General features: G+C 39.7%; 3 protein-coding genes and 2 long non-coding RNA genes across 8 annotated transcripts; 2 read left to right on the forward strand and 3 right to left on the reverse strand.

Annotated features, from left to right (window-relative positions):
- Positions 1–7,141: 7,141 nt before the first annotated feature.
- Positions 7,142–33,023, reverse strand: LOC116737070 (E3 ubiquitin-protein ligase TRIM39-like). 3 transcript variants are annotated; one of them, XM_032590032.1, is made up of 5 exons: positions 32,919–33,023; positions 30,682–30,737; positions 11,656–11,909; positions 9,478–10,128; positions 7,142–8,547 (listed from the first exon to the last, which is right to left on the reverse strand). In XM_032590032.1, exons 4-5 carry the CDS (start codon positions 10,087–10,089, stop codon positions 7,513–7,515), a joined length of 1,647 nt encoding a protein of 548 aa, XP_032445923.1. In that variant the 5' UTR covers positions 10,090–10,128; positions 11,656–11,909; positions 30,682–30,737; positions 32,919–33,023; the 3' UTR covers positions 7,142–7,512. The 3 variants fall into 3 exon arrangements, with proteins under 3 accessions (XP_032445923.1, XP_032445924.1, XP_032445922.1); XM_032590033.1 differs by lacking the exons at positions 30,682–30,737; positions 32,919–33,023 and adding an exon at positions 13,813–14,016; XM_032590031.1 differs by lacking the exons at positions 11,656–11,909; positions 30,682–30,737; positions 32,919–33,023 and having other exon boundaries at positions 9,478–10,384.
- Positions 33,024–50,902: 17,879 nt separating this feature from the next.
- On the reverse strand, positions 50,903–51,620 carry LOC116737052 (uncharacterized). The gene is made up of 2 exons (XR_004342725.1): positions 51,157–51,620; positions 50,903–51,118 (listed from the first exon to the last, which is right to left on the reverse strand). It is a non-coding gene; the product is annotated as an uncharacterized LOC116737052 (long non-coding RNA).
- Positions 51,621–60,917: 9,297 nt separating this feature from the next.
- LOC116736546 (thyrotropin-releasing hormone-degrading ectoenzyme) lies at positions 60,918–214,805 on the reverse strand. The gene is made up of 20 exons (XM_032589039.1): positions 211,712–214,805; positions 202,578–202,822; positions 186,194–186,467; positions 173,627–173,753; positions 143,400–143,554; positions 109,587–109,700; positions 103,121–103,258; positions 102,556–102,621; positions 96,898–96,963; positions 96,330–96,508; positions 87,597–87,685; positions 85,578–85,711; positions 85,425–85,480; positions 77,922–78,069; positions 77,731–77,834; positions 77,130–77,237; positions 70,023–70,190; positions 67,299–67,439; positions 67,133–67,214; positions 60,918–64,636 (listed from the first exon to the last, which is right to left on the reverse strand). Exons 1-20 carry the CDS (start codon positions 212,204–212,206, stop codon positions 64,484–64,486), a joined length of 3,042 nt encoding a protein of 1,013 aa, XP_032444930.1. The 5' UTR covers positions 212,207–214,805; the 3' UTR covers positions 60,918–64,483.
- Positions 125,765–129,567, forward strand: LOC116736547 (uncharacterized). Its single transcript, XM_032589040.1, has 3 exons — positions 125,765–126,273; positions 126,364–126,654; positions 128,481–129,567. The coding sequence occupies exons 1-3, from the start codon at positions 125,821–125,823 to the stop codon at positions 128,499–128,501; spliced, it is 765 nt and encodes a 254-aa protein (XP_032444931.1). The 5' UTR covers positions 125,765–125,820; the 3' UTR covers positions 128,502–129,567.
- On the forward strand, positions 144,212–156,107 carry LOC116736548 (uncharacterized). 2 transcript variants are annotated; one of them, XR_004342607.1, is made up of 2 exons: positions 144,212–144,319; positions 155,602–156,107. It is a non-coding gene; the product is annotated as an uncharacterized LOC116736548 (long non-coding RNA). The 2 variants fall into 2 exon arrangements; XR_004342608.1 differs by lacking the exon at positions 144,212–144,319 and adding an exon at positions 151,896–154,599.
- Positions 214,806–288,358: the final 73,553 nt, after the last annotated feature.

Consider the following 288,358-nt stretch of genomic DNA (forward strand, 5'->3'; position numbering starts at 1 on the left):
GCCTCAGTGGCTCTAAAGGTAAAATAAACTGTTGGTTGAAGATGAAAATGAGCTGAAATAACAGAAATACGTTTCTGTTAAAGGACCGTGGCGACATCTGGTGGCTGAACCTCCACACTGCAGGACAAAAAATGATTAAACGAGCTGAAAGGCAAAGATGTAGTTTTAAATGACTGGCGGGAATATTTTATGACATTTATTGAGGTTCTAAAAGTCTTGAAAAGGATATATGAGCTGAAAACCTATACGTCCTATAAATCCTTTTAGATTTCCTCTTTTTTTGCTTTGCTGTCTCACTAAAATGTCTAAGATCAACAATGTTTTATAATCAGCTAGAAACATCCTGAGTAAAAAGCAAAAAGAAGTTTTCAAATGTAACTTGGGGGGTAAAATTGATCCAAAACATCTTAGATTAATAACAACAAATAACTTCTCTCCTTTGTTAAATCATGAATTTAATGAGGAAAACATATTTTTGTACACAATATAAAAATGTAAGTAGTAATTAAAAGACCTTAATGCTGCTAGAATTGTAGAATCAAATAGGACCTGTTTGGCAACACAAAGTAGGTTAAATCCAACCAATCAAGCTCCAAACCATCATACACACACGGAGAAAAACATCTAAAGCAACTCTTTGAAGTCAGTTGTGTAATGTGACCTACAACAATATTTAATATCCATCTGGGATTAATAGAGAATTTTTAATTGGACTTTCACTGAGATCATGAGGCAGTTTTTCCACCTTGTACTCCCATAGACTCAGTTCAATTGGGGACCAAAGTTGCAACATTTCCAGCTGTTGTGGTTCTTTCTCTCTCTGCTCTGAGTCAAACCAACTAAACCCTGTGAGCAACCTGTTCCCCTCCTGGCCTGTGGGGGCGCTGCACCAAGAACCACTGAAGGAAATTACACAATAAACCTCTGAAGACACTGAGCGCAACTTCTTCTTCATGAAATGTAAAAAAAATTGAGTGGCATGAGATTTTAGTGGTTGGAAGATTTTTCTTTTGTCTTTGGCTAAAGAACAAGAAACATTTCTCCTACTAGCATGTTTGTTTTGGTTCTATTTACCCAGATTGCCCTGCTCCGTGTGTAACACGGGGGGAAAGCACCCCGGATCATGCCCGAGGGCGTGGCCCTAAAGCCAACTAGTAGACCTCTCAAGTCTATTTAAGTAGTCTAGGGTTTCCCAATTAAAAATACTCAAGTAAGTCTGGCTCGAAATGATGAAACAAATAGCATACAAAAAATATATTTTATTTATACTTCCTTTCACAATATTAAAATATACTTTATTATTCTAATTAAGACCTAATTTAGCACAGAGAGCAATCTAAGACAAACAAAACACTGCAAACCAAACTAATAGAACCCAAATTAATCACACAAAATAATATTACACAAAAGAAAAGAATAAACCTCCCATTGGCTAATTCATTAAAAGAAGGAATATAAACTCTGGTTTTGGTTCTGTGGTGCTTTGCTACACCTCCAGCTCTAGAGGATAATCTAGTTAGCCACTTAACTGAAACACCGAGAAAAATCGCGCCTTGGTGAGAGCATAATATGCAATGTCAGCCTCCTGCAATACCAAAATGACAATAAGGTATCTGCTGACAACAATACAGCGATATAAGGTAAGATGAAAAAGTAGTACCTTAATCGGCCTCCCAACAGCTACTTTCAAATGCTTACAGTGAAACAGCCACTAAAATGAATCCTAAAAAGCAGTTAAAAAGGTCAGTGTCAACGTTATAAAAAGCAACCCAACATTACCCAGAACCAGACAAAGGTGACAAAAATCCATTTACCACAATGTGCAAACCCTGGTGTAGCAGCTCATCGAGCACGGCGCCAGCCAACGGATCAAACTGCTGCCACAATGGACCCGACTCCTGTCTTTGGCTGGCACACCTGGTACCTATATATGCTAAGGAGCCCAACACTGCTGCCACATGAAAGTGGAGGCAGGGACACGGGGCATGATACGTTCAAAGACCCGCCTTCTATGGGAATTTACAACCTTTCTATGTAAGCACAATTTAAACTAATAATCCACCCGGTTACACGTGGTTCACTTCCTGCTTTTGGAATGGCCTCCGGTCCGGTTGGCGTTCACATATTCAAACCGATTTTGTAGGCAAACGGAGTGGAATTGGATTAAAGCGGATTAAACTGCTGGTGTGAATGAACCCTAAATGAGTCTCGGTGGGTATTTCTCATGTTTTCTGCGACATTCCTGCGTCAATTTGACAACAAAGAAAACTAAATCAGGTACATGACTGAGCTAAGTTGATAAAAGTCACAACTTTTTACTTGTTTTAGCTTCACCACTGCAGAAATTAATATTCTGGTGTCTCAACCATCCGAGTTTTTTCAACTTCTGCTCCTATTAAGGAACAGCGACAGCGCTGTAGCTCTGTAAGCCTGTGTGTGGAGCACTGAGGTAATAATGTCGGAGTAATTGCAGCTCTTGGGGCAGAGCCGGCTGACTGACAGCTTATTTAATCAGACACGGTCAAGAAGATGAGGAGCATGGTTTAGAAACAGGAAGTTAATGAATCTGGAGGGATGAGCGACGGGTACAACAACACCGATACACCCATCTGTCTCTGAGTAATTGAAATCCTTATTTAGTGGAACAGTGCGATGCTGATTCACTGCCTTTTTTCTTGAAGACAGTGCTACAGGAAGAAGTTTGAACTGACCTCGTAGCAAAGATTTACTGAAGTGAGAACAAGATGAGGAGAGTTGAATCAGGTCTTAGCTGGAAGTTTGATTCAGTTTTTCGGAAAACAGAAGCTGGTGAGAGACCTAAAGGACATGTACACCGTGTTTTATCATTTCTAGACATTAGAAATGTGAACTAACAGTCTGATAGTGCTGCCATTACTTGGATTAATATCTTAAATAAAACAAATACCTTCAATGACTTCGGATTTGGTCAGTAGTTGCGTTTCCATGCCAGATTTACGTCAAACCGTGTCGATATTCCGCTAATGTAAAAACACTTTCACAATTGCTGTTTCCATTAAATAAAAAACGCAACTAAAGTCACACAGCAATAAGTTTGTTTACACAGTAAGCGCCATCATCCTCCTACCACTTCCTGTCGTCTTCTTCGTGGCTTCCGCCTGTGGTAACATCCGGTCGGTGATCACATGACTCGTGTGAACAAAAAAAAGTTTCGATTGCAGTTTTGCAAAAATACATTTAAAAAACCTGCTTCATCCAAGCGCCAAAACTTTTTATGAAAAAAACAAAACATGCGTTTTTTCGGATTTGTTTCCATTTAGTAAATTTATTTTCGCAATTTAAATTTGCAAAATTCTACTGCTAATGGAAACAGAGCTTAGTTCGGTATGGCTGAAAAACTACATTATCCAACTGCAAAACCTTTTTTTAGTGTTTATTTATTATACATCACAGTACAAGGAACAACATTACATTAGTGAAAAATAAAAAAAGTACTATGGGTTAATGAATAAATATTAATGAGCGTGTGTGTGTTTGTGTGCTCAAGCTTTTTGTTTTAAGTTTGCTTAAGTTTCCATTAAGCAAATTTATCTTCATAATTTTAATTTGCGCAATATTCTAGTCAATGAAAACGCAGCTGTTGATGATAAAGGCTGATGGGGCCAATCCTACGTCGGTTTGTTTGGCTCGTTTATGATATTAACATTCACCACTAGAAGGCTGGTTATGTAAAATGTAGACAGAAAAAATGGACTAAATTCCTGCCCAAAAAAAAATCAGGAATTTTGAGAACAATTAATTTCTAGAAAAAAAAAAACATGGGAATTTCTGAGCTTGAAATTTGTTTTTCTAGAATATTTTTGACATTTGGAGCTCAGATATTTCCTTGTTTTTTCTAGAAAATTTCTGAGATTAATGTAAAAATGTTTTAATAGAAATATACTCATTTTCTTTTCTTTTTAAAATGGCCCTAGTACACTGTTGTGTCTTGTTTTGGCAGTGATTTCAACCCCTACAAGTTTATTCAACCAGAAAATAAGTTGACAATTCAACCAACTCAAGAAAAAAAAAGTGTTTGAAGTCATTCATGTCATTACAGATTTGTCATTGCCTCACAAATCAACAAAAACGCTTCCTGTATCGGCGTAAGGCTGATTATTTTCACTGTGCGTCATCCACAGGTTGTGGTTTTGCAAAGACACAAAATATCTGCAGGTTCTAAACCTGAAACTAGAACAGGGACAATAAAATCACAAACTGAAAGCATCATGTTAGCAAAATGCCTGCTCCATGTTGTTCTGTTAAAACATGTCTGAGCATCGAGAGGTGACTGCATCTGTTAGAGTTTGTGTCTTTGAGAGAGAAACTGATGAGTTCAGAGAAAACAGAGAAAGTTAATCCAGAGGAAAGACTTTGACTCATTCAGCTGTGGAGAGAAATCCCAGATCCAGACCATCATATTTCCATAATCTGCCTGATGCTCTAATATCCCAACCAGCCGGTTCTGATGCATTTCACATTACCATAATCCATCCAGTCTGTGGCGACGCTAAGCTCCACGTCTGCATACTGCGAAGTGCAGCTGATATACAAACTGTTTGTGCTGTAATTATTCCTGAAGTATTAACGTCACAGGCAGAGCAGCTGAGGAAGAGGCGACACGCGAAGCTTTACCTGCCTGATAGCAGCAGATCCTGACGCTCCAGGTTGGGCTTATGACGCCTTAAAGCCGCAGGATCCAACTTTTACTAAAAAATAAAGTTTTTCACTTATTAGTTAAAACTGTCACCATGTTGTTTGTTATGAGACAGATAATCTGTGAAAAGATCAATCTCATTCTTGAGCCAATATTGCCCTTTGCACCAAAAACAACCAATCAGAGCCAGGAGGAGGGGCTTAGCGCTGTCAATCAACCTCAGGAAAGAGCTGCTACATGTGCTAAGGGTGGAGAAACAACTCCCAATCAAACTGCTTATGCACCATCATCAGTTCCCATGCTAACTAGCCTTAGCTTTTGTTAAGTCCCTCCTCTTGGCTCTGATTGGTTGTTTCTAATTCACACTTTTTAAAAGGTTTCACTCACCACTGCAACGGCGGCCATTGTAGATAGAAAAATGAGGAGCCGCATAAAATTTTGAAATTAATTTGAGAAATTTCCTGGAAAAAACTTGGAAATTTTTGAGTTTTAAAAGTTGAAAATGTCCAACGTTTGAAACCCAGAAATTTCTGAGATTCACCTCCATGAATCATGGCGTATACACGGCTATGATGGACAGCACTAACACCCGTCTCCTGGTTCTGATTGGTTGTGTTTTAGTTTGATTTTGAAAAGTCTCATGATGGGTTGGTAAAGTTCATATTGAAACCTAACAATGATGGATCAGATGGTGGGTTGGTTTGGTTAGCTTGTTTCTGATATTAGCACTCACCACTACGATGGCGGATTAGGGCCATTCTAGATAGAAAACAAAAAAGAGAAGAAGTAAATTTCTACCTAAAAACTCAAATCTCAAGAATTTCTCAGTTTTTCAACTTTTGAAACTCAGGAATTTCCAAGTTTTTCCTAAGAAATTTGAGATTAATCTCCATGGTGCTCATGATTGACAGCACTAAGACCCGCCTCCTGGCCCTGATTGGTTGTTTCTAGTCAGCACTGGGAGAAGGCAGAGGAGCTCGGTGTTTTTCGTCTCATACTCTACTGTCAAGACTTGGTGACAGTTTCAATAAATATGTAAACAAGTTGCTGCAGCTTTAACTCCAAAAACAAAAACGTTTCTTGGTGTTTTAGTGACGTGACGGTTCCTGTTGATCTTAAACCAGGTGAAGTTTGCATCAGTAACACAACAAACCCTGCAACCGCCTGACGTTTAAACACAAATATAGAAACAGACGGGAAATTATTGAATATAATTGAATAACAGTAAATAAAATGCATCTCCAGGATCTTTAATTTGCTGCAAAAAAATCAGAATCAGTTTGGTTGAAAAAAACATAATTAGTTGCGTGTAAAACTCTGTCATACATGTTTTGGGATTTCTTTGACTCAAAGTTGTTCTGTAGCACAATTTAACGTGAACACTGTGGTGCTACAACTAAATACTTCCTTCTTTTCAAGGAAACAACAGTAATCTGGAGGATATAAATATCTAGTAGTTATTTGTCAGATGAACTGAAAGGAACAGATTTTAAAGTCGACTTCAGCCTGAAAGGAACCCAGACATCAACCTTGTGATAAAAATAAATTCTCCTTAATTAGAAACCACCAGAATGTCCAGAATGTGAGCCAGCAGCAGGCAGGAAGTGCTTTGGTTTGATTTGCATGTCAAGATGTGCCTTTGATTTGATCAGTTCTGTCTCAATGCCAAGTGGGTCTGAGGTTAGTCAGTCTAGACAACTTTAATATGGTTATTTACCTGCAGCCGCCTGGAGCTCAAGCAGGTTGAGTTGTTAAAAAAGAAAAAACTAAATCAATTAAATAAGTGATTTTAACAGTGCTGATGACATGGTCGTCATCGGCAGTTTAACATTTTACTGTGAACTCGTTCTTCCTGCTCTTTTGTTAACAGTAATTACCTTTCTCTTGTTTACTGCCTTCATAACAGATGATTCACTAAAGATAGTAATTTAGTTGGACACAGAAAAGATTAAGAACTTAATTTAAAAGGTTCTGTCATCTATCACCTTTAATCTGAAAAGGATTGTAATAATAATACGATTGAACACTTTCAATGAAACTTGACATTTCAATCAAGACATATTTGACGGTTGCTTTCAGCTGCCACTCCTTCAGATACTGCATTGTTTTCCTGCCTGATGCAAATAAACACTTTGCAGTAAATTTATTTATCTCCAACTGGAAAAAACAACAATTTTTCCAGCCAGAATATCTTCGTTGGTTTTAGGTTTGGGTTGATGGAATATTCTACAATCAAGCTATTTTCTGAGCCATGTTGACAATTGATAATCTTCAAAATATCAACACATATTGGTAAAAACAAACCAATATGTTTTTACATATTCCTTCTCGTTTCTTTATGAACAACTGAAAAGAAGAATGCAAGATAAACAAAGGAGCTAAATATTAAATTATGAAGGTAATTTCTAACTTTTATTTGTCTATAAACATATTTCATTTTTGCATTGATTCTTGTATTTTTTCCAGTTTCCCAGAAAGTTTTCTTTAAATTTATATTCATCAAAAATACATATTTGTATTTGTATTTACAAGCAGTTCATTTAAAACTCAATATTTATAATTGAGTTTCACTGAGAAGTAGCTCCTGTAATGAGCTCAGCAGCTGTTTGCTATTTGCTGCTGGCTAGTCTGAAGGAGCTGAGTGGGGGAGGAGCTGCGTCTTGAAGGCGGAGCTAGGTCCACCTAGCTGACTGGTTGCCGTGGAGATTAAATGATTGTCAGACATCCATGAAAGAGTCAAAGCAAAACTCCATGTTTGTGATGAGGGAATAACTTTATAACATGATGATTTATGTGATACTGGCCCTTTAAATGAAAAGTCCTGACTGATGTCTGCGTTATTTTTCTGCGTGTTGAGTCGGAGGAGTGATGATCAGAGGAGCAGAGTTTCTGTCGCCGTCGTTCGGACCAGGACTGAAGAACGGGAAGAGTTTCTCAGAGAAGGAAAACCCGGTGAAGGAGTGAAGCAGAACCGCCGCTTCCACGTCATAAAACGACACCTGACCCTCCTCGTAATCCACAAACACTCGCACCCAATCCGGATTATAACCCACCGAGAGAGGAAGCGGCTTGCTAGCGAGCGCGACAAACTCCTTCCTGTTCTGGAGGCGGATGGTCCAGAAGCCGTTCTCCGGGCTCAGGTCCAGTTCGACCTTCCGGTTGACGGACTCCCTGGCGACGCCGAGCGTCCAGGCGGTTTTTCCTTTCACCTGGACGTCGTAGTGAAACCGCCCGCAGGAGAAGCCCCGCCTCCCCAGGACGCCGACCAAAGCTTCGAAGCGTTTGGACTGGTATGGCAGCGTCTTCCCGCCGTCTCCCAGCTGAACCCGTCTCCGATCGTCGGACAGCCGGAGGGCGGGATGCGCCGTGTCTGGGTCCAGATCGACGTCCACGGCGGAGCGGTGGAGGTTCTCCACCGCCGCGTCCTGCAGCGTCTGCATGGCGTTTCTGATGGTGTCCGTCAGCTGGTTGGTGGCGCTCAGCAGCGCCGTGCGGGTCAGGCCGTCGTAGACCAGCGGACACATCCTCAGCTGGGTCCAGTTCCTGGTGGCTGGGATGGCGTTCAGCGCCGGGAAGCTCTGCAGGAAGACGAGCGGATCGCTGGAGCGCGACAGCTGCTGCAGCTGCACCTGCCGCCGCCGCAGCTTCCCCACTTCCTGCTCCAGGTCGGCCATCAAACTCTGGCTCTGCTTCTCCCTCGCTCTGCGCTTCTCCTCGATCGCCCCGATCAGCTCCGCCTGCGCCGCCTCCAGCGTCTGGATCAGGGAGCTGAAGATCCGGACGCCGTCCGCCATTTCCCCGTCTGCAGCCTCTTCGCTCTGCTGCAGGGAGCGCTTCAGCTCCTGGATCTTCAGCCGCCGCTGCCAGATCACCTGCCGAGGTCACGTGTTTGGTAGAAAACGTTACTACAATCACTAACGATTCATGATTGAATCTGCACTACCTCAGAGTATTTTAAGCCTGGCGGGCCACCAGGCTTTACTTTCAGAAATATCCACATTTTTTGTACAAGATCTGGAGTTTGAAAAGTTGAAGATTTGCTAGAAAAACTCAGAAATTTTCAGATTAACCTCAGAAATGTTCGAGAAAAAAATTTCTGAAAGTCGTTATGAAACCAAAATATATTTTTTTTTCTCTAGTAAATTTCCTGGAGTAAATGTTTTCCAAAATACTCAAATTTTATGATTAACCAGAAAACTTGTAGAAAAAAATCCTGAAACTTTTGAAACTCAGAAATTTTCCAAAGTCTATTTTTTTGTTTACTTTTCAAACTGAGAAATTTCCAAAAATCCTTTTAGAAAATTTCTGAGATTTTCCTGGTAAATGTTCAACTTTATAGATTCATAAATCTTCTCAAAATTCTGAGGAAAAAGGACTAAATTCTATGACGGCGTATCTAGGAAAGGAAAGGAGGAGTAAATTTCCGCCAACAATTTCAGAAATTTTGAGAATAATCTTAGAAATTTACCAGAAAAAAATATTGGACATTTTTTCTACAAAATTGAGATTTTTGGTATAAATGTACTTCTTCCTTTTTTCTGTCTACAATGAGCTCAAAGTCAATTCTATGATGTCGAAACAGTCCAAGCTCAGAAATTTTCTAGAAAAAGTTTCAAAAGCCGAAAAGTTTAAACTTTTAAAACTCAGAAAGTTTCCAGGTTTATTTCTCGAGTTTTTTGGCAGAAATTTACTCCTTTTTCTATCTACGATGGCTGCACTGCGCCGTCGTATCATCCTGAGATTAAAGTAGGAATCCTGCATTATTTTGGTCCTAACCTGTAAAGGTAAAATGAATAAAGAACCTGCTGGATGCGGGCCTCCGTCTTGCTGAGCTCGGCCTTCTTCTCTTGGTACTCGTCGCTGAGCGGAACCAGCTGGTGGAGGCGGTGCGCGGTGGCGCCGCAGCGCCGGCAGATGCTAACCTGGTCGTTCTTGCAGAAGAGCTCCAGCGGCTCCTGATGCTCGGAGCAGACGCTCTCCGCCTCAGAGAGCAGAGTCTCGCCGCTGCTCAGGCTCTGATGGAGATGCAGGTTAGCCGTGAGCAGCAGCAGCAGCGCTAGCAGGGTAGCAGCTAGCAGCAGCCAGGACCTGGAGGTCAGCGGTTTGGGTCTGACTGGAGCTCCGCACGGCGCTTTCCTCGGCTCTGAGCTGCTTCCAGATTTCCTTCCTGCGCTCTGCCTGTACTGAACGGCCAGCTCAGATATGAAAGTATTCACACCCAGCTTGTGCTTCTTGTCCACGCGCTCCTTGCACATGGGGCACCGGCGCTGGGGGTCAGAGGTCAGGTGCTCCTGGATGCAGCTCCTGCAGAAGTTGTGTCCGCAGGGCAGCGTGACGGGGCTGGAGAACACGTCCAGGCAGATGCAGCACCACAGATGCTCCTCGCTCAGCTGGTAGCCGCCGGCGGCCAGCATGTCTGTCGGCGTCCAGGGAATACGGTGAAGTCAGGAATCCTGCACGGAAAAAATAAATCTACTGCTTCAAAGACGGGGGAACATATGGAGCGTTGGCCAGCGATAGGTTTGGTTTTCCATCGCAATAAATTTACAAATAAACCCTGGACTGTTTTATACGACGGAGTATTACAGCCATGATGAGAAAATACAAGAATAAAGTCAAAATAATACAAGAATAAAGTTTCAATAATACAGTTGTACAGTTATAATAAAACGACTTCACTCCTTTGTTATTTCTACTATATTCTCATATGACTTTGTTAGGTAAATTACGTATATTATTATCAAATATTTGTTGTTTCATGTGCCTTTATAATGTTCTTGTCTTATATGCCTTTATTTGTTTCATCTTAGCATAAAGAAAGTTTCTGTGTTGTTGAATTACTTTGATTCCTTTCTCAGAAGGCCTCTGAGGAAGAGCAGAGAACCGTTTTCAACATGTTATCCTTCAGCAGAAACCTCTGCATCCTTGACCTGTTAGATATAAAACCATCGCTGTGAAGACGTACAACTTGCTTTGTGTTATCCTGTGTCTGGAACAGAATAATCTAGTGTGTAGATACCATGTGTTTTGTTAGTGACTAGCATTTACGTTGCAATCATGTGACTGAAGTGTTTTCCCCGCCCCTGTGAGACGCTCTCTGTAACAGGGATCCTAACAGCAATAGAAAGGGAGAACGGACACATATGTTTTCAGAACGGAAGAGATGTGTGACTGAAAACATCTCTGGCTGTTCTCCTCGCGAGGACAAAAGAATCTAACTCTCTTGTCTTTCTTGTGTTTGTTAAATCTGTCTCAATAGGTGTTTAAACCTGACAGACTTGTAATTTTATTTATCTTTTATTATGGCGCGAATACTGTCTCATAATTTTGTATACAGTCACATTGATAACAAATGTCAGTTTAAAATTGTACAAATGTTCATTTCTGTGAAAACTTGTTTCACAGAGATGAACAAACGCAGTTTATTATTCAAACTGAGTTTGAATAATATCTTTCAGATGGGACTGGACATGAAAACAACCTTTTATTAACAATTCACACTAAAAGACAAACCAAAACAGTCAGATTGTAATATAAAATAACTCATAAAAAATCTAAATATTGTTTTCTGTCGTGTTTATGTTTTAAAGTAGATGGAAAACTCACGTCTGAATGGTTTCACAACAGCATTTTGAACGTTTCTGCTGCATTTATTCCAAAAAAAAAGATAAAAAACTTCAAATAACTCACAAACAAGCTACTAACATGTAATTCCTACATTAAAAAACTTTATATTGTAGTGTAAAACTTTCAGTATTCAACCTGCAAGAGAAGATTACAAGAGAATGCAGAAAAAAAAATTCCTCTAAGGGAATCTGAGAAAACAGAAGGTTTAGTTTTATAAACACTAAATTGTGCAGGTAGAATAAAAAGCAGCTCAGTCTGGTTGGTTTGTTGTCTCTACAGCAGCTGTAGCAGGACTCACCGGGCCGGAACCGGGCTGGATCCGGGTTGGAACCGGGCTGGATCCGGGTTGGAACCGGGCTGGATCCGGGTTGGAACCGGGCTGGAACCGGGCTGGAACCGGGCTGGATCCGGGTTGGAACCGGGCTGGAACCGGGCTGGAACCGGACTGGAACCGAGCTGGAACAGGGCTGGAACCGGGCTGGAACCGGGCTGGATCCGGGTTGGAACCGGGCTGGAACCGGGCTGGAACCGGGCTGGATCCTGGAAGAACTGCGCTCTTCTGACACAAGTCTGTCCTGTTTCAGGTCGATGTTCGGGAAGCTCCGCCCTGCCAGGAAAACAGATCCAGGGACAGAGATAAATCCACAATCAGTTTAAGTTTTATGGTGTTTGCACAGAATCACCTGAAATCTGAACTAAAGTTAAAGTGACTTTTGCTGCATTTATCCTCAGACTGGATAAGTTTCCATTTTGATTTGCCTGCTGCTTTGCTTTGCAATTTAATGTCATTTAAAAAAGAAATAATTTAATCGCTCAGATAGAACGGAAACAAACAATACATCAGCAGAGAGTTTATGTTCTTCAAGGAAACATTTAAATGCAGGAATAAGTTTTAAGTTTGATTTATTGGAAAATATTTTATTTTAGTTAAAACTTTGATTAGCAGATAAATGAGTTTATTTTGTTTAGTGGCCAGATCAGATGATTATGATAAGAAGTTAAAAGAGGAGAACAAAAACAGAAATGTTTGCTGTTGTAACAGTCACACACTCTTCTTCTAACCGAGTCGTAGACGAGAGATTACAGAAACAAAAGTTAAAACTTCACAGATAAGATCATCAGTTTGGTACAAACATGCCGAAAACCACAGAACAACTTACAGAACAAGAACGACGCAATATCCAAACCTGATAAAAAAACAAAACAAATTGAATTGAATTTGCTTGGTTGATTGCAGAGTTGTTTTGTTTGGTTCATGTATTTGTAGTTTTTAAACGACAGAAATGAGTTTTGGAGCCAACAGTCAGGATCCATCGAAGCATCGATCCAAATGTACATTTTTAGGCAAATTATTAATAGTTGATTAAAGCTGAAAGGATCTTTAGTCTCAGCAGCACAGTGGAAATTTTTTTATTTTGTTTTTACAGACATTCAAAGCAGCACCAAACATTTCTTAGATGACAAAACAGCCAGATCAGATAGATGTAACCGGTTTTTGGTTCAACCTCCTCCACCCATAGCAACAAGTCAGAAAACAAAAACCGTCCACACACAAAGCCTTCTCTCTCACAGTTTCAATATATGTTTTCATAGATTTACATTTCACAAATTGCTTCCTGTACAAACACATTTACACTGCCGAGAAAGGAAGGCGATTCTAAAATGGAAAAGTCAACAGATCGACTGCTAAGGCCGAACAGCAGGTGTTAAATATGTCATACAGACCAAACAGTTGCAGGTGGTTTAGCTGAGAAGTACCATTAAAATTTAACTAAAATATAATACGGCATGCCAGCAGATTCAAAAACATATTTAAAGATACGGCAGCATTCTGTTCATATCTCACTTATAACAAATGACCAATTACACAAAATATTGGAATATTTACTAAAGTCTTGTATCCAAAAGTAAAAGACTTTAGTAAAAGTCTTGTACCTTTCACTAAAGGTGAACGCCGTGTTTAAAACTTTGACTGATCCTGAGGTTCTTGGTGTTTTTTTTAGTTCCATGTTGCATAACTGCAGATGAGGCCTGGGATGTAGGAGGATGAGTAAATCGAGATGTTAGAATAATTATGTTTTGTTATCATTCTTACATAAGTAGTTACCAGTTTGCTTTTCATTTAAAGGTTTAGTATTAACACCCAAGAGAGGATGAATTTGCTAAAGTGTGTGAGACAGAGCTAACCTTTCTTTAACCCTTAAAACATGTTCATTGAAGATGGTCTTCTGAGAGTTTCCTTAGTTGTAAAACTGTGTTTGTGTGTGTTAGTTCCTGGGGACTCCTAATCTTATCAGCACCCCTGCTTTTGTTTAGTGTTAATAAAAGGCAAGTTCTACTGCAGCGGGTCAGAACACATGGTGAGCTGTTCGGAGGAGCAGTTCGCTGTGTCTTGTCTTTCTGCAGAAGCTTGGTTGAAAACTCATAAATGTCGTCTGTGGTTCTTTCTTTGTTTTTAGGTAAAGAAAATACCTATCATTTTGGTGCCGTGACCCGGATTCTCAACATACCCGTTCGCTGACTAGCCAGAAGAACTGTGCACGGCCAGAGACTACAGGACTTGGAAACAAAGTCCCGGGAAGTAACTTCTTCGCTGGGCCAGCGCCTAGGTCCGACTTTATTTGTCAGCAGAGGATTAAAGAGATCTGATCGGATAAGATAAACAGACAGAAATGTGAGCTGATAAGCACTCTTAAATCAGGTTGGAGTCCAAACTTAGGGTTGAAGTCCCATATAAAATAAAAAAATAATTTGGGTTGAAGTCCCAATGTGATTAACCCTCCTGTTATGTTCGTTTCTGAGGTACAGCAATAATGTTCGTGGGTCAAATTGACCCAAACAGTATCTAAAAGGTAGACACAGGGGGGGGGGGGGGGGGGGGGGGGGGCTGCAAATGTGTAAAGTGAATAAATTTTGAATTTATATGTAGAGTGCACCTATTAAGACAAATAGGAAAAGTTTCATGCAAAAAAAAAAAATAATAATATATATATATATATATATATATATATATATATATATATATATATATATATAGGCTGCACAGTGGCGCAGTTGGTAGCACTGTTGCCTTGCAGCAAGAAGGTCCTGGGTTCGATTCCCGGCCGGGGTCTTTCTGCATGGAGTTTGCATGTTCTCCCTGTGCATGCGTGGGTTCTCTCCGGGTACTCCGGCTTCCTCCCACAGTCCAAAAACATGACTGTCAGGTCAATTGGTTTCTCTAAATTCTCCCTAGGTGTGAGTGTGTGTGTGCATGGTTGTTTGTCCTGTATGTCTCTGTGTTGCCCTGCGACAGACTGGCGACCTGTCCAGGGTGTACCCCGCCTCTCGCCCGGAACGTAGCTGGAGATGGGCACCAGCAACCCTCCCGACCCCAATAGGGACAAGGGTGAACAGAAAATGGATGGATGGATGGATATATATATATATATATATATATATATATATATATTACGACTTTCCTAAAGAGGGACGCTTAAGTGTAAAAGAATTTTAACAGATGCAAAAACAATTTGATGAGAAATGGAATGAAATAATAAAAAGAAAAGAACATTTTTCTCAGAGAACAATGTTGTTTTTATGTATTGATTACTGGGTAGAATAATTCCAAAAGATTAAAACACCAACTTGGTGCTATGATCCTTTGGCTGTATGTCTAGAGGAGTCAGCGATCAGAGTTTGGTACCGACCTGGACTTTATCCAGCCTCACATCTCTTAGGATTAAAATGAGAGGAGGGCTGCTCACTGGCTTCACAGATTCAGCATTAAGGATCAACAAACTTAAGGTAATTCATTGATCTCTGATAAAATGTTTACACAGACTAAGTTCATTTAAATTTAAATTGACTTACATTCTATATTTTAAAATCTAACATGGCAAAGGATAAAAGAGACTACAGGTTTTACCATGTTTCCAAGGTTCAATCCTAGGACCCCTTTTATTCAATATTTATATGCTCCCACTAGCTCAGGTTATAACAGGAAATAATATTAGCTACCATAACTATGCAGATGACACACAGCTCTACATTACGATGTCACCAGGTGACCTTTGACCCCATCCAAAGGTCAGATGCTTAGAACAGATAAATGTGTGGATGTGCCAAAACTTTCTCCAGCTGAACAGAAACAAAACTGAAGTTATTATTTTTGGACCTAAAGAGGAACGGTCTAGAGTCATAGATCTAGAGTCATAGATCTAGAGTTATAGATCTAGAGTCAATGCACAGCTTCAGATATTACAACTAAAAACCAGCGATCAGCCCGAAACCTGGGAGTAGTGATGGACTCTGACCTGAACCTCCAGAGCCACATAAAGACAGTCACAAAGTCGGCCTTCTATCACCTGAAGAACATTTCCAGGATTAAAGGACTAATGTCTCAGCAAGATCTAGAGAAACTCGTCCATGCCTTCATCTTCAGTCGTATTGATTATTGCAACAGCGTCTTCACAGGTCTGTCCAACAAATTAATCAAACAGCTGCAGCTGATCCAGAACGCTGCTGCTGGCGTTCTCACTAAAACCAGGAAGATAGAGCACATAACACCAGTTTTAAAGTCCCTCCACTGGAGTTAATCTGTGACTAACTGAAAATCTGACTAATTTTTCTGTTTCTGTTGCTTTGAGTGTGATTATGAGAATAAACAAATTGTACTCAAGAACTGAGTAACTGATCAAATTATTGATTATTTAATAATAATAATTATAATAATAAATTGTCAGTTGGTTTGAAATGCAAGGTTAAAATAAACTTTGATATTTAGTAACTTGTTACTCCAAACTGATGATTGTGAATAAGAATAATATTTTTTAGACTAAAGTTTAAAACCTTTAATCTAGGTTTGATGATTGATGATCATTAAATTCATAAAGAAATACTGAATTAGAGGATTTGAGATTTTGGTTTAATTTCAGGATGGTCATTTTTGTTTAAAAAGAGTAAAACAATGTTCTGCAGAAGAGGCAACTCTGGGTTGTGCCATCTGTCAGGAGTAAAAGAGAAGTGAAACTAACAACATCAACATGTAAGATCTCTAACAAAACGCCTCTGCTAACAGCTCTCCTACAAACAATACAACTATGCTAGCAGTTTGTAAGTGTGCAGCGCAGACCATAGGAAAGGATGAGGTTCTATAATGAAAACAGATCAGCTGATCAAATGTTAAAAGAAGCAGCAACAGGATAACATGGAACTGAAAACTTCCTAAAGTAAGATGAAGAAGAACAAATAATAAATAAAAGTTCAATTCTTTCTTTGTATTTAGGTAAACAAAATTCCTATCACGAGAGATTTGCTTTTTGGATCTTTCTTCACCACAACAAGCCTTTCTAGGCAAACAAACTCGGTTTGTTTAGAAAGTCCGGTCCGTTTCCGGAGGTCTGAAAGCTAATCGGACCAAAAAGTGAACTCTGGTCGGTTTGAATCTGGACGCCAATCGAACCGGAGACCGCTCCAAAAGCAGGAAGTGCACTACAGCACAGGGAATTCTGGGTAAATACAACCAAAACAAACGTGTTAGCCTAGTGCTAGCGGGAGAAATGGCTAGTGGTCTTTAACCAAAGACAAAACGAAATCCTAAACACTAAAATCTACTTTTGTGTCGTCGGTTCACAGAATATTTTCCCAAAGGTTTCCAGATCGTCACAATGTTTTGTAAATGGGAGAACTTTGAGTCGTTTTTGAGTTTTTTACTGAAACTATCACTTTGTTTCATATGTTCGGCAGCCATCTTAGATTTTGGGTCTTAATAAACATTTTTAATTTTCCTACTTATGTTTTTGAAAGTGATTACGCTTCTTTAAACAGGTTAGGATAGAAATAAGAGCTAGAAAACATTTTCATACAATAATTCTTGGACAATATTTTAGTCAACTCAGTTTTGTCTATTTTGTTCAATGTTCTTAACCCTCTGGTGCATAACGGTCACTACAGTGGACAGCTGTTTAGAAGTCATTGTCTCCTAAATGCAGTGGCTTCTACGGTGGTATTGCATATCAGTCCTTAGAATGCTCTCTACTGCTCCCCTCCACTGAGGTTAATTCAGTGGCAAGTTGTTGTAACTACAAGTTAATGTCATCGGAGTCCAAGATGGCCGGCAGACAGACACAGTCAATGACCACTCCTGGAATATCCTCTCAATCCTTCTATTCTCGGAGAATTCTAGAGGTAAAAAAAATATGCTGACATGCAGGAGCATCTAGGTAACAATATTATTAACTTAGTTTGGAAAATTTTATTTCACGTAAGTAGGAAATTGCGATTAACCATGTGTCCACCACAGTGGACATCATGCATTGCTGACTATATTTTTAACATGAGTCATGTAGTTGATTTATCTTTCATTATAACTGTTTTGCTTGCAATTAAATTCATTTTGAGTATATCTATGTTAGTTTTAAAAATATAATTTTTTATTCAGATTATTTGTAGTTTGTGTTAGTAAAATTATAATTTTCTCATACTTTTAGACCACAAGTGCAGCAAAGAATAAGGAACACTATAGAATAGTCGAGGAAATTCCCTCTGACTCCTCTGATGATGAGTATAGTGACAGCAGTCATGAGGAATGGCTGCCAGAGAACACTAGAAATATTGGAGATACGGATGATGAAGGAGATGCAGACAGTCAGGATGCTGAAAGTCAAGATGATGAGGGCCAGGATGATGAAGGACAGGATGCAGATGGAGGTCAGCAAGATGAGGGAGCTGAGGAAAATGTCCACATGGTACCTGCTCAGAGAAATGTTCACAAGGGCCATACCTGCACTCAACCCCGCAAATATGTCTGGAAAGTCCAAGACAATAACTTTGATGGAGACTTTCCACCTTTTCTAGGAGAAAGGAGAGTAAATGTTGATGGAAGAGAACCAATTGATTTCTTTGGGTATTTGTTTCCCTTAGATCAGGGGTGTCAAACTCCAGTCCTCAAGGGCCGGTGTCCTGCAACTTTTAGATGAGCTTCTGCTGCACCACACCTGAATAGAATAATTAGGTCATTAGCAAGGCTCTGGAGAACTGATCTACACAAGGAGGTAATAAAGCCATTTCATTCCAGTGTTTTGTACCTGTGGCACATCTAAAAAGTGCAGGACACCGGCCCTTGAGGACTGGAGTTTGACACCTGTGCCTTAGATCTCATTGATGTGATAGTGCATAACACCAACATGTATGCGCTGCAGAAAGGGAAAGAAAATCTGGCAGTGACAAGCGAAGAAATGCAAAGTTTTCTAGGGATCAACATGGTCATGGGGTACATTCGGTATCCTAGGACACGGATGTACTGGTCAAGCCTTATCTTCAAAGCTTCTGTGGCCCGTGCACTGATCAATTCTGGCTCTGGTCAGCAAAAAAGAAAAGGAAGACCCAGTGGAGCCCCACCTCCAGCAAAGTGCAGAGCAGTGACCAAAGTACCCAGGGAGGTCAGGTTCAGCGCAGGAAGTCACTGGCCTTAGCTCACTCAAGTCAAAAATGCAAACAGATGCCACGATGCTGCATGCACAAGGAAGACCAAATACATCTGCATGCAGTGCCATGTGGCACTGTGCCCTGGATGCTTTGCCAATTTTCATGTAGCCTAGGAGTTAGGAAAATGAGTTAGGAGAGAAGTTAGAAGAGGAGTTGTTTGATGAAGATTGTTCTCTTGGTTTGGATTAACAGAAGGGCTATAGAATGTTAGAGTGTATGAAAGTATGTTCAAGTGCTTTTCAAAGCCCACAATGGAATATGAGGTCATGGATTTATGATCAAACTCAGATAAAATTATTCTTCAGTTAAGTTCATACTGTTCTATGTTGAGTGCTGAAGTGCATGTAGTCCACTGTAGTGGACATTTCTGTAACTTCCTGGAAAAATAACATTTTTGAAAAAAAAAGTTCATATTTGTTTTTTTATGCCCTAAGAAGAGTAAAAACACATTTAAAAAAAATCTTGACTCAGGGATTCATAATTCATGCATCAGAGGGTTAAATAAAAAAATTTATGATAAATGACAAATTAAGCATTAAAATCCATATAATCAACTCTAAAAAAAGGTAGAAACTGTGGCTTTACTGATCCATATTCCAACTATTTTGTTGATTTTAATGAAATTGTTTTTTATTATTATTTATTATCCAGCAGATTAAATACAAAAGCCCATTTTTGTGGCCACATGTTTTTTCAACTCGATAATTTTAGCCCTCATGTCCCAACCTGAACCCTGCTCTACCGGTTAGCGCTGGTTTCTGGCGTTACCATGGCGATTAATGCAGAGACTCCTCCCACTAAGCTGAATATTACATTAATATGCATAATGTTGGCTCATAATAATAAAATAATAAGTAATTCAGTATTCATATTGTACAGCAAAACGTTTTCCTTCCACTGAACTTTCAAAAGACATTATTGGTCAACTTTGATGGTAAAAACTGAATTTTTGGATTTTAAACAGCTTGAAATATATACATATGTTTTTTAATTTATTAAAACAAATGTAATTTTTTTCCTGCTGTTTTAAACCACTGAGATGAACCTCTTGGATCTCGACATCATGTTTGAACCTTTAAGGTTTCCAGGCTTTCCAGATGAAATTCCTGTGGGTTTAGCAGCATCTGAAGCAAATTGTCACATTTCCTGTAAACACTGCAGTGTGAATGAGTCACTGCAGCGTGAGGGCGTGTGTGTGGGTGTGTGTGTGTGTGATTGAATATAATTGGTTCCCGAGGGAATTCGAATTGTTCTCATTTTCTGCTGAAAGTCTAAAGTTTGTAGGAATCCAGGAGCAGAGACGGAGACGGACCAATCAGGCGGCAGCTAGAAGTTTCCACCAATCAGCACATTTCCTCCTAACAAGCCTCGTTAAGGAGACAGGAAGCCGACGGAGGCCCGGACCTTCCTGCAAATTAATCCCAGATAAATGAGACGTGAGCGCGGGAGCGCCGCGGCAGGATTAAAGCAGAATTAGCCCCGCCCCCTGGTTATCTGGGTCATGTGACCAGCCGTCAAACATGGAGGACAAACGGCCCAGGCTCCATCCATCCATCATGTTTTTAATTCTGAGTCGGTTCTTCTCAGCTGATCAGATCCTGCTGATGACCCTGTCGCCGCCAACCAGAGAGGGGATCCATCTTCAAAATGAACACCAGGGGGGAGGGGGGTTTATTACTGGAATCTGATTGGCTGCTGTACTTTCATATCTGCTCTGCAGCTTCAGTTCATATGTTTCACTTACAGACAGATGGAGAAAGATGGCTGAAAAGTAACCGTGGTTCCTGTCGACGTGTTGATATTTAGGCTGTTTGCTCTGCGGCAGGTCAAAGGTCAGGACTTTTGTTTGGCTCTGTGACTCAGATTGGAAAAACAGACACAAAGTGAGGAAAAACTGAAAAAAAAACCTAACAGTTTTTCTCCCTTTTCTTTGCTCCTTTGGGAATAAAAACAATAACTGCCATCCTGGCTTCTGTTCTGACTGATTGTGAAAAACTGATCACAATAAAAACATTTCAAATCAGTCGATATCAATAATTATTGATTCGTTTTTTTGTTTTAAATATCTGAAATATTACCAAACTGGTGGCGTAGCTTTTCCCGTTTTATTCAGTTTTCTCTCCAAGCCGTTGTTTTTTATTTTTAAGCTTTTTTGGTAAAACTTTAAACTGCTGCTGTGCCAGTTACTCAGCAGGCCGTTGCTAGGCAACCGAAAATTGGAGGGAACTTGAAACAGTTTGTGACCCGGAAGGCTGTTGCTAGGCAACCAAAGAGTGAGTCAGCTAGTGAGCGGCTAAAGCCTTCTAGAGAAATGATTGAATATTCAGTATATCTGATGTTTAGTATCAGATACAGAAAAACAGCTGAAAACGGAGCTGGAGTCATTTTACATTAATCAGTTATTCTAAATTAAGAGGAAAAATGCTAAATAAAAAATGAAGTCAAAGGAAAGACTTAAAGAGTTAAAAACTCAAATATGTTACCGTAAAAATTAACTTCAGAAACATCAGAATCAATCCTCTGGAGGAAAATAGCAGATTGTTCCTTTAATTGCACCTTTCTTAAACTTTAGACACACACTCCAGGTAGGAGGTGGAAGCTGTGAGGAGGAAATATCATTTATTTAATGTTTCATTACATTCTCAAAGGAGGCGAGAGACTCATTTATTCTCATCAGGAGAGCGGTAGTGAAACAGGAAGTCAGGAATTAACTCCATCAGTGTAACGATGTGGAGCTTTTACATAAAGTCTGATCGTTAGGATGCAGTTCTCCCTGCCACCACTGGGAGGCGCTGCATGTCTGTCCATGGCTTCTGCTCTCCTTTTGCTTCATCCCATTTCCTTCCTGTCATTTGTTTCAGTCTGCTGGTTTGAAGAGAAGAGGAAAGAAACGATCACTCTTCTTTTCTGTCATCATTTCTTAAACTTCCTGTCTACATTTTTGTCATCTTTGTCTTTAAATCCACCTGGTGCTTCACCTCCATTTTCACTTCTTTGTTTCAATATTAGCAGAAGGAAAACTTTCAGACTCCGCCATCAGCTCGCCATGTTCACTAAAAACCTCCTGCTTGTTCCAAGGTGCTAAAGGTTAAAGGTCAGCAGTGTCTGAAAGGGTCGATGTCCTGCCTGGTCTGGATGTTTCCTGGTTTAACACGACTGGACCAAACCAATGGAAGATTACCGGGCCTCTGCAGAACATTATGAAAAGCTGAGAAGTGAATTCAGTCACTTGAATCCGTTGTGTTGGAGAATGGAAACATTAGGACTGTTTTCCCTCCTGATGGGCAGGAACATTTGGTTCGATTGGTGAACAAAAGTTGCATCATCTGCTCCACCTCCAGCTACTGTGGTTCTCTTTCTCTTTGCTCTGAGTCAAACCAACCTGTTCCCCTCCTGGCCTGTGGGGGGCGCTGCACTGAAGGAAATGACATTAAAACCTCTGAAGACACCGAGCGCAACTTCCTTCTTCACCAAATGGAAACAAAATGGAGGCGTCAGATTTGAGGAGGATTTCTCTTGTTTTTGCCTAAAAACCATTAGCTATTCCTCCTGCTAGCGCTATGCTAACATCTTTTTTTTGGTTGTATTTACCCAGAATGCCCTACACTATAGTCCACTTCCTGCTTTTGGAGCTGAGCATTCACAGCTCACCAGCCGAACTGGACTTTCTAAACTTTCTGTTGTTGGATAAAAGTCTCATGTAAGATGAATCATGTCTGAAAAAGCTTCCCGCTCCAGCTGAGAACTGGCTTCTTCCTCATTATATTTATTTTCTTCATTTTATTTTGTATTGATTCACTTACTTCCTTCACCTCTATCTTCCATTCTTTTCCTCCTACTTCCTTGACCTTCTTGAAGCCTCGTTTATAAGAAAAACTCACTTTAAAACGAAGATAAAGTCATTTTTCTCCTTTTTTGTCATCCTTCAGATTATTTTCCCTCATCTTCTTGGGCTATATTTTTTTGTTTCGTAATCTGTCATTTCACCTCATCTTCCTCGTCTCTTTGTCCCCAGATTAGAAATCGAACTTCCAGCAGATAGATGGATGAGTCTGAACAGATGGGTGGCCTACTTTCTGCCTCTCTCCTCCACCTATCGATCTGTCCATCCTCCTATCAATGATCTATCATGCATCCATCAGTCTTTGTAAAACAAGGTGAGGAAGAGGAGGGTCGACCTCTGCTGTAGGTTCTTCAGTTTGATGCAGAGTGAAAGAGTTTGGGTCTAATTTTGCAGCCAGAGATGTTATTTAAATTCCTGTTGAAGCATAAAGCGCCAACTCATCACTGCTTCATCAAGTTTCTAAAATTAAGAAAAGATCACAATTACAGAAACTGAAAATAACTTTCAAGTCTTTCTATTTTACAGTTGGATTCAGTTTAGGAAGAAACTAAATGTTTTCCAGTTTGTAGACAAACATTGGGGTGCCATTAATCTCCACGGGAATATTTCTTCCAATTCCTTTATTTTTTAACATTTAAATGTCCTCTGATGATGTGCCATTAATTTTGCATCATTTAATACTTTGCAGATCTTTCTGTCTCTGCTCTGAGTCAAACCAACCTGTTCCCCTCCTGGCCTGTGGGGGCGCTGCACCAAGAACCACTGAAGGAAACAACATTAAAACCTCTGAAGACACTGAGAGCAACTTCCTTCTTCACCAAATGGAAACAAAAATGGAGGCATCAGATTTTAGCAGTCGTAGGATTTCTCTTTAGTCTTTGGCTAAAGACCACGAGACATTTCTCCTGCTAGCGCTAGGCTAGCATGTTAACGTTGGTTGTGTTTACCCAGAATGCCCTGCGCTGTAGTCCACTTCCTGCTTTTGGAGCGGGCTCTGGTCCAGTTGGCGTTCAGATATTCATCCAAACTGAACCAAAACACTTTAACCGAACCCAGACTGAGGTTTGTAGGCTCCAAAAGCAGGAAGTGGACTACAGCACAAGGTATTCTGGGTAAATGCAACCAAAATAAACAAGTTAACCTAGGCTAACAGGAGAAATGGCTCGTGGTCTTTAGCCAAAACCTAAAGGGAAATCCTACGACTGCTAAAATCTGACGCCTCCATTTTTGTTTCCATCTGGTGAAGAAGGAAGTTGCTCTCAGTGTCTTCAGAGGTTTTAATGTTGCTTCCTTCAGTGGTTCTTGGTGCAGCGCCCCCACAGGCCAGGAGGGGAACAGGTTGCTCAGAGGGTTTGGTTTGAGAAAGAGAACCACAGCAGCTAGAAATATAACAAATGTTTTAATTTTGGTCCCAAATCAAACCGAGTCTACTGGACTGTCAGGGGGAAAACAGCCTGAGTTGATTAATTAATATTTATTTATTCTTTATCATCTTCTTCTTAAGTTGTACCTCTATCTGATCCACGTTTATTTACTTCCAACAGAAGTTGTACAGAACTTTCAAAAACAATTATGTGCATCCAGCAGCTGGTTGAGCCGCTTTGTTACAGAAAACATTTTATTTCCTCACCTCGTTTCCCTGGGAGACAGAAAGTGTGTGTGCGTGTGTGTGTGTGTGTGTGTGTCAGTGGCAGGTAATCGGCTCAGCTCAGAGCTCTCAGACCTGTCCCGGGGGATTGTGGGTGTTTTTGTGCGTCAATTCACATCAAGTTCAACACACAGAGAGTTCAGCACAGTTACATTCAGGTCAACACGCGCGCTGCGGTTGGTGTGTGGGTGTGTGTGTGTGTGTGTGTGGGCGTGTGCGGGTGTGCGTGTGTGTGTGTGTGTGTGTGTTGCTTCCCCCGGGTGTATTAATCATCCCGGTGCGGAGCGGCACTCGGCCGGAGCGCTGCAGAAACACCCGACTGTGTCCACCGCCGTGTCAGCTGGCTGCCAATCACCAGAGTGACCACCTACAGTCCAACACTTCCTGCTCTCACCTTCCTGTTTCTACTCCTTTATTTATGATGAAGCTTCATATTTAACCGCCAGCATGATCTAGATTTCAAACTAATGACTGATGCTGTTTTCATGTGTTTCAGATTTTAAGGTCACTGATTTTCAACTGTCAGCTGCAGCAGAAAGACTTTTATAAAATACAAATATTTTCCTTTCACTAAATCTCAGCTGAAAAAAGAGAAAAACAGGAAACACCCTGGACACGTTGCTCATTTCAGGGATAATAATAAACTATTTAATATTAAAAACATATAAAATATATCATACAGACTCATCACACTGCAAAACCACAATCCTACTACGTGTTTTTGTCAAATTTCTAGTGAAAATATTTTGAAATGGGACAAAATTAACTTACAAATATTTTTAAGAGCTTCTTTTAAATCAATAATTTATGAGTATTTATAAAAGTACTACTTCCACTGATGATACTTTTACTTATAACTTTTGAAAAATGTCTTGCTAAAAGTGAAATAATCTGCCAGTGGAACTCGTACTTTCCATAATGATATTACTTAAAAATGGGTCTCAAAATAACAATATTATGATTTATGGCAATAAAGTCCGAGATAATTTATCATCCAGCACAATTCGTGTCTCATCGTGCAAAAAATGATTTTAAAATGGGTTTAATTCAGTTTTCATTGAGATTCGTACCAGAAACAGCAAAGAAACTCTAAAATCCTGGGATCAAATTTACAGCTGAAAACATTCACCATGTTTTCTTAGCATCACAAAATGACAATATTTGTAGTTTATTTGCGGAAAAAAGTCTAAGTTATGACAAGATTGAAGCAACAGGAATACTGAGATTGTTTTGCACCAAGATAAAATTCCAGAGATTTCAGAGGAAACATTCAGGCTCAGTTTCCTCAGAATAAAAACGAACTTTCGCTTTCTGCAATCGGTCCTGGTCCAGATCACCAGAACTCGTTTTAATAATAGTTTGGATTCCTTGTAGTTTGCTAACCGAGTCCAGCGAGTTTTTAAACATCCTGACTGACTCTGCTCTCCCACAAAAGAAAAGTTGAAACCCTCCGGAGTGCATTAAGACCGTCGCTGGGCCGCTTCATATCCTCTCTGAGACGCTGCAGCCTGGGAGCCAACGAAGACGGATAATTACAGGAAGAGACGGCGGAGAAATCAAAGAGCAGCGGCGGCGACGTTCATCCATAAGTGATGGTTCAGATGATGTTTAAACACTTTGAGCAACGAAATACGGCTCACATTTAATGTGAATTAGAGAAGCGTAAAGCCTTCTGTTTTTATCCAGCATTAAATATGAATAATCATCCTTCATCGTCTTCCTCCAGAATGCTGCAAGGTGGCGATTCACTCTTCATTATTAAGAACTTATGATGAACAAGCCGCCAATTTCTGCTGCAATAATAAAAGAAAACCAGACGACTGATTTATTTATGACTGCAGGTAAAAGTTGGAGGAAGTCTGAGTTCAGGAACCAGAAGAGGTGCAACAACATCAGGCGCCGTTTGTAAAGTTACACAGGTAAAAAAATTAACAGCTGTAATTTGGGTTACTTAGCATGTAATGACAAAATTTTTTTTAAAAATAACATGTTTACAACAATCATTTTTAAATGTCATGAGCTAAACATTTAATTAGAAAGATAAATATTTACTATTTATCTGAACATTAAACTCCAAATTAAATATTTAGCTTTTTAGCAGCTAGCTCTGTTAGCTTGTAGCTAAATATTTACTTATAAATATACTAAATATTTAGCTCTAGTTTAAATATTTAGCTGCATGTAAAATATTTAGTTAGAAAGATAAACATTTAGCTCGGAGCTAGCTAAATATTTACCTAGCTCAAAGCTGAATATTTAGCTAACATGCAAATTCACCTAACAATAAGAGGAAGCAGACTATCAAAATAAAAGCTGGGTCTTGCGAACATTTATAGAAACTCCTCTCATATATACAGTACAGACCAAAAGTTTGGACACACAGTTGTGTCCAAACTTTTGGTCTGTACTGTATATTAACAGCCTTTAAAATGTCCTTTGGTTCAAGCAGAAATTTTGTTCAAGGAAAAAAATGATGATTCCAACGATGAGCATTTTGAAACAATTCAGAATTACAAATCTGCCGCAAGCAACAAGAATAAGGAGGAACAGAATTAGGATTTTGTATAAATCAAAGCCTTCTATTAGTCAAACAGTAGCTTATGAAAGTGTGTGTGTGTGCGTGTGTGTGTGTGTTTCCAGCTGTATAATGGATCCTCTGTCATGGCTGCCTCCAGGTCAGTTCCCTCCAACCTCCCATTCATCTTCTTTGCCTCCCTGCAGGAGGCGTATTGTTGACTTCATTCTGCAGAAACCGCAGCAGCAGCTTCACTTTAATCCAGCTCTGACTCATACAGACTGGATGATGACTTTTTCTATATTTTATTACCATCTCAGCTTGACTGTGTCCTGCTGAGAGCTGTGATGAACATGCTGAGGCAGTCACAAAGTGATGCAACATAGCCTGTTTGATTGCTAATGAGCCACACGCTGCTAAAAACTGCAGGGAACTGACCAATACGGCAAGCTTTTACAGTCAACAACCAGAGAAAATTCAGCTGGAGAAGTTCTAGCATCTAAATCTTTCTGACAAAATGTAACTGGGATGTAAAATGAGAAGCTATAGAAACAAGAAGTAAATAAAATCCCCAAGAATGTCAAATTAAATACATGGATTCACCATTACGGAGCCAGTTAGCTTCACACAACCAGAAAGGTAGCTTTGTTAGCTTATAGGGTTGGGAAAACTTTAGTAGATCTGATTAGCAGTTTCTATTAGCTAATATAAACATAGCTAGCACCAGCTTCTGCATAGAGACAGATTAGCAGATTCTGTATTTTGTATTAAGCTAGGTTAGCTTATGTATCCTTTAGCAGGTTTTATTAACCTGCACAAAGCTATGAATATAATACCAAAACCATTTAGGGTTATCTTTTATGTAATTAACTGAATAAACAGATGTAGCTTTCATTAGTTGGGAGTTAGCTATATAGCTTGTTTACTCTGCTAACAGTTTCTGTTAGCATAACTGGAGCAAACTAGATTAGCAGGTTATTTTCAGGCTCCATTAGCGAATACTGGGATGAGATACTTCAGGGTGCTAGCATCATTCCATTATGTTGGATATGGATAGGGTGACCAGACGTCCTCTTTTTCCCGGACATGTCCTACTTTTCAGACCTAAAAAGATGTCCGGGGGGAATTTAAAAATCGTCCGGGATTTTGGTCAATTGCCTCAAAACACATTACATAGCTTACAGTGCATTGTAGGGCACTGCGCTGCGTGTAACGTAATCCCTGAGCCGCGTCAGTGCGGGCAGCACTCCCCCCCCCCAAGGTGTTCTGGTTTCCCAAGCACCCCCAACCCCCCTCCCCGGTCCAAAGTTTTCTGGTTTCACCACCCCCCCCGCAGGTTGTCCGGGTTTTCCCAAAGTCAAATATGGTCACCCTAGATATGGAGCAACCTAGCTTAAATACCTGTTAGCAATTGTATGGTGCTAACTTAGCAGATTTTGTTCAGTTTCCATTAGCTTGTATGCTACTACCAACTTCCATGTTCTGTTAGCTTGAAGTTAGCTAATTCAGTCTCATTTGGTGGTATAGTGCTAACAAACTTAGCAGATCCTATTAGCAGTAGTTATTAGCTGCGGTTATGCCTGGTACTTGTCTGTTAGCCTGTTTGTTGTTAACCTGTTAGCATAAGTGGCTGCCTCAAGCCCCTCAAAACACAGAAGCACATTATATTTAATGATTAATTTGTAGATTATTTTGTACTACAGGATGTTTTAGGTGTGTTCATGTAGCATCGACAGCTAACACGAAGCAGTAAATTAAATGAGGATTAGAGCAGATCAGTTAAAGTATGAGAGAAAAGTTGATAAACTTTTCAGTTACTGTGATTTTGTGATTTATTGTTCATAGTTAAATATATGTTTGCAGATTTGTATCAAATAAATATACATGTTTACGATCATAGCTGCATAGCTGGACATATAATTTAGATTCTGTGGTGTTTTATTTATAAATCAGGTGTTTCAGATCTAAACTGGTTTCTGCAGTGGATTCCCCTGATACTCTGGATTTAAAAATGTTCCCAATTATTTCTCCCTTCTGCCAATTTCTTGTCCTTTAATCTCTTTAATCTCCCGCTATTACCATAAATCCATACATTTGAGCTGCTTTTAATCAAAAGTGGCGTTTTTTCTAAATTGACACTAAATGTGAAGAATTAAGAGTCTGGTAAATTTTTATAGAAGTTTGTTTCCTCGTCTGGTGGTCAACCTTGGCAATCCCCCTGTGATTACCTCCGATTCAGATTAATTAGATCTCATTCATCTTTTCCCTCAAGAAGTCAAGGACACACACACTTTATGTTCACAAACGAACATAGTGGGAGTTTCTCCACACATCTGTCCTTGTTATTACCAACTATTACTTTGATTATGATTCATATCACGTTCATTTGGAGCAGCTTGATATAAAAAATAGATTTCTCCATTCTTATAAATCAAATGCTTCCTCTTTGATTTGGGATTATCTGTAAGCTAACGTGGCAGATAGCAGGTTCTGACCAACGACAGCGTCTAAAACCCAAAGAGTTGTTCTGAGATCAAGCTGCAGATCTGCGTCTCGTATCGGCGGCTGAGCCATCCATCAAACTGCAACACGGCATCCATCATCGACAGGAGAGATACAAGAGGCAGAACAGACAGATCTGTCAGAGAAACGGACGAGAAGGAGAAGATGATGGAAAACAGGAAATGAAGAGGAGACGCGAATAAAAAATGAGACTGGGAAGAAAAATGGCTCTTCAGGGGAGAAACTGGAAGAGAAATGAGAGGTAAATGAAGAAAAGAAATGAGGTGCAGCAAAAATAAAAATAAAATATTTTACACAACTATAATGTAGAAACGACACCAGGAAGAAAAGAAAAGAGACAAAAAAGGTTTAAAACTTGAAGGTAAAAAACAACGAGGATGGAAACCGATTAACATCTGAGTTAATCGATTACTAAATTAGTTGATTATTTCAATAATCGATTTATGAATCCAATTAATCATTTCAGCTCTAAACTAAACGCAGAGACATTTCTAATAAAGTCTTAGAGAATCAGCGAGAGCCGTAATGATCCACTAACGAAAATAAAGCTGAGAACGAAACCAATCCTGACTGGGACGAGTTAGAAAAAAGACAGAAGAAAGAGGGAAAGAAAAAAAATGAAGGAAAAAAGAACAAAAAGTAAAACGAAGAAAAAAAATGAAAGAAAGATAAAGAATGGAGAAGGAGAAAAGGAAGACAGAAAAATAGAGAAAGACTGCTGATGACCTAGTGACTTGTTGTGTAAACCGACCAATCAGAGACCAACAGGAAGTGACAAAGTTCATAAGAAGTTGCTAAACGTCTGCGGCGTCCGCAGAGAAAACATCAGGAAATCACACCTTTCACATTTAACTGCAGGCAGGAATAAAAAAGGAAAGAAATGATTCAGGGAAGAGTCTCTCTCTTTGTTCCTGTCGCCATCAATTATTCACGCCACATCAACACCATCATTTTTACTTCTTCACGCCTCAAACAAACCGATACGATCGCTGCTCCGCCGCGGTCATTTGTGAGAAAAAAACCAGAACTTCACGCTCAGTCAGAGGTGCTCATTAGCTTCTGTAAAACGCTGCAAAACAAGCCTGAGAGGAGCTGCTGCTCATACAAATCACAGCGCCGACATGAACTGCCTCCAGAGACCGACACTGACAGCACTGGTGGTAAACAGGATGGTTAATGTGTGAATATGAAGGGAGTCAATATTCTGATTGGAGGTGAGGAATTAAAATCAGCTAGAGGGAGACGGAGCGCCAACAAGACGTGGCATCGATTTTTCTGTTTGGCCAGAGGAAGCTGCTCACGCGGCGCTTCGTCTGCAGGTAGAGATCATCGGAGGAGGTTTGAGAAACCCGGAGGAAACCAGAACACACAAACTGACTCACCTTCAACAATATGAGAGCATCAGCAGAGCGCCTACAAAATGGCCGCCCTCTTGAATCTGCAAGCAGAAATAAAAACTATAAATAATGTATAAAAACATGCGACAGAGTCTGATTAAGTCATTATTTTAAAGTTTCTGCAGTTTAAGACTTTATTAATGCAGACTTACCAAAAGTCCTCAAAAACTAATTTAAAAAACTATTTAAAAAAGAATCAGCATGAAACAAAATGTCAGTAAATAGTTTATTTATTCAGATCATATTTCACATGAAAACTGGAAACAAACCAACAAACCAACAAAACCAACGAAGATCCAAAAGAATCGAATAAAAACTGCTGGATCATCCATCCATCCATCCATCCATCCATCCATCCATCCATCCATCCATCCATCCATCCATCCATCCATCCATCCATCCACCCCCCCATGATAAGGACACTCAGGTAAATTGGTCCAGAACAATTTCCAGGAATTAAGACCAATATGGTTAAACACGGTGGTGGCAGTGTGATGTTCTGGTCTCCTTTGCTGCTTCAGGATCTGGTCCAGTCACCATTTACATACCATCAGAAGAAGAAACCAGTTTCCATTGGCTAACAGATGGTGACATTCTGTCCTTCTGATCCATCCTGACTAGTTTTGATTCAACATTTCATGATTTTATTGGAGATTCTGGTAAAATTGAGACCAGAGGACCATAAACCTGAATGAATGGGATGAATTTAAATGTATTTTTTAAACAACTTTATATTCATTAGTTTGGTTCTTAAAGAAGTCTTCAGTTTTTGTCCAGAACACAGATTAATGAGTTTCCAGCTCTAATTTGTCTAAATATCCATCTACACACATTTAAATTATGTTCATTCACATTCATATACTGGCAACTTAACCTTTAACCTAAACCAAATTTTAATCTGGTGTCTGCCTATTTACATGAGACGAGCCTTATATCCACTGAAAGCGCCGCTCTGAATTATTCATGGCTTTATCTCATTGGCCAGTCAGACTTATTCATATATGGTGCTAAGAGTGGAAATATGCCGTCTCTTCTTCTTGGCATCTGGGTTTTGCACCAACATTTAAGGCTGGAAGTTCTGAGAAAAGGGAATATTTTCTGCTTGTAAATCAATAATGATAATAATGATGTGAAGCTAAAGCTTGTACTTTTAGAGAAAGACTTTAAGATTAGAATACAAACGCTAATCCAGATTATGTGAAACTGAAGTTACCACCAGACATTCTGTTGGGATTCTGCCTGCCTTGCGTCAATCTGGTTGGTCACCAACCAATCAGACCAGACTTTGTTTTGCTGATTTCAGAGTCTCAGGGTGAAGAAGGCTGATTAGGTTTTAGGAAAGGTTAAAGGTCAAACAACCAACGCGCGGTGATGTGGTTTCAGGTAATTCTTGAATTGTAAGAAAAGTTGCTCTCTGGTACGGGTTTGAGTTTTACCAATGGAACAGGACGACTTTGTGACAAAAGGTAACTTTTCATCGGAGTACCTCAGGGTTCCATTATTGGGATCCTTTTACATGATTCCTCTAATTCAGATTAATAACAAGATTAGTTATCATAACTATGCAGATGATACTCAGCTCTACATTAAATTTCACAAAGTGACTCCAAACTCATTCAATCATGAACAAATGCTTAGATATTGTAGGTATTATTGTTATATTTTCAATATTATGTGACTTTAAAGCCATTTGTGTCATCTCCTTCTCAATTATGAATTAACTGTAATTAACCAGATTATTTGAAAAGCTTCAGTGTCTCAAACCACACATACCTCTGGTTTCTGTAGTCATTAAATAAAGAAGCAGACTGAAAACACAAAGCGGGTTGAAAGAGCATGTTGCTACACGCTTTAAGAGTTTTTGATTAGTTTAGTGGGTTAATCATTGAGATCAAGTTAATCAATGATGCCTTGAATAGTAACCAACTAAGAAACATGTTTATTTTTATTAGAGATTATTGCTGTTAGTTCAGCTTTACTTCTGCACACAGTTTAATCTGGAAATAAATCCACAAGTTCACCAACAAAAGTGACTTTTAGCCTTGGCGCCAGAGAAAACAGTAAAAAAGTAAAGTCTAAATTAGTAAAAGAAAGTTTTTTACTCAGCTGCAAGTGCTGTTAACCAAACCTAATCCATCATCATTAACATTAACTCACAAAGAGAATAAATCATTACCATGAGAAAGAGAGGAATAATTAATAAAACTTGATTAAATGCTTACAGTTTGTTTTCCTCTGCTGCGTTTCTGTGCGACATCTTTCCCAGCCTGACAGTTTGTTCTGAAGAAAGAAACAGGAACGTCCCCATACCAACAGAAACTTTAGGTTGTCACGTCAACACAGTATGGATGGCAGTCAAGCTGACATGTCGGCTATGTTTATGTAGCTTGCATTGGTTTTTAATGAAAAGAACATTTATTTTCTGATGACAGGAGAGATGACAGGAGAAGGGCGTGAACACATAACTCCTTAAGCCTTTAAACTTTAGTCAAACAAATTCTCAGAAGTCGTGTTTTTAAAACTAGCACAACAAGAAACACGTGAAACGGCTCAGCTCAGGTCTTAATGTGACATTTTTGGAGAAATGTTCTGGTTTTACCTGTTTCTAATGTATACAAATATAATCCAGAGGAAACAAATTCTACATTTATCCAACAAAGACGAAATGAAATGAGAAAAGTTGTGAATGGAAAACTACAATAATATAATATATATCACAAATGAAACAAAGGTAGAGGCGGCTCTAGAGCCTGAGGCCAAAGTTCAACAGGGAAGATTGAAGCAGCGTCCTCAGGGCTGGGCGTTCCTCCTGCCTCTTTTGTGTGTTTTTAAATCTTACTAACAATAAAGCACTGACTGGAGTTTTGGTTTCGTTTGTCTGCAAAATTTTATTATTTCCTAGATTTCTGCTTATCTATCTCTTTTTCTAGCTAATTAATAGCTAGCTGTTATAGCTAGATAGCTATTTATCTAACTATCTAAGCTATAGACAGCTATAACTAGCTAGGTGAGTAGATAGATAGTCAGATAGATAAGTAGACAGATAGCTACCTATATTATTAGTTAGTTAAATAGCTAGATAGATAGCTAGACATATAGCTAGACAGTTAGTTAGCTTAGAGAGTTAGATATCTAGCTTGCCAAACATATAACTAGCTAGATAGATAGCTAGCAAGCTCGACAGCTAATTACATAGCTAAATAGCTAGATAGCATCCAGCTAGATTGATGCTTTATCCTGAGGAAATTTTGAGTGAATATCCAATAGCCCACAAAAACATCAGCAAAACCGTAAAACATACATAAATGCATTATTATGCAACAATAAAACAACATTAAAATGTTTCTTTCAACATCTCCTTGTAACAACATGCAGTGGTGGGCACAGCAAACTAAAAAGCTAGTTCTGCTAATGCTAAACCACTATATCAGCATGGTGTTTAGCAGAAGCTAATACTAAAGCGCTAATATCAATCATGTTGATACCCACCATAGGTGTGCTACAACACAGTACTAGTAAATAAATCTGAATTAACGTTTCATCTTGAGTATCTTTGCATTTCCATCAGTGGTGCTGATGTTTTTTAAAACACGATCCGAGTCGAGAAATGACCAAACTTTGCTTTCCAGATCAGAAAGGCTTCTTCATTGTTTTATCATCTTGTCTAAAACCCTTTTCCTCATCAGCTTTAAACCCAAAGTGAGAGATCAGCCACTGGTTTTATACTTTAGCTGCGTATTCTTTGAATTGTTGCATTTATTTAATGCTCAGCCTTGGTTGAAGTTTAACATAAAACTGCTTTGTCTTCATTCCATTTGAACATCCCACCTCAGACGAAGCGACCTCATTTATATTTCGTACGGAACCGATCACATCTCCATTTCCCCTCAGCAAACCAATCGGTTCCGCCGTCCGAGCCTCAGCCATGTGGATAATCAACTCTCAGCCAATCAGCTTCACCTTGCGGCACAAACCCAAACCTTATTGGATGAGGAAAACGGATGTTTCTGTGTTCAGAATTCAAGTTTTCTGCAGCGTACAAGTTTTACTAAGGTATTGTAAAAGTACTGGCATGATGTAACGTCACATTTATCGTTTCCATGTTTGTTTGGGATTGTTGAAAAGAAGAGATGAGTCGCTGCCAGAATAAACAAACATTTTAGGAGAATATCTGGACTGTTTGTGTATTTTTATGTCCTTGGAAGAGGCCAGTGTCACAGTTTTTGCATATTTTCTTAAATGGAAGTAACCTCTCCGCCTTTTAATACAAAATATGATGTGAACACTTTTGTCCGCCTCCTGCTTCAGACAAAGTCTTAAAAGAAACAATAAAAACCCGAAGAGGCGATACGCTTGGCACCGGCAGCGTGCCGGAGCGTAAACGCTGTGAATGCTGGTGCATGGGAGTAATCTTCAGGGTTCAACAGTTGGAAGGAGGCTGGAACAAACAATGGCCTCCAGCCGTTTCATTTGCATTTTGGCTCTCTGACTTTTATCCCCGATGGCCAAGATTTACTGAAACTCTGAGATTTCCAACAGAGTGGGATGCTTAAATTCAGCGAGGATTTTTCCTGTCGTCTTCGTGTTTGTTGCCTGGGTACCTGCAGCCTGGACTGATTGCAAATTGTTTTCTGGATGCTAAAAAGAAAAAAGCCATTGAATGTGTGTATTTAAGCCTCTGAAAATGAATCACGCGGGTCAAATCCTTTTCTACGAGAGATCATCGCCATTGGCAACCAATCCATGAACGAAAGAAGGTTTTTTTGTCATAGCGAAAACAAGGCTACTTTGTAGGAGAAACATTTTATATAAAGTACCGTTAGGATTTTTGTGTTATAATAGTTGAGTTTGGATGAGAAATGCAAACAGCTACACAGTTAAAAACTAAAAGAAAACAAAACTTCTAAAAACAGGTACAAGTCATTGAATTAAGAACTTTTAGTTTGGATGTAAAAACACCAAATATGATAAATTCAGTCAATCTGAAATGATAACAATTTAGTAATTGATTATTCTGACAATTAACCAATTATTTTGATGATTATTCAGAAGATTAATTGATTATTTTGACGATTCTGATCAATTAATTAATCTGTTGATAGAATAAAACACTCATTCTGCAGATTTTTTATTTAATCACTTAAACCTTTTCATACGTTATAAATACATTAAGATGTAAGTAAACAGGAAATTTCTTTGTTATATAAAAAAATAAACATTTTATTTAAATTGCAGTAACCTACAACTCCTTTACTGAACGTTTAATCATTTGTAGCAAAGGATTCATAAAAAATCCTTCAAAGCTCTGGGGCCTTCCTGCTTGACTTAACGGTAATCTGTCCATTAATCAATTAATAATTGAACAGCTAAAGGAGCTTAGTAAGAGATTTTTACAGAACCGATTTACAGAAAGTTATTTTCTTAGTCTTACATACAAAATGTTTATGATTTTGTACAGGTTTGGTTTAATTTCTGCTCTGACTGTTTTATTCTTTTAGACTTTTTTATTTTTTATTCAAGTGAACAATCAATTACTGAATTAGTTGATTTTTCAATTATCGATTAATCACGATTAATTTGATTAATCGTTTCATTGCAACTATTATTCAACAAAGAGCTGCTGGACTTCACATGTAGCTCAGTCATCCATGTCGTGAGCCTGTCACAATAAATCAATAAATCAATAAATTGCATGATGAATTTAAATGATCTCAATATTTTACATTTGCATGATTTATTGTTTTTCTCTCAGCCAAAAACTGGATGATAAATCTTCATTCTGGTGTTTTTTGTTTAAGTACAGTTTTGTTTCCAGAGACTTCATAATTCATTTTATTTGTTGTTTATTTATTTTGGATATTTTAAATGTCTTCCAGTTCCAGTGTTAAATGTTCGTTAGAATTTAAAGTTTATTGATTTTTGAGAATATGTTTTCTTGCGTTATTATGCCAGTATCATTAAATTACTTAATAAACTATATTATCATTTATTGCGATAACTTCTGGGAGAATCGGTTATCGTGACAGACCGGATATGAAATGATCCGTAACGTCGTTTATTTTAGCTCTCTGCTCTCTGTCCTTGAGTTAACTCAACAACCACTTAAAGTTTGAAGAAATTAGTGACTCTAAGCTACTCTTCATGCATTCATGAATAAATGGAACAAACCGGGAACATCTGGACGCCAGTAAACAAACATCTCCCATCAGCTGCAGCTGTTCCTTTGTCTTCAGGCCTATAAAACCTCTTTACAACCTCTGTTCATAATACTTTCCACTCTTCTTCTACTGTTTGAATTGACTTCCTCTGTCTGTTTCAATGCTTCATGCCTCCACACACGAATACACACAGCCAGCAGGCTGCCAGGCTGTGATTAGAGAGGATGGATGGTGGAGGAAAAGAGGAGAAGATGCTCAGATCCTTTGAGCATCAAACAGCTGATAGGCGGTTCTGCTTCACAGGCCTTTATTCCGCAGCAGCTTTAAACATTAAACCAAGTTGTTTTTATTTCTTTGTTGCAGACGGACAGGAAGTAAAACAGGTGTGTCAGGATGATTGGTGCGTCTGTCTCTGTTCTTTAATTTTTAATGTCTTTCTGGAGGTGAGAAAACACTTCTCTGCTTCCTTCTCCTCCTCTCTAACAACCTTTAGCTTTCAAGTTAGACAGGAGCAGGAAGTAAAAACATGTTTAAATCCAGACTCAGAGTTTAAGGTTCAATAAGGCATCAGGAGTGAAATAAAGCTTCTGTTTTATCAGTAACTGTATAATAGAGAGCAGTTGGCAGGAACAGTGAGGGAAATGTTGCTCCTTCTGTCTGTTCTCTTAAATGTTCAAAGAAAAAACAACATTTTGAATAAAATATATAAACAAATTGAGAGAGAAATTTGTTATTTCCATCAGAAATGGGATTTATCATAATAAAACCTCAACCTGGAATGATGTATTAGGATTTTATCAACACAAAATACATTTACATCCAGGTTTATCAAACAGATTTTACCTTTATTTTAATTTAATCTCTTTATAAATGTAATTGTTCATCAGAGGCATCAGAGGTCCCGAAAGTTTCTTGCGGAAATTTACGCAAAAATCAACATAAACAGCTTTTTTTCACACTAATTTTACTCAAAATCGTTCAAACACTTTGGGTTTAAGTGACTCCAACTCCCACCTGCAGGTGGCAGCGTTTCTCACCTCTGCTACTCGCCATGCTTCACGTCCGTAAAGGTTTTTGTCTCGTGTTTTTTCTGATGTTTTTTCTGTAGAGTTCGGAAAAGTTTAATTAAGAAAAAACGTTACAAAATTTCGTTTGATAAAAAAAAAAATCAGAGTGAGGAAAAAAGGAGACAGAATTAGGAAAGGGCATTTATCTTATCGTTTATCGTTCAGCGTGAAAAATTCTTATAAGGCTTTTAGTTATGTCGTCAAGATAAATTAATATTTATGCTTAAATACATAAAGTTCTGTGGCAAACAAACTGTTTGTCATGCTAAACTCAACATCTCCACAGTGAAACATGGCAGTGGCAGCAGAATGCTGTGGGGATGCTTTTCTTCCACACCTAAATAAAAACTTTTCCTTAAACTCTCCATGGCACCAAACTGAGGCTGATCGTTCTGCTAAGCGTTGCCTCATATTGTGGAAAAGTTGCCCTTTCAGTCACTAAATCCTCTTTAAGACGGGATTTAGAGAACTATTGTGGGGTGTAAATACTTTTCTGCAGGAACTTAACGACGTTTCCCAGAAAGAGAACGCGAGGAAGCGATGACTGCAGGGAGAAACCATCAGCTGTCAGTACCTTCAGCTCTGCTGAACTTTGACTGGACCAGCTGCCCCTCTAACAACCCTCAAACTGAACTTTCCCGTTTTAAAACAGCTTCATGGTTTCTCTCTGAAGACGATGCAGTCGACCGTCTTTCTGTGTTAAATTCAGAACGATGTTTCTCTGAAAACGTTCTCCTGGATCAGAACATCAACCTGGCGCCAGGTTCTGGTTCTGCTGAACGTTTCTTCCTTTTAAAAGTGAGTTGTTCCTCTCCACTGTCACCATGTGCTTGCTCAGTGTCTGTATGATTAATTAGAGCCATTTGTCTTGTAAAACGAGTCTGAGTCCAAAAACTGTCGGTCTTGTAAACTTATGTTGCGATAAACGATAATATTGTTGTTTTGAGACAAGTAATATAACACTAATAATGCAAACAGTTTAAATTCTAATGAACATTTAACACTGGAACTGGAAGAATAAAAAAAAAATACATAAACAATAAATAAGATGAATTATGGAGTCTCTGTGAACAAAACTGTCTTTAAATGTTTAGTTGAGACCAAAGCACCAAACTGAAGATCAGTCTTTGGTAGAAAGAGAAACGATAAATTATGGAGCTCATTTTAATTAATCATGTGATTAATTGGTATTTTGTGACAGATGTACTGTGTGTGTTCACACACTGTCTGTAGGAGATCCGACAGTCAAATGCCTCCAATTCCCACAATCCAAACAGAAACTAACCGATGAATCAGACAACAAGCCCCGTTTCTTCATTCAGTATTCTTGGGCCTGATTGATTTTTGTGCGGACGTCCATTTTGAGACCTCCACAGATTGAAGTACCACATAAGTCCACATCACATCCTAACACATCAGGAGTCGTGGGTCAAACTAAGTGGATCATTTTGCACCGAAATGGTTTCACCTGCAGGAAACTGCTGATTACAACATTCCAGTTTTCTGGATCAACTTCAAACCTTCAGCTGCAGAGAAAAAGACTTCAGGACAAACAAGAGTCTTTTTCATCTGACATGTCAAGTTGCCTCCAGTGGAGAGTTTGCCCAACACTGGCAACTGGTGACTGAGTCAAAGCATTTGCACTAACAGTGAATGTAAGAAGCCAATTCAGGCTGGAGAGGAGACCTGAAAGCATCTTTCTGAAGTTTTCTCTGTGGCTCTCAGACCAGTACCTTAAGACCAGCCACACGCCTCACTTTCATGATTATATTTACAATTTGTCAGCCGAACCTTCACCTCTTTGCTCCTGGACCTCCTGTTCTCTATGATTCAACGTGAGAACAGCCTGAAAGCTCAGAGAAATGTTCCACAAACACATTGTGTGAAGTACGTGGCCTGGCTGTAAATCATGGCCGTGAAGGATCGGTGTTGCCAAGGGGAAAATATACAGCAATTTAAACATCACATTCCCAGAGTGAGTAATGGCAGTGCTGGACGAGTGACAGGAAAACAAGAGGAGGGAGAAGAGGCAGAAAACAGCCACGGAGCTGAACTGTCTAACTGTACGTCTGTCTTCCTTTCTGCTGATTTATTTTCCTCCACTCATCTCTGTGTTTTTGTTACTGTGTGTGTCGAGAATTATGATTTCTGAAGAAGTTGACGTGCTGAGATGAGATCTGAGGCTGAAACGGCGTCAAAATAAACCAAATCAACTCACTTCAGCTGCATATTTAGCCATAAACGATGTTTTTGAAAGCTGTGAATACAGTAATTAGCCACAATTATGTCCTCAACCCTCCAAACCACTGAACTTCACCAAATGCAAAGAGCTTCATGCAGCGTTACATGCTGCTGCTCAACTCTACGTCAGAAATGTGTTTTCTCTTGAGCAATGAATCTGTCTGGCAATAAAATATCAGAGCCTTGGATTGGAAGTTACCAGCACAAAGTTACTCGTCTGACTGCATTGTGTTAAATGTAAAGTTTAGTGGAGGGATGATTATGGTGTGGGGCTTTTGTTAAGTTGGACTCTGCCTCTTAAACCGAGACGATGTGGGACAGAAAAAACCTTTAGAGAAGAGGATGGGAGCTTCTGATGTCATCAGGGTCTGGGAGGGATGGATGGATGGATGGATGGATGGATGGATGGTGAAGGTTATCCTGCAATAGTCAGCCCCGCCCACTCCTCACTACTTCCCAGGGCTGCCTACTGACCAGTTCTCTGTCTAACAGGTCCGGAAAATCTCTGAGACCTGGGTATTACCCTAAAAGTACTCTATAAGAGATAATCTATTTAAACTGGTGGCGAAAGTGACTCGTCTAGCTCTAACTACCTCCAATCCAGAAGTTATGACCCCTTACAGTTAAGAAACAATCAGCTGAGTAGCCCTCGCAGCTGCATAATTCCAATAACCACTTCTGTTAACGGTAGCCCACTTTCTAAATCATAACTTGCACTTGGAACCGGCTAGATTATGTTTAGTGACTTAGATGTAAGTCCCAGGGTCATTATTTACTCTCACCAAAGGAAATTATGAAGCCTCCTATTTACTGGAATCATGTATATTAGTTTTACCTTAATTAAAAGAACTGGACAAAGATTAAATGACTCTATTAATTCCAATGTCCACCAACCTCATTAGAATTTTGTAGTATAAATTTATTAAGCAAGCTTAAGCAGGGATATGCGACATACAAATCAATAATCAATCGTATATAGTTCAAAAACAGTGTAATAAAATTTACATGTACAATCATACTACCCTGTCTCCTTTCCCTAAGTTAAGTCGCACGTTCTGAGATGGAATTTCAAGGAGCAGATTCAACTCATACCCAGACGATGGTGGATCTTTTGACAACAGGAATTTCTAGCATCCTTGGTTGAGGTCTTTGTCTCGTGTGGAAAAATCCTCCTTAGAAAAGAAACAAAGCAGAACGGGTCCGAATCCTTTTGCAAACCCCAGTTCCTCATCCCTGAGGGACCTTTGTCCTTCCTCCAAGTCTTGTTGCAGAGTTTGAAATGCTGGGTTGAGACGAGACCAACGGTCGAATAAAGAACCAGAGAAGGGGCGATGGGACCCAGTCCTTTCTTAGCGGTGTGAAGTCCGAGCTCCCCCGTGGTTCTGAAGTGCGGTCCGTAGCTCAATCTGCTCCTGCAGGTTGTCTCTTCTTCTGCGCCGCCGGACTGGGAACAACTGGTTCCTCTTTTCAGCCCGTTTTTATACATTTCTCCACCATGTGTGTGTATGGGGGGGTTTGGTCTACGTGACTTTCTTCACATCTGCTGTCTCTCATGAAAAAGTCCCCACATTTCCCAACCTGTTTTTGCTGACCGTAGTGGAAGTTCCCGTACTTCCCCATTCCCCGTTGCCTCAGCCAAACTCACCGCACCACCCATCCTGTGCGCCCTGGCCATCTGTTCAGAACTGCTTGCGACATTTCCTGTTATCAGGGCTGTACTGCATTCCTCTCTTTTCTATAATTCACTATCATTTATTATAACTCATTAAACACATTCAACCTGTTGTTAAACCTGTTTGAATTGATTTCAAATGATCACAACTTCACATTCATTGACAATAAATCACATCTTTTTCTTATTGTTAATCATTAACATAATCATTACATAGTTAAATCATTACAGATCATTAATCAGAGATTCTTTGCAGAAAGTTATTGAGTGATTACTTATACTCATATTATTCAGACTTATTCAACTTAATTATCTTTTAATCAAACCACAAGATTACTTTATTTCTTCCAAGCCATTATGCATCTTTTTCTGCGTGTGCCTGGAAAGATCTCATACCCTTATGCCAGTTTTCTTGACAATGGATGGATGGATGGATGTATAGTTGGATGGATGGATGGATGTATAGTTGGATGGATGGATGGATAGATGGTTGGATGGATGGATGGATGGATGGATGGATGGATGGATGAATGTTGGATGGAGACAGAAATCTCCTTGGTGACCAGAGATGAATCAAAGTCCCATCCAGTATAAACTCTGATTTTTCTGATCATTATGTTGAAATTCTCTGAACATAAATATTTCTAACCTTTAAAAACCACAGAAAACAAACAGCTGTCATCAAATCATCGTTAGAACAGAGATTACTGCTTCTGTTGAGCTGGAGCTCTTCCTTTGACTAGGCCACGCCCTCGCACGTCGTGGCATTTTTAAATCCCAGTTACTGCGGCTCAACACGGCTGGACGCTTTATTGCAAAGCATCACTTTCTCCTCTCTAATAAGTGCAACAATGGCGGAGCACTTTACTTATATTACAGCCCTTTATTTATAAAAGCTGTTTGCACCTGCAGTGAGTCAGGAGGCTGCAATAACAAGGCATCAACACCTAATGGAGAGCAGGAGAAAAAGGGCTTTTAGAGAGAAACAGCATTAACCTTTCAGCGCTCCGGCTGAGCCAAAGGGATTCAATACAACCGCACGACAAAATGGATCCAGGTGAATATGCTGCTAAATTAGATTCTCAGCTGTTTACTTATTGGGCTCATTTTTCAAAATGAAATGAGATAAAAATCATCTAATACAAGAAAAACATGTTTTATTGGTTCTCTGTTTAGTTTTACTGCTGCAATCATCCGTTATTCCACTGAAACGCTGGCGAAGGATCAGAGAAAAGGTCTGCTTCATTAAACTCTAACCTTCCTTCAACTTTAATGTGTTTATTGGGATTTTAGAACAATACAGCAACGCAAAGTACTTTAAGGCTGCATTCACACCAGCCGTTCAGTCCGATTTAATCAACTCCAGTCCATTTGTTTAGAAAGTCTGGTTTGGTTGGAGAGGTCAGAATGCATAATCAAACTCTGGAGGACCTACAAACCTCAGTCAGTTCAGTTGAAGGTGAACCACTGGTTCACCACTGGAGTGGTTCCAATGTGTGAACACCAAGCGGACCAGAGACCGCTCCAAAAGCAGGAAGTGGACTAAAACGCAAAAACCGCTAAACTCTGACTCTGACACTGAACATGCAGAAATGAGCTGGGGGGCCGGTCTAAAAATCAAACCTCTCTCTGCAGAGCAGACGAGGACAGCAGCTGATTTTTAGACCTTTGCTCAGGTCGATAAGATGTAAGCATCAGCCGGTCACTGATCTCACATGATGAAGGAAATCTGCGTCGATAAATCTGGTATAAAGTCGGGTCTGGACTTTAATGTGCTAATTGTGATGAATTAATTACAGAAATAGATACTAATGTGCTAAAAATTACAACGCAATTGATCGCTTTTGTTATTTCCGACAGGAACCTTTATTTTGTGTTTCTGGTACATCCGTAAATCTGATGCACAAGCTGCATCCGCAAACAGTGAAGGATGATGAAGCTGCTTCCCTCGGCCCACCGTGAGTCAATCTCTGCTTCAAAAAGCAATATAATTGGACGCTGGAAAAGACTATTGTGCTAAAAGGAGTTAGTCTCAATGCTAAACATGATGCTAACGCTAACATTAGCATCCACATTTTTAAAAAACTTCCATGAATGATCAGGGATTCGTAAAACAATTTGCTCCAATCTGATGGCAGAATACCAGATTAGAAACAATAAATATTTTTGTTGTTGACCTTGTATGTCTATTTATTCAATACTTTAGCAGTAAAATGTCTTTCAGTTTTAAATGTTGTTTATTTTGTCAATTTGATTTGATGAAAATGTGATTAATTAGTTACAAATATTGCAATTAAATGTTTAAAACTTTTAATCGAGTCCGACCACCAGTATAAACAAGTTTCATGTTTTTAGTGTTTATACGAACAAACTTCACCAGGACTGAGAACATCTGACCCAAAACTCATCGGCAGTTCTCCAGCCGTCTCCTCCATCAGTCTGGATCTCGGAACCACATTTACAGAAGATCCAAACATGCTTGTTTACATCAAGTTCTCTTAATGTCGGACTCAAAGCGGAGTTTTTCCAGCAGGATTCGCTTGGTTTTTATTTCATCTCCTGCTTTTATCTTGTGTGTGATTGCTCTGTGGGTATGTCGCGCTTTGATCTCCTCTCTCATACCGGATGTTTAATGTATACTGTCTGAGCCGGGCCTCTCTGGGTCCAAACCCGACTGCAGGGGAGGATAGAAAAAGAAGATAAAATAAAATCCATCACAGCCTAAAAAATGGAGAGAAACAAATGAAAAAGACTAAAGGAAAAGCTGAGCAGGTTAAGTGGAGCAGGTGATAAAGTGGGAAGATAAATGAGCGGAGTGCAGCGGTGAGGAGACGCAGCAGGGTGACCTCCATTACCCTCTCTGCTCTCTTTGATGCAGCGATGGGAACCAGGAGGTACGAAAACATTACAGAGAGAAACTGGAGGAACGTCACAGAAAAGTGTTTCTCCATTAACTCAGCCACCTGCTGCAAATTAAAACGTCCAACAGTCGAACTCACAGGAAGACTTTACAGCCAATCGGACGCGTCGGGAGGCTAAAATGTAGCTTCAATGTTACATTGTGATGCTAATAAACTGCCGCCGCTGCTGGCAGGCCAACGATTAAACGATAAGAAAGGCGACTGAATTAATGCAGAGATGTAAAAGAAATTCATTTTAAACTCGTGGCTCAATTATTCTGACAGTTTTCTGCATAATCTTCAAAACAAAACCCTTTTCTTTTATTAATAATCCTGGCTTTTGACGTTGACAATAGAAAAACTGTGTTAAGCTTTTAAGAGTATTTGTGTTTGATCGACTATTGAAGTGACAGGACTGAACGGAGATGGCTGGAGGGTAATAAAAACCTTTCAAAATCCAGAAAATATGTCTATTTATGATTCAAAACAGAAATATGGTGTTAAATATGTTACACAGACATTTATTGTAACACATGATGGAAAAAAAATCATCCATCTATTTTTTTAAAGATATTTAAAACTTTTCTTTGATGTGTTTTGTGTCAGTTGGGATTATTTCCATTTCCTAAATGCCAAAACAAAAAGAGCAGGTTGTGATTCATTTCCGCAGTATTTGGTCAAATCTCCAGGATTTGGATCAAATTTCGTTTGCTGGAGTTCTGGCCCATTCCTCTGGACAGAACCGGAGTAACTGGGCCAGGACTTTGTGGTGGCCACACAAAACATTGACGTTGTTTTCCTGAAGCTGATCGAACCAAATGGGTTTTATAAATGGACGTTATAGTTGGACGTCAACCAACTATAACTTGGTTGATGTCTTTAGATGTTGCGTCAATATTTCTACTAAATGTTTTCTGTTCTTCCCACAGCATGACGCCGTCACCACCATACTTCACAGTTAAGAAATGTTTTCCACCAAACGTAACATTGGTCTTTATGTCCAAATTGTTCCACTTTGGCCACAGGACATGACATCATGCTCAATTCAGATTTTTCTTTTTTGTTTTTGCGTTGTCCTTCTACTAATTAATCCCGACTGCAATCAGACTTCTGTGTGAACGACTTATCATCTCAAGGCGATCCGCCTGCGCAGAAGAAGAAGGTAGCCGTCTCGCAGCAGTCCAATGATCACAGGAGTAATAATGGCTGCCGTCGTCGATGGATGGATTTAAAGAGGACAGCATCATCACCAGATCAGACCCAGATGAAGGAAGCTGATAAAAAAACTAAGAAAAGCCGGATGCAGCTGTGATGCGCTTCACTGACACAAACTTCTTTCATAATTTCACTATTATTTCCAGCCGTTGTTTAGGTCCAGATTCACCGCGCCTGGCTTCTTCTGGTGCAGAATTATGACGCGTGTCTCACATCGATGACGTAAAAGTTGAGTAAAATGTGACAAGACGCTTTGAAAAGTATCAGGTATGATTTAGTTCCACATATAGAAGCGTCACAATTCAGATTTTTTGGAAGGTGGAAAGATCAGAGTTTGGTTGTTCAGACGGCAGTGAAATCGGCAGCATTTAGGAATAATACGTAAATAAATCCTCTGTCTCTGTTGGAGGAACGTCGTCTTCCTCTGACTGGCCGTTCAGTCCATGTTGGTGCAGGACCCGTTTCTCCTTGGATAATGACGCCGCCTTAGCAGATCCATCATATCTCCACCTTTTGCTCTTAAGTCAATTCACACATTTCGGACCAGAACCCGTCTCCGTCCTGAACGATACGATGTTCAGACTTTCTCACAATGTTCCGACTTAAATCGAATTGTTTCCACGCTGAAGGTCGTCCTTTGGAGACGCCAACAGAACCACATCGTCTCCAAAAGGAACAGCTGGTTTCCAAACCCGGCGCCACCAGCAGGGTGAATGCTGGTTGTTCTGTCCGGGTTCTGCTACCAGTCGGTTAAATAATTACGGGTCTCTGTGTGTGAGACAGATCTGTATCTGTTTGTCACTCCGGCTTCCAGGCCTCCCACATGCTGCTGATATCAGGCGTGTCATCTCGCTCTATTAAGGAGCTTCTTCTCTTCTTATCAGCCTGAACCTCGGCAGACACCAACACAGATATCAGCTGTAAACACATGAAAGTGCCGTCACTCTTTCAGCTCAACTCAATTTAAATCACAGCGAGAGCGATACGGATCTGTTCCTCAGGAAAATCTCTTGGGACCACATCTGTTTTCCAGGGGGAGTTGGAGAAAATAAACGTATGATCTGCATGTTTTGTCCTCCGGTGGACGCGGCTCTGATGTCAGAAGATTTGGACTTGTCAACTCAGGCGATTGTCAGTAATTTCCAACTTGGGGAACGTGACCGAAACAATTCATGACATCGTTGGGAACATGTTTGTTTTGTTGTTTAAATACAACAAAACAAAAAGAAAACATAACTAGAAAAATTGAGAGAATGCTAATCAGCTGAAGAAATAACTCCGTTGAGTAACAAGCGGTTTATCATCTCAAATAGACTCCTCTCAGGTAAAATCTGTAACTAATATCCAAAGTATTATTGAACTGTGAGAGCCAAGACGTTTTAAACTACAAATCAGATTTGGCTCATGTCTCTACATGTTGCCATTACAGAGAGGGAGCGATTCGAAAATGATCCTTTGCACCAAAAATGAATGAAAATATTTTCAATGGCGCCTAATGGAGGAAGGTGGTGGGATTCCTGCGCTCTGGGAGTGTTTTAAAGAAAACTGTAAAACCTACGGCAATTACGCTTATATTTCCGTAAAGCAGACATCAGTGGCTACGTTTTGATGTATGAATTATTTCTGTAGATTAAAATTTGAACAAACAGCAGCATTTTGTTTGAGAAAAATTAGTTTGACAAAGCGTCGGTTGCTATAGTGACAGTTGGATTACACTGTAAAACCGAAAAGGGCCTAAAATGTCCATAAATCCTAAATGGTGACATTAGAAAAACTAAGAGAGAAATCAAAAAGTTGAGTGATATGAACAAAGCTTAACGGCTGGTGATTTTTTAAAAAGTTGAGTGGAGTTTCTGGGCTGAAGCAATAAACTGTCAAACAGCACAAAGTTGGCAGAATACATAAGATTTTTCATGTATTTCAATGAGGCAAAAAAGTTCAAACATTTCAAAAACTATAAGCGCTGGAATGACAAAAAGACAGCTGAGTGTTCTGATATATGAATTGCTGAAACGTACAGAGAAACTCAAGACGTGGTAATGATGAAGAGCATTCACACCAATAAAACGTTCTGAGGTTAAATATCTGATCCAGTACAGGAGAGGGTCATGGTTTCATATTTAATTAAACTCATTCAGAAATCTACATCAGCCAGGAAACGCTAGCATCATTGTTGTGCCTTCAGACCAGCGGTTATTTGTGTTGGTTTCAAAGGGAAATCTTAATGTTGACTTCAAACGAGGCCGGGCGCTGATCACCATGACCTCTCTGGTTCCTGATCCGACGCCTCATTCTCTTCTCTTATCTCAGTTTCCCATTAAAGCCGTGTTCTCCCACGTTTAATCAGAGTATTTAACGTCGCTCTGAGGCAGGTTTGTGATGTCGGAGGTAAAGAGAAATGAAAAACTTTCCCCGCTGCCGACTGTAAGTCGTTGTTCCGGTTCCGAAGGCCCACAGGCTGCTACCCAGAGCGGCATCGGCGCCGTTAGAGAAGCTGCTCCTAAATTACAGCTGGAGTGAAGCGAACGCAGCGAAGTTCAGCAGCGGGAGGCACCAAACTTCACTTCCCTGCTTCTGAATTTCATTTCAGGATTTATCTGGAGGAGGAAAGGCGCGCCGTGTCTGCTGGTCTGTTTATCACCCTGCAGCCTTCCTCCTTTCAGATGTCTCCTTCCACTGAAGCGACTCAATTTGTTTTGTTCCCCGCACATGTCTGAGAGCGTGTGTTGATAAGAGAGCTCGTGTGATTATCAGCCACAATTACAGAGACGGAGGAGGAGTGGGTGGAAGGAGGTGAGCTCCATTGATATGCTAATATCTGACACACACACACACACACGCCGAGTGAGGCCTACTGCAGTGTGACAGCCGGAGAATAGAGGCTCTCGTTCTCCGTCTCACCAACATTTCATTACAGTACAGCAAGAGATTGAAACTGCTCATTAGAGACAAAGAAGAAAGGTGTTGCATTCAAGGAATTCATGCAAACTGGAGCGTGCAGAAGGTGACACTTTAGTGGCTTTTAGATCTTCTCACACCAGAGCAGACTGGCAGGGTTGCACGTAGATGTGGTAATGTATATTTAATGAGACGGTTCGTACGCGTCGTCAATGTTAAAAGCAAGAACTTCAACAGCTCACAAGGTGCTTCCATGCAATAAAATGATATGCTACATTTGGTTCTAGTGCAACACATTAACTTTAACCAGAGTTAGTGTCTGGGCTGAAACTGCAGTTCCCGGTTTGTTTGGAGGGAAACTGAATCTTTCCGAGATGAAACTGAGTCCAGTTTGTTTCCTTCGCTGGAACATTCAAGGAAGCAAACTGGGAGCAGATTAAAGGTGTTTTCACACCGGATAGTTTGGTAGATTCGGTTTGATTTGGGACCAAAACTGCAACATTTGTTTCATTTCCAGCTGTTGTGGTTCTTTCTCACTTCACTGAGTCAAACCAAACAAACCCTTTAAAAAACCTGTTCCCCTCCTCGCCTGTGGGGGCGCTGCACCAAGAACCACTGAAGGAAACAACACAAAAACCTCTGAAGACACTGAAAACAAATGGAGTGACGTCTAATTTTAACAGTTGGAGGATTTCTCTTTGGATTTGCTAAAAGATAACGAGCCTTTCTCATGCTAGCACTGGGCTAGCATGTTTGATTTGGTTGCATTTACCCAAAATGCCCTGCTCTGTAGTCCACTTCCTGCTTTTGGAGCGGTCTCCCGTCCACTTGTTCATATAAACATTCAAACTGCACCAGTTCAACCCAACAGAGACCCAGGTTTGTAGGCGACCAGTTTGATTTTTGTTCCAGTTATTCATTCCCACCTGCCCAAACGAACCGGACCTTCCAGACAATCTGGAGTTGGTTTAAAGCAGACCAAACAGGACTGGTGTGAATACACCCCTAGTTCCCTTCAAATGGACCAAAGTTTATTTTTAGATGTTTAACTTGACGCTTAGATAATTTTGTCAGATCGTCTAACAAAACGGAACCAGATAAAGTTCTTATTGGATCATTGGTACTAAGGGAAAGTTTTCAGTCTGCTTCAACTTTTATCAACTTTAGTGGATGATAAATGTTGTGATGAACTTTATCCAAGACATGAAGCTTAAAAATCTTTAAACCTAAAGATAACAAGCAGCAAACCTTCCTACAAAGCTATATGTGGTTTATATTCTAATATATGCACATATATACAACATTTTCTCCAGTTTAGTAACCTGAGTTGCATTCTGCAGTTTTTGCCGTCTGTTAAATAGTATAGTGAAGGTGTGTGATGTTTATTCCATTTAATTTACACCAACAGATTTAGAGCACAGATGGGCTGAACATCTGTTCGAACGTGCGATTATTTTAAATAAGATGCAGATGACAGTTTTTAAATAAGCTGCAGACGACAGTTTCCGCTGCTTTCATGCATTAAAGTTGGTTTGACATTGAAACTTTTTCTCTTAAAACTCGCAGATGTGCTCGCACCTTCAGCAGCATTTCCTACACAGACGAGCACGCTGTAGCGATGTCAGATTAATAGTCCTGGGGTGCGTTTGAGGCCTCAGGCTGCAGATAGTACCTCAATCATCCATCAACCATGACTGCTGATATAATTACTACACACACACGCTCACACACACACCTTTCTGTTTTCTTAACGTGTCCCTATGAAACAACCACTTTCCTCTGAACATTTACCTCTGAGCTCCTTCTTCTCGTCTCGTCAGCCTTCCTCCTGATTGGCTCTGAAATAAATTGATGAATTATTATTGAATGCTCATTAATTACCACTTACTCAGTCAGCACTATTCTCTGGAACTAATTAAAGGTCAGCAAAGTAATTAAAATACCATATGGTTCAGCTGCAGCTAACATGAGTCTGACATCACTTAGAGATTCTAACAGATCAGATAAAGCCTGCATAAATCAGTCACATAAAACGGTGCTAAAATGAGCAGGAAATGGTTTAAAATCGCCTTTTTATAGAAAACAGCGCCATAAAACATACAGAACAGACTGTATACAAGTATGTACTGTATACATACTTAATATGTGTAGCTAATATTGACTAAATCTTTGTGTGAGGCCTGGTGACAAAAATGCGCTAACGTTAGCTAGCTTAGCTAGCAAACGTCAGTTAGCTAGGTAGCATGCTAGCATCACTTACACAAGGCTTACCTGTGACGTATTCGCCACCGTCTGTGAAAGTGACACACCAAACATTTTATAAGTCGCTGTATGTTTTCTTCTGGCTGTTTCTTTACAAATATCTTTATGACTTTATGCAGCCGAAATGAATCACTGAAGATTTTGCCGACATCTTCTACTCAGAGTTACTTATAGAGCGAGTGAAAGGTGGTGGAGATGGACGACAACGGAAAACAAAAATACATAATTAGCAATAAGTCACGTTATTCCTTTCATTTGAATCGAAATTCGAAATTAAATTCAAATTCAGAAATACTTTATTAATCCCAGAGGGAAATTAGATTATGAATTAAATATTATTAAATTATGTTTTAAATCCAATTATTTAAAAGGAAGTCAAATAAATTGGAAAATATTATGGTAATTTCGTGACATTTCTACAAGGCGTATTAGAGCCATTGTAAATGGTTAAAAAAATAACACCAAAAAAACTAAAAATTTTAGAATAAATTTTCTAGAAAAAACTCAGAAACTTCAGTTTGAAAAGTTGAAAATGTGCTACTGTAGATTAACCTCCAAATTGGAAATTTATAACTTCTAAAATTGCTATAAAAACACAGGAAAAGATTAATCTCTGAGAAAAAACATGAATGTTTCTGAGTTCGAAAAGTCAAAAATGTTTGAGTTTTGAAACTGAAATTTTTATGTTTTTTTCTCATAAATTTCTGAAATTAATCTAAACATTTCTGATTTTTTTTTCTAGCAAATGTTCAACTTTTCAGACTCAGAAATTTCCAAGTTCAAACTCAAAAATGTCCTTGTTTTTTTCTTTCTTGAAAATTTCTCAGATTTATCTCAAAATCATGAGTTTTTTTTCTGACAAATTTTCGACTTTCCAAACTCAGAAATGTTCTTATTTTTTCTAAGAAATATTCAGAGATTTGTTGGTGGAAATTTACTCCTTTTTTTCTATCTATCTATCCCTTACACGCCATCGTAGAAGATAGATTAGAGCAGTAATATAAAATACATAATAAGCAATGAGTCACTTTATTGCTTGGATTTGAATCCTTTTACATCCAATGAAAGGATCTTAAATAAATTGGACAATAATCTGGTAATTTGGTGATATTTTTTACCTCTGTGGTCTTAAAATAAAATCCTAAGACTGGACCATCAGAGTGTAAAGAGTTAAACATTCAAAAGTTTAAAGGAGGTCACATCAGGTTTACCTGTAAAGGCTCTTCAGTTTAAACTCATTTTTTAGTTATAATCCCAGCATAGATTATGAGCTTTATGAGAATATGCTGAAGCTACAAACTCAGACAAATCCTCTGAGACGTAAACAAAGTTAAGTAAAAGTGTTTGAACCTGTAAGAGTATTATCCTGATTTACATTAAACCACCTCACCAGCAGGAAACGCATTAAAATCAGTGAAATAAAAGCATCGAGTCCAGCTTTGGTGTCTAAATGTGAGCGAAGTCAAACAGAAATTGAATTAAAATTGCAAATGAATCCTGGATGTGTCTCGACCCGAAGAAAATCAGCTCAGCTTTCATTCATATTGAAATGAAGCAGCGAGGAAGCAGAAACAAAGTCGGATTAGGAGGAATAAGGAAACGACAGAAGAGGAACGAGGGAGACGGCAGAGGAGGAGTCGAGAAGTGAGAGGACAGAAGAAGGAAAGAACGTCAAATCATCTGTTTGTTGGTGAGGCTTTTTCAGAAGAAATAATCCACCGTCAGCAGACAAACGACTTCACCCAGTAAGGGAAAACGAGTCAGCAGAGGTCAGGAGATTTCTGACGAAAGCAACCAGAGTTCAAACATTAAATCAGCCTGAGTTCTGGTTAACTGGGTCCATTACAAACTGGTCCATTACAAACTGGTTCTGGACTGGATTAGATAATATGAACACAAAATATCATCCTATCACGATTTATTCTGCTGGACAATAAATTGTTCCAGAAATTAATGTGATAAACGATAATATTGTTGTTTCCAATAATATAAGAACACATTCTCAAAGAGCAATAAACTTTAAAAACTAATGAACAGGCAGATTATTTCACTTGTAACATGAGAAAAATATCTTGTTATAAGTGAAATAATCTGCCAGTAAAATTAGTATTTTTTAACCAATATTAAGGAATTATTGACTTGCTGAAAAGTTACTTGTAAGTTAGTTTTGTCTTATTTCAAGTGTATTAAAATATTAGCGCTAAAGCACTAAAATACTTTAGAACTTATATTTTGAGTTTTTGCAGTAACGGCAGAAGCGTTGTGGCAGCATGGTGTCAGTTAGGGCGCAGCTGCACCTTTAAGTGGTCAGAAACGGTTGTGGCATTAATGTTATACTGGCTGCGTTTCCACTGCAAATCTGCACAAAACTTTGTCTATAAAAAAAGCCAAACAATTTCACAATTAAAATCACACATGAATACGTTTGTAAACATGACAAGTCATTAAAAACATGCAGCGTCCTCATCATCCTCCACTTCCTGTCATTGTCTTCTTTGACGTCTCCGCCAGTAGTAACATCCTGTTTTGATCAAGTGTTCCCATTGCAATATTACAAAATAAACCAATTTCAATACAGCTAAAAAACTCATTTTTTTAAATCAAAAACAAGTTTTTTTTAATTGTCTTGTTTTTATGAAGCAAATTTATTTTCAAAATGTCAAATTGTGCAATTTTAGCTTCTCTCTCTAACACAGTTAGTGAGCTTTAGCATTACTGCTGCTGAAAACATCCAAACATGAACACAGTTAGTCGGTCCTTTGCATTCATGGCACATTTAAATCTTTTCCCAATTGCAATATTGTAAACACCCCAAACTGGAGCAACACGACACACTGAATTACAACAATCATTGCAGCAATAAGATCAAGGGGTTACACTGCACTATAAAACTTGTATTTTGAATAAATCTGAATAAATGTGGTGGTGTCTGCAGGGCTGCTCCAGCAGATCCGTCCTGTTGTAAGACGCTGATCTTCTCGTCCCGCTGAGATCAATAAAAGCTGCCAGTACATCAGGCCTGTCTGAACTCCAACCCCACTAATGCGCCGAGCACAATGCGAACATCTCACTCCGGCTTCAAACGTCCAACTCCAACACGCCTCAATAATGCACAACGGAGCTGATCTATTATGTATTTACAGCAACGCAGCGCTGCTTTATCATTTCAGCTTTTTCCAGTAATATTAATAATAAAAAAATATATGTGTTATCCTCCCAGTGGTGTAATTACCATGGCAACCATGTCTCATGCATGTTATCAGAAAATGAATTATGAGATTCTCTGTGTTTTGCCCTCCGTCTTCCTGTCCTCCATTAAACTCAGTTTTATCGAAAAAGGTTTTCCAGACAACATTTAGAATAATAACGACAGTTTCTTTTCCTCTTTTCTCTTTTCCAACTGATGAGTCACAACCTACACTTTGAATTTTTCATAATTACATCAAAAAATAAACTACTTAAATGTTTAAAACACCTACAGCTGCAAAAACCCATGAACATTGCAAGTATGAAACTAAATAATTTAAAAACAGGAAATGAGTCCATATATGGACGATGATGCAGCTCCTGGTTAATAGAAGGTTATTGATAAACATATCAGCTCCATTTTATGATAATAGCCGTAAAAAGTAAAAACTGAAGCTAAGACAAGATTTTCATATCAGCTAAACTTTATGCTCACAAACAACACCGGTGATCAGTGAGCGTCCAAACGTTTTGCAGTGGGGGGCAAAACTAGCAAATTTAAACTAGTGGCGGATCAAAAAATTCATCAAATTAAAAATACAAAAATTAATTAATGAAGGAGAGTGACTGAGTTGTTTCTTTGTTTTGATTTCCCTTCAATCTGCAACATGGAGAATCAGCTAAAAGTGACTTATCAGGTCAAACATGTAAAGTTGTTAAAGTGGAAATAAATCAGCAAAGATATCAGAGGCTCAGTTAACAGGCCAAAGGTCAAAGTTCACCACAGGAAAGTATGGCTGTTTTTAAGACTGAGTCCAATTTATCCAATGAAACTGAACTAAAATAGTAAAACCAAACCCTCTTTATTTCCAATTTAGTAAAAAGAAAAATTACATTTGGACAAAAATAACTTCAGTCATTATTTTAGGAAGGTAAAAATATGGAAAGCTGAATTTGACTGAAACAACATTTACGGACTAATGGGCCAAAAACACTAAGCTGGAGAACTCAACCACCTGTCACTGTTTTTTGTCTGAATGGCCTAGTCAAAGTTCAGACTGCTTAGAAACAGAACCAGGCTTTTACGTCTGTATAAGCGTATAGTTGAATTTTTAAAATAATTTGTCTTGCCATAAAGCTGTGATAGAACAGTTTTTCGTGTGGTTCCTCTCGGGGTGAATCCGTTTTTCCTCAGAGTGAAGCGACACATCGACTCCTTCGCTTCCATTTCCATTCATAAGAACCCAGAGACACTCCTCCGTTTCTGCTTCTGTCTCCCTCTCCATCTTCTGTTTACCTCATTTCTCTTTCTGTCACTTTCCTTCCCGGCGCCATTAATCTCAGCAGCCTCCGCCCACAAACACACCGCCGCGTTTCTGCGATGTCTCCAGACGTTTCTCTGACGTCTTCATAAGCAAACGCAGCAGAAAACACGTTGATTGCTCTAAAAACTGATTAGAAGAGCGAAAAGAACGGATCCAGTTTGGCAGGACTGGTTTCCCTCCTGATGCATCCTCACAGCGAGGGTAAAACCGCTCCAGAGTCTCCGTGGAGTGATTTCCCATGATGCCGTGGGAAAGCAGCGGCGTCATTCATCAGAAGTTTGGAGAGACGTCAAACACATGTAGCGCTCTGAGCTCTGGGGGTTCTGGTTCTGATCCAGTCCCTGAACTCGACACATCCTCCTCCCTCCATCAAATTAGTAAAAGCTCCTCCAGCTGCGGTTTGCCGGGGATTCTGGGAAAAGTGGGCCAGCGGCAGTCAGAGTGACGGCGTCGCCGCTCACCGGTGGGAACGCTCATCAGCCGCCGCTCCTCTGTGGCGCCGGAAACAACACAAACTTGTTTCTGCTTAATTATTCAAGCCAGAAAGCAAATCCTGGGCGAATTACTGAAAGTTTTCCTGCTGCAAACATTTTAAAGTGTCTCAGTTTAAACAGACATTAAAGCTTAAAGTGATATTTGCCTGTTTTTGTTTGCAGAACTGATTAGGAGTCGATCCGGCGGAGAATCGGAGCGCCTGCTGGGAGGATGATTGTTCTCAGGCTGCGGCTCTCACCGCTTCCCTCATGATCCACACATAAAACCAGAAGCAGAATTTTATTCTGCAAAATTCACACATTAACGCAAACGTTTGATTACATCAGAGGAGTCTGAGATCAATAATCGACTGTAGAACCAACTTTTTCCTCAGCAACGTTACTTTAGCTCAAAGGAAAAACAAGACATTTTCTAAATCTGACTAAATATTAATTTTCTGTTGACTTTAAGTTATGTGCAAGTAAAAGAAAAATTTAAATATTTTAGGAAATGAAGATAATGGCAAAAATATCAGGAGTTAAGCAAGAAAAAGGTAAAAGTATTTTATTTTCTGTCCTTTATGAGATTATTTGCCTTATTTGAGCAAATAAAGCTCAGTAAAAATACTGAGATTTATTTCAGTAACATTTTTCTTTAAAGAAAAATGTTTTTCTTTTCTTTGGATGGGAAGAAAAAAAAATCCCATCAGTTTTTTTCTACTTGCCCTTCAGGGTCCAAACAAAAAGAAATATGTAAAAAAATAATTTTCTTTTTTCCTCTGTTGGTTTAAAAAAAAATCAAAATTCAATTCCACTGAAAAATACTTTATTAAAGGGAAGGAAAATTAAATAAGTGCTGCTAAAAAACAATTGTTGCTGTGGAGATTAAATAAATAAATGAAATAAATTAATTTAAAATAAAAATAGCAATGAATAAATTAATACATTTCTATTATAGCAAGAAATACTTAATAGAAATATAGAGTAACAATTAAAAAATGTGAAAATTAAGTTTTTCTACATTTGATTTAGTTTTTATTTCAGTTAAAAATGTTTTGTCAGTTTCAGCTTTTGTTATTTTGTTAGGCTTGAATAGCTTCGTTGCTATGCTAACTCCTGTTAGCTCAACTTGAAAACGTTAACAGTCTTCTCCAGCGACCAGAGATCGGATTAGGACGCAGAAATTAGCGTCAGATTTAACGGCGGACAGAAACAGTAGAAAACAAAAAGACTTTTGCATGCAAAAAAACAAAACATTTTTTAAATTTATGTAGTCTATCAATATTAGCATGTTAAAGAGTTTTTCTGTCATTTCTCAGCTTCATTCTCGGACCACAGAAAGTTTTACTTCAGACAGTTTGGAAATCCCAGATTACTGAGGAGCTTCACTAACGTTGCCTTTGGCTCCCAGTTCTGGAAAAAACACCTAAACACCTCATTTAAACCACAACATTCATGTTTGATCAAATTTAGTTTTTCTCCCTTAATGATCTGCCAACCATCCTGGTCACATGCAGGGATGTTTCTCTGTGTTTTAAGCCTCAAACATCCAGAAATTATGTAGATTTTTATTGTCTGTGGAGATAAAACCTTTAAAAGCTGTTATGTGATTCTGTGATTCTTCCATCGGGTTGAGCTGCTCGTCCTGCTGCAGGCGAGGAGATGATGGATCTAAATCACCGACGCTCCTGGCAGCTATGCTACATCCTGCCTACAGGGGGAGCGGGGCAGTAATTCATCCTGCTGGTAATGGAGGAACGATGGACTTTATCCAACATCTCTGAGTGAAACGGCGTTTGGATCGGCTAAAATATCACCTGGTGCAGGTTTTAGAGAGCAGGCTGAACGGTTTATGAGAGCTGAAAAAAATACCAAAGCCGCTCCAGAGCTTTTAAATGGAAACGTAGCTCCTTATAAACTTGCTTTAATGGTTAATCAGATTTTTTTTTACATTAACTGGACCCATCAGACATTTATGGCTTATTTAAAGGGGCAGCATCCTGTGATTTAAAAAAATCTTTCCATCATGTTATAATGTTTTTCCCTCATCAAAAACAAACCTGCAGTGTTGTTTGACTATTTCATGTTTGAGAAATCCTTTAATCTCCATGGCAACCAAGGAACAAAAACGCCTGGGTGAACCTAGCCCCGCCTTTGAGGCGCAGCTCCTCCCCCACTCAGCTCCTTCAGACTAGCCAGCAGCAATTAGCAAACACATCTGCTGAGCTCACAGTAGAAGTTACTCCTCTGGCTTATAAAAGAGGCCCAATTTCAAGCCATTAAATTACAAAGTAAAATTTCTTCCATGTAGCACATTAGCAACAACTAACATTAACATAGTTACTTTTTGTGCTATAAAATGGCTCTAACACAAAACTCTGTTCCTTCAGAGAACCAACTATTATTTGCATTTTACATGAATTTTCCCTAATTTGCAGCTGAAATGAGTTTGACAGACGTAGCTGGATTTTAGCTGAAAACAGTCAACTTGTCCTCCATTTGTTTGGGTTTCTCATCATCTAAAGTCTAGAACTGAACCAGAATCAAAGAAAACCCATAGAAACCAACAGAAAGCTCAACTGTGGAAGAAAACTTTAAAAGGTTGCAGAAACGTCTGGATGCTTGAAAGGAAAACACAGAAGTCTGGTTTAGAGCAGCGCTGAGACTAAAAAGGATGATTTCCAGTAATGACAGAGAGGAAGAAACTAAAATCATCTCCACTCACTCAGGTGTCATTTTCCTCCAGAAGAGCAGCTCTGATGTTTGGCAGCCAGTATTCATCACATTCAAACTATTTACTAGAACATAACAATCATGGCGGCTCGGCTTGCGGCGCTCTGCCCTCCACATTACAGAGCCGCTGGAAATTAAAAAAAAAAGATCTCATTTATTTATAAACAACATTTTATGCAATTTATTTGATGGGAAGAATCCAGCAGGAACCGTAAACAGAGCCGGAGTTACAGCTCAAAGCAGGTGCATGAGTCAGGGTGGCCTAGTCAAAGTCCAGACATAAACTCAGATGAGAATCTGTGAAAAGATTTGAAAACACAGATGTTTTCTATTCAATGGCTGCTGGAAAAGATGAGTGTTTTGCTGGATTCTTGTTGGTTGTGCAGGAGCTTGCACTTCTGCTTTTCAAAGACATATGATTGCATAAAAGTGCATCTGTTTTCAGCCATTTTCATGTGTGAGTGTAAACGTTGAGTTTGGGGGCGTGGCCAGCAGCAGCTTATTGGATTTAAAGTGACAGAGGCCCTAAAGGAGAAAACTAAAATCTCACTTTCTGTAGGTAATGAACATGTTTAATATGTTCAAGGAAGCATATCAAGTCAGCTTTAAAATCCCATTTAGACACATTAAAGTTTGATTTGTCCAGGTGAGAGGGGGATAGTTTTAACTTTGCTGCCGGTTTTTCTTCCCAGCGCAGAAACTGTTCAGAAAGAAACTGAGTTCAAAAAGCTAATTTTCTCCAGTCGGCTCACATCCGCTCACAGGGAGCTCTGAAATCAATCAGTTCATGGACTCATGCTTTGTTTACACCTCTCCCCCAGATGACATGTTTCAAATAACAGCCACAGAAATATTTGTCAAAATCCTGCTATCAGCGGCACTCAGGTGTTCCCAGAACGCCATCAGGAATGCCGATCGCCGTCCGGGGAACGCGACATAATACGGCGCTTCGCTGAGAACAAGCACCCCCCTCCACCCGACCCGTCGCCTCCTAACAGCTGCCAGGCTGTTGTGTTTATTTGCATTTAGAGTAGAAAGGTAGGAACCCTCCACAAGTGGACACCAGAGATGCATGTTAATGTGGGCTGTCCACTGGAGACGGCCGCATGTGGAGCTGCATGTTAACAGCAGGTGCAAACAGCGACACAACACGGGGCGGTACACTCCCACTGAGACCCACCGAGACCCACTGAGACCCACTGAGACCCACAGAGACCCACCGAGACCCACTGAGACCCACAGAGACCCACTGAGACCCACAGAAACCCAGAGACCCACTGAGACCCACCGAGACCCACTGAGACCCACAGAAACCCTGAAAAAAGACAAAGCGAACTTTTCTAGGTCTGTCTCAAGCTATAAATCAATTAATCGCCTCATAAATGAAAACAAACTCATTAATTTCCATTTGATTTACTGTTTTTCTCTCTTTCTACCAAAAACTGGGTGATAAAAGTTTTCAGTTTGGTGTTTTGGTCTCAACTGTCCATTTCTTTGAAGGACAAACTTGTTCACAGAAACTTCATAATTATTTTTATTTGTTTATTTTGGATATTTAAACTGTCTTCCTGTTCCAGCATTAAATGTTCATTAGAATTTGAGAACGTGTTCTTATTATTATCCCATTATCATGATATTACTTAAAAATGATCTCAAAACGATATTATCGTTTATCGCAATAACTTCTGGGACAATTTATTGTCCAGCTGTATCTGTTATTGTGACAGGCCACTGACAGCTTGTTTTAGTTAATAATCCTTGAATATGGATTTTAAAAAGCATTAGTTCCTGTGGCAGCTTTTTTAAAACAATTTTATTATAAAAGAAAACATTTACCAGTACTTTTAAAAAAATTGTTAAACAAATTACTTAAAAGAAGCTCCTTTATTCTGCTGAGAATATTAAGAGAAAAATGTGAATAAAGATGTAACATCAGTAAAATGAAGAGGTAATTTTATAACTAAAATACCAAACATAAAATGAGGAATGTTGAGCTTCTTGTGACGTTACGATTTGGTGTCAGTTTTAAAAAATAAGCAAAAAATTAATCTGCATCAACTTATTATTGGTAAAAACTGATTTGAGTCGATCTAAGCTTTGCTCTCATTGAAACATTTTGTTGTAATTTTAAGGCTTTCATCTGGTAACACTGCAATTTTATTCCACTAATGTTGTGACTTTTTCCCGTATCTTTTTAAAAAAGCTCTTAGTGTTTCCCTGACACTCTGTTGTACCACTTTAGAAGACGGTTTGAACGTTTTTTCTCCTGAATACATTTCCATCTCCTTTCCTTTCTTCACCATGAACAGAAAGCTAACCACCGTTTTTACTCTGACTCCTTAAAAAGCCTCCAACACCAACAGACTTTTGCTTCTGCCAAGTTTTTAAGGTGAAACCACAACAGAAACTCGCCTCTCTGGAACATTTCCATCAGGTTAATGTGACTTCAGGTGAAACACGTTTTGGTTTTTCAGGCAAACAGAATAGTTTTTGTTGTTTTTGTTTTAATACGGTCCAACACAAGAAACCAACACAATGTAAACAGGAAGTAGGGCTAAAATGTTGCCTGCAACTTCCTGTTTCTTTCAGATTTTGATCGTGCGCCTTCAGTCATCATAAACACCATTTTCACCAACACAAACAGTTTCAGATTGCACTTTCTCTTTAAATATCACATTTGTATATTTTACAGTGTTTACTGTACATGTGGTGTGCTTTTAATGCCTGTAAACCCGATTTCCCTGACTGGACGTTAACGGCTGATAATGCACACAGTAATTAGCTTTTGTCACGTCGTCAACAATTATCGCAGCCGCCGTCATTCGCTCTGCCTTTCCTCCTGATCCAATTAGAGCTTCTAATGACCAGAATCATAATTAGCCGCCCTCATTCTGCCGTTCCCATTATCATCATCATCATCTTCATCACGCTCACACATCACTGGACACGATGTACAGAAGGAGGCAGGCCTGTTCATTCGTATATGGCTCAGTTATGAACATCAAAGCTGGATCAAACAGCAGAGGAACAACTCCGAAAAGTTTCTCCGGTCCGAGGTTCTGAAAATGTTCTGTCAAGATCCGTCGGAAAGTTTAGTTTCTCCAGAGCAAAATAAATGGTACAATCCAAGTAAAGTTCGTGATTTGTTCCAAAAATGCGTCCAAAGACTCCACTGCGCTGAAGACAACCAGATATGTCCAAAGTCCACAGAACCGTCTGACAAACCGGGAAAGCCGAACTCTGAGGTCCATCAGGGAGTGGTCTCAAAGTCCAAACAGTCCAAACAGTCCAAACAGTTGTCCATAATCATGTCCAATCTGGTCCGTCGTCAACATAAGAAATCTGCTGTAAAAAGCAACATCATCTCCATAAAAAACAACCAAATTTTTAACCTGGATCAGCTGAGTCAGCAGATTTTATCCTCCATTTTAGGCCAGAAAAACAACATGAGTTGGTAAAGATGTTAGAGATTCAAAAATGCACTAAATACGTATTTGATCATCAGTGAATTATTACTATTAGAAATAAGGGTTTTATTCTTGGGGTTTCAATAGGAAATGAAATGGGACCAGATTAAAGTCAGATGTTGGAAGATCTTCATAATGAGGGATTTTCACCTCTAACGTAAACATGTCTGAATTTATAAACGGAATATTGATCTCGGCCTTAAATAGAAAAACGGGTGAAAATTGAGACTTTCATGTATAATTAATAGCTTTGTCGTAAAATGCTGTCGGACATTTAGACTTCAAATGTTTGTCAAACCTGTTATTTTCCAACCTGCCAGAACTAAATGTCTGACAGCATTGTGTCTTTCATGTTGCAGCCATTTTTGTTTTGTTTTCTCTTTGAAATCTTCAAACATTCTGCAGCTCATTAAAACAAAAGACCGACCAGAACATCGTCGCTCATCAGAGAACAATTATTCCTGCACATGTGGGGCTCGAAGTGTTCAAGCTGTTGTCATCTTTATTATTTTTTTGTTGTTTAGTTTCTCGTTCTGAAGCAACGAAAACCTCAAACTGTTGAAGTTTTTGCTCTTTGACTTCAAGCTGCGTCAGTGTGAATGCTGCGAAGCGGTAATGAGTCTGAATGAGTTTTCTGAACAGAGGAGACCTGGTTCAAACCGTGTTAATCACAGCAGTGATCGACATGCCTTCAAATTAAAGCTGGTTAAATAAAGAAAACAAATAAAAGTCAGATTTTAACTGAATCTCTGGCTTTCTATCACACAGAAAGGTTTCTCATTCTAAAGACAAAAATGTTGTTTGTTCACAATGTTTTCAGGTTAAACTTGATTTTAGATGTTTAGCTCAGTGAGAACTTTGAAGTTAAGAACCGTCTGCTCTGATTGGCCCACACTGGTGGTCTGATGAGCTCGTCTGCTCTGATTGGCCCACACTGGTGGTCTGATGAGCTCCTTTGTTCTGATTGGTCAGTTAAAGTTCTAAACTTGCTGCTAATTTTGAGAGGTTTCAGACCTTTCTAAGATCCACAGCAACTAGGTTAGATTTTTCTGATTAAGACATTTGGAAACTGAAATGTTAAAAGTATTTTGTTTTTACTCGTGTCATCGATAGATCTCTGCAAATGAATTGTTTATTTTTCCATCTATTAAGATTGTTTGCCTCAAATTACTTCCTGTGTTAATGCGGCTAACGTAGCATAGATATCCCACTAATGCCTGTAGATGCATATTTCACACAGTCCTCTGGCAGAAATCCTCTGCTGCCATCTAGTGATTTGAAATTAAACCCAATTATGTTTAATTTCACCAACTTGCATTTATATATCCAAATGATCCCTCCCTTACTTAATTTAGCATCCCAGACAACAAAATCAATAATTTTTTAATTTTTTTGCACAGAGTTGTAAAGAAATTCAGCCAGGAAAAGGTTTTTGTGTATCGTATAAAAAACATTTAAGAGGTTGTTGTAGATGCGTTTGTGTTTGTTTCTGTAGGCTCATAACTGACTTAAAAAAACAAAACTAAGAAACTCAAAGTAAAATAAATTTTTGTTAGTATCTATTTTGTGTCTGTTTTCTAAATATAAATTGGGTTGAATTTTTCACAAAGGAAAAAACCAAAACCAATGTTGCACACCTGCCATAATGCTATCAATTTAAATTAACCTTTTTTATTTTAATCACCTCTAAAAACAAAAGGTTTCAACAGTCCACCTCCCCACAGATTTACCATTTAAACTTTATATCACTTATATGGCTTATGTTTAATTAAATTCAAGATGTTAGCAATCAGTTTACTTTTTTTCAATGTAAAGAAATAAAACATATGCGAAGAGCTTAAGGGTATAGTTGGCCAAACATCCCGGTTTTCTTTAAATTCCGAAGTTTTTGTTGTTTCATTTTGTTGGTTGAAGTTGGTTGTTATTTTGTTGATGGATATAAAATCTGAGGCTAGCTAACCCATGCCTGGATCAACTGTTGTCACGTTTTTACAGCACAATTTGACCACAAGGGCTTCATGTTGAGAAACACCATCGATGAACACATTAAACTTCTTTTAAAACAAAACCAGTTCAGAAACCAGCCCATTAACCAGTCAGGCCAGTTGTTTTGAGTACATCCGTTAGCTAGAAGTCCATTAGCCTAGCAGTCAGAGGCAGTTAGCTTCGCTCCAGCGAGCCGGCGGAGCGTTAGCCGTAGGTGGAGCTTGGAGGTTTGCGAAGCCACTGGTAGAAGTGCCGCCGGTGGAGGCGGTGCCAACGGACGTTCCCCTCTACGATTTCCAACGCTCGGGGCAGCGCAGGCCCCGCCCCCACGCCGCTGGACTGGATAAACTCCTTTAACTGGAGGGGTAATGGTGGAAGGAGAGGATGGGACGAAAACAGAAATGTTAAAAAACAAGAGTTATTGGTGTTGGAACTAACATCAACTTCAACCAACCCAGTAAAACTGTGAATGTTTAAGTTGTGTATTTTTATTAAACAAATATTTTTTTTATCTCAAACAGATATTAGCTATTTGATGAATCGGCAAATACAACTAATTCAGACTTAGTAAGTCAGTAGTGTGTCATGAAATGGACAAAAGAGAAAGTTTCTAAGGCTATAAAATCATGAGATCTTATAAAATCCAAGGCATTTTTAAATTTAAATTTGTCGTAAACTGGTGTTTTATGTCTGCTGGAATGCACAAAGATCATTTCCAAGCAGTGAATGCTGTTAAACATGATTTTCATGATTTGAGTTATTGATATAAAAATGTTTCTTCAGTGATAATATGACAAACACTGTCTGTGGCTGAGTTTCCATTATAAATGTACGCAAAACTGTCAATATTCCGCTAATGTTGACAAAATAAAATTTCGCAAGTGTCAGATAAATAAGAAACAAAATTAAAATCACATGTTAATAAACTTGAGTAAGTCATAAGTCATCAAAAAACATGCAGTGCCATCATCCTCCAACCAGTTCCTGTCGTCTTCTTTTTCATCATTTCTGCCAGTAGTAACATCCAGTCTTTGATCATGTGACTCATGATGCGGAAAAAAAAGTGTTTTGCCAAATAAACCAATTTCAATATGGATAAAAAAAACCCCGCCAAAACTAGCTGCCATATTTCTGTTAAGCTAATTAATTTTTTAAAAGTCAAATTCTGTCAATAGAAACGCAGCTAATGTCTTTCTGCATCCTGATCCTGTAAACCAGACAGAGGAGCGATTATTTACTGGAGACTTTTAATGGGGTTTAATGACACTGGACTCCAACCGTGGAAGATCAGACAGTTTCTGAGATGTTTTATTTTTTTTACCGAACCAGTTCTGATCAAGCACTGGAAACATTTCAGCTGAAAACCCCAAAGTGTGTGACAGTAATTTAAAGAAAAGCATCTGAAAAGAAGATTTTTTAATGTGAAAAGAGAAATAATTCAACTTGTTTCAGGTCAAAGACCAAAGAGAACTTGGTTCTGTACACAGTTTGATAGATCCAGTGGAGCACAGAAGGAAACCTTTCCCTTTAAGTCTCTTTACTTTGAATCATTTGTTAACGCTGCACTCTCTTCCCTCTCCACAGTTTCAGTTTCTATTTACTTTTTCCTTCCCTTTCTTCCTTTTTGATCCCCAGAGTGATTCACCCAGACACTTGTTCAGATCTGAAATAAAAACCCCTTGTCAATCTTTCCCTTTGTTGAGGTTTTGTATTCCGGTGTCCCGAGGGAAATAATGATGTTTTGTTCCGAGGTTTCACTGACAATCAAGGCCATAGAGAGACTGTAATTTGTTACCATAACAACAAGAAGAGCAGAAAAAAGGGCGAAGGGATAGATTTTCATTGAGGAACACCGTTAACCTTTCAGCTTTTATGTTATTCCTGCTTCATGTATTTATCCAGGCGTCTTTGCTTTTGTCTGAATAAAACAGGTGAAGCGGCTGTGAAATGACTCGACATAGAAATGATTAATCCAGCTTTACTTACCCAGATTAATCAACCCTGAATGTAAAATATTGATGAGGTGGTGAGTCCCAGGAGAACGTGTTAATACGCCGTGATTAATTGGTGTCTCAGATTTCCTAACGGCCGCAGATCAAATGCTTTTTCAAGTCCTGCTGCTTCATACTTCACTGAAGTACCAAAAGATTTACATTTGCTAAATTGGTAATAAAAAGGAACATTTATCCTGGTCGACAGATTTTCTTCTTTTTATGTCCAAACTCATAACAGTATATCAGTTCTACTAAATATCACAGGGCGGAGGAACAACATTAGCTTAAAAATCGAAAAGATATACAATATTTAAGTCCCTGATAGTCCGGTAGATTTTGAACCAAAGTTGCAACATTTGTTGCATTTTCAGTTGCTTCAGTTCTCTTTCTCACTGCGCTGAGTCAAACTAACCAAATTAATTAAGCAACCTGTTCCCCTCTTCACCTGTGGGGGCGCTGCACCAAGACCCATTGAAGGAAACAACATGAAAACCTCTGAAGAAGACAAAGTGGAGCGCTGTCAGATTTTAGCGATTAGAGGATTTTTCTTTAGTGTTTGGCTAAAAACCACGAGCCATTTCCCGTTAGCACTAAGCTAGCGGATTTGTTTTGGTATTTACCCAGAATGCCACGCGCTGTAGTCCACTTCCTGTTTTTGCATTTCAATCGAACAGAGTTAGGTTTGTAGGTGGACCAGAGTTTGAGTTTCAGGTCAAATACACATTCGCACCTCCCCAACAAACCAGACTGGAGTTGGACTGAAGCTGTTTTCACACCAGATCGTCCTGCAGACTCGGTTTGTTTTTGGACCAAAACCGCAACACTAGTTTCATTTTTTTGTTTGTGTTTCTGTATTTACCTCATTGAGTTCTCTCTCCGTGTTCAGGAACTCTGTGACTCCACCGATGAGTTTTGAATTCATGAACAAAGCTTCTCCGTATCTGGACAGAAACGGCGACGCGGTTAGAGGAGCACACAGAAACAGGAAACAGGAAGTAAACCGGGACAAGGTTCTCCTGTCTCACCGCGCGTTCAGGATCTCCCACTTGTCTCTGAAGTATTTCCAGGCCAGGTTCCGACCTTGCGGGTTTCGTCCAACATGGATGATGACATCGATCACGTCCTGCTCGGGGACCAGGTCGGAGGTCAGAGACAGGTTCAGTAACCTAGAAAAAACAAACGCAAGAAGAAGAAAAACATGATTTAAAGAAGGTTTGTAAAAAAGGATAAACTTCTACCAACTATAATTCATTTTAAAACAGGATGTAAAAGTCAAAAATCAAATCATCAAGGTAGAAAATCACTTCAGAAAAAGTTCTGGTAGGTTAAGCATTTATGTCTGCCGTACTTTCTATGTAAAATATCTAGGACTGAATCGATTAATCGGATTAATCGATTACTGAAATAATCGTTTAGTAATTTAGTAATTAATCGTTAACTGGAGAATACAAACTAAAACAGGCCATTTGCTGAAAGAACAAAAACACTCACAGCAGTAATTAAACCAAAACTATATACAAATATCTACATTTTGAATTTAAAGTTAAATATGTTTAATTATCTATTTAATTATTGATGAAATCTAAACTAGGGCTTTAACAATCAATTGGATTCTTTGTGATTTCAATTATTGAAATAATTGCCAACTAATTTAGTGACCAATTAATTGTTAATTGGAAAATATAGACTGAAAAAAGGGCAATTTGTTGAAAAAACAACATACTTTGAGCAGTAATTAGGCCAAAACTATGCAATATATCTATACATTTGAATTTAAGAGCAAATATCAAAGTATTTTTTAAATATGCCATAAAAAGGTTCCATTTCTTACCAAATCTAAACTAGGCCTTAAACGATGAATCATTATTAATAATTTAGTTATCTAGCTGATGGTAAGCTGATTGCTTCAAAAGTGACACAATGTCGACAAAAATGGTCACTTTAAAATTTAAGTTAACTTCGCAGCGACTTTAAATGAGTTGTAAAATTTGGTTACTGTGCAGAATCAACAGTTAGTTGATGATCAACAACAAAACCACCAGTTCAGCGTCTGCTTTTGAAAAACATCTTGATATGTGAGAATTTCTCTGATTCAGAACAGTTTTCCATCTGCACTGAAACATGACTTTCCCCCAATTTCATTTCCCAAAAAGAAGAGCCCGCCTCCTACGCTGCAGGAAATGAAGCCTTTGGTCACGTTGGCAGAGACTCTGTGACCTTCAGCCACACAAACATGGAGCTGAGGCAGGAAAAGGTCAGGTGGTTTGATGAAAATTCATATTTTCTCGCCGTGTTGTCAGGCGTCCCTCCGCTCGCTGTTCCTGTCAACCAAAAATCACTTCCTGAAAGGACACACCTGAGCTACAGTAATCAGATTACTCCAGGCTGCAGTTGACTGACAGAAATATTTCACAAACACAAGAAATAGCATGTTTTTGTTGTTGTTCTTTTTTAGATGTGGGAGGGAAAAAGTTCAGTTTTCTTTCACTTTCCTTTTTCCCATTTCTGTGTTTTCCTGTTGGTTTGGTTTCTGCTGCCGTTTCATTAAACCCTGAAATCAATTTCCTCTCCTTTCCCACAATCCCTCTGTGCTGAAACCATTTCCTCTGTGACCAATCAGGGAGCTTCACGGCTTTGCGTGATGACTCCTGCGTGTGTGTGTGAATGTGTGGCTGATTGGATAAGGTTTACCTGCACACACACACACATTCATGCAACAACCTGGCTCTGAGTGTGTAACATCCATCTTCCACATATTTCTGAACACAATAGCTGCGGCTAACGGCTAATAAACACTCTGATGTTCCCACAGACGCAGCCAAAGCTGCATTCCTCTGCTTTAAGCTCACATTTTCACCAACTTTCATTCACTTTGCATCATCTTTAGTCAGAATATCACAGGAACCAATCTTCTAGAGCCTGACCTTTCACCTCATTTAAATGAAAATATTTGACCTCTGAAGCTTAGTAATTATGTAAGCAACTGTAATCTGATTACTGGGTTGATGTAGAGCTTAATGATTTGCTCGTTACTGAGAAAGGAAGCCAGATTAGAGTAAGGCGTTCCTGATATGACGCAGTATTAGAGTAATTGCAGATGGACTAAAAACGGAGTAACTTTTCTGCCAATAAAAATCAGAAACTTCTGAGCTGCAAACGTGAAAAATTTGCATGAGAAAAACTCAGAAACATCAAAATTTGGCAAAAAGTCTTTGAGAATAATCTCAGAATTTGTTTTAGGAAAAACGAGAAAATTCCTCATCTCCAAAGTCAAAAACGTGCCAAGAAAAACTGAAACTTTGAGGTTAATCTCAGACATTTTCTCGGATGAAACTAGAACATTTTTGGTTACCGAAAGTCAAAAATTTGCGGAAAAAATAAAAAATCTCAGAAATATCAAGTAATCTCAAAGTTTTTCTCAGAAACTCATAAAATTTTCTGAAGAATTTTAAATTTGTTAAACTTCAATATTTTTTCTAGAAAAATTTCTGAGATTAATCTCAAACTTTTTGAGTTTTTTTGGAGAAATTTACTCCTCTTTTTATTTCCACAATGGCTGCAATACGCTGCTGTTTTCTTCTGCAGGGACACTCACATATTTCCATCCTCTGACTGCTAATGAACAGCTAGCTAGCGCATCACAAAGCAGAGTAAACAATGGTGTAATATAATCCCAGAATGAAGAGCGACCTCTGAGCCACTCCCTGTCTGATTGATCGTATTGATTAGGTTTTAACCCCTTCCTGCACCTGTTGAGGAGGAAGGTGTTGTCGGAGCAGGTCAGCGCCTCCAGCAGGATCTTCTTCTCTGAGACGGCGCTGGTGGAGTGAAACTTCATCCAGATAAACTCCCACACGTCCTCGTCCATCAGGCTGACCCCGGTGCAGTAAACGATGTCCCGGATGTTGGGAGGAATCCTGCAGATGGGATGAAAATGAAAAAAAATAAGAGAGTTCAGACATGGGAAATGTAAAGTGTGTTGATAAGGGCTGGATTTAACTGGTGAGGGAAGAGCAGGACGAGAGCAGGAAACGTAATGAATCCAAAAGCCCTGATAAGACGCTTCCTCTGGATTAACCCCAACACTTTCTGGGTGCTAATTTCTCCCTCAGCAGGAAGCTGCTTTGAAAAACCTCCAGCTGGACATGAAAAACACACTTTACACTGCAAAAAACCAGCATTTTTATGTAGTTTCTCATGCAAATATACGAGTTGACTTTGAATAAGACAAAACTAACTTAAAAGTAACTTTTCAGCAAGATATAGGAGTTTAAGTAAATAATTCCTTATCAATAAAAAAGTGCCAGTTCCACTGGCAGATTATTTTACTATAACATGGGAAAAATGTCTTACCATTTCAACTAGTAGATATTTATTGATAATGAATTATTGACTTAAAACAACCTCCTATATTTTTATGGAAAGTTATTTCTAAGTTAGTTCTGTCTTATTTCAATTATATTAAGATATTTGCACCAAAAATACTTGGTAAAATTTGGTGTTTTTACAGTGTAACACACTCAACACATTTGTCAAAATTCATAAAATTCACAGCATTTCACTTTTATTTTCATTAAAATCTGTGCCAAACTCTGACTGGTGAAAATATGTGATTTTTAAAAATCCAGAAACGTTTCAAAATAGATTTTTCTCTTTAAAACAAGAAGAAAAACTGCATGTGAATATGAGAGAAATCAAAATCAGGACTGGCAAATCTGCAGCCTCATTATATTCATGTTCAACTTGCTTCCCATCTGTAGTTTTTGGCAGTTTTATCATTCCTAGTAAAACACTTCAACGGAGTGAACTGGGATGTAGAGCGGACGTGTTGACTGACAGCATCAGAATGAGCCGTTCATATGCTGCTTATCACAACATATCCCCAACTCAACATTTACACTCGCACTGGAAAATGGCTGCAAACCGATGTGCACAACTATACATCTTTGAAAAGCAGAAGTGGAGCCTCCTGCACAACCATTAAGAATGCAGCAAATGGTCTCTGGATGGTAAGTCAACAACAAAACTCTTGTCTTTTCCAGCAGCCATTGAACCAGCTGACTAAATGTTCTGAAACGCTGCTGGGGTTGCTAGGTAACGGCCTGGGCTTGGTTGGGGTTGCTAGGTAATGGCACAGTTTCTGCTGATTTGTGACTTACCAATAAGGAGGCTTTTGAAATGGCTTGTTTTCTAGACACCAAAAATCATTAAATTATTGCCAGAAAATGGTTGGATGTTTTTTGTTTATTTTAAAGAGCTTGGTCTGTTTTAAGAAGCCGTTGAGACCCAAATGGAAGAATGAAAACAAAAATATTAGAATTTTGCATAACAGTCCCCTTTTATCAAAAACGTAATTCACAGCATACCGCTAAACTTAGCCTTTAAAAGGGGGTCCGATGCGTTAGTATGTGGCTTTTGTCCCCATAAGGCCCCATAAGGTTGGTCATTACACCAGAAAAGGTCCTTATTTAGCTACATAAACAATTAATCAATCAAATTTTATTTGTATAGCACATTTCAGCAGCAAGGCATTTCATCATATCAAACACAGAAACACAATGCAGCATAGAATCAATCATTAAGTCAAGTTCCATCAATAAATTTGTAATTGATTACATTTCAAGTACAATTCTAAACAGGTGGGTTTTTAGTTGAGATTTAAACAAGTATAAACACACAAACTGGATCCTCAGTAAAATTAAATTATATTCATTTCTTTCACACCGTGAAACTGACCTAAATGGTCAGAAAGCAAAACTAAGTGAGCTCCTCTGACTGTCACATATTAAACTGCTGAACTGTGTGTGTGGGGTGTGTGTGTGTGTGTGTGTGCGTGGGGGGGTGTGTGTGTGTGGGTGGGTGTGCGTGTGTGTGTGTGTGGTTGTTTATGTTACTGATTTAGGATCTTTTCTGGTATAATGACCAACCTCCTTAAGACCGATTGGTAATATGGGGACCAAAGTACAGGACCTCATGTTTTAGGGTTTCTGTTTAGAACAGGGGGTCCAAAGTGCGGCTCAAGGGCCATTTGTGGCACTTGGAATATGTTTATATGGCCCCTGACTGTAGTTGTAGAATGGTGCAAATTTCACTTGTGACAAAACAATTTTCACATCTTAAAGGTAAATTTATCTGCCAGTGGAAATAATACTTTCTTGTTAATGTTGAGGAATGATGTATTTTTAAAAAAGCTGCTATATCTTGCAGTAAAGTTACTTGTGAGTTAGTTTCTGTCTTTTTTAAGTGTACTAAGATACTTGCACTAAAATCTACACCAAAGTTACTGTTTCTTTGTGTTTTTTGCAGTGAGGGAGGTGTTCGTTGGTCATCTTGACCAATGATCTCTGCTTCCCTTCTTGCTAACTTAAACGTAATCTGTTGTCATTGCGTTGCCATGGCAACCGGTGTCCACTGGGAGTAAAGCCAACACAGAGAGCGAGAAAAACAAAAGATACGAGTCGATTTTAGTTGTTCTTTGCCCTTTTGTCAGTCTTATTTTTCCTTTGCTGTGGCGAACTGCAGCTGCTGTAATTTCAAAAAGATCAATAAACGACAAAAACTGGATTAACTGCCTCGTTTGTTTGTAAGACGTCAAACAGGATAAAATGTTTCATAAAGTTTTTTACAAATTACGTCTTCTACAGTTGAAATTATGTCCAGTACAAAGGAGAAAATTCACTTAGTTCTGGCTTTTTTGAAGTGTAAAATGAATGGAAGTCAATACACACTCCTAGTGCAGGCAGAAAGACAAACCAGAGGGTGTGTGTGTGAGTGTGTGTGTTAGTGAGTGATCCAGGGACAATTGCATTATTTACCGACCTGGGAAATCTTTTTAGAGATGCTCCACTTAAGAGCAACACAAACACATTCCTGCTGACGGTGGCAGAAAGCGTTCCTCCATGACAGCAGCTGCCAACGCTAAACTCCACCTCCTGCATTTTTAACCCGCGACTGTTCCTGAATGTCCGTCCCGTCTCTGATAAAACTTCAGAGTGATAACGTGACGTTTTCTTGTTCTGCCGTGTCCCCCTCCAGATGGCTCTGATGCCATTAGCTTCCTCCCTCTGAGTCGGTGTGTGTGCTGCAGTCTGCAGAGAATGTTTCGGGTCCTGAAGCTATTTTTCCTGAAATATCTCGTCCTTCCTCTGCATCAAAGTCTCACTCTGACAGTAAACATGCCTCTGCACCATCTGCTCGCTCCGTCCGTTGCTCTGTCTGTGGGATTCTGCAGTGTAAGTGTCACTCTGGCGTTCCCCAGAGCTGCTGATGAAACATTTAACTGATCGGGCAGAAAAACAGCGGCCTAGTTAAAGGTTAAAGGTTGAGATACATCAGGAGACTTGTTCCAGCAGACAGACTCAGACATGAAGTTTTAAATCTCCTTCAGGAGCAAAAAGCCGCTTTCTGTCTGATTCATTGTGTTTATGACGAAGTAAAAGGGCCACGCTAAGAAAATGAAACAAATATTAATGAAGTCCTTAAATTACAACTTTATTCTCATGATGTTATGACTTCATTCTCGTAACAGTCGGTCTCTCCCATCGTCGTGGAGGAAATTGGAAACGTTTTTTCCAGAGTTGCTTCACTTCGTTGGGTTTTGCAGACACTTGTCTTTGAATGTCCCACCACATCATCTGGGCTTTGACTAGGCCCTTCCAAACACTGACTGTTTTCTTTCTCAGTCATTTTGTTGCTGTCTGGGATTATTGGTTTGTTCTTGATCCAGTTTGGCTCCAGCTCCAGTTGTTCCCTGGGTATCACTGGTAGTTTGGTTACCAGTTGGATCCAGTTGCTGTTTGTGTGAAAAACTACTGGGGATAAACGACCATTAACCAGAGCCGATTAACGTCAGAACAATGAAATGATCAGGAATTAGTGCTCTGAGTAAATCCATCCCTCACAGGCTTGACTGACTGACTGACAGTGAAACGGTGTGTTGATGCTTTCACACAACTATAGGAGATAATTTAATCTCCATGTTCAGTGGGTGTACCTCCATTTCCTGTAATCTGATTAGACACGCTGCTTCTGCTGGAAAAAGGATCTAAGCCAATAATTATGCTCTGTTGCAGACCTCTGCAGTTTAATTTGTTAACTATTATTGAGCTTTGTAAAAATATTCACAACCCCGGGACATTTTTTCATGTTCTGGAAACACAAAAACTAATCTGTTTTACTGAGATTTTATGTGACAAAGAGAAGGAAAATAACTAAATAATCTGAAATGTGAAGCAAATGCAAAACTCAGAGTGATGAATACAAAGAAACTCCAGTACTTTTCCCATCTTCTTTCATTTTCAACGTGCTTTATGAAGAGTAACTGGATGGATAAACCTGCGCGCTGTCGCCCCCTACAGGCACGGCTGTGAAACGAGGCTACAGATTAAACAGCAGCTGAACCTTTCTGCTTTAAAAGGCATAAATTTAAAGCCAGACTCATTTTCTTTAGAAATGCTGAATATAATCCATAAAATAGTGGAGAAAAGGAGGTTAATTGAGGTGAAGCAGTTTATTGGTGCCTGTAACCCCGTTACAAGTTTAATCCATCCATTTGTCACCAAGATAACTTCAACAAAGATCTTCTTACAGCCATTAATTTACAATGAATCCCCAATGTGGTTTGATTAATATTCCATATATTGCTCTGTTCAGTAATTACTCTGTCCCTGTTCTGGTCTTTGTGGTTTTACATTCAGGTGCGACTCTGAGGAAAATAAGAGCTAATATTTAGTCCTGATTGGAGCAGGCTGGGGTCAGATTAGCTCTTCTCTGTCAAGGCTTCAATTATGGGATTCTGATATTAAAAGAATGTTTGGGATTTAAAAATACCCACAGACAGAAAGACTGCAGATAGGATTAATACGTTTTTAAAAATCACCCTTTGGAAACATTAATCCTGAATGAATTATTCGTCTCTTTCCCACCAACATGGATAAAATCTATACAAAACGACTAAAATGTTAATAGAAAATGCTTCATTTTATTGGTGGAATCGGGATAATTTCAGCGTTTGTAATTTTAATAGAAAACTACCAACAAAATAATCAACAATTTCAATTAAAAACCCCAATTTGATACTAAGTTATTGAATAGACATCAACGACACAGATATTTATTGTTCTTATCGGTTCTTCAACCATCAGTTCGGTGCTACATGCTTATCACTGGATGCTATTTTAGGCTAACTCTCTTTAGCACAACCTGAACACACTTTTCCAGGGTCCAATCAGATCGTTTTTATTTAAAAACAAATGTTGATGATTGTGCGTCAGATTTAACAGAAACACGCAAAGGTATGGGTTGGGAAACTGTTTACTAAAGAGAATGTTTTCTAAATATATATATTATATATAATATATTTTATAAATCAAATCAAAGCAGTTTTAGTTATTTTAAAATCAAGTCTATCCAGATCCTCGCACTTTTCCGTGCTAACGCATCATTGTTAGTTTATTGCAAGTTTTTCACAAATATGGTCAAAAATATTAGATATTATAATTAAGTGATGCTAACTCCCACCTGCAGGTGGCAGTATTTACTACTTCTACTGCTGTGTCAGCCTAAGTTCAAGTCAAATTTTTGCAAAATATTGTGCAAAAATGGAAAACATTTCTTAATTTGCTCAACAAATTATTGATTTTGAACCTAAAACTCTCAAAATCCTGGAGGAACTCCACAGTTCATGAAGATGGTCCATATTGTTTTATTTTAAGAAGTACAGACACAGCTGTTTATTTTAATTTTAAGTGATTATTATTGGGTTTTATCACAAAAGGCTTCATGACTTAATCTGTTATAAACCATAAACATTTTTTAGATACAATCCTGACGTGTAAAACAACCCAGAAGATAAATATTAATTCATAAACGTTGCTTAATGAAGTCAGAACGTTTTTTTCTGGGTTGTATTATTTAAGGAAGCCTCTCATCATCAGCTCCCCGCTGTCCTCCACAGAACTCAAGCATCTGTTTCTATTTAATTTGCCGTTTGAAATTTAATTTCACAGATCTCGTTAGGAACCCAGAGGGAGCGAACACGGACGGAACGCAAATAAACTTTGATGGAAACACAAGAGAAGACAGACGGGATCATGTGACCAAATCGATGATCAGACATGGCTGACGGATGTTTGTTGTGTTTTCAGATCTTATTGATTTGCAGGAATGTCAAACTCATTTCCATTTTGGGATAAATCAGAATCATGAATGTTCTTAAAGGGCCAGATGTACCAGAATGTATTGATAAAACCCATCAAACTGTTAAAACATTAACAAACGGCTATATGAGCATCCGATAAGTACTTCTTAAAATTAAATAATACTTTGTGATTTTTTTTGTTTACAATCTAAATTACTGATTTGTGGAGCTAATTTAGAAATATTTGTAAAATATTTCTCAATATTTACACTTCTGTATGACGGTAAATGTGAGTTTTTGTTCGATAACCGACTAAAACTAGAATCAAGTAAAGTTGAGGAAGCAGTGTAGTAGAATTAAATACTGCCACCTGTAGGTGGGAGTTAGCATCACATAAACCCAAAGTTTTTGATAGTTTTGGTGGAAAATTTACAGAAAAATCAAAATTAGTTATTATTGTAAAAACGTGTGTGGATCTGTTGATTTTCCATGATCGTGAAATCGCAAAAAACTGGAGAGACTGAAGAAAACTGGAAGTTAACAGATAAAAACAAATATTTTATTTGGTATTATAAAGGTTTTATAAAACCTTTAATGTTATGTTAAAGGTTTTATTTATGTGGACCCGGGTCTTGAGTTGGACACACGAGGACTAAAGTTTAAGCTTTAATGTGGCTGCGATGCATTCAGGTACGCCTCAGAAAAGTGTGTGCTGCACCTGTTCTTGTTGCTGGAGATCCAGTCGGAGATGTAGGCGACGGCCTGGCGGTGGCACTGCTTGTTCCCGAAGCTGCAGGCCAGCATGATGAGCTCCCGCTGCAGCTCTCTGCAGGAAACAGGAAGACATTCTGACCAATAACAGAGACGGAGGATTTAATCTGGACTCCACCGGAGTGACCATCACTCTGCCTGCTAATGAGACGCAGAGATAAGTTTTTTATTTAATCGACTCGGGACAAAGCTGAGAGAAAAAACTGAATCTGGAGAATTTCCAAATATCCGTCAGATATTTCTTCTTCTGCAGAGGAAATAAAGCGGCTCTACTGTGACCTCCAGTCAGGATTTGTTTGAGCCGTTCTGTTTCCAAGATGGAATAATTATAACTAACATATAAATTAATTTACTCAGGATTTACTCTGCCCCACACAGGGTCATAAGTATACATACACCCTGATTGAAACGGTTTTAGATTATTTCAACATCAGCGTTTATAATAACATTTTAAAGTTTTAAACAGAGTGACTCGCTAACAGACCAGCCTGCTGCCTTATGCAGACCAACGGCGATTGGACCCGGCTGACCAGAACTGCTCTTCTTACTCAGTCTGGTACGACGCCTGCAGGATGTTTCCCTCTGTTCCCGGTCCGTTTGTTGGCCAGCCCATCTGATGGTACCGGGACGCCACCTGCTTCAGCACGTAGTCCTGGACACACACACAGACACACACACTGGGTCAGCACCAGCGGCCCATTCTGGAGCTCAGATGGATCATGACGGATCGGTTGTTTACGCTGAACAGCCTGTAGTCGTCTGTGCGGTCCAACAGTTTGTCCAGCTGGTACAGCGCCCGGCTGGCGGCGTGCCACGGCAGGAAGGACGTCTCCTCCGGCAGGTAGCCAATCAGCTGCAGGGGAACGCCCTGTGGGAGGTACCCCGCCCTGAGAGTGGGAGTGGGGAGAGTCAGGATGGAGACCAGAACTCACCGGTCCACAGAGAGACGGTTCCGTCATGAACACACCTGAGTGAAATTTCCCTCCCACCATCTTCAGATCTAAAAAAAACTGGTGTCAACGTTAACGACACCAAAGCCCCGCCCCCGGACAACAGGAAGTAGAATGTTTTACTTTGAAAAGTCCGTATTTGACCTAATATGGACTTAGGTCAAAACTTCTTCCTGACCTTGTTTTCTCGCTGTCGTAATGTTGAGAATTAGTAGCAAAGCACTGTGTCCAGTTTTTGTTTATATGTCAGGTGTACGTTTAAGATTTAGTGTGTTATATTGACAACCCAATGCTAGTCATGGTCTGCTAGCAGCTTTTTGACCTCCAGCAGGGAGATGGCGGAGTGACATCACAAAGCAACAGGTCTGTACAGTCCAATCTGATCAGAACCAAACAATATTATTATTGTTATTCATAGCCAAACAACACCTACAGCTACACAACACAAATGCCGTAACAATCATCTTGTCTAAAACTGCTGGTATTCTCTAATAACCTTCCTCTATACTCTCTTTAAACTGCTGCTGAGGATGTTTGGAACTCACCGAGGTGCATTCAGGGTCATTAAATCAATGTAAAGTCAGATTCCACAGTGCAGACTTGCTCTTCATTTCAACTCTCAGGAGTGATCCTCAGAATAGCTCAACACAGAAACAAGTTGAGGGAAAGTTGGCCTCTAAATGCCACAGCAACTATCAGGCAGGCCGAGCCACATCCACAACCTGGCGCATAGTAACGAGCTCTCTGTGTGCGTTTGTTAACATTCATGCTGGTTTTGTACCTGCTTCCTGCTTCAACCTTCAGCCTGAACCTCATGAATATCGATGGGGGCCTGAGGTTGAGCAGGGAGCGTATACTCACGAGGTTCAGACATCTTCAGATAGGGAAGATGTTTTCACTCAACAGATCCACACAAACACTTGACTGGAATGTTCAGGGACAGGCCGACACTCTGACGTCCACTGAAAGTTAATCTGTCGGCGATAAGACTCTCTAAGTCTCCAAGCAGCAGAGAAACCCCTCAATTCCAACCCATCGCATTTCCATAATCTGCCTCGCGTCGTCGCCAGGACCCATCATGCACCTGGGCTCCAACGCATTTCCATAATCCATCCGGTCTGCAGAGACTTTTGGTTCAAAACGATCCAAAACGCTGACAAGATTTTACATGAAAGAACCAGGAGAGAGAAAGAGAGAAGAGCGAGATGTGGCGGTAACCATGGCAACGTCAGTCGACCGTTAATCTGTTTTCTTTCCTGTACTCGTCCCCTCAGCGTTTTCCATTTTTATCAAACTCCATCCATCATCTATCTGTCCATATTAGCATTCCAACTCTCATCTCTCGTCAAACTGAAAGTGAGATAAGAGGCGGACATGTTGACGCTTCAAAACACAAACCGGTTTGAAACGGAGACACGAGGACGACGGTGTCAACCAAACTCTGGGAAGTCATCAGGACGGGCGTCATGGTCTGGGTTTGTGTTTCTGACCTGTTCTGTTATTCCTCACTTTATTTATATCACTTTCGCCGTCAGTTATACACAAGACAGCAGCTTTAGCCAGAATACATGAGACAAAACGATCCAATCTGAGTTAATCTGAGAACTGACATGCTTCTTGGTACTTTCCAGAACTTACAGGGTACTTTCCCCAGAACCATCAGTTTACTTCCTAAATTATAGAAGGTATGTACTGATACTGTTATAGAGCTCACATGGTTAATTAAAAAACTTACAGGTTATGTTTTGGTACTTGCCAGAACTTCCCAGAATTATTGGGTTACTTTCTAGAATGTACAAGGTAACGTTTTTTCTTTTACGTTCAGGGAAAAGACACTTTTCCTGAACTATCAGCTTATTTTCTTACGACAGCGTATTAGAGCCACTGTAAAAAAAGAAAATGAAAAATTTCTGCCAAAAATATCTGAAATTTTGCAATTAATCTAAAAAATATTCTAGAAAACCAATTATTTAATTTTTTTAAAACTTGGATATTTTGGAGATTGAAAATTTGTAAATTTCTTAGAAAACCCCCAAAAATGTTTTGATTAATCTCAGAAATTGTACTTGAAATTTTCAAAGTCTTAAAAATCAAACATTTTTCGACTTGCAGACGTACCAGATTACTTTTTGCAGAACCAAAACATTGCTTTTTGGAAAACTGTATTTGTTTTACTTACATCTTTTCAGGCAGACATGTTTTCTGGTACTTTCTAAAACTTGGCGAGTTATTTTCACAAGTTACTGTTTCTTTTCTAGATCTTTCCAGTTACAACGTACAGTCAGGTACTTTATGGATCTTACCGGTGGTCTTACATAAACCAAAGTGGTGCTTTCCAGGACTTAGAAGATATTTGCCTGGAATTTCCAGAATCTAGATAGTTTTTTGAGTCCTTTTATATTTTTATTTTCTGACATTTTCAAGAATATACAGGATACTTGTTGCATCAGATAGTCTGAAACCTGTTTAATTAGCTCACAGTTTCCTTTCAGGGACTCATTTGTGTCATGATCTAAAGCAGTACTTAGATAAATTTCTAACAGTTTTCATTAATGTGTGGATTAGGGAGTCACATTTGCAACAGAAGTGTTTTTCTCTGCAGGGTTTTTATTTTTGACACTATAGACGTCAGAGCCGCATTTCTTAATCCATTTTGCTTTTAAAGAACCGTTTCACCTCCACAGCAGAGCAGCAGCTCTTTGGATCCGTTGAGAAATGGAGGAAACTGAGGAGATTAGCAGGTAGATTTTTAATTTTCCTTCCCAGTTGTTGTCTCCGTTTGGGTCTCTCTCCCAGCGTTGTCGTCTTAATGAGCTCATTAACTCCTTAACATTGTTAAGGGCCAGTTAATTGTTTGTCCATTAGCTATTAGCAAGGCTCAGTGGCGAGCCAACAAGGGATGGCTGTGATCGCGCACACACACGGACACACACAAAGGGAGGCGACATCCATCACTGTTTAAGCACAGAGTCAAACAGACACAGTCATTTATTACTGCAGGACCAGCTTCACACACACACCAGCATGCTAACACACACACTGCCACCAATTGGCATTTATTGCTCCTGTTCTCAGTCAATCGAAGTGTGAGTGGGAGGAGAATCAGCGTGACTGAAATTAATCCTGAGATTAAATGTCCTTCCAGGCGTAATCAATTCACTGAGCAGAAATGCTGAAATAACATCTTTGTAAACAAGAAGTATTTTTGCGGCTTAAATGGGCTAAGCAGGCGGTCCTAACAAGGATGGAGTGGATCTCCGTCTCTCATCCGTTTCAGCTGAAACTCATCACCGGCTGGCAGGAGTTTTATTAATCCACTTTATCAGAAGTTTAAATTAGGAAAAGTGATCTATTAAAGGGTGAAAATAATTATCTGGGATCAATAAATACAAATTCAGCTTCCAAACTTTAGGCCAGATGTGAACTACAAGAAAAACTTGTGATAAAAAAAATAAAATAATATCCAGGAGGAAAAGATGTGGAGGGCAGAGGCTGATAATCTATCAGTAAGACGCAGCAGCTCCCAGAGATTTTAACTCTTCCTCAGATAAATTATTGTTCTTACATTTTAAATGGGTTGGAAAAACAACACAAGCCACAATTTATTCTATTTATAAAGAATTAACAAAAAATGTTATTAAATCTAAACAATGCTCTTAACGTGTAGCTTTGTGATGCCAGATGATGCAGTACCTCCTCCAGGCCTTTAGGGGGCGACAGAAATTCACCAAAACAATGAAGCAGGTGTAGAATGAAACATCCCTGGTGAGGAAATGACATCATAATAATGAATGAAATCCTTTTGTTTGGGAGATTTGAGTTTTAAGACCAGATTTTTCTGATGGTGCGGAAACGATTTAAACAATTCTGATTCTCAGAAAAATTTCAATTCTGAGCAAAAATCTGAATTTTGTGGGAAAATTTTTTTATTCTGAGACTGAAGTGAGAAATCAGATTTTCTCTGATTCTAAAAACTCCTTTAACATGTAAATATATTTTACTGCTGTTCTTCTTTTCTTTTGTTTGCTTTAAATTTACTTTGCTCAGTACATAACTTTTTTTATTGTTTTATTACGCTATATTCAATAAAGTCAAACTAAGTTAAAAAAAAGTCTAAATTCTAAACTAAAATTCTGGGATTAAAGTTGGAATTAGAATTAAAATTCTCAGATTAAAATCAGAGGCAGAATTCATGAGACTAAAGTCAAGATTATCAGATTAAAGTCAAAACTTTTAGATTAAAATCAGAGTTTTTTGAAGGTTTATAAACTGGACCATTATTATACATGAACCCTGATAAAAGCTGAAGGCGGTTTTTTATTTTCGGGGCAGCAGCAGTTGGCGTCTGGCGGATTAAATGCAGCAGTAATTTCTCCTGATGTTTCTGAGCCTCACAGAATCGATTAAGCGAGTTTCATGCGTGGTGACGAAAACTGTCAAAGGTTTCTCTCTTTTTTAAAAAAACATTAAGACAAATAAATGATGAAAAGTTGACGGAAGTTATTGCGGAGCTACGCGGAGTAGCGGCGGCTGATCGCTTCCCGTCGTGACAGATTCAGGCTGAGGAAGCTGCTTCAGCTGTCAGGGTGAATATTAATGGATATGTAGCTCCTTTTTCTGTGCAGATGGGAACTCGTCAGCGCGCGGCTCCTCAGAGGATGACAGCGCAGTAGTCTGGAGCTGCTGCTCATTCAACATGACAGAGCGCAGATGGCGGAGTGAGGGGGTGGAAACAGAGACAGCAGTGGATTGAGTTACAGAGCCGGTGTCACCCTGGATTTCTGTTACGGCGCTCACGGCGCCGCGGGCCGAACGCGCCGCGGTGAGGCGGGACGGCTGCAGGAGATTAACCGGCTGCGTCTTCAGCAGGCTGCTCACTTTCTGCTCACGCTGACCGGATCGGCTCTGAATGCAGAGCAGATCGGGTGTTTGTTACCGCGGAGCAGATCCAGTTTCTCCTGCTGCACTGCAGTGACTCACCATCTAGTAATAATCCAGATTAATCTGATAAAAGCTGTACATACAGCATTCAGCCAGAAAATAGCCAATCAGAGCCAGGAGGAGGGGCTTAGCGCTGTTAATCATGCTAGTGTACACGCTGTTCACTTCCTCTCCTGCTCTCTCTGCTACGCTACAACTTCTTCCCGACAGCAGATTTGTTGTGAATGCTAAAGCTAGCATAGCCACTGACAATGTCAGATAAACAGTTTTCCTTTTGGAGTTAGTTGTTTCTCAGCACGTACATGAGAATGATAGACAGCGCTAAGACCTAAGACCCTCCTTCTGACTCTGATTGGTTGTTTTTAACCGGGAGCGGTGCATTTTTGCAGATCGCTATAAAAGCTCAGGGAGTTTGATTTTTTTCATCTCTCTCGTAACATTTTGTCACAACATGGTGACGGTTTTAGCAAATATGTAAAACACAGGTTTATAATGGTCCAGATTTATTTTATTAGAATTACAGTTTTTTTCATAAATGTACAACAAAAGGTGCTTAGTATGAGTTGGGTTTCATTTTTTACAGAATTGAACCAGGTGAATCTAAAAATGAAACTTAAGGAGTTTCAGTTAAAACATATTTACAGACAAAAACTTTTTCACCTTAAATTCAAAATGCTTTGTCCAGTTTTGGCTTAATTTCTGCTCTGACTGTATTGTTTTTCTTTTTTGAGTCAGAATACTCAAGTTAACTATTAATCGATTACTAAATTAATTGCCAATTATTTTTAACAATCGATTAATCACGATTAATTAATCCAATTAATCGTTTCAGTCCTACTATATTTAACTTATTTCTAACTGATCTGCTCCTTTGGCTGAAGCTTTGTATTAAAAACAGAAGGTCTGTTAGGAAAGTCAGTGAAAAGTTTCTATATTTCAGTAATCCAATTCAAGATGTCAAATTCACTTTCTCAGTTTCATTACACATCCTGATGTTTTTCAAGCAGTTATTTCCTGAGAAACGGTGATGATTATGGTTCACAGCTGAGGAGAACCCAATGAGCCAGAAAACTGGTTTAGCCCACACCAATAAAACTGTATTTTAATAGAGAAATGTTTCGTTTCTATGCCTATAAAATCTTGGAAAAGCCTGTTGACTTGATAGTTGCCCAGCACACAGTCACTGCTGAAGAATCTGGCTGTTCACACGTTGCTACGTCTAAGGAGCTAAAATCCTGTTGTACTTATGAGAAATAAACTACTAATATTATGTTAATATATATTGTTGGACGAGGACTTTAACATTTTTATTTTGATTAATTATTGACATTGTTTTTAATGTGTTAAAAATGTTAACCCAATTAAGTTTTTTCTTTTTTAAACATTCATAAGTCCAAAGATGGAACCTTTGTATTTGTTTCTGGTACGTCTATAAATCTGACGCACAACCGACATCCACAAACAACACAAAGCTGATTCTCTGGTCCCACTGGGGGTTAATTTCTGCTTTTAAACAATCTGATTGGACGCTGGAAAAGACTATTGTGTTCAAGTTGGAGTTAGCCTTTCAAGGCTAAAATAGCATCAATGCTAAACATGTTGCTAATGCTAATGTTAGCTTCTACATTTCTAACGAAGTTCCATGAATGATCAGGGTTTCCTGAAACACTGAACCAATCTGAAGGTCGAATAATCAAAATTACAGATTAAAAACAATAAATATCTTTGTTTTTAAGCTCATATGTCTATTTATAAAATAATTTACCAGCAAAAATTGTTTTTTAACTGAAAGTGTTGTTTATTTTGTGGATATATCGTTTTCAAATAAAAGTGATTCATTTCATCGAGTCCCACCGATATTAAATGGTGTTTTTAAATCTGTAACCAGTGTACAGTTTTATTTTCTGACAGTTTCTCATCAGTCACTCTTTGTTTTTTATCTGGTGTTTAAAAATTAAAAAATGGTGTCATCTGCAAATGTTTGGTTGCTTCCTATTGGTGTCAACAAAACAAGATCAGAAATCAGAAATGCCAGCAGGATAAAATGGACAAATGAGGAGAAACATCCATCTAATACCAACGGTTGTAAGTGGCAACGACAAAATCAAGAAGTAGTCAGTGGAGACTCAAGAACCAAGTAAAACTAAGTAGCAGGAGGTCAGACAGATAAACGACGCTGCCAAATAAAAGTGTAGATCTCTTGGTTAAACTTTAAAAGATTAGTTCAAAGGGGAGATAAAACTACAAAAAGTCTTTTAGCTACAAGATAGATCAATAAAACTTATCAAGACTGTGAAATACTTTGACCGACTCGGTCTTCCAACCCAATTGGTTGAGGTCTCGTGACTCACCTGGCCAGGTTGAAGGCATCGTCGATGAGACCCGCTCTGTTTCCAACAGAAATGATCTGGGAAGGAGAAAAAACAGCAGGAATTGAGTTGATTTGGTGATCAGCTCTGGAAATCATTCAGAAAAATCAATGCAGACAAACAGAGAAGGTTTACCTGAGGATTGTTGTGAAGTTGCTGAATGAGTAGTTTCCAGTTCTGGAGGTCATAGTTCACGCGGAAGTAGCCGGTCTGGTTGATGTTTCCCAGCAACCAGGTGCTGTCATCCATCTGACCAATCCTGTGGTTTTCTGAGTTAAACAACAAAATTAAATTAGATCTGTAAACTAAAGCATTAGAGGGATTATCACGCAGTATGCCGATGATATCTTGATGTACATTTTAGTTGATTATTGGCGTCTCCTTCAACCTTTTCAAACAGTTCATTCAGTCATTTCCCAACTGACCTTTGATGAACTTTCACCTCTGACCTGCTAACTAAATCCTAAAGTGCAGCTCTTCGGTTTTTGGTCAATTTTCTAGGCTGAACTTGCAGGAACATCGATTCCTGGGAAGATTGTCAGATGTCTTTGTCTTCCAGTTGTGAATAACCTTCAGATACTTTGTCAGGGTCAGCACTGCAAAAACACAAAATTCTACCAAGTATTTTGGTGCCAACACCTTATTACACCTGAAATAAGACAAAACAAACTTAGAATTAACTCTTGTTTTAAGAGCTGTCTTGTTTTAAGTCAATACTTTCTTCATGTTGATGAAAAAGTAGTGGAGACATTTTAACTTAAAATCTGGGAAACATGTCTTGTTTAAGAGGCAGATTTTGTCACTTCTAACTAATAGTTTTTCATCAATATTAAAGAATTATTGACTTAAAACAAGCTGAAAAGTTACTTGTAAGTTTGCTTTGTCATACTTTAAGTGTAATAAGATATTGGCACCAAAAATACTGGGTAAGATTTTGTGTTTTTGCAGTGTTGGGTGTTTGAACCCTTCCCGGACCGATTGGCTGTAACAGCTGCTTCTCTAGAAAGACGTCACCGCTGATGTTTTCCTGCCTTGGAATATTTTAGCCTTTAAAATTGCTTTAATAAAGGTGGTAAAATGGATAATGGGTTAGTCTATGCACTTAGAGGTTTTCCATTTTAGCTGATCTTAATCTTCATCAAACCTCTCCAGGAGCTAGTCTGAGCCCAGCAGATGAAGCGGTTACATTTTGTAGGTTTGTGGATCAGCAGCATCATGGGGCCACAGGATTAAACCAGCACATCCTGCTGAAATGAGGTTTGAAGCTTCAGTAAAGCAGCTTGTAGGACGTTTCCCACTTTGAGAAACAGCCAGGTGATAAAAACAGAACGCAGCTGTTGGCCCACTTCTTCTTCTTCTTGGATTTAATCCAACTCCTCGCTCTCCTTGCATCAGATTCGTGCCAGAGCGGCGAAGTGGAGATTACCCTCGTCAGGCTTTAATAAGACAACCGGCGCGAGCTTCACGTTCACAAAGCAAAACAAGTGTTTTATTAGCGGGGAAGGGAGCCAGCAGGAGCCAAAATCCAACACCAAGCAGTTCAGGATCAATTCTCAAAACATTATTTTGTTCAAAAACAGGAATAAAATGAGCTTTATTCACTAAAACAGAACCCCTGGAGGGTTTTGTTCTGCAGAAACAATGATGAAAAGAGAAAAACAAAAAACAAAATGGGGTTTATTCTCAAAGCTTTTTGTTTGTCAAAGTAAAGAGGGGACCTACGACGGAGATTAATCCGAGCGAACAAACGATTGATCAAATCTTTGCGTCAGAAAGCTGACCTGTTAACAAAAGAGTAATCCTTTCAAAAGAACAGCAGAAGCAGCGGCGTTTTAAAAAACATGAAAGGATAAAAAGCAATCAGGATTTTTCTTTTTTGAATAAAAACAGATGCCAAATTACAGGAACCTTAACGATGTTTATTCCCTCCGCCTACAAACCTGAGAAGAGTGCAACACGCTGCACCTGTGAACCTTTAAAGCCCCGGCAGAGGCAGCTCACAAGTACAGAGCTGAGCAGATAATTAATTTGAGAAGCTGAGCCGGTTTGATCCGCTAACAGATCCTCCCAAGGAAACAGCTCGTTATCTCCTGGCAACAACAGGTGGAAATAAAGTTTCAGAGACGATCAGCGGCGTCTCCGGCGGCGCCGTACCTGTCCTGTTGTTGATCCAGATGAGGCTCTCCAGGCAGACCGTGGACGCGTTTCCCACGGCGACGGTCAATGGGACCTGCCACTGTAAACTGCAGAGGGGGAGAAGGATGTTAGCGACGGTCAGCGGGATTGGATCTGGTTTTATTGCCCGTTAAGAGAGCGAGGGTCATCGGTCAGCTGGAAATGAGGCGAGCGACAGCCACAGCGGCGGAGCGCAGGCAGCAGATATCAGCCAGGAGAAACCGACTGGAGGCCGGTGTCTCTGTCAGGGAAAAGCTAGCTTTGCATTTTCACACCTTTAGGAAGTTAAATAAACTTTAAAAGTGATCCATTATACTTCTTTGAGCAGATTAGGGTAGATCCAATGGTGATACAAAACATGTTCATCACATTCTATACTCAAAATCATTTTGTTTACACTCGCGTGAAAATAGCTGCAAACTAATGCGCAATTATACAACCGTACATCGTTGAAAAGCAGAAGTGGAGCCTTCTGCACAACAAAGAAAAAAGCAGGAAGAGATTTCTGGATGGTAAGTCAGCAACAAAACACTTGTCCTTTCCAGCAGCCATTGTACAGCGCATAGAGCGTCTTCAGTCAGAGGCTTCTTCAGATTTGCAGTAACACAGACTGCTACAGGAAATCTTTCCTCCCAACAGCCATCACCATCAACGACAACTCTGAAGAATCTGTTAATACGAGTCACGAGGACGTTTACGTTGGATTGAATTTGAAAACCAGCTGACCAAATGTGCTGGACTTCAGCTTTGGTTGCTAGGTAACACTCTGAAACTCAGCTTTGGTTGCTAGGTAATGCAGTGCCTACATTCCGCAGGTTTTTGAAACGGCTCATTTTCCAGACACCAAAAAATCGAATTGCAAAAGAAATGGCTGAATGATGCTGTTTTTTATGTTTTTAAAGTTTTTTTAGAAGTTGAAACCCAAATGCTTCTCATCTCTTCAGTGAGTTAAACTGATCTCAAAGGTAAATACTCATTTTTTTCTAAATTTACTCTAGATTGTTCAAGCTTTATTTTTATATACCAAATCCTTTATTCGTGTACATCTGCAGTGTTTTATTTTCACTAAAGCTATAAAATCAAATTCAGTTTTTGTGTTTCTCTTCATTTAAAACCATTATTACACTATTTTACTGTACAGTAAATTGTGAATAAGTGCAATACATTGAAACTTTAATATTTTCTGGAAAAATGGGTGAAAGCATTAAATCACAGAACATTTTCTGTCCTAAAAGAGGCAAAAACAGTGTACATATTGACGTTTAGGAGTAAACTGTGTGTGACTAAGCTACAAGAAAGGAAAGGATAACGCCTGAGAAATACAAAGAGAAAACAAATGTAGCGTAATAAGCCTAACAGCCAACAGCTGCATACATAAATGTATAAAATATAATGAACTATCTAGACCCAGAATCATCTTCTTAACATAAAAACTTCTGGACCGGAGTGACTAATAATTACATTATTAGGTTAATCGGGTGAAAAACTGGTACATTGTTTTTATTTAATTAAAGTAAAAAGTGTTTTAAAAATAAAAAACATAATGTATTTTCTTTATTTCATATTACAATCACGCACTGATTTATTTTGCTCATTGCAAAAATATGAATATACTGAAGTTGCAGCGCTACAAAATATGAAAACATTTTGTGCTGCTGTTAAAATGCACAAAGTGAACAGATTCATTCATGCTAAGTGTTTTGTGGAGGTGAATTAGACTGCTGGTACGTGAAGAAAATAATCTTTGATCTAATGTTGGATCCACAGAGACGAAAACAAAGGAACATTATGAGGATTTTTGCCTCAGTGCCTCTCACATGGTGCTTTGGTCATTATACTGAAGGCTGTTTATGAAAATAGGAGATGCTGAAAGTTTTGCCTGCGACTTGAAAGAGTTACAGACGTGAGTTGGAGCTTGAATGTGTTTTATGATGGATTTGTTTTGTTTTAAAAACAGAAACTTTTTAAAATAAGAATAGTCAGGCTCTCACTGTCAGTTAGCAAAGTTAGCTTTAGTGCAGAAGAATTAGCAGCTAAATTAGTCAGTGAAAAACTTAAAGAAAGATTTTAGTTTCTAAATGGTTGAAAATGGGATTTTAGTGGTTAAATGTTTCACTAAAACATCAAGCTGTAAATCAATATGTTTCTTAATTTTCTTGTATTTTTTATCTAAAACTGACTGAACTTGCCAACAATTAGCCTCCCAAGCTAGCTTTAGCGTTTATTTATTTAATGCCAGCAGCTAGCTAAACAGTTTCACCAAATTAATTAATTTGTGGAAAGTTTGAGTTAATTTTTAATTATTTTAACGATTAGTTCACCTAATTCTGCCACTGAATTTGGAGATTTGTACTGTAGTATTTTGTCCTCATATCATATTTCTTTAGTTTGATGAACTAACTCTCTCTGGTTTTATTCAGTTACTCTGTATGAGGTTTTAGTTGCTGTATTTTTTCAGGCAGACTGTCTTTTTTTTAACTAGACCTAAGTTTGGACTTATAAAACTTTTGATTCTGGAGGTTCAGCTAAGGAATTAGTTTCAACATCTGATGAGCATGATGCCACTAACAGTGAATTTAAAATACAGCATTAGCATCAATAGGCAGAAGCTAATATTCACATCGTCCCTTATTTCTGCTGCTGTGTGTCCAGCCAATCAGCAGCAAGGAAAATAAATGCTGCTTCTGGATTGGCTGCGTTGCAGGTAGCATTGCGTATAGATATTTTAGCTACATTGTTTACCAAAATTATACATATATTTTACTATAAACTGATGAAGTATTTGGAGTTATGCTCCACTAATGCTTCATCTTCACAACATTAATTGTTTTCATCCTTTTTCGTTCAGTGACATTTTGCAGACGTTTTGGTGATATTGGGGTTTGTTGTGCATCTGCAGACCAGCTGCGTGAGAAAAATCATCAAACTGTTGTTTCTCTCCGTCTTTCACTCTGAGCAGTTACTGTACGCGAGTAATAATGGCTCCAATAGAAAAGCGGTAAACATTAGATTCTTCTAAGTTCCACTAAAACGCAGATTTTAATTAAACTCATTTTGATCAAACTCATTTAGATTTTAATTAGACTGGATGTTAGTTAGAGGTTGAATACAATCAGCTTGACTCGCTCACATCAGTTAAACACAGATGTGTGTTTATGGGCCGGAGTGCGTTCACTGTGAGCGTTACTGTACCAAAAAAAACTTTCCTATAACAGCCGTTTGTCGCCGCAGGCAGCAGAGGATCAATACGAGGGCCAAGCAACCAAATATTTAATCCTACATTTACATCAGAGCGACTGACAAGAAGAGAACTCAATCACACGCAGTCAGCAGCACGGACAGCAGAATGTGCTTATTAATATTGATGAGCGCGCTCATCCTTAGAGTTTATAGTTTATTCATCAAAGCCAGAAACCAACTGGATGTATAAGAAGAAAAGCAGCAGGAAACCATCAATGCATATTTTTACAGTCAAAACTCTTCAGATAGCAGAAACCCCTGTTGCTCCTCATCCTCTGCTAAAACACATATTGACCTCATTTATATGTTAGAGAACTAAAATCAAAGATTATAAAAAATAAACTTCAGCAAAAAAGTTGATTTTTTTCCAGTAGTTGGGGGTTTAATGTAAGGGTGGAGATAAACTTTGACTGTTCTCATGATAAGTTCTTGTTACATAAAAAAGTAGTAATTAATATCGTCACTTTTATCGTGATCACAATAGCAACACAAAAAATATCATGATAAAGCTTTACGTCCGTATCGGCCGCTCCCAGTTTGATTTTAACGTTAGACAGAAATAATGAGTGATTTCAAAAACTGACCAATCAGAACCTTTCTGACGACACGAAGTCGGCAAAAATATCTGAAAAAGCAAAAAATCAGAGAAAATTAGTGAATGGATGAGAAAGTCTGTAAAAGGTTAGAAAACCATTCGTCAGATTATGAGACTCTGTTAAAATCAAGCAATTTTAAAGGGGCAGTATCGTATAAAATTGACTTTTTAAAGCTTTATATCAAGTTTTAATGTTTTTCCTTCATCAGACAAAACTGGAGTGTTGCTTCGAGTCTTTCATCATTCTTTAATCTCCATGGCAACCATTTAGAGTTGTAAAATGCCTGGGTGGACCTAGCTCTGCCTTTGAGGCACAGCTCCTCCCCCTTTCGGCTCCTCCAGACTAGCCAGCAGTAATCAGCAAACACCTGATGGAACTGCTGAGCTCGTTACAGGAGCTGCTGCTCAGAGCAACGCTGGTAAAAACGTAGCTAAAGGGTTAATAGAGGAGCCATGTTGGGATGACTTCCTGAAGGCGGAGCTTCAGAAAGAGCAGGAGTTCTTAAAGAGACAGAGGCCCAAAAGTTATATGTGATTTACATACAGTATATATTTACTTATACTTGTTTGTGTTATAAAAAGTCTCTGTGCCTGGAAAACTCATAATGGCGTCTCTTTAAAGCTCGTCTCAGACTGCAGACACATCAGCTGACAGGTAACAGAATGAGCGTCTGTGTTGATTTTAAGAGTTTTAATGCTAAACAGGACAGTTATGAATAATTCCCCACTCAATTTATGTTTATAATGTCTATTTATAAACAGCTTAGCCGTTTTAAACTGAGAGGTGTCTCTACGGAAACGTCCCAGAGGAAACAGGAACAAAAATGGAAATGCTGAGTGAAATGTAAACAGGCTGGAAGTCTTTTAACTGCTTGTGAATGTTTTTTTTTTTAACAGCCAAGGTGAGCGGAGCGGACGGCGACGGCGCGTGTTCGGACCGGCTGTGGCAGAGATTACACCTACAGACACGCTGCTGCGAAAAACTAATTGCTCTATTATAGATTTATTCAGAAGGTAATTTTTTAAAAATAACCTGGCTGTAGTTTCCACATGATTTAATTTTTGAGCTAAAAAAGTCCAAAGCAACTCGACTCCATGTGCAAAAGTAAGTGACCCCTAAAGCTGATAACCGGGTGTCCCTCCACCGACACAGACCGACGTCAACATGTCTTTGACGTCACTCACAAAGACGCTTTCTCCATTTTCTTTACTGAACAAGTTTAATTTAGCCACAGTGGAGCATGAGGCACAGCCTTTCAGTTTGATTTATGACCATACTTTGACTAGACCTTCATTTGAGTCCAAAGCGTGTTTCAGCTAAAAGTCATATACTGATGGTCAGATGTTTTCCTTCAGGATTTCACCTAAATAATCACATAAAGACGTTTACAAAATCAGCCTTTTATCGCCTGAAGAACATTTTCAGGATTAATGTTAAAGCAAAATGTAGAGAAACTCATCCATGTTTATCTTTAGTCACACAGATTACTGCAACAGCATCTTCACAGGTCTGCCTAAAAAATCCATCAGACAATACACTTTAAAATACTGATGTTAGGTTATAAGTCTTTAAATAGATTACAGATCTGCTGATGTATCAACCTTCCAGACCTCTTGAATTTTGAAATGATTTTTTTCTGCCATCCCTTTTTCAGAAAGTCCAACTGAATGAAGTCCAAATATCCAGACAAACAAAGAAGAACGTTTCTCTTTTTTGTCTCGTTTATAAAACAAAAAAAACCATCAGAAAGCTTTTGAAGCTTGGATAATGTTAAAATGAATATGGGTTGATGGTCAGCCACCTTTGTTTCGATCTCTCAACATAAAACACATTTTGATCGCGGATCTTAAGGAGTTTTCTGTGTTTTAGACCAAAACGAGCCTCAGCTTTTACATCTGGTTTCTTTAGGAAGCAGAAAGATATGAGTGAATGTGAAAACATATTTAACCATCTCATGTTTAGTAACTGATGAAATGGAAGAAAATTCACATCTCCAGTAGCATGAGACTGCAGATGTGACCCGTTAGCAACAATGCTAGTTGACCGTTTCCCCCTTTCACTGTTTGAACTGGATGAACTAAATCTCCACTTTGCTTCATGTTTCCAGCCGTCTTTCTTCTGCAGCAACTTTCAAAGCTGCTTTGATGAATGAACTTCATGAAAAATACACACAGCAAATAAACAGCATATGGCCTGATTCTGAGTCTTTACGCAGAGACGGGACTTTGACTGGGACTATAATCATCGGCAACAAACGTCCAAAGAATAAAGCCTTGTGTGGTTTAAAGGCAGGAGAAGAAGGAGAAGCTCATTAAACTCCACAGATAACAGCCTGTTTAACAGTTTCTAAAGCCTTGGACACATCCAACAAAACGCAGAAAGCTGCTCTCGCTCTTCCTCCGCAGCCATAATGTTCTTAGCAGAAACGGTTTCAGTATTTATTGGACTATAAACGTGAGAGCTGCAAATAAAGGCATCATTTAACCTCCAAAATAAAAGACACGCAACAAAACATCAACAGTTACATCTGATTTCAGCCTGGATTTAATGACGCAGAAAAAGAGCAACACATTAAGTTAATGTAGGTATGATGCTAATTAGCACCACTAGGCACTTAGTCATATTTATAAAACTAGAATATTTTCTTGAACAATAATTGCCATGTTTATCACTACATTGTTTCAGATACAGCTTTTGTTATTCCACAATAACAAAAATCCAAATTTTAAATTTCTACAACTGTACTGAAATTATACATATAGTAGGTGTCTAATTATTTGCGACGACAGTCGAAGCAGTCGTGGCACTAATATTGAAGAAAACATCTACACTCTGCCTTATTTCCATTCTCGCACTACAGCCAATCAGGAGCAAGGAAAATAAATGCCACTTCTGGATTGGCTGCTTTGCAAACACCAGCCAATAGTGTGTCAAGTAGGGTTGCCCCAAGGTATTTCAGCTTCTGAAATTGTACTTTCTTTTAAATATTTGAAATAATTCTCCAACTAATTTGAAGAAACATCTGCAAATAGGCAGGGATCCACTATAACACTAAAACTAGCATTATTCATTTCCATTCCTCAGTTGCCTAAAGTCGCTAAAAAGCATCAAACTCAAAATTAAACATAAGATTGAGGATATATGTATATATGTTATTGCATAATCTACACCAAGGTTAAGACTAGTTACTGGGTTTATCAGCCAAACTGATCAATTCTGCTTCCATAAACTGTGTAGTTCACACTCTGACCACTAGATGGTATCATAGCCCCTCTAATAGCATCCTTAGAATAAGAGGAATTGGCATCAACCAGAGTTTGTGAGATTCATACACCACCTTGGCTTTATTCACAACCAAACAGGCGTCACTCGTCCATAAGGGGTTTAATAAAGGAAATACGTTTCTGAACGCAGCTCAAAACATTGCTGTTTGTTTACCAAAGGGCAGGTGAACACTCTGGGATCACCAAGCGAGTTTCAAAGACTCAAAGAGAGAAAAATCAGCAAAACCTGAAACAAACGGCTTGAATTCAACAGCCAAGCGAGACACAAAGGGCTCAGGTGAAAAGACAACAGAGGAAAGGAAACTTCCAGCAAGAAGCCGAGCGGGACGGAGCGACTGTAAACTGCCTTACGGGAAGAAAAAAGGCAAGAAGAAGAAGAAGAAGGAGTGAACAACAGGTAAGGAGGACTGCTGAAGTATTAATGGAGGAGAAAGTGGGTCGATAAAATGCAGAAGAGAATAAACTCCAAAGATTGTCAAAGATGTGAATAAAACATCATGGGAATAAAATATGAATGATGCATAAATGATGGAAAAGTAGTAAAGTAGGTGAAGAAAAGTGGGCAAATGGGGAAATGCTGCGTGATTGCAAATTAACAAATTTAGTGCTGAATGTGTCACACAATTTTAAGATCATCCTAAAACAGAGCAGATGAGTCATGAATTTACGTCACTAACACTTTCCTGCATGTTTCACTCTGAAAAAATGAAGCTTAAACTGTTTTTAGAACAAATTATCGCATGAAGATTTGATAATTATCTGTTAATATTTACTAAGAGTTATCTTTTAATCCCTAAGGATTTCATTCACGTGCTAAAAATTATTGTTTACCACATTAGAAATATGAGCAGGCATTTATTTTCTAAGAAAGACAGAAAGAGATGAAAATTGTTAATGTTGATTTTCTGCTTTCCAGTCTTCGTAATGACTATTATACATCACACTAAGTCAAGAACAGATTGTTATCAGACATTAACATCCCACAATAATCCACCAATGTCACTGGTTAATAATCAAGCTCCTCATTTTGCAGTAAAACACGCAGCAGCTGCAGCTTGTCGCTACCAAACCGGCCTCCATTCATTTAACATCAGATAAAACTGGCAGGGAGACTCGAGTCTCAGACCACGAGTCCAAGTCAAGCCTGAAATCTCTGATTTATGAGAGTCTAAAACTCAAGCTGAGAAATTTATATTTACAGAACAAAAGTTTGGCTTGAAAACCAACTTTTATCACTTCTGATGAAAACTTTTAATGACGCTTAGAGCTGAAGACCGATAAAAACTACGGGTGTAAAAGCCCTGAAGACAGAAGTCAGAATATATTAACAAATATTTAACTGGATAAAGGTGTATTTAAAACCTGCTTAAGTTAAAGTCCGTTAAATAAAGCTTTTATTAAGTTATCTTTTTCTAATTTGCAGGGATTGAGAATTTAAATTGTGATGGTTTTCATTTTTATCGTTGGGACCTGGTGGAGCAAAACACCGATTTACTTTTTGTACATTTCCATGTACAAAACTCACCATCTTATGAATAAAAATACACAAGAAAAAGGTCTAATAAACCATTTCTCTTGGACTTTGTTGCTACCTGAGGTTGTTTCTGACTTCCTCTCCGTACAGGAAGTGCTCCTGGGTGACCTTGATGTAATGGGTGGAGAGCTGCTCTGATTGGTTCTTGCTGATGGTGACGACAGGGTAGCCCATTTGTAGAGTCCATCTGTCCATCATCTCTCCGATGTCAATGTCCCGCCCTTCTGAGCGCATGGCCTTTAGACAGAAACAAATGCAGCAAGCTGGTGAAGGTGCAGAGGCCTGATTAGAGGAAGATGAGTGACCTTCAGCTAAATTAATGTCTAACTGGCTGCCTGTTAATCAAAGATTTTCAGTATAAAAAAAAACAAATCGATGGTGATCACATTAAAAACTTCTTGCTGAGAAAACAACTCACTCTGGTTACCAAGGCAACAAACTTTCTCCATCTCATCAAGTCAGTCTTAGCGAGCTTCTCATTAACCTTCGTTAGAATTACTCAATAATTACCAACTTCAGTGAGTCGGGCTTCCCTCCATTCCTGCTGAGGTTAATGTGGCCTGAAGCCTCCAGTCCAAATACAGAAAAGAAAAACGGATGGCTTAGAACCAGACAGACGGACGTACCTGAGTTAGTTTACTCCAAAGGTCGTCTCTGGCGGCGTTGCTGTACATGTGACTCAGGAGATAATCCTGAAACAAAGTGAAAGAAAGACGTATGATGGAAGTCTCCAAGACCACAAACGCTGTGAGTCTGACGTTTCTCACATCTAACTACTGTTACAACGACCTGACTGGACTCTCACAGACCAGAACCACTTACTCAGAGATGTTCACAAGTCTTTGAGAGGAAGGCCTCTCGATTACGGAAGGGCCAAGTCAAAAATTATTCTCCAGTCAAGACTTTCAGGGATCCGTCAAAATCTAGAGGCTTTCAGACGAGTTCAAGACAAATCTATGGTGTTTGAGGGGAAATTAATTAGTGGGATTAAAGGTCAGAACAAGTCAAGCTACAAGTCTTTGGAGGGCAAGTCCTAAGAGCTAATTTAAATGAATTTGTCTCACCTTAATACTCTAGTCTAGAACTAATTATTTTGATTGATGTCTATCCTGATAAAACACACAGGAATTAAGTTTAAATTCTCCCATTTTTTGTTGTTTGCATCACAAAAACCTGATGTGAATAAATAAATATAAATAAAGATCTGATAAGTGCTGAAGATGATTCAAACATTAACACCTTTCAAGGTATAAAGAGATTTGAACCAACATTTCTGCAGAGACCAGCAGGAGCTGTAAATGTACATTTTACATTCATGCATATTTCTCCTAAACATAACAGCAGTTGAACCAGATTAAACAGCAGATTTTTTTTCTTTTCTAATCCAAAACTTTTAAGTTTAATTGATGAGTCCCAATGAACTAAGGCAAAAGTACCACAGCAGATTAATTTTCTTATTCCAGGCAGCAGAGTCCTGGGAAGCTTCCTAATTCACTTCTTCCTCATCTGTGTTTTTCCCCCAGATGATCATTGTTGGCTCTCGCTCGCCTGTCACCGCTGCTGCTGTATTCCAGGACATCTTCATGCAGCTGATGCCTCCCAAACAAGTTTCTGCTGCGAAGCTGTGAGCGAGTTAAAGTCACAAGCAGCAGAGCTCATTTATTATGACTTCACTGTTAAATGAAATCTGCTTTGTTCACCGTCTGCAGGCTCTTCCAATGAGCTGCAGGGAGAAACAAAGAGCTGCCAGTTTTAATAATCTCCCACTCATTGCTTGGATTTGTACAACACAACCAAAACAAGGAGCGTCTCATTTCTGCCGCATCAAAATGAACTGTGAACAAAGCAGTTAGTGAATGAAATCTGCTACTTCTTCATTCATGAGCTGTTGACAGAACATGCTAGCGATTACAGCGCCCTCTACTGGCCAGACGAAGGTAAATTTAGGGTAAATCCACATGCAAAAAGTGGCAGGTTTTTCCACAACTGTCCTGTTGGGGGCAGCAGAGCGCCTATTCCCGATTTTACATTGGCGAATGTTGTCGCCTAGCAACCATGACAGCGCTAAACTACTAGCAAGCTAGTAATAATGGAGTTTAAAATCTCACTGATTATTTGATCCTTTTTAGTAAAAATATTCGCACAAAACAAAAGCCTAGCAACACAACCGCCTTAGAAAGATGCATAAACAAACTCCTCCCACATCCAAGATCCTCAGAAGAGCAAGATGCACGACTCCTGAAGAATGTTCAGCCGAATAGCGCCGTCAACAAACTGTGGTGGGACAAAATGCTGATTGGTGTCAAAAAACAACTTCAATAAGGCTGTAAAATAAAGGCTGGGTTTCAATAATGAAAAATGTTTCCTTCTATTTCTACAGAAAACCCAATTCAAACCAAAACTGTGACACATATTATGGAATATTACATTTTGTTTACTAAAATCCTCTATAGCGTCAGGAAATCCTAGAGCTCTAATTTCAGCTAATTAATACAAATACTGACAATATGAACTTAAACTGTTATCACAATATTTTGTGTTACTGTTTAACAGTAAAAGTGACAATAAAAACGGTTTATTACTTATTTTTTAGGTAACTGTATTTCTGTACAGCCCCACAAACACAAATACAGTTTTTGAAAAACTTTCTCCCAATCCTGACAATAAGGTCAAGATTTGATTTTAATAAACTGGAATTTATCATCGCATGGATCCGTTACCTTCGTTACCCGATCTCCGGTTGTCAGAAGATGATGGACGGAGGGGAAGTACACACAACTCTCCGGCGGTTGTGTTATTTGAAAGAAAGTGTAAATGGTAACAGGTATCTGTGAGTGGATTCCTACATTTCTGGCGTACAGTGAAAAGCTTTTAGATAGAAAACATGTCAGAACAGAAGAGTTTCATTTTTAATCTGGGTGACTGGGCGCGCCTGGCGGCGGTGAGGAGTTTTAAGAGCTTTTGGTTGATGAACAAGCGGCAGACTGGGAGCGCGCCTCGCAGCCGGGAGGTTTGTGTTTCTCGCTCGTTCTCACGGCAGAGGATTGTGAAAGCTTAGCGAAGTGAGAGGTTTGGATGAGTTCATGATCCCACAAACAGACAGGCAGGAAGTGGCAGGAGATGCGGCAGAACCGGGACCGGTCCTGAGCTGCTCGGGGTTCGATCAGCGGACCAGAACCCGGATGAGGTGGTAACGGCTCGCTGTGTGTAAGTGAGTTTGACTCCGACACCTTTACTGACAGGAACAGATGTACAGAACGCAGCGCCGGTCCAACACAAACAGATTTAAAGACAAACCAGCAGCCGGTGATAAATATGGGCTGCAGGAATCTCATTAGGAGAATCTGTCTGCAGCGAATGTGAGAATAAAGGTGGCAGATTCATGGAGGAGCAGTTACAGCTTCACAGTCTGTTAATGAGGTCTTGTTTTCCTTTTCCAAGGATCTCTGTCAACACGGCAAACACTTCGGCTGCCACTTTCCTCCCGTCTTCAGACGGCTTCTCCGTCGGCTTCCGTCTCCTCGGAGTATCGACAGGTTGATTCGCGCTCAGCATCCCAACATCACCTGCTTCTGATGGACGCGCTCGCAGAGGATGAAATATCGATGCTGCCAATTAAAGCTCTGAACGCATATCATATGTAAAGGTTAGGACATAATTGAAGAAAGGAATGTATGTCAGAATAGAGGAATTTTGTATGTTTTCCTCCTTTGTAACGTTTTATTCCTCGTTTTTTGGCCATTTTTGTTTCTATTAAATAGATTTGTTGATGTTTTGCATATTTTTTGGGTGATTTTGTCATTTTTAAAGATCTTCTCAACCATTTTGCACCATGTGCTAATATGTGTTTGCACATTTCTGCTCATCTGCTAAAAGCAGAGCTAGTTTTTCTTGTTTAGCGCTTTAGCTAACATTGAAAACAATTACCCCAAAATTAAATCTAAAGTTCTAATTTACTCAGCTGTTTGGCAAACTTTCAGTTGAGTCAGTTTTGGTTGTCGACCGTTTCCATTCATGCTCTTATTTTGAAAACAGCAGTTTCATTTCCTGTCTCTTTTTTCTCCTTTATACTTTATTTCAAACGAGAAAAATACAGAAAAAAATAAAACACAAACAGTAGAAACAAGATCTAAGGACGTTAGGGAACATGTACTTGCTTTAAGGTTGTAGTCGTTGAAGGGCAGATGTAGGCTAAATTGAAGTTAGCACTTTAGCAATAGCTTCTGCTAGATGCTAATGCTAACACTGCTAATGCTCTAGCACTAGTTGAATTAATGGTAATGCTTTAAGGTTAACTTTTTAGTACATTTTACTACTAAAAGGTTAGAGCAACACATTTCCTGCCTCTGTGTGTTAATTTAATTTTTTAATTTTTCAAGAAAAGATCTGATTTTTCCAGCCTCCATTTCTCAAGTATAAGTGAAACAATTCAGTAAAGCAGAGTGGATCAAACTCCATGTTAAATTACTTAGATTTTTATATCTTTTCTTCTTTAATTAATGAAATCATCCCTGGAAATTTTTATTTAATATTCACCCTGGTTTTAATAATCTGAACTATTTCCCGTAGTATTTATAAAATAATTTTGTTCAGTCCATAAACTGGTTTTAATTCATTCTATGACCTAAATTTAAAGGTTGTTCTCTGGTACTCGGTGGCGCCCCCTCACACTAAGCCACGCTGTAAAAAGCCACGCTGTTTGTTTTTATTGTTTTGTTGCATTTGCATCACCTTTTATAGACGCAGAAGCTTCATGTCTGGGAATCAGCAGCGTTTATATCTAACCTGGTTTCCTGAAAGTTCTGGGTCACCTAAATTTCTGCCGCAGCATTTATTCTGTGAAGATGAACAAAGCATTTTCTTGTTTATTTAGAGCAAATAAAAATAAGCAACAGTCTTCAGGGTGCATTAAATAATATTTTACAGAACTTCTCTGTGATCTGAGTCCAGTTTTATGGATTAAAAAAAACGATTTCTGGCTGTAAAATAAATGTAAGCGCATCGGCTGGCCTCCATTTTATTGGCCGAAGTTTGTCCGTAATGAAGTGAGCTGATGCACAAATGATACTCATGGGTCTCCAATTATGGCTGCTGTGGCTGAGCATTCTTTGGATATTTATCTGGTGGAAAATCAAACTTCTCTAAAAGTTATTTCTGTCACTAAACTCCTCCCAGCTTCATCTTTGATCCATTTTCAGCCAGCGGCTGATTCTGTCTTTGAACTCAGTAAAGAAAATAAAAACATCATCCCAGGAATATGATCTTTTTACTGAGGATTTACTTATTAATGTGTGACTGCAGCAGAATCAGCAGCTTATTTTCAGAGCCTTTCATGTTTTTTTGAAGATATTTGAATTATTCTTTTTTTTATGCAGAAAGACAAAAACAAACAAAGAAAGAAGTGTTTGCAGTGTTCTTTGGAAGAAAATATGAATAATCAAAACATACAGAGTCTTTGCTTTGGTCTTTAAAACAGTGAGTTTTCATGGATGCAGAGCAGAGAGAGAAGCAGGAAGTTCAGACCATGTGTAATGATTATTATCCCCTACTCCAGCATCTCTAACCAAACAACCAGACAGATTCAAAGTGGAGCAGCTAAAGCAAACGAGGTGAATTTTTTTACTCTCCTTTTTACTTTTACTTGAGCAGAAACATGTCGCAGCAGTGCTGAGGACATTTCTTTGGTCCTCTGTGTGAAACTAATTCAGAAACAAACTGATTGTTTCCAAACGTCTGCAGTTTATTTTACCTGACTAATTTTTAATTAGCAAAAATCTCAGGCTTCTCAATAAATGAGTTAACCACAGGGCATCAGACCAGAGCAGGCTGCATTGTGTCATAAACAGATGGATTTTAATTCAGAAGGTAATTCCTCAAATTTCTGGGAATAAGTGGAATCAGAGTAAAACCATTTTCCCCAGACTGACGGAAATGTTTTCCAACCCTGTGGTTGGACGTCTGGACCAAACTCAGTGACGCCTCATCTTACAGACTAAAACACACCATGTCCTCCTTCAATCCGCTTAAACTTCTTTCAAAAAGAAGGAAACATGTAAAAGTGCTTTAACTCAAACCAAAGTGCTTTTTACATGGAGACAAACTGCCTCCGCAGCCGAACCCTACAATTACCATAAGCTCTTAACGGTAAGTGTTTCTAAAATATGGCTTATTGCCGACTCTGCTCAGATCGTCTGTCTGAAACCTTCAACTCGACTCGGTGACAAATCTCTTAAGAACACTTCAAAGCCAAACGTTAAAACCTCCAGAAAGAAACCCGCACTTACGTTGAGTCCCTTCTGGAACAGCGGCTGCCCCATCACGTTCGCCAGCATCCGGATCAGCGCCGCCCCCTGCAGACAGCGCACAGGAACAGCAGGGAGTCAATATTCACTAATCAGATCATCGAATTTGTAGGCGAACTGGAGTTAGCTTAGCATTCACACCTCACCAACCGAACTGAAGTTTCTAGACAAACGCACTGGAGTTGGATGAAACGGGTCTGGTGTGAACGAATCCTCTGAGACTTGCAGCCTGTTTTCTCACTGATCTTGTTTGCCACCAAGTTCTCCTTCATTTTGTTTTGACTTTAACATGCCTGGATTCAACACGTTCAGAATCTGAGAATAACTAAATGAAAAACTTGCTTCTGGTTTTATTGTGGCCAGTTTCAATCAAACCAGCTTCCAGATGCAAAGGTTGGTTTGAGTCTCTGGTCCAAACGGTTTCACTCAACCAGAACTTCTTGGTTTAGAGTGAAACTCACTGATCTGATGAGGAGCTAATGCATTTTGATGTTGGGTTTGAAAAAACTGATGAAGTTCTGCAGAACAGCTGGAATGGCTCGTCTACCTTCTTGTAGGCGATCCAGTCGAAGACGCGGTCGATGTCGGCCGCCTGCTCCACTTCCTGAGAGATGGGGTGGGAGGAGCTGAGTCCGTCCAGCAGCATCACCTCGTGGAGAACATCGGTCAGGAATCGCTGCTTCTCCTGGAAACACAACGGAGAACCCAACAGGTCCAGACGTTTGAAGGTTTCTACTGGGAGCGACGGGCTGGAGGCGCCGTCATCCTCCACCAAACCAAACAAATCAACCAAAATCAACCATCCAAACTGTCCCAGAGCTGAACTCCAACAACTTATTTTAAGTATGCAGTGTAACTTTTATTGATCACTTTTTAATCTCCACAGTCTCTCCTGCCCACTCCAGTTTGAAATGGTTTAGTCAAAGTAAACCCAGAAGCATCCAAAACAGCTAAATATGAGATAATTTGGGTAAATTTCCAACATTAGGAGGGAATAATTCTTCATGATTGGCTGATTTTTAATTCATTTTGCTCATTGGCTCCTTGCAGAGGTCAGAGGTCACCCTCTATTGAATTAATATTATTGAAAAGTGATGAGACTAATCTGATGAGTGGCTCATTTAAAGCAAAAAGTTACAAGTTCTGATTTTAAATGAAAAGCTTTAATCAGATTTTAAGATTTTCTTTGATTTTTACATTAAAAGAAATCAACAAATTCTTATTCATGTAAACCAATTTATCTGGAAATTAAAGGTTTAATTTGGTGGTTAGGAGTTAATCTTTTATTATCCGTTTGTTTTGTTGTGACTTCTAAAGTTTTATACATTTAATTTAAAGTGTTTTATTTGATCTTTTATTTTCTAATTCCACCCAAAGTTGAAATGATATTTTAATCCTTAATTTTCTGCCAGTTCTCTTTTTCTTTCTTCACGTTTTTAATTGATTTCTGCCAACATGTCCAGCTTTAACGAGCTCTGCGTACTTTACCCCGGGGATCAGGCTAAATCTAGGCAGCGGCGGCTCTGTCTAATTTATGGATTACAGTGTTTACCCAGGTTTAAAATGATTATCCATTGTGTAAAGAAATGCTGATGCGTGCAGTTTTAGATTGTGAGGAAGATGAAGAAGAAGAAGAGAGGCTTCAGTAGATCAGCAGCATCGACAGGAAGGAGTCTAATTCCTGGTTTACGGTGGATCTGTGTAATTCCTGATGAGACGTGACCTGACTTTAATCTAAACCCATGTTTAAATCAAACCAGTGGTTTTCTCATTTCATTTCTTCACTTATTTACGTTTTTATTTTCTCTTGACTGAAAATATGCGTCTAATAAAATCTGATTGTTTCCCAAAGAGAGTAGATTTAAATAAGAATATGCTTCTTTCTATTCCTTTCATGTTGATGCTGGACTATTTTGATTATCACTTTATTTAGTTTTAATTTCTGTATGTTTGTTTGTGTTTGTGTTGTTTGTTTTCATGATAAAATGCTTAGATGCAGAAAAAGAAGCTCCTGTGTGTGAATTAGCATCGAGAGAATTTCACTGAACCAACAATTCAGTTTCAAAGCAGCAGGAAAACAAAAACTCCAGCAGATTTTTTTGTTTTTTGACTCAAATTTCAACCCTGATAAAAACATCCGACTGTTTCTCTGTTTCCTGATCTTTTATTTCCACAGAAACACCCGGGGTCATTCGCTACGCCCTTTTACTGTTTCTTGGTAAATCGCTCTTTAAATGAAAGTTTTTATAAACTTTCCTACAAAGTAAATTTGATGTTTCCCTCCAATAGTCAGTTGCCATGGTTATTCTGTGAAGCAAAGCCTGTATTTTTCCAGCAGCTTTGATTTGAGCAGAAACCAACTGTGTTTGTCTGAGAGATAAATTAGTTTCAGTGAATCCTTTCAGGACCAAAGGGACAGTCGGATCTGACTAATTCCTGGATTTTCTAGATGTTTAAACAGGCGATGGATCTGATTATCGCCTTCATTATGTACATCGGCACAAACACGGCGAAGGCAAACACACACTGGACGGCTTCCACCACAAATCACACAATCAGTTCATCAGTTAAATTGCACATTTGGATGAAACTGGAACGACTGAGGAATAGAGCAGAGAATCGGACTAAATGAGACATCAGCTCTGATTAACTGAGACTTTATATCACCTGGAGAGGTGAAAACGGTTCAGCTGCTTCATAATGACCAGATGGACCCAAACCGAGCCAGTACACAGACACAGATGCCGGGTCGGCGCTGCGTTCAGGAGCAGCTGGCGAACTTTAAACCGTCTGCTGATCCTCCATCACTTCCAGAGCGTCGCTCCTCCTCTCCACCTGTTCTCCTCCTCCTCCCACACGGAGCCGTTTAAACCGGTTTGGGTAGCAGATCGCTCCCCGTGCCGCACAGCAGCACTTTCATTATCAGAGCTGGAGGTGTGGCTTCACCAGCAGGTGAGCAGTTCAGACATTTTCCACAGACGACCTTCAGGGAAAAATCTCATCTTTTCCTTTTCTTGAATTCAAAATACTTTGGAAAATGTTCATGAAGTTACAACCTAAACATCCATCATCTATGGGGTTCCACAAGGTTCTGGACTTGCTCCAGTTTTATTGTAGCTTTTGTTGAAATGACAAAGTGACCACTCACTTCCTCTTGGTGAAACCTGTTCATTGTATCTGTGTGTGAACTATTTTACGCTCCTGTTTGTCATGTTCCTGGTTTCCTGTGTACAGAGAATTCACCTCTTCGTCCAGCGGGAGGAACAATCCCCAGTAAACTGAATTCTTCCTCTACAGATCTATAAAGGAGAACTTCCAGGAAAATCATCTCCAATTGTTGAATACGCAAAAAAATCCTGTTTATTTCATCAATCTGAGCAGAAAGTCGTCTGAAATTATTAGAATTAAACTGAGAACAAAATTCCCACAAGTCTGAACCTCAATGCACGGCGGAGCCATGACAACAAAAAGAAAATATGTGGACACTCTTTACCAACATGCGACAGAAAGACAAGATGGCTGCCTTCAGGATCGGCTCGTTAGCCTGATGTGAACAAGCTGCTCTGATCTCACGCTACGATATAATTCACTACTTAGTGAACAGGAAGTCAGAGCAACATGGAGGAGCTTCACTGAAATCTACATAATCAATGTTTAACTTTGTAAAGGAGGCGCAAGAAAAAACATGTCAAAAACAGAACTGAACCTAAACTTAATGTTTTTATGGTTTTATATTTTATTGTTTTATATATATGATTATGTAGTCAACATCATGTTGTATTATTTTATAGGATTATCATTTAATTTTATAGTAGTTCTTAGATATACTGTTTAAAAACCCATGTAGGGAAAAGAAATGATCTCATGCTGTGACACAAACTGGGCCGGCTGTTCGTCCCAGTTTGTCTCTGTTAATGAGTCTCTAGCAAATAAACCTAATAAATAAATATTAGGTTAACCTGGTTAACCTGTGAATAACCAGGTTCTGGTGACGGGCAGAGTGAGTACATGTAGCAATGAAATTAAAAGCTACAATGGGCTAAGCTAATTCTGCTAGTTCGGTGGTAAGTAATACAGTAAATATCTCTGATAAATATCACTGATAAATATCTCTGATATTGGCTTCACACAGAGGTGTGTAGAGTTCTCAGATAGTTGTAATGTACTTATATAGTTTATAGGTTATAAAGGAACGAGGTGGGCTAGTTTTATTGTTATCATAGCAACTGCCTACCAAGATGGCCGTCAGTTACAAAGTTCACAGAAGTGTGACATCACATGAGAACTATGTATTGATCTGTACTTATAGATTCCATACATTGTCATTGATACATGATCCAGAATGTTCTTAAATATTGGAACCGATACAGATATTAATATTGGATCAATCTCCAAAAGTTTGAACCGTTTTGGTTTCAGTCTTTAATTACTGAAAGGCAACTCATGTTAAAATGTATTTTATATTTCATATACAGCCTTCCCTGGAGGGATTGCTGTGTCTTCGCCTTCTGATCAGTCTGCTGCTGCTTGTTTTATTTTAAAACGTTTGTCTGAGTGGAAGTGGATGAGCCGGGATTTAAAACTCAGCAGCAGCAGCTCCAGCAGCTCCAGCAGCTATAGCAGCAGCAGCAGCAGCAGCAGCAGCAGCAGCAACAGCAGCAGCAGCAGCAGCAGCAACAGCAGCAGCAACAGCAGCAGCAGCTGCAGCAGCAGCAGCAGCAGCAGCAGCTCCAGCAGCAGCTATAGCAGCAGCAGCAGCAGCAGCAGCAACAGCAGCAGCAGCAGCAACAGCAGCAGCAACAGCAGCAGCAGCTGCAGCAGCAGCAGCAGCAGCTCCAGCAGCAGCTATAGCAGCAGCAGCAGCAGCAGCTCCAGCAGCAGCTATAGCAGCAGCAGCAGCAACAGCAGCAGCAACAGCAGCAGCAGCTCCAGCAGCAGCTATAGCAGCAGCAGCAGCAGCAGCAGCAACAGCAGCAGCAGCAGCAACAGCAGCAGCAACAGCAGCAGCAGCTGCAGCAGCAGCAGCAGCAGCTCCAGCAGCAGCTATAGCAGCAGCAGCAGCAGCAGCTCCAGCAGCAGCTCCAGCAGCAGCTATAGCAGCAGCAGCAGCAGCAGCTCCAGCAGCAGCTATAGCAGCAGCAGCAGCAACAGCAGCAGCAACAGCAGCAGCAGCAGCAGCAGCAGCAGCAGCAGCTCCAGCAGCAGCTATAGCAGCAGCAGCAGCAGCAGCTCCAGCAGCAGCTATAGCAGCAGCAGCAGCTGCTGCAGCAGCAGCAGCAGCAGCTCCAGCAGCAGCAGCAGCAGCAGCAGCAGCAGCTCCAGCAGCAGCAGCAGCAGCAGCAGCAGCAGCTCCAGCAGCAGCAGCAGCAGCAGCAGCTCCAGCAGCAGCAGCAGCAGCAGCAGCAGCAGCTCCAGCAGCAGCAGCAGCAGCAGCTCCAGCAGCTCCAGCAGCAGCAGCAGCAGCAGCAGCAGCAGCAGCAGCAGCTCCAGCAGCAGCAGCAGCAGCAGCAGCAGCTCCAGCAGCAGCAGCTCCAGCAGCTCCAGCAGCTCCAGCAGCAGCAGCAGCAGCAGCTCCAGCAGCAGCAGCTGCAGCAGCAGCAGCAGCAGCAGCTGCAGCAGGCCGTGTGCCTGCGGCTGATAAGCCTCCTCAGTCCAGTGGAGGTGAATAACGCTGCACTTCAGCAGAAACAAAGGATCTGTTTGCTGTAATTTAAAGTTCTGCAGCTCTCAGAGCTGAAGACGTTTTTAACCAGATCCGCCTCATCTGGAACAAATCTGACGAGGAATTAGATTCTAATTTAGCCGGATTTCATCCCATTATTCTCTGCATATTTGTTTGGCAACGTGAGCGAAACAATAGAGCAGAACCGCTGCAGCTGAATATTATCTGCTGAGCAGCAGGAAAGCAGATATTGATCCGCTGATCCGCAGAGCTTCACCTTTTAACTTCAGCCTTAAATTATGTCACCAGAAAAAGACGAGAAGAAACAGCAGGAGGCCAAGTTTACGCTGCAGGTGGAGAAATATTTCACCTCCATTCATTCACCCAGAGGATTCCACACATCTTCAAAGAGCTGAGCTGGACGTTTTGTTTCACTCCTCCAATAAGAAATGTTAAAAAATTATTGATTTCACTCAGAAAAAAAAACAACCTAATTTGTTAATATTTTAACTTTATAAAAATAATAAAAAACATTAATACTTGAGTATAAATATAAGCTAAATTTGAGAGTTTTAAACAAAGAGTTTTAAACTAAAACTTTTTGTTCATTTAATAATTTTTAGTTGATATGTAAGAATAAAGAAACATATGGACTGAAATATATAAAATTATACTATAAAATGTAGAACTTTTAAACAAATTAGATTTTTAAAATTTGGTGTAAAACGTGGTTTTAAGCAGAAAATGTAAATATTTTAAATATTATTTAAATATTCAGTTTCTGAAACTACCAAACTGTTCTGGTCTTTGTAGACTTGCAGAAACCTACAGAACATTAAATGTAAGGTTGATAGAAACATAATATTAAAAAATAATTTCACTTTTTTAAATATTTGAGATATTTTCCAGTTTCACAAAGTAAAAACAGTCTTAAATATTTCTAATCAAACTTTTAAGGTTAAACTGTTGCAGTTTGAATTTTCATAATGTTGACATCAGGTTTTGATTATTTTGTTTAATGTAAAATTGCACGTTATGTAAAAAATGTTTTTTATTTAAAGGTTGGCTGAGGTTTAAAAATTCCCAAAATGAATAATAATTATAAAAATATTCCAAGCATTTCTAAAAATCAAATGCTACGTTTGGAAATTTGAATCTAGGACTTAACAGAAGTCTATTATCTTTAAGTTACACAAATAAATAAATAATGTTTCATTCCAGAAAAATAGAGTTACATTTTCCTTTGAACTGCAGCTCACTGATTGAAAAGAAGCTAAATTATAGTTTAACTTTTACAGAAAGTTAAATTTTAGCCATGAAGATCCAGACTGAAGAGTTTTGCTCGACTCACCATGTTCCACTTTGGGAAGAGGAAATCTGTGCCGACGTACTCGAAGAAATGAGCGAAGCCTTCCTTTAGCCAGACGTCCTCCCACCACACCGGCGTCACCAGATCACCAAACCACTGAAACGGAAACAAGGAAACGATTCGTCTGGTTTTTAAATTATAGACAGTTATTTTCCTTTTCCATGAACTCCTGAAGGGAGTTAAAGTGTTGTTAACACACTGAAAACTCATCTAGCGCTGCAGTAAACATGTTTACTAGATAATAACACTGGCATAATGCTAATGGCTAAGCTACCTACTAAACCTAATGTTAATACACCAATATTAGTGTTTGCTAGATGTTAGCAGTTACAAAAAGAACAGCTAGTAAACAGTGGGATTAGCATGCTACACCTAGACTCGGCTAACCATTGCATGTTAGCATGCTAACATAAGTTAGCATGGCATATCTAGCAAGATGAGGGCAGTTTTAGCATAACAACCCCAGCTAGAATTTACATTAGCATACATTAGAGGCTAATTATGGCTAAAGCTAACATGTACTTCTAGCATTAGTCAATATTTAAGCTAGATTTAACAATTAACTACATAAAATCTACCAAATGGATTTTGATTGTTGCTGTTGACGTTGTGTGTTGCTAAAACTTTGGATTAACAAAACCAGCCGTTATTTACAGGAGACAAAGTTTTCTCCAATTAAATGTTTGAAAGTTTGTTTTCAGCTAAATGAGGTTGTTGACTGTTAATAAAAAATAAATAGAAATATTTAAAATACCTTTTAGAAATTTCAAACCACAACTTTTCACATATGCAGATAAATTTAAACAAATTCTCATCTTTTAAAACCTCAACATGCCACCTGGTATGTAAATTATACTCTAATTTATTTCTCTTTTCAATCATTTATTTTGTATGGAAATACAATTCTGCCAACATTCCACTATAACTTGTTTAAAATCATTTATTACTTACACAGTCAGCATTTAAAGGTAAGTTACCTGCTGTGACCTATAAACAAACTGCATTATAATAACATCTTATATTTTTGTAAATAGTGTGTTATAAATATTTGGTGTTAGACGTTGAATAACGACTAAAAGTTGCAGATTTCTAACAGAGTGAAATCTTTTGAGCCACTTTCTATGCAGAAACTGACCTTTAACTTGATGAAAAGTCACAGATTGATTTTTTTATTTTATTGGGATTAAATCTTCACTTTTGTTTTTAAATTTCACCCCCAGTAAAAGTAAAAAGATGAACAGATTTATGGTTTGAACTGATTAGATTTTATTCTTATTGCTCCTGTTTCATGTTTTTTTTTATGAACACCCAAAACTCAGTAGTTCAAGAAATAGATTACATGATTTGAGTGTAAGCAGAACAGAGCGCTTTGTCCTATATTAATGGAAAATTTAGTGGAAGTGAAAAAGTGGAAGTTTAGTGGAAGTGGTTTTGTGGTAGGAAAACCAAAACCTCATGGACCAAGCAAGGTAGATTTTTACTTTGATTTGACATCATTTCATTTCTTTCTTGTCATTTTGTGCCTAAACTGAGTTTTTCTGTTTTCACACCAAGCAGGAGGAAATGAGGCAGTTTTACACGGCAAAAACACTCAACCTTACGGAGTATTTTGATCCAGCTTCTAGTTCAAATATCTTAGTTCACTTGAAGTAAGAAAAACTCTTAACTTACAAGTAACTTCTGAGCAAGATACAGTATAGGAGCTTGATTTAGGATTTATTAAAATGTTCCAGTTAAACTGGTGGATTATTGTTACAAGTTAAAAACTGGAACTTTTCCATTAATATTAAGGAAATATTGACTTAAAATCTTATATCTTGCTGAAAATTACTTGTCAGTTTTGTTTTATTTCAAGTCTAATCAGACATTTGCACTGGAAACCTGAAAATATTTGCTAAGATTGTGTTTGTTTTGCAGTGAAAGTCCTGCAGCAATAAGTATTTTTCAAACAAACACTTGAAAACAAGGAGGAATTTTCTGCTTTAATTTTCTGCTTTAATTTTCTGCCGGCCTCCTGCCCAGATTCTCTGAGTCGTGTTGGAGCAAACCAGAGGTAAAGTTTAATAAAAAGATAAAGCTGAACTCTGCAGTATATTTCTCTTTTCCTGCCTGAATCTGAATGTTAATGTCCACAGTGACACACGGGCCACAGAAAACGGAAAACAAACCTCCGACTCGACTGCGACCCACATTAAACCTCCTGTCTCCTGCTGCAGGTTCAGGTTGAGTCCTACTGAACAAGAAAAAGTCTCTGTTTGCATTATTTTGTCTGGGGCTGAAACAGATTTAGTCTGGAGCCTCAGATGGCGCGGCGCTCGTGGAGCAAACCGTTTCCAGGTGGATTTGTTGTGTGGGTGAAGGAGGAGCAGCGGCGGAGCGACAGCAGAAACTTCAGTGGAGAGCAGGAAGCTGTGAGGAGGAAACCAGACGCTGCCTGTTGTCTCCATGATCATTGTTTACGCAGAAACCGCATGAAGTAGGAGCAGAAAAACCAAAACTCACTGTTGATTCCTCTCTCTTTGTCATGTTTGATTTCATTTTTTTACGTTTTGCAATAATTTATGTTGTTCTTTTGAGTATATTTATCATTTAAAATTCAGATTGCCGTTTCTGTGTCTCATTTTTCACTTCAACGTGTCTGCAGGTGATGATCCATGCAGTTCAGTGATGCATTAAGCATCAGACTAATGCAAAACGGTAATGGCAAAACATGCTAGTTTGAGAAAACACTGGCTTTTCTCTGCATCTAAATATAATTTAAGTTTTACGAAGAAGAAAAAATACAAATAAGGAAGAAGAAAAGCAGAAACGGCTCGGTGGAGACGTTACAGGACCAGATTCATTAAACTGAAGTGAAACAGAAACAAATCAAAACTTCGTCAAAAACTTTCCTCATCTCCTGGGTCTGTTAATAAATCACAACAGAAACACGTTTATGTTTTAATATGCAGAACAGACGCATCAAACTAGTTCACAGGAAAACCTGGAGGTGTGTTTCAAGTTAATGTTTTTTATTTCTACCAATCTGACAGGAAGCAGGAAAAGCTGCTTGACTGAAACCAGAAGATTTTAGATTTTACTTCAGTTAAAATATAAAAAAAATCTAACACTGGATTAATAATGTTTCATAATCTGCTCATAATAAAATGTTCTGCGTTAAAAATGACTTTGGGTTGAATCAAAGGTTTTGCACTTTGGACAGAAAAAACAAACTAAAATTACAAATACAAGCATGTAATATTTTAAATATTCTTATTTTGTGGCTCCAAAACTTAAAAGCAGCTTTACTTTATTAAAGATCGTCTTAGATTTTTTTATTTGTCTATTTTCAGCAGCATTTTGTCTCTTTAAAATTAACTTGCTGTAGTCGTTTGTTGTTCTTGGTTGCCGTGGAAACGGCTCATTAAAATGATTTAAAGTGTCATTCTCCTTTGTTGCTTCCAAGTCTCTGCAGATACTGTGGGAGTAAAGACTTTAATTAGGCCAAATTAGTTTAACTTCCTTCAGTGGCAAACTGAGTCAAACCCCCAACGATTAAAACGCCCACAAATACAAAACAGGAAATGTATGGAATCCCATTCATGTAAACATCTGAACAAAGAGACTCTATAATTCTAAGTATTTGTAGCTTCATTAATTAAATGTTGTTAATAACTTATTGAATTAATAAACATCAGAGGTTGTTCTTGTTAGAAATCTCAACAAGCTGCAAACGTCACATTTTAGACGTGAAGAATCAGCAGCAACACGAGAAAAGTGGGATTATATTCCCGTAATCTGTGGATTATTAATAATAATATTGATCTGGACTTGAAACATTTTTCTGTTTTTTTATTAAAATGATTAATAAACAAATTATTTGACCATTTTCGGGTGAAATCATAACTATATAAAGTTAGTCCGGTGTTCTGCTGAGTCAGAACCGACAGAATCTGAAATGTTCACCAAACATCAGGATCAAAATGTTCCACCAGAACCGAAGTGATTCATTTTTAACTTAAATCTCTTCCTCTGTAGTAAAACTTCCTGTTGGTGTTGAACAAACCGCCGCTGATCTGCTGAACGTTTGAGTTTCGTTTTCCTTTTCATCCGCCTGGTCGCCATCGCTCCAAGTGGGTCAGTAAGTTTTTGGTTTGCTCAAGCTTCCAGACAAACAGAGAACACAATTAATTTTACTCTGGGGAGGTTTTCAGCTTCACGGTGACAGAAATAAAATCTCCTCGTGTTTCTTTCTGGTAATTAAAGATGACAAACGACACGGCCGTCTTGATTGGCTGCTGGGTTTCGCTCTCCCAGGCTGAGCCTCATTAAAACATGAAAACGCCTCCAGCAGGTCGGACGTTTCTGCTGAGGAGGTTGACGGAGGCTGCTGCCGCGGGATCCTGTTGTCATGGATGCAGCGGTGCATTGTGGGTGGGGGTTCACGAGCCGCAGCCGGAGAGGAAGACGAGAAACATGATGAGTCGGTGGAAAAATGTTTCCAGCAAACAACAACAACTCTGCTCAATATTCAGCTGTTTTCTTCTGTTCATCCTGATCATCATTATAGATTATTGATAATAAAAGCACAAAATTAAAATCTTAGAAAACTACAACTTTACATAAGACCAAAGAAAATGTAATTATTTCCACATTTCTTCACTTTGACGTCATTAGAAAGATTAGAGGATCTGTAAATAACTCCAAATATCCAGATAAAAATGTTTTTGGTTGCTATAGTAACATAAATACATATATTTCATTAACATTTTCTGATGTATCTGAATGACACATTTTCATATTATTTTAATAGGGTCTTTATTTTTAAGTTTAGGGTTTGTCTCTCCCAGTTCAAACAGTAAAGATGGAAACGTTTCTCTAAAATAGATCAATGGACTGAGCTGGTCCAGAACTTTTCCAGTCATTTTGTCCACCCAGTCGCACTGGGTGGACTGGGTGGCACTAACAAACTCATTTATACACACCGCTCTTTTTCAGTCCTTCCAGGATTTCATAATGTTCCTGCAATAAATTGTTAATTTAAAAATATCTGCAAGAAATTTTGCAATATATATATATATGACTGTAAATGTGACTTTTAATTACTTGCAAATAATCAATAACAGACTCAAACTTGACATCAAGAGTAGAAGTAAAACGTACTGCCACCTACAGGAGGGAGTCGGTATCACATAAAACCAACGTTTTGATTATTTTTCTGGAAAACTTTCAGTTTGTGAATTTCCACATAGTAAAACCAGAAGAACTGACTGATGTAATTTGGTTAATGTAAACGGATAAAAACCACTTTGATTTGATTAATAAAATAATTTTTAAGCACACAACTGGTTCTATTTATGCATACCTCTGGAGTCTAGGGGCCACATATAGAGCTGTGGTAGGCCGGATTTGGCCCCCGGGCCTCGTGTTTGACACACATACTTTACTCAATAGCTTCAGAGTTACGTAGAAAATGATTAACTTAAATTATATTTGTCTCTGTGCTTTTGCAGCAGACCTCGGCGTCTTCCTGCAGCTTCATTAGTTATTGACAAAAGTTTTTAGTCCTAATCTGTGTTTTCAAGTCAAATCGTCTTAAATTCACTGGAGGAGTGAATTTATGGATGTGGTTAAATAAAAACAACATAAAGTCTTTAAGCAGCGGATCAACCTGAATATTCAGGAGATTTTCTTTGACGGCGTGGTTCAGGACGCACCAATCAGTTTTTTAAAATAATTCACAGATTTACAGGGACTGTGAAAATGAGCTGCAGGTTCCCAGAGAGGGAAAAGTACATGATGCATTTAAAGACCAAACATAGTGGGAATTCTCACTACTGGACTCTGACTGGCTGTTCGGCTCATTTTGACTATCAGACGAGGAACAAACAAAAGCTGCCAATTCATTTGACAAGAAAAAAAATGTACTGCATTTATTTTAAGACTCATTATGTAAAATCTTGGTGTATCTTAACTATTAAAGGCCTGAAATTAGGATAATTAAATGTAAGACCTTGCAGAAACCTGGTAAATAATTCAAACTAGAGATAAAAAAGATAAATTTGTTTCAACGTCTCTACCTTCGTTCTTCTCTCCCTTCGTCTTCGTCATCGTTTTTGTTTTACTCTCTTCTGGAACAAAGCGGATCCGTGCCTTTGATCATCGTCTCCTTCCCCTCTTCTGGCTCTGGCTGATAAATATTCATCCAGCGGAGGGACTGGGTCTGATTCTCGCTCTGTTTGGGTTGAGATCCTCGCAGCGTCGTCACAGCCAGACGAGTCCTGCCGGTCGTTTGGCTCCAAAACTGTTTATTTCCACACATCTGTGGAGCCATCGAGTCTCAGAGTCATCAGTCCCGACTGGATCCATGTCAGGGTAACGGAAAAAAATCTATTTTCTTTTGAAATCGATTCCCTGGAAATCTTGTTTGTTTTGGGATTTAAAGCTGGAAGTCTGTCAACTTGGTTATAGATTTAGAGGCGATGCTGAAGATGCCAGCAGGAATAACTGCAACGCTGCGAAAAAGTTATTTGCTTCTTTCTTGTCCCAGAAACGTTTCAGATCAACAGAAAACTACCATCCATCACTGCTGTGACTATTAAAGCAAGGAATCTATTAAAAAGGATCTGATAAAATGCAGGAGGCAAAAATATTACAGAACCACAACATATGTTTTTATCCAAAGAACCAGATAGAAAAAAAAAAGACACAAAGTTGTTCTAAGGCTCTGCTGCTGCAGAATCACAAGAGATCAGAAACGACTCATCCAAGAGGAACCAGATTAAAATCTAAAGATGTTTTCACACTGCACTGTTTGGTAGATTTGATTTGGAAACAAAATCACAGCATTTGTAACGTCTCCAGCTGCTGTGGTTCTGAGTCAAACCAACCTGTTCCCCTCCTGGCCTGTGGGGGCGCTGCACCAAGAACCACTGAAGGAAACAACGAAAACTCTGAAGACACTGAGAGCAACTTCCTTCTTCACCAGATGGAAACAAGATGGAGGCGTTAGATCTTAGTGTTGGAGGATTTCTCTTTAGTCTTTGGCTATAGACCATGAGACATTTCTCCTGCTAGCGCTAGGCTAGCATGCTAGCTTTGGTTGTATTTACCCAGAATGCCTTGTGCTGTAGTCCACTTCCTGCTTTTAGAGTGGCCTCCGGTCTGGTTGGCGTTCAATAATGAATAATAACTTTAATAAGAATATAAATCGTTTAATGCTTTACTGCTGAGACATTGTAGTTGAATTTCTTCTGTTGTATGCCCCTCTCCTTGGGCTGCCACCTTATCGTGGTGGAGGGTTTCAGGGCCCCAATGATCCTAGGAGCTATGCTGTCTCAGGCTTCATGCCCCTGGTAGGGTCACCCAAGGCAGACAGGTCCTAGATCTCGGCGCCTGTACGTTGGGGTTTACCCTGGTGAACGAGAGGGTAGCCTCCCTCCGCCTACGGGTGGGAGGACGGATCCTGACTGTTGTTTGTGCTGACGGGCCGAACGACAGTTCAGATTACCCACCCTTCTTGGAGTCTTTAGAGGGGGTACTGGAGAGTGCCCCTCCTGGGGACTCCCTTGTTCTGCTGGGGGACTTCAACGCTCACGTGAGAATGACACTTTAAGCAACAAAGGAGAATGACACTTTAAATCATTTTAATGAGCCGTTTCCACGGCAACCAAGAACAATGACAGTGAGACCTGGAGGGGCGTGGTTGGGAGGAACGGCCCCCCCGTTCTGAACTTGAGTGGTGTTCTGTTGTTGGACTTCTGTGCTCGTCATGGATTGTCCATAACAAACACCATGTTCAAGCATAAGAGTGTCCATATGTGCACTTGGCACCAGGATGGGAAATGCTAAAAGCACGGAACTCAGCCTTCAAGTCTGGCGACAAGGAGGCACTGAGGACAGCGAGAGCCAACTTGAACCGTGCTATCAGGTTAGCAAAGCGAACTCACAGTCAGAAAATACAGGAGTTCTTCCACGACACCAGCAACACCAGGAGTATGGGGCAAGGCATAAAGGCGATCACAGATTACAATCCATCCTCCCCCCCAGTGGGTGAAGTTGATGCTGACCTTCTAAATGGACTCAATAACTTCTTTGGGAGGTTCGAGGCACTGAACAGTACTCTGGCAAAGAAAACTGTTCCCCACCAGGAAGAGGAGGCACTCTGCCTGGGCACAGCCGATGTGTTGAAGACTCTGAAAAGAGTCAACCCACGGAAGGCCCCAGGCCCCGACAACATACCTGGGCGGGTGTTCAGGGAATGCGCAGGTCAGCTGGCTGGTGTCCTAACAAACATTTTTAACACCTCACTGGACCAAGCCACAGTGCCTGTCTCAAAACTGCCTCCATCATTCCGGTGCCGAAGAAACCTCAAGTCACCTCTTTCAACGATTACCGGCCTGTGGCACTGACTCCCATCATGATGCAGTGCTTTGAAAGGCTGGTAAAAGAACACATCGTCTCCAGACTCCCCTCCACATTCGACCCGTTCCAGTTTGCCTACCGCCGAAACCGCTCCACTGAGGACGCCATCTCCTCCGCCCTACACCTGAGCCTGGCTCACCTGGAGGAGAAGAACACTCATGTGCGGATGTTGTTCCTGGACTTCAGCTCAGCGTTCAACACAATCATCCCACAGCATCTGGCAGAAAAACTGGGACACCTGGGCTTCAGCACCCCCCTGCGCAACTGGCTGCTAGACTTCCTCACCGACAGACCTCAGTCAGTCCGGATCGGACAACACACCTCCGATGTCATCACCCTCAGCACAGGCTCCCCTCAGGGCTGCGTTCTGAGCCCTCTGCTGTTCACTCTGATGACACACGACTGCGTCCCCAGGTTTGCCACCAACCACATCGTGAAGTTCGTGGACGACACAACGGTGGTGGGCCTCATCAGAGACGACAACAACCTGGACTACAGAGAGGAGGTGGAGCAGCTGGTGGACTGGTGCAGAGACAACAGCCTGATCCTGAACGTTGACAAGACGAAGGAGATGATCGTCGACTTCAGGAAGAACCGGCCCAGCCACCCTCCACTGCTCATCAACAGCTCAGCTGTGGAGGTGGTCAGCACCACCAAATTCCTGGGGGTGCACATCACAAATGACCTCACCTGGACTGTGAACACCGCATCTCTGGTCAAGAGGGCACAGAAACGCTTGTATTTCCTGCGGAGGATGAGAAGAGCACACCTGCCCCCGCCCATCCTCAAGACGTTCTACAGAAGCACCATAGAGAGCATTCTGACCAGCTGCCTCTCTGTGTGGTGTGGAGGCTGCAGCGCCTCCGACTGGAAGAACGTGAGGAGAGTGGTGCGGACAGCAGAGAGGATCATTGGGGCCCCCCTTCCCTCCATTCAGGACATTTCATCCCAGCGCTGCGTGTCCCGAGGCCGAAACATCGACAGTGACCCCTCACACCCCCACCATGGACTGTTCTCCCTGCTGCCCTCTGGAAACAGGTTCCGCAGCGTCCGGTGCAGGTCCACCAGGTTCAGAAACAGCTTTTTCCCACTTGCCATCAGACTGCTGAACTCTTAACTGGACTGCACTCAAAAACTGGTCTCCACTTCATACCTTGCACATATACATAGCTAAATAACTTCCATTTTACTTTGAGTCCTGCACTTTATATTTTACATTCATATTTATATTCATACTTTATACAGTATTTTATTTTATTCTGGAGTAACCTCACAACATTGGAACCTCAAAACATTGTCCTGAGCCGTATGCAACGAAATTTCGTTCTGTATACACCCTGTGCATGCAAAATGACAATAAAGTCAGTCTAAGTCTAAGTCTAAGTCTAAGGACACCCTCGGCAGCAGTTCGATGATCGACTTTGTCATCGTTTCATCAGATCTGCGGCCGTATGTCTTGGACACGCGGGTGAAGAGAGGTGCGGAGCTGTCCACTGACCATACCTGGTGGTGAGTTGGCTCTGGTGGTGGGGAAGGAAGCCGGTCAGACCTGGCAGGCCCAAACGTGTTGTGAGGGTCTGCTGAGAACGTCTGGCGGAATCCCCTGTGAGACGGAGCTTTAACTCCCATCTCCGGCAGAACTTCAAACATGTTCCAGGGGAGATGGGGGACATGGAGTCTGAGTGGACCGTGTTCCGTGCCTCCATTGTTGATGAGGCTTACCGGAGCTGTAGCCGCAAGGTTGTCGGTGCCTGTCGCGGCGGCAACCCTCAAACCCGTTGGTGGACACCTTCGGTGAGGGATACCGTCAGACTGAAGGAGGAGTCCTTTCGGGCCTTTTTGGGACTCCGGAAGCAGCTGATGGGTACCGGCGGGCGAAGCGGCATGCGGCTCGGGTGGTTGCTGATGCAAAAACTCGGGCGTGGGAGAAGTTTGGAGAGACCATGGAGAAAGACTTCTGTACGGCTTCTGGTCCACCATCTGGCGTCTCAGGAGGGGGAAGCAATACGGCACCACACTGTTTACAGTGGGGATGGTGTGCTGCTGACCTCTACTCGGGACATTGTGGGCCGGTGGGCAGAATACTTTGAAGACCTCAATCCCACCAACATGCCTTCCATTGAGGAAGCTGAGCCTGGGAACTCTGGGTTGGGCTCTCCAATCTCTGGGGGCGAGGTCGCCGAGGTGGTTAAAAAGCTCCTCGGTGGCAAGGCTCCGGGGGTGGATGAGATCCGCCCGGAGTTCCTTAAGGCTCTGGATGTTGTAGGGTTGTGTTGGCTGATGCAACTCTGCAATATCACTTGGACATCGGGGGCAGTTCCCCTGGATTGGCAGACTGGGGTGGTGGCCCCCCTGTTCAAAGTCCCCCGGAGTCAAAGTCTGGTCCGAACTGCCGGCAGTAAGTCGGGCTCGTTTCCGGTGAGAATTGGACTCCGCCAGGGCTGCCCTTTATCACCGATTCTGTTCATTACTTTCATGGACAGAATTTCTAGGCGCAGCCAAGGTGTTGAAGGGATCCGTTTGGTGGCCTTAGGATCTCATCTCTGCTTTTTGCAGACGATGTGGTCCTTTTGGCTTCATCAGGCCGTGATCTGCAGCTCTCGCTGGAGCGGTTCGCAGCTGAGTGTGAAGCGGCTGGGATGAGGATCAGTGCCTCCAAATCCGAGGCCATGGTCTCGAGCCGGAAAAGGGTAGAGTGCCTTCTCCGGGTCAGGGAGGGTGTCCTGCCCCAAGCGGAGGAGTTCAAGTATCTCGGGATCTTGTTCACGAATGGGGGAAGAAGGGAGCGGGAGATCGACAAGCGGATTGATACAGCGTCTGCCGTCAAGCGGGCGCTGTACCGGTCCGTCGTGGTGAAGAGAGAGCTGAGCCAAAAAGCGAAGCTCTCGATTTACTGGTCGATCTACGTTCCCACCCTCATCTATGGTCATGAGCTTTGGGTCGTGACAGAAAGAACGAGATCGCAGATACAAGCGGCTGAAATGGGTTTTCTCCGCAGGGTGTCTGGGCTCTCCCTTAGAGATGGGGTGAGAAGCTCAGTCATCCAGGAGGGACTCAGAGTAGAGCCGCTGCTCCTTCACATTGAGAGGAGCCAGTTGAGGCTCGGGCATCTGGTCAGGATGCCTCCTGGACGCCTCCCTGGTGAGATGTTCATGTCCCACCGGGAGGAGGCCCCAGGGAAGACGCAGGACACGCTGGAGGGACTATGTCTCTCGGCTGGCCTGGGAACGCCTCGGGATTCCCCTGGAGGAGAGGGAAGTCTGGGCCTCCCTTCTGAAGCTGCTACCCCCACGACCCGACCCCGGATAAGCGGAAGAAGATGGATTGATGGATGTATTATTAAAAATTAAGTATTTAAATATCGTCTGCCATATTTAAATTGGTTGGGTTGTTTGAGTTTATTATTTCTGTTTATTAGTTTCTATTCTTTGATTAGATCAGTCATGTTTGTTTTTATTTTCTTTAGTCCTTACTTAATTTCTCCAGTTTTTTAATCTTATGTTTAGTTATTATAGGTTATATTTTCCTCGTTACCCAGTGTTACCCTCGCTTGCCCATGTGCCATTTCTCTCTCTCTCCTCTGCCTGAAACTTGTTTCTATTTATTCCTTCTTCTCTAATCAAACTCACCATAAAACCTTTTCTCAGTTCCTCCTGTTAAATCCCGTTTCTTTCTGCTGGCTTTCTGTTCTTGGTTCTTGTGGTTTTTGTTTCTGCGTTCTCTGTTATTTTTCTGTTTTTGCTCCGAAGCTTTTTTTGAAACATGAAAATCAACTCCACGTCTTTTTTTCCTGCAGCATTTTAATCATCAACCTCATCATGTCAGTGTCTGTCTGGCTCTCATTACTGTTGTCTTGTTGCCAAGCAGAAACCCAGCAGGTTTATTTTCACCAGTGGAGAGTTGGTGCTGTAATTCAGAGGCGATGTGGTCCGAACCACGGCCAGCATGAAGCCATGAATGTGAGAAATGAGAACGTCACACAAAAAACACAAAAGACGATCAAACTAAATAAGAAAACTTCAATTTTAAAACACAGGAGTTTAATATATGACAGAGAATTATGATTTGATATTTCTTTGGTATTATTTATATTTAATCAGATCAAAAACCCAGAACAGCTGATCATTGATTTTATCCCCCTCAGAAAAACAGAAATGAATCAAATCTGTGGTTAACGTCTAGATGTTAAGGATCTATGTACTTTTTGTTTCCTCATATTAAAATGATTTTTAAACATTTGGCTGCTGACTGAATAAATTTTCATTGTAAAACTGCATCTTGTTCAGGAAGCTCTTCAGATGAGAAGCAGCAGAGGGAAACTGTCGGGTCTAAATACCTATTAGAGACAATTTAAACAAATACAGGAAAGACAAGAGAGTTAGATTCTTTGTTTCTCGCGAGGAGAGCAGACAGAGATGTGTTTACAGTTACAAACCGCCGACCGCTCTGCCACACATCTGTCTGTTCCTCTCTTTTATTGATCTTTAGGAAACCCTGCCACACGGGGCGCTGCAACTCTAAAAGGGTGGAGTCAAAACATGGTTGCAGCGCTAAATAACATTCACTAATCTAGACACATGTTATCTATACTCTAAATCTTTCTTTCTCCAGGCACAGCGTTGAATAAGACCCGTTTGCATAGCTTCAAAGCAACGGCTTTGTATCACAAAAAAGCACAGAGCAGAGTTTATTGTCAGGCATGTAAAACTCTGCTGGGAGCAATTAACACCTCTGTCTTGTAGGAAGTCCTGCAGGGCAACATCTGCTGAGAGTAGCTGTCACCCCTATTTCCCAAGGAAGTCTCAGGATAGAATCAAAGTTATTTAACACACAGAAACATTATCTAAATGTAACTACAAGGCTACATGATACAACAAATATTTGATAATTACTAATACAATTTACCTAACAGAAACGTTTCACTGGACAGTTTCAGGCTGGATGAATCTGTGATGATCTGCTACAAAACGTCAGTTTATGTTTATATGGTTATTAAACTCCCTGTTATTCTCATCTGCTCTGAAGAGTGTGGCATCTATTTGTTTCTAAACCCACTTTAGTGAAATCACCAGAGGGGCAGGTTGGGGCAAAGAGCTCAAACCAGCTTCATGAGTTTCTGTTGGTTTTCCATTCGTGATGCTGCAGGTGAAATAGGAGCCATTTTCTCTTGTCTCTACAAGTAGGAGAACGACTGAAGAAATTCCAGGAATGTTTCCAAGAAACTGAAGGTTACATGAGCGCAGGACGTCTTCTATTAAACTATTGTTTCTTTATTTACATTTCTTTCATTTAACATACTAATTATTATTATTGATCTTCACTGTTTTTACTATCCCTTACAAAAAAATCCCATGAAATTCCCATTTTCCACATGCGACAAAGTATTTTGTTCATGTGATCCATGGTTTATTCAACATGGGATCACATATTTCTCACATGTGCCTTAGTTTATGCCTCTGGCATAACTTAAATAAATGTTAAGTTATGCCAGAGGCATAAACTTCAACTTTAAGACAAGGCGACACTTATATTTATGTGTTAATAGAAATATTTGATAATAATGTAAAGTATATAGTTAACTAAAAAAATAACCAACTGGTGTGAAATAAAAGTTTAAAATGCTTTATAAAATAAATTAATACAAAATAAAGGGTTTAAGTCTGAGCTATTATATATTTATATAAATATATAATATAAAACACATATATTTCGTGTTATTTTCCAAATCTCGCGAGATGCTTTCAAGCCCAACCCCCACTCTAAAAGATTCTTCATTTCGCACCGTTGGACAGCTGAGGACGGTTAAAAATATATATATTTTTAAAAAAAGCGGATAGTTGAGCGCTTTCTTTCTCTTTTCATGGATAAAGTGAACTTGAAGAGTTGGCTTTGTTTCCCGAACAAAAGGTAAGAAATGTTTTACTTGTTTTGAATTCATACAGAAATATAAATCTGGAAAGTAATGCGTACTGATAGTGATGTACTGGTGAACTTTTCCTTAGTATTGAAGTCATGCTATGCTAGCTAAATGTTAGCTGAATGCTGGTCGATTTTACAGTTTGAAGACTTTATCTTGAGTCCTACAGCTCCCGAAACAAATTAGTGCGGATTTGATGGTTTGATGCTTCACTACTTAAACTTTACCTCGGCTATTTTTTTAATGGAGGGCCCAACAGACGGCAGCTGTTTTTTCAGTCAAAATTAAAGTTGAGGACCGTTATAACAAAACGGCCATTTCTCCCTCCATGTCTGGAGCGCGTGCAGGTGTGTGAGCTGCTATTATGATGACGTTCTTCCAGTTGAAAAATATAAATTGACCTGTTACTGTTTTTAACACTGCGTGATTTTTCTTTTAATTGCTGAGAGAATCATAGTTTTATCAACTGAATGTTTTTAGCCTGACACAGGATAGTCACAAAACAACGTCACGTTATACTGCTTTACTTAGCCGATCAGAGTCATTCTGGCCAATTACATACTGATGTAAAAGTAGGACTCTGCTGTGCGTGCGTGGGTGTGTGTGTGTGTGTGTGTGTGTGTGTGTACATAAAATGTAGTCAAGATCACGGGAGCTTTGTTTTATTAATTTTTACATTTTGTTGGAGGCCACTGGTCCAGTGAAGCTCAGATGAGGAATGAATGGGGCAACAGATCAGGACAGCCAGAGACCTCATCACCTTCAATACTGGAGAAGGAAAACTCCCCACCTGAGCATCAGCACCACATCACCTTCACCTGTGGTTACTGGCACATATAAGAAGATCCCTATACAAGCTAACATGTGTGTGTGTGTGTGGATTCTAACCATCCTTGAAGACATTAAGGAGACCCAGAGGGTTCACAGTTGAATGCTACAGTCTCTCCTGAAACAACGTGAAGGACCAGGCGCTGATGTTTTACCTGAGGTTTTATTTTCCCTCTCTGGACTGGCACTGATGGTATTAAACCTGTTTCTACACATCTGGTTTCGACACGCTTATTGTCTGGGCCTAATTTTGGACAAATCTCTATGGTGTCATTCTCAGATGTTAAAAGTTGTTTCTGGTTCTCAACAGTTTCAAACAGTAGTAAATAAATTGTTGTTTTGTGTACATATTTACTTGTCTTAGAAGTCTTGATTCATAGCTACAAGTTTACTTTAGTATGCAGTTATGTTTTAGAAAATTATATGAGATTGGCATGTGACCTCATATTCATCGTGAAAAGTGAATAATATGAAGAAATTGGACATTTTCCTGGTAAAAAAAAGGTGGTCCCATTATTTTATAATTGTATATATGTATGACATGTATATCACATATTTCCACATGCGTAAATGTGTGAATCACATGTGATTCCCATGTGATTTTACCACAAAACATTCCAAAATCACACATATACATGTGCTTTCACATGTGAATCACATCTTTCATACATCATTCACATGTAAAAAGTTGTGTGAACCACATGTGTGGTTTTCATGTAGTTACATGTGATTTTTATGGAATTTTTTTGTAAGGGATCAAACCTTACGGTAAATAACGAAAATGAACATTTGAAGACAACTTGCTCCATCTTGTCCCTGTACATCATGTGGAACACAAGATGAAAGATATAAAGAAATAGGAGGTTCTTTGGTTGGGATGGGCGGTGCTTATTTTATACCTTAACAATGTTGCAGCATGTTAACCTGTTAAAGTTGACCAATCAGAGCAGGTTGCTCCTTTTATGGTTGCCGTGACTCAGAGGGAGGTTCTTGCTCTGAAGATGTTTTGATTCATAAACAGAAGAATCTAGTGACCTGATCACAGTGTCAGAATCTAAGGACTTTCAGATGATCAAGATGAAAAACTTCCTGGTTTCTCACTTTCCTCAGATTGCCACCTACGCTACGATCATTGTGATTTTCACGCAAAATGTTTTGTTTGATAGAGAAGGGGCCTGCACCTGCCAGGATCAGACAGTTCACTGCAATGTATACATCATTATGCCGATTTTTATAATATTCCTTTTGTTACTTTGGAATGACAAGGACTTCAATGGTACCTGGAGGGCGTGCTGCTGTATGAAGAAAAGGAAGATATGTAACAAAATTTGCTATCTTCTTGTTCAGATGGTAAAGGCTTCTGTGATCAGTCTGCTGTGGGTCGTCTCTGTATTATTTGATGGAGATTGGTACGCTTGCTGTCAGAACGGACTGCCTAAAGAAAAGACTCAGATTCCTTGCAAGACAAACAGAACCATAGAGGAACAAGCCATCGTTGATAACCTGAAAAATGAGTCAAAGGTGGGTTTTAAGATTACTATTTATGTACAGGATTGTAAAATATTCATTTTGGTTAGATTAGTAATAAACATGCTCTGCTCTTTGCTTCAGGTTAATGGCCTGTATGTACTGCTGGGCCTCCTCCTCCTGATTTTCTGCTTCTCTTTACTAAAGTGGTGTGACTTCTGGAGGAAATGTTACATGGATGGAGATGGACTTTATGAGCTGATCATAATAAAAGAAGAAGAAAATATTGTGAATCAGATTTTGAAAGAAAGAGCCAAAGAAGCTCTGAGAAAAAAGGTTGACGTAATACTGGATAGGAACGACAGGAACGAATATATGGACTACTATAAACCTGCTCAAAAAGTGATCGATCAACTCTGGCCAGAAGGAAATCAGGTAACCATTAAACATCTGTAGCTTTTTTTAAAAAACGAATCTGAGAACAAAAACCTTTTATCTCAAAGCAGATATTACAAAATGTTTTTATTCTCTGTTAAAGAGAATAAATGACTTCAAATCAGAGGAAACTTTAGTTCAACAAAATGATTTAGAATGGAGATTTTTTTAATCATCTGAATATCAGACATTTAAATTCACTGAGATCTCTGTGTCTTTAAAGAATCTGGCAAAACCCAGACGAAGATGTCATGGCTTTGTAAGCTGCTGATTGGTTAGTTCCCAACAGCTGAGCGTGTCAGTACCACTGGTTCCTGTTCTAGCTCTGCTCCGGCCCAGAGGTCGGTTCTGCTAGAAGAACCGACCTCTGGAGATATTGATCTCTGGGTTTCAGCAGCGATGGAGGAACCTGATGAGGAACCTGAAGAGTCACTGATATCATTCTCAGATGGATCCAGATTCTGGGACCCATCTGCAGCAGGAAGCAGCTTCACTTCCTCTTCCATGTGAATCTCTTTCCTTCCCACATCAGATTCTCCTTCTGGGCTTCAGAATAGATTTTCTCTGCTGTTTTCAGTGAGCAGTAGCAGAATGTAACAGCTTTATATCTCCATCATGACGCTACATGATGCTCCTTGGTCTGATGATGGTCTTTCTTCAGAGAATTATTTGTTTATGTCAGCCTGAAATCAGTTCATTGCTCTGACTTTATTTATCGTCTGTTCCTGCGTACTCTCTGTCTGTGCTCTCGGCGGGTTGGTTGGTCAATGCAGATGCAGCAGGAATGTCCAGATGTGTTCAATGAGGTCTAGACCCTGATGAAGCTCCTTTACTTTACAACGCCCAGACATGTCAGTAACAGCCTTCACTTTGTCATAATCTGGTTTCAGACCCTCAGAACAGACGAGCCGGAGCTCCAGGTTACGACTTTATGAAAAAAAAACTACTTAAAACAACAAGCAGAAATTCACCTGGTGGCCCATCAGACCGGTAATACCGTCTATACTGTCAGGGCTTAGTGACAGTTTAATAAATATGCAAAAAAACATTATAAGAGTTACGTCCGGTACATGTAACAACAGGAATAATCCAGGCCATAAATGACATGCTGCCCCCTGAGATGAATGAGCTCAGGATGATCCTCAGCACTTCTACCTACCTCTGAGTTTAACTGGACCAGAACCAAGACAAAGTATTGCAGCAGAGAAGGATCTCATAACCAGAGAGCCTGGCTCCATTCATGCTACCACAACATGCTACTGCAACATGCTACCGTAACATGCTACCGTAACATGCTACCATAACATGCTACTATAACATGCTACCCTTTGAGACACACCAGTTGTTCCAGTAACTTAAACCTGCTTTTCCCCAAAGAGCAAAGCCTGACAGAGAACAGAGCAGCCAAATCAATCCTGGACAAAGTTCATCTCTTCTAGAGTGAATGAATATTCCAGACCAGTTAATGAATTTAAACCACCAGCTCTGCTTCTGGTGAGCCGACCCCTACAGAAAACGCTGCCAGTCAAGATGCTAAATCACAAACCAGACAGCAGCACAAACTGATAGGATGGAAAGTCAAAGCACTGAAAGCATTGAAGTCATCTGTAAAGTTAGAGTTATGGAAACTTCTGAATTAATAAACAGATTCATGTTCCTGATTTACGGTCAACAGAAACAGCTGATTGTTTTTAACTCTGTGAACCAGAATAATATCATTTATCATCTATTTATATTTTACTGACATCAAGAAAAAACTCAGCATCTGTTTTGTTTTCTGGTTTCGATGAAGTTTCTTCAAAATGATGTGATTTAATATTTTTCAGGTGGGACTTTCACAGAACTAGAGCCAGAGGAGGAACAGCAGTTCATAAACCCTCAGCAACATGTTAAACTTTGGGGTTTTTTTGTTTTCCTGACACCAGAAATCAATTTAAATTTGTAAAATATGGGAGTGTTGTGGTGGTGCAGAGGGTAAACACAGCCCACATATGGAGGCTTTAGTCCTAGACAGGGCCGTCACAGGTTCGATTCCCAGCATGTCTTCTCCTTCTCTCATTACCTTCTTTCCTGTCAATTCACTATCAAATAAAGACCACTAGAGCCACAAAAAAAATCTGTAAAATAAATAATTGTTAGTGTAAAAATATTAATTTCCAGGGTCAGACTGGATGTGATCTGAAAACAGATTTCTAAAACATTAATATTTCACATTTATGTACCACAGCTGATGGTCTATATGTTTTATTTTATATTAGTATAATATATATTCTTTAATTTCTTTAATATTCTTTAAATTTGCTGGCAGCATATTAGGCCAGATATAAAGTTAAAACCAGATAAAAGACATTAAATCAAATGAAACCTTTCCTGTTTTGGATAAATTAGGATTATTAAAATCATTTATATTTGTTAAATACTTGAATAATGAAAAAAATGATTTTTCATCTGTCTTTTAAAGCAGCTCTTTAGTTGATGTTAACTGTCGGGATCATGTCAGCGTGACCTTTGACCTCCAGGTTATTGAAGAGTTTATAAATAATTCTGGGACACAGATCTGTGTCCCTCATTGCTTTGGTTATAGAAATGATTTCAGTAACTCAGGGAAAGTTTCGTCTGATTTAATGAAATTATGACAATTTCTATCTGGTTTATCTGTAAATTCTTACTTGGTGTTGATTGTGGCTTTATTAGGGAAATATATCAATATTAGGAACATTTATTCTAAATATTATAAATATTCAGTAAAGTTTTAATTCAGTTTGTTAAACTGTTTATTACAGGATTTATTAATTGTGATCTGAATACGGTTGCAGAGTTTTGTTGTATTTTTTACTTTTATAAACATGAATCATTTACAGTAAAGTTTAATCTTTAATGTTTGCTTGTTGATTCTGATTAATAAAGAATAAAGATTATTGACTGAAGTTTGTTACTGCAGTCTGACTGATAGAAATATATAAGAAATATATATTTATAATATTTATAACAAACTGATGGACAACATCATAAATACGTGGTTATTCACTAAAAAAAAAATCTGATTTTCTACTAAATTAAAGAATTTATTTCAGTAAATATCAGCAAAAATGAATGACTGACTCATCAGGTGTTTCTTTCCTCCAGCGCCCCCTGCTGACCCAGGAGTAAAGAAACTGGTTTCAAGTTTATAATTATTGGCCTAAAATGTACGAAGCTGAAGTTTTTTTCTGATTCCAGTTTGGGAAACGGCTAAAGGGCGATTCTGCCTAATGTTTCACTACCTTCTGCATCTTTAATCAACTCTAGTAAAAAAAACTACAACACCTAGATACTCTGCTCTAATAGTTGAATATTTTAATCCATGTTTGGGATTTGTGAAACCTTTATCTGATTTGTGAAACTTCACTAAAGTTCAGATTACTATTCACACTCGTTCCATGAAGTTTTTTTCCAAATTCAAATTAAATTCTAATTCAAAACTACTTTATTAATCCCAAAGGAAATTAAATGTTGATGTAACTCATTAATTCTTCAGAGTTATTGTAGATGGTGATGGCTGCTGGAAGGAAATATCTCCTGTAGCAGTCTGTGTTGCACTGAATCTGAAGAAACCTCTGACTCAAGACACTCTGCCTTCCCTAGAGTCTCATCAGAGTGAGTTTGTTGAAGCAGGTGTATGATGACATCATCAACTCCAATTCCACTAGAATGAAGCCAAACCCTAAATGTGAAAAACATGCAGTTTTACTCAGTAACGTAGGATTTACATCCTGATGAGGCTTGTAAGATTAATATTATATTAATCTGTGTAACATCTTTCGTTGATGGTGGAATTACTAAAATATTGAACTTTATAGTCATATTTTATGGAATGAGTCTGTATATTTGCTCAATGTTTGCCTACAGTTGAAAACAGTTTTGCCCCTCAAAATATGATTGATGATTGATTTGAATTTCGCCACGTTCTAAGAATGAATGATGCCGTCAGTCCAGGACGTGGAAACCCAGGAGAGCAACATAAAACCAGTTGGATTCTTTTTCTTTTCCAGTCTGTGTTGGCTTAACATCACATGCAGACCCGTTGCCATGGCAACCGTCAAGACAACAGCTCCAGGAATCAAAAGAGCAACAATTATGTTCAAGTTTATTAGGAATTAACATAAAAAAAAACAACACTAGAAACTCCCACACAGACTACGCAGAAATACCAACATTCAGAGCATTAATCTCTTACAGTTTTATGTTTGTTGAATTTTCAGGCTTGATGTTTATTTTGCGATCATTAAGAAGTGATTGTCTGAATACTCGCGGTGGTTGATTAGCTAATTTAAACAGCTGCTCCACTGATAATCTGTCAACGTTTAGGTCGACTTATTTTTGTGTTAACTGAACCAAAACACCGAACTGCGCAGCAAGACTAGCTACATGTTACGTTTGTCAAAGTCAAGCTACAGCAGAGTTAACCTACTCCCCATTTTTTTATATCGATTCTTTTTTTATTAAAACTTATTACTGACCTGTGAAATCTGATTCCTTTGGACCTTGTTATCTTGCTCTAGTAGCGTTTTAAATTAATAGCAAAACATTGAATCTCTTTTTCAGATTCTTTGCTTGATTGTGTCGTCTTCCCAACCACCGATATTCTTTACTCCATGCAAAGCATCAGGCCATGTGGCGCCCAGTAAGTCACATGATGTCCAATCAACTAGATCACTGACAGGACTTGATTTTTATGTTTTAGAAAGAATGTTAAATAGCAGTCGTCCACTGGCTGCTAATGCTTTGAACAGAGTTACTGTCTGCATATAGATGCAGGAACATAAAGGAAAACGGTGTAGGGAATATAGGAGGGGACTGACCCTTCAGGCCAAGGTTGGTGAGGAAATGTCCACCAGACCTTCAGGAAGTTACACCCAATATGTTCATTAATTCAAACCGAAACAGAGTTCACTTCAACCGAACCGAGACTGAGGTTTACAGTCGGGTCAGAGGTCAGAGAAGCTCAGAGAATAAACGTTAAAATACTTCTGAGAGTTTATGAATCCTCAGGACCAGTGAAGGTTCATTCAAACTTGCGATGTTGAGGACTAAGGCCTCCTTATCTGGGTTTTGTCATCACAGGACCCCAACTCTGCTGTAAGTTTAAACATTTCTCTAATTTCTTGTAAATAGTCTTGATGTTTTTATGTGTAAACATTCAGGCAAATCTTCTAATCATGAGATCTTTTGTCCCTGTTGCCTTTAGTCTGGACGACACCTTGGCCTAGTTAAAGTTCATGAACTGGACTGCAGAATACTGCAGCGTTTTTACTCCAGTTTCTCCTGTTTACTTGGACTGTTGTTCATATTTATTGTATGTTTTGTACTTTTGCTGGATTCCTGAATTTCCCCGCTGAGGGACAGTAAAGGATGTTTCTACTTGATTCTATTCTGTATTTGATCAAAATGCTAAATTTGTACCAACATCAGTGTGATTGTGTGAAATCCTTTCCTTAAAAACCTGATGAGAACAAATCTGTGTGTTCGACAAACCAATGGCATGTTCTGGTTTAGTTCTATCCGTTCTTGTGTTGACGGACAGTGAGGCGGTTTGTTCAGACCCAATTCATTAGAGGTTGCTTTAATGTCTCCCTCTAATGGTTTCTCTCAGCGATTCCCCACTTCCTGATGTTCGACGGGCGCAGGGAAGCAAAACAAGTCACAGCCGAGGAACCTTTGATGCGCCACAACAAAGAGCAGAGCTCACCGAGTCTCTGTCTGTCTGAGCCGCCGGCTTCTGTCAATTAAAAGAAGAACCGGGAGGAAAATCAATTAGAGCAAAAACACTTTGAGCCCGGAGACAAAGCCAAACGGGGAAATGTACCGACTCATCTCATAAGCCACAGCCTATAGAAAATCAATCCTGGATGAATACTCCAGATACATTTCAATAAAACACAACAGACTCCATTTTTATTCACTCAGGATAATCAGCTATGATTACAGTGATGGAGGAACATCGTCTGCTTTGGCTGCCATCCCAACTGCTCCAATGTTTCCTCCTCTCTCATTCAGAAAGTTTTAAATCGACTTTAAAATGCATTTCTTGTTTTAGTGGTGGAGCTCCATTAATCGCTCTAATCTGTAATCAATCACGATTATTCAACAACTATACACCGACAAAAATAAGCAACATTTTCAATTCAAATATCATTTTTGCTGCTAAATTATTTAATAATTGGACGTGTGAGTTTAACATCTAATTAATTGTTTTTAAACTGTTCAACCATCAGATTGAAGTAAATCGTTTCAGGAATCCTGATCATTCATGTAGCTTCGTTAAAAATGTGGACTGTGGATGCTAACATTAGCAACCTGTTTAGCATTGAATTGCTATTTTAGGCTTGAATAACTTTGTTTAGCCCAACTTGAATACAACAGTCGTCTTTTCCAGTGTCCAATCAGATCTATTTATGAAGCAGAAATAAATTCCCAGTGGGACCAGAGAAGCGGATTTGTCGCTAATCGCTGTTAGCAGATGTAGCTTGTGTGCCAGGTTTACGGGCGTACCAGAAACACGACACAAAGGTAATAATAAGAACATGAAGTAAATACTAAATCTATTCCAATATTTTGGAATGATGACATTTGAAGAGTAGAATGATTGTTTTTCTGTTTTAACAATGTAAAGCATAAAAATCTGCCCTTGTTGCTGAAATGTGCTGAACTAATAAACTTTGTTCCCCTGAGGGCTGGGAGCGGTCAATACGACTGCCTGCAAATTATTAGGGCTCAAGGGGTGGAGGCACTCTGGAAGCAGATTTAGATTTCCTCCTTTACAATAAACATGAAAGGTATTAAAGGATATAATATGTATTTTTTCTTTTATATATCAAAATAAAGCAATAACCTAAAAAAATCCAGACTCAGTTACAGAACAAAGACAGCAACAAGATTCAACATTAAAGCATCCAGGTAACAAGTTATTTATCCTCCACCTGATTGATGCACAGCAAATTTCTGGCTGAAGTTCTGAGGATTTATTCACAGAGCCGTTTCTCCAGCAAACTGCAGAATGTTTCATTAGATGCGTTTCCCTTTAAGGTCAGTTTTTAGCAGCCAGAATATTCCTTTCTAGTGGGATTTATCCACCCATAAACATAAAAAGTAATGATTCCTTCCAGCTGTATTTTTATGTGAAGGGTTGTTAATCTGATTTTCTTACCGAGAGGAAAAGAAAGTTTTTTTTCATGTTTCTCTCATTGATTAATAAACACAATAAGCCCAGAGAGGCTTTTGAGTGTTTCATTTTCAGCCAGCCAGAACCAGAGTTCAGCCTATCCTGCAGCTTTTTAAACTTTTTACACAAAAACCTAAAGCCAACATAAGCTGACGGTTTTGTGGTTCATTAGTTTTAGAGAGTAAATATATTTTTTCAGCTGTTTCACCTCTAGTAGAGCGTCTCTGAAACAAGCAAACGTGAACTGTTAGATGGTGTTAGATGTTTGTTTGTGGTGTTAGACGCAGATATGAACTGAAATCAGCCACAGTAACAATTAAATACAACTACTGCTGTAAGGATATTCACATTGATCAAAGCATCAATGCTTTTCTTTTTACTAGACTCTACAGCTGAGTTTACAGCTTCATTGGAGAAAGAGAAACTATGTGTTGGTACTAATTTCATCCCTCAGACCATCGTAAAGGTAAATGTAGCAGAAATAACGGTACAGTTGCTGTATTTAACCGATGTGGGTGAAAGGAAAACCAGAATCCAGAGTGAAGAGAAGGACTGGTGCTTTACAGGAAGAGGATGGAACAATAAACCTGGTTTAACTCCAAATCATTTGAATCCTTTGAAACTGGACCCAGTTGGGTTTGGAATGGACCAAGCAGACCAACTGTGAGAACGTAGCAGAAAAATCATCATGTTGTTTCTGGAATACGAGGGAAGAGTTGAGCTGGAGGCCAGGAGGCGATGAGCCATCACTGCTGGACCCGCCAGCAGGACGACGACGTGGTTAAGGGTCCAAACGTCCGATGAACGTTGACCAGCACCTGAAGACATCGCCTCCTGGCCAAAAGCCGCAGACATGTAGAGGTGACTGAAATGTGCGGCATCAACTAGCTGTATGCAGTAGGTCCACCTTAAACAGAGCAGTTTGTTTCCTCCGTTGGTCTGGGTCTGATTGTTTGGTCCCAGACCATAAACTCTGGTGCGAATACAGATCAACAACAGGAAATGTACGTCTTTTCATGTGCCACCATAGCTGGGCATTAATGGTAAACAAAAGCCCTTCAGTGTTGCTAACACTGCTACTGCATGTACTGGTTGGACTGGAATGGTACTGGAGCCTCCGTTCTCTGCTAGTGATGCTGTTGGCAGCAAGTTGCAGGTCAACATTCCCTGATGCCGTACCAAAATTAGGACTATCACATCAAAACCTGCAATGCAAGAGCTGCTCTTGACATTAAAGATGGTATTTCAGTTTCAATAACAGAAAATCAACAAGCAGGACTTCCAAAGTCTGTTTATCATGTCTGCTCTGTCCTGTCTCCAATATTTCTGTCTAAAGGTAATAATAATCATCACCCACGTGGCTTTGCTTACAAATTATAGTCTGCTTGCAAACCATATCCGATTTTGGTCTGGCCCAAACAAGTGGACCAAAGGACATTCCTGGTGTGAACACAGCCTAAAGATGGACACTTCTGACTGAGGAACTTCGACTTTATAACCAAACTGAAGCTCCAGAGTCAGTCAGTACCTGCAGCTTCATTAAATCTTTTGGAAACATAAAATGTTTTCCTCCTACTCTGAGCCAGAACTTGGATGAAAATGTAAAAGGACTGGAGGATCTACACCTAAAATTAAAACCTAATTTCCTCAGAGATATCAACAGATTTTTGTCAGTCTTCTGGAAACATTGCAAACTTCCAGAATCAGAACAGAAGGTCTGGAAGTTAAAGGTCAGAGGTGAAAACACAGCAGCAGCAGAAACACAGACAGTAGAGGAGCGCGGAGCTTCAACGTGAGACAAATATGAAATAAAAGCAGAGGGGAGAGAGGGAGGAACAATCAAATGATTTATGGCTCCCTGTATTGTAATGAACTCTATGCAAACACTGACTGCAGCAATAAATTATCCACTTTGAGCCCAAACTCTGCAGAGGAGCAAATACAACTCGACAGCTGCTGTTCTCAGGAGGACGGAGTGGATTTCTGAGTGGGTTCAGCCAAAAGCAGATGTGACACAGCGTGATGAAGTGTTTCAACAACTGAACTGCTCTTTTTACAATAAACCGATTTATGTGGCTGAGTGGAACAAACAAAAGCCAGGATTCAAGCAACTGTGGGGAAAACCCACTGGTGGGGAACGCTTCCAGCTGAAGGTGAGTCCTGCTATTGTTTTCCAACCTGAACTGGTTCCGGTTCTGATTCTGCAGCCAGTGCTGGAGGTTAATACCAGCTTAAAAGCAAAACACGAAGTGATACTGAAACACCATCAGCCAGGTTTAGTGCATTTTAATCCAACTCCAGTTCATTTGTCTAGAAAATCGGTTCGGTTGGTGAAGTGTGAACGCTAATTGAACCAACAAACTGAACTCTGGTCCACTTACAAACCTCGGTTTTGGTTCAGTTGAAGTGAACTCTAGTGCAGTTTGAATACATATGTGAACTCCAAGCGGACTGGAGACCGCTCCAAAAGCAGGAAGTGGACTACAGTGCAGGGCATTCTGGGTAAATACAACCAAAGCAAACACACTAACTAGTGTTAGCTGGAGAAATGCCTCATGGACTTTGGCCAAGTTCCTACAGTCACTAAAATCTTTTTGTCTACATTTCGTGATGAATTAAGATGTGCTCAGTGTGTTCTTGAGAGGTTTGTGTTTTGTTTCCTTCATGGTTTGAGGTGCAGCGCCCCCACAGGCGAGGAGGAAAATAGCTTCTTCAAAAGGTTTGGCTGGTTTGTGAAAGAGAAGCACAGCAGCTGAAAACGTAACAAATGATGCAATTTTGGTCTCAATTTTAACCGAGTCCATCGGATGGAGTGAGTAAAAACAAATGCGCTGTGTTGGGAGAGCGAGTTAAACGGTGAGTCGGGGCAACGCGTGGCCGCCTCGTACTCAGACTATTAGTCTTCAATGCAGCCGTCTCGATTCCCAGCTCTGGGAGCTGCATGTCTTCCTCCCTTCTTTCTTTATCCATTTTCTGTTTGAGCCGCTGCACTAACAGATACTAGTGCCTGAAAAACCTTAAAATAAAATTTTAAAAGGCGAGTTGCTGTATTCAGAGAGCATTTTTATTGTCAATTCTGGAGTTGATAAAGTCACGACGATCTTCTCCAGGTCACAACGGTTTGCAAAAGGCTAGAAGCTTTCGACAGTAAAAACTAGACCAAACTATAGAGGCGATTCTTTGTCAGATTTTAAGTTCTTGCAAAACATGAGCTCAGGGTTTTTTAGACAGTAGTCACAACTGACAGCTTTGTCGTCCAATAAAATCCATAATTTTTTTCCATTAAAAAAAGCCACGATTTGATTGAAGAGATGGATTCAAAGAGAGAAAGTTTGGGATCACTACATCATAAATGTAATGGTAAATAAATCTGCAAATCAACTGCATAATAATGGAATATGACAATGAGTCGGGTTATGATTGATCCAAGTGGTAACACGTATAAGGAGAAAAGCAGAGGACCTAAAATGGAGCCTTGTGGAACCCCACATGAAAAGGTGCAGTAGAAAAGGAGAAGCCATTAAGCAGAAAGAAAAAGTTTCAGTCCCAAATATCTGAACTGTTTAATGGAAACTGATTCACATCTCCATGACCTTAAGTGAGGGTTGGGACAAAAATAGACAAAATAATTCAAAAACCTGTTTTATCTCAGCTTCTTCCAGACCAAAATTAATACTCCAATGGTTGAAGAGAAGTTTCTCCATCTCAAACTCCACCTTTATAGAAAACCTGACTAACTTTCCAACCAATCAGGATCCTGTTTCGTTCCTGACGGCGCAGTCAGTGAACAAAAAGTGAGTAAGACCAGCATTCATTAGGGATGTTAATCAGTACAGTAACAGATATGTGTGTGTGTGTGTGTGTGGGTGTGTCGGCTGTGCTGTCAGCGCTCATGATCCCACACGGTGCTAATTCCTCCTGCATATGGCTGAATTAATGTGAAAGACAACGAGATCAACACATGAAGAGCAGAAATCTGTTCTCCTGAACTCCGTCTCCCTGTTGGTGGCTGTTTTAATTAGAAGAAAGTTGTCAGGAAGAACCAGAGTCTGATGAAAAAACAGTGATGCATTACTGCTGTGGTCCAGCAGGTAACGGAAGGAAGTTGGACCGCTGACCTCTTCATTAGAAATACTGATTTTATTACTGATCACCCAACATTAGGCAACATTACACCTTTATCAGTTTGGTGAAAGACTAGTTTGTTTGCTAGTTGGATGACTGGATGGATGGCTTTTGGGTTTGAAAGTAGGTTGGATGTTTAGTTGGTGTCTGTGGGTTAGCTGGTTGGGGAGATGGACGGATTGAATGGGTTTGACAGCAGGTAGGAAGGTTGGTTGGTGTTTTTGATTATGCCTTTGTTGGTTAGTGGGCTGGAGAAATGTTGGTTGGATGGATGTGGGTCAGGCAGTGGGTTGGATGGTGTGCTTGATATATGATGGACTTATAGACGGATGGATGTTAGTGTAGCAGATGGATTTGGGTAGGTGGCTAGTTGGATGGATTTCGGGTTAGAAAGTGGTTTCGATGTTTAGTCGGTGTCTGTGTGTTGGTTGGTTGGATGGATGGTTGGATTTTTGGTTGACTGGTTGTTTGGATGCAGAATGAGTGAATGAATGAATGAATGAATGGTGGGTTGTTAGCATATTAATTAATTGGTTGGTTGGATGGTTGGTGGGGGGAAGGTTTGGTTGGTTGAGTGGCTAGTGAGATGGATGGATGTTTATAGTGTTGGTTGGTTGCTTGGTGTGTTGGATGGTTCATTGTTTGGATGAGGAAAAAATGGTACACTGGAAGGATGTGGGCTGGTTGAACGGATGGATGGTGGGTTGGTTACCGTAGCAGATGGAACTGCTTGGGTGGTTGATTGGTTGGATGTTTAGTCAGTTTGTTTGTGGGATGGTGGATGAGATGGATGGATGTTTGTTGGGATTTTTGGTTGGTTGGTTGGTTGGATGTGGATATTTGGGTGGATTACATGGTGGGTTAGTTAGTTGGCATTTTAAATAATAGTTGCTGGAAAGTGGGTTTGATGGGTTGATTGAATTAATGAATGGTGAGTTGGTTGGTTGGTTGGTTGGTTGGTTGGTTGACTGAATCCTGGGTTCAGATTTTTATAAAATGTCTTTTCCAGCCTCCATTTTTACATTCCTGATTTGTCTCATTCCTGTATGTCTGTCTTGGTGGATGAGGCGAGCTCAGACTCGGAGAGCTGATGTGTCAAACGTTTAATGAAATGGGACGTCACTGCTTCACGGCCTTCACTTTAATCCAACTACAATTAAACTTGATGGATGACGTATCTGAATCCTTAACTACAGCTGTGTTGCAGTGCTTTACAGCTTTAAAACATGTCAGATAAGTATAAAGGCTGTTTGTGGCAGAATATATATTAGAATAAATTTACATGATGGGATTAAGACGTCATGGCGTGTTCAAATGTCACCGATGAAAAGATTTCTGCTTTTGAGCCTCTGGAAACCTCTTTAAATAAATGTCAGACACTAAGAAAACCCTGAAAACTTTCTCTATGATTGATTTTCAGATTACAGGTAGGAACCAGACATTAAAAAATATTGGATTTTGATTTATGGAGTTTATAAACAGCTCTGATGCCTTTTTTCAGGGAACTGAAGATGCAGATTTTGGGTCCTGCTTGCAGCGCCGTCGATGGAGGCCTCAGTGAGGCAAAGGTAAATATCAGCTGTGTTTGTCTCATTATCTGAACTGACAGTCTTAGCGCCTCCATCTGTGTTTGCTCCGGTTGATGAAGTGAAACAGACACATGCCATCCATCTGTTCACCTGAGAGCTGCAGCAGCAGCAGCCATATGCATGCATGCCCCTGTGAACTGCAGCAGAAGACGTCCAACAGTTCAGCAGCGTCACGCCGGGATTCATAATGGATATTGTACCGCCACATGTGTCAGAATAGTATTTAACTATTACTAGCAACATGCTGTTATATTTCAGCATAAATTAGTCCAGTATTGTTTTTTTTATTTGCAGTAGAGCTCAAGTATACAATGTGGACTTGTCAGAAAATATGTGTTTCCATGGTAACATGGCTGCACTCAAGAGTAATATTTTGATGGAAGTGAACTTTCCTCGATTATTTGCTTCTTTATTTTAAAAAATGAACAGTTTCAGGAGCAAACGAAGAGAAAAAACTGTTTCTTCTTAACCAACTTGTTCCTGCGCCGTCTCAGGAGTTTGCTCATTCTCTAAGTTTCTTTTTTTTATTTCCAGGTTTGAAGCTTTTAAACACAGTTATTCTCCCTGAGACACACACTCTTACTTCCAGACAGATCAGCTTTAAACAGAAATGATGCAAAGCAGAAAACATCCTCTGGGTGTTGAAAGTTATGATGATGAATAAAATGAATAAAAATACCACTTGAGATTAGTTTCTTATTGCACCAAAATAACTTTATGGATCTTAAACATTTCCTTTTTTTGACTATTAATGATTTATAATTTTAACCGTGGCAACAAGGTATCGCTTTTACAATGGGAACAGCTAATTGGCGTCAAAAAAGCTCAAATAACCCCTGAACTTTGACCCCAAATCCCAGAGGAAGCGAGAAAGAAGAAGTTCAAACCATCTCTTCTAACGATTATAATAGCTAGGATCGAATCCCCTACTCCAACATCTCTCTAAATGAACAGAGATTTAAACAGGAGTGACAAAAGCAAATGCCATTGATTAGCAGTGCTAGCTACCAACTGATGGTGTCATCCAGTACAAGTTACCAGTTTGTTTCCATTAATCATATAATTGCCCAATTTGGTATTTTGAAAATGTGCTAATACAAACATGTCAATCTAAAAAAAAGAAAGTTTTTCAATAAAGATTTGATGCTCTGGATGAGGTGGGGTTTTTTTTTAGCTGTATTGAAATTGTTTTATTTCACAAAAAAGTGCAACGGAAACACTTTTTGATGACCAACAATCGGTTGTTACTACTGCAGGAAACCATGAAGAAGAAGACAACAGGAAGTGGTGTTAGCAGAAGGATGATGATGGTGCTGCATGATTTTAATGATTTATCACAGGAACAAACAAAAATAATTGTCTCTTATTTAATGGAAACATTACTATTGCAAAATATTTTTTTACATTAGCGGAATATTGACAAAGTACTATAAATCAAGATACTATTGAAAAGTTAATTTATTTTAGAAATTCAGTTCAAGTGAATCCCGTTTACAGACATGTTGGTTTCAAGGGTTTATTTCTGGTGATTCTGATGATTTAGACCAGCAGAAAAACTGTATTGATAACTTTATATCAAAGAAATTGAGATATGTTTTTGGATCTGATGCGGATAAAAGATGTTGTTCTTCCACAGTCGCTTTCCCAAAAAGGCAGAAATACTTTGTTCCTTCGTTTTCCATGTTTTTTCAGCAGAACCTGGTGATTATCTCCACGCAGCCGTCTCTCCTCCGAGATAAACGTCCTCAGACAGAAGAGAAGAGCAAAGCTCCAGCAGATCATCATCACTCTCCTTCCTTCAAACAAGTCGCGCGGCTGAATATCAACAGCGGGAAAATGGAAGAAAGCAGAAGGAAAGTCCATCCAAACAAACACCGTCGGTGAGTTTTATGTGGAATGTCATGAAAGATTAATCTACTGTAGCTTCGCCCGCCCCGGCGCCTGATGCGTATTTCTGCGACACACGCAGCAGCCTGAAGCTAGCGATCATCCCGACTCAGCAGAGAGAAATGCTGGCGTGAGGTCATTTCCTGCCGCTGTTTCAGTGGGAGCTGCAGAAACAGAAAGACTCCCACCGCAGGGTTTCATCTGCATCAACGCAGCGCCGCGCGCTAGCCTGATTATTAAACCACTGCAGGTGCAAACCGAGCTACCCAGCTTGAGACAAGCAGTTTGTTAGCTGACCTTTGACCCTCTGCTGCCACACATGCTTGCAGCGCGCCGATGCACAAGAAAGATAAACTTACGCTGTTTTTATTCGGCTGATTTTAAAACCTGGAAGCTCCGACAGGCTGAGGATCGTTTCAGCTTAAGCATCTTCTCAGCTCCAGGAAGTGAAGCTTCGCTGTTATTAGTCAGACAGAAGAAAAGCTCCCGGACGACCCAGAGGCCTCCAGCTTCAGCAAACCGCCATGAAACGGTTGAAGAGATTTAATTTACTACAACAGGATATTTATAGTCTAAAAAATGAACATGCAGAACCACAACAGTCATTAATCCTGCATAATGTTGGTAGAAGAACAATGTAGAGAAATATTTAAGAAAATAAACAGTTTGTCTGAAATCTCACCTTCCATTAGGAGTTAGGATGTTTTACCACCCGATTAATTTAAGACTCTTTAAGGCCTTAATTTTAGATACACAAATGTAAGACTTTTTAAGGCAGAGTGGACGCCTTGCTAATTATGGAACCGTTTGATCCCATTTCATTCCTCATTAAAACCTCATTTCATCTCATTTAATTGTCTCATTGCTTCCTATGTTCCTTAATCTGCCATTATGCTCTTATTTCATCCCAGTTATCCCTGTTAATCCTCACTATTCCTCTTTTTTCTTAATTCTTTCCCCTTTAATTAAATTTTATGTAAAGGTTATGCTTCCATGAACCGGTTGGGATATTTTATGGCCTATTCAAAACATAATCATTACACTTTTTGCACATCATCATTCTTACATAGTGACATTTTGATCTGCTCACTACAGCGGTGAAACCAGATGACCAAACCTGCTGGAACTCTGCTTGGGTTGCTAGGTAACTGGCAGAACTCCACTGGGGTTGCTAGGTAACGGAGCGGCGCCTGGTAATTCGTTACATTCCGGAGGTTTTTGAAACGCCTCAACTCCGAGTCAATCTAAGTTTTCTCTGGACTCATTTATAGATTTATTTACAGATAAACATATTTTGATGCACATGCTTGTTAGTGTTTTATTTTATTTATTTTATATTTAGGTCATATTCAAATTACTTACAATATCACACTAATGTATACGTTCTTTTATAAATTTGATATCGCTCATGGTTGGATTTGTATGAACTAATATTTGAAACTTTGGATGGAGTCAATAGATTCGTCATTTCCCTTTGGAGATCAATAAATTATCTTCTAATCAAATTCAAATACTTCATTGATCCCAAAAGGGATTAAATGTTATTGTAACTCATGAATTCAAATTATAGTAGATAATGCTGAAAACTATTAATTTCTACAATAATAGAATTATCAGAAAACAGTTGTGGCTGTTGGCAGCAAAGATTTCCAGCTTTATAAATAAATTTGACATTGACTGTTTTTCTAAGATCATCCTCCATAATTTTCTTCTATTATTTATTCTACTTTTCAGTTACCAAAAAACATCAATATATTCCCAAAAACCGGCAGTGTGTTTTAAGTAGTTGGGCTGAAAAACAAAAGCTACATGATAAAATCTTTTGCCACTTTTTCCTTGTATTATTTCCCTGAGAACGATTTGGAAGGTTCCAAGATGGCCGCTTGGTCCAGTACCAGCATCAACTGAGCCCAACCAGCCTTCAGGGCAGCAACCCGGCCTACCTGGTGGCAGATTTCATGGACGACCACCATGGTGAGCTCCATCTGGTAGGACGACGACGACACGTCGGCGTCCAGCAGGATCTTCTGCTCCACGAAGACGCTGAGGCCCCAGTTCTCCATGGCGGCGTAGGGATGTTTGGGCACCGCCAGCAGGTCTGCAACAACACAGACACGCCGTTACAGTTTCCTGTTGGGCCGCGCTCCGGCAGGATGAGCGCCGGCGGCGGCGCCGGTCCCATCCTGGCTTCAGATCAAACACGAGTCACACACACAACGCTCTTCATCACAACGAGGATCTGCCACGTTTTCACACAACTCTGCAAAAAACTGCATGAGGAGGGAAGGAGTAGAATAAGAAACTGATGTTTTTCTGAGATGATTATTAAATATTAAATAGTGATATCAACTGATAAACTAATATAAAACAAGAGAAATTTGGTCTGATTTAATTTCAGTTATAAAAAGGGGTTTGGTGTATGTAAACTTCTGGTTTGTCTAATTTCTTTACAACACAAAACATTTAAACAGTTTTAAAATCAAAATTTAACAAAATCACTGCAAAAATACAAAAGTTCACCAAGTATTTTTGGTTTAGTTTCCAGTGCAAATATTTTAGTACACTAAAAATAAGACATATGAGCTTGTTTAAAGTCAATAACTTAATACTAATTTAAAAAGTAATATTTATAAATGAAATAATAAAAATGTGTCGTTCCACTTTCAGATTATTTCGTTTATAGCTACTTTGTGTTTTTGCAGCGAACTCCTTAATTTATGAAGAACTTTTACAATAATGTGTCTATTTTCAGTGGAAAGGTTGTTCAAAGTGACAAGCTGACACCAACGCAGGAGAAAATGTTTCCTTCAGGAAGGAGATTTGATTAAAGAGGAAGAGGAGACAAAAGGAAGGAGGTGCAAAGGTGAAAATTGGTTTTCTCACTGCAACAAAAACTCCTCTGGGTTTCAGAGGAAGAGGATTTTTTGTCTCATGATAAATGATTGAGAACTGTGAGATTAAAACAGGAAATGTTATTAAAAACAAGAGAAATTTAAACTAGAATGGAATAAAACGTTAATTATTCATACACAAAAAAATACAGAACAAACTTTGGTATCACTTCCAAAACAACAGAAAAACATGGGTGAGGTTTTAATAATTTCTAGCTCTAATCTCATGGAATAATTTTTTTTTTAAAAATAACTGCTTCTGTTGATGTAATTTCACCAGCTGCCTGTGGGGGCGCTGGACTCAGGAAGATGAAGAAAACTTGACTCAGTAACAACAGTGAGCTTCATTAGTTTTGTTCTGAGCTTTCAGACTGTTCGACATGCAAGTCGTAAAACTTGGCTATTCATGCTAGCTACTGTTAGCCAAGCTAGCCGTGTGGCTTTATCCATTTTATGCATTCAGACAGTAAAGTTAGATGTTCAACAATAGATATTTCACAGCATGGTAATAAGTGATAAGAAATCATTTACATCTGTAACTTACAGCGTTGTGTTGGTCAGAAATCACCAAGATTCATTATTTGATGCTAGCTGGTGTTAGCCATGCTAGCTGTGTTTTTGTTATTTCTGCATTTAGTCACATTAAATGTTCACCAACAGATATTTCACAGCAATGTCAGAGGTTACAATAGTTTATATCCACAAATTACAGAGTTCTACCTGCATATAAGATTAAAATATTAATATTAATCTCCTCTAAGCTGGAAACAAGGTGAGGTGGACCATCCTGTTCTTGGAGAAACCGGTTTCAGAGAGACCCCTCCACTCCTTATCTTTAAGTTTCTGTTTTATGACTAAAAACAGTTTTTTTACAAAATTGCTGTGTTTCCTCAGAGAATTTACCTTCATCATTTCAATTTGAACAATTTTATGGTCAATGTAAACACCGTTACAAGCAGAATATTAAAGTTTTGCACACATTTGCACCAGAAACAAAGTTAGATATTAGCCACAAACATTGAGTAAATAGTGAATAATGCCACAAATTCACACTAAAAAGCTGCAGCTCTGGATCTGCTGCAGTCCCAGAGACGCTTCCTCTGTAATCCCAGCTTCATCCAGACGTATAGAAGATGAACTGCAGGCGAGGAAACCCAGACTGCAGGTGTTTCACTTCCAGCTATTGTTAATAGCTGTAAGAACTCGCTTATAAAAAGCTCTGGAGTCTGAGACGTGACTGCACTGCAGATTTAATCTGAGCCGTCCACAGATTTATAATCCTGTGCAGACATCCAGGAGGAAGTTTTACCGCCTCTCAGGACAGACTCTATAATCTCCAGCAGAGCTGATGCTGTTCCTGCTGGATGAAGGCCAAAGGAAAGTGTTAATCTCACAGATAAGCCTCTTCTCAACCTTTAAGGAAGATTTATCTGATAAACTGATCAGGTGTTATCACCTGCAGACAAATGCCACTGCTTCATGATGACAATACAGATTTACTGCGCTGACTTTTAGCAGATATATGGATGTTCACAGTGATGGTGGATTACAGGATGGGAGGTGGACAAATCTATCCTGAAGGATCATTAAATGTATGTAAATCTGACCAATAAAGATCACAGGAAACAGATTTATTGGCACCTCAGGGAAACATGTAAAATAATCTTAGAATATGAGAATCTGTTAAAGCAGCAGGCAAATGAAAAATCCAACATCTGAATTTATTCAGAAAACTAAAGATAGGTGGAGCAAAAAGAGCACAATCCAGAGAATCCATCTAGCTAGGAAGCTAGAAAGATGACTAACAAGATAGCAAGATAACTACATGGGTAGGTAGTTATTGTAGATAGATAACTAGGTAGATGGTTACACAGTTATCTAGCTAGATAACCAGACAGACAAACTATTAATCCTGCCATGAGGAAATTTATGTCACAACAAAGAACAAAATTGCAATTTGCAGTGAACAATCACCACGAAAAACAATTAATATATAGAATAAAAAACTAAAAGCTGTACAGCGTGTAGAAAACAAGCTGTTGCAATTATCAAAATAAAGTATGACAACATAAACAACACGGCGCTGCATAATGACAATAGAGTAGGAATTACTTGGATGAGAGATAAAACAGTACAGATATTATATATTATATAGAGAAGTTTCATTCAGAATTATTAAATAAATACTGTAAATAAATTATTAATAAATAATCCAAATTAATAAATGTTCCTATAAAATATTACAATCACAGTTTTATTTATTTATGCCACAGTGTGTTTTTTTTGTGATACTTTTACTTTGTAAAGCTACGTTTTGCATTTCAGTCACATTTTTCATGGCTCTAGTGGCTTTTATCCAACTGAGTTAAGGACTGAATCATCTGCATATAAAGCATCTGCTTTCCCACTGAGCCATCTGGCTCTCCACTTTTACTTTTCAGTTTTTTTACTTCCTGTTCTTATATTCAAATGAAGGGGCCGAGTTTTCTCTGAGTGCAACAAACTTCAGCGAATCTATATGAGTGACAACAAGCTGCAAAATACTGAGGAAGAAGAAAAGAAATGAAACGTTGGCAAGTTTTTTCTGAATGTTTCAGATTTTGGCATCAAAACGTTTCAGGACAGCAGCAACAATTGATCCTAAACAATCGAAAACAATCAATCTGGTCGTGAAGGACAAGATATTTCTTTCTTAGTTTTATCATAAATCAAAAATACCATAAAAAATGTAGTTTTTTTCTTTTCTTTGCAAGTCAGCAAATGTTCAACCTGAGCAGAAAAGTCATAAAATCCCTGAAATCTGTTAATTAAGCTGCTAAATGACAAGCAGTAATTGCTAAACAATATGTGGAGCATTAAATGCCTCACAGTTTACAGGGACTCAAACCCTTTAAGCGCTTCAGGAACAACCCAGACAACCTGGAAGAGTCGGAGCGTGACGCACCAGACACGGCAGCTAATGCAAAGCGAAATATAATAAACACGTTACTACAAACTCAAACTTCCAAGCCTCGAACGCGATTGGCTGACAGCTTATTACCCACATGACTGAGGCTCAGACAGCAGAACTGATTGGCCGGCGGAGGGGGAACGGAGATTTGATTGCTGTAACTTCAGGGGAATGCAAACCAGTTGTTGGGTTTTAGGTGAAACATGCAAATGAGACATTATACTCTGCAGACATTCAAATTAAAAGGAAATGAATCGCTTCACTTTCCACTGCAGAGCGAAGCTCCAGGAGGCCCCAGAGCCCCTCAACACACACAGACGTGTGAAATAATGAGATTCACTCGTCACGGCCTGGTTTTTCTTGTGCGGTTGCTCAGGTGTTTCACCGGATCCGGTCCGTCTCTGAGGACTTCCTTTCAAAAGCAGAAATAACTAAACACTTTTGAAACTTCTACAGCTCTAGTGAGACGTTTCCATCCAACCATCCTGCACAGGAACACCATTAATTTGGTCTTTTAAAGATTAATCACCAATTCTGTTCCCAGGGCTGGATGGTTATGCAACAAACAACCAAGAGTTGCTTTGAGACGTTTGAGCAACAGGACAACTTACATTGTTTCTCAACCAAAATGTAGATGAACTTCCAATGACTTTTTCCACCTGAGGCTTTAAATCACTGTGTGCTTGTTAATAAAAATAGAGATTAATTGTTTCTGCGGTATTTTGTAAAATCTAACTAACTTGAATGAGGATTTGGTGTCTTGTTTTGGTTTTTTGTCAAGCTCTGACCTGCCAATACCATTTTTGACCAATTCTGATTTCACTTTCAGAATGATAGTTTAAGAACAAACACAAAAATTAAAGTTTGCATTTATCTTCTGGTCTGCTGCCATTTTTTTGGCAGAATTGGTGGAGATTATTGAAACTGGGATAGTCAGAAGGGTTTAAGCTGGAGTTTTTTTGGGAAACCATCTCAGAAGATTAACATAAATGGTGACACAGTTGGTAGTTTGGGTATTTTTCATGTCCACCAAACTACCAGCAGAAAAGTCTGAATGGATCAGATTAGAGTCTGTAGCTGATTGGAAATTATCTCAGTTCCTCCAGTTGTTGGTCACAGATTTAAAAAGATCTACTGGATATTCAAAAACCTGTTTTTATGTTGCACAATCCTTCCACCTTGGAAGAATATTAGCTTAAATAAATTATTAAATGCCTCAAACTCTTGCTATTCTTTATTTATGCACATTTAAACAGAAGAAAACCTTGAAGATTAGAATCTTATTTACAGCGATGTCCTTAAATGGCCGAAGTTCAAACTTGGAGTGAAAAACAAGAGAAAGTAAAAGAGTTCATGATGTTTGTTCAGTCCGATCATCAATCAGGCCTTGTTTCGTCAGATCCTAATATTTTACCTGGGTTATTTTTTTAAATGTGTTTGATGATTTAAAGCATCTAAATGTGGCAAAAACCAGCAGGTGTATGTTTGAGGGCAAGCAGTTTTTTATATTTAAGGGTGTTTGTATCTGAAAAAAACACACAAAACAGAGCTTAGACATTAATCCTACAGCAAATCCTAAAAGTGAATTGTTGTTTACGTTGAGTAAGAAGCTTTTCCCACTCCATGTGGGTGGATCAAGTTTGGCTCAAGCACCGAAACAGAAAAAGACGTTGGAAACTTAAGGCTGAAAGGACGTTCATCCTCCCACCATGGCCGTCACGCTCTCCGTTTAGGAGGTTTCTGGTTTTTGTGAACAATGTGAGGAATCAGGCCAGAAAACAGCTGCGTCTGATTCAGATGTCAGGCTGAACCATTAAAAAAAGATTTTATCAACTGGAAACATTTTCACAGCCAAATTTATTCCTTTGACTAAACATTAGTAGATGGTTGGATGATTGTTGGATGAAAGACATTTTGTCTGTGAGCAGAACTGACCAATCAGAGACCAGAGCAGCTTTCAAACCAATTAGCAAAAACTCAAACCCTGACTGATTTCTTCTTTTTTATGCTTTAGTCAGACATGAATCCTTCAAATATCAAACCATTTTTAAGATAATAATGATATTAATGTTACTCTTATTAAACTCTTCAAACCATTTTGGTTTGAAGAGTTTAAATGTAGTTAATGAGCTTAATTAACTACAATTAAACATATTTATTTGGTAGCAGAATCAAATTTCGCTCAACACACCTTTTCTGCCAGACCAGTGGATTAAAGAAAAGCTTAAACAGAACCAGTTTGACAACAGGAAGTAGACAAAAAGATATAAAAGCAGAACATAATGCCTCGACTTAAAGAAACCTGAGATCTGCCAGACTTCTTCCAGTATGGAGTGGCTTTGGGAAACTAGGTAACGATTATCCACAGACAACAGTGGGAAACCTTCCCAAGAACGGCAGATCCACCAAAATTACTCCAAGATTGGTCAACGACTCGTCCAGGAAGTTACAGAAGCTCTGCAGGTCCCACATGCTTTAGTTCAGGTCCATGATTCAAAACGAACAAAGAGAGAAAAATAGTGAGTAATGGTTTCCATGGGAGCGTCCCAAAGCAGAACCAAGGTCCGTCTTACATTTAGCAAAATAATGTTGAGTTTTCAAAAATATTCAGTGGAGTTATGAAGAGGTGTGGTATGCAGATGAACGTTTCAGAAAAGAAAACCATTCCATTGCGCAGGACGGTGGTAGTGTGACGGTGTAGGAATAAACCTGCTCTGTCTGTGACCTTTAACAGGCCGATCATCCTGAACTGGACCAAAAATCATCCCTGGTGTTTTTGGCCAGGCCAGCCTACCATGATTATTTGTATAATATTCCTATGTTCAGCATGTTGGCTACAATTTCCTCAGATATTATTTAGTGAAGATGTCTAATTATTTTTTTTAAATTATTTTTAAGTTGTATAAATTCTGTTCAAATGTTCTTTTTCTCTGTTTTTTACATTTTCAGTTCAGTTCATAGTCATTTCTGTGTCTTGGCAGATAAACGTTATTTTTCTAGCACGTTTTGGCTCCTTTTCTGGAGAACTTTTTTAATTTGGCTCATTTTCCTGCTGCTACTTTCCGTCTTTTTTCTCGTAGCTTTTCTGCCTCCCATTGAGCTTCACACTCCGTTCCCTCTAACACCAGTCAGCCAACATGGCCAAGTCTGAAAACTTTGAAGCAAAAAGAGGGGAGGGAAAGTCTAATGGGCCTTTTTAACCAAAAAATTATTTTTTGGTTAAATTATGACAGCCCCTATCGGGCTGTAAATGTTGGTCAGCTCGCTGGGAATGACCCAGTAAGCCTAATGGCCAGAGCAACCTGCTGGAAAACCCTTCAGTGTGGCTGATTTGAAACGTTTCTGCGAAGCACAGAGGGTCAGAAATCCTCCACAGTGATGTTGAAGACTAATAACCAGCTGCCAGAAAAGCTTGGAGGCATTTGTTGCCGCAGAGGGTGGCACAACCACATGAAGCTCTTTTTCTCCCAGTTTGCTGCGACTCCATTTAAACCATCATGAAATCTCCATCTGATGAGTAACTCCAGTTTTCTCTGAATGTAAATGTTGGGTGACAGGATTCGGTCCAATCAATTTCCATGGAGGGCCTTGCATCTTTTAACATCATCTACTGTAGGAGTCTTTTTGTGAAAGGTTTCATTAATATGTTTTCTTCTACGCAGGCTGTCATGTTGCTGCCCTCCGTCTCATTTCGGGGTAACACCCAGGGGTCTGCCTCCGACTTGCTTCCTCTACAAACGTTACAGATGAAGCAACACATCCAGAAAAAGCTCCCATTTCACATCTTTGTCTCAATCCTTGCGCTCATTTTCTCTCCTTTTTTCCTCTCTACGGTCGAGCTCCACTTGTCCCCCAATTATCTTTTGCTCATTCAGATAAGAGCTGCTTCACATCGAACGGAGGAGGAAACCAGAGGAGAGAGCCTGAATGTTAAAACGCTGTCACAGCCAAAGCTTAACCTGCAGCTACAGACAAACCCTCTGCAAATAACAAACAGCTGCAGCAAGCGTTGCTGGAGGCTGGAGTGCTCATTACATCCTATAATAAGAAAGTCTTGTGCAGAATAAACATCACGCTGTTGACACGAGTGTTGTGGGAGGTTAAAACGCAAAGCGTGCCCTAAGGACGGCCCTAAATAAACAATCCAGGAGGGAAGTTCAGCTTCAGATGAGGCGGAATAAGTTCAGTTTTAGAATGACTAAAATTAACCAGATTACATGCTACGCTAACAGGCTTCGCTTGTTAGTTCACGATTATCCAACAAGTGAAGCGATTTGTTTAAGATGTCGGGTTAACATTAACGGCCATAAAAGCTTTTTAGGTCTAAATATGTCTGAAAGTCTGCAATTCCTGATCTCCATCATGTCACAAACATGGAAATAAATACTATTAGTACTACACATAAAGAGACCAACTGCAAAATAAAGGCTGGCAGGCATCGCTAACAGAACTAAGACAACCAAGTGTAGCTAGCAGAACAAATGTGCTAGGCACTGCAAACAAAAAACTGAAAGCAGGAACGGCTAACCGAACAAAGGCTAACAAAGGCTAACCAGGGTAGCCAATAGAAAAGAAAAGGCCAGCAGGCACCACTGGCAACGAAAAAGTTAGGTGGCCTGTTAATAACAGAAAGGCTAGGAGTATTGGTTAGCTAATAGAAAAAAAAAAAGGTATTGCTAACAGAACAAAAGCTAGCAGTCACCATTTGCAGAACAAATCAGGCACAGCAAACAGGAGAAAAGCTGCCAGGGCAGCTAACAGAACAAGATTAGCAGGAGTAGCTAACAAAGCGGCTACCAGGCAATGCTAGCATGCTCAGCTAACAGAGCTAAAATCCATGCTCACTGCTAACATAGCTTACACCTGTGCCAAAAGCTAAATGAACTATAACTAGCGCACACTGAAAGGAAAATCAAATGGCCTAAACAAATCCTGTTTCCTATTTTCATTCAGAAATCTTTAAATGCAAACATCATGAAATATCGACAACTTGTCATTACAAACCCAAATGTTTTCAGTTCAGAAAAATAAATTACCTGTTTCTACCAGTAGTTCAGAAAAAATATGTTTTCCAATTTATTTTATTTTGCTAGTTTGAAGCCGTTATCATTTATGACCAATTCAGTCCTGATAAAACTTTTAAAACTCTGACAAGAAACATTTTGTCCTTTTGTTGTAATGTTTTCTAAAACCTCAGGAACTTATTTTCTTCATTCGTAGCCTCTTTGCTGCTGTCAGTTATGCTGTCAGCCTCACCTGGATGCCTGCATTGTTGTGAAATCCACATTCCCTGTTAAAGAGCTGATCTGGTGGCAGCATAACAAACTGATGAGACGGATCACAGAGGCTTTTATACCTTCAGATGTTCAGCCGTGTTATCTGCCCATTTTAGAGACAGATGATCAAAGTGTTTGCTTTTTTGTATTTCTGTCTTATCTAAATCAGGGACAAAGTACATAGTAAATAAGAGGAAAATTTGCTCAACTGCCATTGAGAGAGATTATTTAATAGATGCAAATATACAAAGTTTTTCTACTGCTGAAGATCTACAAGCTATTTGTTCACCACAAAAACAGATAAATGAAAAGAAAAAGAGGCTAAGTAGGTTAGAAAATCATATTTTAATCAGGAATGTAAAAATGGTCATTCTTACCGTATCTAGAAATGTTATGTGATGATAAAACCTGTTGCTAGCACATTGAGATACATGGAGAGATACGTAAGCCATCCATAAAAAGATGATTTTTTAAAATAATAAAATGCTGAAATTGATCAGAATCTGTTAAATCTTCCTCTGACTCCAGTGTCAAGTCAGGTTTTAACTTAAAGAGCAACAGATCTTTGCTACACAGCAAACTAGCTAGCAGAAACAAGCGGTGATGTGTTAGCTTACTAGCTAACAGCTGTTAGCCAGTTTCAGTCAGACTGCAGTTCTGGCTAAAACCTGCAGAATAATTTATTATAATTCTTTGCATATGTGAACGCCAAGCGGACTAGAGACCTCTCCAAACACACAAAGTAGACTGCAGCACAGGGCATTCTGGGTAAATACAATGAGAACAAACGTGTTAGCCTAGCGCTAGCAGGAGGTTCATGGTCTTTAACCAAAGACAAAATAGAAATCCTACAAGCACTAAAATCTGACGCTGCTTCATCTCTGTTTACATTTCATGAAGAGGGAAGTTTTGCTCAGTGTCTTTTATAGAGATTTTTATGTTGTTTCCTTCAGTGGCTCTTGGTGCAGCGCCCCCACAGGCCAGGAGGGGAACAGGTTTTTCAAAAGTTCAATTGGTTTCTCTCAGAGCAGTGAGAAAGAGAACAGCTGCTGCTGGAAATGGAAGAAATGTAGCAATTTTAGTCCCCAATCAAACAAGTATATCGCACAGTGAAATGGGAAAACTAGATTTTTGATCAACTGTGACAAAATAAATTCAGAAATAGAAGAAATCGGTAAGGTTGAAGGTCGTCCTTTAAATGTCCATATTTGGTGGTTTTGGGAGCCTCTATCCTCCATTTCTGAAACGTTTACATCTGTTTTAAAGCTCACAGTGAGAATAGTAAACTATGGGATCAATCACTAAGTCACGTCTCAATGTGCCTTTAGAAACCACCCAGAGTGCAAAATTCATGTTCCACATTCAGAAAGACCCTTCAATGTCAACCAGACATAATTAAAAAACATTTAATGGATTTTGTTTCCACTCGGGGTTTCTCCTTCATGTTCAGTTTGAAAATATGAACTAATACTAAACAAAGCTCAATTATTGTGCAGGTTAACCCTTTTTTCCCCTCTAATGGTCTCATTAAATGCCACCTGAATAATAAAATGACAGCGACTTGGAGGCTGGGACTCACAGAGCAGCAGTTTCTACCAGCTATTATCTTTAATGCTGTCTGTGGGCGCTGAGTGGATTACTCAGCTGTGACGCCGCCGTTGCTCCACGCTCATTATCTCCTGTGGACAGCTGTCACGCAACTCACCGCTCCCACTCGGGAGAACAATAACTGTTCCATTATTCTCTTCAGAGTGGCCGACGCCGCGGACAGGTTGCTGCATTCAGGTAGCGCCGGTCGCCATGACGCTGATGTTGAAGACAGTCGAGGCGGCGGCGGCAACGACTCGCTGTGCCTCAAAGTGACAAGTTATTATAGAAAGAGACGAGTCGGAGAGACGAACGTCGTCTATCAGCTGGAAGACTGGCACCAACACAGCATAACATTATGACCGCTTTGCTCTTCTTCATGGCTCCTGTTAGTGGCTCCAGGACGGGCAGGGAGTGTCAGAGGAAATTTGAGGATTTAGTGAGTCTGATGACAAACTGTGATTCAGTTTTATTCAACCTCAGAGATTCTTCAGAGAAGGGAACTCGTTTGTCTAGAAAGTCGGTTCGTCTGATGAGGTGTGAATGCTAATCAAACTCTGGTCCACGTAAAAACCTCAATTTGGGCTGAAGTGAACTCTGGTGCAGTTTGAATACATATGAGAACGCCAAGCAGACCAGAGACCGCTAGAGAAGTCGGAAGTGGACTACAGCACAGGGCATTCTGGGTAAAAACAACCAAAACAAACATGTTACTCTATTGCTAATGCTAAAATCTGACCAGAACTACAACATCTGTTCCATGTCCAGCTGCTGTGGTTCTTTTTCTCAAACCAGTCACAAACCGTTTGACCAACCTGTTCCCCTCCTGGCCTGTGGGGGCGCTGCACCAAGAACCACTGAAGGAAACAACACGAAAGCCTCTGAAGACACTGAGAGCAACTTCCTTCTTCACAAAATCAAAAGAAAAATGGAGATTTTAGCTGTTGGAGGATTTCTCTTTAGTCTTTGTCTAAAAACTACGAGCCATTTTCCCTGGTAGCGCTAGGCTAGCATGTTTATTTTGGTTGTAGTCCACTTCCTGCTTTTCCATTCAAACTGCACTGAGTACATTTCAACCAAACCAAACTGAGGTTTGTAGCAAAGTTGACTTTTTTGGTTCAATTACAGAAAAGAATCAGACTTTCTAGGCAAACAGACTGGAGTTGAGTTAACCTGGACTCAGCAGCCTTATAAGCTAAAGTTTATGCTAAACCAAGCATAATTTTTGATATGTCATGCACACTTCCATGTCGCTGTTAATGCCTCAATTCTGTATTATTAAACGGTTATTTCATCTGAAAGGTTACATAAACTTTTCTAAATTAATATGAAACTAAACCAACTCTTCATCTGCGTTCGTTGCGTCTTCCATCTGTTTTACCGTTTCTACATCCTTCCCTTCTGCCTTCTCGCCTCATTTCTCTTCACATTTTGTCTGCAGGACCACTCGTCCGCTCCGCCATCTGTTTGGCTGCCCGACCAGCTGCTCGCGCTCCGCCGACCCGGCATCGGCCCTGCCGTGCCGCTGACCCGCCGTAAACTGCGCGCGGCGGCAGACGGAGCACGCTCCCGACCCGCGCCGGTTCTGACCCCGGATTTGTCGCAGGAGAGAATGCAGAGTTACTGAGACCGCAGCTGCATACTGATGGTGTTTCTGTGAGGTGAATTATCCTGAACGCTGCCCTTTAGCCTTTCGCTATCGGCTTCGCAGAAAAGATTCAAGCAGTTCAGCTCTCACTCTAACCTGCTGATGTAAGTCAGGAACCCTGAACCGACTGTCAGGATTCACCGAAGCAAAACTCCAGAGAAAAATATACAAAACAATGAGACGCATCTCAATTCTACCACATCAAAAAGGAGTAAATATCCAACAAAAAAATCTCCTACATGTTCTAGAAAAACATGGAAATTTCTGAATTTGAAAAGTAAAAAAAATATGCTAGAAAATAAAATGAAATAAAAAAAATAAATAAATAAAAAAAACGAGGAAATTTCCGAGTATCAAAAGTTGAAAATTTTGGGGGGAAAAAAATCATGAATTTGAAATCTTGGAAGATTCAAATGTCAAAAATTTGCTAGAAAATACAAAAAAAAAGTAAAAAGTGGAAAATGTGGTGAAAAAATTGTTTTACTTTTCAAACGTAGAAATGTCCTTTTCAAGTGTTCTAAGATTTTGCACTAGAAACTAAACCAGAAAAACTTGGTAATATTTTGTGTTTTTGCAGTGTAATGCTGCAGGTTTAAAGATGCAGCATGCAACTTTTATTAAAAAATATAAACTTTTCCTGTTTCTCCACCAATTGCATATTTATCAGCGCATACACAAGGTTGATGGACAGCGCTAAGCCCCGCCTCCTGACTCTGATTGGTTGTTTTTGGTTCATTTTTCAGCAGCTCAGAGAAAAGGTGGAGGTCGATTTTTTCACAGATTTTGTGTCTCAAACTGTAACAACTTAGTGACACTTTTAATAAATATATAAAAAACCTTTTTAATAAAAGTTGAATATTTCAACTTAAAGGAGAATCCGATTTCTTAAATCAGGAATGGAGGGAATGTTTTAGTTTTGGATCTGAGCGCCAGGTCCGGCTGCACAGAGCAGACAGAACCAACGTCTCTGTCGTTTTCTGACCTCTGAGGTCAGAAATGAGTCAAACAAAATGGCTGCCGAGACGCAGCAAAGCTAACAGATTAATTAGGCTGCTTCACAGGATCACTGTCCGGGTTCTACTGCCGGTTCTGATGACATCATCGCTTCAGCTGGCGTTCTGACCCGCATTCGGCCCGATCGTCACATGATGTCACCAGAACAATTAGAAAGAACCAGAGAGATTCTGATCCACTTAGAGAGGTAACCCTGCTCATTATGAGGATGTCAGCGCCGTTGGGACCCGCGGGCCCGACCGGTTCTGTCCCTAGCAACATGACTGAACACGGCAACCGAGGTCAGAGCGCCTGGAGACGGAACAACCCGCGCCGCTCTCATCAGAACCGCTTCTGATGGAACAGAAATGCCTTTGTTCCCAGATCACAGGTCCAACTACGAGCCCGACAGAACCAGAACTACAAAGGAATAATGAGACGAGAAACCTGAGAAAAAAACACAGATAACGAAGTTTAAACCTATAAGAGTATTTACACCCTCTCTTCGTTTTTTTTGTTTTACTAAAATGTTTCACATAAACATTTTTGAAAATGTAAGATATTGGTGCTTAAACTCGTAAAAAAGTATTTACTCCCTCACAGATTTTGTCTTCTGTGTCACACTGACATGTTTCAGGTCAAAAATATTAAAATAAGTTTATAAAAAATAAAAAACAAGCTTTTCAAACCTGCAGCTGAAACTGATCTGGAATATTTCTGTTTTATCACAAATAAAATCCTCCTGGTTTCCTAAAGGTGAACTTATTTATTTCAGTGCACATTAAAGGGACTACGCCTCATTATTTCCATTCTTTTTCACCCTGCTGTTAATTTGAGCTTTAATTTTAAAAGCTGCTAGTGAAACAAACCGTTTATTTCTCTGTGCGGTCCGCGGGGACGGCAACACGTTCTTACTCTAAATTAAATATATTTCTGTCTCCAGATAAAAGCTCCTTTTGATTAAAAACGCGCTCCGCTGCGTCTTCCTTCAGAGACAGAAAGACGCGTTTGTCCCCGGAGGAAAACTGTTCTGGGATCAGATTTACACACACGGAGGCCGAAAGGCAAAACTTACAGTAACAAATTAAATCCATGCTGAGCTTCTTATGTAGAAAAACTAACAGAGAAATTAAAGGAAAACTTTCCCATGATTCCTTGCTGCACATTTGTTTCTCATGTTGATGGAAAATGGAATAAAATTTGGCCAACTGGTAAATTTTGGAGTCAAATTTTGACTCAGAAAAAAGTCAAAATTCTGAAATTAAAGTCAAAATAATGTTTTTTGATTTTAAGACCGTAATCCTCTTCCATACGCAACTTCTTATTTCAACAGTTCATTTACAGTCTTCCTTATCCTGCTCTTGGTGGTTCAGCCAATCAGTGACAAGGAAAATGAATGGAGCTCCTGGATTGGCTGGTTTGCAAACGTCAGCCAATGGAGCGTCAGCTAGCATGTGTCTGAAGGATTTTAGCTCCAAAGCTGCATTTTCCTCATAATATTTGAGATAAACTAAAAAACAACCTGAAATAGGAAACTTTTCCGCAAATAAAATTGTGTGTTTATTAAGAAACGAAAATGCGGCTAAACTGTTTTGCACGAATAATCAAGAAATTTGTTTAAATTTTCACAAATGATCAGAAAAAACCCAACGACTTCAATTTCTAATCTGACACTTAAAGGATTGATTAAATGCATATTTTTAGCTCGTGTTTAATAAATCTAGTTTTGTAGTAAAACGGGGCTAAATGACGGTAAACCTGGTGAATTCTGGCCGCAGCGTTTCGCTCTGCGCTCCTCATTCGATCAGAGACCCGGTTCTAATTTGTTTGTTTGTCCTCAGAGGAAGTGACTAATGAAGCGGCAGGCACCGGGTCGAGCTCAGAGTCTGGAAACATCAGCTGCTGCGGCACCGAGGAGACGCATAATTGATCCCCATCATCATCATCATCAGAGTGTTGAGCTGCCCTGCTAATCTGGTAACCTGGGGAAACATCTTCACCACGCCTTCTCGTTCGGATCCATCAGCAGGTTTTATGATTCTCCATGTGAAATGGGTTTGAAATGTTCACGTATTCACAAACACAGACACTGAAGAGGTTGGATTCTGCATCTTGAGTGTTGTGGCTCTTCATGATTATGCTATTCCCAGGTTCCAGCTGCATAATGGAACAGGAACACAAACCCAAAATGATGGACAACATGTTTTTGCTTCTATCACAGAGAAAAAGCTTGTGAATAACAATCATTTTCCTTCGGTAAAACCGAGGCCACTTTTCCTTTGTACTATGACCTCTCACACATTTCTACACGGCTGATGGAAATGTATTACACCAGCCAGCAAAGGGAAATAAGACACAAAATATCTCCCATAAGTCATTCACATCCTATTTTATCATCTTAATTCTGATATTTGCATATTGAGGTCCACTATCTTAGCATTAGCAAGGACAGTAATGTTAGCATAACATTATAGATGGCGCTAGAAAGTTAGCTTACACCAACACATTGTCTGCATACTTTACTATCTCGGTTCCCAGTTCAAAAAGGCCCAACTAAAGCATTTTAATGCATTTTTTAAATTAAGTATCCTAAAGAATGAATGTGATTTGGTATTTCCAAAATAAGGTGAAAAAAATTAACGCAAGTAAGAGTTAGCATGCTATCCATCCATTTTCTTACACCCTTGTCCCTAGTGGGGTCAGGAGGTGCTGGTGCCTCTCCAGCTAACGTTCAGGTGAGAGGCGGGGTCACCTGGACAGGTCGCCATTGCAGGCTAGTTAAAGTATAATACTTTAACTGAACCAGACGCTAGTATTTAACACAGTAGGAAGTATTGTACTTAGGGAACTTCAGTGATTAGCTAGCTACCATGCTAATTTTAGAACTAGCACGGTGCTAATCTAATGGACACCAACTTTAACATGCTACATGCAACTACGTGCAATAAGCTAGGTGAGCTGTAGCTTCTGTTCAACAGTTAATCCAAAATGTCACTGAACGCAGCACTGAACATAAAACAGTGATTAATAACTACGAAAAGCTGAACTCTTCAATAAAAAAGAACAAAAACAGAAAATGTGTCCAAATTTAGACATTTTGGGAGGAAAGACAGCAAAACCACAGAGACGACTTTCTATTGTTTCCATACATGAGGATTAGTTTTATCTGGCAATAAATGAAATCCAGCGAGGGAGAAATGCAGAGATGGATGGGCGTTACCATGGCAACAGATGTTGGGTCATAAAGTCAGCGAGAGGCCAGTGAACACTCACTCAGTTCTATTCAGTGTGTGTGTGGGCGTGTGTGTGTACTGTAGTTATATGCACAGGCAGAGAGGGGGGCACGTTGCAGAAAACGGCGGAGAGAGAAGTGTGTGATGACCTTGGTGTTGATGCCAGGGAGCATTTGAGTCAACAAACTGGCAACCAGCCACTTAACAAGGCAGCCAACGCACTGCACACACTGAAACACACCTGACTGCACGCCCCCCCACACACACACACACCGCCTACAGATCTGGATATCTCCGACTGAACTGTGAACCTCCAGAGTTGTGATTCAGCTGCCAGTTTAACCACATCAACACCTCAACTCGCTCGCTAGCAACAAGCTCCGCCCACTTTCTGAAATCAATATGTCACACCGGTGGGTCGGGTCAGCGAATGATGTTCACAAAACAAGAGGTGTACAGATCAGCAGGTAAAAATAGTCCATTAAAATCCCATCCAACAGCAGTGGAGTTACGGCTAAGACAGATTAAAGCAACGTTTAAAAGGTTTAATGGAAGTCAGCCATTTTTATCCATTTTCCTACAATATGGGGTTTAAATCAGGAGCTTTTTGTATGAGCTTCCAGTCTCCAGAGTTTGGCTATTAGCCAGAAAGCTAATCTTAAGAAAATATGGTACCAACCGACCAATACCTTTGAAATCCTGAACAAAACGAAGGCAAATAAAGACGTTTACAGTCACTTGCTAGCACCAAGCTAGGCCCTCTTTCTCCTGTAGAGGAAACGTGTCGGAGACATTCCTTAGGTTGACATCAGCTACGTTTTCATTCAATTGTCATGAAAATTTTAAGGAAACCTTTGAAATGATGCAAAAACTGAATTAGGCATGTTTCCACCTACTGGCTTTGAGCGAATCGACCAGGCTGTGCATAGCAGAACTTCATCACATGTTGATTCTACATTTGGCTAAACTGGAGGTCAAAAAACTAGCATGTGGACTTTGCTATTTTTTCCAAGTTTCATGGCTATGATAAGGCACACCAGGCGTTCTTATTGGTTGTGCAGGAGGCTCCACTTCTGCTTTTCAAAGATGTAAATGACTGTTGATGTTCCTTCATGTTTTCTTGTGAAAAATAGTGATTACAGGTCATAAAGAGTCCCGTTTCTCTGAGTGGAGTTATGATAAAACATCTTAACACCTGATTTATTCTGCATGTTTCCACTGAAACCAGTGAAAATGCTCCGTTTGGTCTCTGATGGTTCAATGGTTACTCCGCCTCCCTGCTGAGCAGATGCTACTGAAATGTTACAAGACTTTGGTTTTTAAACCCCATGAAGCCTCATTACTGCAGAGAGAGAAGGATCCACCCAGACCACTGATCAATACTCTGATCGATTGGCGTTTCCTCAGGTGAACTGATGCCTGTATTATTCACAGTGTATCTTCTGAAAATCCATCCGAACTGCTTAGCGTCTCATCCTTCTGCCTTGTTCTGGAAAATCCATCCCCTTCATTTGTTTAGTCGCTTGTCTTTGGTTCTGACAGCGGGACGAACCCGATCCGCTCCGTGTGAGGCTGTTACATAACGAGCTACTGACTCTGAAATTGCTGCTTCGTCTTTAAAAGCAGTAATTAGATCCATTTAATCACTGGATGTCCTGATGAGTCCGACTCCGTTTCCTTCCTCACTGCAGAACGAAGCAGCAGAATCGTCCAGCTCTGCTCTTCACAGCGTTCAGATCTTACATAAACCATGAAGTTTTCATCACACTCTCCTTTTGGTTTCAACGTTAATTAAATTAGCAGGTAAGCTGCTGTCTAACTTGGATAGTTTTATATTTTCAAAATCAAAAAACAAAAAGTTCAAACTATTTATGAGTTGAAGCATAAATGATAATAATAATATTGTGTAATAATGAGTGTAATACGGTTTGGACCAAAACATAAACATCCATCAGTTTATGAACCACCACTTTTCTGTGGTTCTCTTTCTGGACTGCAGTCACAAAACAACTTTTATTTATTATAAATATATATTTTTTATTGGTTTTATCTAATATTCCAACCAAAATAAACACTTTAAATGCATCAAAGAAGCTGTGGTTCTATTACAAATGTGACAAAACTTTGTCAATTTTCCACCAATGTTGAATAAACACAATTTTGATATTTTCATTAAAGGAGAAATAAAGTTAAAGTCAGACGTGAATAAGTTTGTTCACGCGATAAGACATTAAAAAACATGCTGAGTCATTATCCTCCAACAACTTCCTGTAGTCTTCTTTGTTGTTTCCGGCAGTAGTAACATCCTGTTGTTGATCGTTGATGATTTTTCTCATGTTTAAACAAATTTAGTTTTGTGATTCCAATTTGCACAATTTTAAGGTTAATTAAAATGCAGTTTGTAATTAGCTTCACCTTTCTGAACTGAAATAAAGTTTTTAATTCTGTTTTATCTTAAGTTATATTTGGTTTGTTACAAAGCAGTTTGTCTTTTCATTTCTTCTGCTTTCTGTGGCTCTAAAGCAGGTTTATATGAAGAAATATAAAAGGTTCTCTTTAAATGTTAGAATTCACACTTTCTTTGCCATTAAAGAGAATTACCAGGAGTAAAATGATCATTTCATTAACTGATTAAAAGATAGCGGAGCAGAAATATCTCATTATAGAGTCGGTAATTAATTTCCTGTCAGATCAGGCAGATTTCAGAGCATCCTCTGTGCTGCTCTTTGTTCAGCCGCACAAAACAGGAGCGAATAAAGATGTTATCGACGTTTCTTTCCCTCCAAAGTCTTTAAACAATCTCTCTCCAGGACCTCGCCACCGAGAGGTAATTTAGCGTCTGCTGCGCGGTTGGGAGGACAGGATGGATGAGCGCCGGGTCGGTTCGGGACGGCGTGTGGAAGCGGGTTGGAAGCAGTCAGGAGCCGGGGATTTATCTCCAGCGGTGACCGGGCCCATCCGGGACCTCTGAGGAAGAGTTTAACGGGATTATTCCCACCATGAGACTCCCAGTCTCAGATCCCGCGCAGATACGGAGGTGAATCGATTTCACGGCGCCGAGGAGAAAACGTCAAGTTGGGGTTAACAAGCTCACTGCTGCAGTTCAGGCGGAGTGAAGCGGAGAGGGTGGAGGCGATGCTGAGGCGGTGGGAGGAGTTTTATTATTTTATTATGTTACAGAGGAAAAATCCCACTGTACAATTCAAGGTTAATTCAAACTTTTCCAGCACCAAACCTGAGATAAAAACTACATAAAACATGAACTATTAACTATAACAAAACATTTATTACTGTTAATATCTTGTAATAGTAGCTAAATTAAGTAAGCTGACTTAACATTTTATGTTCTGAAACATTTCTCTGACACCAGAGAAACTCGGAGTGTTTTGCTCCGAGAACAAAACACTAACTTAATCAGATTATAGTTAATCTTATCTAATTGTTAATTTATATAATATTTTAGTTTTTCTATGATATTACATTGTAGGTACAGTAAAATTTTATATTTTAGAGAAATTAAATAACATTTTATGTTTTAACCATGACTGGTCTGAGAATAAAATACTAATTTAACAAAAATAATCCCTCAATTTCAATAACTTTGTTTAAAGAAGATCTATTATACAAAAATCACTTTTTTATATTTTCATTTGGGTCTTAAATGCTTCTAAGATCTGACTGAATAATAACTACTTTTCCTAATCTCACCATGTGACCAACTGTTTTTCCATCTAGGATTAGTTTAGTTGTAATTATTTTTTATAATTGTATTCTAGTTTCCTTGTTTTGCGAATAATATTAGCAAAATTTGTGTAGTTAGTCATTTTAACTTTGTAAAGTTTGTTTTTAGAAAGACAGATGAAAAATGTTCAGAAATGTTTATTAGTGTGCCAATCAAAACAATTTTAAATTAAAAACGACAAAATGATAAAAAAAATTATCCAGCTGTTTTTGGCTTCTTGCTTCTTGGTGTCTGGAAAAAAAGCCGTTTCAAAAACCTTTGGAATCAGCAGGCTTTGAACCGTTACCTAGCAACACTAGCAGAGCTCAGCCCGTCACCTAGCAACCCAAACTGAGCTCCAGCACATTTGATCACATTTGTATAATTGCACATCTGTTTGCAGCCAATTTCACATGTGAGTTTAAACGTTACTCTGGTCGTTCAGTCAGAGCGATGCTGGAGTAGGGGATAAGATTGTTATGATGGATGGTTTGAACTTCCTCCTTTCATTTCCTCTGGGATTTGAGGTCAGAGTATTATTTGGGCTTCTGGTTGTAAGAAATATACTTGTTGCCATGGTTACACATCTTAATTGTTCGAAAGTAAAAAAAGCTTAGCAGCTGCACAGTAACAGAACATTTCAGTGTTTAAGTTTGTTATTTTCATTTAAAGTATTTCTTAGCTTTGGTCAGGAATTGTTTCCTTACATTTCTCAAGAGATCTGACTGATAAATTCAACATGTTTTCTGGATCTCAAGTGGGATTTTAAGAGCTTTTTAAAAGCATTTTGATGTTTAACAGCATAAAAACCTCCAGAGTTATTCCTGCCTCCGCAGCTCCGAGCAGCAGCAAACCTTTTCAAGTTTCTTTGTTCTGGGAAAGACAGCCGTCATTGTTTTATGGAATATTTATGGCCGGAGCGTCTGCGGATCACCTCGGATGGCGGCGGCAGCCGGCCGACAGCTGAGTGGCCTGCAGCTCCGTGAGCATCCGTTTTTCATGAGCCGGCGCTTCGCTTTGGTCCATCTGCTGCTGCGCTCGCCCCGGAGCCTCGGCTGGAGAGAGAGAGAGCAACGGCCAGGGCGGGAAAAAAAGATGCAAGGAAGAGATGAAAAGATGCAGGAGTCAGGGAGAGGGAGAGTGTCTGTTTGAGAGAGCGCTGCGCCGCGGGCGCTGCTGCCCGCGCGTCTCTGTGGAGCCCAGATGGAGCCAGAACTCCACAGAACACATTAGTCCACTTGGAGGGTTCCCACACACACTGAGAGGAATTCACCTGAGCCTGCCGCCGCAAGATTTCCACCCAGCTGGACGAGCCCAACGACTTCCTACGGAGGCCCGGAGAGGCCACTTAGCGCTCCGAATGAAGAGAGAGACCGAGACGGAACTGGACTCTGTCCAAGTTCTGGTTCAGAGACGGAGAGAAAGTGGAGCAGCAGAACTCCGAGACCCAAAAGGATTTCTGCTACACTCAACAGACTTGGTTCCTGTGTTTGGACTTTTGGCTTCACATCTAAAGGTTCTGTTCAGTCCGCTTCAGTCCAACTCCAGTCCCTTTGCCCAGAAAGTCCGGTTCGTTCTGGGAGGTGTGGACGCTAATCAAACTCTGGTCCTCCAAACCTCCGTCTGGGTTCAGTTGAAGTGAACTCTGGTGCGGTTCGAATGAATATGTGAACGCCAAGCAGACTGGAGCAGGAAGTGGACTATAGTGCAGAGCATTCTGGGTAAATGTAACCAGAACAAAAGTGCTGGCTTAGCTGTAAAGGGAGAAATGGCTCATAGTTTTTTTACCAAAGACTAAAGAGAAATCTTCCAACCACTAAAATCTGACAAGACTCCATTTTTGTTCACGTTTCATGAAGAAGGAAGTTGCTTTCAGTGTCTTCAGAGGTATTTGTGTCATTTCCTTCAGTGGTTCTTGGTGCAGCGCCCCCACAGGCCAGGAGGGGAACAGGTTGCTCACAGGGTTTGGTTGGTTTGACTCAGAACAGAGAGAAAGAACCACATCTGTCCAGAATAAGTAGTTCAAACATTCTAGTCATTAATGTTAATATTTAAAACGCTAACTGAGGCTTGTAGAATCTGAAACACCTCAAAGCTGCTGACGGCGTTCCACAGAGATCCACCTTTACACCACTCCTGTTTTCATGGATGTCCTCAAAAGATGTCAATCGTTTTGTTTCCATCCAATTGACAAGTAAATTTTGAGTGAACTTTTAAAATGTCGCAAAAAAGAACATGCAAACTGGGAGCATTAAAATTCAGTGGTTTGGAGCGAATCAACCAGGCTACGCAGACAGTGATTTCACCAGACGTTGATTCTACGTTACAGCCGGAAAGAACAAGATGTGGAGATTCACTTACAGAGTCTTGACTTTGTAAATGTCAAGTTTGGTGCCAATTTTGTGCCTTACCAGTTTGCCTTACCAACTTTCCCAGCAAACAAATGGGAGAGTGTGCTACGTCAGAACTTAATTGTGAAATTTAACAAACTTTTTCGGAAAAGTCAATAAAAAAAACACCTCAAAGTGAGCATAAAAACTTCGTTGCGAAATTGAGGACATTATTTCAGATTTCACTTTTTCTAATGTGATAAATTAAAACATTTTACTCAAAAATCTCCATGATTACTTTGGGATTCTGACACATTCAGAGTTATTTTATCTCCTCTGTGTTTCAAATCATCTGCAGAATCATTTCTGCTTAATTTAAGGTTTCCATCCTCATTTGATCAGTCATCCATCACTCAGTCCTGATCTGTCAGATATTTAACAGTGATAACAGGAAGTCTTATTGTGGAGGAGTGCAGGTGATGTTTGGGGAAGCGGCTCGCTCCGTGCTGAACACTCCGAACGCCACGAGCCGCCCGCAGGATTTCCTGCAGTTAGACCCGTTTCGCTCAGCTGAGGTTGGTGGGTTTAACTCTGCTTCACCCTCAGCAGACAGAAAATAACTCAACTTACAAGATCCCAGTAAAACGTTTAACGGGACGGATCCATGATTTCATGTTTAAATTCTGACCCAGAAATCTGAATGTTGAAGCAGATCAACCTTTATTTTAAATTTCTTTGAAAAACTGTCAGTTTTGCAACCAAGTGGGACGTTTTCCTGTTGCCGTATTTACTTTGAAAAAGTAATAAATAGTTCTTATTGTTACTTTTATCACAAGAGAACAAAATATTGTGACAAAACTTAAAGTCCATATTGCTCTCTGATAATCAGAACAACAACCAAACAGTTTTAGCAACTAAATACCTGTTTTCTAATCCAGCTCAGATTATATTGGAGATTCATAACATAAATGTTATAAAGTGAGATTAAAGGAAGTAAAGTTTGAGCCGGACTTTGCTTCATTCCTGCTTTAAGTCGTTCTAGTGTGTGTGTGTGTGTCTGTGTGTGTTTGCAGAGCAGCTTCCCCGCTCTGTCCCTTTAAATTCGTAGCTCAGCTCATCATTTCTGCCTGCCGTTCTCAGGGGAGCTCGATGCCCTGCATGACAACAGATGGAGCCCTGAGGCTGTGGGACCGCACACGGATACAAAGAGGGGCGGGGGAAGCTGGGCTAAAAACTGATGTCAACATCAGTACAACGCCACGGAGAAAAGCCAGGAATAAAAACAAGATGGACTGGATGAACACAATCCACAGCAGAAGACTGAACTCATCCAACAATCCTACACTGTTGGGTTAAACAACAACTGACTGAATTTAAAGTCGACTTATTACGCTTAAGATAGATTTATGACAGAACATGCTGGAGGTTATGTGGGTCGAATCAAGCCGGCCACTTTCATATTTTTTGGAGCTGTCCTAAACTATTTTCCTACTGGGAGACAATTAAGCAAAGTGTAGAGTTTGTTATTGGGGTCAATCTTGTTCTGAGCTTTGAGACGATGTTCTTGGGCAGACGACCAAACTGTGTAAAGGGATTCTATAAAACATACATGTTCAATATAATGCTTACTGCCAGCAAGAAAGCAATCACTCGAAAATGGATGACTGATAAAACACCCACACTACAAGACTGGATAAACATAATCCAAGACATTCGCAAGATGGAGGAACTGACATTTGCACTGAAACTGGAGCAAGACAGATTTGAAAGATCCTGGACCCCATGGCAAACTTTCATGGACTCCAGATCTGAAAACGATGACAATGAGGTGACACCCACTGTTCTTTAGCTACTCTGTTCGATGTATACTGTTTTACAGTTCAGGAAAGTTTTTATGACGTGGTACCAGTTTGTTAATTCTTTTTTCTCCCCGTTCCTCTGAGAGGGACTGGGGCGGAAGAAGGAAAAAAAAAAAAAAAATGGAACACTAAATACCGGTGGTAGGATAACCACAGGAAGGGGTATGTTGTACGGACCAATATGTTAAACTGAATGGATGCTAGTATATGTCTGTACCACCTTTTGTAAATGGAGGAGATACACGTCCTCCGTGTTGTTCCATAATAAAAATTTGAATAAAAAAAAAAAGATAGATTTATGGTCTATTCATTTCATTTTTTACACAAAACCAATATTAGATAATCAGACTTAGTCTGGTCCTGTCAGAATGAGCTGTTTTAAGGCCTCTGTCACTTTAAATCCAACTAAGCTGCTGCTTGTCAACTCAGAATTGCAATTCTACAGCCGTACATTCTAGAAAAGCAGACGTGGAGCCTCCTGCGCAACCAATAAGAATGCAGTAAGTGGTTTCTGGACTGTAAGTCAACAACACTTACAGCAGTAAAACCAGCTGACCAAACGTGCTGGAGCTTAACTTGGGTTGCTAGGTAACGGTGCGATGTGACTTAATCAGAAAAGTTTTAAACAGCTCATTTTCCAAAACCAATAAACATTAAATTTTGGCGTTTGTTTTTAGAAGCAGTAGAAAACCAAATGGAATTACAAAAATGTGCAAAATGTGAATTTTGCAAAAAAAAAAAAGGTAATCTTTGATCCTATTGTTTTCCTTTAGGCTAAAGTCTTTAGCAGTCTGGAAGTTCTTAATAAAGGATCCAAAACAATCAGGATCAAGGCCTTTAAACACTTTGATATTTACACAATAATTATAAAACAATTTCTCATTCTGAATCTAAACAAATATCTTTAAGAACTGCGTTCCGTTTTGTATTAAGTTCTGGTTTCCTTTCTGTGGTCCAACAACAGGAACAGATGGAGAAGTGGAATGCAGCCTTTTGTTTCTGCTCTGAAATAAGCTAATAAGCTAACCTGCTGCATGACAGCGTTAAGTGGAAAAATTAAAGCTCATTTCATCTATCTTGCAAAATGATGCTAGTAATTATGGTAATGACACCAAAATATTTCTACACGTTCATCTGTTCAACAGACAGCAACAGCTTGTGTTGTCTGGGTAACTGATTGTGTCGTCAGGTCAGCAAAAAGCCGAGCTGCTGAATGCTTCTGGACATTTGGTGAGAATTTGGTAGAGCAGAAAATGCTCATTTTGGTTTTATGGCAACCCTATGCTAACGTGGAGAAATGCTAACATTTAAGCTGTAATGTTTGGGGCCTTTATACTAAAATCCATCATGCTAAAGCTAGTGCTAACAGCACAAATGCTAATAGCTTTAACCCTAACAGCATTAACATTAAGTGTAGTTACGCTCCAATAGTTCCAGTGCCTTTAATGCTAATGGTCCCAATGTTAATGCTAATAAGTTGATGAAGGGTGGGGTTAACATAACCATTGTAAAAAATGTAATTATTTAAAACATTTACAAAAATATTTACAACATTTTAGAATCATCCAAAGGATAGTAATAACTGCCACAAAATCTGGATCCATTTAAAAAAATAACTTTTCACATTAAACAAAACTGAAAAAGAGAAGCATTCAGATATTAAATCCGTTGCTACACTTCATTAATTTATATTTACTTTTAGAGATAAAGAGATTAGTAAATGAAGAGGATAAACATTTATCTCTGACATCACAGCAGAGAGAAATGGGGCGGAGCCTGAAAGTTTATTTAAATGTTTGATGTTTACTTTAAGTTAAAGTTTGTTAAAAGCTTTTAATGCAGTTACCACTCAGTTTAAATACTATGAGCATAAATATCTAGTCCCACAGTCAGTGGGTTAAAGGAAATCTTCTCAGCTTTCTTGACCAGTCGGTGAAAAGGTTTTGACCTTTCCGTGACCTGATCTGCAGCACATCATCTCAGTTTGGTTCAACCTGTTAATGCAGCTAATATCAGAGCAAAGGTCAAGAGAGGAAAATTAAATGTCAGACCTATTCCAGGCTCGCACCAACAAACAGGAAGTCGGACTGAAAGAGAATTCCTAATGTGACGAATGAATGTGGACAGGGACAAAGTGTCTGACTTATCCAATATGGAGGCGCAGTGATCACGCTAGCTAGCTCGTCTGGGTGTGGAGATGAAACGAGGAAACGCTCCACTTTAACGCAGCTAATTGGCTCTGGCAGCACAGGAGCGTAAAACACAAACAAACAGGAAAACAAAGCAAGGACAGGAAATTTAAAGAGATGGATTCTGACTGTTTGGATTTGATTTATTAACTCAGACAGGAGAGAGGAGGCTGTAAACATACGTCGCATCTCACATGAGAAAACGCTACGAGTTTAAAAACCCAAACAGCTGCTGAATGCATCTGATTAGTGTTCCCATGACAACATAAAACCGACTTTCTCCTTTTAAAGTTTTGTGTTGATTAATCGTCCTTTTAAAGTTTCTCAGCAGCAGCACTTTTATGACTCAGATGTTATTCTCATTGGAAATGCTGTTTGAATTCCTCTGAATGTGCTAAAATATCTTTCATATTAATTTACAAACTCAGAAATCTGAACAATCACACATCAATCATATTTCTAAATATTATCCTTCAGATTTAAACCTGAAACATTGAATGTGAAACCATAAACAATAATTTTATCTACAAAGAGACTATTACACTCTCAGGATGCAATTGGAAAGGATTAAAATACATATTTTTATTTTAAACTACTTGATTCCTAAAGCAGGCTTCTGATTGGCTAAGAGGTCCTTGTGACGACTCCTTCCCTACGGGCCAGAGTTAGAACAGTTTTAGTTTTTTTTATTACAGTTTAGTTTTAATTATTTTCTAGAGTGTGTTTGCTAGTTTTTATTAGTTAAATATTGTTGTTTTTTTGTTCAGTTTGTATTAGTTACAGTAGTAGTTTTAGTTTTTTATGCTTTGGTTAATTTCTAGGTGCAGAATTCAATTATGTAAACATTGATTGGGTGATGAAGACTCAACAGAAGATACTATTTTAAAAAGATATATTCAATTATTGTAAAACAACCAAATGACTCTGATGTTTTCTCACAATTTTTGCTGTGGCCATTTTGCAGATTAGCATAAATTTGCACATTTATTGAAGTGAAACCTTTTAATCAGTTCAGGTAATATTGAACTTTTTTTCTCTTGCATATCTTTGTTTTTATCTTCTTTAGTTTATATTTTACAAAATAGATTTCATCATAATTACTAATAAACATCTAAAACATCAAATAAAATTGTTGCTCAAAGATTATTACTGATTTTTTTGACTAATTGTTTAATAATTATGTTTGTGGATAAAGATTAATGAGGCTCTTCAGCTGCTAGAGACCATCTGATTTTATCCGCTATTTTTTACTGATATTTCATAAATGGGTAATAAAATGTGTAATCCGTCACAGAAATAAAGCAAAGTGGTTTTTTAATGCCTTGTTTCTTTAGATGATTATGAGCGGTTCCTCTGAAACAGAAAAAGTGCATCACTGTGAGCTGAAAAGACTTTGACCTCATTGTAGATTTACTTCCCGTGTAGTCCTTTTATATCTATTAAAATTAATGGCCTATATTTTTTTATGTCGACTTCAGCTGAAGGTTTTTCTTTCTTTTTTTCCCTTTTCTTAACAGAACCAACATTGAACCGAGTCGTTTTCTTCTGGAGTGTAAATGTTTAATGGAGCCGGTACTGCATGAGTCTAAATACAGAAAGTTAGAAATAAATCTGGTGGAAGCCCAAGGCCACAAGCCACAGAGAAAACAGGAAACCTTTCTGGTTTTTACTCTGTTTAGTTCAGATTTAGGAAAAGTGGCAGGGGCGGAGCCAAAATGGGGCCAGGCGGTGCCACCGGCCCAGTAATGGTCAATACTAACGGAAATATTTCATCTGGAAACTGTTAATCACTTTAAATTACATGAAAAAAGTTGTTTTAAAGAAGGTAAGTTATTCTAGGGTATGCAAAAAATACGATAAAATTAATAGTTTATATATATATGTGTCTAAATAAAACTGAATATGGGTGGAATGTAAAAAGATTTAACTGGTTATTTAACTCTGCATCAAAATCAAATCCATAATATATGAAATTGATAATATCATTAATTGATTATTGAAATAATTGTCAACTAATTAGTAATCGATGAATTATTAACTGGAAAATACATAAAAAAGCCAATTTGCTGAAAGGAAAACATATTCAGAGCAGTAATTAAGCCAAAACTGTACAAAAAGTAAAAACCTGCTGCAATTAAGAAAAAAACAAAAATGTGGTCTGGAAAAATCAATTAACACCGTTTTCATTAAATTATTAATCGAATAATCCACTATACTGATGTTAAGTCAAGTAATAAAAAAGTACAATTTTCTTATTTAAAAAAATTGTTTCAATCATATTGAAAACACCAAGGTATATGCCAATTTCTTAATCCAATAAATCAGAATAATGGATAAAATAAACTATTACTAACATAACAATTGATCACTATAATAGTCAATGTTATATTCCAAGTATTTTTCTGTTTAAAAAAAGATTAAATTACACCATCCCAGACTAAAACAAGGCCCAACTTTAGTGCTGACTGAATAAAACTAAAACTAATTTAAGCAGAGAAAAGAAAACAAGGTTCTAAAGGACGGCTTGGGGCTGGTGTTCATCTGAATGACAGTCACGCCTCCGAATGTAAATCAAAATGACCAAAACATGAACTACGCTCCTTTAGCCCTGTGCACTGCACAGAAAACAACGACATCATTTTTCAGAGTCGCTCCAATGACGGATGTTATTTCAACCTGGACACTCAGAAAAACTTCTCTGGTTCAAACAGGAAAGTTTTAGCTTTACAGGAAGCAGAAATTCAGTTTTTACTGAGATAATACAGTAAATATAGTAAAAATGACCTCAGCAATTCAGTTCAAAAACTTTAATATTCGACATGATCTGTTGATGAAATTTAAAACAACACTCAGTAGGTTTTTAATTAGCAGAATTAAAAACAGATTTATTTTAAAGTTAACAGAGAATTTGGGAATTTCCAGATTTAAATGTAGAAAAATTAAACTACAATATAAAAAATACTTAAAGATGAAGAACAGTAGCAGCTCATTCAATAACCAACCAGGCTTTTAAAATTCAGAAGCTGAAATTTGTTTTCAAAGATTTTTATACCAATAATTGATTAATCGTTGGAAAATCAATTATTTGTCTGAATAATTGATAACTGAAATAATCATTAAATGTAGTCCTAATAATTATTTTTTTATTTAGCAGGTAAAAATAAAAACCATAGTATTCTGTGATTATAATAAAAAATAAAATATTAGAAGTTTAGTTTATATTTTCGGCATCCAAAGGTTTGGATATTCCTGTTGTAAATTAAGTTAGGAGGAGCTAGAAATCCTCTGGTAAACCTCTGAAGCTGAAGAAAACAAAAACTGACTGCCTGACCTTTGACACAGAGGGCAAAAGGTTAACATCCCAAACCGGATCAGAGATAACAGAACTCTAGCAGAATGAAGACAAACTGAACATCTCCTGAACAAGGCCACAAGAATCAGACACAAAGTTCACAGCTGAACAGAACCAGAACCAGGACATCCGCAGCCTTACCTAGCTTCGGCAGGGAGTACTGCACTTTGAAGTAGTCCTCATAAAATCCCAGCAGCCTCTTGGTGATGTGCAGAGCGTAGTCGCCCGCGCCGCTGGAGACGGCGTCCGGCCGGGCGTACAGACGGATCTGAGGACGGACAGAGAGACGAGTGAGACGGATCTGAGGTCGGACACACGAGCAGGAAATTGGAATTAGCGCCTCTTCATTTCCACGGAGAACAAAGCCGAGTCATTAAAGTCCGAGTCAAACAGGAAATGAAACTCGGCTGAGACAGTTGGAATAAAACTGGATTTACAGCAGCAGGAAAAAGTTTTAAAGGTTTAAATCCCAAAAAACACAGAACTAATTTGATCAATTACCAAACCTGCCTGGTCACATGATGCTCCACTGATGACCCAGTTTATGAAAAGCTCCTGAGTGACATCATCGGATGTCACGATAATATTCAGCTGGACAATAAATCGTCTCAGAAGTTATTACAATAAACGATAATATTGTTTTGAAAACATTTTAATAAACATTTAATACTGAAACTGGAAGACATTTTAAATATCTAGAATAAATGAACAAAAGATAAATAAAATGAATTATGACGTCTCTGGACACAAAACTGTCCTTCAGAAAAAAAACTGGTTGAGACCAAAACACCAAACTGGAAACTTTTATCTGGTTTTTGGTAAAAGAGAAAAACTAAATATGCAAATAGAAATTATTGAGCTTGTTTTAGTTTATCATGTCATTAATTGATTTATTGATTTTTACATCAACACCATGCGGTTTATTTCTAAATTGTTTCTGTTGGGATGCACCAATCCGATACCAATATCTGTATCGGTACCGATATTGAAATAAAATCTAGATCAAGTATCGTGACACAGGGCAGATCTATTCAGTCTAATTCTATGCTTTATTATTAATTTTACATTACATTTAGAATTACTAATTGCACTTTCTGAACCATTTGAAAGAAGATTTGTTAGTTTATTTTTACAGGTAGTTAACATATTGTTTCTGTTGGTTTATTATTTATTTTATATTTGTTGTTCCACTTCTGAATGAATGTTTATTTTGAAATTCTAACTTTTTAACTTTGTAGCAAACTGAAACCCAGCATATGTTCTCCATCCTCCCAAACTGCATTTTCTTTAAATATTTCAGATCTGCTCTACAGACACCAAGGGAATCCATGGTGCTCCAGGGTAGATCCCAGAACTGAGCTGGTCTGATTGTTTTTCAGTAAATCAGTTCACAGTTGGAAGCAAAGAGGATTTGAAGGCCGTCAGTTTCAGAGTCTCGTCTGTATTCTGTTCACAGCGTCCGATTATTCCCTCTCTCACGCACCGAAGGCGTGTTCCAGCATGTTTATTAGCAGGCGAGCCAGACGGCTTCCTGTCGGCTCCCCGTACGCACGGACAGAAACAGAAATTAAATTAAAGGGCCGGTCTAGACGCTCTGAATACGGCGGGACGAGATGGATCAAGCCCTGACACAAAAAGGCCATTCCACTGGATTTATGCTGGGAGAAATCGATTCAGCACTTTTATGACCACTCTCCAAGTGTCTGTGTGTGGAGGCGCTTTAAGGGTCAGAGAACATCATGTAACCAATGCAGAGTTTATGCTAACAGTAAAAATCTATCCGGCTGCTTCACGGCACAAATACTAATTTAGCACAAACCGTCTGCAGGAAGGAGCAGAATGAGTTTTTATTACGACTGTTGTCTCTAGTAAAGTTGCTTTAGACTTTACTTTCCGATCAGGTGGGATAGTTATGATTTTACTGAAAACATGTTTTCTGTGTCTTAGGCTGAATTATTTTATGGGAAATTTGCAGTTTGTTTCATGAGACAAAACTACAAACCCCATCAGTTTTTTCTGCAGCCTGTGACGGATTCTGCTCCAGAAATGGATTCATAACCTTTTTACAGAATTAAAGTCAGCACGTTTTTACTGCATTATCCTCCAAAAACTCTTTCATTTTGGGAAAATCACAGATTTGGTCTGAATTTATGTTTTTTCGTCCAATCAGGGGAGAGATGAGAAGCTTCTAATGTACTTTTGTAACATGCATTGACAGGTTTTAGTGGGATATACGCTCCATCTTGACTGGAATGAGGCCTGAAGTGGTTTGAGGCAAATTCTCGACAACAGTCCACAAGCAGATGATTTTTCAATGCAGTTGCATTGGATTTTATTTCAAAGCATGGGATTAAAAGGAAATGTATTTTAAATTTCAAAGATGTTTTTCTATTTAAATCTAGCAATCCTGTTTTTTTTAAACAAAGATATATTTTCCTCCACGTAACTTTCCTCTATTTTTGTTGATAAATCCCAAAATATCCCAATAAAAACAAAATAAAACAGAAGTGTAGGTTCTAAAATATGGACGGTACCTGAATCTCTGGTTATACAGCTGCCATATTTTCACTCATGACTCACAGATTTTCTGAATATTTTAGGTTTTCATTAAAAGAATAAACATGAAGCAGAGAGGTGCAACAGAACCAGAGTCCTGGCCCGGTTGGATCCAGCTCTGCAGTGATTGTTGAATAAAAATGCAGCTCCTGTCTCTTCATCCGGCTGCAGCCAGCTAACTGAATATCGGCTCAGAGTGAGAGGATTTATTGAAATGTGGGCCGGCCGCCGGGGAGCTGCTGAATTCAGAAGAGTCTCCTGAGGATTCCTTAAACGCCCGCGGTCGTGTTCTCCCCGCTGAGATCCCGAACGCGTCGCATTTTCCAGCAGGCTTCAGAGTTTTGCTCCCTTCAGGCTGAAGTTCGCTGAAACTGAGGCAGCGGCGGAGACAGGAAGCCGCCTCTCCGTGGATTCCCCCCAGAGAGACGAAAACATGCAGCTCTGCTGGAGCTGAAACTTTAAATTACCTCCAGGTGAGAAGCAGGAAGATCCGTCAGTCACATCCGTCAGTTGTGAGGAGGAGCTTCCCGACTGAAACATGGCGTCTGCTCATCCGGAAAAAACTAAAAACTTTTAAATTTGGGTATCTAAAATGAAGGCCTTGTGTGTTTTACAGCACAATCAAGTGTCAATGTTACCTTCAGGTGTCATAAAATGCTGTTTGTATCATATATGACTGTAAGAGAATTTAACTATTTTAACGCCTTGAAATTGGGCCTCTGTCTCTTTAAAAACTCCTGCTCTTTCTGAAGCTCCGCCTTCAGGAAGTGATCACAACATGGCTCCTCTATTAACCCTTTAACAACATTTTTATCCCTGAGCAGCAGCTCCTTTAACGAGCTCAAGTTCCACCAGGTGTTTGCTAATTGCTGCTGGCTAGTCTGAAGGAGCTGAGTGGAGGAGGAGCTACAGCTATGAAGGAGCTGAGTGGAGGAGGAGCTACAGCTACAAAGGCGGGGCTAGGTCCACCCAGGCATTTGCACAGTAGTATGGTTGCCATGGAGATTAAAGGATTTCTTAAACATGCATAAAAAAATTTAAGGAAAACTCCAGGTTTTGTTTTTGATGAAGGAAAAACATAAAATAGTTTAAAAGTCAAAAAAGTAGATTCTGTATGTTATTGCCCCTTTAATTTCATTAAAAGAAAGTTGGTCTTTAATCTTTTAATCACAGCTCATTAATTTTGTCTCGACAGAAATTTAATTTCACACTAAGCATTCTTTTTTCCGTAGGACTTTTGACAGGCAAAAGTTTGAGTCGCCCTCACATCTTCATTCTGTGTTCTGTGATTTGAAGCAGTTGAGGCTACCGCTAAGTAGCTGCTAGCATACCTTAGAAGCTAGCTAGCTTTATTGCATCTATCACAGATTAGTGCAAATTTATTGTCAGCTGACTGGAAAAAGTTTGTACATTGGTTCTGTTGGTGTTTTTAAGTGCTGTCCTGGTGCAGAATTATCAAATAAATTTTCATGTCAGTATGTTTAAATTGTTTATTGTATCAGCCGACATCAAACTTCAGATATCGGAAGTGAAAAAAGTGGATCCATTCCAAGCCAGGACAATTGATTGACACGATATTTCATGATATTTAGTAAATGTGGAAAGGCAGAGTGACCTCTGGAAACATTTATTACTTTTAAAATGATAGTGGCACAAATTAAAATATTTGCAATACAAACATTTTACACCAATTTTGTTTAATTTGAAGGATCAGAAACAGGAAGCTGCTCTTCCTGCATCATGTGCAAACAAACACAGATGAAAAACGGTCGATAAAAGCTCGGTTCTGTTAGTTTTTTAAAAAATGAACCCGACCTCCTGCACAGCAATAAGCTCCTCTCAGCAGCAGAAAGGAAAAGCTTCACACTCCCTCCTGGACATCCAAACGGTTTCTGTGGCAACAGGCGAAGTTGACAAAACTCTCAAATTGCACCTTGAACTTCTCCAAATCGATACGGCGGATTGTGAAGCGAAGGACCCAGAACCATCTGGGTTTCTGAGGAGAACCGGCGCCTTGGGCCAATCAGAAGCTGATCTCTATAACTTATGGCGCCAGCATCATAAAGTCGGGATTCACTCGCTTGGTGTTTGAAAAGACTGAAGCATCAGTCAGGATTCTCTCCTCCAATCAGACGGCAGATCCATCCTCTCTCTCTCCTCTCCTTGTTATCTCTTCGCTCGTCCGTGACTTCCCTGCCGGCGCTGCGGCGCTCCGTCTGTTGCCCTTGGATGATGGATGGGGTGATGGACGCTCGGTTGCCACGGTAATTTGATGGATGGTTTAACAACCGGTAGCGACGCTGACGGCGCCTCGGCCGGTTCCGGTCCTTGACTCCGGGATCAACGGGCCTCAGACGGCCAACGGAACCAACGGCGCCGCTGACCCGGCACCGCTGCGCCACAGATAGGTCCAATCAGACGACACGACAGCGGGCGGGCGGCGCCGCCCAGGTCGCGACCCCAGGAAGACAAATCAAGACGAAACATCTGTGTCCACTTCAGAGGGAGCAGAACCAGAAAAGTTCTGATGAAACCAGTTCAGTTTGTTGGACTGGCTTCAGTCCAACAAACAGACAAAACTGACGTTTTATCAAGAGTTCAATTCTTTTTTTATTGGAGGCAGAGGAAAGACGGTTATTTTAGTAATCGGATGTTTTAAAACGCCTGTTTTAAGTTAGGAATAAAGTCAAAGATGCAAATAAAGGATTAAATTCCATTTTTAAAATAATAAAATGCAACAGCAGCATTCCTCTAGTGAACGCTTCTTCGTTTATAATAACTGCAGCTAAAAAATATTTAGAAACGTTCAGCTCTTTCTGCTCGATTTGTCATTTCAATAAGGCTGAACTGGTGATCATCTTTCAGATTAACTGATTCATAATTGATAGAAAAAGTTGCTTAAATGACGATTTTTTGCAGAATTTGAACCAGGTGAATCTAAAACTGATACTAAAGGAGTTCTGGGTTGAACTCAGATAACTGGGTCTTTTCATCGTAAAGGCAAAGGTTTATATGGTTTGTACAGTTTTGGATTAATTACTGCTATAAATATGTAATTATTTGAGCAAATAGATTTTCTTGTATATGATTAATGGATTCCTAAATTATTTGGTGATTATTTTAAGAATCAATTAATTGCGATTCATCCAGGCCATCTTAACATGATCTAAACCATTCGACTGTAACTCAGTTTCTGTCATTTAAAATAGAAACATTGCGTTTCTGTTTGACTATGTTCTACAAACTGTTTACAGTGAACATCTGGAAGATGTTTTCTATCTTTATTTTTCCATTTTGTTCCTCCATCACTGACAGGAAGTAGTTTTCCAGGTAACTGACACTAAATCCCAACGAAGCGTTTTTATCCCGACGATCCGACACATTCCTGACGGACAGCTGTTTGAAACGGAGTCTGGACAGGAAGGCGATCACTAGTCTGCAGGGGTAGCTACTTAACGAGCGTCGCTACGTTGTTAGCATCGGCAGCTGAACAATCTGACAACGTTTAGTTATGACAAAGTTATGAGATCCAAAGTAAATAATAATTAATTCAAAATGCTCCTGTTTAATTAATGCTATTTATGGTGATAATGTCGGCATTTTTCCATACTTTTAAGGTTTAAACAAGAAAGATTTTAAACTCTGGATCATTAAAAACATTTTTCATTATGATAAAATCTCCTTAATCTCTGATTAAAGCAACAGAAGCAGCAGTTTTTATATTAAATCCTGACCTTACCTGCAGTTTATGGTCCTGCCGCGGCATTAATGTGACCTTTATTGTCATTACTGAATGTTAATGTGACATTTTCTGTCATCACTGGATTTTATGGGAACTCGAGAATAAATCAATAAAGAGGAGGATATTTATTAATCTAAGGATTAATAAATCCTCATGGTTTTTTGAAAATAAAACCGACCATCAATAAATCATAGACACTAGAAACATAGAAAAAACGTAACACTTTTAGACAGAAAGAAAACCTGCATTTACAGAGGGACCATTTATATAAAATATAAGTCAAAAGTGGATTATGATAAACGTCTTCCACAGAATCATACCTCCTTAGAGAAACAGCCTGACTTTATATCTCAAACTATGATTTTAAATCTTACAATTGTGACTTTGAAGGGTTAAAAGTATGACTTTGAATCTTAAATTTACGATTTTATGTCGCATAATTGTTATTTAAAAGTCAACATTATGACTAACTCAATTATAATCTTAAAATTTGTAAGTATGACTTCCTGTTGGGCTTTTATTTTTTCTTTTATGGCATAAGTGGGCTTCCATACAAAACAGAGGAAGACGAGGTTAAAATGTTTCTGCAGCAACTAAACCGAGTCAGACAGATGAGATTCAGATCATATTAATAAAAAAAGCAGCCAAGATCCTTCTGGTAACACTGCAATGGCCTAGTCAAAGTCTAGATGTCAAACCAACGGAGAATCTGATGCTCTCCATCCAATCTGACTGACCTTTGGCTGTTTTCAAAAACACAAAATCCAAAACTCAGAGGGATTCAATTACAAACATACAGCACAAATCTAGAGTTTTTAGTTTTTTAAATTAAATAATTTATAATTATGTTCCGCGTTACGTTGACATTTCCCATAAAATCCCGACATATCAGGCGTTTTCCCTCCAGTGTTGCAGGTTTCATGTATTTTCCAGCAGAGCGCCAACATGATCCACGCTGTTTCTGGTTTGAACCTGGACAACGTTCACCTGTAGCTCTGTTAAAATGTTAAAACGCCGTCGTTCCCATGGCGATTAGCTGATAAACACGCAGCCGGTTGGTGGGAACAATGAGCCAAATGCTAAAGACGGGGTTTAGTGAAGCGAGGCCAGCGCAGCGGGTCATTCCTCCGTTTGTTTGGATTCTTTAATCCTCGCTGAAGGAGAAGCTTCTCATTACAGGAACAGGGATTCTCACTGAGACGCATCACAATAAAGGAAGCAGACAAGCAGCTGTTTATGAGACGAGAGAACAATGGAGAGCTGATTATGAAAGCTGGAAGAGTCCCAGTCTGAGTCGCTGCGTCGCAGATGGAAACGATTCCTGTTGCTGCCTGATGAAGTTTTATTCTCACCATAAAGACGTTATTACCAGCCTACATCTGCTGAGAGCGACCATCATCGCTTTCTGTCTCGTTAGCTTGTTTGCACAACGGTTCAGGTGTGTAAAGGAACTTCAATCACCTCACAGGAGATCCAGTTTAACCTTTGACCTCAGAGTTCAAATTACTGACCTGATGCTCTGCAGTTTATCACCAACATCTTTTTAGTAGCAATAAAAACACAAACTGCACAGGATTCAGACCGGACTGGACTGATATGATGAATATATGATGATAGGCACGATCAATATCAATAGATATTAATATTTAATATTCAATATATAGAATACTCATTGAACCGCACAGCATTCTGGGAAATGTAGGTTAAAGGGTTAAGCTGCTCAACCTCTCACAGCTAGCTAAGCTAAGTTGGTGGAATCAGCTAACTCACTCTTTGGTTGCTTAGCAACAACATGTTGAGTAAGAAGCAGTTTCAAGTTCCCCCAACTTTGGTTGCTTAGCTAGCTAGCTAGCATGTGAGCTAAGCAGCTAGCTGTACGAAGGTTACTATAAATGAACTAAAAATAAAAACTGAAACTGAGAAAACATTTCCTTTAACTGTAATAAATAAATACAGTAATAAATGGGGGAAAACTTATGCATTTATAAAACATGATAGAATGGAAATGGTATAATAATGCAGGAACACATTTTCAAAGATCAATAAACTTTAAATTCTAATAACATTTAACACTGGAACTGGAAGACATTTTAAATATGCAAAAATAAATAAAACAACAAATAAAATAGATTATGAAATATCTGTAAACAAAATTTCGCTAAAAAAAAAGTCTAGATGAGACGAAAACACCAAACTGAAGACTTTAATTAGCTGGTTTTGGTAGAAAGAGGAAAAAAAAGAGACCAACAATAAATTGTGTAAATGGAAACTATTGACTTTGTTTTCATTTATCATATGATTAATTAATTTGTTGCCGGCCTGTTGAGTGTAACTTCCGTCAGAGCCTCGTATTAAAACCAGACTGCGTGTTTCTGAGCGTTTATTAACGCCGGACAGCCGGAGAAAGCGTTTGTGACAGAAGAAGCCGTTTGATTGGTCAGGATGGGGACGGTTGACGTTTTATTTGTCCTCCTCTCAGAGCGTCGCAGGAGGAAGAGGAGGAAGAGGAGGCACGGCAGGATTAACGTTCCTGTCAGAGGAAGCTGCTCCGCAAACAGACAGCAGCGTCCCGGCTGCCTCCGGGCCAAACAGCGATCTTAATACGAGACACACAGAGCCCATCCAGCAGATGTTTGTAGACACAACAATCTGCATCTGCTGCTTTCTGGAAGCTTTACAGCTCCTGACAAAATGAACACATCCTGGGTTTTTAAATGGAGCCCAGCTTCCTGTTAATCTCCCATCAGGCCTTGCGTCCTGCTGACGGGACCATGTCTTCACGGATTATCACAGGCAAACAGCAGGAAGAGGCTGAGAGAATCCATTCTTTCAACACTCTGCTGGAAAATCGGAGCTTTTTGATGGTTTCGACTGGTGGACCATTTGATGTGTTCACAGTTCTCTGTGTGAAGAATGAGATCTGATGTGCTGCTCAACATCAAGCGGAAAGGTTCTCACTGCTGCAGCGTTTAAAATGTGTTCATCAGGACTGATGACGGTTCTTCCTAAATGGTCTCAGATATTCCAGAACTCTGTTCAGATGAAGGTTTTTACCATTTACATGTCGATTTGTCCAGTTAGGAAGAGGAAGTCATTAGAAATAAATGTTTAAAAGAAGACGTTTAAAATCTAACAGCTGGAACCCCATCTGGGCATTTAAAAGCTCTCTACAATCATTATAATGAGAGCAAAACTTTGTCAATATTCCAATAATGTGGAAAAAAAACACAATTTTGCAATTTTGTATAAATGATTTAAAATGAATTAATTTGTTTATTTGCATCTTTTAATATGTTTATAATAATGTACATGATAAATATGTTTTATCAGATTATTAATTGTCAAAATAATTTTTACTAAAATAATTGTTAGTTTCAGGCCAAATACAGTACAGACCAAAAGTTTGGACACACTTTCTCATTGAATTCAATGAGAAAGTGTGTCCAAACTTTTGGTCTGTACTGTATCTATCAGGACATTCTGGTGACAAAGTCTCTCAAACTCACGGTAAGCTAATGCTACGTTTGTGAATGAAAGACATTAAATTCATCATTTCCAGTCTGTCATTCATTCAGCTCAGACACAAAGTAAGAAATGCAGCTAATTATTGCTGGTAACGTGCAGAAGGAATAAATAAATAACAGACACCGTGTTTACTGTAGATGTGGAAAAAAAATATATATAAAAAAATCAAAAATCAGCCAATCATCTGCGGATCGACACAAAGGAAAAAGGATCTTTGGAGGAAATTAGTTGTTCTCCCTCAATCATTGTTTGGTGTTACCATACAGGTTTGCTGTAAAATAATAATAATAAAAAAGTATTTTCCCATTTTTCTGTTTACATCTACTGCAGTTCCACATCATCATCATCATCTGTCGGGTTTCCAGAAGACTAACAGTTTTAGAAACCTTTAGTAAGTAGATAAATCAATCAGCCGGCAGCCTGTGAGAGTTTCTGGCTGATATTTTCTCTTCAGATGGAGTCGGTTTCAGTTTTCAGGTCGTGTGTTTCAGAATTCCCTGAAGTGTCTTTCAAGTCGCGGTTGTTCGTTTTGGCCTCACCGTTATGGAGCCGTTACCGACTGAACTGAGGGATGTTTTCTTTCTCTCTCAAGTGGAAAATGTCAAAAAAAACAAAACAAAAACAGCCTCAGGCTTAAAAGGGGTAAAAAGCGAAAATGGGAAGGGAAGCTAGCGGTGCGCTGAACAAACTCCCAGAGGATGTTTTGGTGTCATCAGAGGCGTGTTGGGCCCGCAGCGCAGCCGGGCACCGCAGGAACAAAGAGGCCGGGGTTTCTGGATGCTCTGCCCTCAACCCGCAGATCTCCACTGGAAACACGGGGGTCGTCTGGGAAGCATGTTTCCCGTCAGCTGACGTTTCCACGGTTTGGTATAAAAATAGGAGAAGGGCAAAAATAAGATGGATCTGTTGGCGTTTTCCTCCGTCTCAGAGCGCTGGAGGCTGCTGATGGTTATAAACGACCCAGATACGAGGCGCCATTAAAGCCAGATTCCTCCTAAATTATAATTCTGTAACAAGGAGACAAAGGCTGCGTGTGTCGGAGCATCGTCCTTGAGCTCCTGGCAGACGAGATGGATGAGCTGTAATTACACTGATAGAGATGATGGGGGGCGAACAAGGTCGCGCCTGGTCTGTGTCCTTGTGTTGGAAGTCCGACGTGTCGACGTGCATGTTTGAGTTCGAAGCGTTACGTTTGGAAACGGATGAGGAGAAAATCAAGTGAAAACAGCGACGGCAGAACGATTTGACTTTCAAATCAGAATCCAGAGAGCAGAAACAAAATCAAACTGAGACCAAAGTTCAGCTTATCTGGGATCCCGTCTAAAGCTGCTCCTGTTATTATTTACCTAAAATATCCCAATAGTTGATGGGAATTTTCTGCAGCTTTATTTCTGAGCTGACTGTTGCATTGTTTGTTGATTTAATACAAAATCCTTTATCAGCTCAAACAGTTGACTTAGTTCTTACTCTGCAGTAAGTATTTTTGTCTGGTTTCAAGTGCAAATTTTTCACTACGCTTCAGATAAGACAAAACTAAGTAATTCCTCAACAAGATGTGGGAGCTTGTTTTGAGTAAATAATTCATTAATATTGCTGAAAAATACTAGTTTCACTGGCAGATTATCTCATTTACAACATGAGAAAAATGTCTTGTTATAAGGACAAAGATTCATCGGCCTGGTTTATCCCTGCGGTTCCCAGCTGGACGTTAATGCAGCGATTTTAAAATTCTGCTCTACATTCAACTAAGGAAGAAGGAGAAATCCATGCTGGTCACTTTTAAAATAACAACACAAGTAAAAGTGGATGGGAGTCCCAGCAGCCTAATGAAGCCCAGAGCAGCAGCAAGGCAGGAAGTTTCTTATCAGGAGATTATCGCCTGTTCACATCTTAATTACCGTCTTCACCTTCAGATAACAAGCAGCTGCTGATTTTATTGGATCATCTGCAGACAATCCACTGATATCTGCAGGTTCGGCTCCACAGACTGCAGGTAAAGTAGCTGCAGCTCTGATAAACCGTCGTTTCAACGTCTCATTTTATCCCAACGGACCAGCAGCATCATCTAGCATCAAAACCACCTTACAGAAATATTCACACCCTTAAACTTTTCCAGATTTCATCATTTTACAACAGAAGTTTAGTTGGTGGACAGAACTTTCTGATTATCAACCTTTAGGGAACGAAAAAGTCTCACATTTTACTGACAAGTGAACGCACCATATGGAAGAGCTAATGAGTTAGTTGGCCACACCCCTAACTATATACTATACTATAACCAAGTCATCGGGGGAAGTTAAGCTTTCTCACTTTAGAGTTTATTTTGTACAAACGTTTAGCTGAAACAACATAAGTTTCATTTTCCGCTGTTGGTGTATAAACGGACGTCTGTCAGCACTGATCAGCTCAAACTGGACAAGCTTGGTGGTTTTTCTGTTTTGTGACTTAAACATGAAAAACATTCAGTCAAAACAAGTTGAAAAAGAAACACATCAGATTATTTAAGGTGATTTTCCCCATAAACACTCAGAGGTCGGCGTTATTTAAATTAAATCCCAGAGATGTTCGTTGTTGAAGCACAAATCCAACATCTAAAAGCTTTAAAGAGCTGAATCTGCGCCGTCACTCATTCATCCTCGCTTGTTTTCTCCTGCCGGCTGCTGATATAAAGCCATTATTCCCCCAATCAGAGCTTAATTATGTCAATTATTGTGTGATGGTAATGACTGCAGCTCTTATCTCCTGCTTCAACCCCAGAGATGAGGACTGATGGATGTGAGAGAAAACAGGCTGGAGTCGTTCTTGCGCCAGTTTCAGACATTTTTTCCACTTCCAACAAACAAACAAACAAACGGCGTTTCCAAGACAGAGAGGCTGAGACTCACCGCCACGCCGCTGCTGGTCTGCGTCTCCCTGTAGGTGAAGTTGCAGACGGCCCAGGCCAGGTAGTAGGTGGACATGCGGGGCGTCCGGGCGAAGCGGTCGGTCACCCAGCCGTCTTCGTCCGGCCAGCTGCTGTCCACCGGCATGTTGGACAGAGACGTGTATTGCGAGTCGTGGCGGAGGCTCAGGGAGAAGGTGGCCTTGTAGACGGGCTCGTCGAAGCAGGGGAAGGCCTTCCGGGCGTGGATCGGGCTGAACTGGGTCACTGCCAGGTACCTGGACAGGGAGACAAAACATCAGCACCAGAAGGTCCAACTCATCCTGGACTGAAACGGTTCTGCTCCTCATCGTCTTGGACGTTCTCCACAATCTACAGATTCAGCTGTGGAAGTGGATCCAAGTGGTTCTGCTCCAAACGAACCTCAGGTTGGTTCCACCGCTCTGGACTTTATTAATGTCAGCAACAGTAAAACCATTTTCCTGTGATTCTGATGAGAAAAATCCATCAACACAAACCCACAGAGCTCCAAAGTCAGCAACTCAACCCGGCATTTCTTTAATAAAACTCAGACCTTTACTGGAAATGACAGAACTTCACACTCCGTCTGCCAGATTTCACCTTTTTTCCTTATTTTATCTCTTCTGCTTTCATTCAATCGCCTCTCTGACCTCCCTCTGTTAGAGACAGAGGTCTGTGTCAATATGGCCGCCGCCCGCCGGGTCCAGCAGCAATCATCTCCACAATAAAAACGCTTTGCCTTTTTCTGCCAAACACAGAGGAAAAATAGCGAGCTGCTCCTCCAGCTGCTGATCTGGTGGAGCAAAACTCCTTCAGCAGCTCAGTGAACTAGAGACTGGTTCTCTGCATCACATCTACATCCAAAGAGATTTCATTTCTGTCAACCTGGCCGTGACTTTTGACCCCAGCAGGGAGAAACAACATCTTATAGAAAACCTGAGCAAACGCAACAAAACACTGTCAGAAAGTCTCAAAATGTTTCTAAGACGACTAATTTACAGAAAAACAAGATTAACTCATAAAGATCTCAGCATCTTCATAACCAAGCCCAGCACTTTCTCCTACTACTCTCCAATTTTGCATTATTTGCTGTTATTTTGACTTTTCACTTTATGCTTTCATAAATTGCCTTCACTGTAAAAACACAAAATCTTACCAAGTACTTTTGGTTTAGTTTCCAGTTACACCTGAAATAAGACAAAACTAAACAAAAAGTTTGTTTTAGGTCAATAATTCTTTATAGTTAATTAAAATTATTAGTTTTATCAACTGAAAAGAAAAGGATGAAGCCAAAAGCTGCTGTCATTTCATTACTGTCAAGGTTTCTTCTCTTAACAGTTTAATTAAAAATAAAAACCAAACTTATAAAATAACGGCTAAATGTTGAAGGTAAAAGTTGTCTTGGACAAAAGCAAACATCATCTCACATTTTTAACAATGTAATTCTACATCCAACAGTAAAAAATTAATTCAACTCACCAAAATGTTTGTCTTTAATAAACTTGTGTTTCGGTTCATTAGCTGACTAATCTTAAATTGTGAGTAATCCGGTTTAAACTGGAGCAGAACCAAACCTTCATCCTCACTCTCTGCTAGTCGTGACATTTAATGCTGCTGCAGTTCAAATAAATCTGAGCTGAAATCAAATGAAGCCTGGAATTAACCAATCAAAGGTGTTTTTGTTGCTTAATTAAGTTTTCTCATGCTGGATTAGGTGCTTTTCACGAATGAATGTGAAGGCAGAGCCTGGATGAGTTTAAAGCCAGGTGACCGGCAGCTCAGTGGGACGCGTCGTGTTGGAGATGCATCGTGTGCGTGACCTCTGCATGACCTCTGCAGAGCAGCAGCGGTCCAACCTGACGGGCCCACTGTGGATCTGCTGTGTGACATTTACAGTCTGATATCCAGGAAACCTTTCAACCTGATAATGCAGCAAAGTTGGAGATTCAATAAACTCTGCAGCAACATTTCACAGCAGAATGAAAACAAAATGCTGGAGAAGTTTCATTATTTCAACTCTAATGTGACAAAAAGTAATAATACAAGAGGTGGAGAGCAAAGAAAGATCAGCTGTAAATAAATCAATTAATCATATGATAAATTAAAATTAGCTCAATACTTTATAGTTTATCTTTTCTAGATGATAAAAGTCTTCAGTCTGGTGTTTTGGTCTCATCTAGCTCTTCTTTTTCAACATAATTAATTTTATATGTTGTTTTATTTTGATATTTAAAATGTCTTCCAGTTCCAGTATTAAATGTTCAATGGAATTTAAAGTTTATTGATCTTTGAGAATGTGCTCTTGCATTAATATGCCATTACCGTTATATTGCTTGAAAATTGTTAAAAAACAATATTATTGTTTATCGCTTTAACCGTGGGACAGTTTCCCATCCAGCTAAATGTTGTGACTGTGTTGGGAGGATTCCACGATGCGCTTGTCGTTTCCCTAACGAGGAGAATCGTGGTTAACGAGGACGGATCGGACTTCATGATGGACGAGACGCTTTATGAGGAGACCAGAGTTGGAAGAAGCTGATTGGTCAAACAGATCTACCTCCTCTCATCACCAGCAGCGGCAGCGGTGGCAGCTGCATCACCAGCAGCAGCAGCATCAGCAGCAGCATCACCAGCAGCATCACCAGCAGCAGCAGCAGCAGCAGCAGCAGCAGCAGCAGCAGCAGCAGCAGCGGCAGCATCAGCATCACCAGCAGCAGCAGCAGCAGCAGCAGTGGCAGCAGCAGCAGCAGCGGCAGCAGCAGCATCACCAGCATCACTAGCGGCGGCGGCGGAAGCTGCAGCAGCAGCAGCAGCAGTTCCTCTGTGACTCTCCCTCCAGCTGAAGCAGTAATCCAGTGCTGGATGAGTTGATGTGGATCAATACTGACCTCTCCACTCTGCAGCGCGGCTGTCAGAGAGCAATCAACCCAACATGGCCGCCAGCTGAGGCTGCTTCTCAGCATTAACTGTCCCTGAGTGTCTCTGGACCCAAGAGCTGCAGGACGGTCACACAAGCCTCCACAGTCCCACTGGAGGACTCCATCCGAGTGGGAACCCACTCTGCAGAATCACTTTACCACTCAGGAATATCCCATCTATTAAAAACTAAAATACAAACTAAAAAATCTATTAAAAAAACTAAAATAGCAGGACATTTGATTTCTGGAGATGATTTGGTTAGAACATGGAGGAACAAGGATGTTTATTTGGCAGAATTCAGTAGATTCATTTAAACGGGTTGGTAAGGTCCTAACTGATGATGGGAGTTTTCTCTACTTACTTTAAATCCACGGTCATCAGGGATTTAAATAAAGGTTAATAAAATAATAAAATCAAATTCAAAAATACTTTATTCCAAAAGGACATGAAATGTTATAACTCATATAATCTAGTATCTTCAGAGTCATTGGATGACATCATCAGTTGTTAGCTAGCACTGCTAACCAACCTCCTTTGCTTTTGCCACTGCATCTCTGCCATTAGGCGGAGATGTTGGAGTAGGGGATTATAGTCATTATTATGGATGGAAGAGATGGACCTTCTTCCTTCATCTCAACTCCTCTGGGATCTGGGGTCAAAGGTCAGGTATTATTTGGTAATTAGCTGCTCCAAGCTAGAAAAACAATACCTTGTTGCCATGGATACGCATCATAGCCATTTCAATGAACCAATGGCCCAACCAGCTCTCGTTCCTCCAGCAGTTTGATGGTGTTGGGTGTATCATGACTCTCTCTCTCACCAGATTTACTTCGTTTGTTCATTCTGATCTGAGAGTTTGCTCAAGTTTTTCCAGAAAGTTTGTTTTTCTGTGGTGTTGAAGCAGAAACTTCTCGAAAAATCAGCAATTGTAAGTGTTCACCTTCACATCCTCCTTCCAGGTCTTTATGTTCTCCAGGAGGAGTCAAGTAGCAACAATCCAGCTGAAGTGCACTTATGGTAAATATTTCCCTGTAAGAGAAAATGGCTGCTATTACAGCAGCTTTAAAGTGCAGCTCACAGTGAAGAGCGCAGCGATACGGAGCCACATTCTGCGATTCAACCACCAAACCCAGGAGAAGCACAAAGATGAGCGACTCACCAGCTTTCTGGGCTTTTTAAAGGTTTTAATTAGGCATCTATGTCGATAAATTAGTAGAGATCAAGGTCAAACGAGAAGTCTGCAGCTTCATCAATCCATCACCAATTTCAGAAAATAAAACCCATTGTTTTATAGATCCATCACACAGGGAAATGTTTCAACCTTTGTTTCAGGTAATCAGAGTTCTGGCTCACAGAATGAAAACCCAAAATTCAACATCGAAGATAATCAGAATATTATGAAAACGTTCAATATGCCACGCCCTAATCAGCTGATTAAAACACCTGTAAAGGTTTCCTGAGTGACTGTCTCAGTCTGGGTCATAAAATGAGGCTGAGAATATTCATAGAAAGTTGAGTGGAAGGAAACAGTGAAGACTTCCAGACATACATGAGCGTTCAAAACGTTTACATCTTTATTGATCTGATGTAAAGTTCTGATGGGTTTTCATTCTGAGAATCAACTGAATTAGAAAAATAAAGCCTGAAATATTTCACTCTACATGTGATAGATCTATAGTACAGAGGTTCATTTACTACAATGTTGCATTTTTTCATGAGATCCAGATTTTTGGAGCTGCCCTGCAGTTAAACGGGGAAGGTGACCTCCTGACCCCTGGACTCTGTGCTCTTCATCATTCAGGCTGCATGTTGCTGCTCGTCTTCATCAGAAGCATTCGGTTTGCTTGTTTTATCCCAGCAGGACGCCTCTCTGCCTCTGCAGCTAAACTCCAACATGCGGCGTTACGATGCAGATTCCTGCTGCAGAGTCTCACACTGCAGTTAAAGTTCAGTCAGATCTTCATTTCCTTTCACTAAGAAACTCAGATGCATTAATTAGCTTTTGCACCTCGTGGGTAATTTTCCTCAGAATAAATGGCCGCTAATTTGGAAGATTATTCCGTTGTCTCCTGGTACAACATTAATTAAAGTTCCAGGGATGGAAATCTGCTCTCTCTCAAAACCACTCGGATGAATCTGGCAGTTCGCCCTCCACCGGCTCACTGACAGTTTTTAGTCATCCTGGTTTTAATTGGTCCCTCCTTTGACCATCTTCATCTCTTGAACCGCCTTTCGATCGGGGTTTTGCTGCCAGAACTCCCATTTTAACGCTAAGTCCTGTTAGAAATACCAGTTATTTCTTCTTACATGTTTTTAAAGTTTCAGCTTAGCAGAACATTCATCCTGCCTCCCTAATAAATCAGTGAAAGTTGTTGCTCTAAATGCTGACAGAACTTTTAATTGGTAAACAGCAAAGGCTGCCGATTTTTAGAGAACTATAAGATTTAATATCAGTTAATTATCCTGGTTTATTGTTCCAGTAACTTACCGCTGTTGCTTTACAATCCCCTCTGGTTAAAACTCAATTTATGTTCCATTAAAGACGTTTAGCAGAGGAATAAAGCCACAAAATATGGAATAAAGGTTTATTTCTGAAAGTTTAATAAACAGAGTTAAAATATATTTTAGTCTGAAGATGAAACAGGTTTGGTGTTTGCGTCCATCCACCTAAAGTCAGCAGCTAGCCTCAACACCTGAAGGTTAGCGATTCTCCCTATAGGCGATGGTTTCATTGGGTTCTCAAGGTTTTTAAGATGAACTACTGGATCCTGTTAATGTGTAAACTCTTCAGAAGGTGTCCAGGAGTCTTTAACCCTCCTGTAGTTTTACAGCAACGCTCAGGAGAAGAGCAGCAGATGTAACTGGTTGGACAGAGGGGAAGTAATGGGGTTTTCCCGTCAGACCGTCAGTGCCCGTAACAGCACACACAAACTTGCAAAATTGAACGCGAGTCGATACTGCCGGACTGAACATTGGGTAAAAGCTTGTTGGGTCCAAATGAGCCCGTCTCTAAAGACAACAGAGAAAACCAAATAAGAATGTACGATTAACACAACAAGAAGTTGTGTTAATCTATTTATATTTTATCTAGAGTGGGCAGGTTTTCATCAGGAAGGCTGTGAAGTTTCTGCCAAGTCTGTGCGCATGCAGCTGTTGTTCAGAATGGAGGATTAGGTCGATAAGTTGACTCTACCGGGGCGACAGTAATTCACAAAATCTCTGATCCGATGCTGGTCCCAAAATGACTGGTTGGTGCATCTCCAGTTAAAACGATCCAAACCTGCTGACAAGTTTAAACTGGTTTCCAGTTCAGAGCCAATCTCTCTGATGGTTCCAGTTCAGAACAGGAGCGTTGTGTCCTTCAGTGAATCAAAGAGAATCTGACTGAACTCCTGATCCAGTCCCAGATCTCTGTGAAGCTGATGAATCAGCAGCAGCGCCGCAGTTTCAATGTGACGGCTCCCAATCGCAATTTGATATGTTGCTTAAAGCGATCAGTGTGTCCGGGGTGTGTGTGTGTGTGTGTGGGTGTGAGTGTGGGTGTGTGGGGGTGTGTGTGTGTGTGTGTGTGAGAGAGATAATAACACACCGCTGACTCAGCAGTTTCTTCACATCTCTGATTCTGAACAAGGTGCATTCGTTGGATTTCAGCAGAGAGTGATGTCATATCCACTTCTCCACTCTTGTTCAGATTAAGCAGAGTATCACTTCATGAATGTGTGTGTGTTTGCCAGTCAATCAGGATTATTGTTAGAACAGACGTTACCGTGGCAGCAGGATGTCACATCGTGTGTGTGGGTGTGTGTGTGTGTAACAGGCTCATCCTCCTCTCTAATAGATCCTCTCTTTATCTCGTCCCTCTCAGGCTCCCTCCATTATTCTCTCCCTCCGCCTGCCTCTCTGTTTATTATTCGTCTCTTCCTCCTCCTCCTCCTCTTCCTCACCTCTCCACAGCTCCTTTCAATTTGCTTCTCTGCATCCGTTTATCTCTCCCTCCTTCCTCATCCTTCCTTCTCATTTTCAGATTTCCTTCCCTTCTTCTTCATGCAGTCCATCATCTGAGCGTAATCCCTCCTCTTCATCACTGACTCCTCTTCTCTTCTTTCTCATCTTCATGTTTTTTTCTTCTTCACCTCTGTTGAGAATTTACTTCTTTTTTCACCTTCGCCTGGCTTCACTCGTTCCCTCCTCCTCCTCTTTCCTTTGATAATCCATCCATTTTTATTTATTTTACACATTTTCTTCCCAGTCCTCCTCATCCTTCTCTCTCTTCTTTCCACTCGTCTTTTTCTCTTCTCTTCTTCTCTGGAGCGTTTTTCTTCCACAGGTTTGTTAGAAAACAAGACGAACATGAAGAAGTTTTCAGTTCCACTTCTTTCTGTTCCTGATCCCTGCCACAGATTTTGAACAGTCAGAGACATTCATGTCAGAATGGCCTAGTTAAAGTCCAGACTTAAATCCAACTGAGAATCTCTGAGATTATGCGTCTCTGACTGATCGGACGAAGCTTGAACTAAAAATGCTCATTCTGTCATTTCATTCAGTTCAGTCAGTCAGAGCTGAAAAAACCCAAAAATGCAGGCCACACTTTTCAGATTCCACTTCAGGAAAATCAATTTAAACAGAAAATCCTGCAGCGGATCTGGAGAGAAAGCTGGAAGTGGATTTAAACTCAGATTAAATTGTGTAAAGAAGTTTGTTCTCTTCTTGTTCTTCCTCTCAGCAGAAAGGAACAAACTTTAGAGGATTTCTCCCTGAGACACCGAAGAGGAAGTTGTCGGTTTAAACAGGAAGTTGTCGGGAACAGGAATGCTGCGGCTGCAGGGGGTGGAGCCACCGCCACTTCCTGCTCTGATCCTTTCCTCTCAGGCTGGAGGATGAAGGTGAGGATGAGGATGCTGCGAGGAATTGAATTAAGTTTCATTTCATGGCCAATTTCAGGCGGGATCAATTCTGCCTAACCAAGCGCAGTTATGGACATCGTTTAGCATGTGGGAGAAATTTCTGGGAAATTAGTCTGACGATCCGGCCAGGAAGACTCCGGGACCATCGTGTTCGTCCTGCCAATGTAGCGCTGCTGCTGCTGGGCAAAAGTTTTAAACCGCTCTTCTTCCCTGGAGTTCCTCCAGTCTGGAGGAGAACACGAACTTTGACCTGTCCTAAAATCATCATCATCCTCCGTGTGCGAGGCTCAGTGTGGTTTGATACATCAAGTAATAATAATTTCACTGTTCAGGCTGACGTTAGTGAGACATTATCATTAAAGGTGACCTATTATGCTTCCTTTAACAGGTTAGGGTTGGTCTATGGCAGGGGTCGGGAACGTATGGCTCGCGAGCCAGGTGTGGCTCTTTTGATGATTGCATCTGGCTCGCAGATAAAACATAAAATATTTAATTTGGATGGATTAAAACAAGTTTTTATCCATCCATCGATTTTCCACCGCTCATGTCCTGTTCAGGCTTGCCATTGGCTGCAGGAGCAGTCCATTATTTTAATTGGATGATAATAGCCTATGTTGGCTGTTGCTGGGTAAACAAGTAAATGCCCCCTTTTGAATCAGTCTGCTGGGGCATTAGCTCAAAGCTAACCCTTCGACGAAGAAGATGGCGAAAAGAAAAAAAGACGAGGAGTATCGTACATTTCAGGACGAATGAACCGAAGAATTTGCCTTTGTGGAGAGAGCAGGTTCTGCGGTGTGTCTAATTTGCAATGACAAAATTGCGTCGATGAAACGGTCGAATGTAAAGTGGCACTTCGACACACGCCATGCTACCTTTGTGTCAAAATACCCGGCGGGAGACAGCAGAAAGAAAGCGTGCCAAGAGCTACTGAGCAGCACCATGTTTGGATCTACGTATGCATGTGAGCAGTCATTCTCACATCTTAACAACATCAAGTCCAACCTACGATCACGTTTAACGGATGAAAGCCTCAACGCTTGCATGAAGCTTAACCTTACCAAGTACCAACCAGACTACAAAGCCATCAGCAAATCCATGCAGCACCAGAAGTCGCATTAATGGTGAGTATTATAACAACATTATTTAAAAGAATCAATTCAGAGGCTTATTATACTCACATTTAGTTGAATTCAGTCTTAAAATATTATATGGCTCTCACTGAAATAAATTTTCAAATATTTTGCTTTCATGGCTCTCTGAGTCAAAAAGGTTCCCGACCCCTGGTCTATGGCCTATACAAAACATGTTCATTACATTTTTCTGAACAAAATCTTTTTTAAATAAGATTTTAGTTAAGCCGTTTTAGGGCCTCCTGTCACTTTAAATCCAATAAGCTGCTGCTGGCCACGCCCCCAACTCAACGTTTACACTCGCATGTGAAAATGGCTACTTACAGATCCACAATTATACAACTGTACATCTTTGAAAAGCAGAAGTGGAGCCTCCTGCACAACCGACAGGAATGCATCAAGTGCTTTCTGGATGGCAAGTCAATAACTAAACGCTTGTTTTTTCCAGCAGCCATTGTCCAGCAGTAAAACCAGCTGACCAAACGTGCTGGAGCTCCGCTGGGGTTGCTAGGTAACAGCACAGTGCGACTTAACTAGAAGGTTTTTGAAACGGCATATTTTCCAGATACCAAAAAACATGAACTTATTACTAAAACACAGCTGGGTGGTTTGTTTTTAGAAGAATTAGAAAACCAAGTGGAAGTACAAAGACGCTCCAAGTAGGAATTTTGTAAAGTAGGTCGCCTTTAATGCATGTTAAATCACATTTATCGTCTCTGACCATCTCTGGTTCTCCATGTTGATGTCTAAAAAATGAAAAGCCAGGAAACACTCAGGAGTTTAAAGGAGAAACTGATAGAAGTCACTAAATTCAAAACCACCTGGAGCCAGAAAACTACAAACTGAATTCAGTTATTACAACTAAAAACCAGCGATCAGCCCGAAACCTGGGAGTAGTGATGGACTCTGACCTGAACCTCCAGAGCCACATAAAGACAGTTACAAAGTCGGCCTTCTATCACCTGAAGAACATTTCCAGGATTAAAGGACTAATGTCTCAGCCAGATCTAGAGAAACTCATCCATGCCTTCATCTTCAGTCGTATTGATTATTGCAACAGCGTCTTCACAGGTCTGTCCAACAAATCAATCAAACAGCTGCAGCTGATCCAGAATGCTGCTGCTGGCGTTCTCACTAAAACCAGGAAGATAGAGCACATAACACCAGTTTTAAAGTCCCTCCACTGGCTCCCTGTAGCTCAAAGAATAGACTTTAAAATACTGTTGTTAGTTTATAAATCACTGAACGGCTTAGCACCACAATACATTAAAGATCTGCTGTTGTTGTATCAACCTTCCAGACCTCTCAGGTTCTGGTTCTGGTTCTGCTCTGCATCCCCAGAACCAAACGAGGAGAAGCAGCTTTCAGCATCTATGCACCACAAATTTGGAACAAACTTCCAGAAAACTGTAAAACAGCTGAAACACTGACTTCTTTTAAATCTAGACTAAAAACCCACCTGTTTAGGATTGTATTTGAAATGTAATCAATTACAAATTTATTGATGGAGCTTGACTTAATGCTGTGTTTTGATTATTGATTCTATATTGCATTGTGTTTCTGTGTTTGTAATGATGTAAAGCACTTTGAAATGCCTTGCTGCTGAAATGTGCTATACAAATAAAATTTGATTGATTGATTGATTAAAGTCCAGCTGATGGTTCCTGTTCAGCTACAGAGAGAAGGACTGAGCAGAACTAAACTGGTTTAACTGGACTAATTCATTCTCCCTCTATCAACTTCACAAGTATCTAAACTCAGTCTGGGGTTTAGCGGAGCTCCACATATTAAGCTAATCTCATAGTGGGTTAGCATTAGCTGCATGGCTGCATCAAGCTAATCCTCAAGCTAACACACACCTCAGTACTGTATAGTCCCAGAACACACAGGCTGCTTGCAGCAGGAAGTTCTCCAGGAAAATTAGATTTAAAAATCAATTTCTCCAACAGTATATTTGCTGTAAATCAAGTCGCTGATAACACTTAGTTTAGTTTGTCCTTGTTTTCCTGTACTTATGTAATGTTTTATTTTACTTCTAACATTTTTAATTATCTTGTTGCTGAAAATGTGCTACATAAATAAAATTGCCTTGTTTTCTATATTTTTAATAATTGCAGAGCATTGGAGCCACTCGGAACAACAATTATCTCAAAATTTAACATTTTTTCCGCAGAATTTCAACTTTTATACCAGAATTTGGGAGACTAATAGTCTGCATACTTTTTCTTTTTCGCAGTGGCACTAATCACCTTCTGTAATAAATACACAAATGATCAGTTGCAATTTATTTTTAAAAACTATACAGTATCATTTTCATATGCTGTAAATTTGACTTTAGTGTACAAACTTATTCTTATTGTGTGTTTTTACATCCCTACCTTTGTGTAAATATGAATGCAACATAAAGTTATTCACCAGATAATAAATCAGAAAATCCTTTTCCTGTTTCTGGTCAGTTACCAGAAATGTTTCGATTGTTTCAAGATGGCGGATAACTAGAAAGCAGCAGCATGGACCAGGGGAGAGTCTTCAGAACCCATTAATCAGCTTTCCTCAGATAAATTAGGATTCTGGTTTCCCATATTCTACCAGATTAACTCCAACAAATCCGTCCAACTGCTGCTCTCAGCAACGCCGTGTGTTAGAAAAATCTTTATTCTGCTGGTGTAAACACAAACCGCGCTGCTCAGAAAAGCCCGTTTGTCTTTCATACGACATTAAACCAATCAGGTTGTGCACGGAGCGGACAGTGGGCAGGTTTCCCCCCAGAAGCTGCGTTTAACTTTAACTAGCCGCTCGTTGTGTTGTGATCGAGCTGCGCTGGTGCAGCAGCTGCCACATCGATCCCAGATCGATCCCAACACACGCTGCCGGGGAACATGGGAAAAGTAAACACACACACACAGGAGGGATCTGATTGGTGCAGAGTTTTAGCTCAGTGTGTGCCAGAACGTCTGGCAGAAAGGAAATCAGACCTGATTTCATTTCTCTAACAAGCTGCTGCAAATACACTTTAAAGAACAAAACCATGGCAACCAGAACACGAACTAAGATAAAACCAGTTTCTACATGGGTTTTATATCACCTCATTATAATCTCCCTCTTTGTTCACATCAACGCCTGCAGGCAACAGAAATATGATGAAGAAAAAACACGTTAGACAGATCCTGTCATCCTGGCCTGCAGATCAGGTCAATCATCAGAACGCAGCAGAAATTAAATTCATCTGTTCAGCAGCGAAACATTTTTATATTCCTGGATGTTTTCACACCAACTGAAAAACATCAGCAGTTTAAACCGCAGCCGGTTTCCTTCATTTACTCTACGGTGTAGACTAACAGACACGACAGTCATGAAGTGAATGCTGCTGATTGCTAATGTAAAAAAATTAAATACGCCAAACTACGGTAAAATTAAAGCACAGAGACTTCTCTGGTTTCATTTTAAATCAGTCAGACAAAAACTCACCTGAATAAACTTTTTAATCCAAACAAACAGTAACAGATACTAATGAAAAGCAAAAAATGTGCTGCAGATTATTTGGCAGTTTGTAATCCAACAGAAAAAATTTTAATGACTTTATTCTAATCTTTGGATCAAAGAATATGGAGATAATTTCCTGCCAAAATGTTGCAAACAAATAAAACTGTATGGAGTTTAAACTGATCTCCAATCACATACGGAACAATCCGAAACTGCGGAAAGTTTCTGCCAAAAGTCACGTAATACCTAAAATTGAGTGAAGTATTCACTCCCCTATGAAAAAAGGGGGCGCCACTGAGACAACTGCCAATAACATCTACAGGAGAGTTTCCAAAAATTACAGTAAAATCTGGTTCTAGTTCATGTATGTGAGAGCAGAGAGGTTCATATGAAGGAGGGACACTTTGTTTGTAAAATAAGTTTTATTTGTGTGGAACATTATGGCAGGAAATTAACTCCATACAAAAACTCTATCAGATTTGTATCAAACTTTAAAAAAGACATTAAATATGTTGATGTCTTTTACATGAGTTTACAGAGCAAGAAATGTTGGAATTTTTAGTTTAAAAAGGATTTAATAAACAGAATTTATTTTTGTTTATTTACTTTTTGTATTTTTTGACATGTCAAGTCATAAGTTAGTTAACAAAAATTAAAACTTTATCTTGCACTCTAAAGACTTGAGATTCAACTTATTAACAAGTTTATAACGACCTGGTCAAGCTTCACTTAACGTCTTTTGTTGCTAATCTGTGAGGATATTTCAGGTTCTTCCAAAATAAAAGCACTTCCTGTTTGATTCATTGGTGATTATTCTTGTGAATGATTTTTTTTTTAGATTATAGAGATTCTTCTGAAACCGAAAGCTTTGTTGTGATGTAGTTTGTTTTATTAAAATGTGACAGTATGAGAACATGTTGCTCATGTTTTGTTTGGGATGTAAATATTAATAGCAGCTGATTTAATGCAGGAATAAAGATTTTTACTGCAACTTCTTTCTACTTGAACTTTTATTAGTTTTTTCTTTTTAAGTTCCATTCAGAACAAACCAATAAACTAAACTAATGGGATAAATATTGTGTTTTATAAGTTGGACCATAATTCCCTGGAGGTTTGTAACATGTTGACTGAAAGGTTCTGACTGTTGATGATAATGGTTTTAAAATGATAACCTACAGCGCTGCAGCAGCTCAGGCTGACGACGCAGCATGAAGCTGAAGTGGGAGCCATAATTTCACCTATTAGAGGAAAAAAACAAAAAAACAACCTGTGAAGACAGAACATCTTCCTCTGGAGCTTTCTCTAAGCGTTAATAACTGTCTGCTGCTGATGTTTGCTGTTATTTCTATCGGATCGGTGCCGATCGCTGTGATCACCGAGTCGAACCGGGTCAGTTCGCTGCCTGTTTGATGCCAAACCGGACCGATCACGTTACTGTAGAGACGGAAGAGTGGGGGATTAAAACGACGACGGTTAAGGTTGGACAGTCCTGCTCCGGTTCTGATCCGGTCCCGTTCCTCCTCTATGCTGAACAGAACCACATCAGCTGCTGTCTGACTGGAGCAAACAAGCAGCATCTTCTTGGCAGGTACAGAACTCCGACTCATTAGCACTAATTAACACATTGCTGAGCTAAATAAACACGGTTGGCTCCAGTGCCATAAAATCAATTTACAATGAATGTTTTCATCACTTTCAGCTCTGGAAACTAAACTTGGACAGTTGATCATTTGTGCTTTACAGCTTTCCATAAAGTTAGCAGGACACCAGTTACATCCACGATAAAAACTGAGGAAAGTATAAAAAAAACCTAAAACTTTCAAGCAAAAAAATAATCGGAGCAGAACGAAGATGAAAGCTGCAGAAGAAATCGATGCACAACCACAGAAGAAGAGATCCCAGCTCAAATTTCAGTTTAAAAAGTTTTGATTTATCTGGAGAGAAGGACTGGAGACCAAACAAACCGGCACCCTGTGGAGGAGCAGAGTGCACCGCAGTGTTCAGCCTACAGAGGGCAGCAGGTCCGTCCAACAACCAGCACCAGTTTAACCCCAGAGATCCTGCAAACCTCACTTTTATCCACATAAACAGTTTAACTGTGTTACAGTTGAAATGTCCAGCTTATAACACAAACCAATTCAATTATTCACGCGATAAGTTAGAATGAGCTTGATCATTTCAATTCCGGTTAATATTTTTTGAAGGTAAATTTTGTTTACAGACTTTATAAAACATTTTATTAATGATTATGTTTTTGGTCATTTTAAATCACTTCTTAAACTTATTTTTATTCGTTGCCATTTAATTGAGGCCTGATACTGGAACTTTTCTGTTGTGATGTTTTATTTTTATTTCATTTACTTATTATTTGTATTATTATTATTTCTCTCTATTGGTGCGGTTTTAAACCTGTTTTTAAAATTGCTATATAAATAAATTTGACATTGACATAATTGGTATTTATTCCCGTTTTATTTATCGTTTTGGTTATTTAGTTTTATTTTGGACATTTAAAATATCTTATAGTTCCAGAGTGTTTACTAAATTAAAGTATAATATTGGTCTTTGAGAGAGCAAACTTACATCGTAATTCTGCTAATTGTCTCAAAACGACGATGTTATCGTTTATCGTAATAATTTCAGAGACAATTTATCATCCAGCAAAATGTTTTATTTACAACTTAAAATGCTTTCAGCTAATACTGCACAAATAAAAAAGTTCTACAGCAACCACCACAGACGTACAGTACAGACCAAAAGTTTGGACACAACTGTGTGTCCAAACTTTTGGTCTGAACTGTATGTGTCACAATTAAGTTTAGCTTTTAAATTTAAACTGTATCTCAGGCGAATTTTGGAAAATATCGCTAAGAAGAAAATGTGAATTAGGTGTTTGGAGTGAATCAACATTGGCCACGTAAAGCGCAATATCCTCAGATGTAATAAACAATAATATTGGCTGTAATAAACAGGAAGTAGAAGTTACAAGCTAACATGAATTAGCGTGGATCAGACTTCAAGGTTTTTCAGAGTTTCGTGGCTCTGGTAAGAGTTCACTACGTCAAAATTTATTCAGGAAACAAGTTTACGTCAAATTTTTAGAACACAAACTGTTGTTCAGAAATCATAAAAAGCACCTCAAGTCAGCGTAAAAACTTTTCTGTTGAGGAACTTACTTTGAATTTTGCAATCCTTCAAAATGTACATATAGTAAAAATAAGTTGATGGAAACACGGCGAGTGAATCTCGATGTTTTCAGTCCTCAGGTTTTTGTGGTTGTACTTCAGTAAACTTCAGCACTGAGACAAACTCCAGAGTTAGCAGCTGCTTACAGGGAAGCGGCTGCCAGGCTTGTGTTGCATTGTGGGATGCGGTAGAGTAAACTAACTAAAATAAGGCTCCTGTATACTACTTCCAGCCTGACTCTCAGGTGAGGTTTAGTTTTTAGAACCTGAGCACCAAACTCATCATCTTTATCTGCAGATTACAGTCAAATATTCAGTAAATAATCTCCGTCTGCTGCTGAGTCACAGCTCAGCTACGAGCCCAGATGATTCAGTGATCTGTCTCAGGCGTTAGCTGCAGAATCACATTTTAGATCAGAAACCCAAAGCAACAGCCAATCAGGAGCCTGGAAACTGGATTCCAGCCAATTAGCTGTTTGAGTACAGAGAGCTAACACAAACACGCATCAGCTCAAAGCCGGTTTCCCATCAGTCCCTTGGGGACCAGACCTGACGTGGAAACAACACAAGGGCTTCTGGGAATTTCATAAAGAGGGAGTGAGTGTGTGTGTGTATGGTCTGACAGCTGCAACACACACATTATGGTGTGTGAGAGTTAATCAATGTCGTGGGTGTGAGGCTGTGACCTTTTCTAGTTGAACCACCTGCTGCTCTGTGTGCGTGTGCGTGTGTGTGTGTGTGTGTACCGTCTCTCCCGCTGCAGGGTGTAGGAGCTCCTGAAGAATCCCAGCAGCTCGTCCTCGATGGCGGCGTCGAAGCTGACGTTGAGCCGGTACAGCCTGCCGGGCTTCAGCTCGCGGTGCAGAACCACCACGTACATCTGATTGGCCGGGAAGGGGAAGTGGCGGTGGACGCGCATGACTCCGCCCCCCGGCCTGTTGGCGGCCCGGCCGCCGGCGCCGCTCTCTGCTGCCACGGAAACCCGGTCCACCTGAACAGAGAAGGAGGTTTGGAGTTTATCATCTGTCAAACATCCTTCATGTGTAACTTTTCTAAGTCTTCACTTAGTGAGCAAACATCTTAAAGAACAAAACTATAAAAATCATCAACGGTTTTTGTTCTGAAATAAAACGCTAAAGGAATAAAATGTTTAATTTCCTCAGATTCAAACATTTCAACCTGTGATATTTCAGATCGACTCACTGACATGCAACCTGCTGAACGCAGCACCGCAACCCGACATGAGCAACGTTTCAACCATCATGTTAATGAATAATGACATTAAAAATGGCATTTCAATGGTAAAAATGTGAAAGAACAATTCAACCAGACATGAATTCAAGAGAAACATTTCAACCTGAAACAACGTCAATCACCAATTATTGCCAGGGCAACATTTCGACAGGACAGCAAATCGAACGCAACGACATCAACCTACAGTGATGTCAAACAGAAACATTTTATCTGGAACCATTTTAAAATATTCAAGCTGTAACAATGTGAAGAGCAACATTTTAATCTGCAATGATTTCAAAAACTTCAGCTCATTGATTTGGAGGCAATATTTCAACCCATGGAGTCACAGAATCTGACTTTTCTACCCAGACAACAAATCCAGAATTGTGCTGCTTCATTAAAACACATTTTATGGAATAATGACAGCAAAAGTTGCATTTAATCCAGAATTACACTCAACTGTTTAACTGCATGTTGCATTTTGTCACGCAACAAAAATGAAACAAGACAAAATGGTGCATTTCATTACATAACACTAAACATGACACTTTGTCAGGTAACAAAAGTGAATCATGTCGCCCAACATCACTAAACATGACATTTTACACCAAAACTAAATATAAACCGTTTAATTTCATTTCACTTCATTTTAAAACTTTACTTACTGCCTGATTTGTCCCGACTGCAGCACAACAAACTAAACTTTGTTGGTTTTCAAGTTTAAAATAGTGAAAAAAAGCAACAATTTACTCCATGATTACATACAGATCATGAATGAATTACGTTTTAATTATCTATAATAAAATGAAAATAATGTGCAATGTTTTTGTTTCTTCATCATAAACAATAGATCTGTTTGGTGAGTCCCAGAACAGCGCCCTCTGTTGTTTGGATAAACTATGACAAACCGCAACATTACTTAATCTCCCAACTGTTCCTCTGACTGACGGACATGTTGCTGAATTAATTGACAGATTTCCCCAAATAGCAGAAGAAGGGAAACGTTGGGCGTTTGTGAACTGAAAGTGACCATAAGATGAAGAAACAGAAGCAGTGAAAGCGAGCAGAGAGTCACATGTGACAGCAGCGCCGCGCCGCGCTCATCACAGGCCCAGAGCATCACAGGTGCTCTCACTTGTCCCAGCTGATTAGACCGCAGCTCAGGTTCAAGCTGACTGGGGATTGGATGGTAATTAAATGAAATGTCACCAAACTCGGAGCACGCTGGAGAAAAAAAAATCATCAAAGCAAGCAGGTGCAAAGTAACTAACAAGATGGAGGAGAGAAGCGGCTCTCCCACTCAGTCCTGAGCGGTTTAATCAGCGGCTGAGTGAACCGGGCTCCGTGGGTCAGCTCTGTGGGCGGAGCAGGACCCGACACTTCACACAAAAAAACATCTGAACTCTGATTCTTTTCAAGGGTGAGATGATGCAACAAGAACAAGGAGCTGCTTTCTGAAATTAATCAGCTGCTGAGTTTAAAGTGTTTTCCTGACTGGAGCAGAATCAGTCCCTCACTGAAGCGTTTTCTGCCTTCATCAGCTCCTCTTCCTCTTCAGCCACTTACCGAAACTAGCTAACAGTGGAAGGAGCTGCCGTCAGATTAAAAAAACCCAAGAAGTATTGATTTAAACATATCGATTTACATATTATTGATTCTCATTTACTTCTAATCAGAATCGATTGAAATTGTTTCCAAAATCGATGTTAAAAAGTAAAAAAATCTGATGTCCGTCGGCGACCATTTTGAAACTACGCCGAACGTCATGACGTCGTCACGCAGACGACGTCACGCAGACGCTACCGGAGCGTACGCATGCGTGGAAATGTACATATTTTTGTACAGTTTTGGTTTAATTACTGCTCTAAAGGTTATTAACAAAAAGAAGCAGCACACATTTAATGATAAATCAATTACTACTTACTACTACTATAACCGATTACTAAATTAGTTTGGTTATTTCAATAATAGACTCATTACAATTAATCCGGTTCACCATTTCAGCCCTTTAAGGTACTAAAAGACGCACGCCACACTTTTCAGAGTCATATTTCTGAAATTAAAGGAATGTTCTTCCTGATTCTGCTCCACTTTGAATTCGATCCTTTCTTGCATTTCCTCCTGAAATCCGTGGCTGGTTCAGACGGGCCCGGCAGCGCAGCTCTGAACGTAAACAGAGAACAAAGCCGAGCCTGGTTTTACTCGCTGCATACTCTCCGTCTGACCTTCTTACCAAAATACTCCTGCACTGCTAATATTTACTTAAGACTGGCCCAGTTACGGCGCTCCCTGGAGCCCAAACACAACATAAAACGACGCAGATGTGGTTCTGAAAGCCGGCAGAAGGAAGGATCAAACATCAACCACTTATCAGCCAGTAATGAAGCCCGCATTAACTAACTGGTGTTACTGGGACGGGCTCTTCCCAACCTCTGGGTCCAATTAGAGGCAGAGTGCTGCTTGGTCCCGCAGCGCGGTGCGTTCAGGAATGGGTCGATGAGGACAGAGGCTCTGCTGACACGGAGAGGAAACGTTGGGATTAAACGGATTTGTTTCAGGCTTTTCTGCTGAGTCCACAGCTCCGAGGCGCCTTCAAACGCCTCAAATTGCTTTTTAATTTGGCCGGACTCTTGGAGACGCTCCTCGCTGGAAACACGGACACGTTTCTGGACACAACTCTTTATTATCCTGGCTGTAAAAACCTGGAGCTGCCGCTAAAGAGCCGCTGAGGACGGCTTGGTGTGATTCAGTCAGGATGGGAGACCCCCTGGGGAGCCAGGTGCCTCAAAAATATTCAATAAGTTACAAACAGAAAACACTATGATTTAAAGCCAGTCAGTCCTTTTAATCAGGCAGACTTAAACACTTTTGACAGATTTTTATTTTAATTTCATTTTGGTCCTCGTCCCTGCATGTTGACCTATTGGAACAACTTGAAAGTGAAGGACACAGGAAGGGTCACTGCAAAACAAATCTGACTTTTTTCTCAAAATTCTTTGTTTTTCCCCATCAAGGTTTAGAATTTAGTCCCAGAATTCTGAGATTCAAGACTGAATTTGGAGGAAAAAAAACCTGAGAAGAAGTCAGAATTTTGAGAAATAAAGTCAAAATTCGGAGAAAACAATTCTGAAAAAAGTCAGAATTTTATTTTTTTGCTGTGGCCCTAATTTCCTTACAAAGAGGACAAAAGAATAAATATCAGCCTTAAATAACCTGACTATCTGCAGATGCATCACTATTTTTTTATTCCATTTCTTTTGGGAGCAATAGTATTTTTTTATTTGAACACTCCTTTTGTCCAAAAAGAGGAGGAAAGAAATCCAGATTTATCCATAATCAATGAGTTTTTCTGCATGATACAATAACAGAAACAGAGGAGCAACAGTCCAGGACATGAACACTGATGAATCAGCTCGTTGTGTTTTATCTCACAGCTAAAGTAAAGATCCTCTCCAGATTCTATGAGTTCAGAAACTTTGAAAATGATCAGATACAATTTAGTTCCACATATGGAAGATTCAAAGAACTGAATCGGGCCGTTCAGACTGTCATGAAAAAACAAAGTTGGGGGGAACTTGAAACTGATGTTACCCAGCAGTTTGTTGCTATGCAACCAAAGAACGAGTGAGTTAATTGATTCCACCAACCTTGCTTAGCTAGGGTTGAGCAGCTTGAACCTTCTCTCTGCCTACATCTCCCAGAATGCTGTGTGGTTTTGGATTGGAATTCAATAAATATATTTTGAATATTCTATTAGGCATATTAATCATTGATATTGATGAAATGTCCACCTATATTGTTTCTGATTTGTTGTCCAGCCCTATGTCGCCTGTTATGAACGTAGCCTAAGCTAACAGATTTGCTAACAGATCCCAGAAATGTAGCCGGTTGATGGGATTCAGACTAAACTGCTGAAGAAAAGAAAAAAAAGAATCTGACAGAAAATATGAATTGGGTTTCTCTATTTGGATGTCACTTGGTGTACATTCAGCCAGAGGTATTATGGGATGGCTTGGATCAAAGTTGATTCGTGGCCCAAGTTCAACTGAGTATCTATGAAAACATCAATCAACCGAGAGCAGAAGAAGAAGAAAAGCAGCGCTGGCTGTCAGATTGTCGTGCTCCAGCAGCCTTTGGTTTCAGACTCCTGTCACTGAAAACTCTCCATCCTAAATAGATTTGGTTTGCGATCGCAGGAGAGCGTACGCTGACATTCCTGTCGGCCTCCGTTTGAATAATCATAAATCTGACGGCTCCGTCTGACCCGGTAATGAACCGCGGCCCGGCTATAATGGAAAAACCATAAAAACGCTGCTTTAGGAATCAGCCAAGGTTAGAGCGGTGAAGTCGCTTCCCAGCAGCCTCTCTGCACTCTCACCGTCCTGTCAGATCAGCTGACCAATCAATACGCACGTTAAGACGGGCCGGGTGTTAAAATGCCAACGCCGGATCCGTGATTTAAAGGGCCGGAGCGTCCCAGCGTCCCAGCCGGAGGACGGCAGGACGCGACCGGAGGAAGCAGAAATTAGAGCGGAAAGAGGCGCCGCTTGTTCATTATCATTGACATGAGCTGAACCGCCGGCTGCCTGCAGGGCTTTCCTTTCATTTTAAAAAGGTCAGCAGAATCTTCTCCGCTTTTTTTTCCTGGAATCGCTCGAAAATCCAAAGATCTCAACATTTTTCTCCTCCTCCCCCACCAGCTGCTGCTATATTTACACAGTTTTTTTGGGGGGGGTTGCTTTCTGGGTTTATACATGGCGGCCATTTACCTTTTCAGACTCCATTAAGTGTGAGGACACCTTAGGAGGGCTGCCTGATGCCCAGCAACAGCCATTAATTCACCTGCAGCCGGACACAAACACCAGGCAGGCCGCAGGGCTCCTAATTGGCCCTGGCCCAAATTAGACACATTTATCCATCTCTCACATTAGCCCAGATGAACGCTGTGAAAAATCACGTTGCCGCCGCGTTTCTCCCAGGCGCTCTCCTGCCATCCCACTTCGGGCTGAAGCAGCAACTTTGGCAGCTAATTAGCCTCGTTAGAGGAATCCGGGAGGCCGAAAGTGGGAATAGGGTTTCTTTGTTTGGGGTTTTCTTCCAGACGCAGAGCAGACATCTGGCTGAAAACACACTCTTGTTTGGAAAAGCATCTTAAGGAAATGCTTATGAAGGCTTCAGCTGCTGTTTTAGCTCAGCTTCATTTAAAATGCATCAATACACACTCAGAAGTTGCAGCATTTTATGATGTAAATCTGTAACTAAAGTAAGGTTTAAGTTTGGCTTTAACTGACAAATACCAGAGTTTTGTTCACGTTTGGTTGATTCAGGTCACCGATGATGACGATCCATCTTTGCAAGTCCTTCCTGGTGGTCCAAATGGGTCAGCACAATGTCCTCATATTGCCACAAGAATCCAACTTCATTAGACCTTGCTAGTAGTAGTAGCTATGGGGACAATGTAATCATTCAAGAGAATCTATTGTGCTTTCTTTTAAAACAAACTAAAATAGCTCAAATCTTTACCTATTTTGCTCAAAATGGTTCTCAGATCATGAGGTTTTAATCTGCTCAGTTCTGCTTATTCTGCTCTCCTTTCAGAATGAAACCTTTTAGGGTTCTGTCACTTTTATGTAAATAAGCTCTTGCTGGCCACACCCCCTACCTAAATGTTTACTAATGCTTTATACACATGAAAATGGATGCAGAAAGCGATTTCTGGGTAGCACTTTGAGCTGCTTTTAGTATGAAGGGTGCTTTATGAATAAAATTGATTGATTGATTGATTGATTGATTGATTGATAGTAACTCAGCAACTCTTGTTTTTTTTTTCTTCCAGCAGCCATTGTGCGTTTGTAAAACCAGCTGACCAAATGTTTTCGTCTTCGAAGGCATAGTCCACATGTAACCAGATATCTGAGAAAAACAAAAACATTTTTATACGTTTTAGACTTTCATTCACATGAAAACTCAGTTTTATGTCTCTAAAAATGGGTCTTTATGAAAATTCAACAAAGTGGAGATTTGAGAAAGAGTTTCGGGGTCTTGCCCCAATATATCCCCTTACTTCTTTTGACACAACTCACAGTGGACATTGATTTGTGTCTTATAAACTTTATATTCCAAAACAATACTCTAAAGTAGTTCAGACTATATTAATAAACCTCCTGGCGACATGTTTTATTCCTAACAGGAAGTTGTGGTTGCCTTGAAAGATTCTGATTGGCTGAGGTTTTGGCATTGCACTACAGTGCCCCCTATAGGTTTGGCATGTTAAAAACAATTGAGTGGCATATTTGTGTGGGTTTTCTGAAAACTATCCCATTGTTTTAGAAATACTCTTCTATGTTAGGACAAAGTCTAATAACGATGTGGGCGGAGCTATGCTTGGGTTGCTAGGTAACAACGCAGTGTAACAAGTTTCTAGATTCAGGCTGTTTTCTACATGACAAACCTGAAGTACAAGCAGCTTTTTCTGACATCATATCCAACTTTTAGGTAAGTAGCAGAAACAACAGCATAGATGTGGATTTGGTCAGGACATAATTAAACAGAGATAAATGAGGTGGCAAGAGACCAAGTGATGATATAATTGATGTGCTGTTGAATGAAGTAAAATATGATAAATGAAGAAGAACAAGTTTATGTTTGAGATGTGAACTTCAACATGATTTGGTAGTGAACCATAAACACCAAATCCTTCTTTTTTAACCTGAATGAACTGAACTTAATGTTGGCCCCATTATAACCATAACAAGAATCAGTTCTGACTGGAAGGGCTTTTACAGAATGAGGTCACTGGTCTGGTCCAGAAATGTGACCAACATGATTTCCACTGAATATTTCACAGAAGAGGTGATCACTTCGATGGAACGACTCATTCAGGCGATTATAGAAAGATAAATAAAGAGTTAAAATATGGGTTTTTTTCACTGAAAATGTTGAATTATATCTCAATACAGTCAATAAAATACGGCTAAAGTGTCAAGAAATGGTGGCAGCCAAAAGCAAAACTTTCTCAACATGGATGAAAAATTCAAAATTAGCTCCAAATACAGAGGTATAAAATACATAAAGGAGGTTTGTTGTGAGTGATAATTTACAGTTTTGTTTGAATTTCTGAGTCAAATTTTAAACTCGCCATGTAATGGAAGTGTCTCTCCAGCCTCTGGATGCTGTTTGCTTTGGAAAATAAATACAGTTCTGAATCAATTCATGCCGTCATAAATGCTGCAACCTGCTGCTGTAAACGGGAGCGTAGGAGACGGATGAACAAATCCAATGAATATTTATTCTGCCGGGGAGTTCAGCATCAAAAATGGAAAACGTAAAAGCTATTTCTGAGTATAAAAAGTATAAAGATTTCATAAACAAATGTACAATTAGAATTTCAAGATTAATCTGCGGCCACGAAAGATTGCCTGTATGATGTGGAGTTTATTACAAGACAATTCAACTATTAGGATTCAAGACAAGTTACCAAAGTTGTAACGGCTCCAAATTTTACTCAGTAAAGTCAGGATTTATTGGACCACTGTGGTTCTCAGATCGATTTAAGTTTACAATCTCTGTGCAATAAAAGTCACATCTGGACATTTGAGGTGTTGGCCCTTTGCATGTGACGTCACGCTCTTCAGAAAGCGCCCCACTCCGCCATGACGGACGTCAAAACAAGCTAGATGCTAGCTAAAAAGCTAGTCAAAAACAGACAGTAGGTAGGCTAATATATTTGGTGTGTTTCACTGTAAAAATGGTCTAAAGTTACTCCACGGTCTCCAGCACAACCCAGGTAGGTCAGTTTCTAAGCTATTTCCAAATTTTCTAAAACCTGCCGTCTCTGAGCGACATACATGTTGCCAAAAACAACCTGGGAAAAAAATCAGTCACTCTGTTCAATGTAAGCCAAACTTTTTATGGTAAACCTTTTAGAAAGGAGCCGTCAATCTTAAGCACTGGTATTTTTGGACCAAGCATGATAAGATTAACATTTATACTTCTTTTGTAGGACTAGTAACATGAAATCAAATGTTGCATTTGATTTCGTTACTCATCATGTATGATGATTAGAAACCATCATACATGGTTTCTAATCTACCATGTATGAAGAAAACTTGTCAGCATCTAGACTTTTGGATGCTTTTAAGTTTGCGCCAGACGTAAAGGAAACGGCATTTATTAATCAGTGGTATAAATCATGCGGCATAAATTAAGACAAATTAATTTATGCCGGGAGAAGTTATGAATAAGTTTCCAATCTAGTTATTTCCAACTTTTGTAAAAACAAATTAGCTTAACTGCAACAAGTTGAAGCCAAGGCTAAAGTGGGAAAAATAATCAGGCGCTGCGTTCAATACTCTCGTTCGCCATGGCGCCTCAATGTGATTTGGTGATAGTTGCAAAGGGTCAATAAAACCACATTTTTAAGCTTAAAAAACTGAATGTAAGGTTCTAGCACAGACTCCATCAGGTTAAGTGTGCGCTGGAACAATTGGTCGCCTTAAATCTACCTGGATGGGGTTTGAGGTAGCTCCAGATGTTTTCAGGAGTTTACTCTGCACCACAAGTTCTCCCATAAGCTGAGTTGTTGCAGACACACAAAGTTTCCTCTAACCTTCCTTGAGATTAGAGGAAACTCATGCCAACGTACCTCGAGGCGGTCGGCGTGCAGCACGATGAACCTGGTGGCGTTGACGCACTCCAGCTCGATGCTGACCTCTCCAGAGAAGGTGAAGTTGTCCATGTAGACGGCGAGCCGCAGGTCGTAGTGCCGCGGCCTCACTGACCCCGGAAGCCGAGAGTTTTTCCATGGCTGGACCACCTCTTCATCTCCTCTGTCTCCCATCCTCTCCCCTCTGCTCCCGTTGAGTCTTCCCGACCCTCCGGACCCTCTGGAACCCGTCTCCCCTCTGCCTCCACCGCGATCCCGTCCACCGCAATCATCGAAGCGAACACTGAGCGCCACGGCCACCGCCGTAACGATGATGAGGGTGATGATGGACAGGGCGAAGCCCAGAACCAGACGCTTGTGCACCGTGATGTGGCGCTCTGTGGTTCGAGGCCGGACCACCACCGACTCCGCCCATTGGTCGGAGAGGCCACGGCCGTTCCGCATGGCGCCGGGGCTGCTGTCGTTGAGTCCCATTGAGCATTAAACGTTCCTATGGAAACCAGTACGGAAAAGCATTCATCTACGCTCCAATCAGACTGGTTCCAGATGATTTGATAGGTGATTGAGCTGCTTGCTTGTTGGTATGACCTCTGACCTAACTGTCGGACGGTGATAAACGTCCTTCAGTACTGACCCCTTCTTTCATTTCAGCCAACAAACCTGACAAGCCAGGATGGATGAGATGGTCGTGTGCGTTTTGGTTTTGCGGCGAGAAGAAAATCAATGCCTCATGGCTCGATTTCTCCTGTGCAGGACACTGAGAGGGTGAAAGACGATGAGGAGGAGGACGAGGAGGAGGTATGCTGTTGAGGATGTGGATATCCAGCGAGAACACCATCCATAGAGTCTCACAGGAAACCAGCTGCCGAAGCTAAATTAGAAACCTCCACCGGAAAAATACTCAGTTTTCCTGACTTTTAGTTTAGCAGAAGTTGCATCAAAACAACAGAAAGGATAAAAGAGTTCAGCTGAGTTTTACACGTCCAACAAGAGAGATCATCAACCAAAGCTTCCCTAAACGCAGGAGACCTGAAGCTTCGGCTTATTGTCCGCAGGTGACTGTAAAGTTAATTTGCTCAGAGTTAAAGCTCCTCCAGACCTGCAGTAAAGCATAAATAAAGCCCATTCGGACCCTCTTGGGTTTAAAACGATGACACAGCTGGAGATTAAAACGCCTTCCTGAACATTAAGGTCAGCATGGAGCTTTTGAGTCAGGACTTTTAAATTAGATCAAAATCTAATTTACTAACAGAGTTTGCGTCATAAATTCATTCTAATAGAGACAAAAGCTATTGTTTGCAGGATTTGCTCAATTACTTCAGGATTTAAGTTACATTTCTAGCGCAAGTTTATTGGAAAAATGTTAAAACTACCCAGATGAGTAGTTTAAGCTTTGTCTGCCCTTATTAGAAATAATCAGAGCATTTAGTGCTAATATGTGGCGCTTAATAACCCTCACTGCAGGCTCTGGCTCACAGTTTCTTCTCTGGAGAGGTTTAAGTGGATAATTTACAGCCAGCATGTGGGTTTATTTCACAGAGGAGGAGACCGTTCACTCCTCCCGCCTCGTGTGGCAGATGGATTGAAATGGGATTAGAATCGATTGATAATCAGGATTAAAACTAACAGAAATGGTCTTAGAACTGATTGATAAGTGGGATTAAAACCCACTGATGAATAGGATTAAAACCGACTGATAACCAGAATTGAAAGGGTTGGATAGCAGCGGTTGATGTTGATTAAAATGGGATTAGAACTGAAGTTAAGAGACTTGAAACGTATCGATAACTGGAATTGACATTTATTAAAATTGGATTAGGGTTTATTGATAGCAGATTAAATTTTAGTAGGTATTTATTGATAAAAACTGATTCAACTGTTTGGTTGTGGGTTTAAATCCAGAAACAGGATTTATATTTAGGATTATAAGACAATTTGAGCTAAGAATAAAGGTGAAAATTTGGAAAATTTATCCCGCAGCTATTTTGAGGTTGATTAGATCGTTACTGAGCAATAGAATAGACTAACCTGCTCAATAAAAATTAGCTAATTTTAAAGAAATAATAAAATCCTCGGAGAACTTCTCCCGTTTTCCCGCCGTTGGGTTCGTTCGGAAGCGTTCGGTAATCTTCGGTCCCTCCGGGGCGGCAGACCTGTCCAGTCCCGGGAACATTCCCTCCCTGACACCTGCTGTGCTGCCTGCGGTTCGCCCCCTCCTCAGTCCCCGGGGGGAAGCGGAGGCCAGACGCCGGTCACCGAGGAGCCGTCCCGGGATCCGTTGGACCCGGCACAGCTCGGTGAAAGTCGTTCGGGAAAGCCGCCGGACCGGACTCGCGTCTGAAAATCCGTTATTGATCCGTTAAGATCACCGTAAATCCTCCAGGGAACAGTCACCAACCCGCCGAACCGTTAAAACACCGGAACATAATTAAGAACAAAGTATTTATCTATCCGTCACAGCACCGGACATCAGGTTCTGGGTGATGAACAAAAAAAAAGCAGACCCGGAATCCAGAACGAATCCATCCAGAACCACGGCGGGTGGGTTTCCCGGTGAATCCAGAGACACCGCGTCCGTGTCAGCGGGGTGGGGGAAGGATACGGTCCGAGTTCCCCTCCGGTGCTCCGGTAATAAACCGGATCCTCCTCAACTTTTTAAGCCCACAGAGAGCGGCTGCTCCGCCCTCGCTGCCTCCCTCTCTCTCCGCTCCGCTCCCGGTGCTGATGATGATGATGGTGATGGCGGAGCTGACAGTAATGACGGTGATGATGAAGCGGCTCCTGATCAGCACCCCTCCATCCCGCCAGGAGGAGGAGGAGGAGGAGAAAGAGGAGGAAGAGTTGTCACTGCTCCTGTTCAGCCGTTAGTGAGTGAGTGAGTGAGTGAGTGAGCGAGTGAGTGAGTGAGTGAGCGAGTGAGTGAGCTCGCGCTGTGCCTTTACTGCGAGCTGCTGTTCCATCCGAGAGGCACGCGCTGACAGAGAGAGGAAGAGGGGGGGTGATGCAGAGCTGCACCCACCAAACCCCGCTTAGGTGTTCCTCTGATGAAGACAACTGAAGTCTTCACGCTCACGTGCGCAAATGAAAAGGTACGTCACGGATGGCGGAAGGGGATGTACTTTACTTGGGGACATAACGTCCACAAAATGTAAGTTTTTGTTTTCTTTTTATGTGGTGTTCTGTTGAGCAGTCACCCATTTACAGAAATGTTTTCATTCACAAAGTGGTTCAAGATGCTGTTTTTCCTCCCCCAGTCCTGTAAGTGGCGCTAAGCGTGGAGTACAGGGCATAAAGTCTCCACAGAGTTCAGCGGTAAACACAAGAGAACAAGAACAGTGAACAACAAAGTCGAGCTTCTTCTTGGATTATAAAACTAATGAACCAGAAGACGAACACGTAATTGTTGCTGCTAAGTATTACATTTTCATACTGGTAACAATTTCAGGAACCAGGGCAAAAACGGTTGAAATGATTTTAACTAAAAGAAACATTCCTGTGTGGACAGAGTGTGTTTTGACACCTGATAGTTCACTTGGTGGACCAGAGCCGTACATTAAACCGCACCAGAGTTCACTTCCACCGAATCAAGACCGCAAAGATGTCAATTTCATCAGGATTAACCCGTCTCTGTGGACACCTGAGACCCGATTCTGTGACCTGTATATGTTTTCAGAGACAATTATCATCCCGGTCAGAAGGTGGCGCCAAAGATAACAGGTGGGATGACGAGCAGAAGAAGAAAAACAACAAAGTTCATCTTAAGAAAATAAAGATAGATCTGGTGTTTTCAAGAGACAACAAGCCAACAAAAATTGCAACTTTTCTACTGTAAGAAACAACAATTTTCCACTTGTTCTTCTTCTTTGATCAGATATTATACAAACCAGCACATTATCGCCCCCAAGAGGCTGAAATAAAAACTACATCTCAAAGTAGAGCTAAAAATTGCATAAAGCCATGAAGCTGTCCACAAGGACTAATGGAGACAAGCAGGTATGACATAACGTAATGTCCATAATGGAAAAAACAGACCCATAGCATAATGCTACCACCACCATGTTTCACAATAGGGAAGAGTTAGATCACTTCTGCACATTTTACATGTAATTTATCTCATAATGTGGACCACAAAGTGTTTTTACATAACTAGTGTTATTCACTAAACATTTCAAACCAATACAGCGTCTCGGTGTACCTCAGGGTTCGGAATCAAGCCCACAACTTTCTACTCCTCTCTGTCTGCACCAGGGATTATTCTGAAACTAAATGACACAGTGGACTCTGTTCACCAAATCTACTGAAAGAAGTTGGATTTTATTTACTTGTATAAACATAGAGAATATAACAAATATTTAGAAAACCAGTTACTTTAACTTCCACTTCACAGTTATGCACTACTTTGTGTTGCTGCCACGTGAAAGGCTCAAAACACAGTGAAGTGTGTGTTTGTACTGTAATAATATGACTATGAACCTCATCTGAACTTGATTGGAGCCAACATTATCATCACTTCCTGTTATTTTTAACCATAATCTGCAACCTTAAGCTCCTTTTATTAAGCCAATTAGCTGTGAAACGCTACCTGGCCCTGCGATGGAGCTCAGGCGTTCCTCTCGTTACCACGGCGACCTCATCAGCATCCAAACGTCCAACTGTTTGGCTGTTTACACAGGCCGCTGAGCGCTTCATTGAGCCTCACATGACCCGGTAATTTTACAGTGATTGTTGTGTTTCTGCACATTTTTCAGAGATTAAAGCAGGAAATGCCTCATGTACACTAACACGGGTCTGGAGCCTGTAGCTCCACTTCCTTCTTTAAGCCAAAGTTATTTACTGCGTTTCACGTTTATACTTTACTGACTTCATTTAAATTTACACCATTGGGATTTGATCCAAAGAATGAGGTCAAGTCTTGACTATGCGATGGAAAGTGATGCATCACATTGAGGCAAAATGGTTAAAAGTTGTATTATTTCAGGAAGGAAGAACTTCACCAGCATGTGTTTTGATGCTATAAAAGAAATATTAAAGAAAGGTTTGTGTATTTGTGCAATACAGTGGCTGCTTAGTATTCTAGTATTCAGCATACTTCTAATTCTTCAGTTCAAACACCAAAACTACCTTAATATGCAACAATACACACACTGGAAATTGTCTTAGCACTACACCAGAATTTAGCATCTATGGTCTAACTTATTTCCCCTCTTGGAGGTTCAACCAATCAGTGCCAGAGAACATAAATGGAGCTCCTGGATTGGCTGCTTTGCAAACAACAGCCAATGGCGCGTCAGGTAGCTTCCTGCCAAATATTTTGATATGCTGTATGAAAAATGTCAGAATTTGGCTAGTTTTTTTAGAAAAATCCATGATTTTACTGTCCTACGACTGTAATATTTGTAAACATATATTCCGAACCAAGTAATACCAGTACAATGAAAAATCACTTCAGAAGGGCCTGTCTGACAACATGAAGTAGGCTAAACGGTCTCCACCTGAAGAATCTCACCTAAAAATGAGAAGGTGATTGGCATCCATCAGTTTGGAAAGGTTTACAAAGACACTTCTAGAGTTTGACTGAGCAAAAATAGCAAAGGGCCATCTCACTTTAGCCAATAAAACATTTTAATAATCCAAAACTTTTAGTAAAATATTAAGAAAAACAGAAGTGAAACTTTTTGGAAGGTGTGCATCCTGTTACACAAACCAGCAGATAAGAACAGGGGTGGTAGTTTGATGGTTTGTGGCTTTTCTGTTGTTCATGGAACCATAGATTATCCTAAAGTTAAATGTTCGGCCATTTTGTTGTTAACTCAGGCTAAGTGGACCTTGGTTATGCAGTAGGACATAAGAGACCATGAAGTCTGCCTATGGATGGCTTCAGAAAACAAAACGAAGGTTCTGTACTTGTCTATTCAAAGACTGGATGCACATTTGATGGTGATTTTGTAAAACCAGTTGGGCACCCAACGTGGAAATTATTAAAAATGGCTAAAAGGGGATTATGCATCTAAACACCCAAATGGGTCCCACTTTTTGTGCTGCATTAGATCATTATTTGCATGTAAAGGGCCGATTTTCTGCCAACTTTTAAGGAACCATCTGTGAAAGTGGGTATGTTCTCTGTTAACTCACGTTCCTGTTGCTTTCTGCTCTTGTAATTTAAAATACAAACAACAAAATTCTCATAGCCGGTCGGGTGGAGTTTGGTGGTAATCAGTTCATTCAAAAGCTACATGAATTACCTTTCAACAAAGCTGGTTTTATTGAATAAAGTCTTTTAAAGACACAAAAGGCAGCACTAATAAATATTTGTCAGTACCTTCTAATAGTATCTGTCCATGTTGTAATTTGTGCCTAAAGTAACACAAGCTGGAGGAAGCAATAAGTCCAAAATGCTTGGACACAGGCGAAGATAAATGAGTGGTGGCAACAAATACAGTATTTTCTCCTGTACTGTCCCCAAGATTAAATAGACACCAACAAAGATCAATTGCTGTCTGGCAGAGTCTTGTACACAACCCCAGAATCGGATTGCTTTTTGTGCACAGCCTTTGCTAAAGACCAAAAGACTCTGTTGCCAACAACAATGTCTGATTTGAATGGAAAAAGTACTTTACTTATCCTAGAGGGACATTTGACTTCAGCATTTTGTTTCCTTTGGATCCACAACGGCACTTTTGGATAAGGTTAGCGTCAGAACTGTGTACACATCCTTCAAACTCTTCCACTCCAAACTGAGAGCTCTGCTGAGTAACTTTCTGCTCTGAGTAAAGATTCAAAGGCCAAACGATGTTATACACCGTCGCTTGAATCACAACCCGACAGCTTTACGGAGGAGATCAGACCTACCCCTTGTTAAGAAGAGAAGGTATCAAATTTTTTTATCCCACAGTGTGGAGCATGATGACATGTTTGCATTCAGTACGTGGGTGTTAGCAGACAGAACAAGCTTGGCAGGAGACAGAGGCCTGCACCTCGGAGGAGTCAGAGAAAGCATTAATTCAGTATTCTGTTGTTTGAAGATGGTTGCGCTTCAGCACAAAGGATTTGAATCCAACAAACAATTCTTTCAGCATGGGATCTGAACACAAAAATACAACTGCATGTGAAAAACAAAAGCTGCAACTAATATGGTCAAAAATGCCTGAAAAACCCAGCAACACCAGCCTGTTTTGACTTTGAACAAGTAGAAAAATCCCTGCCAGGAAACTGACACTTTTCTCCTAGTTTTCTACCAGTTTAAATTTAATGAGGAATGTATTTACAGCATGGATATCAGAATAAATTTAGTATCTGTTGTGCTTTATGCTGCAACAACTTTTGTATAACCTGTAGCTATTTTAATATAAAGGGAATAAATATGAATGATTAAATTCAGTTAATATGAAATCAGAGTAATTATAATTTGTTGTGTTTACCAGCAGGAGACATGAACTGTGTGAAAGACTACAGAGGAAGCCAGAGTCCTTTCATCACCACCATGAACTTATTTAAATTGTTTGGTAGTTATAATTAGCTAGCTAACATGTACATGTGTAGGTAACAATAGCATAGCGATGCTAACCTTAATATGCTAAGCGTTAGCATGATGCTAATCCTTAAAAATGACGGTTAAGCATTCTGTCATGGTTACAAATAAATAATTTCTGTCTTTTTTTTGTACGTTATCAAAAATAAATTTTTTGACCTCAAGCACACCGCTAACATTTCTAAATGCTACATATATTTTTTAATCTGCGCCCCTCCTTGCCTGTGGGGGCGCTGCAGCCTGAACCACTGAAAGAAATTGTTTTTGTGCCTCTTCAGAGAGGTCATCGATCATAACCACTTTTTCACAAAATGTAAATGAGAATGAAGTGATGTCAGATTTGATCTGTTGGAGGATTTATCTTTTGCCTTTGGTAAAAGACCAATAGCCACTTCTTCCACTAGCGCTAAGCAAGCACGTTTGTTTTGGTTGCATTTACCCAGAATACCCTGCTACTTCCTTTTTTTGAGTGGTCTCTGGTCCAATTGGTGCATTTGAACCACACCAGAATGCACCTCAACCGAACTCAGACTGAGGTTAGTAGACGGACCAGAGTTAGCATTCTTGGTTTATTCACGCCTCCCAAAACAAGCCAGACTTTCTAGGCAAACAAACTAGAGTTTGGTAAAAGCAGACTAAACAGGGCTGGTGTGAGCGTACAGTTGAGATTACATAAAAAAATTGGCATTCTGGAGTGTTTAATAAAACTAATTGAATTCAAAACCATAAAGCCACTGAGAACTACTGGCCTTGAAGATGTTTGTGCTCATCTTCATCAAGATATCCGAGGGTTTAATCATCCTTTGACCATTTCACAAACATGAGGTGTTATAAATGTATTGGCTCTGCCAAATTCTTGAAGTAACCCTGTTCAACTAGGTTACCGACAACACCTGCTGCTAACACCGCCAGCAGCCAACTGTTGAAGAATCCATCTAGAAATATCCATTATCCATTTATACCAAAGAGGACATGAGCAAAGCAAACTGAGGACAATCTAAAGCCTCACTATCTCATTCAAGCAAATGTCAACTTCACAGACTGTAAAGTGTGTAAAACAAGGGTGTCCAACACATTTACAAAAGTCTTCGAACAAATTCTTGTTTTAAGATAAAGCCCACATCCATCTCATTTATAAATATACCTAAGAATCAATCCTGCCAACTCGTAGGGCGTTACTTGACAGATCAGGCAAATGTGAATGGGATTTATCCATCATTACCGACACACAGAGCATAACTGGAAAATCAAAGCCAGGCCCTAGGCTGCTGTTGTTCATTAATGTTGCAGTTCTCATGTAGCTAAGAGTGGCAGATGAAGAGAAAAGCTGATGTGCTGGCTTGTGGGCATCCTAGTGCCATTACCTCATTTACTTCCAAACCGACTACTTGTCTGAACATGTAACAGTCTCCAAACTTACAACTTACTTGTTAAGCAGTGAATGGAGAAAGATTCAGCTAGAGGCGAGCTGCAGAGTCTGAGGCAAGGAGCGATTTGCATATTCATAGATCCACATCCAATACAAGACAAAAGGTTTAGATTTACATCTGAGGCACTTCACAGCATGATAGGATTATTCTCTTGCAAATATATGTCTTAATATCTAATGTTGATGAAGAGAGACACTTTTTCATAGGGGTTTATTTAATGCCAGGATGGTAGCTTTTATGGTCAGTGCATACACCCTGACGAACACACAGACTTTGACATTGCACGGCCAATTAGAGTCCTATTTCAGCCAACTGGATCAAGGTGGAAGACAGCCGCAAAAGAGAAAGACTGAGCGAACGAGAGAAGGATAGAGAGAGCTCTAAGTGGGCGGCACACTCTTCCGCCTCAGGGAAGATTGGTGTCAAGAGCAGAGAACACACACAGTGGGTAGAAAATGTAATGAATGTGTATCACTTGTTAGGAAAGATAGTGAGGGTGTGTGTGCGTGTGTGCGGTCTCTGTACTTGACACCAATCTAACGGCAGCAGTTGAGAAATGTAAAAAAAGAAAGGAGCGAGCTTGTTGGAAGTAGAGCCAAGCAGGATCTAAACATCAATATTTTAAAAATTCCTTGAAAGAACAAATCCATCCATGATTCATCGTCTCTGAACATGAAAGCTGTAGCCATGCAGATGCAGACCGACGGCATCCTGTGGTCAGTTCGCTCTGCACAGATCCTTGCTGTTTCTGGGTGAGATTAATAACTGATGATGTTTGATGTCTGATGATGAGGGAAATAAAGCAGAGTTCACTTTAATGTCGGTTTCACAGACTCTTAACTCCTGTCATGTCTGGACTTGTCATTGAAGAAGTCTCCTGGGCTTCGTTGGCGAAGAAACGAGTGATCAGCATTAGCACCATCTGTCTCCTCTGGTCCCCTCAAGTCCCAACAGCTGGTCAAACACCCTACCCACAAGCCAACACTAAATAACTCAGCTTCTAAAGGTCCTCAACCGGAAAACGGTGGATTGTTTCAATATGGATTGGACCAAAAGATGGATTAGGTACTGCAGGCGTTGTCCTGTCTGAAAGAGCTGAACCAGAAAGCAAGACTCTCGACTGACCAGACTCCGGACGTTCCAACCATCACCTATGATCTGGAGAAAGGAATCATAAATGAAAAACTTGAATGCATGTTCTTCACTGACGATGTTCCTCTAGGTAAATGGCTCTTACATTGGGACAATTTGCAACCGCCGATTGATCATTAGCTGAGAAACCCACTGGATCGATTCATCATACATGATGCCAGTTGATCAGAGGGACGATGGACAAATTAAATCCAATCCTTGGAGGCTCGACTTTAATCCGTTATAGACTATTGTCGTAAATTTGCCTCATACCACATCCAACCTTCATACAGTCAGGTTGTGTGGTTATTTCACTAACACATACCAAGAAGCACACCACACTTTACTGCCCCCTAGTGGCCGGAGTTGTACCAGATTAAGCCTTACTTGCAGACTAAATACCCGTTTTAATCTATTATCTCTGCTACATTTAGATTCAGTTTACCAGGAGAAAATGTTTACAGCCTCCCAAGTTTCTTTCCAGCGTTTTGTAGATGACAGATTCTTGATCAGTTAGTTTTTAATCACCTGGGCAGGGTCCAGTCCTGACTTTGGGTTTCTGGGTGTTTACACTCCCACAACTTTACAGGAGCCAATATTTTAATGAATCTGGGATGAATCCGGAGTTTTCCGGTTCTTTCAGGATGTTCATTTAATAAACAGGCCATAGAATATCTGGATTAAGATGACCATTTGTAGCATATATTACGTTAACTGTGTGTCTTCCGGAGGGACAGGGATGGTCTAGGCGTTTATCTTTGCTCCACATAGTCTCAAATTTTCCTTTTTTTAAGCATTTGCTGCCTTTCCTTTCCTCTTTGAGGTCCACCATCAGTCCGGCTTCACTTCAGAGACCAAAGCAGACACAGGAATTGCAGCAGCAGAGTGTGTTTGACAGCTCCCTGTACAAATATGATCCAGATTGGTTTTCTTTGATAGCTACCTGTCTGCTCTGTCATTCCTCCCCGTTTCGTCTGCACAGCTGCGTGGGTGTGGAAGCGTACGAGGCCCTACTGTAAATTCACCGCAGTGTTTGTCACAGTGCGTTACTCACTCACATGCAGCCTCTGACAGCCATTATATTTTTTAATTTGTCATTTTGTGTGCGTGTGTCTCACCGTGCTGGAGTTGTCAGGCTGGTTTCAAACAAACTGTGTGTGTGTGTGCGCGAGCTGCTCTGTGTGACGCTGATTAAAAGTGAGAGCTTTTTGATTGCCTCGACCCTCCATGGGATTATTAGCATATAACACACAAGCGTGCACGAGCGCGCACGCCGGAGTAATTGAGGATTTCTCCTCCACATTACATGTAACGGGATCCAACCCAGGAGCTCAGTGCTGAGCTAACAAACTAACACTTCACCTTCGTATTTAAATGCATGCAGATGAGGCAGAACGGAGGATGAATGAGCTGGTTTGTGCTTGGAGGCTGCTCTCTGCAATCGCCCAGTAAAACCTGCAGCTAACTGGGATTTTAAACAGCCTCAGTTTGTTTCATTTGATAGTTTTCAAGCAGAAAGAAAGATCAGATATCGCAGAAAAAGCAGCCAATTCTCGCCGTTTTTTCCAAAGGGACTGGGAGCCGATCCATCCTCGTCTCTGGGCGGATCGGTTGGCTCGCCGCTCGCCGCTTTTCTGATCTGATGGCAGAACGTTTAGACAGACGCACAAAGGGAGAGATGTTATCTAACACTGAGTGTGATAGTTTTGTTTGGAGCCTTTCACCATCCCTCTCTAAATCACATCAAGGAGAAGACAGAGAGACAAAGGAAGTTAAATATATCGAATGAAGAACTCAGAGCTCTTAATAAATTACAAGGAAGGTCGAGTTGACATTAAATTTCAGCTAAAAGGTAGAATAGTCATTTTCACGTCTTCCAAAGATACTTCCTCTTATTCAGGGTTTCTGGTATCAGTCAGTGGTTCTCAATGTTGAAGTTGTTTATTTTTCAGCAGCTGAATCCAATGAATGGTCCATTACTGAGTCTCAATCTGCAGAATTTGAAGACGACTCCTCAAAATGGTTAAACTCTAAGGTATTTTTACAACCGATAGTCCAGAAGATTCGGTTTGATTGGGATTCTCTTTCTCTCTGCTCTGAGTCAAACCAACCAAACCCTAACCTGTTCCCCTCCTCGCCTGTGGGGGCGCTGCACCAAGAACCGCTACAGGAAATGACACAAAAACCTCTTCAGACACTGAGCTCAACTTCCACAACAAAAATGAAGGCGTCAGATTTTAGTGGATGGAGGATTTCTTGTTCGTCTTTGTAATAGACAAGTCGTTTCTCCCACTAGCACTAGGCTAGCACATTTGCTTTGGTTGTATTTACCCAGAATGCCTTGCACTGTAGTCCGCTTCCTGCTTTTGGAGGATCTCCGGTCCGCTTGGCGTTCACATATACATTTGAACCGAGCCAGAGTTCACTTCATCAAACTCAGACCGAGGTTTGTAGGCGGAACAAAGTTTGATTTTTTGGTCCAATTACATATTCACACCTCCCAAAAAGAACTGGACCTCAAGGTACACTGACCTGCATGTGTAGAAGGTCCCCTGCTTAAACACACCGCCTTCAGATGATTGAAATTCAGCAAAACCTCTTAATCAGCCATCAATTGAACTCATGTGAGCTGAAGCAGAGGAAAGCCTAAAACCTGCAGGGCAGACGCTGGTGGAGAAAAATGAACTGGAGTCGTTTTCCTAGACTGAATGCGTCAGGTGTGCGTCACCTGGCCAGATTTTACCTGATGGCGAAACCACCAGTCCTCCAATGGAGAAAGTTTGAGAAAACTTAAACGAATAAAAAAGGTGTGATGGTGGAGGAAAGATTAAGAGCCACTTATTGCAGAATAAAAAAAGATCAAATTTGTGTTTCAACAAAAACTAAATTTATCCACAGCAGCACGTTTGGAGAGAACCAAACACAACCAACTGTTAAGCAGGGAGAGATTATGTATCAAAGTACTGCAGGAAATTCCAGTTAATCTGATGATCGTCTCAAACAGCAAAAATTCAACAAAGCAATGGCCTAATCAAAGTCCAGATAAGAACCTGATTTAAATGTTGAGGAGTCATGAATCCAGGAAAGTTAATGCTGCTGATGTTGAGCCAAGAGTTCCTGAGCCGTTTCCTCCTTGATTTGGTTCCTTCCTGCTAATCGGAGGCGATTATTGAAACTTTTCTCTGTGAAATGAAGAGGCAGCCGGCGTTTGGTTTCCTGTCTCTGCTGCTGTCAGGCAGTTTGTTCATTATTCTAATGTCCTCCTAATGGCTGCATGGTTAATGCATCACCATCTGGCACCAGAACACACTCACCGCTGTGATAATGCAGAATGTACCGACAACACACCGCTTGTTGTAATGAGACGACACAAAACCCAGGGCAAAGCATGATGGGTAAATTGGCGAGCTGGCTTTAATTGGGCTTCTTGTCGCTGTGGAAACGACTCGGCTCAAGTGTTTGTCCTGACACGCAGCTTTTAGCTGGAAGGATGGATGCTCAGGGGGGAACGGCCCGTCGGAGGAAATGTGATGTCGCGTTGCCAGATAGTAAATAAAAAAGCGGCGGGTTGCCAGGTCATCAGTAAAACTCTTCCCTGCAAATTGGGTTGTAAGTCAGCGCAGTGAATCATGTCAGGCTCGTGTGAGTGTATCTGAGTGTGTGTCGTGCTCAGACAGCGGCACTTGAACCAAATTGTCCCCTCAGTACCCACAATGCATCTGGAGCTTGGCAGGAGTGTCTGAGTGGCTGTCTGTATGATTAAACCTTACGATGCCTCTGTGTAACACCCAGCTGCCTTGCTGTGACCCCGGTGTCGTTCCTATGGCAACCAGCTGAGGAAGAGGACTGAGGAGATACAGCACTTCAGATGAAGCACCGAACTCATCAGAAGACGGCCGAAGCGGCGCTGGAAACACGATGCTCAGAAAGTTATCTGGACTGGAGAGATCCTGGTAAACAAAGTTCTCCACTCCAACAGAACCAAACCAACTCCAGAACTCTAAAACATTGACCTATTAAGCATCAGGTCAAGGTCATCCTGAAACTAAATGCACCATTAGTTTAAATAAAACAGTTTAGCTTTAGAGTCGCCATGGCCTGAGACGCCGGCAACCAAGAAAGAAGAGCAGCTCCAGAATTAACACCTTCAAGCTGAAGTGCAAGTTGCAGCTCCAAACATGGACAAATCAAAAGTCTTCTGGTGGGAAAGTTGGTTTGAACGACTCAACATGAGACCTTAAAATCTAAAGGAGCCCAGTTCAGTCTGCTTTAATCCAGCTCCAGTCCGTTTGGCGAGCCGGTCCCAGTTCGGTTGAATGAACTCTGGTTCGGTTTGAATACATATCTGAACACCAAGCGGACCAGAGACCGCTCCAAAAGTAGGAAGTGGACTACAATGCAGAGCATTCTGGGTAAATACAACCAAAACAAACATGCTAGCCTAGAGCTAGCAGGAGAAATGCCTCATTGTCTTTTATCAAAGAGAGAAACTAAATGATGCCAGTTTGGTTCCCAATCAAACAGAACCAACAGAATCAACTAAAACGCTTTACTCTTCTGCAGGCACCCAGAGTTTTTCCTTACTGATGGCAAAGAGTTTCAGACGTGAATCTTTTTCAATCTTTAATCATAACTGGAACAAACTGCATTATTTCTAAAACATGTCACCAGAACTAGTTTTGGACCTTAAGAATCAATACAATAATGAGCATCTGGAATGTTTTTCATCATAGTACAAAAGTCTGATCCAAATCCAGATGACAATTTTATGAGAAAAGTTTTCACATTTCCAAACAGTTTGTAAACTAAACACATAAAGTTGAGGTTCCAAGTTGCTGCAAGACATTTAACTAAATAAAATCCAAACCCAAAAGCTCACCAGTCAACTTCTCTGCATTTACAGTCAGAAGAAAACTGTTTGATGTGGATACGCTGACTTTTAAGAGAAACCTTCCTGAAGGGAAAAAAAAACGATGAAATTTGGCGTAACTTTGCAACGGTTTATTATCCGGCATCGATTTGTGAACCAGTGGAAGTGACTCTCAGCTTCCTGCGGCTGCTTTCTGCTGCTTTATTAAATCCCTGCAGCGTTCTGAAGGCTGTGGGAGTCGTGCATTAATAAATCTGCACAATCTGATTTAGAAGATGCAGTCGGATTGCAGAGACATTATGCACAACTGTCCTTGTTTTAATTAAATTACAGGCAAATGAGAGCAAGCTGCTCCTCATGCAGCAGTTTGTTCAGCGCTGAACAAGATGCAGCAAACTAATTACCAGATCACCTGACCACCGACACACTTCCACCTCCAAACGTTTAAAATATGCTCTGTTAACGACCACTTCTGTTTCCGGGCATAACAGGAGACATTTTTATTTTATTTCATCTTTTAAATGAAGCGTTTCCACAGCACTTGGTAGAATAACAAATAGATCTTCAGAAATTTGACTGTCGTTCTTAAACCACTTTAACTTCAAGGTGGATGATATAGTTGAAAAACTTAAATTATAATTTTTTTAGTCAATATTGATAATTATTGATGAGTTTTTTTTTGTTTTAAATATTTGAAATGCAGCCAAACTGTCGTGATCTTTCCAGTTTTATCTACAGTTTTTACTCCCTGTTGTCTCTTTTTTATCTGGAAGGAGTTATGAGGCAAAACCTTAAACTGCTGCTGCGCCAGTTACTGAACAGGTTGTTGCCAGGCAACCAAAGACTGAGTGAGTTAGTTGAGGCCACTAAATTGCTGAAGTTGAACAGCAATTTGTAGGCAGAGAAAAGCTTTTTTTTCTCTGCCTACATCTCCCAGAATGCTGTGTGGTTCTGGATTGAAGTTCAGTGAATATGAAACAGGTGTGAATGCTAATCGAACTGCGATGCAGCTCAATTCGGTTAAAGTGAATTGTGATTCGGTTTGAATGCATATTTAAAGACTGCTCCAAAAGCAGGAAGTGGACTACAGTGCAAGGCATTCTGGGTAAATACAACCAAAAGAAACCTGCTAGTCTATCGCCAGCCACAGAAATGATTTGTGGTCTTCAACCAAAGACAAACCCAGCTGCATGTCCATTACAATGTTTAGATTTTTCGACATTAGCAGAATATATCTACAATTTTGCAGTTGCAATGTTTCCATTAAAAAAGAAGCTTAATTAAAATCACCCCTTAAAAACGAGCCATGTCGTCATCCTCCTACCGCTCCTCGTCTTCTGGTTTCCCACCAGGAGTAACATCTGGTTGTCGAAGCTAAAAATGTGGATACAGCTGAAAACCCACCTGATCCTAGTACAAAAACTAACAAAATGTTCAAAATTGTTGTGTTTCCATTAAACAAATTTATTTTCGTAATTCCAATTGGCGCAATTACATGATCAGTGGAAACACAGCTAAAGAAATCCTCCACTCCATTTTTCTACATTAGGTGAAGAAGGAAGTTGCTCTCAGTGTCTTCAGACGTTTTTGTGTCGTTTCCTTCAGTGGTTCTTGGTGCAGCGCCTCCACAGGCCAGGAGGGGAACAGATCGCTCACAGGTTCAGTTTTAGTTTCACCAGACTGCAGATCTTTGTAAGTTAAAGATCTTTGTCAAGCTGACATTTTATTTTGCTCTTTAAGTAATGACTTCTTCTTCTCTGATTATGTTTAAACTGTATTTTGGAGCAGAACATGTTTCAATGCACATAACAGTCATTTTCTTTTGTTCTAAGGTGAATTTGCAGAATTCACATCAGATGTTCAGATTTCAAACTAAATGTTCAAACAGATTAATAATTTAGAAACTGGACCCAGTTTTTTCCTTAAAATCTTTTGATTTTCTATGATGTCACAACGAAGCAGTCCTCCTTTTACATCCTGACATCATCCTCACTGTTTCAAAGACAAGTTTAGTCAAAGCTGTTTTTCTGTGTAAATAAATAAAGTCCAGCTGCTGTCAGTTTTCTGGGAATCCTGCAGCTGATGTCCGTTATAAACCCATCAAATCTTCTTCACATGTAACTGCACCGGTCGCCTCATGTTCAAGTCTCGACTCAAACATGTCTGATGGTAAACTCCACTTCCCCGAGGCCGGACCATCTGCTCTCACGGAGCGTCAGGAATCTGGTTTTTCTGCTGATTCCTTTGAGGTTTTGCAGAAAATCTCCTCACTGACGGATAAACTGGAGTGGAAATTTGCTGACTCAGATGCTGCAGGTCTCACATCCTCCTTATTGTCCGTTTGCCTCCTTATTATCTGAATCTTTCCTGTTTTAATGGACAGAAAAAACTTTACTGCTATCCTGGGAGCAAAGCTAATATTTTCAATCCATTTTTTTATGATATGAACAGGAAATTAAAGAGACTGTAAATCACAAGGTCAGGCTGTCGCTCTGTTTTATGGGGATGATGATGCATAAAATCCTATCAACTCACCATTATACTGGAGACTATGCAGTGGTTACCTTTATGGGTAATAAAAAATAACATTAAAATATCTACAGTTGGGCGTGCCGTGGTGGCGTAGTGGTTAGCGCGACCCGTATTTGGAGGCCTTCAGTCCTTGACGCGGCCGTCGCGGGTTCGACTCCCGGACCCGACGATATTTGCCGCATGTCTTCCCCCCTCTCCTTCCCCGTTTCCTGTCAGCCTACTGTCATATAAGGGACACTAGAGCCCACAAAAAGACCCCCTGGAGGGGTAAAAAATATATATATACCTACAGTTGAGTTCAATTGATCCAGAGAAATAATCCATGAGATGCTTTTCCGTTACAAATGAACGTAAAAATGTCGATACTCCATTAACGTCAAACAAAAGTTTGGAGCTGCTGTTTCTATTAAATAAGAAAAACAATGAAACTCTTTAAACGTGAAAGTTTATCATCCTCCATCTACTTCCTGTCATTTACTGACATAAAACAAACACATTCTAGCTAAAAAGTTACTGATGAGTCAGTTTTTCTTATTTTAAGTATAATGAGATATTCGCATTTGAAACTAGATTTTGTGTTTTTGCAGTCAGACACGGTTCTGTCTGTTCAGAGGGTGTGTGTGTGTGTGTGTGTGTGTGGGGGTGTGTGGGTGTGTGTGTGAACAGTGTGAGGTCGTCATGTTGACACCTGGCCTATATGAAGCCGACGGAGGAAGAAAGGAATACATTAACACTCGGGTCTTCATCACAAATAGAACAGAAAGTTATTCAGCTGAAACACACACACTTCCTCTCCTTTCCCTTCAGGCGCCTGAAGTCACATTGCCTTTTTGCTTAACCTCCATTATAAACACACACACACACACACACACGGTTCGGCAGCGTGGGCCGTTTCTTCAGGTTACATCTCTGCAAACATGATGGATGGAGGACATCAGCTCCGTCTCTGCAGGCCATTTACACGACAGATGAACACAAATCAGACGAGACGCAGAGAGGAGAGGAGGAAGCCGCATCATAACGGCTTTTAATCGTTACATCCGTTTGGCTTTCCGCCATGTTTCCCCGGAGCTGAAAGTCTGGTTTTAAAAAGTTTCTTCTTAAAACATCGACGTCTGATGAGAAGAGGAGGAAATGGCAGGAGGCGCGTTTCCAACCGGAAGTGATCCGCGCCATCTTGGTAGGCAAGAGCAGCGCAAAGAATCATGGCTTCCAGACCAACAAACTGACAATATGGTGACACTCTTGACCAATATGCAAGACAAAGATACGTGAACAAAATGGCCGACCTGAATGAGACAGAGAAGGAAAATATGTAAGACGATGTGGACAAGCTGCCTCTGGTTAAAGACAAGGTGTTACACCATGGACTCATCCAGCCAAGGTAAAGAAAATACTAACTGCAGGTGAATAACAAGGTTCTGGTGACTAGTCCATGTAACAATCACGTAGGCTACATGTCCGTCTTAGCTAGCAGATAAAAGTTACATTAGCTAAGCTAATTCTGCTAACTTGGCAGTAAGTACTCCAGCATGTTACTGATATTTATCTTAGTGTTGCAGAGGAGGGTAGAGTACTAGATATCAGATACTGAGTATCTGATATCTGATACTGAGTATCTGATATCTGATACTCAGATAGTTGTGAAGCATTCATATTATTTATAAGTTAGAGAGAAGCGAGGTGAGAGCTGGTTCTGTTGTTGTCATAGCAACTCCACAGGAACTGCCTACCAAGATGGCCGTCAGTTACAAAGTTCATGTTGAGAACTATGATTTGTCCCGAGGGCAAAGGTCAAACTAGAAGCAGTTTCTGGACTTGATGGAGAGCAGAAGAGAGAAATCACTTGGAAACCAAACCAATCAGCTGAAGTCCTGGTCAGAAGAATAATAATCTGAAATGATGTGAGAAAACCCAGATTCTGTTTTAGAGTCAATAACTAATCAGACACACAAAAACACAAAGCAGAGGTGGATGAGCGCCGAACACTTTCTGTTTGTTGACATCACAGCATAATGACTCACCTGTAATGATAACTTCTATTGTGTTATTAATACGTGGAATTGGACGCGGTGGGAGAGTGGAGCCCAGAGGACGGGCTGACAGGCAGGCAGAATTACAGAGCAGCAGACACTCATCAACATGCACATTTGCTCAGTGTAAATTTTCTGGACAATTACCTGCTAGTTTCCACATGATTGCACTGAGACGCGTCGAGGTGACGGCATTTCATGGCTGCAGAGGGAGGAGAAGTGTTTTGTTTTCATACTTATTGGTTTCTGAATTTTCTTGTCTTGTTTTTTTTTTTTAAATCAAAGTTTTTGTTGTTGATGAATGTGAGTCACAGGCTGATGCGGTTTCTCTCAACATGATGTCCGCTCAGCTTCTGGGAGGAAAAACAACCTCCTGTGGAAATGTTTATGAGAGCGGAATGATGAATGGGAAAAATAAAAAAAGGTTTTAAAAACAGAACATTAAATCTTTATTAGAAAGTTGAGTGGAAGGAGAAAATGTGAAAAAGCAAACAAACTACAGTTGTTTTCATTCAGTTTTTAAATTTTATCTTGGATATTTAAAGCAGGTCCAATGAAGATTGTCCTTTTAAAAATAAAGTTTATTAATCTTTGAAAAGGTGAAATTGCATTATTGTATAATTTCTGTTACAATTTATCATCCTGCAAAAATGTATCATCATGACAGGCCTCTCTGCATGTCTGTACTTGTAATTTTTCGAAAGTAAAGATTTAGACGTTTTCATTTGATAAATCCAGTGAAATGAAGAAAAATCTCGGTTGTGAAATAAAAACATTTTGTGCTTAGAGTAAATTTCTGCCAAAATTTCTCAAAGTTTCTAGTAAAAAGAACATTTCTGAGTTTGAAAGGTCAAAAATTTGCTACAAAAAAACTTCAGGATTGAAAAGTCGAAAATATGACTTGAAACGTTTCCACTTTAAAAAAAGTTTTCTTCACAAAAATTTCTGAGAATCTCAGAATGTTGAGTTTTTTGGTAGAAATAAAATTTTCTCTATCTGCAAAATCTGAAGATTTTCAGCTTTTGCAACTAGAAAACTTCTGAAAATATTCTCAAAACTTTTTCAAGCTAATTTTTAACTTTTCATGCTCAGACATTTCCCAGTTTTTTTCTCAAATGTTTGAGATTACTCTTGAAACTTTTGAGTTTTTTGGTGGAAATTTAATCTTTTATTTTTAATCTACAAAAGTGGAAGATTTTCCCATTTTGAAACTCAGAAAATCCCCCTCATCCCCCGAAAACTAAAAAAAATCACTACAATTTTTGATTTCAAACTTCTTTGTTTTTTCTAGCAAAGTTTTTGCTTTTCCAACTCAGAAATTTACTGTTTTCTTTCCCTACAAAAGTCAAAGATTTTTGACAGTTGAAACTTAGAAATTTCCTAATTTTTTCTCAAATATATCTGAGATTTTTATAGCAACTTTTTGAGCTTTCAAACTCAAAAATCTCTTTTTTTTTGCTTGAAATTTTCTGGCAACAATCTAAAGATTTCTGAGTTTTTTGGCAGAAATTGACCCTATTTTATCATTATTTTTCCCGTCTACCACACACTCAGTGGTTTTACTGGTTTTTACTGGACAGTCTGGCGGCCTGCCGGGTTTCGTTGGAGTCCAGAAGGCTTCGGTGAGAATCAGCAGCAGTTTAAAGCGATCTGTCCGCTGAAGGAGCGGTCAGTGCTGCAGAGCCTGTGTGTTTGTTTCAGACGGATCCATATTGGATTTTTACTCGTTTATATTCAGCCGGGGTTTTCGCCGCTACAGTACGGCCCCCGCCTCTCCCTCTATATAAACCCATTAGAAGTTATTGTCGGCTGGCGTCTTTCCGCGGCAGCCTCTCCTGAATAAAAAGCTTTGATTGAATTGAAAAACGTTATTGTCCTGCGCGGACGATTTGGTTTGCAGAAACGGTTTTATGATGAAAACACAATAAAAGCAGCAGATGCAGAGCGGCCCTGATGCCATCTGAGGAGAAGAGCCCAAAGAAAATCTGCTTTAATGCGGTTACAGAGAAAACCTGCAGAGTGCACAACGTTAATGTTGCTTTATTAGCTGCAGCTCATAACAGAGCAGCCTCAGAAAATCACTGAGCTCAACGGTCAGTTTGTGGCTCAAACTCAGAAACTCAGAAAACTGAAGGACTCTGAAAATTCAAGGTCTTGTTTCGACTGAACGACGCTGGGAATCCAGCCGAGAAAAGGGTCAAAGTTTAAACATTTCTACAGGACAAAATGTATTCCAACATTTGAAAAAAGTTTCAAATGTTGAAAAATTGCTAGAAATTTTTTTTTTAATTTTGAGTTTCATCTCAGAAATTTTAAGGAAAAAACTTGAATTTTTTTGTTTCAAAAGTTGAAAATATGCAAGAAAAAATATAATTTTGAGTTTAATATCAGAAATTGGGCTGCACAGTGGCGCAGTTGGTAGCACTGTTGCCTTGCAGCAAGAAGGTCCTGGGTTCGATTCCCGGCCGGGGTCTTTCTGCATGGAGTTTGCATGTTCTCCCTGTGCATGCGTGGGTTCTCTCCGGGTACTCCGGCTTCCTCCCACAGTCCAAAAACATGACTGTTAGGTTAATTGGTCTATCTAAATTCTCCCTAGGGGTGTGTGTGTGTGTGAATGGTTGTTTGTCCTGTATGTCTTTGTGTTGCCCTGCGACAGACTGGCGACCTGTCCAGGGTGACCCCGCCTCCCGCCTGGAACGTAGCTGGAGATGGGCACCAGCAACCCTCCCGACCCCATTAGGGACAAAGGGTGAACAGAAAATGGATGGATGGATGGATATCAGAAATTTTCAATAAAAAATGTGGAAATATTTGTATTTCGAAAGTTGAAAATTTGTCAGAAAAAAAATCTGAATTTTTTAAAATTTAATCTCAGAAATTTTTGACTTCTGGAATCCAAAATTTTCCAGAAAAAACTCAGAGATTTGAATTTAACCTAACAAATTTTCTGGAATTTATTTGATTAATTTCTGAGTTTCAAAAATTTGATAGAAAAAAAATCTCAAAACTTTTGCTGAATTTTTTTTTTATTTATATGAAAAAAACCTGAAATTTCAAGATCAAACTCAGAAATTTTCATCTTACAGGAAATTTCTGAGTTTGAAAAGTTGAACATTTTCAACTTTTGAAACTCAAATGTTCAAACTACTGATAATAACTTAATGCTGATGTGTTAACAGATGATGCATTTCTATATTAGTAAAACCAATAAACATTCCTCATTTTAAAACATTTTTATGACAAAAGCATAAAGCAGATATTTTCCTAACCTATATTCAGGACAACAAATACAAGTCGTGCAAATTCAGTTTTCTTTTCTGCAAATGTAATAAAATGAAATGATGTGACGTGTTTGAATAGTTTGGATTTGATCAGAAGGAATCCAGGATTTTCACAGCGATGTGAGAAGTGAGATGGTAAATAGTGATGATGCTGCAGAGCTCGGTTTAGTCAGCGTAATGCTAATCACCCGTCCAAACAAAAACTGCCTTCATCAATCCTCCTCCTCCTCCTCTCTCCGTCAGGCAGCGAGGTGAGGAAGAGGACACACACACACACACACACGGAGGCCGCAGACACACAAACAGCAAAAAATTTAAAATAAAACAAGATTTGAGGCAAATCACTCTGAAAAGCTGGGCCTTCATTCACGTTTTAAAATAAAATATCCATTTTTACTTGTATAATTTGGCTATATTTAATAAAAAACTTTAAACTTTTGTTTCAAATTTGTTGTTTTTCTTCATTATTTTACATTATTATGATGTAAAAATAGATTTCATATTTTACATTTTTTAGATGTGATTGAAGGATATTTTAGGTATTTTTGGCTGAACAATAAATCAATAATATATAGAGCAAAAGACAAGTGATCAATATCAATAGATAATCTGATAGGATGATTATTCACCGAACCGCAAAGCATTCTGGGACATGTAGGCAGAAGAAAGACTTTAGCTCAGGGGTCCCCAAAGTCGGTCCTCGAGGGCCGGCATCCTGCATGTTTTAGCTCTCTCCCTGGTGGTACCAACAACCTTTTCAGCATGTCAGAGATCTTCTTAGGCATCTAACGAGCCATCATTTGATCCAGGTGCGTTAAACCAGGGAGAGAACTAAAACATGCAGGTTGCCGGCCCTCGAGGACCGACGTTGGGGACCCCTGCTTTAGCTGCTCAACCTCTCGCAGTTAGCTAAGCAAGTTAGCGTCAGCTGCCTTGCTCGTTCTCTGGTTGCCTAGCAACAGCTTGCTGGGTAACAAGCAGTTTAAAGTTCTGATAAACTTCGGTTGCCTGGCAACGACATTTTGAGTAACCTTTTGCGCAGCAGTTTTAAAGTTTTGCCTCTTAGCTGCTTAAAAATAGAAACTGGATAAAAGAGGAAGGATCAGGACAGCAGATGTTTAAGTAACTAATCAATAATTATTGATTATCATGATTCGGCTTAATGTGGTTTATTTAGAGTAAGATTATTATTATGAGCTGGACTTTTTAAAAAATCATTAGATTAAACCAAAAACTGTATTTTGTTGGAGTTTTATGTGACAAAACATGAATTTTGTATTTTGTGGATAAACAGTTCAGCTCCATTTCCTCCATCAATGTTTATAAAACTTTCCACTAATGTCGAAAAAACACAATTTCAGAGTTTTGCAAAAGAAAACCAAACACTGAAAAACTTGATCAAAAAACAAGTTGTTCAAACTGACTTGTTTTCATTAAGCAAATCTATTTTCATAATCCCAATTTATGTAATAAAAGCACAGCTAATTCCCTTTTACCAATAAAACCTAAAAAGTTCTGCATGGTTTTGGTTTCTTTGTTGTCTGAAGAAGCTTTTTGTTTTTCTCTGTCACATAAAGTCCCAGTAAAATAAAGTAAAAGCAGCTTTTAGGATCCTCCAGGGAGTCATTGGGTTTGTTCTCACAGAGCCTGAAGGCTTCTTGTTTTCCTTCTGACAGGAAGAAGGTTTGCATTAAAGTCGGCTGCCGGCTCATTCAGGTTCTTCTGCTGTTTTAAGCTAATATTAATAACTGCAACGCAGAAACTTAAACACACAAGTTAGAACAGAAAATAAGCAGATCCAAGGCTGAGCCAGCAGGTGAATAAAGAGAAATGAAACAGAAATGATTGAGCTGGACCTGCAGCTCGCTCAGATGTTTGTGTTTACTGCACCCTGAGGGCGCCGCAGGGGCCCGAACGGACGGCAGCCAGGTCCCAGAACCAAACCTGCATCTCTAAACATCAGCTTCAAACCATCAGACGCTTTGGTTTCTATGGCGATCAGACGGCACAGCAGCCGCGCATCAGCTCAGTTCATTTATTTATGGATCAAAATGATTGTAAGGTAGATAAAGAAGCAACAAATCCAAGAAACTTTTACGTTTTTCTAACTCAAAGAGCTCGAATAACTCACCTGGTTAAATAAAGGAAATAAAAATAAATGTATCCTTTATGTTGAGCCTCTTTGCCATCACCCTAATCTTTAGCTTCCCAAAAAGATTCAAGTTTCTGGGTGAGCAGCTGCAAAAGGTGAGGACAAAAAAAGTTTGAAGAGAAAGAAAGTTAGAAAGAGAATGAAAATTTTAAAAAGTTTGAAAGTAGATTCAAAAGAAAGTTTGAAATAATTTGAAGAGACACTGAAAAAAAATTCAAAATAAAGCTCAAAATAAAACATCTGGAAGGAAATCCATCCTTCCTTCTTTCCTCTCCTGAAACTGATTCCAACTTTGTTGGACAAACAGAAGTTGATTAATTCCTGTTTTCTCTCTGACAAACGGCTGAACTGAAGATAAAAAACTAAAACTCTTTTTATTGTGAGCAGAAAATGAGATCAGCGCCTCGTTTAGCTGTTGGCTAATTACAATTCGCTGTTTGCTTCCATTTGTTGCCATCGGCGCCGGTGGGTGTGTGTTGGCGTGTGTGTGTGTGTGCAGTCATTGATCACCCTGACAGAAACTTATTATGGTGTCACTTCCTGTGACCCCTCTTGACCCTGCCGGCGGTGACAGTGTGTCCGTGTGCGCGGCGTGTTGGTGTGTGTTCGCACGCAGCCGACTGTTTGTCCTGCTAATGACTTGTCAGCTTCCAAAGCGGCGAGCTGAAGGCGGCGTTCTCCACGCCCACATCCACCCGGCGTGCAGAAGCACCGGCGGTTCGTCCTGACAACCAACGCCGCCGCCGCCGCCGCAGAAACTCCTGCAGAAGAAACATTTCCAGCTTCCAGCTCTGGAAACTCGTCTGACAGAAACTCCTGACCTGCTGACTCCGGCTCAGTCCAACAAAGATCGCTAACAAGCCAATTAAAAACACAAACAGCCACAGGAAACGCTCCCTTAAATGTTTACATCAACAACCAGCCGTTAGCTGGATAAAAAACATTTATTTTATCCTGCTCTGATTCAACCTGTTTAAACATCTACAGACTGTTAGACCTGAACATGTCGACATCCTTCAATCCAGGCCTTCAGATAAAGATTCTTTTAGTTATTGATTATACTGACATTGGATATAAAAACAAAAACATTTAAATGAGAAATGTTGGTTTAAAAGAATCATTTTCTAAAGTGAAACTGTGAAAAAATGTGTGCCATAGCAAATTTCAGTCTGTGGAGGGCGATATAACACACCAACGCATGGTGGGCAGAAATATGGTCAAAAATTAGCATTTTAGCATTAGCTTCTGCTAAACACATTCTTGATAAAGCCCTTTAGCATTAGCTCCTTGTCTAGCCCTTTAGCATTAGCTTCTGCTTAATACCCTGTTTTTATAGCATTATAGCATTAGCAGAGCTAATGATTATGATTAAGGCTTTAAGTTTAGCTTTTTAGTTAGCGATGAGGGAGGATGAATACATTTTACTGCCATTTCTGCTCAGCTGCTCTGAAAGGTTCAAACTGAACCAGAGCTACAGACCAATCAGAATATCGGATCAATACGGGGAATTTTATCACAAAGTATGACTGGAGTCTCCAGTGATTTCACATGTGCTGGTTTCCAACCATTAGCTGCCGGAGAGTCGATATCAACCCGACTTTTCAGCTTTCTGCTCACAAACCGGTGGAGACAGAGACTGACCCCGGTACCGCTGGCGCTGGGAAACAAACAGAACCAACAGCCAATTAAAACGAGGTCACAACACCAGCAGCCTCTTCACATTTATAATGACAAGCAGCTCCAGATTTTATTCATCTTCTGAACATCATCTCTCATTTTAAACCCAAAACCCAGAGCTGGGAAACAAACGGTTCTGAATCAGCTCCAGATCCGTTTGCTTCATCATTAATGTCTGAGAAGAAACGGAACATACTTTATTTTAAAATATCACATTTTTCTAACTCATTAGAGCTGCTGTTGTCTAAAGACTTAAGATTGCAACTAAAATCAAGATTTTGTGTCATTTCTTTTAGAAACTACTTAATAAAACAAAATTTGACATATTTGGAAAAATCTAAGTCGTTTCCATAGCAACAGCCCTTTGCTACCTGTTAATTTAGATGCTATTCAGGTGAGTTATTATATTATTATTATATTATGTTGTAAATTATGCTAGCTGGATGCTCTTGGGCGCCCCCTGGTGGTGTGAGTCACTAATACAGCTTTAAGTAAACATGAATTTATCTGATTTTTACTGCGTGTCGCTGCATAAATCCATGAGTAAACGGTAAAATCAGTTCAGGCTGTGATTAATGGTGGTGAGTTCAGGTCCTGGTGTGTTGGTGGGCCTCTCCTCTTCCTGCCACTTCCATTATGCAGAGCCAGCTGCGTTTCCCCCGAGCCGTGGCAGCCATTAACCCCGCCAGGCTCTCTGCACTTTAAACAACAAACCGCTTAGCTCTCATCTGCTCCGTACTGTAAAATATTCACACAGAGTCGCTAAACAAAGTGAAAACAACGTGAAAACAAAGCTTTCAGTTACGTTTCCTCACCTGAGTGGCTTTAATCGGACTGATCAACCACAGGACAACACATGATGCTCTATTTTTGGTACAAATGAGAATCTGAATCTGATTAGTGCGGCGTGCTTCTGAATTCATCATCTCCCTTTTTATGCCGACATAAGAAAATAAAGTTCAGCCAAAAGTTAAAAGTTGGATAAGAACGCTTCATTGGTGAAATTTAGCCTCAGAATGAAAACAGCTGGTCATCCATCCATCCGTCCATCCATCCGTCCGTCCATCCATCCATCCATCCATCCATCCATCCATCCATCCATCCATCCATCCTCCATCCATCCATCCATCAATCCTCCATCCATCCATTCATCCATCCATCCGTCCATCCATCCATCCGTCCTCCAGCCATTTTATGCTGATGTTGATAGGAAAACAGAAAAAGTTGGAGGGCATAAAAACCTGCGGAGTGACTTTACTCTGCAGTAAACTTCAATAGAGAAACATTTTAATGCCTGGAACCAACAACCAATGAAAATAGAGATAAAAACAAAACTTAAACGAACAATTCAGACATAAAGACAAAGTCACCAGGATCACCAGGGAGGAAAAAAACCCCTTCAAACTTCCACAAGAGGCTTCATTCTGCATGACGACCTCTGACCTTTAAACAGCCAGCCGGTCGTCTGGGTTTATTTAAAGCTCCGTCTGAAATAAGTGCAGAAATCCCTCATCAAACAGCGAGCAGATCGATATCACAGCGTGAGAGACGTCTGAGCGTTTATTCTGTTATTCCAGTTCTGATGATGCGACATGCTGGAAAGCCCCACGTTTCTGCTGCTTCAGGAAAAATGCTGCACAGCAGCGAAAATATTCGTTTAATGGTCAGGGAAACGTTCAGATTTGACCTTTTATCTACAAAGATAATCTGTCGTCCTCAGCTAATCCAGCTTCTCTTCCTGAATGTTCAAAATTTATGTTTGTAATGAAATCCTCAGAGGCTTTTTTCTAAAAAAAAAAAAATGCTTCGCCAAAATAAATGCTAAAATTAGAAAGTTTGATGTTTTTCTACATTTTCTTGTTGTTGCATTTTTGCAGCATGATTATGAGATTCAGGCTGTTCTTAAATCTGATCATTCTTTAGACTCCGTTTGATCGGGAATCAAAGTTGCAACATTTATTGTCAAACCAACCAAACCCTCTGAGCAACCTGTTCCCCTCCTGGCCTGTGGGGGCGCTGCAACAAGAACCACTGAAGGAAACGACACAAAAACCTCTGAGGACACTGAGAGCAACTTTCTTCTTCACCAAACGGAAACAAAAATGGTAGGATTTCTCTTTTGTCTTTGCTAAAAGTCCACGAGTCATTTCTCCCACTAGCGCTATGCTAACATGTTTGTTTTGATTGCATTTACCCAGAATGCCCTGCGTTATAATTCACTTCCTGCTTTTGGAGCGGTACCTGGTCCATTTGGCATAATCAAACTAGAGGAGCTTGTAAACCCCGATCTCGGTTGGGTTTAAGTGAACTCTGGTTCAGTTTGAATACATACATGAACGCCAAGCAGACTGGAGACCGCTCCGAAAGCAGGAAGTGGACTACAGCGCAGGGTATTGTGGGTAAATACAACCAAAATACACAAGCTAGCAGCACTAGCAGAAGAAATGGCTCGTGGTCTTTTACCAAAGACAAAAAATATTTGTTTTCATTACAAATGTTTATAAAAGTTTGTCAATATTCCACTAAGGTAAAAACAAAACACAATTTTGAAATCGGCATGTTTTCATTAGATAACGCAATTGAAATCACACATTAAGTCACTTCCTGAATTTATTTTCATAATTCAAATTTGTGTAATTACCTGGTCACAGGAAATGCAGATAGAAAAACCCTCCAGCTGAAATCTGACGTCACTACATTTCTGTTTACATTTTGTGAAGTAGGAAGTTTCGCTCAGAGGTTTTCATGTCATTTCCGTCAGTGGTTGTTGGTGCAGCGCCCCCACAGGTCAGGAGGGGAACTGGTTTTTCAAAGTGATTTGTTTGACTAAATGCAGAGTTTTGGTCCCAATTGAACCAAATCTACTGGACTATCAGGTGTGAAAACATCTTAGAAAAAGGAAAAACCGTCTCACTGTTAAAACCGTGTGACTGTGGGATAATCATCAAGAGGTCATCATTCCTGCAACAAATATCCGATCTCTACAAAATCACTGAAAATGTGAGTTTTATTATGGTTGTTCCTGTTTCACAAGCCTGCATGTGTTCTGATTTGACCATTTTCCATAAACAGGCAGAATTATTATAAAAGTGCAGCCATTTATTAATCTAAATTAGCTGCAGTCACTGGAAATGTGCTATATAAAATGTTCTGTAGTTTATTGCAGTTTATTTCCCAGAAAGGCAGAAACATGACTTGAACTCCAGGTTTATGGCTTATAAAACACAGATTGATGCCGACCCATTAAAACTGTATGCTGGAACTATATAAATGTATTATTCATAGGAACCAAGAGAGGCAAAAGAGCTCTCATAAAACAACAAAATAAAAGTCTCAGACTGAAATATGATTAATAAAAACATTATTGAAGCCATTCACACGAGCAGAACGCATCTGAACAAAACTGAGTGTTACCTCCACCTCTAAACGGGGGAGCGAGTGGCTGCTGACGTTTACCACTTATTGCCTCCCAAGCTGGACAATTTATTATCCGTGTTTGGGAAGAAAATGTCAAATCTGATGCAACTGGTTCAACAACGTCTTATGAAGTGATGGTAAATCATGAAACGTTGAAAAAAGGATCAGAAACTCTCAGCCTCTGAAATTAAATCAACTCGTGTAAAACTTTAACTGTACTTTGTGGAGTAATGTGGAGCAGCGTTTCCTGCAGGAAGCAACAGTTAGACGGATCTCTAGACGGCTAACGGAAAAATCACAAACATTAACACAGTGGCAGGACTCGATTAAAATATATTAAAATTTGTCACATTTATAAGTAATTTTTAGACATTAAGACATGAAGTTATACAAGTTAATCAAAAACTATACCACAATACATAAACATTTTCAGTTTAAAAGCCTTTCTTGCTGCTAAATTATTAAATTAATAGATATATGGAAAGCTATTGGGGCCAATAATTTTAGCTTTAAATTCAGGATTCTAATTCTGTGTCAATCTATCTACAATATGACTGTTTTTTACTTCCTATAGGATTTATAGAAGGTTAGGTAAGAATTAAATTGACCAAAAAGCTCTGAACTCTTGATATCAAACTCAGAAATTTTCATGTAAAAAAAACAAGAACATTTCTGAGTTTCAAAAGATCAGAATTTGTCAGAAAAAACTCAGAAATTCTTAAATCAATCTCAGGAAATTTCTAGAAAAAAAACAAGGAAACTTCTGGGTTTCAAAAGTTTAATTCCTTGTTTTACTTTCCAGACACAGAAATTTCCACATTTTTCTAGAATTCTTTTTATATTAATTTCAAAATTTCAGAGTTTCTGCAGCAAATTTCCTTATGTAAGAGCAAATATTTCAAAATTCATCAAAGCTCCACAAACTCAGTGATTTTCACTGCAAAAATATCACAAAGCAGTCAATACTAAAAGATGTTCAATATTATTCAATTTTCAGAAATACTTATTGAATGCAGATACATATTTATTAATATTTTAACAGTTTTTTAATGGGTTTTATCAATATATTCTGGTCAACTGGCCCTTTAAGAACGTTCATGTTCTCAATAATCATCATCCATTCACTAGATTATTTTTTTCAGCCTCCATATTTTTGTCTTTTATCTCACTTGGGATCAAATAAGCCAATAAAAATCTTCCAGTACTTTTTTTATATTAGATTAAGAATCAGAAACAGAAGATTTTATCTCACCAGTGAGATTTGTTTGTTGGTATGTTTTTACGGCAGAAAACCGTTTTTTTCTTTCCTGATAATGGGGCTTTAATTATCCGAGCAGAAACTTGTTGGGTAGAAACCTGGCGACCGCCCAACACAACAATTACAAACTGTTTTAACTAGACTCAGCTGCCGGTGATTCATTGTCCGCTCTCCGTGTTTAATTTGTTTTTTGAACTTTCACAATTGACTGCAGCTTTTGGTAAAGCACAGAAAGATAATTACTTATTAATCATTTGCAGAAAAATAAAAAAAAATATGTTTGTAAAGCAGTTCTACTTTCTGAAAACTCGGCAATAAATCTGAAGGGAGTTTGTCCAAACGGACGGACCGCCCTCATCACGGGATGTTCCACTAAATGGAGCCAGACGCATCTGAATGGCCGGATGGGAGTGTGTGTTGAGCTGTAGTGATTAAATTACCCCCATGTGTGTGGGTGTGTGTGTGTGTGTGTTCAGGTCTCATCCACACGCCTTAATGAGATTTAATGCCAAGTTGTCCACCTAACACACACACACACACACACACTTCATTCTGCACAATTTAATCATAACTTCCTGCCTTCATCCCAGTTTCACTTTGACTGGCGCAGCAGCAAGAGCAGGAATTACTTAGTGACCATAAGATGAGCTAAATCTGCTTTATTAGCCGTATCTGTGGAGCTGCTCACTGGATCAATGAGGAACCAACAGAAATGTAAAACTCTCACGATTTCAATGAGTTTCTAATTGAATCTAAAAATAACTGCATGGTAGAAACTGTCCAATAATGTGACGCTAATGCAAAGCGTCATTTTGTATTTACTCATGCTATCTTTGAGTTAATTTAAATATTTTACATTTTTTATTTGACAAGATCTGGAAGCATCAATAAAATTAAGATTTTAAAATAAGAATGACTGATTAAGTAATTCTAAAGAATAACTAACTGTCGTTTGTAAGCTCCTGCTATAAACTTTGCCAGAAAGTTTAAATTGAATCAACTGTTAGCATGCTAATGCTAATGCTGCAAACATGATCAAATTGTCAAAGTAAATTTATTTGTCAACAAGATAAACAAAGCGTTCGCATATTTTAGCATAACTTTGCTAAGGATTTATTTGTACTTTTTTTTTTTTTACAAATAAAACATTTTTGAAATTTTGAAAACGTAAAAAATTTAAACCAATTTTGAATCATTTTAAAAATAACTGTTTTTATTCCACAAAAATAAAAATGGTGAAAATACATTTAAAAACTACAGATCTTCATAATTTAAACAGTGAGCTATCAAATTATTCTTAATCTCCATAATCCAGCCACTGATATTATTAGTTTGTTTCTAATCAGACACAATATGGGGTCAAGTTTCAGGGTTTTGTCTCTATGATTTAATTACTCTGCATTTTAATTTGACCTGCAGTGTTTGACATTTTGCAGGAACACATAGAAAGATGCTAATTTCCATTTAAAAAACTGATTACTGACCAAAGCGCTTGGCTGGTTCACAATTTAATGTTAAACACAAACAATCAGAATTAAGTGAATAAAGGTGGAAATATGAATCATTTATCTGCATCGCCTCATAATTCCTGATTAGTTCCTGATCTCGGTTGGAGGAAAGCTGAAGCAGAAGCTGTGAGGCTGCAGAGGTGTTGGCTGCACTGTGGGCCCAGCAGGCTTTCTGCTGAGAGGTTCGGCTCCTTGAATATTCAATTACTCTCTGCATGTTTATCATCAGCAGTGCTGCATTAATGGCACAGAGCAGGCGGAGGGTGGCTTCGTTTTCTCTCTTTTGGAGTAATGGTGTTATAATTCATCTTCTGTGGACTGTCGTCACAAATTTACAGCTCATCTGCAGGAGTTTTAAACTTCACTTAAATCTTTAATTAAAGAAATTCTAATATGAAATAAGTTGAGACGTTTTTAAGCGGTTCTGAATATATATTGAAGCTAGAACGTATTAAACTGCTGCAGGAAACTCGGTGAGGTTTTGCATTTTCGGGGGCGGTGTTTCCGGTGATGGATTAATCCTGCTGCTTCACTGAGTGTCTGACAGCAGGAGGTTGTTTGGGGGATTAAGTCCACATTCACTACAATACATATGCATATGCTAATAGCTAGAATATGAGTCCCAAGGCAGCACGGCAGCTCACTTCTCGGCTTTTAATAGTTCTTTGAAAATGAGGCGCTGTGAGTACGAAGTAAAATCATTATAAAAATAACTCCGCCCTCTTTTAATTCTTAATATTTGATGCATCAGGAAGTTATTTGGTTTTTATTCGGTTCTAAAATGGCTGAAATTAAACTTTAACCTTAGAAAAATAAACAACTTACAACGCCATGATGGAACTTATTTTGAGAACAACTAAAGCCGAGTCCAAACTGGGTCAATTAAAAAGTTTCTGGAAAAGAAATCAATGCAGTGGCCCAGTCAAAGTCCAGACCACAATCAGACTGAAATGCTGTGGAAAAAGACTTTTATAGCACAATCATTTAACTATGTTTCCTTCAGTTGTTAAAAGAAATTTTAATTCCTGGTTTAATGCCTTAAAATGGGCCTCTGTTTCTTTAAGAAGCTCCTGCTCTTTCTGAAGCTCCGCCTCCAGGAAGTCATCCCAACATGGCTCCTCTGAGAAGCAGCTCCTATAATGAGCTCAAGTTCTAGCAGCTGTTTGCTAATTGCTGCTGGCTAGTCTGGAGGAGCCGAGTGGGGGAGGATCTGCGCCTCGAAGGCGGAGCTAAGTCCACCCAGGCATTTTGCACAGCTGAATGGTTGCCATGGAGATTAAAGGCAACCCTCCAGGTTTGTTTCAATGAGGGAAAAATATTATAACATGATGGAAAGATTAAAAAATTTGATTTTACAGAATATTTGATCTTTGTAAGGCAGCATTCATTCCAACCCTGTTTAGTCCAACTCCAGTCTGTCTGTCTAGTCAAAGTTCAGTTCAGGAGGTGTGACTACGTAAACAACAAACTGAACTTTGGTCTGCCTACAAACCTCAGTCTGGTTTTGGTTGAAGTGAACTCTGGTACGTCCTGAATACGTATGTGAACGGACCGGAGACCGCTCCAAAAGCAGGAAGTGAACTACAGAGCAGGGCATTCTGGGTAAAAACAGCCAAAACAAATGTGCAATCTATTGTATTTAGCGAAAAACTGAAGAGAAATCCTCCAACAGCTAAAATCTGAAGCCTCCATTTTTGTTTATGTTTGGTGAAGAAGGAAGTTGCTTTCAATGTCAATTTGTGTCGTTTCCATCAGTGGTTCTTGGTGCAGCGCCCCCACAGGCCAGGAGGGGAACAGGTTGGTTTGACTCAGAACCACAGCAGCTGGAGGTGGAGCAGATGTTCTGGTCCCAATCGAACCGAATCTACTGAACTATCAGGTGGAAAAACATCCTAAATCTCTTAAATTCTCAGCAGTTTGATTTAAAATTTGACCTTTAAAAGAATAAAAATCCTGCAGGATCAACAGTTTGAGTCAGTCACTATAATTTCTAAGTTGGAGCCATGACCTCAGACTCTCTGCCACTTCTACTTTAAGCTGAGGGCAAAGAAACGGTAAGCTCCGACTCAAGGACCCGCGGGGCCCCCTGGGGGCGGAGAGGGGAAGGAGTTAACGGATCAATGAAGATGTCTGTCGGGTCCTGAAACCGAGAGCAAGGACGAAAAGTCAGGAGCAACAACGTCGAAATGGAGTGATAGACGGCGGCGTGAGGCGTAGAGGTCCGCCGTTTTATTTACAGAATAAATAAAACATCAGAGTTCTTATGATGACACCAGAGAGGAGAAAAACTAAAAAATTAGACAGTGATAGGAAATAAAAAGAGACAAAAAGGCTGGCAGAGAAAAACAGGGTTTGACAGCAGAGCATTGAGGTTTTACCCAGAGGAACTGAGTCAGCTGCCACACACACACACACACACACACACCCCCACACACACACACACACACCCATAAAGCCAATGGATACAGACTCTGGGAGTCTCGGATCACCGCAGGGGGCTGACAGAAATCCGTCATGACACACCCATTGACTCAACACGGGCTTTGAAGCAGAACCATGCAGCCTGACTGCTGCTTTCTGCTGTCACCGATTCACAGCGACGTTAGCTTCACGGGCCGCCGCTGCCGCCGCCGGCAGGAAGTGACAAAGCACACCGCGGCGAACACTGGACCAACGGCTTCCCTCCAGATGTGATGCCTGGACTCTGATCCCTACAGCTTCGCTTCTTCATTATTAGCAAACCAACATTTAGCTACAATCCAAACCGCTGTTTGGTGTTCATGCCTACGGAAGGCCATTAGTGCCACTCAAAAATAATACATTCTGACTTTTGATGTCAGAACAACAAATATATAGATTTTTTTTGAGAAAACAAATTCTGAAATTAAAATTTATGTCAGAATTCTGAATTATTTTGGCAAAAATCCAGAATTGAGAAAAAAAATTCTGAATTTTGACCAAAAAAACATCAGAGTTCAGTGATTAAAGTAAATTTTTAGAACTTGAAACAAGCTCCTACATGTTGATGAAATTACTCCTAAAAAGTAACGTTTGTTTCATTTATAGTTACTGAGATATTTTCACTAGAAACCAGATGAAAGACAGTTAGTAAAGCTTTATGTGGGAATGAGTTGGATTCCTCACATTTGATCCTTTTCTGACACTTTCACTCCTGACCAGATGGATGAGGAAGATGATGAAGGAAAGAAGCTGATGAGGAAGATAAAAGTGAAAATAATCAGCTACGGTAAAAAGAAATAACCTCCTCTATCTCTAGATATCACAAAGCAGTGATGGACCCAACTGTTGCGTGAGGCTTCAAAATGAAGTCAGTTTTATATTTTGTAGCTAAAAAATAAAAACGGGCCCCACTGTCAGTCCGGCCCTGATGAGAGCTCCGGGTCATAGCAGTTGAATTTCGAGTGCTGTGCTTTGACATTTCTCTCTTTTTCATGACACCGCAGCACTTTAGCGCTACTGAGGAAACAACTCTGCATCTGAGGTCGCGACCCCAGCTGTCACGGCGCTCTGTGTGTGCTCCCGCGTGTGCGCTAGCTTAAGGAAATGAGCTGAAGGTCACAGAGGTCGTTTAAGATTTCCACTCCCTCATTCTGCTGTTTTACCGACTCCGGCTGGTAAACACGGCGCCTTTTAGCCGCTGCAAACAGCAGATATCGAGGCTGACAGCTTAAGAAGGTTTCGGCGGCGGCGGCGGCAGCGATGCGGGGCTAAGTTACACCTTCAGAAACCAGCGGAGCGCAGGCCGCCACGTTTACGCAGGATTACAGCTTCGGCGGTGTGACAGCTGCATTAAAAACAGAAAAATTACAGCCGTGCAGCAAAAACAGACTCAAAAACGCTTTTTCCCTTCAAATCCACCAACAACTTTAAGGCATTTTTACAGCTTCAGCCTCACAAGAACAAAACAAAACAACAACCAGACTGCAAATAACGACCATTTTAGAAATCAGTTGTTCACACGATTAATCTGATCTAAAAAATTACAAACTTTTAATTTAACCTCTAAGTCTTCATTAAATACATTCAATGATGTAAATAAACTATTCAGTTAGTTTTTCTAATGAATAAAATAACCATTTATTGTCTAAACTTCAATAAGAGCATCACATTAATGAAACTGATCCAGGTGAAGCTAAAACTTTACACAGGTTGAGTTTTTTTTTTATCTTTAACGCAAAATGTTTATATTCTTTGTACAGTTTTGGTTTATTTACTGCTCTGAATGTTTTTTTCAGTGAATGTCCCTTTTTTAGACTAAATGAGTTGATAGTCATTTTTAATCAATTAATTGCAATTTATTCTGTTAATCCTGATTAATTTTACTGATTACAATTAATCTGATTAATCACAATTAATCAGTCTTTCAACTATGGATACTCATTTCATCATTAGCTAAAACTTTTCAAACTATAATGGGAATAAAAGTCTCTAAAGGGTTTAACACCGTGTAGCAATATGAAGCATTATATTTGATATTCAAAAGGTGAGAGGAATAAACTTGATCATTACATTTTTATTTCTCCACAACATATAGCAGTTACCAACTGAGATTAGCATTTAGTGTTAGCATACAGTAAATCCAATGTTGGTGTAGCGCTTTAGCATTAGCATACAGTCACATGATAAATGTTTTCATCTTGAAAGTGATTAGCTCACTTATCTTATCCTAAATTGATTCTTTCTGGATGATTTCTAACATATTTTCCTGTTTTATAAACTTTCAGTTGACAAAAGTTTGACATCTGTGTTGAAGTCTTTACAACATGGGCGTCGTAAAGGAGATGAATTTAGAGCTTTAGGATTAGCATGCACTAAAGAGCGCTTTCATTTTGAAAATCAATTTAAGGTAAGCTTAGTTTGCTAAAAGTTATTTGGAAACATTGAGCAAACCTTAAATTCATTTTGTTCTGGATAAATTTGATAAAACTAAAGAGTTAAACATTTTCATTTTAAAAATCAATTGAAGATAAGCTAAAAAAGCTTCAATTGATTTTTTCTGGATAAAATCTAAAGCGCTTATTTACTTCATTGCTTTGTAAACATTCGGTTGATGAAAGTTTGATATTAAGATCATTATTGACACACACTGGGTATCAACTTGTTTGAAATTAGCGCGCTAACATTTAGTTAGCGGCGCTCACCACTGGAAACACCAGTGTACCAGCTGCCAAATGTGGTCAAACTGGTTAGTTAAAACTGGTAAATATGGGTTTTAACTGAATGATGATGCCAAGTTGAATTTTATGCCCAGATGGAAGAAAATTAAGGATTTATTTTGGATTTTTTGGATTTTTTATGATACTTTCTGTGAACTTTCCTGATAAATGTAGCAGCCTTTTCGTTTAGATTTTATGAAATGCTAAGAACTGGCGAATGAAGCGATCAGCCTTTTGATCCGTTCTGCTGTCAGAGCTGCAAAACGTCTGCGGCAATGAATAAGTTTAACCTTTAAAGCCTTTTCTGCAAGCGGCACGTCTGTGGAACCGTGCCGTTTGTTCGCTGTATGTAGCGTCCCTTTATCCTCCCAGCACGAAGCGAAAATCTGCTCAACATCTGACAGAGACTACAGCATCAAGACATCTGATCAGGAAAATAAGGCAGTTTCCTTGGAAACCAGGCAAATGTGACAACTGCAGCAGAGATGGAAATTAATAAATAAAGATCTGCCTTTGTTGCTTTAAACCAGCCGTTTGTCTTCTCTGAACGCCACCAACTTTCCAGGTAGATTAGGCTGAATGAAGAGGAGTTGACAGATGGAGGAGAAACAATCTGAGAAGAATCATTTCCTTAAACCGCCCACCAAAAACAAGCGGAGTCCGCTGCAGACACAACCGGAAACAGGATTCTTGGGCTGCACTGAGCTGCCATTAAAACTTCCACAACTCTAATCATCTCACAACTTTGCAAAATCTCCAAATTTGCTCCGTGACCAAATAATTCTGTGTTTCCCTTCCAACACAGAGTTTCTAAACAAACGCACTGATTTTTCTGAAACAGCTTTAAGCTTTAAGTCCGTCTCCGTTCGTCTCCGTACGATGCGAAGCGGCGGCGCTCTGGGTATTTTTACCCACAATTAAAGCTCCACTGCCGTCAAAAAGCATTAATCTGGAGGCGTTTTGCTGTGAAAACAGATGTAACCCAGACATGCGTCATTAATCAGAGATGAGTTTGAGAAGTTAGAAGTTTCTGATCGGAATCGCCACCATCTTTCTCTAAAGTTTTAATGACGGCGCCTGGAGAAATGATTTCTGTTGTCAGTCTTCTCCCACACAGGCTGGAATATTTTTATGTGCTGAATTAATGCGATGACTGATCATTTACTCGGGTTTTCTACGTAGGCGTCCCCCTTTCAATCATGTCTGCTGGAGAGAGAAACCTCACAGGTCAGCGGGGCTGAACATGATGGCAGCACAAACACACTGCGGCGCTAAAATACGCAGATCAGGACAGGAAATCCAAAATCCTGATCACTCATCGGCCCAAATATGGGTCAGAAGATCCAGAAAGCAGCAGAAAACAACAATGTTTCTCTAATATCATAAAGACAGACATGGAGATGTGTCAAGATAAATAAAACTCGGAAAATTTCCAAAACGTTTTCACTTTTGAAACTCAAATTTCAGGTTTTTTTCTCAAAACATCTTGAGAAAGAAACTTTACGCCAAAAAACACAAATTTTGAGATTTATCTTGTGACTTGGACATTTCTGGACATTTTCTTTGCGAAATTTAGACTTTTGAACTCAGACATTTCCACATTTTTTCAAAAAAATTTTTTTTCTGTGACTGAAATTAATCTAAAAAATTCAGCTTTTTTTTCTAGCAAATGTTTTTCTCAATTTTGAGTTTTATCTACCAAATTTTTGACTTTTCCAACTTAAATCTTCAAATTAGTTTTTCTCAGATATTTCTGAGACTAATCTAAAATGTCAGAGTTTTTTCTACCAATTTTTCAACTTTTCAAGCTCAGAAATGTCCAATTTTCCAAGTATCTAAATATACATTTAAAAATGTCCTGCAAACTTCATGCAAAAAAAAAATTCTACATCTCTTTTTTTTTTTTTAGGAAAATTTCTTAGAATTTCTGAATTGACTCTTCAAATTGAAATGATAAAATTTCCTTCTAGAAAATCCCAGATTAATCTAAAAATGTGAGTTTTTTGACAGAAATTTACTGCTCCATTTTTCCTGCCTTCTTCCTAAAACGACCAAAGCGCCTCGCAAACGGTTTCTACGTACTTTGAGTATCATAACCAAACGTCATCGTCACCAAAGCCCATATCCTGCCTGGTGCCGCCATTAAAACATCTGACCTCTGACGTCAGTTGGGATGCTATTAATTTGGCCTTGAAGTGAAATATTTATTTCTGTTTTTGCTTGGTTTGTGAAATATCTCGCACAAATAACCTCAACATTAATTACATTATTTAAAACCTCCAGGGCTACTTCGCATATTTTAGCTGTTCTCATCAGTTTGGGATCTCCTGACCTGCTGACCTTTGCCCTCCATATTATCTATAATCCACCCAGGCTTGCGGCGCCATAATGGTGGTGAATAATTTAGCTGCAATCCAAGTCAAACCTGAAATTGACCAGATATTTACCTCCATGGAAAAAAGAAAGAATATTTTTCCCTCAGTGTGGAATTAAATCAACCTCAACATTTCCTGTTTTACATCTGTAAGAATTTTACAAATTACTTTTATTTGTTAAACACCAAAAAGATGAAAGAAATTACCCCATATGGAAAAACCCAGATGATGATGTCACTGTTTCAAAGTTTCTGATTGGCTAAGCTCAGTATCAGAAGCTTACAACATTAAGTTGACTTTAATGGAGGAATAGCTGTGAACTTTGACCCAGTAACAAAGCTGGCTGCAGTATTTACCCAGTGAAACAACATGGCCAGTCAGAAAGGAAGAATCCACTGCCCTAAAAGCAGGTAAGGGTTTAAAAAAGTCCTTTGGTCTGATGAAATTAAATCAGAAGAAATTATCTGGAACTCACATTGGGTTGCTAGGTAACGGTGCTGGCCTCTGCCGGGGTTGCTAGGTAACGGGAGAGTGCCAGTAGAATGTGACTTTACAAACAGGAGGCTTGAGAAACGGCTCATTTTCCAGAGCTGTATTTATCCACAGTTCTCATCTAATGACACACTTCAGTTAGCTTTGTACCGGCAGCCATCTTGGTAGGCAGTTGCTATGGAGTTGCTATGACAACAAGCCACTTGCTGAGAATTAGCTCTCGTCTTGTTCCTATATAACCTAACAGTATGAGTACATTACAACTACCTGAGTACTCTATCCACCTCTGTGCGATACTAGGATAAATATCAGTGATATTTTCTGTAGTGCAGAATTAGCTTAGCTAATGTAGCTAAGACGCACATGTAGCCTGCAGGTTTGGTGCTACTTGTACTCACTCTGCCAGTCACCAGAACCTGGTTATTCACCAGAAGAGTTTGTTTAAACACTGATTGATGTTCGCACTCTTCCTGTTCACCAAGTAGTAAACTTTAATCGGAGCCGCTTGTCCACATCGTCTGATAAGTTTCTATTCTCCGTCTCATCCAGCCATTGTGTTGATATATTTCTCTTGCACATTGGCTAAGAGTGTCAGTATATTTTCCCTTTGTTGGTCATGAAGCCATATTGGTTCGTTTATGCTTTACGTTTCTTACGCCTACCAAGATGGCGCCGATCACTTTGGTTTTTGAGTTTTTTAAAAGTTGTTTTTAGAAACAGTTGAAACCCAAATTGAAACCCCAAAACGTTCAAAATATGAATAACTTTCTCTGCATTTGATGAGAATCTCTTGAGGAAACATCAATAGCATCTTTTTCACCTTGATCTAATTTGGCACTAAACGGATAAAACTGTTTATATATTTAAACACTGTTATCTTTAAGGTCCTTCGGAGTTTGACACGAGACGTGTTGCTTCTGGTCTCCAGGACATAAATACATAAAAACACAGGAACCTTGATTTTATTGTCATGAATCTCCATTATTGAGCTTCAAAAACTGAGAACTGAAAGCGTCTTCTTCCTCGTTTGGATTTCAGATTCTAATCACCTCTCCTCCCTCGCCTCCATCTGCATGACCCAACACTGTAATTAGAGCGCTCAGCGGCTCGGAAAGAGCCTTCAGTGTGTGGAGATAAGGCGGGTCGCGCGACACCGGTCCACCCTCAGCTCCAAGCTGAAAAAATAATAAAAGAAAAACTGCTGCAGCTGAAAAATCGATCCTGGTCCAGTCGAGCTTTTTCCCTCGCTCCGTTTCAGACACGCCTCACTTTCACCGTTTTTTAAATTTGCTGCTACTGAAAAATGGTTAGAAGAAATGAACTGTTAGCTCACACACACTTATAAAGTCTAAAGGACAGGACACACACACACACACACTCCCTTTCTCTCAAGCAGTTTGTGTTTGAAATGAATAATTTATGTCATGTGAATGTTGTGGGTTGAACGCAGTTAAATGTAAGAGCAGCCTGCAGGGAAAACACAGTGGAACATTTCCCGTCTGTCTGTCAGAGCCTCTTTTAAATTCAAATAAACTTTATTCACACGGGTGAGAATCAGAAACAGCGGGAGAGCCCAGCATACCCACTGCTGCTCCCGATAAATACATATTCCATACCAATATTAGCTCACATGAAGAAGCAGCGAGGAAGAAAACATGCTAGCATGTGGTGTTCACATGCTGCAGCCTCAGGTGAGCCCGCATCCTTTCCTCCATGTTGCAGCCGGTTGCAGCAGCTTCCTGTCACGGTTGGAGCAGTAATACGAGTTCTGATTGGATGTTCAAGTCATTTCCTCCCTGATCTCTCAGATCAACATTGTTGCATCAGATGCGTGACGTCCAGCCGGCCCGCTGCAGCAGGTTGGCTTAAAGCTGGGTTCGGTTCTGAAACATCCAATTAGATCCGACCGAGCCGTCATCTGGACATGGAGACGGGATGGACAACCTGCTGGGCTGACCGGTACGGGACACCATTAGGGCCACTGAAAAAATAAAGTTTACACCAAAAAAAGCTCAAATTTTGAGCTTAATCTAAAAACATTTCTAGAAAAAGAATCTTGGAATTTTCCGAGTTTGAATAGTGAAAATTTGAAAGAAAATACTCAGATTTTGAGATTGATCTCAGAAATTTGAGGAAAAAAATGTTGGAATCTACAAGTTTGAAAAGTTGAAAAAAAGTCAATTTTATAATTATCTAAATTTTTTTTTAAAATTTTTTAGAAACTTCAGAGTTTAAAAAGTTGAAAAATTGCAGGAAAAAATTAATTGAGAATCTTCGAAAATATAATGAAAATGAGGAAATTTCTGAGCTCCAATATTAAAATTTTCTAAAAAAACACAAATTATGAGATTAATCTGAAAATCAATAGAAAAAACAGAAAATTTGTGATTTGTAAATGTTGAAAAATTTGTCTTTGAGTCGAAAAATTTCTCTTTAAAATGTAAAAGTGACTTAAAATGTTTTCTAGAAAATGTGTGGAACTAATCAATTTCTGGAATTTTTTCTTGCAAATATTCAACATTTTGAACTCAAATTTCCAAATTCTTCTTAGCAAATTTCAGATTAATCTCGAAATGAAAAGGGTTTTTTTTAAAGTAAATTTTTGGCTTTTCAAACTCAGAAATTTAATTTAGTTCTAGAAAATTTGGGAAATTTATCTAAATTTTTTAGGTTTTTTTCTAGCAAGTTTTATACTTTTTAGACTCGGAAATTCCAAAGTTATTTCTAGAAAATTTGTGAATTAATCTAAAAATTTGGGATTTTTTCCTAGCAACTTTTCAACTTTTCAAAACCAGAAATGTCTTTTCCAGAAAAATCGTGAGCCTCAGAAATATTGTCAGAAATTTACCCTCCCCAGCAACACGCTGTCGTATGTCTGAGACTCTCGTCTCCATTTGGCTCCATCCACTCGTCTCTCTTGCAGATTGATATAAATAATATAAGAGGAAAAATGACCCTCATCAGGACCTGTAGCAGCAGAGAGCTCAAAGTGACTTGCTGTTTTCTCTCTAATCAATTAAAGCAGAGCCTGAATTCAGAGTTGGGACTGATAACTTCAGGTCTGTGTTTTCCTCCATGCCAGCGGTGTTATGGATCCTCCGGGCCTCGGCAGCGATCCGCTCCGTGTTCCCAGTTGTTTTATTTCTCCTGCAGCGACCCGGGGCGATGCAGATGACTGCAGAGGTGTCACCAACTCATTCGGCCTCATGAATGATGAATCATTCGCAGCGTTTCCTGCAGGAAGCTGAATGTTTCTGTGATGCCGTTTGAAGCAGCAGCTGCAGGACTTTAACCTGATGTTCTTCTCAGATTTTCCTGGAGTTACTTTGTATGAAAATGATCACATTATGCTGTAAACTTCAGGCAGCAGCAATTTTTACAACCCGTTTAATATTTACGTCCTCTAATGGCTCACACAGAAGGAGGCTTTGGTAAAAAATTAAAATCTAAACATTAATAAATGATCACAGGAGAATGTTATTAAAAGCAGAACATGAATCACTTTTTAAAGGTGGAGAGAAAAATCTCTCTTCCTGCAAAAGTTTCCTTTAACTTTGCACAGTTTTGTAATTAATAACCTCAGAAAACAGTTTAATGTTTTACCGTTTTAAAATAGAACTTAAAATAAAAGTTCTTTGGTAATAAGTTCATGTTTTTTGTGTCTGGAAAATTAGCTGTTTTAAAATCTCCCAACTGTTAAGTCACATTTTACAGACACTGCGCCGTTACCTGGCAACCGAAGCAGAGTTCCGCCCGTTACCTAGCAACCAAATCAGCATTGCTTTATTGCCATTGCCAGTAAACAAGTTCATTGGCTAGGAAATTGTTTTGATGTAATGATGCAAAGATTAAATAAATATGAAAAAGTAAATACGTGTCGGTGTGCAGAGCAGAATTTTATGTCAGAGTTAATAACAGTCTAATGGCTGAGGGAAAGAAACCGATCTGGTGGTGGACAGTTCCGGTCCGGTTGGACCGTCGTCTCCTGTCTGAGGGGAGGAGCGTCAGCAGCCTGCAGGGTGAGAGGGGCTGACTGCATCCCAACCTGTCCTGTAAAGGTCAGAGGTTGCAGCCAATCACCTTCTCTGCACGATGCGCTGTAAACCATGTTTGTCCCTGGTTTGACCAAGAGGAGCTCCAGAGCATTTGGTCAGCTGGATTTACTGCTGTACAATGGCTACTGGAAAAGACAAATGTTTTGTTGCCGACTCATCATCTAGAAACCACTTGCTGCATTTTTTGGAGGCTCCACTTCTGCTTTTCAAAGATGTCAGGTTGTATAATTGTTCATGTGTTATTGTCACATGAGAGTGTAAACGTTGAGTTTTGGGGGCGTGGCCAGCAGCAGCTTGTATAGATTTAAAGTGACAGAGGCCTTTAAACTCGTCATGGATTCATAAAAACATGGAGTTTAGAAAACTCAGTGGATGTTTTCCAGCTTTTCATGGCTCCTTGTTGCATGACGCGACCACCCAGCTTCACCCACCAAACAAACAAACTGTCGGTCCGAATCGAACCGTTCTGTCCATCAGACACGGAGGCATCAAACCAACAGAATCAGATTAATGGAGCGTGTCGGCGTGTTTTTCTTTTTAAATAAAAAGAGGAAAAGCTTTCCTGCAGCAGGCGCAGAAACACAGCCTCCTGTTCATTTATTCACTCATATAAAAACAGAGTGTGTGTTCGGGAGCGTTTCTACTTGTTGCATCATCCGTCTTCCACTGGAAGGTCGGATGGACAGACTTAATCCATGAGAGGACACGTCTGTCTTTCTGTCCAGAACCGCTGGATATCTGCTCACGGCTTCATTTCATCCAAACATCTCTCCGTCTGTAAACCCTCGTTAGACGTCACGTCCCGTCAGAAGAGTGGCTTTAGAAACATGCAAACTCTGCTCATTAAAATGAAAATACACGAGACGTTCCGTCCGAGTCGGCGTCTCCGTGTCAGAGTCGTTTTCTTTTGTTGCTGCTGCCGAGTCGGTGGCTTTGGAGTTCAAAGGATCATTTCAGGCAGAAACGCGAGTCGACAGAAAAGAGATTCTTCTTTTCTCCGACTTTTGAAGAAAACGGTGGGAGCACCGGTTTTCTTTTTGTGTCTGTGCAGGACTCCAGCTCCGGTTCTGACCCGAACGAGTCCCGCCTCCTGCTGGGCGACGCCGCGGATCGACAGGGAGGCTCTGAACGGCGGCTTTCAATCCACTCATTTCCAGCCTGATTTTCCTCCTGCGTTGCATCCTGTTACAGCCGCTTTGAAGTGCAACATGAAAACCTCCATTACCTCCGCTGAGAACGAGTTTCCCTTTCAGGCCTGTTGCCGACATATTGCACTTTAGTCCCTGGATCATTGTCTGCTCATAACACTTCATCTGTGAATCTGCAGGCTTTTATTATAAATTTAACACCTTCGTCAAGTCGGAGAAGGTTCAACTGAATGTGAGGAGGCGACAACAAGTGTAGCTTCCTACTAGTTGGAAAAAAGAAACTTAAAACATAAAGAATATCTTATCTCAACTCATTTTCGTTTGAGATCAATTAAAAGCCTAAAATCAGACATGATTCCAAACTTAAACCCCACAGAATTACATTTAAATTTTTTTCCATTAAAAATCTGCATTGTGCATCTAAAATACCACCTTTACTTAAAAACAATTACATTTGTTTTTAGTCCATTTTTAGTCAATCAGGTGAACAAAAATCTGCATTAAACCTTTAATAGACCAGCATGTTACCGTAAAATCTTTCAAATGTGGAAACAAGTATAAATTTTTACTGCTCACCGCTCAGATTTATGTTTTCCATTTAAATTTAAGGAAGGAGCCAGTTTTTCAAAATGGCTGCCATTTGAGTCTTGAAGCAATTAGCATAAAATGTCACTACTTTTCCCAACTTGGATAAACCTTATGCTGCACCATATGGTTTCAACTCCAGTAATTATATTCATACAACTTCAAAGTAATAAAATGTAGCATTTTACAGACTTAGCGTTAGCGTTTTAGCATTAGCACAGCTCAGATTCTCGTTTAGCAGATTAGTGGTTAGCCTTTTGGCTAGCTGTGCCCGCTACTAGCAACATCTACTCCTTATTTTAGACCAAACAGATACTCAACTAGATTGAGTATCTGTTTGGATTAAAGAAACAAGATCAAGAAATATGATTTCTATGGTTCAAAATATGTATAAATATGAACAGTTTGACACAAAACACATTCAACTAACTATTAATATGAAAACAAAATCATGATTGTTTTCAGCTCGGTTAGAGAAAAGCTTCTGGGACTGGAAATGAAAAACAGATGGAAAAATAGCCAATTAATGTATAATGAGACAAAATAGTGATAGATATATATATAAACAATACAGTTTTATGTTTTAAAATATCTTCATTCTCCTTTGCTGGAGTGAGACCTTCCTACAGCCTCAAAGCGACGCTTGTTTTTGGCCTTTAGCTGCTTTTCCCAGATTTTCTGCCCAATCTTAGTTATACATTATTGCTCCATTAAATTTGACCAGGTATCCTGGAATGAGTCGATGTATTTGTATGTAAACTCTGGCAGTAAATCGGGCAGAGTGAGTTAAAAATGTAAAGTAGAGAGAGGAGAACCAAGGAAATATCAGGTATAAAAGTTGAGGAGGAGGTGAGAAGCATCAAGGATCATTAAATTCATCTTCTGCTCTCTGGATAATTTACAGGAGAGACTTTGGAAACTAAAGCATAAGAAACAGCAGAAAGAACAAAAAGAGAAATGAACCAAACAAGTTCATTATAATATAAATAAAACAAATGAAAATTTTAATTGACTTAATCTGTAATTAATCACCTTTTCATCGAATACAGACAAACATTTACAATTCAGAAACCATTTTCTACTAAATTACTGAATAAATATACATATGAGCTCAACAACAAAGACTTTGTTTTAAATGTTAGATTATTTAGTCATCAAATTGGTGCAAAGTGCCATCAAGTGTTTCAAGAACGCCGAGATTAGCATTAGCAACATTTTTAGCATCGAGATGCTATTCTAAACTAGAATAATTTCATTAATAGGCTAACTAATTTAGTTTGACCACAACAATAGTCTTTTCCAGCGTCCAATCAGATTCGTTTAGAAGGAGAAATTAACCCCCAGTGGGACGAGAAAAGCGGCTCCATCGTCCATCTGTTTGTTTGTAGCTTGAGCGTCGGATTTACAGGCAACGCATTAAAGTCTATTTAATCAAAAATCAACACGTTAAAGTCCCAGCAGTAGTAAAAAAAAAAACGCATTAAGCTTTTTACAGGAGATAAATTTAGACTTTTCCCATGATCGATGCAAAAAAGCTAGCTAGCTAACTAACTAGCTGTTAATGTACCCTAGCTAACCAGCTTTTTTTTGTCTTTGTGTTGTTGAAATCTGCAGAAAGCTGAATTAATAATGGTTGACATCACTTCCTTCAGATGAGAACATATTGAGAAAGAGCAAGAAAAAAAGAAAGAGATGTTAAGCTAGGAGAAGCTTTTCCCGTCTTTTATGTCGTTTATTTTTCTCTCAAACTTTTCTGTCAGGCAAATGTTTGAGTCACCTGCAAACATAATTGGTGCGTTCTGTGACTAAACGCAGTTGTGGCCAACATGCCCCTCCTACCTAGCAAACATATTTATTGCATTCAGTGACTCGAATCACATGGAGCTACCAGCTAGTTAGCAGTAGCCACAAAGCCTTACAGAACAAAATGAAGATGTTTGTGGATGACTCAAAAGTCCGGCAAGAACCACAAAATTTAAGATCAACTTATGTTTTCTAATGACTTTAAGACATTTTAAGGCTACATGAACTTAAGGAGAACCTGATCTGTCAGTAAAATCAGATTCTTTGGGCAGAATGAAATCTCCTGCGGTACCTTCATGATGCAAACATCTCCAGAAAGTGTTGAGTTTCAAGTCAAGAAGCTGAAGTGACAGGCCGAGTGGATCGTTTCATTATTTATTACGACGTTATTTCTTCTGAGAATCATGTCGAGTTAATATTGATGTGCACAATGTGTTGCATTAGCATCAAAATCCGGCTCCACTACTTTTAAACTCGTGACGACGCTCGTTCTCATCCGTAATCTCAGCTCCGTTTGCTGCGTCTCTTTCTCCCACACAAACAGCCATCAGCGCACCGATTCTTAATAAATTGAAGTGATATTTATATCTGCCGCCAGCCGCTTCATTAGATCCAAGAGCTGTCGCCGCAGCTCACCTGCAGAGGAGTTTAAACGCGAACGCAGACGGGGCGGAGGGCCGCCGCGATAACAATGAGATATAAACAAGACAGATTGAAAAGCTGCAGCCTGAAGAGCCGGAGGTAAAGAGACGGACAGAGAGAAATAACCCCGCGGTTTAATCAAACACTCAACACATCATCCGTCACCGACTGACAGACCGTCTCTACTGGTTTGCTCTTCCTGCTCGCCGTTGCTTTCCTCTCCCACTCGTCTTCATTTTATCTTCATTATTGTAGCAGTGTGTTTATGTGTGGGATGTCTGACAGATTGGTGTCAGTTTTCCTCTGTAGAGACGCAGTCCTGAACTCACGCTCAGCTGCTCTGTCTTGTTACCGTCTCTGAAGCGAGTAAATCTTAGAGACGCGCTCTGATTTGGAGCTTGTACTTGATAAGCTGATAAGTGCACCGCCGCTGGATTCAGGCCACATTTTAGGTTTGATAAGGGGAGACTTGCTGTCACAAATACTCCAGTTTTGCTTTAACCTTCAAAGCATTGAGCCAGAAATGTTCTTCTTCAGTGGTTCTTCAAGCTTCCTGGAGGTGTTTTCCTTATCCAAACCTCACATTTCTCAATAAATGCTTCGATTCAGACTGTTTTCACACCTGATAGTCCAGTAGAAGTGGTTTGATTTTGGTCAAAAGTTGCAATATTTGTTCCATTTTCAGCTGCTGTGGTTCCCTTTCATAAACCAACCAAACCCTTTGAGCAGCCTGTTCCCCTCCCCGCCTGTGGGGGCGCTGCCCCAAGAACCACTGAAGGAAACGACAGAAACCTCTGAAGACACTGAGCTCAACTTCAAAAATGGAGTGGCATCAGATTTTAGCACTTAGATGATTTGTGTTTGGCTAAAGACCGTGAGCCATTTCTCCTGCTGGCGCTATGCTAACACATTTGTTTTGATTGTATTTACCCAGAATTCCCTGCACTGTAGTCTGTTTCCTGCTTTTGGAGCAGTCTCTGGTCCGCTTGGACCAAACCACATATGCATTCAAACCAAACCAGAGTTCACTTCAAACAAACCAAGTCCTGTAGGCGGACCAGAGTTAGCTTAGCATTCACACCTCACCAAACAAACTGAACTTTCCAGACAAACGGACTCGAGAAGGATTTAATTAAACCGGACTAAACAAAACTGGTGTGAATGCAGCCTTAGAAAACCCAATTAACCCAACAAGTTATGATTTCAAACAGACAAGATTTCAATCAATTAATATTTTTATAGCACATTTCAGCAACAAGGCAGTTCGAAGAGTTTTACATCATAATGTATGGTGCAGTTGTCTTTTTGTTTCTAAGTTGGATTTCTCATGCATTTTGATTTGTAGTCCTTTAGGTTCTCATTTGTAGTTTCCTTCAGTACTTCCCGTTTTCCCCTCTCTCTGGTTTCACCCACCATCTGAGTCCATCAACAAACTTGATTTCAAAACCGCTTTTCAGCAACACTCAGCCAAAAAATGGAAACCACCAATCAGCTTGAGAAACTACATAATAGGACAGAGTGAAGAGACTGAATTTTATTCAGTTTCTTTAGGTTTGAAGAAGCCAAAAGTGATTGCAAACTATGAGAATCTCATCAACAGCTGTTGGCCTTGGTGGACAAACTTCAAGTCATTGCAGGGGAAAAATGAGTGATTGCTTCTGCTTATTGCTTCTGCTTTGACGGAATTACAGAAATGATGAAATTCAGCTCAGGGGTCGCATGAATTTCAGTTTACATTAAAAAAAAATCCATGAGGTTGGGTTGGCTTCGGGCCCGGTGGTCCGCCATCAATATTCAGCTCAGGTAAGGTTCTCGTATTTCAGAGCGCCAGTCAGAGACGCTCTAATTCGAGCAAACAGGCCGATAAAGGATCGATGGCGAGTTGGGCTACATCTTGATACCGAGGTGAAAAAAAAAACAGTTTGCTGCGAGCCAAAAGGGTTTCAGGTTTCGGTCAGGCCAAACAGAGATACAGGAAAAGCACAAAACGTGTCGAAAACCTTAAACTTTAATTCAGTCAGACTGAGAGCCAAACGGATCAGTCTACAAACCTCAGTCTGGGTTCGGTTGAAGTGAACTTTGATTTGGTTTGAATTCATATGTGAACACCAAGCAGACTGGAGACCGCTCTAAAAGCAGGAAGTGGATTACAGTGCAAGGCATTCTGGGTAAATAAAACCAAAATAAACACATTAGCCTAGCGCTAGCAGGAGAAATTGTTTGTGTGTTTTTTGTTGGGGTTTTTTACCCAAGACTATAGATATCCTCCAACAGCTAAAATCTGAAGCTGTTCCATGTTGGCTTCCATTTCGTGAAGGAGGAAGTTGCGCTCAGCGACTTATTCAGAGGGTTTTGGTGCAGCGCCCCCACAGGCGAGGAGGGGAACAGCTAGCTCAAAGGGTTCAAGCTGAAAATTTAACTAATGTTGCAATTTTTGTCCCAATTCGAACTGAACTTTAAAGTACAAGAGGAAACGTCTGTTTGACAAACAGCTTAAACGGTCAGTGGTGAAGAGTTCAACCGGACTCTGACCCGGACGGCGAAGGTAGTTTTTTGGTTCTGCTTCCATTTCAGCTTGAAAACAAATCAAATCCTGGTCAATTTAGCCCTTCAAGATGAAAATAAAGCTTCATTTAATGGATTTAAGTTGATAAACCTAAATATCTAAACTTTTGAGAACATTATAGGAGACTTGAAAAACTTCCACCAGCTGTAAATCTGGTATTCTGGACAGTCTACCTTAAACCTGGGCTTTATGCAGAGAACAGCCTGAACTGGTCATTTTAGCAGAAACTTAACCTCCTCAGCGAGGATCTGCAGATCCCTCAGGGTTCCCTTCAGCCTCTTTCTTACCTCTCATTGCCTCCCAACTCCAGTTTCATGGCTTTTCTTGAAAAGTTTATTCTGCCACCAGGTTTTCCCAACTTTATCGACGCCTTACAGAGTCTTCCAGTTTGATTTCCTTTCAGAAATTATTTCTAAGTCACATACAGTACTGATGTGTTCAAAATAAAATGTTTGATGCCTCTATTAGACCGAAACAGAACAATTTCACTTTCAAATGTTTATGCATATCTCTTTATGGAAGCCAGTGAGACTTCTGGTAAATTTTAACCACTTTACATGTCGTTTCTAACAGCTTCAATGGGTATTTTTCCCCAGAAACCTTCCATTTGTTACTCGACCTGAAAGTTGGGTATTTGTATCGGATTGATTTTTTTTTTCTCTTCCATATTTTCCATATTTCTTCAGAGTTCAGGCTGGTTCTTTCAGGCAGCTGAAAAACCTTCGAAAAACCCTGGCAAACACGGCGAAACATTGCAGAACGAATCAAATTTACATAAAAATGTGAAAATTTAAACTAATGTAAAGATAGAACCATAAATAACCCATCTAGGTAGTTTATCAGCTAAAATCAAAGTAAACTTGGGGGTTAGTTATGCTTTAAATAAGATTCGATTACACAGAAACAGAAAGCATGTATGTAGTGATTGTTGGGTTTGTTGGTTTTTTCCAGCAATTTCAAGAAAAGAGAAAGTTTGCATTTAAGCCGCCTGAGAACAGCTGAAACACGCCAATATACGAGACTTCATCTGAAAACGGTTATAATTTAATAATTCAAATATCCCTTAATATACAAATATACAGTCTCTTATTTCCACTCTTGGTGGTCCAGCCAATCAGCACCAAGAGAAATGAATGGAAGCTTTGGATTGGCTGGTTTGAGTACGCCAGCAATTATCGAATCAATCTGAGGTACTTTAGCTTCCCAAGCTGCATTTTCTCTACAAAAATATCTAAAAAGCTGAAATTAATGTTAATTTGTACAAAAACTGTGAATTATAACTTAAAACATTAGTTGATCTGGTTCCTGATGTTGGAATTATTTAATTATTCGTTTATCTGCCACTGTTTGCATGTTAAGAGATGAAATTGTATCCAAGAAGAAACGGTGTGCAGAATTAAACAGATGGGAATAATAGCTTTTGCATAGAGTTGGGCAGTCACTAGTTACGTTTACTTGAGTAACTTTATTTTGAAGTATCTCTGCTCTTCAGTAAAATGACTGGATTTTTTACCCAATTAATGAAAAACATGTTATAACCAAAAAAACACACCTGCTGTTTCTGTTAAAGTTTCATCACTTTTTTAATTTAAGGAGAGAAAAAAAATTTTGCTTTATTTTTCATTACATGAATCGTCGTCATTTTGGTCCATAAATTACCAAATTTTCCACTTAAATTGATCTATTGGTCCTTATAATGATGTAATTTTTAAATATTAAATGATTGACTACCAGATTTTCCACTTAGAAGCAGAGAATTTCCTGAGGAATTAAAAGACAAAAAACTAACGAGCAGCAGCAGGACTGCAGAAGAAGTTTGGACTCCAAATTAAAGTGCATGAAGAGAGTCGGATCACAGCAGGAAGGGAGGAGATGATGAGTCAGGAAGTTCAGCTCATCAATGACAGCTTAACAAGGAGGTCAGAAAAAAGTTTAAAAGCTTTAAACCGACCTGGAAACAACCGGAGCCGACCGCTGCAGGGACCGGAGATCAATTACCACTCAAATATTAGGAAAGTTTAGCTGAAGCTGCAGAGGCGGATGATTTAGGTCACAGCAAACCGGAGGAAAAAGTTGATTTTTAGTATTCAAAAACAGAGAATATAAATGTTTTTAATCCCTTCCAACCATTTCTGCAGATTTACATGTCGACTGGTTTATTTTTGAATCTTTGCAGAAGAAAACGGCTGATTGTTTCAGAGGAAAACGTCAGATGATCGGTTCAGGAAGGAGCAGCATCTTCTTCCTGCTGCAGGTAGAAAACGAACATTTCCTCTGCAGACTAATCACATTTCTGTTGCTGATGCAGCAGATTTTCCAGGTAAATCAGCAGCTTGTGAAGCAGAAAAGAAGGAACTAATGGCTGTCATGCACAATCCATGACGTTTAGTCACTTTAGCTGCTTTTTAAAAACATCTAAAAGTTTAATTTTTTATAGAAATAAAAAGTGTATTACGCACATATTAACATGTGAATAAACATCTGATCATTTAGGTAAGAATCAAATGTCTGAACAGTTAAAACAAACCAAAAACTAATTTCTATTATCTCAAGTTCCTAAAAATTATATCTAATTTTGCATCTTTAACAAAAAAAAAAAAGCCCAAACTCCCTCAGATGTTTTTTTAATGTGATATAGGTCAAAATTGATCCGATCTCAGGGTGCTAAAAATATATATATATTTATACATTAAAACGGCAAAATAATATTATTTTCATTTTTCCCCTGATCTGAACATCATGAAAGTCATTCAGTTTGCAACTTATTTTGGGCTTAACAGTAAAAAAATAGAGATAAGTGTAGTTTATTCTCAGTTGCTCCTTTTTAAACACTTGAGTATAAAAAATAAATTAATGAATGTGAAAAAGCTTTATTTAAGAGATTCATATTTGTGTTGTGATTAAAATTTTTTATAATTTTGCCAAAGATAAAAATAAAAACTCTCCACCTGCATCAACCTGACCTGCAGTCAGTGGGCCGCATAAATGAGACCAGCGGCCACAAAAGGCCCCTGAGCCACAGTTTGAACACCAGTATCAGCTTGAACTCGAGATCGTCCTTCCTTTAAACTTTCCTCTGCACAGTCTCAGCTCTCCAGTCACAGTGGAGAGTCAGTGAGGTGATCCAGGAATGATTCATGTTTTCTATTATCTGTCGATGATTAATCTGTTCACACATTCATCTCAGCTGTCAGGTTTCATTTTAACGACGAACAGCAGCCGAGTCACATTAACGGATTAATTCCTGTTTCCAGGTAAAGCAGCGATTCGTTTCCTGTCGCTGGACCATCAGAGGACAAACCGCAGATTAAATCAGCTCAGAGTTCAGAGGAACGGCAAAACAGTTAAAAGCTCAAAAAATTCATTCAAAATATAAGAGTTTACATTTAGAAAGTTAGTGAATCTACCAGAGACGATACATAAAGTACAAACTAACCTAAAGGTCAAAGGTCATACCAACACAGGTTTGTACAACCTGTCTACTTTACCGTATTAGGGACATTGTAGATAAAAAGGAACAAATTTCTGCCAAAATGCACAAATTTTGAGATTTTAGATATTTTCTAGAAAAAAAAAACTTGGAAATTTCTGAGCTTGAAAGGCCAGAAATTTTCCTGAAAACTGACAACCGTTTTTTCTGCTATATTTCTGAGATTAATCCAAAAATGAGTTGCTTTTTTCAAACAAATTTTTTAAAGTTAATCTGAGAAATGTTCTGTAAAAAATTGGGAAATTTACTAGTTTTTTTCTAGCAGATTATTCAGTTTTCAAACTCAGAAATTTCTAAGATTTTTTCTACAAAATTTCTGAGCTTAATCTTAATATTTCTGAGAGTTTTTTTCTAGCCAACTTTAGACTTTTCAAACTTAGATTTTGAGGTTTTTCTTTAAAAAAATGCTTCAGGAAAAAACTTGGACATTTCTGAGTTTGAAACGTCAAAAATCTGCTTCAGAAAAACTTCCAAGTTTTTTTTCCTAGACAATTATTCTCACAATTTCTGGGGGATTTTTTATAGTGAATTTTAGACTTTTTAAAACTTGGAAATTTCTGAACTTGAAAAATGTAAAATTTGCTAGAAAAGATTTTTGATAAATTTTCTAGTAAAAGAAACTTATGAGAAAAAAAAAACTTAAATCAACTTGGAAAATTCTGCGTTTATTTTTAGCAAATTTTTGTCCAAGAGCTCAGAAATGTCCTTATTTTTTCCAGAAAATTGAAAATATAACAAATGTTTCTTTTGAGAAGATTTAATTAAATAATCAGAAGAAAAAAGGTGCAAAAAAGTCTCTGGTTTCCCTCGATAACTCATGACTGTAGTTCACTACAGGTGTGAAACCAAGCGTGGCCTAGTCAAACAAATGTTTTAAGTTGACCAAATTATCAAGAATTTTACATTTTATGTTTGGAATAAAACTAAAAAGTAAAAAATATGCTGGGAAACAAGGAAAAATAAAAAGTGAGAACAGAAAGAAGAGCCACAGATGCAGATCCGTCTCTCCTCCTCTTCATCACTTAGCTCCACCCGGCTTGAGTCGCCCCGGAGGCGCCAGCAGACGGACAAACCCAACACCATCTGAGCCCGGCAGCCGGGGGCCGCTTCATTTACGCTACAGCGCGTCCCAGTTTAACCGAACACAACCGCCTGCAGCTCACACAGCCCTGAACTGATCCACCATGTTTACGAGGACCGACGTTCCCAGGCGACTCCGTCCGACACGCCGAAACAAACGCACCTCGAAAAGGAAAACTTGTTTTTGCTCTCCACTACGTCTCGGATCTCATTTAGAGTTGTGATAAAAAAAAGAAGCATAATTTTCTAGTAAATTAGGTTTCCATTTTCCAGCACTGATGAGGTTAGTGATTGAGGGTGAACTGGGACACTAATGAGTCCATTACCTGAGCCACAACTCCCAGAATGCAACTGGTAATGATGCTGGGACAACGACACATGCTCCGAGTCTGAGATGGGAAAGAAAACAAACCACAGCGTGCGAGAAAAAAATTACATCTCAGTTTAAACAGGAAAAAAAATGGTTAAAGAGCGGTACAAAACAGTAAAATTACCCAATTTAAAAAAAAAAACTATAACAATGGGTTAAATTATCCATTTAATCTCACAATAAACGCAGAAAATACATCAATTTTTCCAGTTACTGATCTGGAATCTGACAAAGTGATAATTATACCTCAAATAGTCAATATTAAATATGTTGAAAAATTTAAAACAAAGAGCAAAAACCAGGCAGAAAACTAAGCACAGGGCGGCAAGGCAAACGGGATTTATGTATCTTTACTCCACTTAAGACTGGAAATAATAGTTTTGAACTATTGCACACTGAAGATCCACTTACCACTTATTTTATTTGTGAAAAGATTTTCAGGAATTTTGGCATTTTGACTATTTCCATTCCTAACTAAATTATCTATAGTTGATTTAAATGTCCATGTTTGTTTGATTTTCAGTTTTCATGGTTATTTTGTTAAGATTTTTAACCTTTGCTTTAGGCTTTCTGTGTAATACTCCATTTTTTTCAGCAACAATAATGTTTAAATGAAAAACAAATAAAAGTAGAAAACTACAATATTAGTTATGAGAAAGTGATATCAGTAATTATTTGATGTTTTTTGGAGTTATATTTCTTGGGTCCACTAACTTAACTGTTTATAGAATTTTCCATTTATTCTTAATTTTTGGCATTCCTTGTCTTCCGCAGAGATGCCACTTACTTATAGGGTAAGTATGCACACAAAAAAGGAGAAAAGCTTCATATTCATTCAAAAGTGACACAATCTCAATCTATTTGTCTAAATAAAAACACATTTTACAAACGACTTCAGATATGGGGGGAGGTTTAGGGGTTGCACTCATTTCCTGTCATTTATTTACTCCCGTATTTACTCCTCATCCATCTTCATGAAGATTTAACAGCAGGTGACAGCCTCCTCCCAAACCATCGCTAAGATCCACAGGAAGAAAGACAAACATTACAAAACGAAAGTCAATATACTATTACGCAAACTCATGCAAACTGCCAAAGTAATGTTTATTAATAAGATACAAGTCAGTTTATGGACCACCTGTAAATAAATGAGCCTCGTCTCACCAGTATCTGTTCTTAATAACACAGTTTGTTCATCCTGAAATGAGCTGAGGGACAAAAAAGAATCTGGAAAAGTGTAATTAAACCAACAGAGTCTTTCAGATAAACGCTGGTTTTAGGAGGAAAACACTCTCCATCACTGTCAGAGGAAGAGGAGGAGACAAACGGACTAATATTAGTTTTATCACAGCAGAAAGAGGAGGAGGAGGAGAGGTGAGACAGAGAAGTATATTCTGGAAATAGAGTCAGGTAAAGGAAGTTTCATTAGAAAATAAAAAAAGATAATTACAGGAGAAAAGGAAACGTAAGGGGAAGAAAAACCTCATTGATTAGGAAGAAGAGGGAAGGTGTGATGAAGATGAAGGTTAAAAAGGAGAAGGGAAATGAGCCTTTTCCTTCCTCGGCATATGATCGATTACCTCATCATTGTCTGTGATTGGAGCTCTGGCACCGCTGGGTCGGTTTATTGGCCGGCCGTCTCGGCTTCGGGCCCGATCAGCTAATCGGTTGACCGATTGATCAGCCGGTCCTTGAGGTTACGCCGTCCAATCAGCAGACGGCCAACCGTTCGGAAATTCATTAGACGACATTAGCCGCGCGCTTGACTAGCGTTTGAAAGGGGTCGCAACTCAGGCCGCCATCTTTGAGTTTAGTTCGCAGAAAATCAATCATAATGCTTCCACACCTTACAACAAAAACACTAAAAAGAACCGCAAAGAAAATACGTTAAAGAAGGTTAAAGGAGTTTATACCTCCGTTCACACAGAAGCAAGAAAATCTAAATGTTTAAAAAAACTCAAACTATTCACCAGTTTTTATGTCCCAACTTTTCTGCTTCAAAATGGAATAAATTATGGCCTAATTATGGCAAACTAGAAGGAAGAAGTTGGTATTTTAAATGAAAATGTCCCGAGAATACAGCCCTGAGGAACCCCAAATTAGATTTTGGTTGCTTTCCATTTTGCTTCCTCAGTTTTATATTCTGTAAATAAAGTAATCCATCTTTCTCTCAACATGAAGGTGAAACAGATCCTGCATTCAGTACCTATAAAAAGTATTCAACCCCTTGGATGTTTTATTCTTTTTTTAGAAACTTTTACAAAAAGTAGAACAAAATGTGGCTTTTTGATAAAAAAATGTGTAACGTCAAAATGAAAACTGATCTTTATTCCACTCATTGTAGACTAGAGTAAATAATCCCTTATTAAAGAAAAATACTAGTTTCACTGGCAGATTATTTCACTTAAAAACAAAACTGGTACTTTTTAATCAATATTAAGGAATTTTTGATGCAAAAAGACTTCCATACCTTGCTTAAAAGTTACTTGTAAGTTAGTACACTTTAAATAAGACAAAATTAAGATGTTTGTACTTGGTAAGATTTTGTGTTTTTATAGTGCAGAAAGTTTTTAAAGTTTTCTATCCAATCCTGAAATCTGTAGTTTGTTAATTTCAGTTTTCTGGGCCACTGCTATCAGATTTCAGGTCATCTACTGTGTGTGCCGTAAGAGTCATGGATCCTGAGTGACACCAGCATGCAGGAGACGTTTTTTTAAAATTTATTTTTTAATTTATCCGTGATTTATCCACACCCGCTGCAGAGGGAACCGGCTTTAAAACCGGACCGGTGTCAATGACCGGTGGGATGGGTGGCAGCAGAGGGAGGGGACCCTGGCGGTCCGATCCTCGGTTGCAGAAACTGGCTCTTGGGACGTGGAATGTCACCTCTCTGGTGGGGAAGGAGCCGGAGCTAGTGCGTGAGGTCGAGAGGTTCCGGCTAGAAATAGTCGGTCTCACCTCGACGCACGGCTCTGGTTCTGGAACCAGTCTCCTTGAGAGGGGCTGGACATACTTCCACTCTGGAGTTGCCCAAGGTGAGAGGCGTCGGGCAGGAGTGGGCATACTTGTTGCTCCCCATCTCGGCGCCTGTACGTTGGGGTTTACCCCGGTGAACGAGAGGGTAGCATCCCTCCGCCTACGGGTGGGGGGACGGGTTCTGACTGTCGTTTGTGCTTACGGGCCGAACGACAGTTCAGATTACCCACCCTTTTTGGAGTCCTTAGAGGGGGTACTGGAGAGTGCTCCTCCTGGGGACTCCCTTGTTCTGCTGGGGGACTTCAACGCTCACGTGGGCAATGACAGTGAGACCTGGAGGGGCGTGGTTGGGAGGAACGGCCCGCCCGACCTGAACTCGAGCGGTGTTCTGTTGCTGGACTTCTGTGCTCGCCATGGATTGTCCATAACGAACACCATGTTCAAGCATAAGGGTGTCCATATGTGCACTTGGCACCAGGACACCCTAGGCCGCAGTTCGATGATCGACTTTGTCATCGTTTCATCGGATCTGCGGCCGTATGTCTTGGACACTCGGGTGAAGAGAGGTGCGGAGCTGTCCACTGACCACTACCTGGTGGTGAGTTGGCTCCGGTGGTGGGGGCGAAAGCCGGTCAGACCTGGCAGGCCCAAACGTGTTGTGAGGGTCTGCTGGGAACGTCTGGCGGAATCCCCTGTGAGACGGAGCTTTAACTCCCATCTCCGGCAAAACTTCGAACACGTCCCGGGGGAGGTGGGGGACATGGAGTCTGAGTGGACCGTGTTCCGTGCCTCCATTGTCGAGGCGGCCGATCGGAGCTGTGGCCGCAAGGTTGTCGGTGCCTGTCGCGGCGGCAACCCTCGAACCCGCTGGTGGACACCTTCGGTGAGGGATGCCGTCAGGCTGAAGAAGGAGTCCTATCGGGCCTTTTTGGCCTGTGGGACTCCGGAAGCAGCTGATGGGTACCGGCGGGCGAAGCGGCATGCGGCTCGGGCGGTTGCTGAGGCAAAAACCCGGGCGTGGGAGGAGTTTGGAGAGGCCATGGAGAAAGACTTCCGTACGGCTTCGAGGCGATTCTGGTCCACCATCCGGCGTCTCAGGGGGGGGAAGCGGTGCAGCACCAACACTGTTTATAGTGGGGATGGTGTGCTGCTGACCTCTACTCGGGACGTTGTGGGCCGGTGGGCAGAGTACTTCGAAGACCTCCTCAATCCCACCAACATGCCTTCCACTGAGGAAGCGGAGCCTGGGGACTCTGGGTTGGGCTCTCCAATCTCTGGGGACGAGGTCGCCGAGGTGGTTAAAAAGCTCCTCGGTGGCAGGGCCCCGGGGGTGGATGAGATCCGCCCGGAGTTCCTTAAGGCTCTGGATGTTGTAGGGTTGTGTTGGTTGACGCGACTCTGCAATGTCGCATGGACATCGGGGGCAGTTCCCCTGGATTGGCAGACTGGGGTGGTGGTCCCCCTGTTCAAAAAGGGGGACCGGAGGGTGTGCTCCAATTATAGAGGGGTCACACTCTTAAGCCTCCCTGGCAAGGTCTATTCAGGGGTCCTGGAGAGGAGGGTCCGTCGGATAGTCGAACCTCGGATTCAGGAAGAGCAGTGTGGTTTTCGTCCTGGTCGTGGAACGCTGGACCAGCTCTACACCCTCGGCAGGGTCCTGGAGGGTGCATGGGAGTTCGCCCAACCAGTCTACATGTGTTTTGTGGACCTGGAGAAGGCGTTCGACCGTGTCCCTCGGGGAGCCCTGTGGGGGGTTCTCCGGGAGTATGGGGTACCGGGCCCTTTGATACGGGCTGTCAGGTCCCTGTATGACCGGTGTCAGAGTCTGGTCCGCATTGCCGGCAGTAAGTCGGGCTCGTTTCCGGTGAGAGTTGGACTCCGCCAGGGCTGCCCTTTGTCACCGATTCTGTTCATCACTTTCATGGACAGAATTTCTAGGCGCAGCCAAGGTGTTGAGGGGATCCGATTTGGTGGCCTTAGGATCTCATCTCTGCTTTTTGCAGACGATGTGGTCCTTTTGGCTTCATCAGATCGTGATCTGCAGCTCTCGCTGGAGCGGTTCGCAGCCGAGTGTGACGCGGCCGGGATGAGGATCAGTGCCTCCAAATCCGAGGCCATGGTCTTGAGCCGGAAAAGGGTAGAGTGCCTTCTCCGGGTCAGGGGGGGTGTCCTGCCCCAAGTGGAGGAGTTTAAGTATCTCGGGATCTTGTTCACGAATGGGGGAAGAAGGGAGCGGGAGATCGACAGGCGGATTGGCGCAGCGTCTGCTGTCAAGCGGGCGCTGTACCGGTCCGTCGTGGTGAAGAGAGAGCTGAGCCAAAAAGCGAAGCTCTCGATTTACCGGTCGATCTACGTTCCCACCCTCATCTATGGTCATGAGCTTTGGGTCATGACCGAAAGAACGAGATCGCGGATACAAGCGGCCGAAATGGGTTTTCTCCGTAGGGTGGCTGGGCTCTCCCTTAGAGATAGGGTGAGAAGCTCAGTCATCCGGGAGGGACTCAGAGTAGAGCCGCTGCTCCTTCACATCGAGAGGAGCCAGTTGAGGTGGCTCGGGCATCTGGTCAGGATGCCTCCTAGACGCCTCCCTGGTGAGGTGTTCCGGGCACGTCCCACCGGGAGGAGGCCCCGGGGAAGACCCAGGGCACGCTGGAGGGACTATGTCTCTCGGCTGGCCTGGGAACGCCTCGGGATTCCCCCGGAGGAGCTAGAAGAAGTGGCTGGGGAGAGGGAAGTCTGGGCCTCCCTTCTGAAGCTGCTACCCCCGCGACCCGACCTCGGATAAGCGGAAGAAGATGGATGGATGGATGGACGGTGTCAATGACAAAACAAAAAGTTTCTCTGTTAATGTGCTCAGATTGAAATTTTGAGAAAACTCAGCTTTATTGAAAATATTGTTCACCTCCGTGTGTGGGTGGGTGTGTGTGTGTGTGTGTGTGGGTGGGTGTGTGTGTGTGTGTGTGGGTGGGTGTGTGTGTGTGGAAGGATGTCCGTCTTGTTTCCTGCTGTAATTACATGCGTCGTATCAGAACGTGCTCCTCTACACACTGCGCCCGCGTGCCTGTTTGTTCGCCGTCTTATCAAGAGCTCATGAATTATTGAGCTCCATTTTGGAAGCCTTATCACCGTTCCCATGGCAACCGGCCCGACAGGACACGCTTTGACAAAAAAAGCACAAGATTACAGGAATACAGCCTGAAGGGGGCAGAAAGAAACCAGGTAGATTCCGGTCAGTGGTGGTGGTGGTGTACCAGCGCTGCCACTGGGATCCACTGGGATCCACTGGGATGCGTCCAAACAGGACATTATCGCTCCGCTGATGTTTTATTCGCCGTTTGTGTCTCTGAAAGAGCACGGTTCGTCTGTGCGTGTGTGCAGCCGCGTTTCCATGATCTAATTAACTTTCACGAAAGACTGAACTGCTTTGAAAACAAATCTGATCCGATCAGAGCAACCTGCAGCTCTCTAATTGGTGAGCAGAGCAGGAAACGGCGCCCTCTAGCTGCAGTGGTGGCAACGGCTTAAATAAATGTCAACATTTTCTGCAATATTTCAGCACAAAAATGTGGATTTTTTGATCCAAAACAAAGTCAATGAATGATGAAGCTTTATTAAATGTCTGTAAAAAGTTAATATTTTTTGTTAATACAATCATTTTAGATGTTTTATGTTATTTGATATCTTGACAGAGCAATTTGATCAACATTGGATTGTTTATGAAGAAATAAAATAAACCTGAGTTCAGCCAACACATGCATACAACTGTTATGGAGACTTTATGACCAATAAAAAAAATATTAGAAAAACATAAATGATGTTTATTTTAAAAGGTTTCATTAGGAAGAGTCAGTGATTTGTAGTAAAATAAATGTTTTAATCTGGGATTCTAAATAACTGAATTAAACATTGGATTTTTCATTGTGAGATTATGCTCCTGCAATCCCTCATTTAATGTTCCTAAAAGAAACCCCATAAGATCATTAAAAAAACACACAAAAAAAACTATTGACTGTCATGATTTAATTTTAGGCAAGAAATTACCATTAAAAATGTTTTTGTTCCAGTTATTTCACATTCATTCAAAAATCTAGCTAATAGAAATAATGTTACTAAACTTAATTGACTTAAAAACAGGTAAAGTTTAGCTTAGTTTCAGACAGAAGCAGATTTTTACATTTAAAATTTTTGGCATTTCAGGTTTACCGTACAGCAAAGATGGCTGCCTAAATGAGCCAGGTCACCTCATGTAATGGTGGAATATGTTAGATTATTTATCCCAAAACAATTAAAATGAGCTAAAGTGGTTTTTATCTTTCTGAAAAAGCACTAAAACGACGGAAACATTTCCGAATAAATCCTGACAGCCTTACCAGAGGAACCAGAACATTCAGGTCGTTTTTGCAACATTTTAAAATTTTGCTCAAAGTTCGCAGGACAATCTGATGGAAACAGAAACTGCAACATCCGATTTATTTAAAGATAAAATAATCAAAAGTTAGCTAAAGTCTAAATCTAAAGTGCAATTTCTAGGATTGTAAAGAATAAAACTGTTTAAAAATATAATAATCAGTGCCAAAATTCAGGCAATTTGTTTTGTACACTTTTCCATAATATGTGTAAAATACTTCCAGTGACCATATCTACTGTTTTCTGGTCCACTTCTTCAGATATTTCTCTTATTTATTCATTTATTTATTCATCTTTATCCTCTTAAACGCTCATTTTGTTTTGTAGACATTTGAGATCTCAAGATAAAGGGCATTATAAATTAAATCTATTATTATTTCATCTCTAAATGACAAACAAGCAGATATAAAGTAACAAAACAAAGCTTGTGTAGAAACAAGAGGTCTCACTTTAACATAAATTATGTCTGGCTAAAGAAGTTGGTCACACCTGAAGAAACAGCAGAACCGTGAACCATCTGATCCAAGTCTAAATTCATTTCCAACGCTACCGTAAGTTTCCTGCCATTACTAAAAGCCCATTACTTTAACTTTTCCCCTTCAACACGTCACCTTGTTACCATGGTCACAGTAATTATGTCGGATATATCGGCTGTAAGTCCTGTGAAGCCCCAGAGAGACGGGAAAAGCTGCAAACTCAGGAAAACTGCAGTCTGACTTACACCCCACTAAACAACTAATCAGTTAATTAGATAAAATAATCAATAACATGAGTTAAGGCATTATATTCTGTAGCTACATCAGCTTAAAGTGTTTGTGTTTGCCAATTTATGATCCTTGCAGGTGAAAACACAGAAGCTTGACCCGGTTTGGTCAAATTAAAGCCATAAATTGTGTTTCCATTAACGCCTTATTGACTGCTTGTGCTTTATTCCTGCAGAGGGAAGGTTTGCTGCTAAACGACTCGCCACCTGTATGATGGAGAGGAGCGGAAAGCCTTGTGAATATTTATTCTTCGATATGACGACGGCAGACATCGCCTCGATAAATCACCTTCCTGTAATAACGGCGGCGGCGTTATCGGAGCAGAAGATGATCCGCTGACCTTTGGCAGCAAGAGGAAAAACTCTCGGGAGGAATCCACTTTGCTGAGCAGCGATAATAATAACGTCCAACTCGCGTTTCACTCCGCTCCTTTTCCATTAAAAAGTTTTTTATACCAAAACTTCCTCATTTCAAACTAACAGCCTTTCATTCTACAAAACCCCGACTCTGCAGCAGCTGGTTTCTAATCCGTCTGTTCAGATTCTGGCTCAGTATGACAGTTAGGAAAAAATAAAAAAACTAATTAAATAAAGAAAATAAAAAGTCAAAATTATGAGAAGATATTACGAGAATAAACTAAAAAATAAAGCCGCAGTATTACAATAAACAGAGAAAGTCGAAAAACGAGAATAAAACCAGTTTTATTTCAGGCTTTATTTCACTTTTTTTTGTTTAATTTCTTCCATTCAGCAACTTAAGAGCTTCCCGTTTTGTTATTTCAAAAATATATTTAAGCTTAATAAGGAGAAAAAAATATAAATTTCAGTTTATTTAGCCAGTATTTAACAGCTGAGACAAAATGGTCGTTTATTTTGTTAAATTCATTGTTTTATGAAAACTTTAGCCCTTCACAATAAATTGTCCCAGAAGTTATTGCGATTAACGATAATATTGTTGTTCTAAAACCATTTTTAATGAATATAACGGCATAAGAACATTCGCAAAGATCAATAAACTTTAATAAATATTAAACGCTGGAAGTGGAAAACATTTTGAATATCCTAAATAAATGAAATGAATTATGAAAACTTTGCAAACAAAACTGCCTTAAAAAAAAAAAAGGTCAAACTGAAGAAATATCATCCAGTTTTTGGAAAAACACCAAATCATGCAAACTGAAAATATTGAGTTTTAATTTATTATCCAACAAACTAATTTATTGTGATTAACTCGATCAATAACTTTCATCCCTACTTAAAACACAAATTATTAAGTAGTGTTAAAAAGTTCAAGCCTTCTGCCAGGTACGGTGGAGGACGCGTCATGCTGTGGCAGCAAGCTGAAAATATCAGATATGCTGCTTCAATAAGAAAAATTAGTTATTCTTAGGATTTTTATTTTGTTTTCATTCACATTTTAATCTTTCTGCAGATATAATTTCCTTCCGGCTCACCGATAAAATTTAGCTTAATATGAAAACAGATTTAATTTGACGGAGGGAGAAACAAACGGAAAGCCGCTGAAGCCTCTATCTTTGTGATGCATGACGACTGATGCGATCTTTTTAATCAGAGCGGCCCGAGCCCGGTTCTGTCCTTGTGTTTTATTGATCCGGCCCGTATGGCTGCCGAGCAGAAACAGAACCGGCGGCCTCATTGATCACAGCGCTCCGCATTAACATATTCATTTCAGCTGGCATTTAGCTGGCGAGAGACAGATGGAGGAAGGATGGAGGCAGAGGTAAACGAGGAAGAGGAGTCGCTTTTTAATATCTCACTGAAATGACTTTTCATGCAGCGGCTGAATGAAACGTTAGAAACGACATTTTAAAACATTTACAGGCGATTCTGTCTCCATGAAACAGTAAAAGCTTCGGCACTAATTCAGCTCCGTATCATCAACATTATGACTGCTCAGGCTGAGGAGTTGGACTGCGTAAAGTGCTGCAGCAGCACTGCAGCTCATCGCAACACGCTGCTGCTGCAGACGAGCTTTACTCATCTGAATGGCGTCACTTCTAATGCTCTGCAGGAACCTTCTGCAGACTCTGGTCACAAATGAAACCTCTGATTCACAGAGCAGCCGTTCGCCCCGCAGCGCCGCTCCTCATCACGCAGACGGCCCTTAATGGCTTGTCAGAGATCAAATTACTTTCAATCTGTGCTGCATATTGAGAAGCCAGTTAGAAAAAGTCTGGTTTTCACACTTAAAATGGATCAAATAAACATAATCTATAGAAACTTGATCCACCTATAAGGTGGAAACCAATTAGATTTAATCTGCTACATTTACTTGAGTGACTTTTATAAAAGAAATGTACATTTTGGAGTAGATCCATCCTACTTTCACCTTTATTGGAGTAATATTTCAAAGCAATACTCATCTCTAGTCAACTCACTCAATATTGGTAGAAACATCTAATGTTATTTTCTATATGCTAAGGAATATATGGAGATCAGGTGATTATACAGTAAAATATATTTTAAAAAGCTATGTATAATCTGATTTTGCAAAAAACTCAATTTAATTGAAACATCTATTTTATTTCAATCTTCCAACTCAACAAGCTAAACAAATAATTGTACAAAAACCAACAAATTTATCTGATTTGTTGAAAACAAAAGATGTGCCAGAATTTATTCAGGTCGATTTTGATGTTTTTTTGTGTATTTTCCACAACAACAATAAGGCGTCACTCCTGCTTCATTTCACCAAATTCACTAAATATATGAACCCAGTTCTGCTTTCACTGAAGGTCATTAGATGGAAGAAAAGAAATAAACATTTCATACATTTTGAATCGTTTTTGAGACGTTTTCAGGCTGGTGCCAAATTGACCTCTCTCACTTTCTTCTCCTACTACTCTCCAATTTGCACCGTTTCAACTTAACTTTTTATTCTCAGTTTCTGTCTCCATAGAAACGACACATGGTCCGGCGATAAATAAAACAAAAACAGTCACTAACTTTGCACCAGCTGGTCGAGTCTTCAAACCAAAGTTATGCCTTATTTTTCATTTTAGTCTTTAAAAAATACCAAATTTTTTACAAATTAAACCAGGTGTTATGACTAAACGGTGACTCAGCACTTTAGCAGCTTTTGTTGAGCTTTAAAAACTCGTTCATGTGAGAATAGATCAGTAAACTACAAGACTTTATTTAGGACTCAAGGTTTCGCTGACACAAGGTCTCTGCACTGAACACCATCCCAAGGGGAACACACACACACACACACACACACACCCACACACACCCCCACACACACACACACACACTGAATTCACTTTCTACATGTTAAAGTTTGCAGTAACAGATTTATTAAATTGTAAACACAATTCCAGTGAATGTTACACCTTTGAACCCTTATAAGCCTAAACATATGCAGGAAACGCCACGTTGCCATGGCGATGTGACTCACTGTTGTCTCAGGCCAACAGGGGCCATTTTTCTACAGAAATATATTTTTCCCAGTAGAATTACATAAAGCTGCCACTTCTGAAACTTCAAATCTCATTTTCTTAGAGGATAAATTGAGTTCATCCAAAGTGACGACAGATAAAAATGTTTTTAGCGACAATCCTTGAATATTTTAGGCACATAAGGGATTTATTCACTGCCATCATCAACACTGAGGCAAAGAAATTATGTAGTTTTATGTTTTTTAAATTGAGATGTAAAAAATGTAAAAGGATATGGTTTCCTCTACTTTCTTTAATTTAAGAAAGGAAATATCAGTTTTGCAATCTTATACATTAAAAAGTCCAGGAGTCAACCCGACTCCCGGAGTCCTCTGGTGTTTATTACCTCCTTTATAAGAGAATAAATTTCATTAAAACGTATTAAATAAGCTTTAAATTTGGTGCAGCGAGAATTTGCCCTGCAGATGAAAAAGAAAAGGTCATGTCAGTAAAATAAAAAGACTTTTTATTGGAAGGTATAAATGTCACATCAGTTTGCGTGTTGGATTTTGAAGCATCTGAGTCGGTGTTGTTGCTGGAGGAAAAACAGAGCGAGCATCAGCCGGCTCACCTGCCAGGGTTTATTTAGGTGGCCATTTTGCCTTTAAATGATAGATGATTAAGAGAGACAGGAAGAGACTCACGAAATGCAACAAAAGGTCAAAACCATGAAGGATATTTTAACCAAGCGTAGCATGAATCCAAGCTCTGCAGCCAAATCAAGAAACCATGTGACACTTCAACATGTTGGTTTACTGAACACTGGAATTATTTATTAAGTTAGCTTTAGCTAATTAGCAGCATTAATGTTTTACATATTTGTTAAAACTGTTGCCATGTTGTGACAGTTTGCTATGAGAATCATTAACGTAAATTATTATTATCAGAAGAAATGCACCAAAAACATCCAATCTGAGCCAGGAGGAGGGGCTTAGCGCTCACAATCAACCTCGAAACCACTCACCATTACAGGAAAACCGCTTATCCATGGGGGCTATGCTAACTAGCCTTAGCATTCCCAATAGGCTATGCTAGAAAAACTTCTAGAAAACTGCAAAACAGCTGAAACGTTGATTAAAAACTCCCGTTAGTTTCTATTGAGCCATAAAAGCATTGATCAACATATTTGATGTGTATTGATGATTTTGAAGATTATACAATATGTTTGTTTATGTTTTTATGACGTAAAGCTCTTTAAACTGCCTTGTTGCTGAAATGTGCTGCACCAGATGTGTCAAACTCAAGGCCCGTGGGCCAAATCCGGCCCGCCGCAGCTTTCTATGTGGCCCTCTGGACTCTAAACTAAACACTAAGTTTGCTTAAATATTATGTTATCAATCAAATCAATATAATTTTTATCTGTTTAATGCTGAATTATATCAGTTGAGCCAGTTTCTTGTGAATTATCATGGAAATTCACCCAAAATCAACAAATCTCTGCACTTTTTTGCACCAGTACATAATTGGGAGTTTACAGATTTTTCACAAAAATTGTCAAAAACTTCTGACTTGTACTAAACAGCTGCGTCAGCCTCAACTGATGTCAGATCAAATCCCATGATCTTCAGAGCGAGCATAAAAATATCAAATATTTCTAATTATTCCCACAAACACTGTGTGTTTTATTGCAAAAAAGAAGGAAACATTTTTTTAAGAATTCATTAATATCTCTAACAGTTTGTGAACAGGTTTTATTAATACATTCTGGGACAACCGGCCCTTTAAGAACATTTATAATCTTGATTTGGCCCAAAACGAAAATGAGTTAGACACTCCTGTACTGTACAAAAAGCACATTTCAAGTTTTCGTCTGTATTTTGCAAACGTACGTCAATGTGAAAATATATTCTTGGAGTTGAACAAATCATAGAACACAAAGATGGATTACATCAATACATTTTGCCACCACTGGCCCTTTGAAAACAGTCATAATCTTAATATGCCACAAATAAAATGAGTGACGCCGCAGCTTTAAGAGGTTTAGTTTTTATCCCCATTGAGAGCAAAGACTGAAAAGACGTGAAAACAGTGAATTGCTCTTCAGCCCCTGCAAATGAACTTGCAAACAGCGAGTGGCTGTCGTCTCAAGCAGCAGCTCTGGAGAGTCCGAAGCATTCATTACAAGTTTTATAAGCTTCATCTACAACAGCAGGAAGGCGTCTTTGTTCACGCTCACCCGCGGCGATACGTTTAGCTCCCGCTGAGCGTTTTTCCAGGAGCAGATCAGCAGTAAGTGGAACAGGTAGCCGTGGCAGAGCGTGTCGAGATCATCAAACACTATATTTAGATTTCCAGCACTTTGCAGAGTTATGGCATAAAGAGAGAAAGAAGCCCAGGCATAAAACCTGAAATCAGCAGGGGACGCAGCTGATGAGTTTCTACAGGGTTGTCACGGTAACGCCTGTACGTAAAAATTGTAATATAACACAGAAACCAATGAAAAACTCAATGTGAAGCAGCTGGAGCAGAGTTTATCCAGACCATCTGCGTTATACATTCTGTTTCCAACATCCATCCATTTTCTACTGATTTTACCAAATATCTTTGGTCTTCTGGTACAAATATACACTTAAAATAAACAATATCAAAGTTTTCAGCAAAATACTGTATATGAACTTGTTTTAAGCAGTAGCTCCATTGTATTGCTCCAAGTATTTTTGATCTAGATTATGGTGAAAATATCTTGGTACACTTGAAATAAGAAAACAATCTTAAAATAAACTTTTTATATGAGCTTGTTTTAGGTCCATAATATTGTTGGAGAAATACTAGATTCATATGGGAAAATGTCATGAGTGAAATAATCCGACAGGGGAACCAGCAGGTTAAGAAAAATGTCTTGCTGAAAAGTTTTGTCTTCTTTCAAGTGTACTAAGATATTTGCACTAAAAACCAAATAAAATCTTTTGAAATATTTTTGTGTTTTTGCAGTGCACCCTTTGCTGTACGGGACAATTTCTTCATGCATTTTAATCAATTAAATGTTTTCTGACATGAGTACCAACAGGATATAGCAAATCCTTTGAAGCCTGGATGAATAAATTTAAACCAGAAAATTATTCTGCAAAATCCCACAAATTCACAACTAATTTTATTAAAAGTGAAAGTAGGAGGAAGTACAGCCTCGTGTTTATGATTCACAGGCGTCAGAAAAACCACATCAACAGGTTTGAACCTGAAGCCAGAGGGTCTGTTTGCTACAACATCAACACTTTAGAAAATGTTGCTTCAAATTGGGAGATTTCTCCACCTTTCAGAGAAAAGAGTAAATGTCAAAATTTCTTAAAAATCATGGCCGCACAGAGCAGAAGTCACATTTCTGCCTGACTTCATCTGAGTGGGACGATGCAGTAAACAACCACGACCTGCGCAAACCGACGGCTCTCTGCTGCAGATATGAAAACCTCCAAATGTATTTAGTCCATCTCAAAGGGAACAGATCTGTTGTGTTCAAGCTTGTTTTTTAACGATAAACATGAAAGTTTGAAACGTATTCTGATTTGCTTTTAGTAAATTGCTCCGACTGCAACCACAAAATGGAATAAATTGATTTGTTCCGCTTTCTAAATTACTGAATAAATCTTTTAATGACATCCAAATTCATCAAAAAAAACTTTGTAACATTCAGAGTTAGAATGAAGAATGCAAAGTAAATAAAGTAAGAAACTACTTGGGGAAAACACAGTAAGTAAAAGGGAAAAGTTGGCTCTAAACCACAGCAGTAAGGAACAAACTGTTACCAGAAATGTTACCACCCTGAAGGACCGCTAAAGGACAAATCGATTGTGTCCAAGGACTCAGAGTTCCTCGAATCAAGCAGAGAGCAGTGAAAGTCAGAGATTTTAGGATTAGTTGTCTTTAGAGCTTAAATGTGCTTCCATTTAATTTTTTTTAAAGACGGATCGACTGCAGAAAGGAAGTCGACACTAAAAGGAAACCCATCGACTCCGAGCGCTCAGTCGGACCACAAACCAAATCTGAAGCTGCATTTCACCTGGTTGGTCGGGTTGTTGATGTTTAAGAGCGATTTTACGCTGATGACTGGATTCTATTTCACCTAAAAGAATGAAGTTGATTGACTTTAGACAATGATAACTATGAATTCTCTCTTATTATAAATTTATCAAACTGAGAAGTTACTCCATATGTACATTCTAAATATTAGTTTCTATGCTGATGCTATTATCAAGCTGCTAGCTACCATAAGTCAACCATGACTGACATATCTATATATACTTTAGTAGACTCGGTTCTATTGGACCAAAGTTGCAACATTTGTTACATTTTCAGCTGCTGTGGTTCTTTCACACTGCACCGAGTCAAACCAACCTTTGAAAAAAAACTGTTCCCCTTCTAACCTGTGGGGGCGCTGCGCCAAGAACCACCGAAGAAAACAACATGAAACCTCTGAAGAAAACAGAGAGCCCGACTGCCTTCTTCACCAAATGTAAGCAAAAATGGAGTAGGCTCAGATTTTAGCGGCTGGAGGATTTCTCATTTGTCTTTGGTAAAGTTGTTTCTCCAGCTAACGCTAGCTAGTTAGCGTTTTGATTGTATTTACCCAGGATGCCCTGAGCCATAGTTCGATTCCTGCTTTTGAAGCGACCTCCGGTTCACATACGCATTTGAACTGAACCAGAGTTCACTTCAATCGAACAGAGACCAAGGTTTATATTGTAGGCATTCAAACCTCCCCAAAAGAACCGAACTTAAACAAACTGGAGTTGAATTAAAATGAACTAAACAGGGTTGGTGTGAACGCACTCAATAAGCTGCGTTGGATTTATTCACCAGGGACATTTCTGGACCGTAGTGGTTTCAGGGATAACTGAAAAACCATTTCTACTGCAGTTTTGTGTACATTATATATCCAAATTATGGTGTATAATGTACACCATAATTCACATGTTATTTAAATGTGAATTGTCTCATCTTGTCATAGTAGATCGTCTCCCTGGGAGATAATAGAGGAGGAATCGAGTCCTGGACTGGAAGAGATTTTTCAGTGACTCTTGGGTTTTTTGCTCCAGGAGTAAAAAGTCCTATTTTAATTCTACTGAGCAGAACCACAGAGTGGTTGAAAAATGGAACCTACTAAGCAAACATAATGGCGGTATGTTAGCAATGACCCATCAGGGAACACGGCCAGAATCCATCGCATCAGGGATCATTCCAGTGACTGAAGATGCAGAACCCAACCCAATAGAAACTACCTCCAGTAGTGGCAATAGTGATTGAAGAAAACCACAGTAATCCATGTTGATAAGCCTGAATGGAGCATCCATACAGTTGCCATGGTAACCTGCAGCACAACAGCATCGGAGTAGAACATTGGTTGGACCTCTCCCTGGAGTCTAGATGGTAAAGTTGAGCGATACTGAATCAGCGGATCCACCTGCTGCTGCGAGCGCTGAGGTTTTCCATCCATCAGCCCGTCAGACGGACGGACCCGCTGAGAAATGAACCGGCGTGCATTTACCCAAACCTGCAGAGAGGTTTTCATGTTGCAGGAAAAAACCAGCAACATTCTTAACAGTTGGATCCTCAGCCTGGCATTGATCTCTGAAAGTATATTTCACCACTGACATTTAAAAAAATTACCTTTCCTTCAAAGCATGCAGGTGTGTGTGTGTGTGTGTGTGTGTGTGTGCGTGGGTGTGTGTGTGTGTGTGTGAGAGTGTGTTTAGCATCTGAAAGCAAAAGCTCGCCTCGAGGTATTAACAAAGTCAGGCCTCATTACCCACACACACACCCGCCTTCGGTCCCCTTCTCCTTTCACCTCCTATTCCCGTTTTCATTCCGTCTTTCTCTCAACCGTGAAATCTGTTCAATCTCTTCAGTCTGTACGACTCCTGCAGGTACAGTGACTACAGTTCACTCAAACGGAAAACCCAACCAGAGACACCTCAACAACAAAACCACACATACGTACACAGCCCAAACCAGATGTTTACATACACCCAATAAAACCTTCATGGTCTGAAGCTAAAGCAAACCAAAACCATCTACTTTTAGTTTAGTTAGAATTACTTAAATTGTTTCTATACATGATTTCCACGAGTCTGAACCGGAAGTGATCCGCGCCATCTTGGTAGGCAAGAGCAGCGCAAATCATAGATCAACCACAGCTTTGACATCAACAAAAAGAAAATTATTCACACTCGACCAAAGTGCAAGAAAAAAATATAATCAACAAAATGGCTGCTCTTGGAATCAACTCATATGAGAGAGAATGGCTACATGGATAATCAGTGTTTAAATGGATTTGCAAAGGACGTAGCAACTCTTTGTGAGAATAAGAAGAGTAAGAACATGTAGTAATAAACATGTAGGCTACATGTCCGTCTTAGCTAGCAGATAAAAGCTACATTAGCTAAGCTAATTTTGCCATTTTGCTAATACAATAAATATCAGTGATATTTATCTTAGTATTACACAGAGGTGGGTAAAGTATTCAAACTGGAATTGAGTAAGAGCTAGTTCTAAGCTTGTGGCTTGTTTATTCTTGTCATAGCAACTGTCCATAGCAACTGTTATGGCAGTTGCTATGGACAGTTGCTATGACAGTATTAACTGTATTAACAGTCTTAGCAACTGTCGTAACAGTTGCTAAGACTGTTAATGCCTACCAAAATGGCTGTCAGCTACAAAGCTCCCAGAAGTGTGACATCACATGAGTACTACGCATTTACTAAACGCCAGAAGACTTGACAAGAAAATTTTTTTTAGAGATAAATTTTTTTGGTTAAGTTTTACATAGATTTGGTTAATATCCAAACTTTTTGAGTCTTCCTTCCACAAACGTCTGACAGGTTTGTTGACAGATTTGAGTTCTTCTAAGAGGAACCAGCCAGAACTCCACAAACTATTGAGAAGTTTGGGGAAGGAAACCCAAAAGGTTTGACCCAAGTCAGACATTTTAAAAAGATATGCATCCCTGAGATTAACCAACTGTAAATGCAACAGAGTTTTATTTTAACAATATTGTAAATGTGTATTTTGTCAAAACTGGTTTATTTATTCCTCAAATTAATTTGGTTTAGTCAAAAAGTTAGTTTCTCCTGACATTTATTAATATAGAAATTATAAGCTGCTGCTATCGACAGTTGGTGGTTACCATAGCAACCAGTAACTGACATATCCTCTTCCTTTTTCTGTTGCATTTCTTGGGATCAGCTCTGTTTTCTATACAGGTTTTATATTTTGGACAAAATGTCATAAAGAGTCTATGTGTAATTCTGTTGTGTTTTGTATACATTTTCATCTGTTACAATCGATTTTATCTGTTTAATTTTACAGCTGTTGGTGCTCATTAGCAGCCATTGCTCTGTAGTTTGGGGTTATTTATCATATTTTATTTAATGTACCAGGTTATGTTAACCACCTGTTAAATTCAAAGAACCCAAGTGTTTTTGTTGTAAAGTCCATGTACTCCAGTACATGGACAAATGTAAACTTTAGAAACTGAGGAAAGTTACAAAAAATCCTTAAAAAAATGTTATCCAGGTTTCTGGAAAATAGAAATATTCTTATATTTCTCACACAACAAAAAATATTTGGTCTGGTTTAACTTCAGACCGAGAAATAAAACGTGTTTGTGTCTTTATTCAGTGAAGGCAAATATGTGGTTTCGATTGCATGTATGCTCTATGTAAATGTCCATGTGAGAAAAAACCAAACAAACAATGGGAAGAAATCAAAGACTGTTAGACAACCTGCTGAGGACATTCGTCGCCCACTCGGTGCGTCGTGAAGTGGGAGCTTCTGTTTGACATTAAAGGCTGCGTTATTCGCAGAAAAATCAAACCGAACCGCAGAAGAATACGGACTTAAAGAAGCATAATTCTGCTGTCAACAGACTAGAAAGGAGAAGAAAGTACATCCTGTCATGTCTCTGCTCACGCTCCCAGCTTGCTCAGTGGGTTTTAATGTTAAAAAGCAAGAGGAGAAATAAAAATAAACTTGGTCACTCTACAAAACATTTTCAGAGAACATAACGCCATTATCCACAAGATGAGCTCAGTTATTTTTAAAAAAGCCACGCTGCTATCACACATCAACGATTTATTCCTCTGAAATAACCACTGCATCCTTTTCAACGGGGATTAGTTGGTTTTTTTCATTCCATCATCTTATTAAGTCATCTCAAAACATCACAGGTTAAAAAAGAAATCCAAAACAGTTTGATTCATAATGACATTTAATTCATATGTTTTCAATTCCCATCTGTAAAGGATGATCATCAATAAATTACCCATTTTAAACATTACTTTTATCAAATAATATTTGTATAATCAAATAAAGTATTTACTATATAAAAACACATTTTAGTCAATGGAAGCTAAAAAACAGAAGTTTTTAGCTGGTTAGGTCCGTATTCTAAATTTTCCTCTAATTTGACTAAAATTACAATAAATTGACC

The sequence above is a fragment of the Xiphophorus hellerii genome, chromosome 17, assembly GCF_003331165.1.
Source record: "Xiphophorus hellerii strain 12219 chromosome 17, Xiphophorus_hellerii-4.1, whole genome shotgun sequence".
Taxonomy (NCBI): Eukaryota; Metazoa; Chordata; class Actinopteri; order Cyprinodontiformes; family Poeciliidae; genus Xiphophorus; species Xiphophorus hellerii.

Excerpts from the sequence above, each read along its gene's own strand:
- LOC116737070 (XM_032590032.1), bottom strand. The coding sequence starts at position 10,089 with ATGCTGGCCGCCGGCGGCTACCAGCTGAGCGAGGAGCATCTGTGGTGC. Across the intron at positions 8,548-9,477 it reads CGGAGGCCCGCATCCAGCAG|GTGATCTGGCAGCGGCGGCT; the intron begins GTTCTTTATTCA and ends TGACCTCGGCAG.
- LOC116736547 (XM_032589040.1), top strand. The coding sequence starts at position 125,821 with ATGATCAAGATGAAAAACTTCCTGGTTTCTCACTTTCCTCAGATTGCC. Across the intron at positions 126,274-126,363 it reads ACCTGAAAAATGAGTCAAAG|GTTAATGGCCTGTATGTACT; the intron begins GTGGGTTTTAAG and ends TCTTTGCTTCAG. Across the intron at positions 126,655-128,480 it reads TCTGGCCAGAAGGAAATCAG|GTGGGACTTTCACAGAACTA; the intron begins GTAACCATTAAA and ends AATATTTTTCAG.
- LOC116736546 (XM_032589039.1), bottom strand. The coding sequence starts at position 212,206 with ATGGGACTCAACGACAGCAGCCCCGGCGCCATGCGGAACGGCCGTGGC. Across the intron at positions 96,964-102,555 it reads TGTTCCAGAAGGGACTCAAC|GATTATCTCCTGAGTCACAT; the intron begins GTAAGTGCGGGT and ends ACTTTGTTTCAG. Across the intron at positions 85,712-87,596 it reads CTGGATCAACAACAGGACAG|AAAACCACAGGATTGGTCAG; the intron begins GTACGGCGCCGC and ends TGTTTAACTCAG.